At 47.7% G+C, this 280291-nt stretch overlaps 11 protein-coding genes across 29 annotated transcripts; 5 read left to right on the top strand and 6 right to left on the bottom strand.

The window, feature by feature from the left end:
* The first annotated feature begins 1324 nt into the window (after positions 1–1324).
* On the top strand, positions 1325–16763 carry Abcg4 (ATP binding cassette subfamily G member 4). Of its 3 annotated transcripts, none has more exons than XM_052188576.1 (15): positions 1325–1942; positions 2514–2763; positions 7421–7538; positions 7632–7764; positions 7873–7923; positions 8080–8225; positions 9619–9742; positions 9854–9968; positions 10147–10289; positions 11117–11215; positions 11433–11601; positions 11691–11791; positions 14531–14689; positions 14806–14924; positions 15089–16763. In XM_052188576.1, exons 2-15 carry the CDS (start codon positions 2526–2528, stop codon positions 15312–15314), a joined length of 1941 nt encoding a protein of 646 aa, XP_052044536.1. In that variant the 5' UTR covers positions 1325–1942; positions 2514–2525; the 3' UTR covers positions 15315–16763. The 3 variants fall into 3 exon arrangements, with proteins under 3 accessions (XP_052044536.1, XP_052044535.1, XP_052044537.1); XM_052188575.1 differs by having other exon boundaries at positions 1326–1934; XM_052188577.1 differs by lacking the exon at positions 1325–1942 and adding an exon at positions 1949–2356.
* A 4802-nt stretch (positions 16764–21565) lies between these two features.
* On the top strand, positions 21566–35483 carry Nlrx1 (NLR family member X1). Of its 7 annotated transcripts, XM_052188571.1 has the most exons (11): positions 21872–22147; positions 22657–22820; positions 24274–24395; positions 24927–24996; positions 25393–25481; positions 25935–26554; positions 27087–27908; positions 31014–31609; positions 32386–32472; positions 33921–34172; positions 34652–35483. In XM_052188571.1, the coding sequence occupies exons 3-11, from the start codon at positions 24326–24328 to the stop codon at positions 34971–34973; spliced, it is 2928 nt and encodes a 975-aa protein (XP_052044531.1). In that variant the 5' UTR covers positions 21872–22147; positions 22657–22820; positions 24274–24325; the 3' UTR covers positions 34974–35483. The 7 variants fall into 7 exon arrangements, with proteins under 7 accessions (XP_052044527.1, XP_052044531.1, XP_052044528.1 ...); XM_052188567.1 differs by lacking the exons at positions 21872–22147; positions 22657–22820 and adding an exon at positions 21566–21635; XM_052188568.1 differs by lacking the exon at positions 22657–22820.
* A 1669-nt stretch (positions 35484–37152) lies between these two features.
* On the top strand, positions 37153–41334 carry Nherf4 (NHERF family PDZ scaffold protein 4). The gene is made up of 11 exons (XM_052189360.1): positions 37153–37168; positions 37576–37603; positions 37736–37884; positions 38058–38332; positions 38551–38740; positions 38836–38972; positions 39182–39386; positions 39580–39776; positions 39855–40061; positions 40186–40386; positions 40591–41334. Exons 1-11 carry the CDS (start codon positions 37153–37155, stop codon positions 40618–40620), a joined length of 1635 nt encoding a protein of 544 aa, XP_052045320.1. The 3' UTR covers positions 40621–41334.
* A 956-nt stretch (positions 41335–42290) lies between these two features.
* On the bottom strand, positions 42291–47263 carry Ccdc153 (coiled-coil domain containing 153). Its single transcript, XM_052188578.1, has 6 exons — positions 47194–47263; positions 46505–46570; positions 45470–45589; positions 45060–45152; positions 43371–43501; positions 42291–42419 (listed from the first exon to the last, which is right to left on the bottom strand). Exons 1-6 carry the CDS (start codon positions 47261–47263, stop codon positions 42291–42293), a joined length of 609 nt encoding a protein of 202 aa, XP_052044538.1.
* Positions 47264–53450: 6187 nt separating this feature from the next.
* On the top strand, positions 53451–138563 carry Cbl (Cbl proto-oncogene). Of its 4 annotated transcripts, none has more exons than XM_052188579.1 (16): positions 53452–53915; positions 79598–79845; positions 109165–109311; positions 112751–112907; positions 114378–114499; positions 115141–115278; positions 116807–116894; positions 117446–117577; positions 118171–118374; positions 123177–123308; positions 123396–123773; positions 124441–124535; positions 127400–127540; positions 127849–127946; positions 128740–128919; positions 129938–138563. In XM_052188579.1, the coding sequence occupies exons 1-16, from the start codon at positions 53727–53729 to the stop codon at positions 130228–130230; spliced, it is 2742 nt and encodes a 913-aa protein (XP_052044539.1). In that variant the 5' UTR covers positions 53452–53726; the 3' UTR covers positions 130231–138563. The 4 variants fall into 4 exon arrangements, with proteins under 4 accessions (XP_052044540.1, XP_052044539.1, XP_052044541.1 ...); XM_052188581.1 differs by lacking the exon at positions 53452–53915 and adding an exon at positions 54145–54238; XM_052188582.1 differs by lacking the exon at positions 53452–53915 and adding an exon at positions 91126–91289 and having other exon boundaries at positions 79756–79845.
* A 237-nt stretch (positions 138564–138800) lies between these two features.
* On the bottom strand, positions 138801–147380 carry Mcam (melanoma cell adhesion molecule). 2 transcript variants are annotated; one of them, XM_052188583.1, is made up of 16 exons: positions 147244–147379; positions 145358–145488; positions 145020–145227; positions 144863–144933; positions 144686–144773; positions 142661–142840; positions 142408–142529; positions 142133–142295; positions 141929–142047; positions 141693–141834; positions 141378–141499; positions 141135–141276; positions 140946–141041; positions 140631–140778; positions 140217–140334; positions 138801–139801 (listed from the first exon to the last, which is right to left on the bottom strand). In XM_052188583.1, the coding sequence occupies exons 1-16, from the start codon at positions 147308–147310 to the stop codon at positions 139772–139774; spliced, it is 1947 nt and encodes a 648-aa protein (XP_052044543.1). In that variant the 5' UTR covers positions 147311–147379; the 3' UTR covers positions 138801–139771. The 2 variants fall into 2 exon arrangements, with proteins under 2 accessions (XP_052044543.1, XP_052044544.1); XM_052188584.1 differs by lacking the exon at positions 140217–140334 and having other exon boundaries at positions 147244–147380.
* Positions 147381–167539: 20159 nt separating this feature from the next.
* Positions 167540–170273, top strand: Rnf26 (ring finger protein 26). The gene has a single exon (XM_052188585.1). The coding sequence runs from the start codon at positions 168109–168111 to the stop codon at positions 169381–169383; it is 1275 nt and encodes a 424-aa protein (XP_052044545.1). The 5' UTR covers positions 167540–168108; the 3' UTR covers positions 169384–170273.
* A 1581-nt stretch (positions 170274–171854) lies between these two features.
* Positions 171855–173828, bottom strand: C1qtnf5 (C1q and TNF related 5). 5 transcript variants are annotated; one of them, XM_052188590.1, is made up of 3 exons: positions 173685–173828; positions 173084–173349; positions 171855–172752 (listed from the first exon to the last, which is right to left on the bottom strand). In XM_052188590.1, the coding sequence occupies exons 2-3, from the start codon at positions 173295–173297 to the stop codon at positions 172235–172237; spliced, it is 732 nt and encodes a 243-aa protein (XP_052044550.1). In that variant the 5' UTR covers positions 173298–173349; positions 173685–173828; the 3' UTR covers positions 171855–172234. The 5 variants fall into 5 exon arrangements, with proteins under 5 accessions (XP_052044550.1, XP_052044549.1, XP_052044551.1 ...); XM_052188589.1 differs by having other exon boundaries at positions 173581–173828; XM_052188591.1 differs by having other exon boundaries at positions 173719–173827.
* Positions 173829–174479: 651 nt separating this feature from the next.
* Positions 174480–179138, bottom strand: Mfrp (membrane frizzled-related protein). 2 transcript variants are annotated; one of them, XM_052189502.1, is made up of 13 exons: positions 178953–179138; positions 178763–178865; positions 178540–178653; positions 178241–178435; positions 177895–178108; positions 177550–177680; positions 177320–177445; positions 177137–177213; positions 176232–176380; positions 175682–175812; positions 175448–175558; positions 174788–174915; positions 174480–174704 (listed from the first exon to the last, which is right to left on the bottom strand). In XM_052189502.1, exons 1-13 carry the CDS (start codon positions 179004–179006, stop codon positions 174480–174482), a joined length of 1758 nt encoding a protein of 585 aa, XP_052045462.1. In that variant the 5' UTR covers positions 179007–179138. The 2 variants fall into 2 exon arrangements, with proteins under 2 accessions (XP_052045462.1, XP_052045461.1); XM_052189501.1 differs by having other exon boundaries at positions 175664–175812.
* Positions 179139–186373: 7235 nt separating this feature from the next.
* Positions 186374–213114, bottom strand: Usp2 (ubiquitin specific peptidase 2). Of its 2 annotated transcripts, XM_052188592.1 has the most exons (13): positions 212967–213114; positions 204283–205136; positions 191620–191670; positions 190661–190784; positions 189874–189985; positions 189669–189779; positions 189119–189183; positions 188844–188947; positions 188661–188741; positions 188463–188541; positions 188173–188280; positions 187732–187852; positions 186374–187205 (listed from the first exon to the last, which is right to left on the bottom strand). In XM_052188592.1, the coding sequence occupies exons 2-13, from the start codon at positions 205093–205095 to the stop codon at positions 187118–187120; spliced, it is 1857 nt and encodes a 618-aa protein (XP_052044552.1). In that variant the 5' UTR covers positions 205096–205136; positions 212967–213114; the 3' UTR covers positions 186374–187117. The 2 variants fall into 2 exon arrangements, with proteins under 2 accessions (XP_052044552.1, XP_052044553.1); XM_052188593.1 differs by lacking the exons at positions 204283–205136; positions 212967–213114 and adding an exon at positions 195400–195810.
* Positions 213115–232830: 19716 nt separating this feature from the next.
* Positions 232831–237929, bottom strand: Thy1 (Thy-1 cell surface antigen). The gene is made up of 4 exons (XM_052188594.1): positions 237855–237929; positions 235405–235476; positions 234488–234823; positions 232831–234083 (listed from the first exon to the last, which is right to left on the bottom strand). Exons 2-4 carry the CDS (start codon positions 235439–235441, stop codon positions 233971–233973), a joined length of 486 nt encoding a protein of 161 aa, XP_052044554.1. The 5' UTR covers positions 235442–235476; positions 237855–237929; the 3' UTR covers positions 232831–233970.
* Positions 237930–280291: the final 42362 nt, after the last annotated feature.

The raw sequence follows: 280291 nt of genomic DNA on the forward strand, positions 1-280291 counted from the left end.
GTGTGAGGCCATTCTGGTGTACTTATCAAATTCCAGGCCAGCCAAAACTACATAGTGAGACACTGCCTCAACAAAATAAAGCAAAAACCCTGCCTCATAGAGATACTAAGATTATCTGAGAAGAATGTCCAGTTTAGCTGGGTTGTGGTGGCACACACCTTTAATCCCAGCACTTGGGAGACAGAAGCAGGCAAATTTCTGAGTTCAAGGCCAGCCTGGTCTACAGAGTGAGTTCCAGGACAGCCAGGGATGTACAGAGAACCTCTGTCTCAAAAAACCAAAGGTAGGGGGAGAATGTCCAGTTTATAGTAGTTGTTTAGTAAATGCTTATGTTAGACAGGCCTGGTGACATAAGAGATGGTACACCCAAGAGATAGTAGCAGGAGGACTGGGCTGTCAGAGCCAGTCTCAGCCACAGCCTGAGTTAGTGAGACCCTAACACACGCACAGAGCAATCTTTGGGGTATTGTTTGTCATGAAGTATTGGACTTGAAGAATAGAGGGTCCACCTGGAAAATGGGAAGATTGGTCCCGAGGATGGCCATGGGTGGGACAGGGATGAAGGCACGTTGGGAAAGATTAGATCCCAACCCCCCAGGCACCTCATAGTCTCAGGGTGGGTGTGGACATGCCCTCCAGGGGTCGCTAGTTTCCCAGGCTGCAGAGAGGTTGGGGGGGGGGTTGGCGCTGGTGTTTGATTATTCAGAAGATTATCCATCTTCCGCTGCTGCAGTGGTGGTGGAAGCAGTACCAGGAACCTAAGCCTACCTCCTGTCTGTGTGACAGGTAGGGACTAAAAAGCTCAAGTCTCATGACTTGGCTGGCTAACTTACTGACCCCTTACAGAAATAAAGGATAGGGCAGGCAGGGGCAAAGCTTGAGAAAGGGCCAGAGCTAGTGTGGGTGGCGGCGGGGAAGGGGGGCGGTGAAAGCACTCTTTGAGGACCCAGCCCACGCTTGTAGGCTGAGAAAGAATGTACACGTCCAAGATAGACTCTGAAGAGCCCTGCATCTCCTGGGCCAGCCTATACTGGCTTGGAGACCTGTATCTGGCTGGTCGGATAAAGACTTTCATGGGGTCCAGGTTAACCTTGGAGCTGCCTGCAGACTTTGTCATAACTATTGTCCCCTATCTCTTCATAACTAGTGTCCTCTTGAGCCTTTAGAGAGGGAAGATGTGAAGAGGTGTGAGAGACTGTCTCAAAGTCCCAAGAATTATACCCTCAAAATTATACATACAAGTCCTTTGTACTTTAGGGCTGGGTGGGGCTGCGCTCCAAAGCTGAACTGGAGGAGATAAGCAATGTGGGGTTTGTGTATGCAGATAGACTGACAGCTTCCCAACTCCCTGGGCAACTACAGATCAAGGACCTGCCTCTGAGTAACTTCAAGTCTCCCTTCCTTATATCGACCTCGGGGTTGACCTTTTGCCGCTAGCTCTCAGTCCCGGGTCCACAAAAGCGCCCCTTCGGGCCCCCACGCTGCAGGCGTTGCTTTTGCCACCTCCATCCTTGCCACTCGCGGAGTGAGGGGCAGTACGGGCCCTTTAAGAGCATCAGGACCAGCGAGCAGAAGCTTGGAAGAGAACACCGCCGCCCGACTAGCTCCAGCGGATAGGCGCCGGGAACCAGAGGACAGAACCCGGCGGGTTCATCCAAGTGGGGTCGCGGCAAGACCTCAACCATCCCTCCGCAACCGTGTCATCCTTTCTGACCCGAGCCCTGCCTTCCTTTACTGCCCGCCCTGGCCTAGCCCCGCCCCGGCCCGGGCCACCGGGACAGGGAGCCGGGGCGCCGGTGCCGCAGCCAGAGGCAGGTGAAGAGAGCCGGGAGTGTCCACCTCCCGCGCCGCAACGCTGAGCATCCGGGTCGAACATCCCAGTTGAGCATCTCTGCTGAGCATCCTTGCGTCGCAGTGGCCGGAGACGCGTCAAGGTGACCAGGCGAGCGGGGGACTAGAGGGTCGGCCTGGAGGGTCTGGGGTCTGCCGCCGTCTTTGGGGACTGTCCGGAGGCGCACGGCCATCTAAGTGGGATGGGGAAGCCGGCCAAGGAGCGGTGCCAGTCTGTGCAGAGGGGCTCGGAGCCGAGGCCAGAGCCTCCCCCGGCCCACCCTCCGCCTCCTAGCTTCCCCGACCTCCGAGCGGGTGGCTACCCTCGCCCGGCCCCCAGGGACTGCTGGCCTGTAGGGTAAGGAGATTAAGGCCGCGGTGGGGAGGGAGGAACGGGCACCGCTTCGACGAGCCGGGAGAGCAAGGCCAAGCTGGGACTGCCTAGGAACGAGGCGAGGTCGCAACTGAGTGTTACTGCACGGCGGGGAGTGTGCTGCCCAGTGCAGAAGACCCGGCGGGAAAAGGGGTGCGGACAGTTGGGGATCTGCCCTGAGAAGGAGGCAGGGGTGGGGGGAGTGGAGGCGGGGCAGCATCGGAAAGCTATGGCGCCTAGGGCAAGGGCTGGAGGGTCTGCCCCGAGCTAAGCAGGCCCTCTCTCTCTCTCTCTCTCTCTCTCTCTGCAGGCCGGCTGCGTGATGGCGGAGAAGGCACTGGAGGCTGTGGGATGTGGACTGGGCCCTGGGGCTGTGGCCATGGCCGTGGCGCTGGAGGACGGGGCAGAGCCCCCTGTGCTGACCACGCACTTAAAGAAGGTGGAGAACCATATTACAGAAGCGCAGCGTTTCTCTCACCTGCCCAAGCGCTCTGCTGTGGACATCGAGTTCATAGAACTGTCCTATTCCGTGCGGGAGGGGCCCTGCTGGCGCAAACGGGGTAGGTGACAGCCCCACAGGGTTCTCGCTGAGTTGCTTCTCCAGGAGCATAAGTCCCGGGGATATCCCCGCTCTGCAAGCTTTGTAGACCCTAACCCTCACTGCACAACTGCAGTTGGGGTACGAGATCCCTCCTCCCCACATCTGCCTGCACTATGGGAGTTCAATCTGCTATTGAAGCTTTTTCTTCTAAATAGACCCTATGACCTCTGGTCCTTGAGTTAGTCTCTCAGTCTCTCTCAGTCTTCTCTCTTTCTCTCCCTCCCCCTCTCTCTCTCCTCCTGCCTGTGAAGGTTGGTTTGGGGAAGGGACCCACTCTATCTGTGGAGGCTGTTTTCAAGGTCCAACAGTATCTTTACACCTATTTTTAAAGATGTTCTCATTCCAGCCGTCTTACTCCATTCTTGTATTGCCACAGTCCCTGGAAGTGGGAGGGGTGGAGATCAGACAGAAGGGATGTCACCCTCATGTTACCAATGAGGAAACTGAGACTTGGGGGAAGCTGAATAACTTGACCAATGCCCCACTGCTCATAAGAGGCAGAGCAGAACCCCAAGCCTAGAAACACTGGAGCTCCCCCACCCTCCTCTCTTCTCCCCAGTCAGGACAGGTTTCCTAGAGCCCCTTACACATGCCTAATCCAATAGCCGGGCTGGGAGCCTAGAGATTGGGCTGGGTTTGCTTCCCAGATCTGGGTGTGGGCTAGGGGTGGGGCTGAGACAGTGTCCTCTGTGGCTTAAGAAATAGCTTTGGGGTGCTTCAGAACAGGGCTCAGTATCAGCTGTCTCTACATGTTTGCTCATTTCCATAGGCGACCAAAGGGCGTGTGTGTGTGTGTGTGTGTGTGTGTGTGTGTGTGTGTGTGTTTGAGCCAGTGAACCTGAGGCATCTGGGCTCCTTATCCAATACCCTAGCCCTAAGCTGTCTCTTTCAGTTCTCAGAGAAGTTCTGGGCAGAATGTTGAGGGTCTTGCTCTTTCCTCGGCCTTTGGGACTTTATGCGAAGGAGAATGTGGCTAGATTAGGCAGGTCTCCTTATCACGGTGGCAGGGACCCTGGCGAGCGACTCCTCCCTTTTGACCTTGCCAGCCTCATCCACCCTCTTATTCTCTCTGCCATCTTCTAGCCCTGGCTTTTTTCTGCCCTCTGCCCTCTTTCCTCCTTTGCCTGGCTTCTCTATTCTTTGACTCCCTCTCCCCCCTGGAGAGGACACAACAAAATTAAGGGTGGCAGAGAGGGGAAGTGTAACGGATCTGGGGGAGACCTCTGCCTTCCTTGAGTGAACATGTCAGCAGTCCCCTTGAACAGTATATGACATTTGTTTTTCCAAACACACTCAATTAATTATTACTGATCCCACTTAATAACATAATAACCCTATTAAGTCTTTGGGAGGGAATACTGCTGTCTTTTTTAATGGCATTGGGGATAGGAGCCAGGACCTAGGGCTCTGCTAGACAAGCGCTCTACCACTGAGCTACATCCCAGCCAATTATTATTCTTTTATTGATGAGGAATCACAGACCCTAATCATTTAGTAGTGACTTGCCAGTCGTAATGGCACACACCTGTAATCTCAGCACTGTGAAGGCTGAGGCAGGATGGTTGTTGAGTTCAAGGCCAGCCTGAAGTACATAGAAAGACCCCATCCCACCCCCAAGCCTAAATTAAGAAATTAAATTAAAAGATTTAGTGGCTGGACGGTGATGGCGCACACCTTTAATCCCAGCACTTGGGAGGCAGAGGCAGGCAGATTTCTGAGTTTGAAGCCAGCTTGGTCTACAGAGTGAGTTCCAGGACAGCCAGGGCTACACAGAGAAACCCTGTCTTGAAACCATGCCCCCCCCTCCAAAAAAAATTTAGTGATCTGGCAAAATTAAAGAGCTCCCAACCGAAGCAAGACTAGAACATTGGTGTCTTTCCAGAGGGAGGTCTGCAGATCCCTCACAGGCTGAGTAGTTGTGATTCAGTGGGAGTTAAGAGACAAGGGTTTCCAACCCAAGGGATGCTGTGTGGCCTTTGGCAGGCTGAACACCCTCTCTTGGCCTGACTTTCCTCATGTGTTTCTTGGGAGCTCAGCTGAGCTGGTTCCTTTGAGAAAGGCAAGCGAGCATAAGGTGATATCTGTGTCAGGCCTTGGGTCTGACTGGCATCATCCGGGTCTGGCACCAGACTGATGGAACTTGGGTGAGTGTGCTGCTGCTGGAGCGCCTTTCTGGTTGAGATTCAACCCTTTCTCAGTAAAGCCCTGGCTGTGTGGCCTCCCCTTAACTCATCTGTGCTGGAAGAACAGCTCAAGGTAAATAGTCTCTCAGCCGGCAGTTGGTGTGGGCCGGTCCCACAGTGGGCATGGTCCTGGGTGGCATGGGCAGCAGGTTACATAAGGTAAACTTTCATTGTCTTTGTTAAGGGGTACGCTTTGGATCAGGTGAGGGATGAGGGCCAGAGTCCTCACCACAGCAGGTCTGTGAGCTCAGGAGGCAAGGCCCTGGTCCTTGGCTGCACCAGTTGGCTCTGTACAGTCTGTGCCCTCTGTTCGGGTTATGCTATAGCAGGGCTTTCTCGCCTAAAGCCTGGGGGCTTCTGCTCTTCCTCCTGAGCTCCAGTGCCACCTCTTCCAGGAAGCCACTCCTGATTTCTACCTTACTGTCCACCCTCAGAGGGTGAATTGCTGCAATTCCATCTCCTCTGTTCCCTTTTCTCTCTAACCCTAGCTTTTAGTTTCATTCTCATTTTCTTAACCATTTTCTCTTACCTAGTCTGTGGCTTTCTGGAATGCAGAAACTGTCCTTCCTTAGTTTATTTTCTGCCTAGCGTCTGGTACAGAATTTAATACACGGTAGATCTGGATAAGCATTTGTCAAGTGGAATTATAACACAATCTGCCTTGTGAGATGCACTCACTGTGTGTGCCAAGCTCGGAGCCATAAGCTTCCCATGTGTTACTCCATTGACTCCTCACAACAATCCCGGGAGGCAGACACCATCATCCTTATTTTAAAGAGCTCAGAGAGGTTAAGCAACTCGCCTCAGGTCACACAGCTGGTAATGTGGATTCAGAGTTTGAACCAGTTGACTCCCTACCGGTGTGCTTTAAGCACTTATTGCTTCCCACTGAGGGAAGGACAGGTGAAATTTTATTGGCCATGTTTGGGGCTGGAGAGATAAGCTTTTGGAGCAGCGAAGACATAAAGAAGGAATTCTTTTTTTCTTTTTCTTTGAACAAAAGCTCCAAGAAAACATGCTTACCGAGCATCTATTGCATGCCAGGCAGCTGAGGCCGATGAGTAAGGCGCAGACCCTTCCCCCAAGATGTTCCCTGACTAAGAGGCTCAGGGAGGGGCGTGAGCCCAGGCACATGGAGTGACAAATGTACTGGCATCTGAAAAGTGCCGCTGGAACGTGGGACAGGCAGCCAGCTTGGGCTGCTCAGTGGGAGTGTCCCCTGTCCCTGGAGTGGGTGAGACAGCAGCCACTATGATAAGGAGAGAGCCTTGGTCTTCTAGGACCTCGGGGGCCCTCACCTCAGCCTTCAGGAGAGACAGCCGCTTTCCCACAGCCTTCAACCCTCCTCGCTCCCGGCTGGACTCTAACACTAGTGGTGGTCACTTCTAAGGGGAACAGGAGGAGAGGGTGGGAGCTACTGTATAAGAACTGCCTGCCCATTGTAATGTAACTCTACTCAGCCATGGCTAGTTTACCTATGACTAAGCCTCTTCTAAGACTCTCTCTCTCTCTCTCTCTCTCTCTGTGTGTGTGTGTGTGCTCATGTATGTATGTGGGAACCAGAAGTCATTCTCCAAATGCCATCCAATCCATCCATCCATCCATCCATCCACCTTGCTCTTTGAGGTAGGGTCTCTGGCTGGCTAGTCATCCTACCTTGGCCTTTTCTTTCTTTTTTTTTTTAAGATTTATTTATTTAATATATGTAAGTACAGTGTAGCTGTCTTCAGACACCAGAAGAGGGTGTCAGATCTCTTTACAGATGGTTGTGAGCCACCATGTGGGTGCTGGGATTTGAACTCATGACCTTTGGAAGAGCGGTCGGTGCTCTTACCCGCTGAGACATCTCTCCAACCCCCTACCTTGGCCTTTTCAACACCACCAACCCCAGCCTTTCAGTTATTGTTGTCAAAGATTCGTTTTTATTTAAAAATGTGTGGTGGTGAGGGATGCCAATCAGCGAGTGTGTTCTTGCAGATGCCAGAAGAGTGCCCTCATGTCCCCGGAGCTAGAGGTACTGTAGTTGTGAGTCCCTGAGAGTGGGTGCCGGGGACAGAGAGAGCTTGGATCTTCTACCTGAGTAGTGCCAGTTCTTAACTGCCAAGCCATCCCTCTTGCCCTTTCGTTTTGTTCCTTTTGTTTTGCTTTAGACAGGGTTTCAGACTCTGTAGCCCAGACTGGTTTGGAACTCAGAGCAATCTCCTCCTTGTCTCAGCTTCCCGAGCTGGGATTGCAGCCTTCATCCCCACACACAGGTTAAGCTGGGCAGCTCAAATGGGTTCTGGAGTTGGAGGCTACAGTTCTTCCTTGTGCTTGCGTGGCAAGCGGTTCAATGACCAAGCCAAGTCGCTTCCCCAGGACCCATCTTTAAGAATTGCAAGGCTGTCTCTGATCCATTAGCCCTCCCCAGTGACTCTCCTGTCCTCGCTGCAGGTTACAAGACCCTCCTAAAGTGCCTGTCTGGTAAGTTCTGCCGCCGAGAGTTGATCGGCATCATGGGCCCCTCTGGGGCTGGCAAGTCCACGTTCATGAACATCTTGGCGGGATACAGGTGAGAATGAAGAATGGGGGCGTGGCAGGGCTCGGGAGAGGGGCTTCTCAGGAGAGCACAGAAGGTGCTCACTGCCCACCGATCTCCCTGCAGGGAGTCGGGGATGAAGGGGCAGATCCTGGTTAATGGGAGGCCGCGCGAGCTGAGGACCTTCCGCAAGATGTCCTGCTACATCATGCAGGACGACATGCTTCTGCCTCACCTCACAGTCCTGGAAGCCATGATGGTGAGGAGAGGGCGGCCTTCTCCTTCAGGCTCCTCTTCCATCCCCAGCTGAAGGGGCTGGGCAGGGCCTGGCACACATGCCTGCTTTACTCATTTGTCGCTTGTTTAGGTCTCTGCCAACCTGAAGCTGAGTGAGAAGCAAGAAGTGAAGAAGGAACTGGTGAGCAGGGCAGGGGGTCAGGGGTCAGGCCCTTCCGAGGCCCCAGGTTGGGTGGGGAACACCAGCTTAAAGGTAAAAGCCTTTATGAAACTGGGGTGGTGCTTAGATGAAGCCCAGATACCGAGGCTGATTGGGGCTGGGTGGGGGTGCCTGCAGGTGACAGAGATCCTGACAGCCCTGGGACTGATGTCCTGCTCTCACACGAGGACAGCCCTGCTCTCTGGAGGGCAGAGGAAGCGCCTGGCCATTGCTCTGGAACTGGTCAACAACCCGCCTGTCATGTTCTTTGATGAGCCTACCAGGTAGCTCCCTGCTTCTCCTGACCTGGGTTTCCCCCTTTCTCAGCCCTAAGCTAGGGCCAGTCTGGTGACTGGCTCCGTGACTAGAGACTAGCTCCCCGGCTTGCAGTGTTCTGGGGACTCCATCCTTGCTAATCCACAGAGGCAAGCGCCTTTCATCCAGGTGTAGGTCTGGAGGCTGGGCTCCACCCTCCTGATTGACATCTCCCTCCCCTCTCCCCCGCAGCAGTCCTTAGTCATCACATCCTCCTTTTGGTAGCTCTCAGGTTTGCCCAGTCCCATCCCTAATGCTTGAGCTTAGGACATCATCAAAATTCATGTCCCCACCTTTAGTCCCCCAAGCACCTTTCTCCAAACTGTAGCCAGACCGGGCTTTCTAAACAACATGTTTGGCAAGTGCCACTCCCCTGCTCCAGACCACGCAACGAATCCCATTTGCCTTCAAGACAGTCAGTGGCTTCTTTTCTGGTCGTTCATAGTTTGTTCTAAGAACACTCGAGCTGCCATTCCCATTGAAGTTTGTGTTTTAACCCCCTCAGCTTCACCCCTGCTGTGCCTTTTGTGTGGAATACCCTTCACCATGACACCTTCCATTGTCCCTTCACCAGCTAACTCTTGCTCTTTTGAGACTCAGGACCCTTCCCTGGCTGTCCTACAACCCCTTGCTGCAGCATGGCATGGCTGATCCCTGGTCAGTCTTCCAGTTTGTGTTGCTACTCTCTAGTCAACCATGGACATGTCTGTCTCTCTCTAGACCAGTCTCACACGGGCCCTTGTTACCTCAGTCCCTGGTACACAACAGGCATTTAGCATATGGTTTTTAAACTGGGCAGTGTCTGGGCCTGTAAACATCTGAGCCATACAACGTGTGCAGGATTCAGGGGCTTGTCTGTTTGCTTTCTGTCGCTGTAATGAAGGCCATGCTTAAAGCAATGTGGGGAGGGAGGAAAGGGTTTATATGACTTACATGTTCAGGTTACAGTCCGTAGTCAAGGAAAATAAAGGTAGGAACTCAGGCAGGAGCAAAGGCAGGGACCATGGAGGAATGCTATTTACCTGCTTGCTCTCTGAGGTTCACTCAGTTTGCTTTTTATACAACTCAGGACCACCTAACAGGGAGTGGTGCCGCCCAGAGTGGGCTATGCCCTCCCATATCAATAATCAATCAGGAAAATGGCCTCACAGACTTCTCTGAAGGAGGCATTGTCCCAGTTAATATTCCTTCTTTCCAGATGAATCTAGTTTGTGCCAAGTTGACAAAGACTAGCCAGTTCAGGGGTGGCCAGAGGAGTGCTTTCCCACTAGTTCCATCCCGTTCACAGAAGCTGCCCCGCCTCACTCACCCCTTCTTAGCCACATCCACCTCACTGGTCCCTGGTGACCTCTCTCTGGACAGCGGTCTAGACAGCGCTTCTTGTTTCCAAGTGGTGTCCCTCATGAAGTCCCTGGCCCATGGGGGCCGCACCGTCATCTGCACCATTCACCAGCCCAGTGCCAAGCTCTTTGAGATGTTTGACAAGGTCAGTATCTCTGGGTCACCAAGAAGGCTGGCTGTGATAGAGAGACGTGTGTGTCATGGGGTCCACCAGGCCACCGGTCATGTTTTCCTCATGTATGCCTTTCTGCCTCAGCTCTACATCCTGAGCCAGGGACAGTGCATCTTCAAGGGCGTGGTTACCAACCTAATTCCCTATCTGAAGGGGCTTGGCTTGCACTGTCCCACCTACCACAACCCCGCGGACTTCAGTAAGTGGGGGCTCCTGGGAGGATTCGGGTGACAGACATTGGGTTTGGATTGTTGAAGGCCTCTTGGGGACAGAGAGCTCATTGTCACCTGCCTTCCCCATATACCAAAGAAGGACTGCCCTGCCCTTGGGAATTAGGCGTGAAGCCTAGCTGAGCACTCTGCTCTGTGTCCCCCTAGTCATTGAGGTGGCCTCTGGAGAGTATGGAGACCTGAACCCCATGCTGTTCAGGGCTGTGCAGAATGGCCTTTGCACCATGGCCGAGAAGAAGAGCAGCCCTGAGAAGAATGAGGTCCCTGCCCACTGCCCCACTTGCCCTCCGGTGAGTGGGGTGGAGAGGGCGGAGTGGGGGAGGGTAGATGGGACCGTAGACAAAGACACTGCCAAAAAGCTGTCCCCAGAGGCATTGCTGCCACTGTAATGGGAAGCCTGGTGCTTGGGACAGACCTGCTGTTAACAGTCGTGAGCTCCTGGGCCTTGGATTTCTCATCCGCCTGTTCCTCCAGAGCTGCTATGAGCATCTTTGGTGCACTGCCCTCAGTGCCTGCTCAGGGCCCATCTAGAAAGTGGGGTACAGTTGTTGACTTCAGGGCCAGGGTGGTCTGCTGTCATCTCTAACCCAAAGGTGACCACACTAGCTTTCTGAAACAGGTGGGAAGACTAGCTACCAAATCACATAGGCTCCCAGCAGGCCACAGGGGCGGCCAGGGTCTACCTCAGGGATCCCTTGCTTAGAGGAGATGCCATCCCTCCTGAAAGCCAGAGGCTAGGTGATTGTTGTTGTCAGTCATTGTCATCCTGGTTAATCAATAGGTGATCCAGCGGCCCATTCAGACAATTATAGCTTTAGAGTTAGTGGTAATGGAGTGAAGAAGGGGCCAGTCAGGTGAGCCAGGAGGGGTCCTTGATTCCTTCCTGTCTCCTACCACCCAAGCATCTGTATGTGCTCTCTCCCCCTTTCTCTTTCCCATCCACCCTCAAGCTCCCTGAGGTTCTCACCCCTAAACCCAGAGCAGCTCAGGGGCAAAGGCTCCTCCTTCTGCAGCCCCGGGTGCTGTCTGGAGAAGAGCTTGGGACTTCCATCTACTGAGCTGGATGGGCAGTGGGTGGGTTAGGGTGCGCTCATCTGGTCCCCTTTCTTCTACCTAGGAACTGGATCCTATTGAAAGCCACACCTTTGCTACCAGCACCCTAACCCAGTTCTGCATCCTCTTCAGGAGGACATTCTTGTCCATCCTCAGGGACACGGTGAGATTGCCATTCTGAGGGGCAGGAGCTGGAGGCTGGACCTCTTAGGCTATGGAATCTCCGTAGCTGGGATGGGAACTAGGAGCACTACTCTCCTGTGTGATGGCGCTGTATGCCTGCAGGGCATCCCCTAGCATGGCCTTCCCGCGTCCTCTACCCCACCTCCCACTCCCTGGCCTGAAACACATACTTCTTCTTTTGATGACGGGGGCCATAGGTCCTGACCCACTTGCGGTTCATGTCACATGTGTTGATCGGCGTCCTCATTGGTCTCCTCTACCTGCACATTGGCGACGATGCCAGCAAGGTCTTCAACAATACCGGCTTCCTCTTCTTCTCCATGCTCTTCCTCATGTTCGCGGCCCTCATGCCGACCGTGCTCACCTGTGAGCTGCTCTGCCTGTGGGGGGGGGTGATAGGAGGGAGTGCTGGGTGGGAGGCAGGGGCCAAGACTGACCTCCCGTGGTGTCTGCAGTTCCCTTAGAGATGGCAGTCTTCATGAGGGAGCACTTGAACTACTGGTACAGTCTCAAAGCCTATTACCTGGCCAAGACCATGGCTGACGTGCCCTTCCAGGTGAGTCGCCTAAACTGTGGGCTAACGGGAAATTATAACCACAGTCAGGTGTGGTGGCTCGCCTCATCCCAACACTTGGGGTTAAATTGGCAGGTTGTCGGGGTGTGTGCTGAGACAGGAGGATGGCTGTGAGTTCAAGTCCAGCCTGAGCTACAGTGTGACTAGCTATCTCAAAATAAATAAATAAAGAGGTGGCTATAATAACAGAATAACAAATGTCTCTACATCATAGGCAGCAGAGCCTTCCTTATTTGTAACCGGTTTGTCTTTGCCTCTGTGACCCCACCTGGAAAATGGAGTGGCAACAGTGTCTTCTGGGAGCTGAGATTTAGAATTAAATGTGAATGCATATAAAGCTTAATTTCTAATTTTAATTTCTGATTTTTTGAGACGGGGTCTCTCTCCATGGCCCTGGCTGTCCTCACTCTATAGATCAGGCTGGCCTTGAACTCACAGAGCTCTGCCTGCCTCTGCTTCCTGGTATGCAAAGCCGCACCTGGCAATATTTATTTATTTGTTTGCTTATTTATTTATTTATTTATTATGTATTTATTTATCGTGTGTGTAAATACACATTTATGCCAGAGGATATGTAAGGAAGTCAGAGGTCAGAGGTCGGAGGTTGGAGGACGGCATGCAGAGTTCAGATCTTTTCCCTTCAGCTTGCAGATTCTAAGGACTGAACAATTGTCAGACTTGGCAAGCGAGCGCCCTTACCTGCTGAGCCAACTTGCTGGCTCCCTATAAAGTTTTTAGAAGCGATCGTGTCATGGAGATGCCAGCTGGCACTTGTTCAGAGCCTTTCCACCTTGCTTGAAGCTTCAGGGCCACCAATAACCCTTTGTATAAATCACAGAAAAGTGTTCCTTTATCTAGGTGTGGCCAGGCTCACCAGTAATGCCAGCGCTTGGAAGGTGAGGCAGGATGGTTAGGGATTCAAGGTCACTCACGACTGCGGAGTTTGAGACCAGAATGGGCTGTGAGAGACACCTGGCTCAGTCAAACAGACAAACAATAAGCAAAAGGAGGGGATGCTGTTCTGTGCTGTGTACAGAGGAGAGAGAGAGAGAGAGAGAGAGAGAGAGAGAGAGAGAGAGAGAGAGAGAGAGAGAGGGAGGTGAGACCTTGAGACCTTGGCCTTTGGATGTCTCTGTCTGGGAGTTGTGAGCCTACAGATTGTATTCTGTACCACTGTAGCTAGTGAGCCAAGTTCCTCTTTCCCATGAACTTGTTCCCTTTCTCCCTCTCTCCCTCTTTCCCTTTTTCCCTTCCTTCCTCTCCCCCTTCTACTTCCTCTCCCCTTCCACCAAGGTATTTTATTTGTTTAGGTTATTTCTGAAATAGGACCTCGATCTATAAGCCAGGACTGTACTGGAACTGACTATCTAGGCCAGCCTGACCTTGAACTTGTAGCAGTCCCCCTGCCTCAACCTCTCAAGTGCTAAGAAATTATCACTTGGCAAATTATAACTTATATTTAAGGTTTAAAATTGATGTGAAGGGTTAGTAAGCAAAATGAAGCAAATTAATAAACCTGTCATCTTATTTTTTATAAGCATAAAAATATCTAAGATAATGTTTATTTAACAAAATATACAGATATACTATGGCCTTAGTAATTAGAGTCTCCATGGAGTGCTTTAGACCTCTAGATTTGCCCAGCCCATGAGTCTGCTTCTTTGTGTCCAAGAGGTAGCAGCCTCAAGGGGAAACAGCGCTCTCCTAGGGACAGTTAATTCTTTAATAACATAAGGAGACTCGAGAAAGACTCATCTATAAAAGATTAAAAATGCTTGCTGCTCTTCTAGAGGACTAGAGTTTAGTACATACACACACACACACACACACACACACACAGAGAGAGACCAGGTGCCTCACACTGTTTGTAACTCCTGGGGATACAACACCATTTTCTGGTCTCCATGGTTACCTGCACATAGGTGGCAGACACATACAGAAACATACACATAAATAAAAACAAGTCTCAAATAAATATATGTATATGTATTTGTATAATGTATATGCTTGGAGAGATAGCTCAGTGGTTAGGAGTGCCTGTTGCTTTTGCAGAAGGCCTGAGTTCAGTTACCAGCACCCATGTCAGACAGCTTACAAATACCTGTAATTCTAGTTCTAGAGGGTCCAACATCCCTTTCTGGCCTCTGTGTGTACTTAAATAAATGAGCACATACACACATGCAGACACACACCACACATACAGACACACACACACACATAAACACACACTTCAAACACACACATGCCATATATACACACCACACACACACCACACATACACATCACACACACACCACACACAGACACACATATATACACACACACCACAACATACTATACATACATACATATACATGCCACACACACAGACACACACACACACACCATACACACAGATACACAGATATACACACACACACACCACACACCACACACACTAACACACACGAATACAAACACTACCCTGGAATGGTGAGAAGGACTATGTATGCTCAGAGATGGGAGGAGTCACCATGCCTGAACCCAGCAGAGCACCGGAACACAGCTATGCAAGGTGTAATCGGGGAGGGAGGGCCGTGTTTCAGTTTAAAAGGCAGCATGAACAAGAGTGGAGGCCGTGAGGGCTGAGGAGCCCTGGGAACACTCATTTCCCAGGAAAGTGGAAGCAAGACCTAGGTCACCTGCCCTCGACCTGAAGGTCCCTCTGTGGCTGCTCCCCAGGTGGTCTGCCCAGTGGTGTACTGCAGCATCGTGTACTGGATGACAGGCCAGCCAGCTGAGACCAGCCGCTTCTTGCTCTTCTCCGCCTTGGCCATAGCCACCGCCTTAGTTGCTCAGTCTTTGGGACTCTTGATTGGCGCTGCCTCTACCTCTTTGCAGGTAGGAAAGTTGGCACCCAGGTGGGGGATCTCGTGGGAGGCATCAAGAGCTTCTGTGGGGTGGATGGAACCGTGGTCACTCCTGTGACAGCCAAGCTCCATTCCCCTCCCCTTCAGGTGGCCACCTTTGTGGGCCCAGTGACTGCCATCCCTGTCCTCTTGTTCTCCGGCTTCTTCGTCAGTTTCAAGACCATCCCCACTTACCTGCAATGGAGCTCCTACCTCTCCTATGTCAGGTGGGTGTGATTCCCTCCCCACAGGCTGTCCTACCAGCTCTAAAGGGGCTGTGCCATGTCTGATGTCTGCCCCTGTCCCTCGTAACCTGGCTGGGCTCTGTTGATTTGCAGAGGGACAGGGATCCCGTGCCCCGTGGGTCACTCTGATGCTCCTGTTTATCTAGGTATGGCTTTGAGGGTCTGATCCTGACCATCTATGGCATGGAGCGAGGACACCTGACCTGCTTAGATGAACAGTGCCCCTTCCGGGACCCACAAATCATCTTGCGTGAGCTGGATGTGGAGGAGGCCAAACTCTACATGGACTTCCTGGTCCTGGGCATTTTCTTCCTGGCCCTGCGGCTGCTGGCTTACCTTGTGCTCCGGTACCGGGTCAAGTCCGAGAGATAGAGCCTGGCTCCTACCTCTTCTGGGCAGGAAGCCCCCAGGTCCAGCCCTTTGGGGGCTGTTTTAAACTTGTAGACTTGGGCTTTGGTTGCTGGTGCAGCCGCCCTCCTCTCTCAGCTGCTTCACCGGCTGGCTGGCCGTGGTGGCTCAGCCTCTGCCCCGGAGGTAGAGCTCCAGCCCTCCTGCCAAGGCCAGGAGTCTTCCCAAGTTGATGCAGTTTGTAGCTTCCTCCCTACTGTCTCCAACACCTGCATGCAAAGACTGCTGGGAGGCTGCTGCCCTCCTCTGCCGAAAGCACCCTCCTTTGTTGTTAGCCTGGAAACTCCACGTTCTCTAGGCCTTGACTTACAAGTGATCGGATTGACCCCCTCTGGGGTCCCTACCACACTAGTGTTGGTAAACTGCTATCAGGTTGGAGTCCCAGGGCTGGGCCCTGGTGGGGTCCCCAGGGAGTCCCATCATGGACATTGGATAGAGCAAGGAGGGACTCTGGAAGCTTCCTCCTTCTCCCCTTTTCTCCCCACACCCACTTTGGCTAATTTGGACCATCTGTTGAGACAGAAGCCGGGTTTTCTGTCTGGGCCACCACTCCCAGTCCTGGAGATTGGAGAGAGCATGGGATGTCCCGGCCCGGTCCCTAAGCCTTCGGTCAGGGTAGATCTCAATGACGCCTCTGCAATAATGTCTCTGTCACTCTCCCATCTGCCACAGGAACTGGAGAATGCACTTTATTCTGGGGGGCGAGTCGGGGAAGCCCCCCTCCTCCCTCCTTGCTGCTCCTGAGGCTAGTTCCACAGGTTCCTTTCCTCTCCAGAATTATGTCACAGGCACACAAAGGCCACCAGGCCATCTCAGCCCTACACAGGCACCATCTCTTATGACTCAGAGGAAGAGTGACTGTGGCAGGGAGCAGTCCCAGGGTCCTCCTGCAGAATCCCACTTTGGAGGCTAAGAAGGAGACTGGGGGGACCCAGTGTGGCTCCAGGCTCAGCAGGTGTCTTATCTCCCAGTCTTCCCTCCCTCTTGAGCCCGGGGTGGCACTGGCCTCCCAGAGGTCAGAACCTAACAAGCACAAGAACGGGCATAGCTGGCCTCAGCCACTGCTCCCCCATGGCCCTCCGTTTGTGACCCAAGCTGACACCACTCACCTGCTCCTTCTCCAGCTGCCTGCTGCTCACTCAAACTCCCGTTCACATCTATTCATCTTCCAGTCAGCAGCCGGTTCCTGGACATCAGAGCAGCAGGGCCTGGATGCCAGGTGGCAGACATGCCTGGCTGTTTTCTCGGTGGGTTCAGGATCACCCCATATCTGGTTTCTCCTCCTCCAGGACTCTTTCCCCAGTCCCCGTGCTCACTCCTCTGTATCTGCCCCCAGGTTCTTCTCATTACACAGAGACCAGTTGTATTTGTGGGATTTCACCCATTATTAATAAAACCTATATTTATACAGTATGCAGGGCGTGGATGTGGATCTGCCATCTGCTATCATAAGCTATAGGAGGAGGTCTTCAAAGCGCTTGGCAAGATGTCTGCGAGCGTTGGGGATCTTGTGGCAGGGATGCTAAGTCTTAGGCATCCATCAAATTCATGAATGCAAATCCTATGAAATCTTTGTGTCGCTGGGTGGTGGTGGCGGCGGACGCCTTTAATCCCAGCATTTGGGAGGCAGAGACAGGCAGATTTCTGAGTTCGAGGCCAGCCCGGTCTACAGAGTGAGTTCCAGGACAGCCAGGGCTACACAGAGAAACCCTGCCTCGAAAAACAAAACAACAAAACAAAACAAAAACAAAATATTTGTGTCATACTTCCTGCCTGACTAAAACTTCAGTGCCAACCAGCACTGTCCTTTGTCATCATCCCTGTTTTCGGGTGAGAGAAAGATGACAGTGGCCCTTAAATAGTGGAATTGGAACCTTGAGTGCTTGCCAGGTAGCTCAGCTGGCTGAGGGCCTGCTTAGCATGCCTGCGGACTAGGCTCAGTCCCAGCTGTGTAAACCAGATGTAGTGGTATGCACAAGTTATCCCAGAACTAGGGAGTGGGCACGGGAGGACTGGAAACTCAAAGTCATCCTCAGTTACCAAGGAAGTTCAAGGCCAGCCTGGGCAACATGAGACTCTGCCTAAAGGTGGGCAGGGTGAGAACCGGAACGTGGAGACCAAATCTTCCGCTACCAGACTCCCTTCTGTCAGGACTGCTCAGGGCTCCTGGTCCCGGCTGGGTCTGTAAGCTGTGCATGAGCTCTTATGTCTGATGCATAGGTCTATTACCAAAGTGGTCCGGGGCCTCATAGAGCCCTGATAGTGCCTAGGGCGAGGGAGAGTGCCAGTCAGAGGTTTTCAGAAAGGGCGATGGGAAACAGAAAAGTCTCCAGAGCAGCTTTCCTAATGCTGCGGGCCTTTAATACAGTTCCTCAAGTTGTGGTGACCCCTCCCCCCAACCATAAAGTTATCTCATTGCTACTTCATAACTTTGCCAGTAATTTTGCCACTGTTATGAATCTTAATATAAATATCTGACATGCAGGATATTTGATATTTGACTCCCATGGGGTCATGACCCATAGGTTGAGAGCCACTGGCCTAGAACCTTATCTGCCTCCAGGATGGGAGTGGCAGGGACCTCAGTGGACTTACTCTAAATTTTTTTCTCTCTCTTTTTTCTAAAGATTTATTTATTTATTTCATGTATGTGAGTATGATATGTATATGAGACTGTCACTGTCTTCAGACACACCAGAAAAGAGCATTGGATCCCATTACAGATGGTTCTGAGCCACCATGTGGTTGCTGGGAATTGAACTCTGGACCTCCGGAAGAGAAGTCAGTGCTCTTAACAGCTGAGCCAACTCTCCAGCCCATAATTTTCTCTTTTCCTTTCCATTTTTTTTCTACCTGGCCACATGTTCCAGGGCTGAGCCGTCAGTAATCAGTACCACATATTAGTTTGGAGTGGGCGAGTGTTCTGAGGGTCGTGAGACCTGGTGGCAGATGGCCCAACAAGCTGGTTATTGTCTCATCTTCTTTTCTCTTGGGCCCGAGGGTTGGCGAATTTAAAGAACCTACTGAAACCAGCTCTGTCAGCTGTCTGGGACAGCACAGTTGTGTCCCAGATAGAAGTGTTCTGGTCTGGACTAGGGTCCAGACTAGTTGGGTACAAGACTGTAGACAAACTAACATCATTTCTTACAAAGACTTGAAGAGAGGGGGGTGGGAAGTTGGGAGAATCTGAATCCTAGGTTGTTTGGGGGGCATTTAGGGACCTTCTTCCTGGATGCTGATAAAGGGCTCGTCAAAAGATAAAGGTTTCTGCATCAGCCTGTTTTCCTGCCTGCCTTCCTCCCTCCTTCCTTTTTGTTTGTTTTGGTTTTGTTTTGTTTTGCTTGTTTCCTTGTGACAGGGTCTCACTATGTAAACCTGGCTGGCCTGAAGCTCACTACAGAGGCCGGGCTGGCCTCAGACTCCAGGACCTGCCTACCTCAGCCTCAGTGTTAGGATTAAGAGTCAGCACACACAGATGCGTTTATTTTTCTGTAGTATTCGCTTGTATTATTTATCTAGGAGGAGCTTATCTATTTCTTCTCATACAGGTCCTCAGATGGTGCAGGCTGGCCTTGAACTCACTCTGTCAGCACAGGGCTGTCCTGGCATTTGGTTCTCTGTGTCTACCTAGCAAACACTACACTTTCAGACAGGCACATGTGGTTCATGCAGTGAACTGCAAACTAAACTCAGGGCTCCATGTACAGAAGGCAAGCACTATACAAACAGGCTCCACCTCCAGGCTCCTTCCTGACCATGTTTAGGAAGAGTAAAGCCCAGGTTTTCCTCAAAGCAATCCTGTAAGTGCCGGGGTTACAGGAACGAGCAGCCGTCATAAACTAGTTTTTCTTCAGATTATTCATTTACTGTTTCATTTTGTGTTTGCTCATTTATTTGGCTGCAGGTTGAACCTAAGGCCCCTGCGTATCCCCAGGCCTTCTTAAGGGTTTCACACTTTTAGACAAGTTGGCTGTCATTGCCTGGGTTGCCTTTGAGCTCGCTCTGTAACCTAGGATTGGATTTATAGGCCTTGGATTTATAGCAGTCTGTCCTCAGCCTCCTAAATAGCTGGGATTACAGTCCCTGACCTCCGAGTCCTTTGGCTGGCTGTCTTTTAAAACATAAACCTGTCTTCAACCCATACTAAACACACTCTACGCATAGCTACACTCTAAGCATAGCTACACTCTAAGCCCCAAATGAAATAGGTCTGGAATAATCAAACACCTTTGACTTGAAGTTCCACAGCGACTAGAGAGGGCCCTTTGGAAGCCAGGAATCAACTTCGGGCACAGAGAACACTTGGATGACAGTCCACAGATTCAGAGAGCGTTTGATTCCCACAGCCACCCCAAGATGGGGCTAAGAGCAGCGCTACCATCATCTCCATTTATAGCTAAGGAACCTGAGGTGGACAGAGGCCTGGGAGACTGTGTTCACAGCATGCTGCCTCTCTGTGTCAGAGCCTCGGCAAAGTGCTAGAGGGCAGAGGTGACCAAGATGGTTTTCGGGGTTGGGCAGTGGTGGCACATACCTTTAATCCCAGCACTTGGGAGGCAGAGGCAGGTAGATTTCTGAGTTCAAGGCCAGTCTGGTCTACAGAGTGAGTTTCAGGACAGCCAGGGCTACACAGAGAAACCCTGTCTTGAAAAATCAAAAAAAAGATGGTGTTCTGTGGCATGGCTCTCAGTGCGAGCACCTGGTGGCCCATACTGAAGCCAGACAACAGAAGACATGCCCACAGCATGACTCATAGCTCTTCTGTCTGCAGAGGCCAGTCAAATTATATGTTAATATAATAACCCACACAGTTGTCATACTCATAGGGGGAAGGGAATGGTTTTGCTGTGAGCAGTGAACAATAATTATAGCCAGGTGACAGTTGACTTCCCATGGCAAGGTAAGTAGAGAGAAACTACTGGACTCTAAATGTCACCCGTGAGACTCCATCCATGGAGATGCTTATATCATTCAACTCTCTGGAAGAATTTTATTTATCCATCCATCCATCCATCCACCCTTTTTTTTTTTCTTTTCATGGTTTCTCTGTGTATCCCTGGTTATCCTGGAACTCTCTCTGTAGACCAGGATGGCCTTGAACTCAGAAATCCTCCTGCCTCTGCATGCACACCACCACTGCCTGGCATGCCTCTGCCTTTTGTTTTATTTGTTTGTTTGTTTGTTTGTTTGTTTGTTTGTTTTTGAGACAGGGTTTCTCTGTGTAGCCCTGGCTGTCCTGGAATTCATTCTGTAGACCAGGCTGGCCTCAAACTCAGAGATCCACCTGCCTCTGCCTCCCAAGTGCTGGGATTCTAGGCATGTGCCATCACCGCCCGGCATGCCTTTGCCTTCTTGTACTGAAATTAAAGGCATGTGCCACCTCCACCCAGACTCTTTTGTTTTTAATATTAAAAAAAAATATGTGTATGGGTGTTTTGCTTGCATGTTTACCTGCGCACCATATACATGCAGTGCCTGAAGAGGCCAAAAGAGGGCATCAGATCCACCAGGATGGAGTCACAGCTGGTTGTGAGCTGCCATGTAGATGCTGGGAATGGAACCCAGGTCCTCCGAAAGAGCAGCCAGTGCTCTAACGGCTGAGCCGTCTCTCCAATCTTAGAAGAACATCTTTAAAATGCAAATATGCCCTTTACCTTGCTGCCCAGTATGTCCTTCTGACTTTTTAACAGCCAGTTCAAATGTCACGATCTCTGCTAGAAGCATGTAGTAATTTTCCTAATAGTGTGCCTCGGCCTCTGAAGAAATTCATTGTCAAGCCCCTGTACGACTTGCTCTGCTTGGCAGCCCAGGGCGAGTGTTCAGTACTGGCCTAACACCACACGTGGAATGAATGGACAATCGCCGAGATAAAATTATCGCCATTGGTCTTCTGTTCCAGCGGTGGGTAGACCACAAAAGCCTCTTCCCAGCCTCGCCCTGAGGATCCTCTCTCTTGAGTTCTCTATTTCATGTCTGTTCTCTGCACATTGCACACCCATGTTTGCATGTGGAGGCGTTCCTTGGTTGAAGGTTACTTGCCAGCTCGGTTACAAGAACCTTGGGTGTTCCTTGAATGGAAGGAACGAGGGTTGGGGTTTTTAGAACACGGAAGTCCCAGGGCTAAACCATGACGGGATGTCAGACAGGAAGAACTGGTTGGAGAAGGAAGTGTCTATCGGTACCCATTCTTCCTTCCCGGCCAAAGTGGTCAGAGGCCCCCCTAGTGGCTTGGGACTGAATGACACAGAAGGGGAGGATCGAAGAAGGGCTATCTTCTGCCTGGACGTAAGCTATGTTTGTGAGCAGGAAGGCAGGTCAGGATGCCCTAGGGATGAGTATCTCAGGGTGAGGAAGGCCTAGGCGGGAGCTTTTGTTCTGATTCATCTACTTCCAACCGGGATGACCTGCGCGAGTCATATACTTTTCCCGTGTCTTCATCTGTAAAATGGGCTTTATCAGCAAGTCCAGAGGTGGCTATGAGGTTATCGGCTGGGCCTGACGCTTGGGAACCTGCAGGGGGCAGTACGGGAACCTGGGCCCAGAGAAGACCCGGTGGAGCCGGAATCTCCGCCCGGCGCCACCTACCCCGATCCCCCTTCTGCCGGTTTCCACTCAGTGCGCTTGGGTGTCCAGGCCGGGCGGAGTGCCAGAGTGGGCCGGGCTGCGCGCTGGCTGGCGAGCGGAGGGGGCCTAGGCGCGCCGTGCCGAGCGAGCCGGGGAAGCTGGGAGCCAGCGGGAGACGCCGGCCTCCTTCCCTCCGGGCGGCGGCGACGGGCACCAGGGCCTAGGCAGCCTGGGTAAATGCCTAACTGGGTCGATCGCAACTCCGGACCCCGGCTGCGATGGGCCCCGGAAGCAAGAGCCGGGCAGCTGGGTCGCGGGAGCGGGCAAGTGGCACTGGGAGTTCTGCCGGAGCTTGGGCGCTGAATATGGGCCTACTGGCAGCTTCACTTTGCCCCGTACCCCATCCCGCCCCCAATCCAAGTGGAAGTGGGAAGGCTCTTTGGGACCCAGTTTGCTGGGGGAACTCTGCAAATTCTTGTTGCACCCCTTCTTTTGATTAGTGCCATGACAACTGCTTGATTAGAGAATTATCCTAGACCCTGCAGGTCTTATCTTGACTCAGTGGACCTGGGGCTGATTGATGTCAATCCTGGGATTTGCCAGGTTTTCCGGATCTTTCTCCAGCTCCCAGGGGGTCTCCTGTTTCCAGCCCACTTAAGACCTCAGCCAGCTCCTACTCTGGCGGGCTGGGCTAAAGCAGGTTACTCCGTGCAGCCTCTTCCCAAGCTTGTCCTCCCTTCAGCCCCAGTGTCAGCGAGGGAGGCCACGCCAGCAGAGGGGCACGCGCATGCCAAGGAGCTCAGGGGGCCAGAAGAGACTCCTTAGGAAAGACTACCTTGAGCAGTATCTTCGAAGAGTGTCTGGGGTTCTGATAAAGGAGACGCTAACCAAAGTATAGGGACTAAGGTAGGAAGGTGAGAGCAAGAATCCAGTAGTAGCCCTGGTGGTGAGGCGTGGGCTGGGGGCAAGCCTGGGAAAATAGCTTGTGTGGGCCTGGGTTTCGTAGCTGTCAGGTAGCTTAGGAGTTTAGGGAGCTGATTTCTGCAGGGAATGAGGGAGTGGAATAGGCCAACCATGGAGGCACAGAGGGCTTGAGGAAATGGTTTGTAAGGTCTGGAAGGATCTCTCAGTTTTGAAATGATGAAATGAAGAGGTTGGCAAAAAGCAGTAGGGAGAGATCTGTGGGCCTGCCGCTGCTGCCTGTAGGGGAAGGATTCGATAAAGAGCCAGGGAATGGCTTGTGAATCCAGGGCTTGGGGCAGCTCTGACACAAAGTAACCAGAGGAGGGGGCCTGACGGGCCATGTTGGCCCAGCTGAAGTGTGAGGCAGAGGCGGCACATCCTTGTGTCAAGCAGGAAGCTCACTCACACATTCATTTATTATTTATGCCAGCCTCACAGGCGGCTTATCAGAGACGATAAAGTGATACAACCATTAAAACTCAGCTAAAAGGATCCGGTGGCTGCGGCGCAAAGGCAGAAGGAAATGAATAAGGATGAGTTGGGGGAAAAAAACCCAGGCTCAGAAAAGGCCTGCGAGTGAGCGAGCACAGGGCTCCTATCAGAGCTTGCTGGCAGTCAAGCAAAAATAAAACCTAAAAGCAGATGATTGGGTTCGTACTCAGGGCAGAGGCAGCTGTGAAGCCTCAGTGCCAGGCAGGAGCTGGTAGGAGATGAAACGGAATCACTCAGGTTAGGATTATCCTTGCTGAGGAGAGCTAGAAGCCAGGCCAGGGCTTCAAAGGCTTCTTCTATACATATGAAGGAGGCTTCCCTTGGGAGATGGCCTCTTCTTAGATACTAGGGGTAAGGGTTGGAGAGAGAGCAGGAGAGAGAGAGAGAAAGGGAGAGGAAGAGGTGTGTACACGTGTTTGTATGTGTGTATATGTATTTTTTTTTTTTTTGAGACAGGGTTTCTCTGCAGCCCTGGACGTCCTAGAACTCACTTTGTAGACCAGGCTGACCTCGAACCCAGAAATCTGCCTGCCTTTGCCTCCCAAGTGCTGGGATTAAAGGCGTGTGCCACCGCCGCTGTATGTGCACATATTTGTATGTGTGTGTATTTGTGTGTGTATGTGTGTGTGTGTGATGTGGGAGGTTTGATGGCCGAACATACACAGTACTGGTTTTTCTTTTATTTACATTAATGGTGTCTGTTTGTTCTTAAGTTTTTATTGTATACATTTATTTATTTGTTTATAGTGGGTGCAGGTTTGGCTGTGCAAAGGCCAAAGGAGAGCTTTTGGGAGCCGATCTACCCTGTGGGTTCCTGGAATTGAATTCAGGTCCTCAGGCTTGGTAGCAGGAGTATTTACCCTTGAGCCATTCACCAATCCCAGTCACACTATTCTTTTTGCAGGGCAACAGGAAAGAAAGGGGTTCTAAGTGTTCCAGGCTCCAGTTTTTCTAGGATGAGGTGGGGCTGCCATTTTCCCAGGACCTCTTGGGGCTCTGGCCTGAGAAGAACACCCCAGCTACCAGGTAAGCAGGAAACAAGGGGAGGTTTCTGTTTTGACCCTCCTTTCTGCATCAGGGTCCAGGTGCTTCCAAAACAGCAGGAATCCAGACACAGCAGGTACACCAGTTCCAGCTGTGTGGCTCTATAGCTGGTGTCCTCCCGGCATGTCATCTCACTGCTCAGAGCCTCTTTTCCCCCTTTCCCCCATCTTAGACAAGGGAGCAGAGCTGGGTCCCTTCTAGCTGTTTCCAATTTAATTTTTTATCCAAGACATTAGTGGCACGTTGGCTCTGCACCAGACTGTGGCTTAGGTTTTTGGTATATAATTGTGAACAGAACCAGATGTGAGTCCTGCTCTCGTAGAGGGGGAAATGGATGATAATCAAATAATCGTATAGCTAAATAGAAGATTATGTAATAATTGCTATTTAGGGACAGCACATGCTACCATAAGAGTAAATAAGAGGGTGGGGGTGATGTCAGTGTGGGGGTGTGGACACTAACGGGGGTGTGTGGATGGGTCTGCAGATGCTGCCTCTCTCTTTTCTCTGTAGATGAGCGTATCTCCTTCCTGATCCAATGGAGCTGGCCCTTTAAAGGGGTGCATCCCCTGGGGCCCCCTAGGTGAGACCTGGGAGTGTCAGGCCTCAGAACACAGCTAGACACAGCTCAGGAGATAGGAATGGTCAGGATCTCCTGGGAGAGAGGGTTGGGTTTCTTGGGGGTGGGAAGGGTACAGGGCAACTTCCAAGGATCTAGAGGAAGGTAGCTTAGAGCATGTAGACACATAATAATGGGGAATGGGATTGATCTGGCAGAGGCCAGTCTGAGTCTCAAGCAGGTACCAGTTAGGGTTGGAGGGACCAGGTCTCAGTCCTTGGGAAGAGCAAGAGTCTGAGCTTCATCTTAGAACGTGCAGACTGTATTGGACTGGACTGGACTGGACTGGACTGGACTGAGCCTGTGCTAGGGTTCACCCCAGTTCCTAAACCTCAGACCATCCCTTGTCTTTGCTCCCAGGTCCTTTGTCCGTCACCATGGAAACTCAGCAGACAGTGCTCCCACACCAGGGAGGCATGGGCAGCTGTTCAGGAGCATCTCTGCCACTGGTAAAGGAGGGGTGTGGAGGGGGAGGGGCCTAGGAGGATGGGGAGGGGCACAGGAGCCACCACTGTCATCTACTGGTGGCCTCTCCCTCCCACCCCCTTCCGGTCATTTGAGCATTCATCACGCTGTGCACAGGGACCACATACATTCAGAGACATTCTCTTCCTACCCTGAGACATCTTTGAATTCAGTAGCCAGGTGTCAGGAAGTCAGTCAGCCCAGGCTCAGCATAATTTGTTCAAAGACTCCATATTTTCTGTCCTAGGGCTCTAAACCTTCTGAGTAGTTTTTTGGTTAATGGAATTAGTTCTGTGTGCTCACACCACAATGGGTCCCTGCATCTCTGAGTTCTCTGTGTTGACTCCCTACCCTGACCTATAGCCACCCTGGCTAGCCAGAAGAGCCAGCACCTCCAATCCTTTGCCTTGACCAATGTCCTTTGCTTTCTCATCCAGAAGCTATCGAAAGGCATCGCCGGAACCTCACAGAGTGGTTCAGTCGGCTGCCCAGAGAGGAGCGCCAGTTTGGACCAACCTTTGCTCTAGACACAGTTCACGTTGACCCTGTGATCCGAGAGACCACCCCAGATGAGCTGCTTCGCCCGTCCACGGAGCTGGCCACAGGGCATCAGCGAACCCAGGCAGGGCTCCCCCCACTGGCCCTGTCTCAGCTCTTTGATCCAGATGCCTGCGGGCGCCGCATGCAGACTGTGGTATTGTATGGGACCGTGGGTACTGGCAAGAGCACGCTGGTACGCAAGATGGTCTTAGACTGGTGTTATGGGAGACTGCCTGCCTTTGAGCTGCTCATTCCCTTCTCCTGTGAGGACTTGTCATCCCTGGGCCCCACCCCAGCTTCCTTGTGCCAACTTGTAACCCAGCGTTACACACCCCTGAAGGAGGTGCTGCCCCTGATGACTGCTGCGGGACCCCGCCTGCTCTTTGTGCTCCATGGTTTGGAGCACCTCAACCTTGACTTCCGGCTGGCAGGCACAGGGCTTTGCAATGACCCCGAGGAACCCGGGGCACCAGCTGCCATCATGGTCAACCTGCTGCGCAAATACATGCTTCCCGAGGTGGGTTGCCCCTTGCCGTGTGCTGTCCCTGCTGTCCCTTAACCTGCCCCATAGGGAATTTTATGTTCTTAGCCTACATGGTTGTTGTGTGGGACAACAGTGCCTGGGTTAGTTTACCTTGGCCCTTCCTGAATGTGGGACCCTGACAAATCACTCTTCTCCCCAAACTTATGTCTTCTTCTATCCTTGTTCTATACAGGTTAAGTGAGATACCACCTATCAAGTGCTTAGCTTAGTGCTCTGGGGCATAGTAGATAATCAATAATTGATATTAATAATTTTTTTGGAGTTCTTTGGACAGGTTCTCACTGTGTAACTCTGGCTGGTCCACAGCCCACAGAGATCTATTTACCTGACTCTGCCCCTCAAGTGCTGGGATTAAAGGCATGTGCCATCATGCCCAGCACTGTTAGTTATAATGTCGATAACTATGATCCTCTTCATTCTTGGACCTTTAAGGGCTTGAGGCAATCAGGTCTAATTCTTGAGACACAGATGTTTCTTTCTTAACCTTTAACCATATCCTTCCCAGGCCAGCATTCTGGTAACCACCCGGCCCTCTGCCATTGGCCGGATCCCTAGCAAGTACGTGGGCCGCTATGGTGAAATCTGTGGCTTCTCTGATACCAACCTGCAGAAGCTCTACTTCCAGCTCCGCCTTAACCAGCCTGATTGTGGGTATGGTGCTGGGGGCACAGGTGTCTCAGTCACACCAGCTCAGCGAGACAACCTGATACAAATGCTGTCCCGAAACCTGGAGGGGCACCACCAGATTGCCGCGGCCTGCTTTCTGCCCTCCTATTGTTGGCTTGTCTGTGCCACCTTGCACTTCCTGCATGCGCCCACACCTGCTGGCCAGACCCTCACAAGCATCTACACCAGCTTTCTACGTCTGAACTTCAGCGGGGAAACACTGGACAGCGCCCACCCCTCCAATCTATCCCTGATGTCCTATGCAGCCCGGACTATGGGCAAGTTGGCCTATGAGGGGGTGTCATCCCGAAAGACCTACTTCTCTGAGGAGGATGTCCGTGGCTGCCTGGAAGCCGGCATCAAGACAGAGGAGGAGTTTCAACTGCTCCAGATCTTCCGCCGTGATGCCCTGAGGTTTTTCCTGGCCCCGTGTGTGGAACCGGGGCACCTGGGTACCTTCGTATTCACCGTGCCTGCCATGCAGGAATACCTGGCTGCCCTCTACATCGTGCTTGGTTTGCGCAAGACAGCCCTGCAGCGGGTGGGCAAGGAAGTGGTTGAATTTGCGGGCCGTGTTGGGGAAGATGTCAGCCTGGTATTGGGCATTGTGGCCAAGCTGCTGCCCCTGCGGATTCTGCCTCTGCTCTTCAACTTGCTCAAGGTAATGAATGATTCTTGCCCTCGACACCTTCCCTCTACCCCATACACACACATCAGAAGGCACAAACATCTCCCAAACACACACACACCCAATACCACTCAACACACACACACCACCCAACACACACACACATACACACACACACACACACACACCACCCAACACACACACACACACACACACACACGACCCAACACACACACCACCCAACACACACACATACACACACACACACACCACCCAACACACACACTACCCAACACACACACACATACACACACACACACCACCCAACACACACACACACACCACCCAACACACACACACACACACACACACACATACACACCCTCCCAAGATGCTTCTGTATGGACTCCTTGTTCTTCTCCCAGTGGGTTGAGGCTGTGCCTTGCAAAGATCTTTGGGGAACTTGGCTTTTAGTGGGATTGAGGCTTAAGGAATGGGAAGAAAGAATCCATAGGAAGGCTTGGGGGCTAAGAAGGGAACTGAGGTTGCAGGGACTTTTGAAACAATCCCACAAAGATTCTAACAAGGATTCTTTTTTTTTTTTTCCCATTTTCTCCAATTTCTGCTACTGGGAGTTACAAGAGTACAGTCTCATTTGTAGGTCCAGAAACTTCTTTTCCTTTTTGTGATGTTGGAGGTTGAGCCCAGGGCTTTACACATGATAGGCAACTGTTCTGCCACTGAGCTGTATGCCCAGAAACTCCATGCTCGTTCAGAGGCGATCGGGCCAGGAGCAATGACTCATCCTAACTCAATCGCTCAATTGCTGGAGACAGGGTTATAAAGCAGATACCATTTATTCATCTGTACCGGGAGGAAGAATGGCATAGGTAATTTACTTAGGATGGTCCATCCTGGGTGCAGGTCCACTCCAGAAACCAGCCAGCAGGCCTGAGGGCGATGCTGTGAGCAGGGTGGATATGGGCTGTTCCTGAGGGATGTGGGCTGCCAGTCTCTGCGGATGTCTGCCAGACGCTTTGGATGCTTCTGCTTTACCCTCTGTTTGCAAATCAGACCTGGCAAGCTTGAGATCCCTTTTAACCTTAAAGAAATGGGGCCAGTGAGAGGGCTCAATGGCTAAAATGCTTGCAGCACAAGCAGAAGGGTTTCAGTTTGGATCTCCAGAACCCAGGGAAACTCATAGTTCCCCCTGGAAGGCCAGGACACAGGATCCCTAGGACGAGCTGGATAGTGAGCCCTTGATCTGATTCAGGGACCCTGCCCCACAGAAGAAGGTGAGAGAGTGATTGAGGATGATTCCTAGGATCAATCTCTGGCACACATGTGCACATGCTCACACCCCCACATACCTGCGAACATGTATACACATACACAAGAAAAGGACAATAGAGAAAACTTAGGCACATGAACTTGTCTAATATCACACTGAGAGCAAGATCAACTGGGATTTGAGCTCAGGGTCTGTGACTCTGTCAAGTGTCTCCTTCCTTGGTTAACCTTGGCGTCAGGAATTGGTCTTGAGAAGGCAGAACACTAGCCAGTGCTACAGAACTAAAGCTGATGCCGGGCAGTGGTGGCGCATGCCTTTAATCTCAGCACTTGGGAGGCAGAGGCAGGAGGATTTCTGAGTTCAAGGCCAGCCTGGTCTACAAGAGTGAGTTCTAGGACAGCCAGGGGTACACAGAGAAACCCTGTCCTGAAAAACCAAAAAAATAAAAAAAAATTAAAAAATAAAATAAAATAAATTAAAAAAAAAGAAAGAAAGAAAAAGAAAAAAGAACTAAAGCTGAACTTCACCTTTTGTGGGGCAACAAAGCATAAAGATTGAGAGCAGAAGTTTCGTGACCCAGAGACCTGAGTTGAAGCTCTGCCACCCCTAGCTGTATAGCCTTAATTAAGTTACCTAAGCCTTGCCTTAGATGTCTAGTAAATGGGGTAATAACAGAATTTATTCATTGACATCATTTAAAGCTCAAATTAATCCTTGGGGTCTGGCACATAGTAAGTGTGCCATTTAATTGTTTGTTAAACATAAAAAATGGGGACTGGCAAGATGTCTCAGTGAGTAGAGACTTGACTTTCAATCTTAGTGGCCTGGGTTCGACCCTCAGAATCTACATAAAAGTGGAAGGAGGGGGCCAAGTATAAAGGCTCACACCTTTAATACCAGACCCTGCAGAGGCATAGGCAGAGGCAGGGGCAGGGGCAGGGGCAGGGGCAGGGGCAGGGGCAGGGGCAGGGGCAGGGGCAGGGGCAGGGGCAGGGGCAGAGGCAGAGGCTCAGTCCTCAACACTGCTCCCACAGAAAGTACCTGTATTAAACATACACAGGTCCTTTACAACACAATATAGCTTCCACATAACCACTCTATAGTTAGCATTTACATTGTATCGAGTGTTTCAAGTAGTCCAGAGATTATTTAGTATACAGTAGGGCATACTTAAACTATAAGCTACTGACTCATTTTATATAAGGGACTCGAGCATCCAGGCATATGTTATATCTGTGAGGGATCCAGAACCAACTCCCTGTGGAGGGACAACTGTATATATTCATTCCTTCTCGGACCTTCTGGACTGGGAATTGAATTGGCACTTGGGCAAAAGGAAGAGATCCTAATGTCTGGAATGCATGAGACAAGTGTTTGTGAGATGGCTCTAGAAAAGTCGATCTGGGGCCAGATTATGAAAAGTTTCATATTCCAGGCTGAAAGTTTGGAGTTTGCCTCAAGGACAGCAGGAAGCCATAGAGCGTGTCCCAGCAAGGGGAAGTGGCCCAATCTGCAAGTGGTGTTGTGAGCTCAAGGGGAGACCCCCAAGGTTAGAACAGTCAGAGGGGGGCTGGGGAGATGGCTCAGTGGTTAAGAACACTGACTGCTCTTCCAAAGGTCCTGGATTCAAATCCTAGCAACCACATGGTGAGATCTGACGCCCTCTTCTGGGGTGTCTGAAGACAGCTACAGTACACTTATATATAATCAATCAATCAATCAATCAATTAAATCTAAAAAGAAAAAGAAAAAAAGAACAGTCGGAGAGCATATCTACCTTGAACTGAACTTTGGAGGCTTGAATGGATGCTTGGAAGGCCACACTCCGTCCCATGCTTCTTTTCCAGGTAGTTCCGCGAGTCTTTGGGCGCATGGTGAGTAAGAGTCGGGAGGCCGTGGCCCAGGCCATGGTGCTGGAGATGTTCCGGGAGGAAGACTACTACAATGATGATGTTCTGGATCAGATGGGGGCCAGCATTCTGGGTGTGGAGGGCCCGCGGCGCCACCCAGACGAGCCGCCTGAGGATGAAGTCTTCGAGCTCTTCCCCATGTTCATGGGTGGACTTCTCTCCGCCCACAACCGGGCGGTGCTGGCTCAGCTTGGCTGTCCCATCAAGAACCTGGATGCCCTGGAGAATGCCCAGGCCATCAAGAAGAAACTGGGGAAGCTGGGTCGGCAGGTGCTGCCCCCCTCGGAGCTTCTTGACCATCTCTTCTTCCACTATGAGTTCCAGAACCAGCGTTTCTCAGCCGAGGTGCTGGGCTCCCTGCGTCAGCTCAATTTAGCGGGCGTGCGCATGACACCCCTCAAGTGCACAGTGGTAGCCTCCGTACTAGGAAGTGGAAGGCATCCCCTGGACGAGGTGAACTTGGCCTCCTGCCAGCTGGACCCCGCTGGGTTACACACTCTCATGCCTGTCCTCCTGCGTGCCCGGAAACTGGGGTGAGGACTAATCCTTATGCACGGGCATGAAGGGAGGAAAGGGAGGGGCAACAGGAGAGAGAAGGTGCTAGGGCGGCCAAAGAATGAAGAGGGGCCAGGGGACACATGTGAGTGGGCTTTCTGTTGCTATAGCAATACCAAAGGCTAGCCACTTCCTAAAGAAAAGAGGTCTGCCAGACCACACGCCTGTAACCCCAGCATTCAGAAACAGGCAGAAGCAGCGCTGTGAGTCCAGCATGGCCATGAATTCTGGGCCAGCCTGGGCTATATAAGGCCTTGACTCAAGAAAAAGGGAGAGGGGAGTTGACAGTTGGGAAGCTAAAAGGCTACGCATGGGTTCGTCTTCTGGTAAAGCTCTCTGAGCTGCCTTGCAAGAGGGCAGAAGAGCAGAGGAGGCGGCTGTGTGCTCTCCCGGAAGGCTCAGGGAGAGGCCTTGCTTTACAACAATCCACTGTGTTAAACCAAAGCCCTCCAAGTCTAATACTCTCTAAGCACAGATTCTACCCTACCTGATCCTCAAACCAGGCTCCCTCTGTCAGAGGCTCTCCCTTCCTGCAGTACAAACTACAAACCTCCAGCCATGTCCCTTGACGTAGCAGACCACAGCAGGGCCGGATGGAGAAGGCATGGCAGAGGTGGCTTGAGCAACAGGGGACAAGGACTGTGTGGAAGGCAGGAAGCAGGCTGGTAAGGAGGAGCACACTCCGTGGGAAGACCCCATGCTGACCAGCTTTCTTGGTCTCTTGCCTGCCCTTTCCGGCCACCTTCTGCTCCAGGTTGCAACTCAACAATCTGGGCCCTGAGGCCTGCAGAGACCTCCGAGACCTGCTGTTACATGAGCAATGCCAGATCACCACTCTTCGGTGAGTGTCCTATAGCAGGGGCCTGGTGGGCGGCTCTGGCTTCTGATGGCCACAGGCACGGTGAGTACTGTGGCTGCTCTTGTTCTAGTAAGAGGTTATCTGGGTCCTCTGGCTGGTTCCCTGCCCAGGTCCATCACAAGCATCTGAAAGGAGCACACAACCTTAACCCCAGCACTAGAGAGGCCCAGAGACACAGATCTCTGAATTCAAAGCCACCTTGGTCTATAGAGCAAGTTTCAGTATAGCCAGGACTACACTAGAAACTGTCTCAAACAAACAAACAAATGGAAATAAATAGAGAGGAACAAGGAAGACACCCAGAGTGGGTGCTAAGAAAGCCTTTCTCTTGGCTAATATCAGCCTGGGGGACAGGAAGGCTGCAGTAATTCCTGGCCCAGTTGCCTGGCAACTGAATCCCTTATCCCTGCAGACTCACCATCACGCTGGGTACTCTCTAGCTGCTTCTAAGGTGTTGGCTAATTTCCTAGGAACCCAGATGCCTGGGGGCCCCAGTTTCTAATGAGAACCAGGAGAGGTGAATGGGGAAGAAGAAAGGGGGTTGAAGGGGGGACCCCTGGTGAGATGGCACAGAAGGTGAAAGTGGGTGGGGCAGAGCCTGAACAACTGAGTTTAGTCCCCCCCCCCCCCCTGACTCACATACTGGTTGGAAGGAAAGAACCAGTTCCCACCAGTTCTGACAAGTGTCCCCTGACCTCCTGGACCCCTCCCCTCCCCCACTTCACTCCCACAGGCACACATGCACAGAATAAGTAAATATTTTGTTTTGTTTTTTAATGAAAAGGGGGTGGGGGAGTGTGACAGTAGAAAGAGGGAACCAGAGAGGAGGGAGGACCGAAGGACTAAAGGCTTCAGAGGCTGTAAAGGAATGTGTAAGAGGACTAATAGGAACAGAAGGGTTGGGGCGTGGGGGGGGGGGTCCAGGAAGCTAGAAAAATAGAAGGGAGGGAGAAGAGGCAACTTGCTTTCCCCCACTCTCCTTTTTTTGTTTTTGTTTTTTCTTTTTTCTTTTCTTTTCTTTTTCTTTCTTTTTTGTTTTTTTTTTAAGCATTTTTTTATTCAATATAATTTATTTACTTTTTTGTTTTTTTGTTTGTTTGTTTTTGTTTGTTTTTGGTTTTTCGAGACAGGGTTTCTCTGTGTAGCCCTGACTGTCCTGGAACTCACTCTGTAGTCCAGGCTGGCCTCGAACTCAGAAATCCGCCTGCCTCTGCCTCCCAAGTGCTGGGATTAAAGGTGTGTGCCACCGCCCGCCTGGCTTCCCCACTCTCCTTCATGGGCAAGAGCTGCTCCTCCCTTTGCCTGGGCCCCATTCCTGTGTTCAGACTGGCCTCCAACTCAGATGTGCCCCCTTTGGCCAACGTCCTAGCACCCAGCTTGGGTATCTACAATGCCCCACGCCCCAACCTTGTCTTGCTTGTGACCCTTAGGCTGTCCAACAACCCACTGACCACAGCTGGAGTGGGCTTGCTGATGGATGGGCTGGCCGGAAACACTTCAGTGACACACCTGTCCTTGCTGCACACTGACCTTGGAGACGAGGGACTGGAGCTGCTGGCTGCCCAGCTGGACCGCAACAAACAACTGCAGGAACTGAACGTGGCCTACAACGGTGCTGGCGACACGGTGGCTCTAGCCTTGGCTAAGGCTGCTCGGGAGCACCCTTCCCTGGAGCTGCTGCAGTAAGTCCTGCTCCTGGTCTCATGTTCTGGGCCCCAATCCTTTGACTGCTTCTCTTTACTGGGTTCTTCCTACCCTGGGGGAGCGGTGATCCTACTCTCTGTATTCCCTCTCTGATCCTGGTTTGCAGAGTGCTGAGCTAACCCAAGTCCTCTGTGACCGAGCCTTCCCCTACCACCATTTCTCCCAGTGGCTACTGTCTCTGGCCACACCATATGTTTCCATCAGCTTCTACCTCTGTCTCTGTCTTATTACAGATTCTTTTTGGGATGCTACGGAGTGAACTCAGAGCTCTGTGTGTGCTAAGAACTCTACCACCTGAGCCTTTCCTTAGATCTTATTATATGCACTGGCCCCTCCCATTTGGCAGCCTGCAGGGAATTATGAGGCTTCCTGGCTCTCTGCCTATCCACCTTGGGCCTTTCTTCTCAAAACCCCGATGAACAACATCCTGACATCCTCCCGTCTCTTTCTCCTCCAGCCTCTACTTCAATGAGCTGAGTTCAGAGGGCCGCCAGGTCCTGCGGGATTTGGGAGGCTCTGGTGAAGGTGGTGCCCGGGTTGTAGCCTCGCTGACGGAGGGGACAGCTGTGTCTGAGTACTGGTCAGTGATCCTTAGTGAAGTCCAGCGCAACCTCAACAGCTGGGACCCTGTCCGGGTCCAGAGGCATCTCAAGCTGCTGCTCCGGGATCTGGAAGATAGCCGAGGTGCCACCCTTAACCCTTGGCGCAAGGCTCAGCTTCTGCGTGTGGAGAATGAGGTCAAGACTCTTCTGGAGCAGCTGGGAAGCTCTGGACACTGAGATAGTGACAGCTGTGACAGAGCTGTGGGACCACTGGCTCCCTCTGTGGCTTCCTGGCTTGTACAACTCCTTCCAGAAAGATCCTTCAGTTCTGAGGTCAAAGCAATGGGTAAAACTGTGTTGCCCACCGCCCCCCAACAAGTCCGGCCTAGAGTTCCCAAGGTCAAATGCAATGAATTGATGTTGGACTTGGATATGGAACATGTTACCTCTCCCTTTGCCTAGAAGGACTAAAGATATGGCACGTCAGTGGCCAAATTGCCCTGTGACGCCACCACCAGTCTTGCCTGTTCCTCCTCTGATTGTGTTTGCCATGCTGGGGGTTCTGTCAGTCTGATGTACTGGTCGGCTCCCCACCCTGCCTTAAGCTCACCTCTGGACACAGAACGCCCTCCCACTGGTGCTTTTCCCAGCCTCACGTCTCTCAAATGCACGGGAATTGATGGCTCCAAGGCTGCTAGGGACAAGTTTGCCCACCTTGCTGCTATTAAAAAAACCGTGTGTCTTCCACCCTCTGTGGTCTCCACTTCCTTGCCTGGTGCTTCTAAGAAAGGGTTAGTTTGATTTACCTTCTACTGCAAATGGCCCCTGGTTACCAGACTCAGAGGCAGTAGCATCTCTGTGTTGCTGGAGTTCTTAGTGTCAATACCTGGGCGCTGACATCCTGATCAAGCTGAGCTCTGCCACTCAACCTCGGTAGGCTAAAAAGAGAATGGTGAAAAGGCAGAGGAGAAGGGCTGGAGAGATGGCTCAGCAGATTCAGATAGGCCTTGCTCTTCCGGAGGGCAGTGATTGAATTCCCAGCAACCACATGATGGTGGGGGTGGGGGCAGGGGTGGATGAGGTGTGGGGCTGGAGGAAGTCACTCCAGCTCTAGGTGGAGGTATAGGGTTGGGTGGGTGGGAAGATCCAGCACCCTCAGGGCCTCTATTGAGCAACCACACCTTCTGTACCCCCCCCCCTCTCTCTCTCTCTCTCTCTCTCTCTCTCACTTTCTCATTCACATGTGCATGCAAACACACACACATACACATGCATGCACGCACGCACGCACACACCTGCGCACAAATAAATGAACAAAATTAAAGCTTATGAAAGCAGAGAAAAGCTGGGCGTTGGTAGCACACGCCTTTAACATTTTTTTCTTTTTTGATTTTTCGAGGCAGGATTTCTCTGTGTAGTCCTGGCTGTCCTAGAACTCGCTCTTCTGTAGACCAGGCTAGACTCTGCCCTTTTTTTTTTTTTTTTTTTTTTTGCGCATGCCTTTGATCCCAGCACTTGGGAGGCAGAGGCAGGTGGATTTCTGAGTTTGAGGCCAGCCTGGTCTCCAGAGTTCCAGGACAGCCAGGGCTACACAGAGAAACCCTGTCTCAAAAAAAAAAAAAAAAAAAAAAAAAAAAAGGAAAGCAGAGAAAGGAGATTTGTTCAAGGTGGCCACCTGACAATCTCAACCCCAGAGCTCCTCTTCCAGGGTCCACCCCAGGGTTCAGTGTGCTGTGCTGAGCTGAGCAGTCCTGTCCAGCTCGGTGGTCTGACAAATTGTCCCAACTGCTTGAAACCTCTTCTTGGGAGACAAGTTCTGGCTGGCATCGGGGCTTCACCTTTTTTCTTCCCCAGTTTAAAATTCCTGAAGAAATTCCAATTCTTGAGATCCTTTGTTTGAATAGTCTGATAGGGAAAGGGAGAGGCTCAAGTATCTTTAGATAACTTGATGGAAGGAGGGGGTGAGATCCTGGGATGAGGTTGCTCTGGCTGGGCCTTCAAATTCCTATAACCCTTCTCATACCTGCTGCCCCCGCTTGAGATGACAGTGATTTACTTTGTGTTGTGTGCTAGAGCAACTGGGTCTTAAGAGAAAGGCAGGGCGGCAGAAGGAACCTTTTTCTTTTTATTCTGTATAGCCCTGGCTGTCCTGGAACTCACTCAGTAAACCAGGCTGGCCTCGAACTCAGAAATCTGCCTGCCTCTGCCTCCCAGAGTGCTGCGCCACCACTGCCCGACCAGAAGGAACCTATACTCGCACTGTGCAGAGAATAAGTCCCTTTGCTGTTAACCATTACCCCAGTGCTTCCTTGCAGCGTCTTCAAGAAGGCGTGACTCGGGAGGGGGCAGGTGGGAGGGTCAACTGCTTATAATGAACCTTGCCCCTACTCTTTAGTCCTGGGTCAGTGATCCAACTATGGAGGCGGCTGCAGGTAGGAAGTGAAAGGGGACTTTGGGGGTGGCCACAGAGGGGGCAGATTTGGAGTCTCCGGGTCTAGAACACACTTGCTATCGGGGCTTGGAGTCCTGAGGCAAATAGAAATAGGAATGAGGTGGGCTTCTAGACCTATCTTCCTGGTCCACACCCTCTGCTGATAGGCTCAGATTTATGTGCCACAGTACTGGGGAGGAAAATAAAGGGGAGTCAACACCCCTGTGTGTGTGTGTGTGTGTGTGTGTGTGTGTGTGTGAGAGAGAGAGAGAGAGAGAGAGAGAGAGAGAGAGAGAGAGAAGCAGAATGGGAGGGGGTCGGGTTTCTCCTAAGCCCTTGTGGTTTTCATCATGAAAGTCCTGTCTCTGGCGGGAGTGTGTCTCTACTCTCACCCTCCTTTGTCTGCAGATCTTCAGGACACAGCCTTGTTAACTCTGTAAGTAGTCTGAGGGCTGGAGAAGAACTGAAGGTGGGGAGACTTTCAGCTGGCCTCAGCACCTAAAGTAGAACCTGGGACCCAAGTCCAGCTCATAGCTGTCTCTTATTTGCCTCTCCTGCCTCATTACAGGAAGTTTAAGTTTAATCCAAGGCTGGGCATCGACAATCCTGTCCTCTCCCTGGCCGAAGACCAGGACCAATCTGGTAACCCCCTCACCCCTGGCAACTGTTTCCTTTCCCTAGAGACTCTACAGTGCCACACAGCCTCCTATCTCCTTGGTAACTGCTAACTGCCTCCCTCAGATATCAGTAACTAAGCAGAGAGAGGGGGGGGCAGGCATCCCTTTGCTTTAGCCGCCCAGCCCACGCAGAGTTCATTCAGCTATAAAGCCCACCCTCTCACTGGCTGGAAGCTGACCAGCGCTCCTGACAGGAAGCAGGGACTACCATTTGATGCTCCTGTGGGGGGAGGGGCTGTGTTCCCCTCCTTTTTTGCTACCTTCTTCCTCCTTCAGATCCCTGGAACCTGCACCGGCCTCGCTTCTGTCTGTTGAGCAAGGAGGAGGAAAAGAGTTTTGGGTTCCATCTGCGGCAGCAGCTCGGCAAGGCCGACCACGTGGTGTGCAGGGTGGATCCAGGCACCTCTGCCCAGCGCCAGGGTCTCCGGGAAGGAGACCGGATCCTAGCGGTGAACAATAAGATCGTAGCACATGAAGACTATGCGGTGGTGAGGCTGGACTGGGACTCCCCGTGGTACAAAAGAACATTCCATAGCACTTCATGGGCCAAGTCTCTCTTTGCTCAGATCCCCGTGATTGGGAGGACCTAGGTAGAAGGATTGGGTGAAGCCATCTACAGACGTGGTTTCTACAGTGAAAATGCACGTTCTAGGGCATCCTGGGATTTCAGAGGGCCAACCTTTCTCCCCTGTGTACCCTTCTATAGGTAGTGCGCTACATCCGGGCCAGCGGTCCTCGGGTATTGCTGACGGTCTTGGCACAACACGTGCATGATGTGGCTCGTGCTCAGTCGGGAAGTGACGCTTTCCACTGCCCTACCCTAGCCGCGGGGGTCAGGCCACGCTTGTGTCACGTAGTAAAAGATGAAGGTGGCTTTGGTTTCAGTGTCACCCATGGTGAGCTCAGGGTCTGACACGGGTTGACAGGGCTGGGGAGCTCAGCTTCTGTTCTAGGCAGGCAGCAGGCTGGGACTTACCTTTTCTGCCTTTAGGAGCTCGAGGTCCTTTCTGGTTGGTGCTCAGCGTAGGAGGAGCTGCTGAGAGGGCAGGAGTGCCCCCTGGGGCCAGGTTGCTAGAGGTGAATGGGGCCAGTGTGGAGAAGTTCACATATAACCAGCTCAGCAGGAAGGTAGGGCTTCCTACAGTGACTCCCTCTCTGAACTCCCCCTCCAGACCTGAGGGTCAGTATGAACGTCAGTCACCCCCTCTTCTTTTCCCTATGCCCTCATTCTGGGGGGACCCCCCCACCCACACCCCCGGGAGAAGAGGCTGAGGAGATACTTGTCTTTCTATCCTACACAGATGACCCATGCTTACATTCTTGCTCTGTCCTGACAGCTTTTGCAGAGTGGAGATCAGGTGACTCTGCTGGTGGCAGGGCCGGAGGTAGAGGAACAGTGTCACCAACTGGGAATGCCTCTTGCCGCACCCCTGGCAGAGGGCTGGGCATTGCCTGCCAAGCCCCGATGTCTAAACATAGAGAAAGGACCTGAAGGTTTTGGCTTCCTGCTCCGGGAGGAAAAGGGCCTGGATGGTCGACTTGGTGAGTGGCAGCTCTGGGGTTGGATAGGAAACTGGACGTTAGGCTGGTCAGACACATTCAATTGTATGCTTCTCAGAGTCCCCGAGAGGTGCCCCACAGCCCCCAACGGCATCCTCCCATGTCCTGTGGGGTTGGTTCCTGGGAGAGCATGGGCGTGAGTCAGAGGAGAGCAGTGAAGATGTCTGTGTCCCAGGGCAGTTCTTGTGGGAGGTGGATCCAGGATTGCCTGCTGACAAAGCTGGGATGAGGCCTGGAGACCGCCTGGTGGCTGTAGCCGGGGAAAGCGTGGACGGACTGGGTCATGAGGAAACGGTGTCTAGGATCCGAGCGCAGGGCTCTTGTGTCTCCCTCATTGTCGTTGATCCTGAGGCTGACCGCTTCTTCAGCATGGTATGTGACAGGGTTGGGGAGAGGGTGGGAATAGAGCAAGGCTCAGGTGCCACAGGTTCTCTCCCCCTTCACCCCCAGGTACGCCTGTCGCCCCTCCTATTCTTGGAGAACACTGAGACTGCTGCCCCTCCTCTGGCAGAAACCAAGGATCTTCCAGTTGAAGACACGATTGAGCCTTCTGGCTTTGCTGGCTCCTGCCAATGCATCTTGTACCCTGGGCCTGGAGGTGGCTATGGATTCAGACTCTGCTGTGTGGCTAGTGGGCCTTGTCTTTTCATCTCCCAGGTGACCGATACGCCATGTGCCTTGGAATCTACCCATCACTCACCACCTACCTTTCTCTGCCTCCCAACCCGCCCATCCTTAGAACACCTAGCCAACACTTTTGTGTATCTCCCTACACTGCCAGGTGACTCCAGGAGGCTCAGCAGCCCGGGCAGGGCTGCAAATGGGAGATGCGATTTTGGAGGTGAACGGATGTCCTGTGGGTGGAGACAGTGACCAGGACAGGCTTCAGCAGCTGGCCGAGGCCGAGCCGCCCCTCTGCCTGAAGATAGCAGCTAGGGATCCTCCGGGCTTAGAAGCCTGGATTTCTTCGGAGTTTGGAGAGGTGAAGTCAAAGAGACAAATGGAATTATGGGAAGGGCAGAGGGAGGGCTAATGGGTAGAGCTGTGTGGGATGGGCAGGAGGGAACCATTGGTCATAGGAGGTGGGGACAAAAGATCTGTGGACAAAGTCCTACTCCTGAGCAGAGCATGTTGGGCAGGAAAGTGAACTCGTCTGGTCCCGGACTGACTCCCCTTCTCTCTGTAGGACTGGACTCTGGCTTCGGAGTTGCTATAGGACATCCCTGTTGGCATAGACTTACTGGCATAGACTTGCCTAGTAGTTCTTCTGCCCTTGCTCTGCACGCTGAGGTGGAGGGAGCCAGGAATGGTCTCTCTAGGTCGGAAGTGGGAGCTAGCTGGAGGATTCGGACACCACTGATCACAGGACTGCCAGGGACCTTCCTCATGAGCCGACCTCCCGCAGAGGGGTGTGGACAGAGACCTCAGCCGGGCTCATGAGGGAGCCTGAGACTCCACAGGATGTTAATGTGGAAGTTCTGGGGAGCTGTGCCCCAAAGATGAAGTTCTGCTCAAGAAGATGATGCTGTGGAGACGCTTAGGATTGAAGCCATTGAGAACATAGGTTACGTGCGTGACTCTTGTCATGGGGCAGGAGGATTGGAGCCGCATTTTCCTTCTACTGGATACCGTAGAATCTTGGGAGCTGGTTCTTGGCTATTGTAATGTCCTGTTACAGTCTTTCTCCGTTGGCCGGTGAGATAGCAAAAAAGGTGCTGGCTTCTAAACCTGACAACCCCAGTTCACTCTCCAGAACCACAGTACAAGGAGAGAACCAGTTCCTGGAAGTTGTCCTCTGACCTTTATATGAGCACTTTAGTATAAGTATGCTATATGCTACTGTCCAAATAAATAATATATGTATATATGAATAAATATATGTATATGTATAAACACACACACACACACACACACCTGGCTATGTGTTTTATTGGTCTGGATAAACCAAGATAGCTTTGTTTTGTTTTGTCAAGACAGGGTTTCTCTGTGAAGCCCTGGCTGTTCTACAATTTGCTTTGTAGACCAGGCTGGCCTCAAACTCAGAGATTCACTTGCCTCTGCCTCCCAAGCATGGGGATTAAAACTAGCCACTGTACTGGCTAGTTTTGTGTCAACTTGACACAAGCTGGAGTTATTACAGAGAAAGGAGCCTCAGGTGAGCAAATGCCTCCATGAGATCCAGCTATAAGACTTTTTTTTTCAATTAGTGATGGGGGGGAGGGCACCTTGTATGTGGTGCCATCTCTGGGCTGGTAGTCTTAGGTTCTATAAGAAAGCAATCTGAGAGCCGGGCGGTGGTGGCGCATGCCTTTAATCCCAGCACCTGGGAGGCATAGGCAGGCGGATTTCTGAGTTTGAGGCCAGCCTAGCCTGGTCTACAGAGTGAGTTCCAGGACAGCCAGGGCTACACAGAGAAACCCTGTCTCAAAAAAACCAAAAAAAAAAAAAAAAAAAAGGCAATCTGAGCCAGGGGAAGCTAGCCAGTAAGTAACATCCCTCCATGGCCTCTCCTTGAGTTCCAGTCCTGACCTCCTTTGGTGATGAGCAGCAATATGGAAGTGTAAGCTGAATAAATCCTTTCTTCCTTAATTTGCTTCTTGGTCATGCTGTTTTGTCCAGTAATAGAATCCCTAAAACAATCACTATACCCACTTAAGTCAAGGTAGTTTAAAGGGACCAAAGGTGCTTCAGGTTTAAGGGAATGGGATCTAGTTTCTGTAAGAAAGGGTTTGGAACCTTGTCTATTTCTTTCCACTCAGTGTTTAGGACATTGGGTCAACCCAGAACATAGACATCCTCGCTGCCAGAGGCCACAATCCACAGTTCTATTGAATTCTACATCAAGTTGCTTTATTGACAGGCCTTAGAGATTAGAGGCCAGTAGCCTCAAAGATCCAGGGGGTTGAGACCAAATTGCCGGAGCTGCTCCTTGTGTCTGGTGTGCAGTCTCAGCACAGCTGCATCCCACTGAGGCCTGACCACTCTCAGCTTGGCCAATAGACAGTCCAGGTTGTCCTGTGAACAGCCAGCTGTCAGCTCCCAGGGAGGGAGGGAAGGCTGAGGTCGCCTCAGGTTGCCGGCTTGATTAGTAAGAGTTCTTCACCAACCACTTCCCCTCCCTCCCTTCTTCCCTCCCTCCCTCCTTCCTTCCTTCCTTCTTTCCTTCCTTCCTTCCTTCCTTCCTTCCTTCCTTCCTTCCTTCCTTCCTTCCTTCCTTCCTTCTTTTTGTAAGATAACCTTGTTTTGCAGTCCAGGCTGGTTTCAAACTCAGAATTCTGCCTCAGCTTTCCAAGTGTTAGATTTCAAATATGAACCATCACATCTGGCTGCTTCCTGTTCTCTCCCCCTCTCTCTCTCTTTCTCTCTCTCTCTCTCCAACACTCAAAATTGAACCTAAAGTCTCACATATGCTAGTCAAGTACCGTGTCCCTGAGCTGTGTATTCAGTCCTCTTTCTCGTTTTTATTTTGAGATTCAGTCTCTTACTACGTTGTCTATGCTGGCCTTGACCTTTGTATGTAGGTTGGCCTTGAGCCCAAGCCTGTGCCACTCCTTTCGTTCCCTACTTCTTCTTCTCCTGACTCCCCTTCCTATCCCCCTCTCCACCTCTGTGCCTGGACTTGAACCCATGGCCTTGCATACTAGGCTAGAGCACTACCATTGACTTACTATCACATTATCACTATATGCCAAAGTAATCCCCCGATTATTTTGAGTCTAGATCTCACTGTGTAGCAGGTACATAGTACATTGTGGCTCATCTTGGCCTTGAACTCAAAATCTTCCTGCCTTAGCTACCCAAGCACTGGGATCACGTGTCACCAGCTGTCAATGGTTGGCTCTTCTGTTTATACTTAGGACAGAGCACGTCTCCCTTAGGTTGTAGGCCGTCACACTGATTGGGGCCATAGGGATGAAGGGTTTTGAGATAACAGAAGATGGCTGGCCAACAGGTAGTGGTGCTTACATGCAAGATTTCCTCATATTTGGCCTCCATGTCTGCCACGTGGGCACGAAGCTGAGCCAGGGTTCCATCTTGCTTTCTGAGGGCTTGCTCAGCCTCTTCCCTTGCCGTCTTAGCCTCCCTTTGGCATATTTCTAGGGAACAGGGCAGAAAGATAAGACAGGACAGTGACCAGGTGGCGGTGGCGCACGCCTTTACTCCCAGCACTTGGGAGGCAGAGGCAGGCAGATTTCTGAGTTTGAGGCCAGCCTGGTCTATAGAGTGAGTTCCAGGACAGCCAGGGCTACACAGAGAAACCCTGTCTCAGAAGAAAAAAAAAGACAGGACAGTGATACCATATACCAAGAACAGTAACCAAAGGTGCCTGAAGAGGCAGCTTCACAGCAGTCATCACAGACTTCCAGGGTCATCTGCTTACCTGAGGTCTCTAGACTTACTGAGGTACGGCAGGGTGGGTGCATAAAGAGAGGGCTTGAGACAGGAGATGGGTCCAAAGTCTTAGACAGTGGGAGACAGTCTCTCCGAATTGCCATGTCTTGAATGGTTGGCTTTGTTTTGTTTTGTTTTGTTTTGTTTTGTTTTAAGACAGGATCTTATGTAGCCCAAGCTGGCCTTAAAATCTCCATGTAGCCAAGGATAATCTTGAACTCCATATTGTTTTGCCTCTTTCTCTCAGAGTTGATATTACAGACTTGTACCACCTAACATGGTTCAGTGTTCAGTTTATCTTTATAAATTTATTTTAATTTTATATCTCAGTTTTTAAAACAATTTACTCCTCTTCCTTCTCCCCCTCTCTCTCTTTCCCCTTCTCCCCCTCTCTGTGTGTATGTGTGCGTGTGCATGTGCGTGCGCGTGCGTGCGTGTGCGTGTGCGTGTGCGTGTGTGTGTGTGTGTGTGTGTGTGTGTGTGTGTGTATTTGCCTGTGGAGTCCAGAAGAGGGCATTAGATTGGATCCTCTGAAACTGGAATTATAATGTTTTCCTGAGGTGCTGGCCCTCAGGAAGAGCAGCCAATGTTCTTTTGTTTGTTTGTTTGTTTTTGTTTTTGTTTTTCCGAGACAGGGTTTCTCTGTATAGCCCTGGCTGTTCTGGAACTCACTCTATAGACCAGGCTGGCCTCGAACTCAGAAATCCGCCTGCCTCTGCCTCCCAAGTGCTGGGATTAAAGGCATGCACCACCACTACCCACCACCACTGCCCGGCTGAAAAGTTTTTTTTTTAAAGCCTCTAGCAGGGCTAGAATAAAAATAAAATAAATAATAGAATAAAAATAAAAAATAAAATAAAAACCTTTCTTTTTTTTTTAGATTTATTTAGTTATTTTATGTGTGTGAGTGCTTTGCTTGCGTGCATAGTGCATACGTGCACTATGGGTGTCTGTGGAGTCAGAGGAGGGCCTTACATCTCCTCGGGCTGGAGTTACAGGATGGCTGTGAACCACCATGTGGGTGCTACGAATCGACTATTAACTGTTAACTGCTGAGCCAGCTCTCAGACAGACCAACTCCAGCCCTAACAGAGAGGTCTGTGGCACTGAACTCTTTGTTCAGAGGAGAGCTAGGGTGATGGTGACCCTAGTTAAAACTCAGCCAACAGTGTGTAGACATCTAGAGGAGAGCTTTCAGAGTTCACTCCTGCATGCGGGCCTTGGTTCTGAACCTGTGAAGGAAAGGGTGAGGTTGGGGCCTACCCAGCTGCTCCCTCAGACCTCTCAGCTCCTCCTCCAGCAGCTTGTTCCGGGTCCCCAGCTCCTCCTGCAGGGCGCGGCGCTGGCGGCTCATCTCTGGCGGCAGGGATAGAGGCATGAAGAAAGGAAAGAACGCTACATGTAGGGAAAGGTCTCAGCGGAGGAACAGAACTAAGAAACTTGGGAGATCTTGAAAATGTGGGGGATAGGAAATCTCCCCCGTATCTGTTTAGGGGGATTCCACACTCTACCAGGGACCTTTCTTTGGTTCTCAGGACCCTGCCTGTGCAGGGAAGGCAGACGCAGGGAAGGTATGGCAGTCGGAATCCCTCTTCATTTCCCTTCCTTAAATTCCCTCACCCTCTAGATTGTTCCCCTCCAGGCCCGTCCCCTGCCCACCTGATCACACACACCTGCATATACGGCCTTCCCCTCACTTTGGGTCCTTTCCAGCTCAGCTGCCAGCCCTTGTAACCTCTGCTTCAGCCCGTCTTCGGAAGCCTTGGCTCGGCGAACTTCTTCCCTCTGTAGAGCTGTGAACAGCACCACAGAGCCATGCTCAGGTCTGGCTGAGGAGCCTATAGAATCAACCACCACAGCCTTGAACTATGCTTCTCTCTGGGAACTTGGCAGGGGTCAACCTCTTCTTCAGTGTCTCTCCTTAGAACCCCTTGAAACCCATAGAATTTTCATTCTTACAGAGTCAATAGTCTCGCCATGTTCTGGTTCCTAAAAAACAATGGCTTCCCTGAGCTGCAGGTTGGCTTCATGGTAGACTACTTACCCCCATTCATTAATGGGGTTGTGACTGCATTCCCAGAGCCTGGGGTGGGGGTGGGGGTGGGGCAGAGAACAGCTTCTTCATCAGTCTTCACTGCCTAGCCCTTCCTCGCAATCTTTGCCAAGAGAGAATGGCTGGTTTGGTTTAGCCCTGGATATAGTTCAAACTTCCAGTTCTCCAAGAACCCAGAAATGCCCCATGTGCCATGGGCTGCGTGGATAGTTCTATGTCAACTTGACACAAGCTAGAGTTATCAGAGAGGCAGGAGCCTTGACTGAGAAAATGCCTCCACAAGATCTGGCTATTGGCAAGCCTAGAGGGCATTTTCTTAATTAGTAATTGATTGGTGGGGAGGGCCCAGCCCATGAGTGGTGCTGCCCCTTTGGCTGCTGGTCCTGGGTTCTATAAGAAAGCATGCTGAGCAAGCCATGGGGAGCAAGCAATTAGCAGCATCACTCCATGGCTTCTGCATCAGCTCCTGTCTCAGGTGCCTGCCCTGTTTGACTTCAAAAATAAACAGTGCTTTGGAAGCACCAGCCAGATAAACCATCTCCTCCCCAGGCCGCTCTGGTCGCAGTGTTTTGTCACAGCAGTGATTAGCCTGACTAGGACGGTGTCGTGTCAGTGTCATCGTCGCTGCTGTCTCCGGAGGCTCCACGCTTCTTACCTAAGCGGTCCTGAAGCAGCTCCTTCTCTAGCAGCACCTGCCTGTGCTTGGCCTCAGCCTCTGCACCTGCAGTGGCAAGACCTGGGAGTCTCAGGCCACCCTGATCTCGCCGCTACCCGGTCTTCCCATCTTCCTCCCACGCTCCTCGCGGGATGGAGGAAGATCAAGCAAGGGAAGCTCAATGGCAGAATCGACAGATTCACAGCTGAGTCTTCGCTGCCCTGTACTTGGTGCATGCTCTAAAGAAGGGCAAAAAATATGACAAAGGCGAAGGGCTAGATGGGGCTGGGGCTGGGGCAGGGGCGGGGAGGGTGCGGGGAGGCATTCTCCGGTTCCCCTGCCTGGTGGAATCTGGACTCAAGGCTCTGATGAGGACGGCAAGAAAGCTTCACTGTAGCCAGCTGTGGAGGCAATGCCTCGCACTAGGCCTGGGGAGCCCCCGTGCTAGGCCTGGGAAGCCCCAGGCAATCCCAGCCTGGGGACACTAGGAGGATACGATTGAGGCTTGCCTAGGCTCCATAGTGACCCTGTGGCAAAAGAACAAAGGACAAAACCAAAACAAACCCACTCCATCCAAAACAAACCCACTCCATCTTGTCGCCCAGGGGGCTGGATTCCCTCTGAAGGCCTCTGTGTGGACTTTGAATATGGACACACAGGGGTGCCGGCCTGCTCCCTCTGTGACTCACCCGGACTTGAGTTCTTTTTCTTTTTCCGTGCTCCCGCTTTTCTCCCCTTTCCTTTGGTTTTAGGTGGCATCCTGCTGTCCTGACGAAGGGAAGACCTTCTGTGTGGGTCAGCATACAGACATGCTGACCCTTAGACTGAGTTGGGAGTTCCTGGAGCGTCAGAATTCTAGTTTCCCAGTGCGTCTTACGCTTTCTAGAAGCTTCTTGGCCTCTTGGGACCCTTAGGGAGGGCTGGGGTTAGTGAGGGAGGATAATCCTATGTATCGCCCTCAGCCTCTTAGCGACTTCTGGACCCAGTCCCTTCTCTCTCCCCAGCATGTGTAATCTTCCTTCCTACCTGCCTGCAAGACTCTGTTGTGTGTGTGGTGTCTGTCTCCCTGGGGAATGACACACCAGGGGGAGGGCAGAGAGAGACCCACGCAGACTGAGCCTAGGGAGGAGCCTGGGTCCTGGGAGCCAATGCAGGGTGTAAAAGTTCCTCAAGAGGCAGGACCAAGAACTGGGATATTGGGTTTCTGGAGACTGCACGTTGTCCAGGCAACTGGGAAACACAGGCAGGTGGGTGAGCTAAATCAGCTCATACAAAGAAAGGTTTCTCTTTTTACCTCCATATCCTCGCCCTAAAGAAGAAGCTTTGGAGCTGAATAGCCATTATTCATGTCTACACAGGCGCTGCCTGTGGTCTGGAGACTCTCCAGGCTAGGAATCTAGAGATTTACAGTCTGGGAGAACAGTGTTTTACAGACACAGAGGAAAGGCAGGGATAGAAGCCATCACAGCCGCGTTATATCCGGAGGTCTCGTGAATGTAGTGACGGTATTTACTCTAAATCTAAAGGTTTGCTTCAAAAAGGCTACTATGCTGTGTGAGGGAAACACAGTTGAAAGTTTTCCACTTAAGAGGAGAGGTGGAGTTGGAGCCATGGACTGAAGTGGATGCTGACTCAGAGTGGAGCACAAATTAGGCAGAGTCATGAATTCAGCTACTTAATTTTGCTCGGCTCGAATTTCTTGGTGTATACGTTTTGTAGCTCCTGAAATCCCCCAGTCTTCACTGGTGTGTTTCCAGGACCTTCTTTTCTCTCCCAGTTAGTCTTTCCTCCTCCCCCTATTTCTATGAGGTTTAATCAGCAGACAGGTGTTTAGCAGCCCCCAGGCACCCTGCCGCATAAAGTTGGTTAGGGCGCCCTCTGGTGGACTTGCTTAGGTGACCTCCCGCATCTCCTAAATTTTGAAGTTTAGTAATTTCTTTGGCAATATTGGGAGAAATCCCCTTTACGGAGTGCTTTTTAGTATCTTAGGTGTAGTTAAAATCTGATTGTGGGCAGAGAGTATGACGGGTAGCCTGCTACTGCCTCCCTTCAGCTGGGCGACATCCACCTGGAACTGTGCCATCGCTGGGCTCCATAATGTCACCATAGAATCTAAACAAGCCATCCTCCCCGTGGATTATGGAAACTACAGCTCCTTTTTAGGCATGTCTGTCTATTCTAGTCCGTGAATTTGTTGGTCAAATTGCTTATTAGAAGCAAATCTGCAGGAACAGACACAGAACAGATGTGGAACTATAAAATCTCTCTCCTGTACAGAGCAAACAGAAGGTCAATGCCTGTTTATTTAATTCTGTAACACTTTAGATATTATAGAAGAGTTTTAATTTTAATTTTTCATTGTGTTGTATATATGTGGGTTTGTGAGCGCAGTGCCGGAAAAAAAAAGGGGGGGGGTGCTATGAGAGAGCATTGGAGCCCCTTGGAGTTGTGGGTAGTTGTGAGCAGCCCATCGGTGTGGTGCTGGGAACCAAACTCCATGAGCAGTACTCACTTTTAACCATTGAGCCATGTCTCCAGTCCTCGCTCTGGACATTTTATAGAGCAAGGAGTCCTACTTGTCTTTGTGATGCTTACAGCCCCTGTAACGTCGGGCTGGTGACCCTGTCTACACGTCCCAGATGTGGAGAAATCTTATTTTTCATCATGTTTTCATTTATTCTCCCTTCATAATCTCCCGTCTCTTTCCTAGAATACTGTGGGAGTTCCTGCCCTTTCCTTCCCAGGGACTTCTTTTCCTGAATTGCTGTCATTGTGCAATTGTTGGTGCTTGGAAGGACACAGAGAGGATGACAGAACACGAGCTATACCTCATGTTTGAGGAGACCATGTGTTTTACAGATGTGTTCAGTCAACTGACTCTCAGGTGCAGCATCAGGATGTGGTTTGAGGTCAAGGTGAAGTGTAGTTAAAAAGGGTGCCGTGTGTCACGTGACGAACTGGCCCCAACGGAACCCAGAACAGGGATGGGCATGTGTTCAGCAATTCAGCCCCTCTTTAGAAAACAAACCAAATAAAAACTGTGAGAAAAAGGCCAACTGCAGCTGGAGAGATGACGGGTCAGCAGTTAAGGGTACGTGCTGCTCTTGGAGAACAAGTGCACACACACTTTCAGATTGTTAAAATTACATCTTAAAAATTTGTATTACATTTAGTGTGTGTTCCTGCGTAGGCACAACTCTAGGGCATATTACAGGTCAGAGGACAACTTAGGGGACTTGGTTCTCTTCTTCCATGTAGATCTTGGGGACTGAACCCAGGTCATCAAGTCTGCCAGCCCACACCTTTACCGATAAGCCATCTTGCTGGCTCCCTGTCTGCCTTTGAATAAGATCTATCCAGGAGGGCTTCTGTTTGCTTGTCTTTTGAGAGAGGGTATTACTGTGTAGCTCTGACTGACCTGGAACCCATAGATCGGGGCATCTACCTCTGTTTCTTCAGGGCTGGAATTAAAGGTGTGAACCACATCCTGATTTTGAGAGGATAGATAATCATTCACTGTTCTCCAAATATGAGATTGCTTATTTACATATGAAAAGAAACATGGCCTCATCAAAGACACAATGGCCTTGGCCTATAGCGCTGGTTCTCAGCCTTCCTAATGCTATGACCCATAACCACAAAATTATTTTTATTGTTGCTTTATAACTGCAATTTTTCTATTGTTATGAATTATAATGTAAACATCTGTGCTTCCCAATGGTTGTGGGAACTGTGAGCTGAGCAGAGTGACATGGTTGTAGAGTCCCAGCCTCCTGGGATGCTCTGGTAGGAGGATGCTTTGAACCAGATACTTGATGTTAGCATGGGAAACACATCGAGACCTGTCTCCAAAAGAAAAAAAGGGAGTCGGGGAGAAAAGGAAAACAATTGTTGCTTAGGACGGATGATCAACATATTTCTGGTTGTAGGTGTCTCTGACCGCAAAGAAAGAATTATCATTAACTTACATGGGAGAAAGTCTGTTTCAATGTGGCCCATGAGTCTTGCTTTTTAACTTTCACAAGATTGGTGTGGGTTCAGCAAAGAAGTGTGAGGCACCAAGCCTGGCCCTGGCCTGAGGCTTTTTTTAATCAGTGTGTCTGCAAAGGGTCCAGTCTTCTAGAAGAAAACAGGAGAGCAGCAAAGGTCACTGCAGTCCAGGGCCAGGGGGCTACCATCAGGAAGTGGCGAGCCTGCCTATTGCTGGTGCCTGGAAGGGTCAAGACTGCTAAGTTTGAAGGGCTTACTGGATGGGAGGAATTGGTCTGGTAAGGTTAGTGGAAGCAGGTGGTGTGTGTGTGTGTGTCCTTCTCGGCAGGAAACACAGCTTTGCAAAGGCCTAGAGGTATGTGGCTCTCAGATTTCTGGAATTAGAAAACTGTGTCCATCTTCTCTGGGCTGGATACCGAGCTATTACAAAAACTATAAAACATAGGGTGGTTTCCAGTTCCTCTCTTTGCTTCCCTCTGGGGAAAAGAGCTCCTCGGCCCTTGGCCACTTCTCTGATGGACAGACGGGAGGTTAGAGGTATGGAGAGGTCAGGGTATGGGGGTTGCCTTCGGCACTGCTGATCCCTGCCTGGGGGATGGGGTAAGCTTTCATTGATTTGGTTGCTGTCCTTTGTTCCTTGTGAGAGCAGCTGTGCTTCTCCCAGGAAACTGACACAGGAGTCAATGTCAAAGCATCCTGCTGGGTGCTCAGGTTTCTGGCAAATCCTCTGCTTTTCTCATGGTTAGGAGAGAGTTGGCAGCCTCCAGACGAGCCAGCAGTGAGGGTTCTGGGATAGAAATGACATTGGGATTAGATGCAACTCTTGGCAAAACTGTGTATATAGTAAATTCAAATGAGCACTTAACTACATTTACAGTTTAAATCAGAGGTTTGCTGGGGTTTCAAATTGTCTCCTCCTAATGATTCAGTGCTGGTGCTTAGTGAACTCTCTCTCTCTTTTTTTTGTTTTTTGTTTTTTCGAGACAGGGTTTCTTTGTGAAGCCCTGGCTGTCCTGGAACTCACTCTGTAGACCAGGCTGGCCTTGAACTCAGAAATCCACCTGCCTCTGTCTCCCAAGTGCTGGGATTAAAGGCATGCGCCACCACTGCCCAGCCAGTCCAAATGATTTTTGGAGAATGATGTGGATCTTAAAAACACACTACAGGCAGAGGGAACACACTCAGCGGTGGTGAAGAAAATATTGCTGTTGTGCTGTGACTTGGTAAGTTAGCCAGCACAGGATCTATGTATCACGAAGTAGTGTACAATTTTATGTAAGATTGTGATTGTTAATTTTATTACAGATGCAACAGTGGGAGGGTTTAAAAGTTCGTGTGTGTGTGTGTGTGTGTGTGTGTGTGTGTGTTTCAGGCTACACTGTAGGAATGGTGACAGAATGACGTGACAGTGTCAGCGAAGAGGGGTTCGATAGTCCAGAAGAGTCAGAAGGCCTGCGACTAGGAAGGGACACAGGCCTTACCGACTTTTGATGGTAATTTTAGAGTGCTCCCTAGATTTTCCTTTGGTAGATTCTTGTAATTTTTTTTCTAGGTAGAAAATGATAAAAGGCTGAGCATAGTGGTGCATGCCTATGATCCCAGCACTCAGGAGGCAGAGGCAGGAGCATCTTTGTGAGTTTTGGGCAAGCTCTATATAAAGAGTTCCAGGACAGCCAGGACTACATAGAGAGACGCTGTCTCAAAACAACCCCAAACCCAACACCACCAACAAAACCAAAACAAAGAAACCCATAAAAGGTCAGGCTATTGACATGAAATGATAATAAAGGTTCAAAAATATCTTAGATAAAGATGAGTGATTTGCAACCCAAAGTAGTAGGACTGAATAGCTCTGGAGTTCAGAGATAGTTTTCTTTCTTCAAGTACTGCATAAGTTCAACAACCTACCAGTCAAAGGTTTGGTGACAGAATTGAGTACTTAAAGTCACCAAAGGGCTTTGGAGTTAAAAAAAAAATAGCACACCAAGTCAGGGTACTTTCTTCTTCTTTGGAAAAGGAGTTCCTATTTTCAAAGTTCTTCTAATGAAGTCTGAAGATTAGGGAAGTGAGGGCGTCCCAGAGCTGAATTTCTGTTCATCTGTGCAAGTGGCCAGTGCTCACAGCTGTCTCACAGCCTCCGTGGGCGGGGCCTCGTGCTGGCAGCGCATTCCGCTGAGCAATAGAATATCTTTAAAGTACATATTCAGTTCCCAGAAAAGGAATTACTCTTCAGAAAGAAAAAAGATCAAAAGGAAGTTACTTGTTTTAAAAGGTCTGGAAGAAGCGCTTGAGACGCGAGTGCCCCTCAGCTTAAACTTTTCTGGGACTTAATCAGTCTGCAAAAAGCTGCAGCACCTGAATTCCCAACCTTTGCCAGTTATAAATACCAAGGAGATTTTTAATACCTGCACTCGGGAGGTAGACACATGTGGATCTCTGCGAGTTCAAAGCCATCCTGGTCTACATAGCAAGTTCCAGGAAAGCCAGGGCCACATGGTGAAACAAAATGGTGGAGCAGGGATATACTCAAGGTGGGGGGTGCTTGTTTAGGATGTGTGAAGTCGTAGGTTCAATTCCAATCACCACAAAATAAAAATACTAAGGGGTAGAAAATGAACTTTGGCTTTCTTTCTTCATCTTCCCACAATATGAGGCAGATAACTCAAAGCTCGACATCCACATTTAGAAGACTCCTTCCATCCCTACCTGTCTTAAATCGGAGCACAGCCATGACTCGCTCCCGGAGGCGACAAGCCACAAAGAACATGGACGGCTAGGCTTCTCTTCTGCCTAGTGCGCAGGTTCTACCTTGGACCCCACCTCTTTCCTTCCATTTCTCGCTTCTCCAGCAGAGGGCGCAGGAGCCGAATTTCCTTTGGGCTCCGCCCCGGGAGGCCACGCCCCGTCCCAGAGGGTCGGGGCGGGAGCAGTGGGCGCGGAAACTTGGTCGAGGCTTTCCGGGAGCCGCTGGGCACGCGGGTGCTCGCGAGCTCGTGCGCGAGTTGGGGGTCGCCGCGGCGTTCCGTGCTTGCCCGTCTCCGGCGCGCGCTCCCGCGCAGCTCCGGCCGCCCGCGCGCCCGCGCGCCCGCGCAGGGGCGCGCCTCAGGGCGGGCGCCTCCCTCTCACTCCCTCGGCTGCGAGCGCCGGCGGTGGCTGCCGGAGAGGCCCCTCCTTCTCGCCCCGCTCCATTCCCTCGCTCGCGGCCGAGCGGGCTCCCGACCCTCCGCTGGCCATGGCCGGCAACGTGAAGAAGAGCTCGGGCGCCGGCGGCGGCGGCTCTGGGGGCTCGGGAGCGGGCGGCCTGATCGGGCTCATGAAGGACGCCTTCCAGCCGCACCACCACCACCACCACCTCAGCCCGCACCCTCCTTGCACGGTGGACAAGAAGATGGTGGAGAAGTGCTGGAAGCTCATGGACAAGGTGAGCGGCCTGCGGGCGCGCGCGGCGCCGGGTGGGCGTGGGCGGTGGGGCGAGAGGGAGGGCTGCCGTTGGCAGTTGGGAACGTTGAGGTGTGGGGGAGCCAGACAAAGATGGGGTGGGGGCTGGGGGAGGGCTGGTCACCGCGCCACCCGGGCGGAAGTGCGTTGGGGGTGCGGAGCTTGGGGATGTGGGTCGCCGAGTGGGCCCCGGGGGGTGGGCCTGAGGGATGTGTCGGAGCTGCCGGCTGGGGCTCCGGGTCGGAAGAGGAGTCGCCCTGGTGAGGGACATGGGGTCAGGAGGCGGCCGGGCTGGCTGCGGTCAGGGTGAGCTTATAGTTTTTTTTTCTCATTAAGATGTAGCACACAGATCAAAGAAAAGAGGTGGGTTTAAATGGGGGCAGGGAAGGGACGTCCCTTCTCCGCTGAGGATGGCTTAAGTTTTTGTCTTGCAAAGTGTTGGATGTAATCTTTTGCTGCTGCTGAGATAGGCACTGGTTAAACCACAAGTTCTGGTTAGAACCATTATCTTTCGAAAGGTGGACTGGCTGAGCGTGCTGAATTAACAGTCCGACTTCTACAGAACTTCCTCCTCGCACTCGGTGCTTTTCTCACTGGGCTTAGTGTTTGGTTTTTTGTAACGGGCCTACCTGCTTATTATTTCAAGACCCCTTTGATAGCCATTATAAAATCAGGTGCGGGGGTGGGGTTGCTTATGGTTAGCCCTTTAAGTCTGTCATTCAGGAGAATCTTACTTCCTTACAGTTGTGCCTGTATAATGTAGTCTTTCTTGTAGCTGGCTGGCCCCAGTACTTAGAAGTGAACATACAATCTTGTCTTAACATTTTGTTGGAAGTCAGTGCTCTGTTTCCTTGACTCTTAACACAGTCATTAATTTTTCAACATTCCTACTGCAGATAAATGTGATTAGGAGGCCCCGGCATGTAAGTGAATGGTGTTATTTCCTCCGGGGTAAATTTGGTTTTCTTATGTTCCTCTCTGGGCCTAGGTTCCTCTTCTGTAAAGTTCTCTATGGGTTGTTTTGGACTAGAAACAGCCAATAAAATTATTATGAAGCACTTGGCCAATGTAACTGCTATATAAATGCTTAATAAGTCCTGTGTGAGAATTAACACTCTTGCAGTGCATACCAGTGGTTTCAGAGCCACTTTTCCTGGACTGATTTTTTTCCCTACATTAAGTAATTTGAATTGTGGGAGCTCCCTGGTCCCAATTGATACTGCAATTAATGGCATAAGTATGCTGATTATTTTGGTGTTGTGGAACTGACTTTATTGGAAATTATAAAACCACCATAAAGATATGCTGATATCTCGTTTTTTCTTTTTAAAATATTTTATTTCTTTGGATATTTTGTGTGCATGTATGACTGTGTACCATATGCATGCAGTGCCCTGGAGTCCATAAGATGTTGGATTCCCTGGAACTGGAGTTATGGATGGTTGTGAGCCAGATGGGTGCTGGGAATTGAACCTGTGTCTTCTGCATGAACGAGGGCTCTTAACCACTGCACAACCTCTCTAGGCCCAGTATAACCAGGGCTGTCTGGAGATGCCAGGGAATGCAACCATGGTTTTTTGTTTTTTGTTTTGTTTTTTGAACTTATTCACTTTATATCCCACACACTACAGCCCTTCTCCTGGTCACCCCCTCCCCTAGTCCTCCTCCCCTTCTTTTCTGAGCAGGTGGGTGTCCCTCTGGGTATCCCCTGACTCTGGCACGTGAAGTCTCTGCAAGGCTGTGCGCTTTCTCTCCCACTGAGGCCAGACAAGGTGCTATGGAACCTGGGGAGGCTGCCTCTTGTGGACAGGCAGGATCCCTGGTGGCGTGATAGGAACACCAACTCACCCACCAAACTTTTGACCCAACATCCATCTGTGTTTGTTTCCCGAGACAAGCTTTCACTGTGAATCTCAGGCCAGGCTGGAACTCACAGCAGTCCTTCTGCCTCAGCCTGTCAAATGCTGCTTAAATCTGTCTGTTGACATCTGTTGTAAATATTAAATGTCTTTACAGTTTAAAGTTTGTAGGTTTACATTTTGGGAGATTAACTGTTGGAGACTCCTGGTAGAGAAAAATAGCTTCATTTTTAGTTTCCTATATAGGATGTGTGAGTGGGTTCATTGTATCAAAGTAATCCTGATTAGTGACTTCTGTAAAATAATGACTTTAAAACTGTTTCTGCTAATGAAAGATAGATTATAGCTAGTCACATTCTACATGGCAGTCCCTTATTTGATCTATGCTCGTATCACTTGAGAGTATTGAAATTTGAGAGTTTCTAGGGATGTTCAATCACAGTCTCAAAGTTTTGATTGAGACTGTTTAGATTTTGGTCATTTCAAGGACAGCAGGCTTTACCATTCTAGTGTAGGAAGGCAGGCTGTTTTACTTTCTAGTGCTTGTCTCTGAAGATGGTTTCAGCAGCGTGTCGTGTAACCCTTCACTAACTGTGCTGAAATGAAAGCTCAGTCCTTTCTCAACTCAGGCCTGCAGGTTTGTACCACTTTTCAGACTTCCAGATTTTCTTAATACTTCCGGATTGTTACTTAATACCTAGTACTTGCTAAGTTGTACCATCTCCTTTGCCCTTGGTGTGTTGGGGGTTTCTTTTCTTTTCTTTTTTCGAGACTGGGTTTCTCTGTGTAGCCCTGGCTCTCCTGGAACTCACTCTGTAGACCAGGCTGGCCTCAACTCAGAAATCCACCTGCCTCTGCCTCCCGGAGTGCTGGGATCAAAGGTGTGCGCCACCACTGCCCGGCTTGGGGGGGGGGTTCTTTTTATTTTGTTTTTTAAGGTCTTTTAAGAATATACATTATTTTGTGTGTATGTGTGTGGATTTTTTTTAATGCATTTGATAGCCCATGTATGGCCATCAAAGGACAACTTGTCGGAGTTGGTTCACTACTTCCATCAAGTGAGTCCCAGCGGAGTGTTAGCACTCACCGTCCCTCCCCCAGTCCTACACCTTTTTGTTTATATGCATGAGTGTTTTCCCTGTGTGTATTGTGTATATGCATCTCCTGTATGCCTGCTGTCTATGAGAGGGCCAGGAGTCTGATTCCCCTGGAACTGAAGTAACAGCCTGCCTACCAGTGAACTTCCGTGCAGGTTTGGGGAACTGAACCCAGGTCTTCTGCTAAGAGCAACCAGTGCTCTTAACTGCTGAGCCATCTCTGCAGCTCCTCATTGCCTCTTTCTGACATGTAGAATTCTGTAGTAAGTCCCGGGTCATCACTTCATCCCGGTCTTGTTCTGGTGAAGGTTAGGTGTGTCTGATTCCAGCCTGCTTTTCACCAGGCTAGCCCTGGGGACTGCTGGTCTGCTCCTTCCCCAGTTTTGGATGTCTGCAGCTCAGCTGTAGGCTTTGCTCAGCCATGTGAGACTTAACCTTGTTGGAAAAAAATGCTTGTGTTAGAACACAAAAAGGGGTGTGACCAAGTTTTCCTTTTTGCTTGTTAGCCCTGCCATCCGCCCACCCCGGCTTTACCAGGCTATTATAGTAAATACTTGTAGAATTGTTTCTCTGTAAAGAAGTTGGCTAGTATTTCAAAGACTAGGCAGAGAGGAGAGGATGGAAAGAAGTTTTAAATGGCCTTAACATGTAAATTTTAAGTCAACAAGATACTTAATTTATAAAGATGTAAAGTGCCATTGTAAAGTATAGCTGGGGTTGGTGAAAGGGAAAGATAGTAAATATTTTGGTCTTGCTGGTTAGCATGCTTAATCCCGTATCACTTGTTGTTTTGAGGTTTTAAAACTTAAAAACTATTCTTAGCTTGAAGAATTTCTGGGGAAAATGCAGTCTTTTTTTTTTTTTTTGGATTTGTTTTTTTTCGAGACAGGGTTTCTCTGTGTAGCCTTGGCTGTCCCGGAACTCACTCTGTAGACCAGGCTGGCCTCGAACTCAGAGATCCGCCTGCCTCTGCCTCCCAGAGTGCTGGGATTACAGTTGTGCGCCACCACCGCCTGGCTGAAAATGCAGTCTTGTAGGCCATAATTTTCTCCCTCTGAAGTGGTAGGATCTTAGGTATCACTGTAGCCCAGGCTGTCTTAGAACCATTGGTTGTGTAGCCCAGGCTGGCCGTGCTTGAACTAACAGCAATCCTCCTGCATCACAGGCAGGCATCACCATACATAGCTCTCAGGTTTGAGATTCAAAGAAGTATTTTCAAAAGAGCATGATTTGGGGGCAGTGAGAAGGCTCAGCAGGTAAGAAAAGACCCTTGCTGCCTGCCGAGTTAGTCTGATGACCTTAGTGTGAGCCTCAGGATGCACAAAGTGAAAGGAGACCCAAGTCCTGCATGTTGTTCTCTGAACACCGCACACATATGGGCACACGTGTGCACACGCTCAATAATAAAGAAGAAAGTGATCTGCTTTCCTTACGTCATCTTTCCTCGGCCCTACCTGCTCCCCACTCCCAAAGAATGTTGGGTAAATTAGTATATTTGGAAGATAAATGTCTTTAGTATTTTCATTGGACTTGTTGCCCTTCCCTCCCCTCTCCCTTCCCTCCTTCCATTTGATTTGTCTGCTGAGGTCCAGGCAGGTGCTAGGGGTTAGGCTCACACGCTCCACCTCCTGGGGATTGGGAATGCTAAGTGACTCCTGAAGTGGTCTGTGCAGAGACCTGGGGCTCTTAGGTTGAAGCACAAGACGCGTTTGCTCTGAGTTTATCTTAGTCTCCGGGCTCTTGGGCACCCTTTGCTGCTGTTTTCTTTCTTAGATGTGGTCTTGCTGACCCGGGACTCATATGAATCTGTGTGTCTCCGTTTGCCAAGTGCTGGGATTAAATGCATACCAGCACACCTGGCTGCTTGTTGGTTTTCCTCTCAGAAACAACCCCACCATGGATATTTTTGTTTGTACTAGATTGGCCTCCCAATTTTCTGTGATTCTCCTGCCTTAGCCTCTGGGTAGCCAGGGTTATAGCTGTACATCGGCCACCATGCCAGACAACCTCTGAAGCTTGTAAACTCCACAAGGAAGGCAGCTGTAAGCGATGTAAGCTAATTGTCTGTTACACTCTTCAGTCAGGGGATCTTTACAGTAGTAGGCACTGTATAGGTTTTTGCTAAATTAAGTTACTTGTATGACCCAAAGGAATTAACTGAAAGGAAAAGGCCTGTGGGTGGGAATTAATTAGCTGATTTACTTTGTTTTGTTGTGGAAGAATTTATTTTAGCCACAGTAAATTTATTTCTTGTCATAACTCTTTATTAGTGTCATCCTTGTTTTATAGGTAAAGGTAGTTAGGGTCAGAAGTAAAATAATCTCCTGACTTGGAATCCAGGGTTAACCTACTTCCTAAGGCTTTATAAGTTCTGTTTACTTCCTTTTTGGGTATACAACAAAAAATTTTTTTTTGTTTTGTTTTGTTTGGTTTGGTTTTTCGAGACAGGGTTTCTCTCAAATTATAGCCCTGGCTGTCCTGGAACTCACTCTGTAGTCCAGGCTGGCCTCAAACTCAGAAATCTGCCTGCCTCTGCCTCCCAAGTGCTGGGATTACAGGCGTGCGCCACCACCGCCTGGCTACAACAAATTCTCAATCTCAGAAGCCATTGCAGTGGTGCTATGTGTGTCAGTCACAGCCCACATGGATGACGCTGGTCTCACAAGATAACTATGGAGCACTTACTTCACTTCACAGGACGCCACGCTGCTGCATGTGGTGCTGACACAAACCCCTCTGTGAGGCCAGTCACATAGAATGACCACATTGCATAATTCTTGATGACAAATAGTGATGACAAATGACTGTTACTGGCTTATGTATCACATTTACTAGACTATATTATTTTAGTGTCTGTGTTCCTTCTAGTGAAAGTTAAGAAACTATATGCAGTGTTAAACAGAAACAGCCTTATAGATGCCATGCCTACAGCAGCTCTTCCTTAATTGGGAGCGAGCCTTGTGACTGGCTGTCGTCTAGGTTTGTATAGGTATATGCCAGTGTTCAAACAGCAAAATAACCTAAAGACACATTTCTAGGGGAATCGTGATTGTGTCTAGAGAAAGACCTATGTAGGGCTCAGGATGATTTTCTACCTGGCCCTCATTTGTGCGGTGTGAAACTCATTTTCTCAGTTGGTACTAAGGTAATGTTTAACTAGTACCATTGAATGAAATAAATGTTTGCTACTTCTCTCCAAGACAGTCTCATCATATAGCTTCAGCTGGGATGGAACTCTGGAACTCACTGTAGTTACGGCTGACCTTGAGCTTTCAGTCCGCTCACCTGTGCTTCCCAAGTGCTGGCGTTGCAGACATGTGCTGCTGCTGTGCCTGGCTTCTGGTAGCTATGTTTAAGTTAGAGTTAGTGGTTCTTCAAATTATGTGTGTTGGTTACTTTGTGTGGTGAACATGGATGAATGTACACATTATTTTCCCATTATACTTAATTAATGTTGTCTATGTTGGCATTTACCATTCCCAGGCTAAGGGGAAGTGATGAAGGCGGGCCCCTCATGCTGCCAGGCTGGTTTTGAAATCCAAGCAATCTTTTGCCTCAGACCACCTTCTGCCCCCTCTAGGGACTAGGACCGTAGCTGTAGACATCGATCGCCACCAGCACTTTTTATCATTTTGACTTTGACTTTTTTTCAAGACAGGGTTTCTCTGTGTAGGGCTGGCTGTCCTAGAACTTGATTTCCATACCTGGCTGGCCTTAAGCTCGGAGATATTACTGTGTCCGCCTCTCAAGTTCTGAGATTAAAGGCATGTGCCAACACTTCCAGCATACAAATAAAAGGTACAAAATACTTGTATCTTTTATTTTTTACATTTTTTGGTTTTTGAGAGAGGCTTACATTTTGTAGCTCAGCTTGGCCTCAAGCCTTCTGATCTTCATGTCCTTGTCTTTCTAGTCCTGGGGTTTTAGGTGTTTGTCACCATGCCTGGAAAAATGTGCTCTTTTGTGTATGTATGTTTCAGAGTCCCCCAGAGGATATAAAATTCTTCATTAACTCCATATGTGTGAGATTTGAGGTAAATATTTTGTATGACTGGTGATCAAGTTTGAAAGGTTAGGAATAGGATTACGGGTCTGGGAGATGGCTTAGTGGTTAAGAGCACTGGCTGCTCTATCTCAGGACGGGGGTTTGATGCCCATCCCACACATGCCTTTAGCTTTAGTTTCAAGGGATCTGATGTCTTTTTCTGGCCACTGTGGCATCAGGCTTATACTCTGTACATAGGTGAACATGCAGGCAAAACATTTGTATACACAAGATAAAAAATATTTTAAAGTAGGATTAAATCAAGGCTAAGCTTTTTGATGGCTCTTACTATAGAAAATTTGCTTTTATTTAATATGTAGTTAGCTGGTTGTGTACATATAACAAACTGATAAATCATGATCACATTGGTCCCTGAGTCTTCCCCCTTAGAATTAATGTTGTATTCAAACATAAACTGTGAAAAAATTGTTTCCTTAATGATTAACCTGGAACATTCAAAGAAAAGCAGATTGAGTTTTAGTTTGAAAACAGAGCCTAAATTTTAATCACGGTTTCTAAAGAAGTTGTTAATTCTGATGTCCATTAGGTTTGTTAGGAGGGGGGATTGTAACAAGCAAGTCATTGTGAAGTGTTTTTGTGATTAGCACATTTTGTGCTGGAAGGAAATAGGTGGGAGTGGTCACTAGGAGCCCTGGAAAGCAGCCTCACGCTGTCCCCCACAGTGTTCCTCCCACAGCAGCTTCCAAAAGGGGGAAAGGATTCTAAGAATGACGTTTGAGACATGTCCCTGGGGATGCAGGCACTACTGAGAGCAGTGGTGGCAACTGCCTGCACATAGCCGTCAGAGTCCGCAGTGCCGGGTTGGGACAGTCTTGGGGCCCACCAGGGATAGGGTGGTAGTGTGGGGACAGGACATGACAGCACTGGTGACATGGTGGATCTTTTTTCTCTGTGTCTTTTGGAATGACTGCTGGGTCAGTGTTTCGATTCGTCTGACACCAAAGGACCTTAACTTACTGCTCCTTTTTCCCCCAGCTCTGGGCTGCATGGGAGGCAACTTTGAGCAAGGCCAATTCTCCCTCTGGTGCTGCACTGAATAGGATGGGGTCTGCATTTTTGTAATTTTTTTGTTTCTGTTTTGTTTTAGGTATAGGACTTTGCTATGTAACCCAGGCTGACCTCACACTTTGAGCAGCTCTCCTGCTTAGCCTCTCAAGTGTTAGGGCTACAGGCATTGAGGTATCTTCCTCAGAACTACTTCCTTCTTTAGATCTGTTTTGAACAGCTGTGTGGATCTGTAACACTTTTTTTGAGAAAGAGAAAATACAACTGATGAATCATAAAATGTATAGAAAATGTAGAAGTCCTCAGTATTCTCATACTCCAAATGAATACCCTCTCTAGAAGTATCTAGAGGTCATTCCTCCCTCCATCTCATATACTGTTTCCCAAGTGACTCTAAGAAATTTGATGGAGAGCATCATCTTTGAGACATTTACTGCATTATTGACTTGTAACCTGTAAAGTTTTTAGCATTTGGATCCTTTCTTCTGATACTGGAGATGAAACCCAACACTTTGAGAATACTGGGTAAATCTGTCTAGCTGAATATTTACTCCAGATCTACAGTGATACCGAGGAGGATCAGTAATTAGTCATTCTTTATATCTTGGAGTTGTTTATAATTTCACATCCTTTTTTATAATTCAAGAATCTCAAAATACTGTATCTAATAGCTTAATGTACTAACAATTTTTTACAAGTCTCTCAGTTGCGTGTGTGTGTGTGTGTGTGTGTGTGTGTGTGTGTGTGCTTGTAGGCCAGAGGCCAGCCTAGGGGGTCATTCATTCCTCAGACACTTTCCACCTTTTCTTCCTGGAACTGGTCCTGTAGGCTAGGCTTGCCATCTTACACAATCCCAGATAGCCCCAGGTACTTGCCTGTTTCTTCCTCCCCAGTTCTGGGATTACTCCTGCTTGAGTATTTTTTGTTGTTTTTGTTGTTGGTTGATGTTTTAATGTGGACTTTGGTGGGTTGAATTAGGTCTTCATGTTTGTAAGGTAAGCACTGTACCAACTGAGCTCTTCTCCAGCTCCTTTCCTTCTTTTCCAGTGGCTCTTGAACTGGTGGACTGGTGAACAAGCGACAGGTGTTCAGAGGGCTTGTTAAGTGGGAGGATCTGGTGGGTCTGGGTGCGGCCTGGGAGGGGGGTTGTTAAAATGGGAGGATCTGGTAGGTCTTGGGTGAGGCCTGGGACTCTGCATTCCTCAGCCTCATCCAGGAAACAGTCTAGTTGGTGTAAGGATCACACTTGATATAGCAAGACTCTTTATTACCACAGTTGCTTTTATTTAGAAAAGCTTGACTTTTTGTTGTTGTTAAAAACATGGCAGTATGGTATCTTATGAAAGTAATAAATACTTTTTCTTTTTTAAACAAATAGTGGGATCCTCTGCCTTCCCCCACTCTCCCAAAACAGGGTTTTTCTGTGTAGCCCTGGCTGTCTTGAAACGGCCTTCAGTTCTTTTTTTTTTTTTTTTTTTAAAGCTTCCCTGTGTACTTCCACTTGTCAAACTGTTAGATCTTGTCTGGTTCTGAGGAGGCAGGCTGGGTTCTGGGACAGGCCCTGCACACCTCTGTCCGCCTCCTGTGGCCGTGCTTACAGGTTGTGCTCCATCACGCCAAGCTCCAACTTTCTATCATTTGAAGTTTCTGTGGATTTCTTTCTTTCTTTCTTTTTCTTTCTTTCTTTCTTTCTTTCTTTCTTTCTTTCTTTCTTTCTTTCTTTCTTTCTTTCTTTCTTTCTTTCTTTCTTTCTTTCTTTCTCTTTCTTCCTTCCTTCCTTCCTTCCTTCCTTCCTTCCTTCCTTCCTTCCTTTCTTTATGTAAAAACCACCTATTTTTACTTAGTGTATAGTATATGTATGAGTACAGGTGATTCTGAGAGCCAGAGACATGGATTCCCCTGCAGTTGAAGTTACAGGTAGTTGTGAGCTAGGAATTGAACGTCTGTTCTCCTCCAGAACCGGAACCATAAGCGCTCTTTACCACGGAGCCATCTCCCTGCCCCTTTCTTTCTGTTTTTGTATTTTTATTGAGACAGAGTCTCTTATAGTTGCGGTGGCCTTGAAATCTTGATCTTGATGCCTTTACCTTCCCAAGTGCTAGTGTTACCGTCCATGTGCATGCTAACCTGACTAGCATAGCCAAGCCTGGCTTGCATATTTTAAGAGACTTTAGAAATTGACCTAATGCTCACATTTACAGACAAAAACTGAAGTTCAAAAAGACGAGTGTCTGCCCATGTGAATGCATATGTATGCACTTACTGTCTAAAGCCACCAGACTGGATCCTGGAGCGCTGACCTTTCCGACTGTGCCTCCTGTACTTGTGAGCAAGATGGCTTCAAAACTGTAATCAAGTTTTATATTCTGTACCGTGTATAGCTCCACTTAAAAAACATTTGTTTTTGTAGCATAGCAGTTTGTTCCTTTAAAAAGTGCGCATGTGTTTGTGGGTGCATGCAGAGGTGGGGACAGCTTTTGGGAGTTGGGTTTGGCTTTCCTCCCTGTTGAGGCAGTCTTGTTTCTCCTGTGCTGTGAACTCTAGACCAGCTGGTCCAGGAGCCTTGGGCAGTCCTGTCTCTATCTCCCATCTTTCTGTGAAGTCACTAGGATTACAGTGTGCAGCACTGGACCTAGCTTTCCATGTGGGCTCCAGAGATGGAACTTGGATTGTCACACTTGTGTGGCTAGCAGTTTTACCTGCTGAGCCATCTCTCTGGCCCCAAAAGTTTTATTAATTTTACAGAAAGACTTGTAAATGCAAAATGTCTCACTGGGACCTGAGGAGGTGGTTTAGTGGTGAAATGCTTTGCTCACAAATACGAGACCCAGAATCTGAACCCAGTACCCACGGGAGAAGCTGGGCACTGTGCTGCTTCTAATTCCAGAGCTGCAGTGGAAAGACAGGAGGATCCCTGAAACTCATTGCCAGTCAGCCTAGCCTTCTTGATGAGTGAGACCTAGACCAGTAGGAGACTGTCTCAAAGAAGGATGACATCTGAGGCGGTCTTGGCCTCCACATGTGTATGTACACACATGGTGCATACATTTAAAAATGCTGTTATGAGCAGACTGGATTTTACTGAGAAACATTTATTTAAGATGCTTATTTAAAATTATTTTGTGTAAGTATTGTGACACAGAATATTTTCAGAATATTTATTGAGTACTACACATTTGCTTTGAGAACCAGAGACACAGTTAAGAAGACAACAAATAAAAGCTCTTGACCATAGAAAACAGGCAATTCCTGACTGGTGGAGAAACTCTGTATTTAGAACAAAAATAGGCACTGTTCTCTGTGGCTTCTCACTTTATAAAAATGCAATGACTTTTGAAAAACTAGGGGTGTGTGTGTGTGTGTGTGTGTGTGTGTGTGTCTGTGATACATGTAGAGGTCAGGTGGCAGGCAGTTTCTCTTCTATCACCATGTAGGTTCCAGAAATTAAGGTTGTCAGGCTGGCAGGCAAGTTTCTTTCCCATCTGAGCCATCTTGCTGCCACCCCCCCTCCCACCCCCATGTAGCAGTTTTTAAGCTTGGTTTTACTTCTCTCTATTGTGATCATAGCAGTTTCCAGTGTTTTTTGTCTATTGACTATTGAGCCTTGGCAGAAGCAAAGAAAGAAGTGAAGCCAGTGAGAAGCTATTATGAATGGAGCATGTGGCAGCTGTATAAGGACATTGTTAGTTTTTCAGAGCTAAGCATGCGACGTTGACATTGTTCTGAGGGACTCTAAATATATAGCTAGAAATTATAAAAGACAGCCACTTTTGAAGGATATATAAAATAAAATTTACCAAATAGAGAGGGTAGAGCTAAGCAGAATTTCCCTTATCCTTTAGGGCTTTCTGTTTGTTTTTAAAAAGACAGTGTCTGGCTATATTCTTGGCTTACTTGGTACTCACTGTGAGCCCAAATTGGCCTCAAACTCTTCAAAACTCTCTTGCCCCAGCCTTCCAGGTTCTGGGTTTACAGGAGTATGCCACTAGCACCCAGTGCTTTTAGGAAAATCAAAATTATTTTTCTTTCTGAAATATTTTAATGATTGTTGTTGTTGTTTTTTTTTTTTTTTTTTTTTTTTTTTTTGAGACAGGGTCTCTCTATGTAGTCCTGACTGTCCTGGAACTTGCTCTGTAGATCTGGCTAGCCTTAAATTCACAAAGATCTGCCTGCCTCTGCCTGCTGTGGTTAAAGGTGTGGGCCTCCATGCCAGGCTCTGTGAGTGAGTTTTAAAGCTCAGCAGTATGCATTTGTGCCTAGGAGGTTGGTTTACTGGTTGCCAGTGAAAAATTCTCTAAATCAGAGAGGCTTTGATGTGTTCACTTGAATTATTCACAGAGGGCCTTTTTTGAAATGCCTTTTAAAAGGCTGCTAATGCTTAGGTCATTTTCTTTGCTTAGGGAGTACATTAGTATTAAGAATACACCTACCTCTGTCTTTTCTTTACAGTCAGGGTTAATGCTACATACTGGAGGACTTGGCCTGTAGTGGAATGCTGATTTCCCTGCTGATGTAGTGATTCATCCCAAAAACATTTTGGAAAAAGCAGATGTTTAATCTTCAAACCTTTTTATAAGGTCATATTTTAACAAAGTAACATCTGTGAAAAGTGCATTGTATGGGCTGGAGAGATGGTTCATTGAAAGCACGTGCTGTTTTTGCAGAGCGCTTGGGTTTGGTTCCTAGCACCCACATGGTGGCTCACAACAGTCTGTATCTCCAGAGTAGGTGCTTCCAGCACCCTTTTCTAGCCTCCCTAGGCAATGGCTGCCTGTGCTACACACATTCATGCAGACAAAACACACATAAAAGATTCTTTGTTTTTTTTAAAGTCCATCATATAAGTTTAAAAATGCACAGCAAGGTGGGGCAGTGGTGGTGCACACCTTTTGATCCCAGCACTTGGGAGGCAGAGGCAGGCGGATTTCTGAGTTCGAGGCCAGCCTGGTCTACAGAGTGAGTTTCAGGACAGCTGGAGCTACACAGAGAAACCCTGTCTCGGAAAAAAAAAAAAAAAAAAGAAAAAGAAAAAAATGCACAACAAGTATTTTGGAAGCCAAGTATGATGGCTCAGTCTTGTAAATCCCTGTCTGAGGCAGGAGAATTGCTACAAATTTGAGGCCAATTTGGGCTGGAGTGAGACTCTAAGTCAAAACAAAATAAAACTCAAACAAATAAAAAAGCAAAGAATTTTATGGATTTTTGTGTTGAGTTATGAAGCTGTCAGTTTTTAGCTCATTTTCAGTAAATGTAGGCTGGGCATTCTATGTAATGCCAGAGAAATTTTAGTTTAATTAAAAAATGTTCTTTATTACTAAGGAGTGTGTATCTTCCCACCAACTGTAAGGTGGTAGGTGTATACTACATTTTAACTTCAATTTTAATAAGAAATATGCTAATAAATACTTTTTTGAAAGATATGTGTGTATGTGCCAGTGTTTGCCCAAACAGATCAGAAGGTAATTTCAGATTCTCTTGGAGATGGAGTTACAGGCAAGATTAGTACTAAGAACTGAACTCCAGCCCTTTGAAAAAAAGCAAGTGCTCATAATCAGTGAGCCATGTCTCATGCCACACATATTTTAAAGTAGGGAGAATATATGAGTATTTGGATATATAAATGTAAATGTTTTTGTCGTTATTTACTTTTACTTACATGAATGTCTGTGCATATGTCTATGTGACATGAATACAGGTGCCCACAGAGGCCAAAAGAAAGGTTAGATCCCTTGGAGCTTGAGTTACAGGGATTATAGTACTGTATAGTAGAGTACTGATACGGCTGTACTGGACACTGGTTATGGAAGAGCAACAAGTATTCTTAAGTGCTGAGCCATCTCTCCAGCCCTAACATGAATGATTTTGTTATTATTAGTGTTCTAATTTAGGTTCTGTGTATGAGGTTTTGTTTTTGGCTTGAATGTATGTGTGTGTACCCTGTCCATGCCTCAAATCCACAGAGTTTAGAAGAGGGCTTTAGATTCTCTGGGACTGACATTATGGATGGTTGTTAGCCAAAATGTGGGTGCTGGGAACTGAACCTGGGTCTTCTGTAAGAACAATTAATTAGTCTTAACCTCTGAGCCAACTGCATCTTCAGTCCCCCATGTTGTGAATGTTTTTGGTTAGAAGTTGTACTTGACTTGATTTTCCCCCTCCTGTTTTTTGTTTTGTTTTGTTTTGTTTTGTTTTGTTTTTGACAGGATCTTATATTGAAGCCCAGGCTGTCCTGGAACTTGCTGTGTATATCAGGATGACGCCAAACTCACAGAGATCTACCTGCCTCTGGGATTAAAGGCATGAGCCACTACTCCTGTCTTGGCTTCTATCTTGAAAGGGTGAATGCTTTTGCAAAGGATTGGTTCTCTGGTTGTTTTACCTACAGTATTTTGCCTCTGTCTTGGTTTCTGTAGACTGTAGGACTGAGAAGGTAACTGACATGGGCCAGAGTAGTAGCAGTAATAATAGCTTCTGGGAGTCAAAGGGTGATGTGAAGTCTATCATTTTGCCTCTTGCCTATATTTTTATTTTAATGCACAAACTGTTAAACTCCTGAATACATGCAAACTCAGAAATGTGCCCTAAATCAAGGAGAGGCTAAAAGACAAGTTTGGCATGCTACTTAAATTGGAATGCAGCAACTGTTCGCCAGTGCAGTTGCTGTTATAGTTTCCTGAGTCACTGCAACTGCAGGTTCGTGCCGTTGCTCCTAGCTACCGCTGTCTTCCTCTCAGTTCTGCAAGTGAGGTTGTATGGAAATGGGAGGGGACCTATATACGTCAGATGTTTAAAGCCTTTGTTGGTAGTTGGGAGGGCCCTTCACCCACATTTTACTGGACAGGTTTTATCTCTTTATAGGTAAGAGTATTGAGGCCCAGAGGTTGAATTTATTCATATTATTCATATTATTGATATGGTTGGTGATAGAATCTTACCAAACACTAAAATTGATTTAGTCCTTTTAAATGCTAATTGACAACCTAAGTTTAGCCTTTGTCTTATCTCCTAAGCAATTCCTAAGCAAATCCATACATTTCTTAATTGCATATAGTGCCTTGTTGACTGTACTTTAGTATAATTGACTTTTGTATCTTTCATAGTCCTCAGGTAAGTTCCAACTCATTGGTACCTTAGGACTGTTGAGGTAGGTATCTTGTGGCTCTTCTGCTGATTTTACCGATTGTACTTTCCCCTGTGATTTCAGCTCTCAACGTAAATATCACCTAGTAGAGACCTGTCTTCTGCTTTTAAAGCAGCCACCCAGCACTTTGTTATATTACCCTACTTAACTCTGCACAGAACCCGGTATTTCCTTTGTTGACAACCCTCCTCATCATCCCTCTTACCTGATAACTTCTGTCAGATTCAGGGACCTTTTTTTTTTTGCACTTCATTTCCCAGAATGACATATATATTGAGAAAAATTGAAACCATCAGGCTCAGTTTAATTGCTTCTATATCTACATATCTCTGCTGTCTAAACTCAGTCTGGTCCCTTTCTTTCAGCTTTAGGAGGTGTCTGTTTAGATAGTGTGATCCTTCTGACCCGCATTTTAGGTTTCATTCTTACTGTTTTACCAGAAACTTGTTATTGTTCTCTTTCTTTGTTCTCAGTGTGAAACATATATAGCTTCCTCTGAAAAGAAAAACCTGGTCTGGAGATGGCTCCGTTGATAGTGCTTGTCTAGTGACTATGATGATTCAGGGTCTGTCCCTAACAATACATAAGAAAGCACACAGGGACTGGTGTTTCATGCCTGTAATAGTGGCCAGTCTGGGGTGAGACCTTGTCTTAATAAACACAAAGTTTTCAATCACAAAGCTTTCGTGGTCTTTGTTGAATCCTTTTCTTCAATTAACACAAATAATACATACTTATGGCATATGCTAAGTTCCCTGTTGTGTAGTATCAGTTTCCTCTCTACCCAAGAGGCACTATACTTTAGGGTGCTACCATATAACAATTTTTATTATTATAAAGTATATTCTGAGTTGTAGCATCAAACTTACAATGAGGTTTTGGAATGTAACATAGGAATCATTTGTTTTGTTAATATGAAATTTTAACTATTGAGCTTAGAATATAGTGGTGTTCTGAATGGAACCTTGTTTCTTAGCTAAGTTGTTTCCTTCTTTTTAGTACTTCATAATATGAGCAGCTTCTTGAAGCAATGTTAAAATATTTATGATTAGAGGGGGGGGGGTGGCACACACCTTTAATCTCTGCACTAAAGGTAGAGGCTGGTGGATCTCCTGTGAGTTCAAGGACAGCCAAGGCTACATGCAGAAACCTTGTTGGAAAAAAATAAAGGAAAAAATTTTATGCATCAAATATTTTTGATGATTTAGCTTATCTTTATTTGCTAGCCTTATAAAGGGCTATTTTTCTAAGAGTATGCCAGAAATAATCTGCTGCTATATATTTAATATACATATTAAAGTGATAGTTTTAAAGCCTATGTGTTGTGTTTTCACTTAGAGTCCATGATGGTTGGCTATTAAATTGGATTTTTGCAGTTTGTTTGTTTTAATGGAATCAGTATTTTTATATAGCCCAGGTTGGCAGGGAATTACTTGCTTCTTTCTGCCTCTGAGTATTGGCATTATGTTGTATTATAGGTGTGTGCTGTCACACCTACCAGTCGGGATCTATTTTAAGGAAACATGTCTAAGCATGTGTATTCCCTTGATACTTGTCATGAAGACTTGAAAACAACATAATTCAAGTAAAGTGGACAGCTAAGTTATATTTATTGAATAACTAGTTTAGACATCACAAAAGCATTTATGATATGCTTTGGGGACACGAAGGTCTTTCTGCAGCTGCTCTGTCAGTAATCTTGAGCTCTGCCCTAGTCTGGCACATCCTTCTTATTATCCCTCTTCCCCTTTTTGTTTGTTTCTTTTCTTTTCTTTTCTTTTCTTTTCTTTTTTTCTTTTTTTCTTTTTCTTTTTTTTTTGAGACAGGGTTTCTCTGTGTAGCCCTGGCTGTCCTATAAGTCACTTTGTAGATCAGGCTGGCCTTGAACTCAGAAATCTGCCTGCCTCTGCCTCCCAATTGTTGGGATTACAGGCGTGCGCTACCACTGCCCGGCTCCCCTTTTTGTTTCTTGAGACAGTCTTATGTATCCCAGGCTGGCACTGAGCTTTTGATCCATCTACCTCCACTTACTGAGTTTATAGGAGTGTGCCACTACATCCTGATAGTAATCCAGATATTTACTTTATTTAACATTTTCTTTTTACAGTTTTATAATTTCAACACTCAGTGGTTGGTTCTCTGTACTGATTGTAGTTTTTATTTGGTTGGTTTGGGGTTTTGTTGTTGTTGTTGTTGTTTATTACTGTTGTTTTAGTGGTAATAGGGATGTAGGTTAACCGTGTATATAGATCTTTTTGGGTGAATTTTCATCCTTACAGTGTTTTCTGGGCAGCTCCATTTAGAAGCAGTATGAGACATTATCACTCCTTCTGGTCCAGACAGCTTTGTGGAGCCTGGAGTCTTTGTGCATATCTGAAGGTCCCTGTCTTCCTCACTTCTGGATTTCCCCCTTGTTTAAACTATGCTTTGTAGTCCAGGCAGACCTTGAGTTTGAAGCAATCTTGTGACAGACTTCCGACCTCTGCTGTTATAGACAGAAGCCACCACTCTTAACTAGTCTGTTTGTAACCCGCGACACTGACAGGGACCTTCTGTAGAAGGTACAGAGCAGTTGTGAACCCTTTGGGGGCCACAGCAGGATTCCTTTTTTTTTTTTTTTTTTTTTTTTTTTTTTTTTGGTTTTTTGGATTTGGTTTTTTCGAAACAGGGTTTCTCTTTATAGTCCTGGCTGTCCTGGAACTCACTCTGTAGACCAGGCTGGCCTCAAACTCAGAAATCCGCCTGCCACTGCCTCCCAGAGTGCTGGGATTACAGGTGTCCGCCACTACCTCTTGGCCACAGTAGGATTCTTAACAGTATCAAAATTATAGTTATCAAGTAGCAATGAAATAATTTTATGGTTGTGGGGGATCCTCGCCACATGAGGAACTGTATTAAAGGATCGCAGCATTAGCAAGGTTGAGAACCACTGATTTACCCAGTGAGAAAATTTTAAGGTCAAGTTCTGAAAAACAAAGCAAGCTCTAAGAACCGAGTCTTATGTTGAGGGGGACAAAAACATAGGAAAGGGCCTGGGAAACATTGGGTTGGCTCCCACAAGGCCTGAATTTTAGGAATAAGAATGAAGCAGAATGGCTAGAGAGATAGCTCAGCGGTTAAGAGTACTGGCTGCTCTTCCAGAGGTCCTGAGTTCAATTCCCAGCAATTACATGGTGGCTCACAACCATCTGTAATGGGTATCTGATGCCCTCTTCTGTTGAGTCTAAAGATAGTGTACCCACATACATGAAATAAATAAATCTTTTAAAAAAAATAATGAAACAAATTGATCAGTTTTTATAGGGAAGGAAATTCAGCCTTTAATCTGTTACTCTGCATTGGATTAAGATGATCTAAGGTTGCTGATGTTGGTAGTGTGGCCTGCTAGAAGGAGAAGTGATCCTTTTTGAAGAGTAGTATTTACAGTCAAATTGTTTATAATTTATACAGCAGCTAGTATTTAATGAACAAAAAATAATTAGGTATGTGAGAAGATGCAACTGAAGGCAAGTTGGAGATACTGTATAGAAACAGGATACAGAAATTGCCAGTCAGGGCCTTAAAATATACCTATTATTCATGTGTCAACAAAAATTAAAAACTAAGTTGCAAGGTGTGTGTGTGTGTGTGTGTGTGTGTGTGTGTGTGTGTATGTACCTAAACCTTGTACATACTGGACAAGTGTTTTACCATGTAACTATGTCCCTGGTACTAAATTGATTTTTTTTTTTTTTAAAGAATTGTGAAATGATACAGAATCCTAGAACTAAAGACTATTGACTGTTTGTGGGTACTTGGAGCCAGATGGTTTGGTGTAGGTAAGAGCACTTGAGGCCAAGCCTGAACTGAAGAGTTGGATCTCTGAGACCCACAAGATGGAGAGGCCCCAGTCTTGAGAGTTGTTCTCTGACCTCCATAAACATGCTGTGGCATGCATATGCCCTCAAACACTAATGTAATAGAAGGCTTTAAGTCAGTGGGTAGACTCAGGAGCATAAATTAGGCTGGAGAAAGAAGTAGAACATAAGTCAAGGAAAATTACTTACTGAGGTGTTGCGACAAGAAGATGAGCTCTCGTAAGTATATATTATTCAAGTCCCGAAGAGTTCTGAGATAGAACAGGCAGAAAAGGCTTTTAACAAGAAGTTGCATGAGAAGTCTCCAATAAAAACCACGGAACTATAAATTAAGGAAGCTTTATCAGCATCAAGCAGAAAAATACAAAGCAAGCACTAGCTATTGCATTCTTTTTTGTTTTGCTTTGTTTTGTTGGGTTTTTTTTTATGTTTTTTTTTTTTTTTTTAATTTTTATTTTTTTGGCTTTGTTGAGACAGGGTTTCTGTGTGTAGCCCTGGCTGTCCTGGAACTCACTTTGTAGACTAGGCTGGCCTTGAACTCAGAAATCCGCCTGCCTCTGCCTCCCAAGTGCTGGGATTACAGGTGTGTGCCACCACCACCCAGCTAGCTATTGCATTCTAAGGTAACCTGCTGAAAGCTGTTGTAGGATGCTGTCTCATTCCTAGGAAAACATGCACAAGCATCTACTCATTCCAAATGGGGTCTTGGGGAGTCTAAAGGGAGATTCTATAGAAGAGCCACTGGTGCTGTTAACCATTGAGCCATCTTTTTAGCCCCAAACAAATAAGTTTTATTGGAGTCACAGGAGTGTGGGTGAAGGATTGCTTCCAGAAGCAGAAATGACTCAAAGATAGCTATATCACCAAAGCCCACCCCAGCATGGGTGACAAGTTACAAAATCTGGAAACCTGCAGGCAGCTCAACAGATTGGAAAATATTCTTTCTAGGCAGCTCAATGGCCTCTGGTAGGCATCTCTTGGCAGTTTATAAATGCTAGGAGGGAGGAGGACCCAGTAAATCTGGTCAGTTTCTGAGACTGCCTGAAGTCTTTGAGTTTACTTCTTATATTTAATAACTTTTGGGGAGGGGGGTTGAGACAGGGTTTCTCTGTACAGCCCTGGCTGTCCTGGAACTCACTCTGTAGACCAGGCTGGCCTCGAACTCAGAAAATCTGCCTGCCTCTGCCTCCCAAGTGCTGGGATTAAAGGTGTGCGTGGTGCGTGGGGGGGTGGGGGGGGGTGGGGGGGTGGGGGGGTGGGGGGGGGGTGGGGTGGGGTGGGGTGGGGGGGTGTGTGTGTGTGTGTGTGTGTGCCGCCCGCATTAACTTTTTTGTTAATTAACTATATAATTAATTTTCTAAATCAGTTCTTGGCTTTCTTTTCATGGACAGTTACATATCCATAAAATATATTTTTGTTTGTTTGCTTTTGTTTTTTAAGATACGGTTTCACTATGTCCTGGAACTTACTTTGTAGTCCAGGCTGGCCTCAAACCCAGAGATCTTGCCTGCCTCTGTCTCCAGAGTGCTGGGATTAAATGCATGCGCCACCACTGCCCAGTTTACATTTGTTCATTTTTATTTTTGAAAATTTAAAATTTGGGATGGAGAGATGTTTCAGTTTTCTCCCAAATATTTATTTATTATATGTAAGTACACTGTAGCTGTCTTCAGACACTCCAGAAGAAGGCAACAGATCCAATTATGGATGGTTGTGAGCCACCATGTGGTTGCTGGGATTTGCTCAGGACCTTTGGAAGAGCAGTTAGTGCTCTTAACCCCTGAGCCATCTCTCAGTTTTTAAGAACGTTTGTTCTTGCAGAGGACTATGTATATGTATATGTAGGTATAGTGCATATATTTTCTTTTTTTGTTTTTAGTTAGCAGAATGGGTTTCATTATGACATTTTCTGTAGGGAAAAATTTTTTTGCAGCCTACTTTTAATAAGAGTTCAACCTCTTCTCTAGCCTGCCACCAAGCAGAGGTAGTAGAAGAGAAAAATTATCAAGATAAGGGGGAAGTAGACCTGTTCAGCAATAGTTTTTTGGGGTTGAGCTCGATCCTCTTTGGCAGCAGTTCAGTAGCAAACACCAAATATGACTCTGCAGTTGCAGACCAGTCCTCCAGGCAGGCAGACACCAGGCATGAACCAGCAGCCGTAGTTCAATCCTGAGGAAACTGTAAGGCTCACCAGTCAGCCTGAGGTGCGGCCTTGAAAGCAGCAAGCTACCTGCCTGCCACAGGAACCTCACGGGCAGTTCTTTGGCAAGTTTCTCTCTGGCATCACCTCTAGTGTAGATCAGCAACGCTGTGTAAGGGGACCCACCAATACATATGTGTTGTTAGGGAAGAATAGAGGTGGAGCGGAGCAAACCAAACCAGTGCTCAGTTCTCGTCTCTGACTGTTTGTGGGGTCAATATATACTCCTTATCAAGCATTCTTTCATGTGTTTGCTGTGTCCAAACATCTTTCCAGCTGTGTCTGCTCCAGCAAAACATCTTTCACCTGTGTGCCCCAGCAAAACATCATTTGACATAACTGACTTTCCAAAGGACTAAATGTTTCCACTTCATTTGCATTGTGTTTTTCTTGTTTAGACCAATTTTAAGAGAGGCATTCATGATGCAGTTAGGATAATGCATTGCTAAATAGTACTGTATTGTAGTAAATATACCATAACGTATGTGTCCATAATACATGTGTGTTGTTATGAGGGTGGCACCTCTATATTGATATGTACGTTGTTCCAGTTTTTGTGATGATCTTGTTCTGCAGACTTTTGTTTTGTTTTTTCCAGACAGAGTTTCTCTGCAGCCCTGGTTGTCCTGGAACTCTCTGTGTAGACCAGGCAGGCCTTGAACTCAGAGATTCGTCTACTTCTGCCTCCCAAGTGCTGAAATTAGGGGCATGTGTCACCACCGCCCCGCTCTGCACATTCTTGTATGTGTATCCCAGTATACTTTCCTAGGCATGGAACTTTGTGTTCACGGTGTACAATTTTTTGGGTTTATATGTTTTTATTTTTTTATTTTTTGCTTTTTTGTTATTTTTTCTTTTGAGGCAAGCTCTCTGTCTCTCTGTCTCTCTGTCTCTCTGTCTCTCTCTCTCTCTCTCTCTCACACACACACACACACACACACACACTGGAACTTGCTAAAATGGGCCTATCTAGCTCATAGTATAGAGGTTTTAATCTGACAGTGCTGCTGAACTGTTTCCAAGTAGGTTGTTCTAGGCAGTATTTGAATGTGCCTTTTGTTCCATTTTCTTGCCATTGGTTGGCATGGCTAAGTGATTTGTCTGATTGTAATTGTAGGGTTTTCAGTCTAGAGTGAGGAGTGAGGTTGGGCACCATCTTGTGTCTTTTATTATTGATATCGTCTTTTGTAAGGTTCCTGTCTTAAGTCTTGATAGCTTGTATATTAGAGGATCTTCCTTAATAACTTGTAGGTGTTATTTATCTATCCTGCATGGATTTGTTTGGATATGTACTCTTGGGTGTGTGTATGCTGAGGTATCTTCTGACTTGTTAATGATGTTACTGTTTGTATGTTGTCTTTCTTTTGTTTTTAATTTTTATTTTTTAGATAGGGTCTTCTTACAGAGCCTGCTGTCAGCTCATGACCCTCCTACAGCAATGCCCTAAGTGTTGGGGCTTATAGACTTGTGCCAACATGCCCAGCTTTTTATATATATATATAATTTCTTGTTAAACAGAAGTTATTTCTTTTTCTTTGCCTCGACTTGTGCCAACATGCCCAGCTTTATATATATATATATATATATATATATATATATATATATATATATATATATAATTTCTTGTTAAACAGAAGTTATTTCTTTTTCTTTGCCTCCCCCCACTTTTGAATTTAGATAATATTTTCCTTTATGGTTTATTGTTTTCATGATTCTTTTTAAGGAAACTTTTTTTTTTTAAGTCATGAAGTTATACAGTTAGTTTTCATGTACTGTAAAGCTCTCTAGACTTGCCTTCCCCACTCAGTATCCCATTATGGATACTTAATTATTCTAACTTTTTTAATAATTTTTTTAAAGATTTATTTATTTTTTATGTATATGAGTACACTGTAGCTATACAGATGGTTGTGAGCCATCATATGGTTGCTGGGAATTGAACTCAGGACCTCTGCTCTCTCCAGGCCTGCTCGCTCTGGCCCAAAGATTTATTTCTTGTTATATGTAAGTACACTTGTAGCTGTCTTCAGACATCCCAGAAGAGGACTCAGATCTCATTACGGATGGTTGTGAGCCACCATGTATGTGTTGGCTGGGATTTGAACTCGGGGCCTTTGGAAGAGCAGTCCGTGCTCTTAACTGCTAAGCCATCTCTCCAGCCTCCCTTTTTTTTTTTTTTTTTTTTACATATGAGACTTCTTTGATACAGATGGACAATCTGTGTCTGTATGGTCTCTTTCTGAACTTTTGTCTAGTAGTGTCTTTTCCAGACACAGGAAATACTGGTATATAAAAAGCACAGACTAGGGGGCATATGGGGAAAGGTTTTACCATTGGCAATGTAAATGAAGATGATATTCAATTAAAAAAAAAAAAGCACAGACTAGTCGAATAGGAATAAATACAAATTACTAGTTTTTGTAAGAAATAGAAGATGGACCATTTAGAAGTAAAGATTGCTAGGTTGTATTTTTAATATAGATTTAATTGCTCAGTGTGGTGGCACACTGAAGTAATTCTGGCCCTTGAGAGATGAAGGCAAGGAAGATAGCCTCTACTACAAGAGAACTCAGAACAGCTGAAGCAGAGGCTGGAGAAAGGGCTTAGGGGTTAGAAGCAGGGGCTGCTCTATTGGGTCCACATGTTGACTGTAACTCCAGTTCCTGTGGACCTGACTTCCTCTTCTGGCCTCCATGGGCACCAGTCACACACTGTACACAGACATACACGCAGGCAAAACACCCATACACATAACATAAAAATAAAGTGATTAAAAAAAAATCCAGCCGGGCGGTGGTGGTGCACTCCTGTAATCCCAGCACTCTGGGAGGCAGAGGCAGGTGGATTTCTGAGTTCGAGGCCAGCCTGGTCTACAGAGTGAGTTCCACGACAGCCAGGGCTACACAGAAAACCCTGTCTCGACAAAACCAAATCTAAAAAGCCAAAAAAAAAAAAAAAAAAAATCCAAAAACAAATGAGCAAAATCTAGTTTTAAAAGAGACCTACCGCTCTTATTTCTCTTATTCCTCTTACTCTCCTCTCTGCCCTCTTGGGCTCTCCTCCCCTCCCCCTCTCTCCACGTGGTCGTGGCTGGCCTCTGCTACCCCATTAACTCCCATCCTCTGCCCTAAATAAACTCTACTCTATACCATGTTAAAGAGAGAGAGAGAGAGAGAGAGAGAGAGAGAGAGAGAGAGAGAGAGAGAGACCTACCTCCTTAAAATATAAGATCTCAGGAAGTTTGAAAGTAAAAGATGGGAAAAAGAAGCAAAATCTTAGATTTTGGATTTATCAGTAAATTGTGGATGTACTGATAAAAGTTTGGACCAGGGCTGGCGAGATGGCTCAGCGGTTAAGAGCACTGAATGCTCGTCCAAAGGGCCTGTCAAATCCCAGCAACCACATCGTGGCTCACAGCCATCCATAATGAGTTCTGATGCCCTCTTCTTGGGTGTCTGATGGCAGCTACAGTGAGCGGGGTTGGAGCAAGCTGGGCCAGAGTGAGCGCTGGAGAGATGGCTCAGCGGTTGTCTTAGTTAGGGTTTCTATTCCTGCACAAACATCATGACCAAGAAGCAAGTTGGGGAGGAAAGGGTTTATTGAGCTTGCACTTCCACATTGCAGTTCATCACTAAAGGAAGTGAGGACTGGAACTCAAGCAGGTCAGGAAGCAGGAGCTGATGCAGAGGCCATGGAGGGATGTTTCTTACTGGCTTGCTTCTCCTGGCTTGCTTAGCCTGCTCTCTTATAGAACCCAAGAATACCAGCCCAGGGATGGTACCACCCACAAGGGGCCCTTCCCCCTTGATCACTAATTGAGAAAATGCCTCACAGTTGGATCTCATGGAGGCACTTTCCCAACTGAAACTCCTTTCTCTGTGATAACTCCAGCCTGTGTCAAGTTGACACATAAAACCAGCCAGTACAGCGGTTAAGAGCGGGGCAGGTAAGAACCTTCCCAGAGGTTCTGAGTTCAAATCCTAGCAACCACATGGTGTTTTACCACTAACTGTAATGAGATCAGATGCCCTCTTCTGGTGTGTCTGGAAAACAGCTACAGTGTACCTACGTATAATAAATAAATAAATCTTTAACCAGATAAACAAACAAAACGAAGTTTGGTACAGCAAAGTGGCTCATATCTGGCTATTACTCTAGTTCCTGGCTCTCTCCTGGATTCTGTGGGCACCTGCACTCACATGCACTTGCTCCCAACACATGCACACACATACATGTAACTTAAGTAACTCAGGAAGCGCACCTATCTTTGTAAGAGGACCACTAGTACAGAATAATTGCCTATGACATTGGGTTACAGATAATTTCTTATCCTGATGTATCTTTCATATTTATGCAAAAAGCACATATTTCATAGCTCTTAATACAAAAAGGAAAGTTGTCCTTAAGGTTCTAAGTAACAGTCTTTTCCCTTTGTTGCAGGTGGTGCGGTTGTGTCAAAACCCAAAACTGGCGCTCAAGAACAGCCCACCATATATCTTAGACCTGCTGCCTGACACCTACCAGCATCTCCGCACTGTCTTGTCAAGATATGAGGGGAAGATGGAGACGCTTGGAGAAAATGAGTATTTCAGGGTGTTCATGGAGAATTTGATGAAGAAAACTAAGCAGACTATCAGCCTCTTCAAGGAGGGAAAAGAAAGGATGTATGAGGAGAATTCCCAGCCTAGGTAATGGAGACAAATATTAACTCAGGTCTGTGACTGTCAGAATGGGAATGCTAGTAATAGTTGAGCTGCTTTGACTTTTATTTTAATGGGAGTAGAGAGCTCACATTGGATAGAAAGAGTCTTAGTAGGTATTTGACCATCATTGGGTCAGGTAGATTTATCTGTGAAAGAAAGAGTGGTTTACGCTCCTGAGAAAGGTTGCAGGCAGTAGACCTTGAAACCCCTAAAGATAACAGGGGTTCGTGGGTAGATGAGCATTTGAAAGAGGCTAAGCTGAGGTTGAGGAGAAAAGATCAGATCTCTGCAGAAGCCGCAGCAGCTTGATAAATCACAAGTGTCAGATAAAAGTAAAAAAGCCAGTGCTTGGTTCCTTTTTGTGTTCAAGTGGTTGTGTGTGTGGGGGGGGGGGGGAGGGGGGAGAGAGAGAGAGTGAGAGAGTGAGTGTGTGTGTCTGTATAATATATGGGTAAGGATTCTCTCTCACTACCATGTGGGTTTTGGGTATTGAACTCAGATCATTAGACTTGGCAGCAAACACCTTTATCTGCTGAACCATTCCTTAAATAAAACAAATTGAACTGACACTTTTTAACTAGAATAAATGGAGGTACATCCACCATGCATGCCCTCCCTTGGTGTTGGGGATGGACCCAGAGCCTCACACATGCTCGGGAGCTGCCCTGCCATCAAATGCAGTTATGTTACATGGCATGCTGCTAGCTTGCCTGTTGGAAACACCAACCAGAAAGGAATTAACTAGCTCATGGATTCTGTCCAGTTGAAAGATGACAAAATATGTCAAGGATCTAATAGAGATATGTAATGTAGTTTTACCTATTGGATGTCATCAGAGGTGAGACAGGAAATGTTAATCTGAACTAGATTTTGAAGGATGAGTCTAGGCCAGTGGGTCACTATCCCTTGGGGTCCTTGAAGGACCCTTTCACAGGGGTCATATATCAGATATCCTGCATATCAGATATTTACATTAGGATTCACAACAGTACCAAAATTACAGTTACTGAGTAGCAATGGAATTTTATACTGGGGGTGGTGGTCACCACAACATGAGGAACTGTGTTAAAGGGTCACAGCATTAGGAAGTTGAGAACCACTGGTCTAGGCAGAGAAGTCAGCCTTTAGTAAGAACCTGCTGCCGACTGTGTTCAGAGAATGTGGGAAGTCTGGTTTGGCTAGAATTACAGGAGTTAGGTGAGGGACGTACACAGGAGTGAGATTGTAGGATTGGTTTAACTCTAGACTGTCTCTTAGATAGTCAGTCCCTACAAGAGTTTCTACCTTTAAAAACAGAGCACTCAGTTATATATATATTGGGGCTGAGCTGGGCTCTTGCTTTATTGTTCAGGCTGCTCCAGATTCTGGGGCTCAAGTGGTCCTTCTGTTTCTGAAACAAGTAAATGAAAATTTAAGCATGCCACTGTACCCATCTAAGTACATTTAAAAAATGTTTAAATGCATTTATTTTTATGTGTACGTGCAAGTGCACATGTAAGCATGTATGGAGTAGTGTGTATCTGTGTGTAGACTGGAGAACATTTTGCTGGAGTTGGTTCTCTCCTTCCACCAGGTGGATTCTAGGAATTGAACTCAGGTCATCAGGCTAGGCAGCAAGCAATAAAGCTTCATGGCAAGTGTCTTTGTTATCCACTGGGCTGACTTGTCAGCTCTAAGAGAATTTTTTATAATGAAATGGAAGCTATATTTTCCTTTCTTAGAACATACTGAGCAGTGCTTCATGTGCTTCCTTTAATAACTGTCTTAGAGTTTCATTGCTATGCATCGACATCATGACCACAGCAACTTTTTGTTTGTTTGTTTGTTTTTGGATTTGGTTTTTTCGAGACAGGGTTTCTTGTGTAGCCCTGGCTGTCCTAGAACTCATTCTGTAGACCAGGCTGGCCTTGAACTCAGAAATCCGCCTGCCTCTGCCTCCCAGAGTGCTGGGATTACAGGTGTGCGCCACCACCGCCCGGCTTACAGCAACTCTTATAAAGGAAGATATTGAATTGGGGCTGGCTTACGGTTCAGAGGTTCAGTCCATTACCGTCCTGGTGGGAAGCATAGCAGCGTGCAGGCAGAGAAGGGGCTGAGAGTTCCACATCCAGGTTGTTGGGCTGGATGTAAATGCTACAGTGGCCTGGTTTGCGCATTTGAGAATTCAAAGCCCACCCCCCCTTAGTGACTCACTTCTTCCAACAAAGCCACACCCCCCTCCAACAAGGCTAAACCTCTTAATAGTGCCCCTCCCTATGAGCCTATGGGAGACATTTTCTCTCAAATCACCACAATGCTGAGAGCCAGTATAGTATACTAACTAAGTAGTTAAACTCTAAAGTCAACTTGTAAGGTTTTAATCTTTTCTTAGCCATTTTTTTTTAGCTATGTTTCTATTTCCTTATCCAGCGAATGAAATAATGCTTTCATTGTGGGTTGTTGAGAGTTCTTTCTTCTACATTTTTGGAGAAGGGTCTCCTCATGTATGCCAGGCAGGCCTTGAACTCATCACAGAGTAGAGAATGACTTGACTATCTCTGGTACTTCTGTCTCCACCTCCTGAGTTCTGGAGTCACAGACATGCAGCATCATACCATGTTTATATGGTACTGGGGATCCAGCCAAGGGTGTTGTGCATGCACTGTACCAAGGAACCACATCCTCAACCCCAGCTTTTATTGTCTTAATTGTGGTTTTTTATTATAGAGTAAATATAGATTATTATATATTAACACATAATACCACATGAAGCATGTAATTTGACATGGCTAAATAAGTATTTTCATATGCATTTGCAATGACTAAATGTAAATGTATACTATATAACAAAGTATACAGATTGTTCTTATCCAAATTGAACAATTTTACTGTTTCTATTAATTCCTGTCTCAATTTTAGAATATGAGTCATGGCTTCTGGTTTATGTTTTGACTGGTTACAGACTTCTTTGGTTTTTTTGTTTTTTTTTTTATCTTTTATGTGTATGGGTGTTTTGCTTGCATGAATGTCTGTGTACCGAAGGTATACATTGCCCACAATGTCCAGAAGACAATGTTGCACCTGCCTCTAGAACTGGAGCTACAGTTGTGAGCCACCATGTACTGGGAATTGGACCCATGTCCTCTGGAAGGACAGCCCATGCTGTTAGCCACTGAACCCTCTCTCTAGCCACCACTGCTACTCAGAGAAACCATGAATTAGGTAATACAGAGGGAAGGGAGTTTGGAGATAAGGACTCTGCAGTGGTTTTTTTTGTTTTTTTGGTTTTTTTTTTTTTTTTTTTTTGGTTTTTCGAGACGGGGTTTCTCTGTGTAGCCTTGGCTATTCTATGGAACTCACTGTAGACCAGGCTGGCCTTAAACTCAGAAATCCGCCTATCTCTGCCTCCCAGAGTGCTGGGATTAAACCACTGCCCGGTGGCCCTAGACTTTTAAAAAGAAATTATACATGTTTCGTTCATATTCTACAGAGCTCTGTGATGATTAGTTTTAAATCATTTTTACACAAGCTAGAGTCATCTGTCTGGAATGAGGGAACGCCAGTTAAGAGCGTTGTCTCTATCAGATAGGCTGGCTCTGGAGTATTTTCTTGATTAATGGTTGATGTGGGAAGGCCCCACCTACTTTGGTCAGTACTACCCCAAGCAGATGGTCCTGAAATTTAAACAAAACAACAAAAGGCAAGCTGAGCAAGCCAATAAGCAGCACTCCCTCATGGCCTCTTCAGTTCCTGCTGAGTCCTGTCCTGGCTTCTCTCAGTGATGGACTGTAACTGTGGTTCCCGACCTTCCTAATGCTTCAGCCTTTAATACATCTGCTCATGTTGTGGAGAACTCACCCACTCACCCACAACACACAAGCATAAAATTATCTTTGTTGCCATTTCATAACTGTAATTTTGCTACTGTCATGCCTTATAAATATTTTTGGAGACAGTGGTTTGTAAAAATGGTCATGACCAGCAGATTGGACTGTAAACTGGAAGGTAAAATAAGCACTGTACAGAGATCCTCCTTCTCCTGCCTCTGCCTCCCAGACTGTTGGGATTACAGGCGTGCGCCACCACCGCCTGGTGAGCAATTCGTTTTTTTACTTTTTGAGGAACTGTTTACACAGCAGCCTCAGCATACACTCTGCAGGCAGTGAATAAGGTTCTAAGGGCTCACCAGCCATTCTCCAGGGTGGAAAGCAGTATCTGGAGGTTTTCCGTACATTTCCACAGTCAGTTATGTTTTCATGTGCCTGCGGATCTTTGAAGAAAGACCTATTCAAATCCTTTGCTTTTTTTTTAATTTAAATTTTACTTTGCTTTTATTTAAGTATATGTGCATATTATATAGTGCTCTGGAGGGAGTTGTATTCTCTAGAGCTAGAGTTATGAGGCTATTGTGAACCATCTTGATGTGATTGACCAAACTCAGGTCCTCTGGATGAGCAGGTAGTGCCGTTAACCAAGGAACTCTCTTTCTCCAGCTCCCTGTTCTTTTTGGAGACATTCTAGAAGTAAATGTGTAGATGAGGATGACTTTGAACTCTTGATCTTCCTGCTCTACCTCCCAAGTTGTACAGTTAAAAGCAGGCACCACTTTTGCTCCCCCTCACAAAGTTACTGTCTTTTTGTTGGTTGGTTGTTTTGAGATGGGGTCTCCTATGTAGACTAGGCTGGCCTGAATGCTGGAATTAAAGGTGTGAGTCACCATATGCCCGACCTTAGCTTTTACTGTTTTTACTGTTTTCAGTACCGGAGACTCCATGGTTCTTAGGCCTTCTGCTTGTTTTAAAATTGTGTTCACCTTTTACTATTGAATTGTAAATATTCTTTACATAGTCTGCCTACTGAAATAGTATCATATTATCTATGCTGGAAGAAATGATTTGTAAGATTTTGCTCTCATTCTGTATGTCTTTTCACTTTAATATCTTTTGCAGAAACAAAATATTTAAGCTTTGATGAAATCTAATAATACTTTGTACTTTTAAGACTGTGGTCTAGGCCAGGCAAATGTAGTGCTGCATGCTTATTGTCTAGCGTTCTGGGAGCTGTAACAGGGGCATGACTGTGAATTCAAAGCCAAACTGGATTTCTAGGACAGTCTGCTACAGAGCCCTTGTCTCCAAACTCCCTTCCCTCCATACTATCTAATTCAAGGTTTCTCTGAGTAACAGTGGTGGCTGTCCTGAAACTCTATCTGTAGTCTAGGCTGGCCTCAGACTCACAGAGATTCTCCTGACTCTGCCTTCTGAGTGCAGGGATCAAGGACTGTGTTTGTTGTTGTTTTCACTTGTTTTTTCTTATTAGTTTAGCTCTTGTGTTTGTTTGGTTATGAGTTCATTTATTTATATAGGTTTTCCTTTATGAAGTAAAGGTCCATATTCATTCCTGGGCTTTTCGAATGCTGGCTTCTTACCAAAGGCCTTCCTCACTGCACTGGGTCAGCAGTGCCCTTGTTATAGTTTTAGCTTTGGTAAACTATAGTGTAATTGATTATGCCTGAATAGAAGCTGAAAGGGTCTGGTTATAGAGTGTAACTGGATATTTAAAATTGGCTCATAATCATTATAGATTATATATTTTTTTGTTAAGTTAGTCCTATCTTTTATGGTATCAAATTTTTGCTTATTTTATATAATTTGAAAAAAATCAGATCTAACTAAAAGCTCATCAGCTAAGTACTCAGTAGAAGACTAAGGTAGTGTTGAGTGCTTTGTGGTAGCACTTGTCTAGGAACATGATAGAGAAGGGTTGACTGAAGAAGCTGTCTTTATAATTTGCAAAGCAAGATTTTGTTTTGTTTTTTAACTATAAGACCTTAGCTGGCCTGGAATTCACAGAGATCTGCCTGTTTCTGCTTCCTGAGTATTGAGATTAAATGAGGGTGCCACCACACCTGGCTCAAAGCACATTCCTTAGTACACTCTTGACATTTCCTCCAAAGGAATGGTGATACTTCACACACTGGGTCATGTTTGCACACCTATAGTCCTTTCTTAGAACATGTTTCTTCAGAACATGTGCTTAATGCTACTGATAATGAACTATCTTAGTATTTAAGAGTTAGCCTTGGTGGGAAATAACTTCTAGTCATATTGGGAACATTTTTCTTGCATTTTAGAGAGGGTATGGGAGCATGTGTCTGTCTTTTCAGTCACAGAGAGAGATGATCGTGACCAGTGTTTAGTGGAAGGAATAAAAGTGGGCAGAGTTTGGTTGTTTGTTTGTTTGGTTGGTTTTTGTTTTTTTTTCAAGACAAGGTTTCTCTGTATAGCCTTGGCTATCCTGGAACTCACTTTGTAGACCAGGCTGGCCTCGAACTCAGAAATTCACCTGCCCCTGCCTCCCAGGGTGTTGGGATTGCAGGCATGCACCACCACTGCCCAGCAAGTTTGTTGTTTTAAATGTAGCACACCAGGTCTAGTGCTTGGACAGGTGTCTGGGGAAAAGTGGATAGAACAGTGGAAGCCACTGAGGTTTCAAACAAGGGCAAAGCACGAGACCTGATTGGTATTTTACAATGATGGTATCAGTTGCTGTCTGTAAAATAGATAAAAGTTTGTGGCTTTGGCAGTAATGGAAGAAGAGAAGGGAAGAGGAAGTTGGAAGAAAAGCAGATAAATGGATTAGAGCTAAAGTTAGTAAGAATTGTTGACACATTGAAAAGTGGAGTATAGAAAAAGATGATAGAAGAATTGAAAATGGCTTCTAGTTTCACTAACTCTGCTGACCGTGCCATGTTTATTATAGCAGAGAACTCAGGATATAAGTATAGGAAGAAGCAAAGAGTTTCATTTGGGGAATGTGTAAGTTTGAGATTTGTTTGTTTGTTTGTTTGTTTGTTTGTTTTGAGACAGGGTCTCAATATATAGCATTGGTTGGCCTGGAATTCACAGAGATCCACCTGCCTTTGCCTCCCAAGAGCTGGGATTAAAGGCTTGCACTTACCACATCTGGCCAAAATTTGAAAGTTTATGAGCCATTTAAAGAGAGGTTAAATAAACAATTGGGAAAATGATTAGGATTTGGGCTCAGAGGAACAACTTAGAATAAAGAAAGAAATTGGGTTCAGAGGGTCTTTAAAGTCATGAGAGCAAACAGTTGTAGCTGAAAGAAGGAGCTGGAGAGAGGGCTTAGTTGGTCTAATCCAGTCCCCACTGTCAATAGAAAGGGCCATGGGAATGTCCTGGGCTGGGGAGGTGTCCTGGTCTAAGGAGAGCCTGTCTCAGAAAATAGTATGGATGAGCTGGGCATGGTGTTAAGTGCCTTTAATCACAGTACTCAGGAGGCAGAGGCTCTCTGTAAGGTGGAGCTACAGAATGAGACCTTGAATGAATTCTGGGCTACAGAATGAGACCTTGTCTCCAAAAAAGGAAGGAAGAAAACGGGAAAGGAGAAGGAAAACGAAAGGAAGGGGAAGGTAAAGGAAAAAGAAAAGAAAGATGGATCCAAAGGAACAACATTTGAGGTTGATCACACACAGGTTTAAAATATTTATATGGACTTACATTCCTAGATAGTAACTTGGCCAGAAAGCTCATGAAATATAGGTGTGTGCCATAGGTGTGTGCCACAGTCAACTGTCAGGGAAATGTAAATCAAAACCACAAAGAGGCACTACTTCACACCCATTAGGATGTGTATCAGCAGAAAAGGAAAGTAATAAATACTGGGGAGGATGTAGAGACTAGAATTATGCTTCATTAATGGATGTGAAAAACTGTTCGGCCATATAGAAAAGTTTGGCATTTCTTCAAAAAGTTGAACAGAGAATTAACATATCATCATCTTCTAACTTTCTTAGACATATATTTCTAGGACTGTAAGCAGGAACTTGATCAGATATTTGTATATCCATATGCATGGCAGAAGTGTTCATGACAAGCAGAAGTGGGGCACAGTCCACACTGATCAGCAGATAAATGGACAGATGAAATGTTGGTACATAGTTACCCTCTGCCTGGGGTTTCCCCAAGCTTCTGAGGTCGGCATTCAGAGAGATTCTTGAGCATAGTGTTCACTGCAGCACTATCCATAGCTAAGGTAGGAGCCAGCTGAGGTGGCCAACACAGGAAATAACCAAGGTATGCCATTTGCAGTGAAACCTTTTTGGCCATAAAGAAAAATGAAGTTCTGTCATTTCAAGAAAAATGAATGCAAATGAAGGCAGTATTATTAATATGTGAGTTAAGTCAATCATAGAAAGCCATATGCATATCATTGTTTTCTTTTGCTTTTGGTTCCTAGATTTTTCTATAGTCATATAAAGTCATGTGCACAGATACTAAATGACAAAATGTCTAGGGTGTGAGGATGGGGAGGGGATGTGTTTAACATATCGTGTAGAATTCTAAGAAAATTAAACTTGTATTACTCAGTGTGCACACACACTCCCCCTCAGCAGTTGGTTCTTTCCTCCCTTGTGGGGTCCAGAGATCTGAGGTCATACTCCCGGTCTTGTGCGCAAGCATCTCTGTCCAAGCCGTCTTACTGGCCTGGAGAGGTTAAAGACTCACCCGTAGGAAGGGGGAGAATTCATGTACAAGCTACAATACAGATTAATTGTGAAGACATTTTGCTGATTGAAATAAGCCAGCTACAAAAGGATGTTTTATGATATTACTTATGAGATATTTAGAATGTACAAATTTATATAGATAGGTATAATAGAGTTATTGGGAACTAAAAGGGGAAAGGTGGTTACTGCTTAATGGTCATACAGCCAGGATAGAAATGGGAGCATGCAAGCACATTCCTGAGATTCTGGCACTTACTGTGCTGAGGCATGAAAATCATCGCAAGTTCAAAGCCAGTATGTGCAGCAAGGCTAGGGCCTGTCTTTGTTTGTTTTTTTGGTTAGTTTTTGTTTTTTGTTTTTTTGACAGGGTTTCTTTGTGTAGCCCTGGCTGTCCTGGAACTCACTCTGTAGAGCAGGCTGGCCTCAAACTCAGAAATCTGCCTGCCTCTGCCTCCTAAGTGCTGGGATTAAAGGTGTGCACCACCATTGCCCAGTGGGCCTGTCTTAACAAACAAATTATTGCCATCATTGTACTGCCCACCTGTAGTCTAAGCACTTAGGACGACCAGAGAAACTGAAGGTCATTCTTTACTAGATCATGGTGTTCTATCTCAAAAAGGATAAGGATGGGAGAATATGGTAAAATGCATATATACATGTGTAAAATTATCTAAGAGTAAGTACTATAAAAGAAAAAGGAAATTAAATAAATCTGGAAATGGATAATGGTGATGGTTATATGATATTGTTGATGTTGTGTGCTGGAAATAGCTTAGATGATTTTAAGAAAAAAATGCCTTTTACAAAAACTTGCATCACTGTTGCATTGTGTAAGTAAGGTGACTTCCTAAGGTCAACCATGTTGCAACAGAACTTGGTGTTCTTCTTTGTGTTACATAGAATGTCTAAAGAAACAAAACATTTCTTCGTGGATCTAACAGGGGTAATTATTAAAGATGTCTGCTTTGCAGTGGTGATCCACATCTTTAATCCAGCACTTGGGAGGCAGCTGAGTTCGAGGCCAGCCTGGTCTACAGAGTGAGTTCTAAGATGGCCAGGGCTACACAGAGAAACCCTGTCTTGAAAAAAGAAAAGAAAAGAAGATGTCTGCTTCATTAAAGAGATTCAGAAATCGTGTGTGTGTTTGTGGGTTCATGTGCCCTGGCTCATGTACTTTAAGTAAGCTGTGGGGATTGAACTTGTGTGTGAGACGAGCACCTTTAATCACTGAGCCATATTGCAAGACCCTGTTAAGGAAATTCTTAAGTGCAAACAAGCAGTATATTTTAAGTCATCATAAAGAATACAGCTGCTGACTGCATATATAGTTTGGTGTGTTGTCTTGATTTTTGTCTGGAACCAGCAGTCTACTGTTTCCTGGGTGCCTGGAATGCAGATGTCACTAGAGTGGAAAAGGCAAGTCATATGTGTAACATTATCACAGAGGTAATTTTAGTATTTCAGACTGTCTGAAAGGGTTTAAGAACTATTGTATTCATATACTTCTAAGTTAATTTATTGTATGTTTGCACATACATGTCATGGCACACATGTGGAGGTGAGAAGGGCAGCTTGAAGGAGTAGGTTTTGTCCCGTCAGCATGTGGGTCTGAGGGGTCAAACTTTCAGTTGGCTGTGCTTGGTGGCAAGTGCTTTTCCCAGCACTGATCTGTCTCCTTAGCCCAAAGCATAGATTTGTCATAATGCTAACATTCTGTGGTAGCTGCCTCCAGTGCTGTTGAGATTTCAGTTTTTGTCATACGCGGGAAAGCTGTTGTCACTATTTTCTTCACGTTTTCTTCCTCTCCTATTTCTCCTTCAGGAGACTGCTTGCATGTATATTTTAGCTGCTTAATGTTCCACTGGCCACTGCTACTATAGCCATCTCTTCCCTAGTGTTTTATTTTAGATAGTTTCTATTACTCTATTCAACTTACTGTTTTTCTATAAAGCAGTGGTTCTCAACTAAGGGCCACTTATCAGATACCCTACATATCAGATATTTACATTATGATCATAACACTATCAAAATTACAGTTATGAAGTAGTAAGAAAAATCATCTTATGGTTGGAGGTCACCACAACATGAGGAACTGTATTTAAGAGTCAAAGTATTAGGAAGGTTGAGAACCACTGCTCTAAAGTATTGCTGTTAATAAGACTGGCTGCTCTTTGAGAGGACCTGGGTTTGATTGCCAGCACACAAATGGTGGCTCACAGCTGTCTGTAACTCTAATTTCAAGGAACCCAATGTATTCTTCTGGGCTCTGAGGGCACCAGGTCTGCATATGGTGCATAGACATCCATGCAGGCAAAACATCTGTACATAGAAAGTAATAAATAAAAAAGGCTCTGTGGGTTAGAGCACTGGCAGCTCTTCCAGAGGATCTGGGTTCAGTTCTCAGCACCCACACGGCAGCTGTCTGTAACTGGTCTCAGAGGATCTGGCACCTTTCTCTGACCTCTGTGGGAACCAGGCTTACAAGGGCTGTATGTAAATATATGGAGGCAAAATACTGTTTTATTAAAAAATAATAGAGCCGGGTGGTGGTGGCACACGCCTGTAATCCCAGCACTCTGGGAGGCAGAGGCAAGCAGATTTCTAGTTGGAGGCCAGCCTGGTCTACAGAGTTCCAGGACAGCCAGGGCTACACAGAGAAACCCTGTCTCGGGAAAAAAAAAATCATACAAAATTTCAGCTTTTGAGGTTGAATTTGTTTTAAATTTGTATTATTACTGCATATGCGCAATATGAAGACATGCTTTGACACTCGTGAGAAATTGGAGGACAGCCTTGTGGAGTCAGCTTCTTCCTTCTTCCTTCACACGAGGTTGGACTTACCAGGCTCGCTCTCACCAGTGTCTTTACTTGCTGAGCCATCTCTCCAGGCCCGGGACTTGAAACGGTTTTTATCTTCCAGGTACGTCCATGCATTTAACTTTTTACAACTTCTATAAACTCCAGATGTTGCCCTCTTTAATGTTGAGCCTTAACATTTGACTTCTTTTATGTGCATTGGTGTTTTGCCTTGTATGCATGTCTGTATGAGGATCTCTTGGAACTGGAGTTACAGTCGGAGCTGCCATGTGGGTGCTTGGGAATTGAACCTGGGTCCTCTTGAACAGCCAGTGCTCTTAAGTGCTGAGCCATTTCTCTACACACACACACACACACACACACACACACACACACACACACACACACACACACCAAACCCCTCTCTTCCTCCTCCTTCTTCATTTCTTTTTCTTTTTTCTTTTCTTTCCTTTCTCTTCTCTTCTCTTCTCTTCTCTTCTCTTCTCTTCTCTTCTCTTCTCTTCTCTTTTCTTTCTCTTTTGGTTTAGAGACAGGGTTTCTCTGTGTAGACCTGGCTGTCCTGGAACTCACTCTGTAGACCAGGTTGGCCTCAAACTCATAAGTCTACTTGTATCTGCTGGGATTACAGGCGTGGGGCGACACTGCCTGACTCTCTTTTTTCTTTTTGTTGCTTTGGTTGTTTGTTTGTTTGGGAGGCAGGGTTTTTCTGCATAGCCTGGAACCTGCTGTATAGACTAGACCAGGCTGCTTTCAAACTTTGAAAGATCTGTCTGCCTCTGTCTCCTGAGTGCTGAGATGAAAGGTGTGCACCACCACCAGCAAGCAACACCTTTGAAACATCTGATTAAATACTAAAGTACACAAACTGGGAGAAGCTAAAACATGCTCTAATGGACTTTTTAAAGGTATGTCAGCTGAACACAAGCCTATTCAGCAGTGTTTTACCATAGGAATGTGCAGTCATGTAACATTTCCAGCCAAGGTACTTCTGGTTAGAATACAGGCTTGATCAAGATGCAGGTAGGAAAGACTATGAAGACACTCTGTTCTGCTCGCCCAAGTGCCAGTGATACTTTATAAAACCAGAGCACTATAGAGAAGCAAGCAGCGAATGCCAAATAGAATGTGCAAAGGCTTTCTCTACTCACTTTGCTCTAATTGTGCCAGCTAAGAATTGCTCTGAACCCGTAATGCCTGTGAGGTCTACAACTGCATTTAAATGAGAGTGTGTTAAAGAAGCCGGTCACAGAAAGCCTTGCCAGCCAGGAGGTATACAAAGCCAGCGAGGCTGCCGGGGATGCCTAGTAGCCGGAGAGTTAGCAGTAGCGCCGCCTACCTTCTCACTGGTATTTGCCATGCACTGAATTTGAAAAATTTTCAGAAAGCTTAAGTCCAATGTATTACATTATTAAGGAAACTGAATAAAAAGCTTTCACTGGTGGTTTTTCTTTCCCTCTATTCCTTTTACATGCAAAACAGTGTCCTCCAGCCTAATATCTAACAAGATGTGAGATGCAATATAAGTATTTAGATTTTATGTTCCTTAACTCATATCGTTGTTTTTAATGGTATTTTTTCTAGTTATTTATAGGAAATAATTAGTTAGGTCTCTTAAGGTGGAACAGATAATAATGAGGCAATTCTTTTTCTTCTGCTCGTAACTTCCGTGAGCACGACTGAATACCGTCCCAGGAAAGACAGCCTTCCCTTGCTGTTTGTGTTGACAGTGGCCTTGGTTCTCTTGTCATTAACTTTGGCCTAGATAAGGCTAAAGAACTATTTAATTGTTAGTCACTGCATTAGGAGTCTATAGATTTATCTCCCGGCAGGCCCCATTTCATAGACAGTTTCAGTCCTTTTTACTCAGGAACACAGTGACAGGTTAGAAAGATGTGATCCAGGGAGATAAGGTGATGGCAGTGTAGAGGAAGAGCTGGTGCCTGCAGGGAAGCTGGATTGCCTGGATGCGATTCCTCCGCCGTGTCCCTAGAGTCTATTGAGGAGGAACTCTTACTTCTGATGTGTGTGGTGAAGGGGGTGGAGTGAAGCATTGGGGACACACACCCTGGGTCCTAGTTAGCTAATCGCCAAGCAACATAGACTATTTAATCAGATTCAGGACTTAGGATAAGATAGATGATGGTGGGCTATACAAGGATAATAATGGACTGACATGAAGACAGCACAAAAAGATGATGTTTTTCTCTGCTGTAGTATGTTATTGCAGCAAATTTTATTATGTGGGGCTGGGTTATAGCTTAGTGGAGGAATGCTTGCCTAGCATACATAAAGCCTTAGTTTTGATCTGTTGGTTAAAAACAAAAGCAAGCATGGAAAGGTCCACATCAGATCTGAAGTTCAATATCATTGTTGGCTACATAGGGAGTTCCAGGCCAACTTGATGTAGAGGTAAATGAAAAACAAGCAAAACACATAAACCTAAAAAAACTGTATTCTTGCATAAAATTTAATTTATAATTACATATTTTGTGATATGTGTCTGTGTGTCTGTGTGTGTCTATGCATGCATAAAGAGATAGAATGCTTGCCACCCGAGCAGTGAAGATCCAAGTTTGCTCTAGCTCCTGCTTAAACAGCCAGGTATGGCAGCTCGTGTCTGTCATCAGTACTAGGGATACCAGTCTAGCCAATTGGCAAACGTAAGGTCCCACCCAAGGAAAGACCCTGTCTCAAACACAAGGTCAACAGCTCCTGGGGAGCAACACCTATGATTGGCCTTCACACAAACAAATTCTCACCTAAAAATTATGTGTTTTTATTACTTAACTAGCTTAGCGATGAATAGTCAGAGCTAGGGCGCTAACTTAGGATTCATACATGCTAGACAGGTGCTGTACTACTGTGCTACCCACTGTGCCCATAATCATTCAGAAAATTTTAAAATTGTATTGATAGATGAAAATAACATTTTTAAAAATGTACTTTATGTATGATTATTTTTCTTGCATGCATATAAGCATACCATGCACATACAGTGCCACAGAGCCCCTGAAAAGAACTTCTGTTTTGGTTCTTTGGAATAGGGTTTCTGAATATAACCATCTCTGGCTGTTCTGGATTCACTTTGTAAACTAGGCTGACCTCAAACTCGAGATCTACCTGCCACTGCCTCCCAAGTGCTGGGATTAAAAGCGTGTGCTGTGCTGCTATGCCTGGCTCTGAAGAGAACATATTTGTATTTCTTTGTTTCATATACTATAATTATGCAAGTAATAAAATGAATTACTTTTTTATTTACGAAAAATGTCATGCAAGATAAAAATAGACTTGTGGAGACTGGAAAGATGGCTTGGTGATTAGGAGTACTAGTTGCTCTTCTAGAGGACCTGGGTTCGTTCCCAATACCCATATTGTGGCTCACAACCCCCTGTAACTCTAGTTTCAGAAGATCTGAGAAAATTTTCTGGCTTTCTCAGGCACCAAGCATTCACATGGTACACAGATATATATGCAGGCAAAACACTCATAAAATAAAAATAAAGTTTTAAAATTAAGCTGTTGCAGGGAATATTTCATACAAATTCCTTTGGAAAACTGTCACTAGCCAGGTGGTGGTGGCGCATGCTTTTAATTCCAGCACTCCAGAGGCAAAGGAAAATCTCTGAGTTCAAGAGCAGCTTGATCTACAGAGTGAATTCCAGGACAGCCAGAGCTACACAGAGAAGCTCTTGTCTTCAAACAAACCAAACAAAAAACCTGTCACCAGTGATGTTTATGTTTGCACACATATGTAGGGTGTATGTGAAAGGATAGTAAGTGGGTTTAGTAACTGTGTTTAAGAGCATTAGCAGATGGACTCATTGCTTTCTTTTCCTGTTATCTCATTCCAAGTTTACCTGTGAGTTATTGCCATGTTAACGTCTTTGAGATCTTTCACAGAGAGCATCTTTGGATGTAGAGTCTTAGAGTCTTCTCTCTATTCAAACACTGATTCCTATGGGCATATGGTTTCTTCCTTAATTGTGTTAGTGTAAGGCAATGGTAACGATCATCCACTAGAAATTGACTCTTACCACAAGAGGTGTGTGTGTGTGTGTGTGTGATGTGTTTTGTTTGTTGTTATTGTTGTTTTTAATCTATTAAATGGCAGTAAAAACCTGGTATAAGTTCTGGTACCTAATAAGCCTTTTAAAAGTATTAGCATTTTTTGCTTCCAGCCCTTCCAGGGTATCTGAGTTCTATCCCCAACACCCATGTCTGGCTGCTCACAACTACTTGTAATTCCAGCTCCAAGGGTTCCAATGCCCAGTTCTGGTCCTTGTGGGTACCTAAACACCACATGGCATATACTCTCACACACATACACTTAAATTAAATGAACTTTTATCTGGGGAGGTAGCATGCCAAGAAGTTGTGTCTGTGAGGTTGCGTCATGGGGGCAGGTGTAGTTATGCTGTTGAGAATACCCTCTTTCCAGCTGTAAAGGCTCACTTTGGCCCATCCCTCCTCAGTCATGCCTGAGTTCTGCAGTGCCTCTTTTATGGCTCATGTACCTTTCATTGGCAGTGCTCTACTCAGACAGACATCACTCTGCCTTTGTGTTTCCTCTTCATATGCATATGGCTGTCATTTCAGCTTTGAAGCTTCCCAGTGTTGCTCTACTGCACTTGTGAAATCCCTTAATCTCTTAGCTTTCAGTTTTATCATGCTGCCATGACTATGCTGTGTCATGTGGTCTGACCGAATGCTGCATGATACTGCCCAGCTCCTCCCAGGCTGCTCAAATGAAGCATTTGCTTCACTTGGACTCCTTTGTCTGTAGAAATCCCATCCATTCTTTCAATTCTAGAAAACTTTATAAGTTATGTAAAATTATAAAGTATATGTGTAGTCCATTACTCTTAATTGATGAGATGGCCTGGACGATGAAAAATCTCTGGCTTTGATTCATTCCCTTAGATTTAGACTGATCTAAAAGGTCCACATTCTTTCCCAATCTTTGGGGACAGAAAAACTTGGTAGCAGTAGTTATTATGTGTTTGTTCAGGGAACTCATGTGTTTAAATAGAAATTGATGTTTAATGTGTTATGTACTTAGAGTTAAATAATTAATCATGACTAGATAGAGTTTTTACATATTTGATTAGATTCTATTAGAACTGTCTCCTGTTCAGGGTAGTTTTGTCTCTGTATTTTTATTTTATTTTTAAGTGCATGCCATTAGTAGCCATAAAAGATGCTTCCTTGTTTGTCCATTGTGAAAGGAGGTTTTGGAGGTTTATAGAATTAGTCTTAAGGTGCAGACAGTGATGGTGAACAACTTTAATCCTAGCACTTGGAGGCAGAGGCAGGTTGGATCTCTAAGTTCAAAGCCATCCTAAGTTCCAGGACAGCCAGGGCTACCCAGAGAAACCCTGTCCTTTCAGCTACAGACAAGTCCTGGTCTCTTAAGAGACAACATAGTACGTGATTCTGAAAACCAAAGGTACTAACCTCCAAAATGTGTGTCAATGGTGGCTTTGATTTTTTTGATAGAGGGTCTTCCTATGTAGCCCATGGTGCTGGCCTTCAATTCACAATCCCCCTCCTAGCTTCTTGAATACTGGGATTACAGATGTATACTATGTAATCTGGCCTATGCTTTAATTTAAAGGTTTACTATTGTTTTAAAATTTTAAGTGAATTTGTTGCAAAGGAATTAGGAAAAGAATATATCCATGAAAAAGTAAGGGTTTTTTTTGGTAATAGATTCACAGTGAAGAAGCAAGACATGTGTGTAAAGGGCACCCATTCCTTCTGTTTTCATGAATTCGTAATCCTAGTTGAAAAAAGAAATATGTAGTTGAAGGCATTGTACTAAAAATTAACCAGTGCTCTAAAGAACAGCTGTCATGCAAAAAATGATTAAAGATCAAGAAACTACCACAGCAGATAAAAAGAACAGTAGCTCATGGTATCCAGGGTTGGGTGTGGGAAAGTATGACCTGGAAAAAATGTAGGGCTTCATTAAGAGTACTGTTCTAATGCGGGTGTCTTGGGTTGGTTGGTTCACAGGGGGTACTTGCCCAAAAGCATGTGCTGTACTGTTGAGTGTTTTAACTAGCCATTTACAACTGGGTAAGACCTAACTTAGAGATAAGATGTAGATACAGAGTGCCACACACTTTCTGTTTCTACCCCTGAAGAATTGCCATCCAAATGGTGGAAGGAAGACAGTTATCACAGAGCAGGTATGGTAGAGCCATGAAAAGTCTAAACAGGATGTTATAGTTTGTTCAGAAGATAAGAATAGATATTAAATATGGATGAGAGACTTTTCTTTTCCCTACCCAAGGAGATAGGATCTGAGAACACTGAAGAACAGGCAAGGTTCCGTAACCATGGTCATTGGAAGGAAAAATATGTGTCATAGTAGAGATCTCCAGCTCTTGAATCACACAGATCAGCTCTGACACTAACAAGCTCATGGAAGGACTAGGGTGTGGCTCAGTAATAGAGCATTTTCGTGCACAAGCCTCAGGTTAGTTAGATGTATCGCATTAAAAGGGGAAAAGTTGACCGTGAAGAGATACATGCACTATTGATGTACTTCCACCATGAAAGGCATGGGGCTTGGAAAGTAGAGAATATTCTGGGAGAACATTGAGTATTGTTTAGAAAGTTGAATTAGGATATGACCATATTTTTTGTTGGTTCTTGGCTAGAGTTGCATTTGACAGGAATAAAGGCTCTATATTTTAAGATTCTTTTGGGAGCTGAAGAGATGGCTCAGTGGTTAAGAACACTTGATGCTCTTGGATAGGAACTAAATTCAGTTCCCATAATCCACATGTCGACTAACAGCTATGTTACTCCAGTTCCATGGGATCCTGCTCCTCCTCCTGGCTTACTTGGGCACTGCATGTACATGGTACACACACATGCATACAGGCAAAATATTCATTTACATAAAGTACAAATGACTAACTCTGCTGGAGCCATCAGCTCAGCTGTGGAGGACTTGCCAGGTGCATATATGTAACGTTGATTCAGTAGAAGTATAAAGTCTGAAGGGGTTGTTGGAGATTCGGGTAGGCTGCTGCCGCCTTCTCTTCTAGTGTTTCCTTTAACTACTGTCACCATATAGGGGGGTGGGAGTGTCACATAAATTATACCATCAGTATGTTTTTATATATACTCTTTTTGTTTTGCTTTGTTTTTTTTTTGTTGTTTTGCTTTGTTTTTCAAGACAAGGTTTCTTTATGTATCCCCTGCCTGTCTTAGAACTCACTCTGTTGACCAGGCTGGCCTGGAACTCAAAGACATCTGTCTGTCTCTGCCTCTCAAGTGCTGGGATTAAAGGAGTATACCACCATGCCCAGCTGATATGATATATACTTAACAAGGAAAAATCATTGATTTTTTTAGATATATTGATTGAAAATCCCTTTCATAGTTTATATTCATATATATTTCTCTGTGTATGGCTTTGGGTATGGTTTTGTTGTATAACTCATTTTGGCTGCCTTTGAAGTAGAGATCTTCCTGTTAAAAACAACTGCTGGCGTATAACAGATGTGTGTCATGTCTCCAGGCTCTCTTTTTTAAAAGAACAACTTTAGTAGATAAGAGTTAGCAGTACTTCATTGACTTCCTGTTGAAAGAAGTTTCGTGGTATCTATTTTTAAACTTGGTTAGTGTGTGCTGAGCAGAGGATGCTGTTACTGAATTATCACTGTTTTTTCAGCATGTTCTTGGATGACACTAGTGTTGCATGTAAAGGTTTTGGAATTTAACAGCAGATACAGTCACCACTTGAAACGGCACCCGAGCATGAAGGACTTACAGGCACTGGTCACCTCATTTTTAAAGACCATTACCCTTCTTGTTAAGGTAGCTTTATAACTAAATTTATGTTTAGAATACTGAAGACTTCCCATAGTTTATTAATGAAACTTTCCAATTATAAGAGCTTTTAAAATTTTTATTATTTATTTTGTGTTGTGGGGCACATGCTTGCGCCAACTGTTGTAGAGGGATTAGAGGATAACTTTTGGAGGTGTTTCCACTGTGTGACCCAGGGCGTTATGTTTGGTATCAAGTACCTTTATCTGCTGAGTCATCTTTCTGGCCCCAATATCACAGGCTTGTTTTGTTTTGTTTTTTAAAGATAATTTTATAATTATATTTATGTACAGAAAACTTAGCAGTGTACATTTAACCCAGTTTAATGACTAGTTCTTTAGCCTTTGCCCTTTCCAGCTTTGCAATGCGAGCCACAGACTAGACCCAGGATGCTGCCTTCCCAGTGGTGGCGGATCTCATCCTGTCATTAGAATTGGTCCTAGTAATTGGTTCACCAGCTTAGCCAGAGCACCCTTGTCTTCCGAGTTAACCTGTGTGAAGGCAACAGTCTTCCTGTTTTCCTGTGCATGTGGTCCAGTCACCCCAGCCTGGCCTTTCCCTTGATGATGCAGTAAGGGACCCCCCCTCTTTCAACACAGGGCAGGCAGGAAAACTACCAGCTCAATGGGGTCTTGTGTTGTGGGCAGTCACCATCAGCTGAGCATTCTTGTTCTCCACCAAAGTGGTTACTATATTGATCCGTGTTTGGTCTCTTAGTTGGGGTGCCCCCCTTGCCAGCAACTTTCTTCTTAGCATTGGCCAGTAGCCTTTGCTTCTTCTCCTACTTTGTCTCTGGCCTGTACTTGTGGGCAAGCTCAAGCAGCTGGGTAGCTGTTTGCCCGTCCAGGGCCTGGGTAAACTGGTTAATGGCAGGAGGTACTTTGAGCACCATGTGAGATCTCTTCACGGCTGGATGTCCTGCAGGCTCCGTGAATACTGCTACAAGCTCTTTTAATACCTTCCACTGCACCCCCATTGTTCCCAAGAAAGCATCTCTTCTAAATAGCAGTTCCCAATTGGCTGGCATGGTCTGCACCAGCAATCCTTGGTCTCTCAGGCAGTCTTCAGTTAGGTTCTTCTACAGGAGATGCTTTTGCAGCTATGCTGTCCCCAGTGTTTATATAGAGGTAGCCCCACCATTCCTGCTACATATCCACCCTTTTGTTTTTAGATTTTGACAGCCTAGTGGAGCTGGGATGCTATTGCCTCGACATTGATCCCACCTCAGAGGATACCCAGTAGACTGAACTATGTCTGTCTTGGGTTGTCCTGTCCTCCAGGATCTTACCTGTCATTGACTACCAGCCCTCAAAGATATCAGTCCGGAGACATGTCACAAAACGGGGGGAGACGAGGAACAGCCTACACGATGGTCTCATGCATCTCTGCCATCCATGCTTTGATCACTTCCTTGCGGGGGAAGGGGGGGGGGAGGAGGAGGGAGCGTAATTAGGATTTTTGAGAGCCATCATCAGCACCTTGGGGGTCACCTTATTCATGGAACGCTGCCTGCAGATATACTGTGTTAGACACTTAAACAAAATAATTATTAGTATGACCATTTCTCCCATCATAGCATAAGTAGCTCTCCGTGAGGGGTAAAACAGCTTCTTAATATTGTCCCCCACTTTTCCCAAGAATCCGGCATCTAGGGAAAACACAGATACCCTGGTCACATTGAAGTTGGCTATGTTCTCCCTTATTAGTGAAGGAATGTGTCTGACCAGGTGCCTTCAAGATATTGAGTTAATTGTCGTCGGCTTCAGTGGCATTAGGTACCTGGTAAGGGGTTAGGCAGATTGACTAAGACCTGGGGTTGTATGCTAACAGAGACAGGTCCTAACAAGGGCCGACCCTTCTGCCAGTAAGTCTTTCTGTTGTTGATTTAGTACCTCCTGTGCCTGCAGTGTCTCAGCTAACTTAGAGACTACAGCATGGACAGTCTCCACCGTGGTGGCTCTCTGGGTAAAGGCACCAGCAGATGTTGTTGCCCCGGTAGTGCCTGCAGTGATGGCTGGAATGGCGGCAACTGTAATACCAAAATCCCTTTTTCCCTGGTGTAGGGGTTGTAAGTGAGTCTGGGCCATCAGAGTGATGACATTTACCACGGGCATCCAAATAGAGGCTGGTTCCCTCATCAGGATAGCTGTTGTTGAATACCCCATCCAGCAGGTGGTCAGGAGACATTTCTCATTAAAGCAGTTAAGGCTGTCTTGGACAATGGACCAGGAAGAAAAGGGAAGGTCAGACACAGACTGGCATGGCATTGCATACAACCTGGCTGCCAATGGTAACATTCACAGAAGTTGTCCCAGTCCACATTTTCGCTGACCAGTTTATGTGGAAATATATCCCATTAAAGAGATGGCCACCTTTTAGGAGAGTAAGGGGGCATAACTCGACAATTAGAGGGGCCACATACATCCAAATTGCTCACAATGGGGTCATTATTAGACTCTAATACGATCCCTATTAACATAGGGAGTAATATTGGAAGTGTTCCGCCACATACCAAGTGTGAGGTTAGATGATAATATCGGGTAGTCCCCGGTGAATTTTACCCCATGCAGGCTGGCATTGCTTCCTAAGGGATAGGAAGTCCCATGAAAGTGGGCTTTGAGGGACCCTTGGACAGCAAGGCAGTGGTGGACATGACATGCTTGGGGGATCCTTTGGGGATTTGTAATCAGTTAAGGGGAACGTGAATTTCCATGCCTACCATGGTGCCATAAGTTAGATGACCATGAAAGTCCCCCATGGTCATATTGTGTAACCACAATACAAGGGCCAACAGAGGAGACATTGATAGTAAAGCAGAGAATTTCCTCCATAGGCCAGGTGCCTTCTAATCATCGTGTAGTAGTGACTAAGTCCCTGAAGGGCAAACCCAAACTCACATTGGAAGAGAAAAGGACAGGGTAAGCCAGGGAGTTAACTGCCACAGGCAAAAGAACAGAGGGTAGGGGCACCAAAGTCCAGAGCTCATAGGCCCTCCCAGGCTTAAGGAAACTAATAAACACAGTTTGTATATTACATGTCTCAGTCCTGGACTTCTTCTGGCTCCTTCATCTCCCCCTGGTCTATGGCGGGTAAGCATGTCAAAAGTAACATTTTTTGTTTTGTTTGTTTTGTTTTTGTTTGTTTGTTTGTTTGTTTGGATTTGTTTTTTTCTTCGAGACAGGGTTTCTCTGTATAGGCCTGGCTGTCCTGGAATCACTCTGTAGACCAGGCTGGCCTCGAAAACTCAGAAATCCGCCTGCCTCTGCCTCTCAGAGTGCTGGGATTACAGGCGTGCGCCACTACCGCCTGGCTAAAAGTAACGTTAAGGTTATATTTCAAATTAATCCTAGCCTGATTCTCAGCCAATCTGTGATATGCAGGACCCCCCCCCCCCCAATTAAGGAACACAGTGGAGTTAAGTGCTGCCTTAAGGGGATTAGACCAGTCATAATAGGTCTGGAGGTGCATGGCCCATTGCTTCAATACTTGCTCAAAATAAGGGGAATCTGGGCCAGAATCATTGGTAGCTTTTCTGATTAGTGCCAAGCCTGCCAGAGGAATGGGAATCTAGGGCTTAGTCACAGCATCAGGGCCAAGATTGACAGGGAAAGCCTCATGATATACCTGAGGAGAATGAAGCCCCTGGAGGAGAGGCAGTCCAGTACGAGGGATAGGCATCACAGAAGCGACTACCACAGGAGTGACCACAAGAAGGCAATGCCCCCTAAATCACACCATGGGTAAGCTGGGGCAACCTCTGTTGGGGCAGGAACAGAAGGGCTTGTGAGTGAGGGATTTGGGACTGCAGGGCTAGAGGACACCTTGGAACCTGATGGCTGGAGGGCTGTAGTGGAGGTGCCCTCATCCTCATTGCTAAAATCAACCCGTTTGCCTGGAGAAAGTGGGGCGGGCTCAAGTCTGGGGAGGACTGCAAGGAGAATGGGGACAGAGAACAGGGAGGGGTGATCCCAGACTATACCTCTCCACCGCCAGAGGTCAGGACCCCACATGTTCTCCAGGGATATCTAGGGTGCCAAAGTAGCAGCCTCCTCCCAAAATTGGTCCAGGTCATGAGTCTTAACCTTGAGACCACAAGTAACCTGAAGGGTTTTTAGGGTCCTAATCTGGGGTTTCTTGATGGTGGAGGGGAAGGAACCCATGTTGACAAACACAAACAGATATGACAAATATGACAGAAGAGGTGATGAAAGTCACAGTGTGCTAAGCTGAGAGACTCAGCTCAAAAGTCTTATGCCTGGAAGGGAAAGGCGTTTAGAAGACGATCCCTGGTACCGCTGCTTTAGAGATCAGCCCCTATGTCAGGTTCCAGGATGAATCCAGACCAAAAGTAAAAAGGAGCAAACAGACAAAGAAGAAAGAAAAGATGGCTGCTGCATGCTCCCCACAGCACAGTCATCACGTTAACCCTCGGACCAAACAGAGCCCAAAATCGAGGTCACTGGGACGGACAGACAGACAGACAGAAAAGACGATGAGAACAGAAATGAGGTCCATGCTCTCACCTTCGAGGGACCCACAACATAATCCACTAAAGAGTCAACTCACCTTAGAAGCAACTGAAGGGGGGCATGACAGCAGCACCGCAGGACGAGCGGATAAGCTGAATCACGAGCACAGTCCTTGCAGCAACAGGTGAAAATGAGCCCGCAGAAAGGAGGTTCAAGCAGCCACAAAACGAGGACCCTGCTAGGCACTGTTGCCTGTGCCCTGCACTCCTCGCTGCCCTACCCTACCAGTCCTTGGGGTTGGAGGTAAGGTGGTGCTGAGTCACAACACAGACTCTAGGAACATGTGAAGAATCAGCAGCAAGCTCATCCATGCTTCTCCTGTGCTCCCATTGGTCCCAAGAAAGCATCTCTTCTAAATACCTATTCCTGATTGGCTGGCATTGTCTGCACCAGCAGTCCTTGGTCTCTCAGGCAATCCTCAGGTCCTGCTGCAGGAGATACTTTTGCAGCTGCATGGGCCCTGCTTTTGAATTAGACCCCACCATTTCTACTAAATTTTGAACCATTTTCAGATGAGTCTAATTTGAAGTGATTATGGTAGGTTTTTTTTTTAAGTGTCTTACATTTATAGAACTCATAAAATTCTTTAAGCATGCTATTTCTTAGGTTCTCGGGTTTAGTAAATCCCTAATGTGATGACTGTTTTAGTTTAACAGAATAGACTTATTTTTCTAGCCTCAGGTAGGATCCATCTAATTATTTATATAAATAACATAAGACATTAGTTCATTTACATTGTTGACAGGCAAAAAGGTATATAATTTTACAAATAATAAATTTTTAAGTGTGTGTGTGTGTGTGTGTGTGTGTGTATGTGTGTGTGTGTGTGTGTGTGTGTGTGTTTGCCTTTGCATAGGCTTGGAGGTCTATCCTTACCTTGCACTTGTTTGAGACAGGGTCTCTCTTGTTTGCTCCTGCTGGCCCGAGCCTTTGAGAACTCCCCTGGCACCGTCCCCTATTGCCTTAGGAGTGGAGGAGCACTGAGATGCTGAGATTACTAATAATTGACGAGGCTTGGCATTTTGTGGGTTCTGGGCTTTCAACCTCAGGTCCTTACTCTTACACAGAAAGTACATTTCTTGATGTAGCTTCTGGTCTTCAGACATCCAAGTATAAGCACTGGTGATCTTCTGTGTTTCTTCTTCAGTCTTAGGAGATTAAACAACAGAAGTTCAGATTACTTTCCCACTTTCAGCTTGAATGGAACAGTACACATCCACACAGTTTACCAGTGGAACTACTTATGCTTCCTTTGATCACATCTGATGTCAGACCCACAAGGTTAAGTAGCTGCCCAGGGACACTGCACGTTGACTGTTACCATAAATTTGACGGAGCATTCTTATCATTTGGAAATGTATCTCTACCAAAGGAACTTCACAGAACTGCAGCCTTGACTCAGTCACGGTCCTGCTTTCACTGCTTAGAGAGTGCTTCCTGTGGGGCTCTTCATCCCTTACCTTGCCTCCTGAAATTTATAGCATTTCTGAGGGATGAGGCATTTTCACTAACAAGAGAGTGTTACTAGTCATCTTTTTTGAGGGGGACAGGGTGTCACCTTAAATTCATAGAGATCCTCTTGTCTCTGCCTATTCAGTATGTATTTCTTTTCCCTTGTTATTGTTGTTGGGGGTGAGGGGTTGGGATTCAGGGCAGGGTTTCTCTGTGTAGCCCTGGCTGTCCTGGAGCTTTCTGTAGACCAGACTGGCCTCATACTCAGAGATCCACTTTTCACTGCCTCCCAGATGCGGATATTAAAGGCGTGCATGCTGGCTCAACACAGATACTTTTCTCTCATCATGGCCTTCTAAAGAGTATCTATTCTTAGCACTCTCCACCCTGTTCCTTTGAGACAGACTTTACACTGAGTCTGGAGTGAGGCTGGCGACCTGCAAACGTCCTGTCTCTGCTCTTCCCACAGCACTAGTGTTAGCTTTGTGTCACATCACGTCCAGTTTTTTACATGGGGTCTGGGGATTTGAACTCAGGTCCTCATGCTTACAAGAGAGGTGCTTTTAACCTGCAGAGTCATCTCCCCACCCCCACATTTTCACTTTCAGAGATCAAATAGGAACTGCTATTACCCATTAATCCTTTAATGTACTTTTGTTTTATTAGCAATGTTCCTTATTAGATGAAATTATACACAATATAATTGTTACTTAAGAGCTAAGGCAGGCAGACTAGAAATTAATTGGATTTTTTTGTTTGTTTTTTGTTTTTTGATGTTATTTGTTGTTTTTAATTTAATTTTGTTTTGGTTTGAGACAGGTTCTTACTTTATAGCTTTGGTTATCCTAGAACTTGCTATGTAGATCAGACTGGCCTCAAATTTATAAAGCTCTGTAAGAGACAGAGTCTGTCTTTGCCTCCCTAGTGCTGAGATAGATTAATCTTGACTTTTAAAAGAAATCTTAGCATGATAGATCTGTAATCACAGCATTTGGGAGGCTGAGGCATGCTGTGTATTTAAGACCTGCTTGGATGGAGGCCTACACCTTTAATCCCAGGCAGAGGCAGGTAGATCTCTGTGAGTTCAAGGACATTCTGGTCTGCGTAGTGAGTTCCAGGATAGCCAGGGCTAATGTCTCAAACAAAACAAAAGACCAGTTTCTGCTACATAGTGTATACCTGACCAGCCAGCTAGGAAAGACCTTGTCTCACAATCACTACCCTCCTCTGCAAAAAGTACGGATACTGCGCTGGGTATGCAGTTCAGCGGCAGGATGTTCCCCTTGCAGGCACAAGGCCCTGGACTGGATCTCTAGCACTGACAAAGCCAAACTGATTGTGCACTCAGAATCAGCAGTTGATCATGGGGAAGTTGTGAGAAGTGAAACAGGAGTTAGGGTGGGGCGTTGGGGGGCTTGAAGGCTATAGAGTCAGTGTACAGTTCCTTAAATGTGGATGGTTAGAGCTAAAAGACGTACAGAAGGACCCTCCTCTAATTCTGCTGCAGAAAGTTTGTGCTTCTTGCAGCTGTTGAGAGTTTGCAACAAAACATTCCCTCCTCAGCATATTGCAAGAGATGAAGTGGGGTTGTGTTCTCAGTTGGTCTGAAGAAGATAGAGTGTGGGAACTGCTAACCTGACAGGACTTTGACCAGTACTGCCTACCTAGCCATACACCAGATAAGCTGTCATGCTTCGTTGCTCTGTTTCCGTGTTAGATTCTGCTAAAAATAACACTGCAGACATCGAACCACAAGTCCAAAACACTTAAAGTGTTATTGGGCAAAATTCCAGTTCAGAACTCTTAGAAAACTCTGACCCATGGGTTTTTAGAGACTTACTGTTTCCTCTTGAGAAGTATGCTTGTGGTATACATCTGGTGGTTTTAAGAAATGTCTGCTGGCTTGGGGGAGGGAGCTGCATTTTTAAGACATAAATTTATGTCTTAAATTGATTTTGTGTAAGTATTTTAGTCAGCACTTTGAACTCAGGTAGCTGGTGCCATTACATCCTTGTGGTCGATAGCTTTCCTCATCTTGTGGCTTACTTTATAGATTTATGAAAGCTTTCTGTCCATTATTATTTTAGTATGCATTTTTGTTTTTGATTCTACACAGTACTATAGCTGGCAGAAATTTAGTGGAAAAATAATTTGGAGAGCAGAAGATACCAACTTGATAGGAGTCTTTATTGTTCCCTCAGGTTGAGTTTGAAGGTCACCATTTAGAGAGACCTTTGAGACCTACCACCTCTGTTGAACTATACATAATTTTTTTTAAAGATTTATTTATTTATTATATGTAAGTACACTGTAGCTGTCTTTAGACACACCAGCAGAGGGTGTCAGATCTTGTTACAGATGGTTGTGAGCCACCATGTGGTTACTGGGATTTGAACTCAGGACCTTCAGAAGAGCAGTCGGTGCTCTTAACCACTGAGCAATCTCTCCAGTCCCTATACATAATTTTTAAAAAATAAAATAAAAATGAAATTGATCATGATAGCATGCATCTTTAACCCCAGCACTCTGGAGGCAGATGGAAGCAGACCTCTAAAGTCAGCCTGGTCTACAGAACAAGTTCCAGGTCATGCAGGGCTACACAGAGAAACCCTATCTCAAGAAATTTTTTTTAATCTAATAAAAATGAATAATTTTTTAGAAATATAAAATTGGATCTGCATAAGACTGAAGTAGCGAAGAATTGTATTAGAATAATAGCACAATTCATGGAGAATTGACAACATACTGTCTTCAAACTTAACAAAGCAGATATGAGAGTAAGGAAATGGAAGAAGCCAGAATGTTTGAGTTTGTGAGACATGAGAGATGCATGCCAGCGTTCGATACAGCATGGGACGTGAAGAAGGAGCAGGGTAGAGAAGGGACATATCTGACGGTCCTGTTCAAGGGTTGCTGTTGGTAGAGAAGTAAGGTGAACAGTTAGAAAGCTATCAAACCCTCCATAAGGGATTTGTAGGGCGTGTAGATAGTTTATGTTTGTCGGAGAGGGAGAGGAGGAGAAAGAGAGAGGGGTGGAGGGGAGGGTGAGAAAGAGAAAGAGAGAGAGGGGGAGAGAGAGAGAGAGGATAGGGGTAGGGTGGGGGGGGGGGAGAGTGTATGCACGTGCCAGCAGAGGCTAGAGACACTGGATTCCCTTGAAACTGGAATTACAGGTGGTTGTAAACTGTCAGATGTGGGTGTTGGGATTCAAACTCTGCAAGAGCAGTACATACTCCTAATCTCCTAACTGCTGAGCTATCTCTTCAGCCCTCTTCAATGTAGTTTTCAAAGTCTTGATATTACAAAGAAAGAGAAGAGATTGTCGAGAATGAGAAATAGCAGAAAGCAAATACTTGGGACAATCTCAAAGGGTTCAGACAATTTTTACAAAGTCTGGTTTACTGAAAATTGTATTTGTTAGATCTGTAGATTTAAATAGTTATTATTGATAATGCTTTCTTTTTTTTAATTATTTATTTATTATATGTAAATACACTGTAGCTGTCTTCAGACACACCAGAAGAGGGCATCAGATCTCACTACGGATGGTTGTGAGCCACCATGTGGTTGCTGGGATTTGAACTCAGGACCTCTGGAAGAGCAGACAGTGCTCTTAACCGCTGAGCCATCTCTCCAGCCCTGATAATGCTTTCATCTTGAATGAATTACTAATTTATTTTTTGATCTAAAGAATATTTCTGTAGAGCAGGAAATCCTACATGGATACTTTCTATTCTGATTGTGTGGTTGTGGCTGTGCAAAGTTTTTATGTTTGCTTGGAGTATCCTCTGTCTCCTGAAAAATAAATCTGTGCCTGTTAGCTTAAGGTCAGATAATTGACTGTGGGGCTTCTTATTTGCTATATGACATTTGAATGTAGAGAGATGGAAGACATTCTTTTCATCTTTCATTTGTTGCTAGAGCAAAATAATTCTTAAAGCCCTCCCTGCTTTACATATAGAGCAGTAGCCATTGTCAAAACCATATTCCTCCCTCTCCTAGTTTACAGTATTTCTGAGTATTATTGACCAGAAATTATTGACCCAAATAAATTTTCATGTTCATGTTAGGTTACTTTGTTTGGTGAATTCAGTGCATTAAAGAAATTTCAGTAATTTTATATTTTAATTATTGTACTTTGATCATTTGTAGGCGGAACCTAACCAAATTATCCCTGATCTTCAGCCACATGCTGGCAGAACTGAAAGGCATCTTTCCAAGTGGACTCTTCCAAGGGGACACTTTTCGGATTACTAAAGCAGACGCTGCAGAGTTTTGGAGAAAAGCTTTTGGTGAAAAGTAAGTCTCTAAATGATGAGTCTTATCTATGAAAAGCTGAAGCTCATATTAGGAAATATTTGTTTAGAATTTTAAATTATGAACTATTTAAAACACGGTGGATCAGCAAGATGGCTTAGTAGGTAAAGCACTTGTCACACAAGCCCTACATCTGCGTTTGATCCCCAGCCTGTGTAAAGATGGACAGAGAGAACTGACTCCACACAGTTGACTCTAATACCTACATTGCAGTCTACACTCACACATAAATACACCACCACCAACAGCAGTAACAATGTATTTTTATTATTATTATTATTATTATTATTTGTTATTCAAGACAGGGTTTCTCTGTGTAACAGCTCAGGCTGTCTCAACTTGATTTGTAGACCAGGCTGGCCTCAAATTCGCAGATATCCAACTCTGCTCCAAAGTGCTAGGATTAAAGGCATGCACTACTGCACCCAGCTAATTTATTTAAAAAAAAAAAAAAAGCCAGGGACGGTGGTGCATGGCTATAATCCCTGAACTTGAGAGGTGAAGGCAGTAAGATGAGAATTAACTAGCTTCAGCAACATAATAAACAAACAAACAAACAAATATTTAAAACACAAGAGAGCTGCCAGATGGTGGTGGTGTGCACCTTTAATGCCAGCACTCATGAGGCAGAGGCAGTCTACAGAGTGAGTGCCAGGACAGCCAGGCTACACAGAGACCCTGTCTCAAAAAACCTGTAAAACCAAAATAGAACATGGTCAGGCTTTGGGGAAGCCGTGCAGAGTTGACTTCCTAGCTTGCTAGCAACACTTGTTTCTCCCAACTCTTTGAGACAGGGTTTCTTTGTGTAGCCCTGGCTGTCCTAGAACTCACTCTGTAGCTCAATCTGGCTTTAAACTCAGAGATCTGCCTGCCTTTGCCTCCCAAGTGCTGGGATCAAAGGTGTGCGCCACCATGCCCAGATTTTTCCAATCTTTTTATGTTAAACTCTTCATTGATTCTTTGTGAATTTCACAGCATGAACCCCAGTCCCACTCATCTTGTTTCCTCCCTCCCTCCCCCTCCAAAGGAGAAAAAAAATCTCATCATGGAGGCAGCAGTGTGTGTCACACAGTATATCCTTTCGTTCACACATCTTTCCTTGCAAGTGCTCATTGGTCTGGTTCCAGGCCTCTGGCCTCTGCTCTACTGTTAACACTGGATCCTTACCGCTACTCCTCTCTGCTGTCCTAGTGCTGCCCTGTGGTATGGAGATCCTGCAGCTCTGGATAGACAGGAATGGGTGCCCTCATGTGCCCCAGTAGTTCATAGTGGAGTGGATGTCGGGGTGGCCCATCTCAAAGCCCTGAGCATAGGTGGTGGTTGAGTTGGTCAAGCCTTCAGCTTCCCTGCACACATGCACACCACTAGGGCTATTTAGCTTCTTCAGTGTTGCAGCTAGCAAGGGGCAGGGCTAGCTCACCCACACCCACGACATCATGGCTAGCTCTGCTGTGCTACCCAGGTAAGGTACAGAGTCCACTCTCTTGAGTGCTGCAGTTGAGGGATGAGGGTGGGGGGCTAGCCTCTCCCAAACTTATGCCTGGTGCTTCTGCTCCCAAGGCCAGCTTCTCTGTGCTGCCCAGCCATAGTATTACAGCCAGTCGGAGGTATGGCTAGCTCTGCATAGCCCTCGGACAGCAACAGGGTCCCCGGTGACTGTCCAGAGCAGGAATATCTGCATGCTTTTGGTGGTAGTACGAGCCATGGACATTCACACAGATCCCACTGCTGCATGGCCACGGACCCAGACATGGCTCTCAGCATCAGCATGGACTGGGACCTCACCATGGCCTCGGGAGGCGGGGCAGCCTACTCCCATCAGGCTGCTCCTCTCCATCCTGACTCCTTCACCCCATGCCTTCCCATCCCCCTTGTCTCAGTATGGCCTCTGTTTTTTAGTGCTCAAGTCTTTCTGCTTCTCTTTCTCTCCCATCTTTGCACAACATTCTTGCACATTGTAGTGGCTCCAGCTGTGGTCCGGCCACATGGTGTGCAGGCCTCTGGATGTCCTTCTGCTTTCTCTACTCTTTAGACAAAACTTCAGTTTAGATTGTCCATGTTCTTTGATTGAATATTCTTCCTTTTCTCTCCTGTCTATTCTGTTAATGGGTATTTACATTTCAAATTATTGGTTTAAATTTTTCTAATTATTTGTGTATGTATGTGTTTATACCTGTAAATGCAGTGTCTACAGAGGCCAGAGTGTCAGATCTCTTGGAGCTAGAGGTACAAGGTGGTTGGTTGTAAGTTGCTAGATGTGGGTGCTGTGTCTTAGGGAAGGGTCGTACCTGATATTAACACTGAGCCACCTCTTTGGCCCTACATTTCAAATTATTTGCTATTGCAAACAGTGAGCAGTGTCATAATTATTTCTGTAAACTAGAATCTCTCCTTAATTACATAGCTAAGAATATTATTGGTAAATTGTGGGATTTTACCTGTCTCCCCCCCCCCCCCCATACACTAAGTATTGCCTAATTGCTTTGTATGAGTTTATATACCTCTTTTTTGGTGTTTTACAAGACAGAGTTTCTCTGTGTGTAGTCCTGGCTTGTCCTGGAACTTATTCTATAACCAGGCTGGCCTGGAACTTAGAGATTTGTCTGCTTCTGCCTCCCTAGTACTGGTAAGAGTTGGTAATAGTTCTGTATAGCACTTGCCTAGAATCCAGGCCCTAAGTTCAGTCTTTAGCAGTGAAAAAACAAATATTACTAATAAAAAAATGTTAATGCTTACCAAGGTATGGTAGTTCACACCTAACTCCAGCACTTGGGAAGCAGAGGCAGGAGGACGTTTAAGGCCAGGCAGCAACACAAAAGTTCCTGCCAGCTTTTTTGCCCCCAAAAATCAAGCAAATAAAAAACACTAATATCTGAGCTAAAATTGTAAAGATTTTCAAAGCTCAGTTGAAGCCAGATAGGATGGCACACCTTAGTTCTAGCACTTGGGAGGCAGGACAAGTAGATCTTTCTGACTTCTAGGCTAGCCAAGACCTCTTCTCATAAGAAAATTTAGTGTAGTGGTCTGCACCTCTCCTCAACATGTTGAAGCTGAGGAGGAGGATGGAAAGTTAAGGCTGACCCAGGGTCTCTATGGTAAAACCGTGATAAAATAAGGCATGACCTCACCTCTCTTCTGTGCTTCTAGGATAGAACAAATGCTGTAGGAAGATGAGAAAGGGATCAATATGTGATATTTTGGGGCAGGAAATTGTAGAAAGCCATCTCTGTTGTTACTCATTAGAAAGTTGACAAGCATCCTTTTCTTCCTTCTTTCTGTTCTTAGTCTAAATATAACTTGGCTTCTGTGAGAGAATTGCTGTTAATATTGGAGTGTAATGTGTCTTGCTTGCTATTGTTTAATGATAGTAATGTCTGCAGTTACCTTGTTCTCACTGTGCCTTCTCACCCATCCCTCCCAGGACGATAGTTCCTTGGAAGAGCTTTCGGCAGGCCCTGCATGAAGTGCATCCCATCAGTTCTGGGCTGGAGGCCATGGCTCTGAAGTCCACTATTGATCTGACCTGCAATGATTATATTTCTGTTTTTGAATTTGATATTTTTACACGGCTGTTTCAGGTATGATTCTAAAGTCATTGACTAACCTGCTGCTATTTTTCTAAGGAGAAAGCTTTTTTAAAAAAAGATAAAAGCCAAATATGGTGGCTTGCAGTTATAATCCTACTACTTAGGGAGTTGAAACAGGAAAATTGCTGAGTTCAAGGCCAGCCTAGGCTATAGAGTGAGTTAGAGGCAAGCTGATAGCACCTGCTGCTCTTTCAGAGGGCCCTGGTTCAATTCCCATGGTGACTACAACTCTAGTTCTGGGTGATACAATGGCCCTGTTCTGACCTGTGGGCGTCCTACATACATGTACTACACATGCATACTTGCAGCAAAATTCTCCTACACATAAAATAATTATATATATTATATATCTCATAACTCACTAGACATGATGGCACATTTCCTGTAATAGCAGTACAAAGGAAGCTGAGGTAAGAGAATAAAGGTCATGGTTAGCCTGAACCACAAGGTAAATTCTGAGGCTAGTGCGCACGCGCACACACACACATATACACACACAGTAAGACATCTCAAACCAGAATTTTAAATCGCTGTATAATCTTTCTTCTTGTGTCTTTTTAGTTGTTCTTGAATATTCTTTCACATGATTTTAATGTCACAGAACTGTCAGAGATGGAAATAGTTCATCTCTGGGGTAAGCAGGTAGTGGCAGAAACAGAGAGTCTGTTAAGAAAGGAGACGGGAGGGGAGGGAGTAGAGACTGCAGCTAGGATGTAATATATGAGAGAAGAATGAACAAAAGAAAAAAATGAAAATATAGAGGATCAAAAGTTTAATGCCAAGGTGCTATGCGTTGAGAAGTGACCCAGTGCCCATGTTCTCCTGGATAAAACTCATATATAAATACAGTTGTCATTCAATAAGTTTGAGAAATGTTTTTAAAAAGAAGAGGAAAAGGAAAGAAAGGCAAGGAAGGATTCCCAAGAGTGGAATGAGCCTGAAAGTTGGGGATGGTCCTGGGCTTTATTCCTTTGATGTGTGTTTCCTCCCTCCCTCCCTCCCCCCTCTGTAGCCCAGAGTAGACTTAAGTTTGTTATGTAGCCAAGGTTAGCCTTGAACTTCTGATCCATCTGTTGGGATTACAATACGTACCACCGTACTTGGCTCCCCGTTCCATTCTAGATTGTTAGCCCTGGTACTGCTGTGTGTGTGCCAGCTTGAATAACCATTCCTTCTGTTTTTCTGGGTTTTATCATTATTTGACCTTAATACTAGTTAGAATTGCTGAGCAAAATTTTTTTGTGTGTCATCTTCTCCCTTATACAAGGCAGTTTGTGTTCTTAGCTCTCAAAGTTTCTACTCTCCCAAATAGATTTGTCTTCTCATAGGATGACAATAGAGAATTTGGGACAAATCTGAATTTATAATTGAGAGTTGAAGGTTTTTTCCTTTTTGTTTTTCATTGTTCTAAGGCTGCTTACATGTCTAAAATGGTCTGTGATTAATGTTTTCTTTCTTTAGCCCTGGTCTTCTTTGCTCAGAAATTGGAACAGCCTTGCTGTAACTCACCCCGGTTACATGGCTTTCCTGACATACGATGAGGTGAAAGCCCGGCTCCAGAAGTTCATCCACAAACCTGGCAGGTCTGTGCCTGGAGGGAGGCAGAGAGGGCCCTTCTGACTGGCTCTCAGGGCGCCTCTTAAGAGCTGAAGGAACATCATCCTGTTGGCTCCCCAGTGGCCCAGATTTAGGGATAAGATTGATCTGTCAGAGGACTTGAGTTAATCAAATCCTGTGATTTAGTAAATGTTTTTAAGCAAATCTAGAATGGGGTTTGTTCTAGTTCTTGGGAGTCCCAGTGTATAGGAGCTTGGAAGGCTGAAACAGGAAGATGGTTTGAGATCACCATGAAATATATCACAAAACTCTATCTCTAAAATTAGAACAATGAGGGTTAAATGTCTTTTGCTTCTGTTCTGGAATCATTAGAGAAGTTGATTTTTTTTTTAAATTGAAGACTCAACCCATGCCTGTAAGCATACTGAGTATTCATTCTCCCCCTAAGCTATGCACCAGGCTCTTGAAAAGTTAGTTTCAATTCTTTTCAAGTTAGCATACAAAGAAAGGAGCTTCATTATTACATTTTTATGCATTATTTTTATTCATATTCATCCTTTCCTCCTATAGGAGTTATTCTTAATGGTCTTTTTGATTTTTGTCCCTATCTTGCCTTCTATCAAATACTAGCATATATATTGAAACTTCTGGTCATGTCTGTTCTCAGTTACATCTTTCGCCTGAGCTGTACTCGTTTGGGTCAGTGGGCCATTGGGTATGTTACTGCTGATGGGAACATTCTGCAGACAATCCCACACAATAAACCGCTCTTCCAAGCACTGATTGATGGCTTCAGGGAAGGCTTGTGAGTATCACTTCTTTCTGTCTTCTCTCAGAATCTAGGAACTGGAGGACTTCACTACCTCCTTGTTAATGACTTCTATTGCATGTTTGTTCTACAGGTGAAATCTTAGGAATGTGTTAACATGCCACCTTGCTTTGGCCTTGAGGTTGAAGCAGCCTTGCTCGTTCAAGGGGGGTTCTCTAAGTATGAGATTGGCTTTCTTTGTTGTTTTAGTTATTACCACAAATAATCTTTACCTCTTTTTCCAAATAACATAGTTTTAAAGCCAAATTAGAATTAAAAACTATGCAAGGATCAGGACATTCTTCAGCTGCTTATTAAGTAGTCAATATGAGAGTAATTAGATGTTCCAATGACAGCAGACCTTGGTAGCCTTTAACCTAGTTTTAGTCTGGTTCAGCAGTTCTTCTTCAGGCCTTGGGCTTTTGTGATGTATGCTAATATTTATGGCTAAGTTCTCGCTTCTGAATTATTATTCCTGTAGGAATTCAAATTCATTTTCAGTCAATAAACACTGAAGATATTGCTATGGGTATCAGAAAGTGAACTGTGTTCTAAAGTGACTAGGAACATTGGTTTTCTGCTATGTATCATCTGCATGGGCAGGAAGACCTGCTGCTCCTAATACTGGAGCAGTCTGCTGCTAGAAACTACTTGTAGATGTCCCAGTGGCTTCATTTGCTTCCCATTACAGCGCTTGTAATTGGCGTAGCATGGAGTTGTTAGTCAAAAGCAAATGAAGGCCAGGGAGTGGCAGCATGCACCTGTAGTCCCAGCGCCCCAAGAACTGTGATTTTGAGTTTGAAGCCAACATAGGCTATATAATGAGGCCCTCCCTTAGTAATTGAAACAATATTTATGACTCGTGGCCATCCGTTGAAAATACAGGCTGACAAACTGACCCATCTGCTAGTTGTTTTGAAATAACCTGCACTCCAAGGTGATAGTTACTTGGAAGTTTTGTTTAAGATAGGGTCTCACGATGTAGCACTGACTGGCCTAAAACTCATGTGAACCTGACTGGCCTCCAGCTCAGACTTGCTTTTCTCTGGTTCCCAAGTGCTGGGATTAAAGGTCTGTGATATTCTTGTTGCTATTTATGTATATGTTTTGCCTGTATGCGTGCTGAAATAGGCACCACTTGTGTGCCTGTTACTTGAGGAGATCAGATTTGGGTGCTGGTAATCAAATTTGGATCCTCTTAGCTGTAGTGGCACAGACCTTTAATCCCAGCACTCATGGAGCTAAGGTCTCTTGAGCTTGAGACCAGCCTGATCTACACAGTAAGTTCCAGGACAGTCAGGGCTACTTAGTGAGACCCTGTCTTAAAAACAAAAACAAACAACAACAAAAAAAAACACTCAAGTCCTCTGGAATAAGCAGCCAGTGCTCTTAACCAACGAGCTATCCCTTCAGACCCTTGTTCTTTGTTTTTAAAGTGTGGCAGTTCTCACTGTCTGTTTTAGCTTGCACTGATAAATCAGCCTTGCTGAAACCCCAAGGATGACTTACATTTGTCTTTTTAAAGCTATTTGTTTCCTGATGGACGAAATCAAAATCCTGACCTGACAGGTTTATGTGAACCAACTCCTCAAGATCATATCAAAGTAACCCAGGTGCGTTTTGTTTTATAACTATGTATTGCTGGAGCCAAACTTTTGGATTTAATCAATGAACTCTAATATATAGTCTAAGTAATTGCAGCAGCTAGATCTTAAACCATTGACTAGTAAATGAGTGTGAGTATGTGTGTGGGGGGTATTGTGTTGCATGTGCATGTGGAGACCTAGAGTCACCATCTGTTACCCCCTCTTCATCAAACTCTTTTGAAATGGTTCTTTTACTGAACCCAGAGCTGACTGATTGGCTTGGGTTGCTGGCCATCAAGCCTCTGGAATCCCTTTGTCTTTGTCCCCTAGTAATAGTATTACAGATGTCTATCACCACAGCTGGCTTTTAGGTGGGTACTGGGGATCTGAACTCAGGTCCTTGTGTTTATACAACAAGCGATTTTTCTCCTGTCCTTGCCATGTCTTAAGCACCTATTGTGGCATTTTAATTTGAGTAAATTGACAGTTTTGAGAAAATTGACAGTTTTTGGTTTTCCTGTTGCTAGCATTCTGTCGCTCATTCAACACATTCTTTCTCATTTTTTCTTTCACCAAAGGAACAATATGAATTATACTGTGAAATGGGCTCCACATTTCAACTATGTAAGATATGTGCTGAGAATGATAAAGATGTGAAGATTGAGCCCTGTGGACACCTCATGTGCACATCCTGCCTCACGTCATGGCAGGTATGGACGGTCCAAACGCTTCATTTTTCCATGTGATCATTCTGACACGATAAATAGAAAGGATTATGTGAGTTTAGTCTTTAAATCCCCCTCTCTTCTTGCTTGCCTTCTCCCATTTTGGATTTTCAAGGTAGTGCCTCATTTAACCACTGCTGGCCTCCAGATCAAGGATTTGACCTCAAATTCTTGTTCCTTCTGCTTTGATCTCCCAAATGATGATTACAAGGGTGGGACTCAGTGCCTGACTTTCCTTCTTTTCTCGATTTTTTTCCCTTAAAGATTTATTACTTTATTTATTTAATATTAGTACTCTATGTAAGAGTCTTAAGAGGGCATTGAATCTCACTACAGATAGTTGTGAGTTACCATGTGGTTGCTGGGATTTGAACTCAGGACCTTTGGAAGAACAGTCAGTGCTCTTAACCGCTGAGCCATCTCCCCAGCCCCCTTTTCTAGCTATTTTTCTGGACTCCAAGACATGCTAAGTATGCACATTACCTCTGATCTATATCCTTATTGGCTATACTTTAACCTCTGGGAACTGTATCTTCTAGTAAATAAGTATCTGTCACTGTCATCTGCTTCTTCTGCAGGAATCAGAAGGTCAGGGCTGTCCTTTTTGCCGATGTGAAATCAAAGGTACCGAGCCCATCGTGGTGGATCCGTTTGACCCCAGAGGCAGTGGCAGCCTATTAAGGCAAGGAGTAGAAGGTGCTCCCTCTCCAAATTACGATGATGATGATGATGAGCGAGCTGATGATTCTCTCTTCATGATGAAGGAGTTGGCAGGTGCCAAGGTAAGGGGACATTACCTTGGTAAGGGGACTCTAACACAGCTTGGTGTTAAAGTGATGTCTTGTTCAGCATTTTTATTACTGTTATAATACATTGATGGAAAGCACAGTGAGGAGGAAAGGATTTTTACAGGTTGTGGTTCATCATTGAGGGGAGTCAGGGCATGCACTCATGGCAGTACCTAGAGACAAGAACATATAGATACACAGGTCATAGAAGAGTCTTGTCTTTACTCTCTTGAATGCTGAGATGAAAGATGTGTACCACCATTCCTGGCCTCAATCTCCTTTTTTATAGGACCACCTGCTGGAGGATCACATTCACCCACTCACAAGGGGCTGGGAACTTTCAAATCAGCCATCCAAACAACCAATCAGATCATCCAGCCAATTAATAAGATGCTTTTCAGGCTTGCTAATAGGCCAGTTTTATGAAAGCATTTCCCCGTCGAGGTTCCCTTCTCTCAGATGACTCTTTGTGTCAAGCTGACACAAAACTAGCCAGCCTAAGTGATGTCCTAGCATGTCTAAGACCCTAGATGTGATCCTTACCCTAAGTGATGTCCTAGCATGTCTAAGACCCTAGATGTGATCCTTACCCTAAGTGATGTCCTAGCATGTCTAAGACCCTAGATGTGATCCTTACCCTAAGTGATGTCCTAGCATGTCTAAGACCCTAGATGTGATCCTACCCTTGCTAATTTATTCATTAATTTTTGGCCAGCTGAATTTGTGACTGGACATATGCTTACTTGCTGTTATTTCTGAGGGTAGAAACTTAGAGGACTTGTATGGAATACAACTTTAAAGTTTTTTAATAAAGACTTACAGGCGTGCATTATCCAGAAGCTTAGGTCACTGTAGAGTGTTGGGTGGGACCAGGAATCTCAGGTAAGACTCTCAGGGAGGGACCTAATAGCTTGTTTTTTATTCTTTTTTCATTTTTTAAGATTTTATGTATGAGTATTTTACCTGTAAGTATGTCTGTGCAACATGTGTACACCTGGTCCACATGGTCATCAAAAGAGGACATTAAATTCTCTAGAACTGGAGTTGTGGATAGTTGTTAGTTGCCATGTGGGTGCTGGAAATTGAATCTGGGTCTTCTGCAAGAACAAGTGCTCTTCATTACTGAGCCAAATCTCTAGTCCTAATAGCTTTCGTCAGGAAGACAATGTAGATGCAGGTGAAACACTGTTTAGCACGGGGAGACAGTGGATGCTGTTTCATATGGTTGGGCATATGTTTCTTAAATATTACATATCTTTGGTAAAAAGAAAGAAATGAAGGCTTGTTGGCACATGCCTTTAATCCTAGCACTCCAGAGGTAGAGGCAGGTGGATCTCTGAGTTCCAGTCCAGCCTGCTCTACAGAGTGAGTTCCAGGACAGCCAAGGCTACCCAGAGAAACTCTGAATTTTGTAGAACTTACAGAAGTCTTTGTTTCTGTATTGCCACTTGGTTATCTGCGGTGGTTTGAATGAGAATGCCCACCTTGAGCTGGTGCATTTGAATACTTGCTCCCCAGCTGGTGGAAGGATTAGGAGGTGGGGCCTTGTTAAAGGAACTGTGTCTCTGGGAGTAGGCTTTGAGTTTCATACACTAGTATCATTCTCAGTTACCTCTCTCTGCCTTCTGGATGTGAGCTCTCAGTAACTGCTTCAGCACCATGCCTGCTGCCGTGTTCCCTGCTGTGATGGCCATGGACTCAAACCCTCTGGAACAGTGATCCCCACATTAAATGCTTTCTTTATGAGTTAGCTTGGTGTTGGGATTTGTCACCCCACAGTTCATTAGTCTTTCTTAAGGAATATATCGTTTTCAGACTTAAGCACATTGGTATACTGTGTAGGTCTGTCTGGGTTGAATTTGTAGCAGAACTGTGGGGTAAATGCTGTGGCATTTACACTTTATGAGAGCTGTGGTGATAAAGGGTGTGGTGGTATGTACTAAGGAGGCTGAGGCAGGACAATGCCTCCTACACACAGACACATACATAGAAATTCAGGCCAGCTGGGCAGTGGTGGCTCATACCTTTAATCCAGCACTTGGGAGGCAGAGGCAGGTGATTTCTGAGTTCAAGGCCAGCCTGGTCTACAGAGTGAGTTCCAGGACAGCCAGGGCTACACAGAGAAACCCTGTCTCGAAAAACCAATAAACAAACAAACAAACAAACAAATAAATTCAGGCCAGCCTAGGCTACACTGAAAGGCTTTTAAAAAAAATAAAATAAAACCTTTGTTAGTACTGAGGAAAATAATTAAGGGAAGGTACGCATAAGAATACCACAAAGATAGTAGTTTTAATTTCATTTCTTACTGAATGACAGATAAGTAGTGTTTCTTTATTTTATTCTTTGTAACTTTCAGTTTATTTTGAATTAAGTTTTAGAAGTTATTAAAATCACACCATAGAGGTGTATGAAAGCTAGGGGTCACCGGTTCTTCACACCCTGGCAGCTGTCATTTGTTTTGTGTATGTGTTTTTCTGAGTTGCACCTTGAATTGAGCCCGGGTGAGGCACTGGGCCCCATCATTGATTTGATATTTTGGGTTTTTTTTTTTTTAAATATATTTCGGTTGAATAAAGTGATGGCTTGTTTTCTTCACAACCTAACTTTTTCTTGAAATAATTATTTCTCTAGTTTTCCAGAGAAATAATGTCAAGTTGGCATCTGTCCCTACCAAGTAAGCTGTGGTCTAAAGCATCTTCTCCAGAAGCTGCGCTAAAAGAGCACTGCTGTAAACACACTGTATTGTAGTAGATAACACGTTAGGTGCAGTGTTGTGACGTGAGGGGTCACCCGTGCTCTCTCTGCATCTGGACTGTCATTCTCTAAATGTCTGCCTTCCTGTCATCCTGAAGCTTTCCCTTTCCTTTCCTGGGATATGATTGGGTCTCCTAGTTCAAAGACTCATTTCTTATATCCCAGATTTTCTTTTTTCCCTTTTTGAGGAAAATATGTCCTTAAAATACCTTTCCAGGAGCCTGGTAAGATGGCTCAATGGTTAAGAGCATATGCTTCTTGTTTGGAAGACCCAAGTTTGATTACCAGCATTGATGTCAGGCACGTCATAACCACCTGTAACTCCAGTTCCTCAGGGGCCCAGCTCCTCTGACCCCTTTATGGTCACCTGCACAAGCATACAGATGCCTACACATAGATACATATACATATTAAAAACGGTAAAGCTAAATCTTAAAAAAAAAAAACCTCTATAAAAGGGTGAAATGGTAATCTTTTTTGGGCCTTTGATATCATAACATTTTTATCAGAACTTTGGTGAGCTGGATAAATTTATGCCAGCTTGACACAAACTTAGTCAACTGAGAGAAGGAAACCTTGATTGAGAAAATTTGCCTCAATAGATCAGGCTCTGGGCCAGCCTGTAGGACATTTTCTTAATTGGTGATGGAAGTGAGGGCCCAGCCCATCGTGAGTGGCACCGTCCTTAGGCTGCTGGTACCGAGTGTTACAAAAGAGCAGGTTGGACAAGCCATGGGGAGTAAGCCAGTAAGCAGCTGTCCTCCACAGCCTCTACCTCATCCACTCCTACCTCCAGCTTCCTGTCCTGTTTGAGTGCCTGTCCTAACGTCCTTCAGTGATAAACAGTGATGTGAAAGTACAAGTTGAATAAACACTTTTCTTGCCCAAGTTTGGTTTTCCTGGTGTTTCTTCTTAGTAATAGTAACCTTAACTAGGACAAGTGGCTAGTTGTAGGATTCTAGTTACACGTGATTTAAGGACTCTTGGTGCTCTTCCAAAGGACCTGAGTTCAGTGCCTGGTGTCCTTGAGAAGTGACTTGCAACCACTTACACTGTAACTCTAGCTCAAAAGGATCTGGTGCCCTACTCTGTCCTCTGTGGCCACCTGCACTCGGTTGGTTGACATTCATTCGTTCACTCAGACAGACACACACAGACACACACACACACACACACACACACACAAAATGAAAAAAAAAAAAAAAAAGAAATAACTTTTTTTCAGCTTACCCCTAAGTCCCAGAGCTCCATGGACTTGTGGGTCCGAGCTTTGCTCTTTCATTTCCTTGCTCTTATGCTGTGGGTCATGGCGCTTACTTTTCTTGTTTCTTATCCAGTTTTCATGTTTGCCCTACCCTTGGTTTCTTAGAAAAGTGAAGGTGTCACAGTGCCCAGCTCAAGAAGCTTATTATCAAAGTCAGCTTTCAAATTGATAAATAGAATAAGAGAGAAGCTGCAGATGTGAAGGTCTTTAGAGGAAAGCAAGTGCTGGACTAGACACTGGTGGCTACAGATAATATATATATATCTTTTGTCCTTCAGTTTTATTTACCTATTATTATTTGTGTGTTTGCGCATGATTGTGGGGGTGGGGTGGGGAGATGCCATGGCATTGCAGTGGTCAGAGGACAGTCTGTGGAGTCAGTTCTCTCCTTCCACCGATACATGCCTTCCAGGGCTCCAGCTCAGGTCGCCAGACTTGCAGAGCAAGCATGTTTACCTAGCTTCAATCTTGACAGTGTCCTTTTTTCCTCCAAAGATGAAGAGATATATTATAGTAATTTTAAAAGTTGTAAGGTGGGCTCTCTGTGGTAGAACTGCCCTTCTAAATGAATCTGCCAATAGTCTGCCTCTGTGATTGACAATGCCTGCTTATGGTGATTACAGACATAGTCCAGGGTTATGACTCTATATCTGAGATTTTAGAGATCATAGGACCCAGAACCTGTGATCACATAGTATCTGCTGTCTGTGCCTTTAGGATTGAAAGATGCTCTTCCCTAAACAACAGTAACCCACTAACATCTCATCGGTTCTAGGTGGAAAGGCCTTCCTCTCCATTCTCCATGGCCCCACAAGCTTCCCTTCCTCCAGTGCCACCAAGACTTGACCTTCTTCAGCAGCGAGCACCTGTTCCTGCCAGCACTTCAGTTCTGGGGACTGCTTCCAAGGCAAAGCATTAACCATTTCTGCACTTTGCTGAGCCTCTGTTGTGTATTAGAGGTTTTGATTGACTTGTTTCCATCTTGTTTCCATAGGCTGCTTCTGGCTCCCTTCATAAAGACAAACCATTGCCAATACCTCCCACACTTCGAGATCTTCCGCCACCACCTCCTCCAGACCGGCCTTACTCTGTTGGAGCAGAAGCAAGGCCTCAGAGACGCCCTCTGCCTTGTACACCAGGCGATTGTCCATCTAGAGACAAACTGCCCCCTGTCCCCTCTAGCCGCCCAGGGGACTCATGGTTGTCTCGGCCAATCCCTAAAGTGCCAGTAGCTACTCCAAACCCTGGTGATCCCTGGAATGGGAGAGAATTGACCAATCGACACTCGCTCCCATTCTCATTGCCCTCGCAAATGGAACCCAGAGCAGATGTCCCTAGGCTTGGAAGCACATTTAGTCTGGATACCTCCATGGTGAGTCCTAAATTTTTAACCATTTAGCCTAGTAGTATTTGTGGGTGGTATTTAATTGTCAAAAGTGTTTTGTTAGGCTGGGCATGGTGGTACACACCCTTCTTCCCAGCACTTGGGAGGCAGAGGCAATTGGATCTCTGAATTCAAGGCAGCCTGGTCTACAGAGTGAGTTCTAGGGCAACCAGGGCTGCAGAGAAAACCCCCTCCCTCCCCTAATGCCAGTGATCAAGTGGGAGTGTTTTAGCAGAAGGGAATAGTTAGGTTGAGTGGATCCTTTAGAGAGCATGAAATGATTCACTAAGGCTTGGAAGCAGGCATTAGGTGAAAAAGACACGCGCGCTCTCGTAAACTGATGGATTTTGGGTTTAGGTATAGATTTATTTATGCTAGAAGTGATATTTCTTTGGACAACTTACTTATCTCATCGTTTTTAGCATTGGAATGAAGAAGGTATTTCCTAGCTTTTCCTTTCTGGCTCTCCCACCTGATATTTTTTCAGAATCAGAATCCATAAGCAACAATTCTGTCAGAGGTGCTAACCCTTGTATTTGTGAGGTCCATGTTTATGTTAATATTATGATTTTTTTTTCAGCAAGTTTAGTAAGAGGAGATACTCAGCTGTAGGTGAGAAAGAGAGATTTTTTTCAGGCCTTTTCTTACTTTGCAGAATATGAATAGCAGTCCAGCAGCAGGTCCAGAGAGTGAACACCCCAAAATGAAGCCTTCCTCGTCTGCCAGCGCCATTTACTCCCTGGCTGCCAGGTAAGCACACCTCATCTGTAATGCATTCTTTTTTGTTTTGTTTTGTTTTTCACTAGACACAATCTTCCTAGGCAGACTATGATGGCCTCAAACTCACACCAGGTTTATAGAATGGTAAACCTGGTGTGGTTGGTGCATACCTGTATCCAACATACACTAGAGGGGCTAAGGCAATAAAATTGCTACAAATTTACAAGCTACCAAAACTTCTCAAAACAAGTAAGGGGGCTAGACAGTGGCTTGCTTGTTTTGATATTTGTTGTTCCAGAGAAGTTGTGTTAGGTTCTCAGCACCCAAAGGGGTGCACAGTCATCTGTAACTTCAGCTCCGGGGGAGCTAATGCCTCGGGCCTCCTTGGGCACCTGCAGTCATGTACGTATACCCACTTGCACACGCTCATGTGTTTCATGTTTTGTTATAACTGAAGTTAATAAAAATCTCTAAACAAAAGCCACCTTACAAGTCTCCTACTTTGGCTTTCTGGGTGCTGTGATTTTTGTGTTTTGTCATAATTTTCTTTTCATTCTTTTTTCTTTATACATGTATGTAGATCAACCTTGCTGAGTCTTATCATTTTTATTAATCTTTCTAAAGAATCAGTTTGTTTTTCTTATATTTCTATGGCAAATGCCCTTAATCTTAGCACTTGAAAGATAGAAAGAGCTAGATCTCTAAGTTTGAGGCCATCCTAGTCTACATAGTGAGTTCCAGGACAGCCAAGACTACATAGTGAGACCCTGTCTCAGAAAACAAACACTAGCCAGACCTAATGAGCTAATTCCAGGACAGCCGAGGCTATATAGGGTTGCCCTGTCTCAGAAAAACCAACCAACCAAACAAACAAAACAAAAATGTGTACTGTTTCATAATCAGGAAAACATTATGTAACTACAGAGGCAAGTAAACGCAAGGACCTCTGTTGATTATTTAGAATATGAAGAAAAGGTGAAAGAGGAAAGAAAGGCAGACACTCAGGTTTATTCCAGACCTTGAGGCAGGGTCATTTCTTATGCAGTCAGTATTTTGTCTTAGTCTCCTTTTATAAGGTGGATTAACAGGGTTTGGTTTTGGGGGATTTTTTTGTTTTTGATTTTTGTTTTTTTTTTGTTTTTTTTGTTTTTTTGTTTTTTTTGTTTTTTGTTTTTTGTTTTTTGTGGGTTTTTTTGGTTTTTTGGTTTTTTTTTTTTTTTGTTTTTTTTTTTTGGTTTTTTTGAGACAGGGTTTCTCTGTGGAGTCCTGGCTGTCCTGGAGCTCACTCTGTAGACCAGGCTGGCCTCGAACGCAGAAAACCACCTACCTCTGCCTCCCAAGTGCTGGGATTACAGGCGTGCACCTCCACGCCCAGCTCCAGGGTTTTTTTTTTTTTTTATTTTAATTTTATGTGGATAGGTGTTCTACCTGAATATATGCCTGTGGGCCATATACAGGCGGTGCCTGTGGAGATAAACCAGAAGAGGTAATCAAATCACCTTGGAAATGGAGTTACAGATGGTTGTGAGCTGCTGAGTTGGTGCTGGGGATTAAACCCCAGTCCTCTGGAACAGCAGCTAGTGCTCTTAACCTTAACCACTGAGCCATCTCTGCAGCCCTGCAGGAAGTAGAATGAGAATTATGTAGTATGTGCTGCCACAGCAAGATCTCTGAAGTAGGCCTAAGCATGTGGTCAGTCTAGCATGTACAAGGTCCTGTTTTGATCTCTGCACTGCCCCGCACCCAGCCAAATAAAATGCATCAAGAGTCAGAAGTCTAGGATCTATTCTAGGATGCTAGCAACCAGATTACTTTTTATCTTTTTTTTAGAGTTTTCTGGTAGGAAATATTGAAGAGAAAAGGCATTATACTTTTTCTTTAAAAAGATTTATTTATTTAATGTATATGAGTATACTGTAGCTGTCTTTAGAGTCATCAGAAGAGTGTATCAGATCCCATTACAGATGCTTGTAAGCCACCATGTGGTTGCTGAGAATTAAACTCCATTGAACTCAGGACCTCTGAAAGAACAGTCAGTGTTCTTAACAACTGAGACATCTCTCCAGCCCCCAGTTATTCTCTTGACAAAATATATACTTTACTACCATTTCATATTGAGATTTGCTATACATTTCTGTTAGAAAGCCACCTACTGCTCCATGTGTTGTGTATGTGTGTGCACATGCGCATGCCTTGTAAAAGAAAACTTGTAAAAGGAGCATTATATCAGAGGGCTGTGTGGCTCAGTGGTTAAGAGGGCCAACTGTTCTTCCAGAGGTCCTGAGTTCAATTCCCAGCACCCACATGGTGGCTCACAAACATCTGTAATGGGATCTGATGCCCTCTTCCGGTGTGTCTGAAGCCAGCTACAGTGTACTCATATACATAAAATAAATAAATAAATCTTTTTTTAAAAAAAGGAGCATTATAACAAAGCTTACTTTTTATTTTATTTTATTTTATTTTATTTTATTTTATTTTATTTTATTTTATTTTATTTTGTTTATTTTTTTCGAGACAGGGTTTCTCTGTGTAGCCCTGGCTGTCCTGGAACTCACTCTGTAGACCAGTCTGGCATCGAACTCAGAAATCCGCCTGCCTCTGCCTCCCAAGTGCTGGGATTACAGGCGTGCACCACCACCGCCTGGCTACCAAAGCTTACTTTTTGAGTTATGCTTCCCATTCCAGTTTTAACATTTGGATGAGCTGAAAGGAGAATTCATAGTTGGTGCTTGTTTTCCTAAATACTTGCCTGGGTCTGTGGACGTGGTAGTACCCTAGGTGCTATTTATTTTGTTTTGTCAAATTGAGCTGTTTCAGTTCTAAATCTCCTTCATACTTGAAAGTTTTCCAGCTTAATTCTTTTCTTCTTCTTTTTTAAAAAACTCTTCCAGGCCTCTTCCTGTGCCAAAACTGCCACCTGGGGAGCAAGGGGAAGGTGAAGAGGACACGGAATATATGACCCCCACATCTAGGCCTGTAGGAGTTCAGAAGCCAGAGCCCAAGCGGCCTTTAGAGGCAACCCAGAGTTCACGGTATGCTCACAATACCCCATTTGGAGCCAAGTGTCTTTGCTGTCTTTCACCTGCTCGCTTACTGACCGCATGCACCGTCACCTTGTCAGAAGGAAAGCAGAAAGAGAAATCTAGACCCCAGTGCATAGGGTCTAATGTAGATAAGCAGTTGTATTGTTTCCACAGTGGCCTCCATGGTACTGATATAAAGAAAATGTGTTACTTTGAAAGAATTAGGGTCTAAGACAGTTAGAAACAGGTGAGTCTTCTTAAATTCGCAAATAACAGAATTTTGTTTGTGAAGACCATTGTACCTTTTTGTGATTCAGAGCATGTGACTGTGACCAGCAGATTGACAGCTGCACGTATGAAGCAATGTATAACATTCAGTCCCAAGCACTGTCTGTAGTGGAAAACAGCGCCTCTGGTGAGTAGCCTGTCTTCTACTTAAAACTTGATATGCCTTATGTAGCACCTGTCTGTAAAATGTCAGTACTTGGGAGTCTGAGTCAAAAGAATTGCAAGTTTGAGGCCACCTTGGCCTGCATAGCTAACACCCTGTCTGGAAAGAGGAGGAGACCATAGGGTTGCACTGTAACATTTGGTTGAGATAGCTTAAACCAAGGAGAAAATTATTCTCAGTACTCTTTGTTAAAAGGTCTTTGATTCGTGGACAAGATGGACCCCTGTTTGTCTTTTATTTCCTTTTCAGACACTAGTTCCTGTTTTTTCCTCCTCCCAGGGCCTGGAGATATCTGTTATGGCTGTTACGTGGAGATATCTGTTACATCTCAGTACTAGCAACTCTCTTGTAATCCCATTACATTGATGAAATTCTTGTGTGTGTGTTGGGGGGGGGGGTGCTGGTACTCAGTTCCCATGTTAAGCAGCTTACCAAGGGGAAAATTCAAGAAGCCTTCACACACAGCCTTCTGAGGTGAGATGCACAGAGGAGGCTCTAAAATAGCACTCAAGTCTCTTGCATCAGTAGTTATTAACATAGCAAAAGTGACTGTTGACATGTTCATCAGGAGAGCTGGTACAGGTCTTACTTATTTCTCTCCATAGGACCTCAAATGTTATTTCATCCACAGTGACATTTGAGTAATTGTTGAATGAAATAAATGGTTGTATGTATGAATAAATGGATGACTCTGGATTGAAGTGTTTTGGAAAATGATGTCAGGGGAAGACAATAACTTACACCAACTTTCTTCTAGGGGAAGGGAATATGGCCACAGCCCACACCAGTACTGGTCCCGAGGAATCCGAAAATGAGGATGATGGCTATGATGTGCCTAAGCCACCTGTGCCAGCTGTACTGGCCCGCCGCACCCTGTCTGACATCTCCAATGCCAGCTCCTCTTTCGGCTGGTTGTCTCTGGATGGCGATCCCACAAGTGAGTCTCCAGACTATCTTGGCTAGTCCTGGATTGTTGTCTGGCCTCTGGTTTATAACTGAAAGTCATGAATTTCTCTGGTGTCAGTAAGTCAGTGAGTAGAAGCAGTAGACTATATCCTGTATCTATATATTGGAAAGCTGGTCCTAGGTCCCACATTAGGAGTGAAACTCTGCAGGTGGTGGTGCTTAAACCACAGCTCCTCCTATAGAGGAGGGTAGGGCTTCTAGTTCTTCCAAGTATGCATGCAACACTGGGAATTAGGCTTGATGGAAATGATGTTATGTTCTTTCTTTTCTACACCCTGTCCCACTGTGGAAGAAGTGTGCTGCCCTCCAATAAATGTTTTATGGGCCTGGGCCAGCCCATCAGTCTTTAGTATCCAGGGCTGCTCTTGTACCTGTGACTGCCTGGTAGGGCAGCAGCCAGAATAGCACTTTGGAAATTGAGACATCTTTCAGAACAGCTGACCATCTTGTTGCCCATCTAGGTGGTATCCCCACACAGTCCAGCTTACTGCTTCCTCTCTACAGTTTAAGCTTATTTGTAGGAGTAGTTTAATAAGTGTTTGAACCTGTTGCTAAGTATAACACCCAGTGTGGGTGTTATATGCTTTTCAGAGTCACGGTTGCTGTTAATAGAATGGGTGCATGGCATATTTAGAAGGTCCTTTACTCTGTGATAGGAGTCTAGATCTAAAACCCAGTTTTTAGGGTAGTAGCAGAACATTTACCTATCGTGTGTGTAGCCCTGGGTTCACTGCAGGTTGATAAAATCCAGATTTCTGCCAGGCATGGTGGTTCATGGCTGTAACCTCTGCTCTTGAGAGACTGAAGTGGGAGCACAGCTGTGAGTCTGAGTCCCATCTGGGCTAGAGAGTGAACCCTTGTTTCAGAACAAACAAAAGACAGAACCCAGCCTTTTGACAGAAAAGCGCACACTATTAGTAACTACTGTTACTGCTGTTAAATGTGAGCTTCCCAAGATTTGCAAATGTTTTCTTTCCTTTCTCTTTTAGACTTCAATGAGGGTTCCCAAGTTCCTGAGCGGCCCCCCAAACCATTCCCTCGGAGAATCAACTCAGAACGAAAAGCGAGTAGCTATCAACAAGGCGGAGGTGCCACTGCTAACCCTGCAGCAACCGCCCCCTCACCGCAGCTCTCAAGTGAGATTGAACGCCTCATGAGTCAGGGCTATTCCTACCAGGACATTCAGAAAGCTTTGGTCATTGCCCACAACAACATTGAAATGGCCAAAAACATCCTCCGGGAATTCGTTTCTATTTCTTCTCCTGCCCACGTAGCCACCTAGCACATCTCTCCCTGCCATGGCTTCAGAGGACCCATGAGCCAGGCTCTTACTCAAGGAGCACCTAGGAAAGCAGTGGCTTCTTTTGGAACGTCACAGTGAGGTCTTGCCTTTTCTGTGGGGATCGACACATATGGTCCCAAGATTTCAAAGCAGTGGATTGAAAATGGAGCAGCTAATGTGTTTCATCCTTGTATTGGTCTTAAGAGTGTTTTTGTAGTCCTGCAGTCTCCATTAGGAAAGAGTGGGTTTTTATTAAATGGTAACCTACCCCAGGAACAGCACAGAAAGCAGTAGAAGTGCTGTGCTGTGGCCCTAATTAAGGACTTAAGACTTTCCTGTTAAGGTGTGTGTGTCTATGTCTGTGTGTCCTGTCATTATAAGATTATCCTGCTGTGTGTGAATCCAGGCAGGGAATTAGCACAAGCGCTTCAGGAAGGAATCTCTGAAGACTCCCATCTACTGTGGTATTGCACCTAGCCCTGCTGGATATTACAACCTCAGTCCTCCCCTTTGGCTTAGGTTATCATGTACTTAGCTGTGTTTTATATTGTTAGAAAACCCCCTGTCCTTTCCCTTGGAAACTCCTTACTCCACTTCCTCCTTATTGGTGTTCTGTAGACTTGCTGTGACCAGTCTTACTGAAACCAAGCAGTTTATAGGATGGTCTTTCTAATGTGTGATGGTGTTGGTTTGTTTGGTAGATTAGGTGGGAAGGAACGTATTATTCTGTGGTTACAGTTAATAACTGATGCTATCACCTAACACTGGTTACTCCAAAGTGCAGTTTCTAGGAATGTTTAATTTGTTTTTGTTTTTTTTTTTTTTTTAAAAAGAAGTTTCAATTCTCCTAGTTTCCTAAAGACTGGTTTGAGATAGAGGCCTTCACATACATTCCGTGTCCTCCTCAGGAAATAGCCTGTGGGAGTCTGTTGCCTTGATGCCAGGTATATGTTTCTGATGCAGGTCATGAGTCTTTCTACCTAACAGGAACAGAACATTTTTTTCCAGGGTGGCTTTCCAGCCTAAAACCATAGAGCTTTTAGGAAGCGTCAGTCATATATACTATTTAGATTTACAAAATAAACAGTAAGGACTTGTTTGTTTAGTCTTTCTTGCTAGTGGTTAACTTCAGCTTAGGAATTTCTCCCTTGAGTAGGAGCCAGGTCAGCCTTTCTCAGAAATGGATTCTTTCTTTGCCCTCTAAGGAACGGAAATAACACCCGTGAGTGTGCAGCATTTGCAGATAACAAGCGCTTTCTCTAGATTGATACGCCCAGTGACTTGGTTGTTCATGTGCCTAGCTTGTGCTTTGGAGTGGTTTCTCTTTCTCTCTCCTTGCCTTTTTTATTGGGTCCTAGATATAACCACCATGTCATCCATCTACAGTATTTAAACATCATTCATTGAAATTCTCTAGTCAAAGGTAGGACAGTGTAGTAGTTTGTGTATTTACAGGTTCATCAAGGAGATCTAGAGTTGTTTTGGAGACCTGTTTCTGAGTCGTCATAGTGAGCTCGGGTTCAGTTTGTTCTCAGACTAGAGTCTTGCTGTCTTCTCAGACAGCATTGCCCTTTCTCCTGTGAGTACAAGCTGCTTTCACAGGAATCCTCTCTGTTCTTTAGATCCAGACAGAAATGACCCACCAAGAATCTGCTTTCTTTCCAGTCTTAACATCTTTGCAACTAAAATTTTTTGAACTCTTCTTTTAGTTTCTAGATACTTCAAGGCTTGGATTTTATCCTCTTGCCTTAAGACTATTCCCAAGGCAGATACTATAGTACTTTATATTGACTTGCTATTGTTACCCAGTGTCTCCTCCGCATAGCATTGAGCAGAAAATAATAGCTTATCATCCACAAAAAGCTTGTGACATCCAGTTTTGTGTTCATTTGAATATTGAAAGCCTAGGCCAGGCTTGGTGGCACTTGTGAGATGGTAGCAAGATAATCAGGAGTTCAGCACCAGCTTAAAGCTCCTCGAAACTGTCTCAAAAATAATGGGTTAAAGAGACGACTCTTCAGTTCAGAACAAGTGTTCTTACAGAGGACCTGGGTTTGGTTCCTAGCACCTGTATGAAATATATAAGCAACTCACAACCATCTGTAACTTTAGTTCAAAGGAATCTAATGTCTTCTTCTGTTCTCTGTGGACACCAGGCACACATTTGATGTGCATGCATACATACATGCAGGCAGATCATTAAATAAATATATATTAAAAATTTTAAAATTAAAGGCTTTAAAAGAGAACTAGGGAAAAGCTACAGGCTTCTAGTCTGCTGGGGTCTTATTTTCCTTGTAGATATTGCCTAGAATCTGAAGATCAAGAAAACAAAGCATTGGCTTGTACCTTTTGCCTTTTTTGTGTGTCTGAGTATTCTCTGGAGGCTAAGGATATAGCTCAGTTGGTAGAGTGCTTGTCTAGCATTCACAGAGCCATGGTTCAGCCCCCACACTGCACAGAGCAGTGTGCTAAGGTACACCTCTTAACCCTTAGCACTCAGGTGGGGACAGTATCAGAAGCTCAAGGCCACTTTTGCCTACATAGCAAGTTTAAAACTAGACTGGGCTTCATGAAACCCTGCCTCCAAAAGAAAACAAAAACCAAATCTGCGGAGATTACTGCCCATACTATCTAGGGAAATGACAGTTTTGTCCCGCCCTCTGCTGAGCACAGTGTGAGCCCTGAAATGGGCATGTGCAGGGTAGGTGGGTGTTCAGTCCCTAGGCTAGACAGGCACAGCTGTGATTGACATGGGTGTTGGTTTATCAGACGTATATCTGCAGGCATTAAGGTTTGAGGCCATTGTGTGTAGCCTTTGCTCCCAGGATACACTGGGGCCCTTAACCAGTATTATTAGATGTCCTTATGAAGGTTTCATGCCACTCATTTTGGATAGTCTCCAAAATTTGAATTTCTTCTTCCTGTGAGGGCAAATTTCCTATTTTTCATTTTCCATTTGTATGGCAAATTTTAATTCTTTGGCTCTTCCTCTGAGTTTACCTAAATCTGCCTTTTCATAAACAAGCTTTATTTTGAGTTTTGCTATTTTTGGCAAGCCCACCCCCTTTCCCTGTTTTGTTTTACAATTAGGAAAACCTTTTTAACGGTTCTCCTTTTTCTCAACTTCATTAACCTATTTTATTCAACACAGGCCCTTGCTCTCTCCCGTGTCTTTGTGGATTGCTTTACATGCCATCTTATTGATGCCATGACTCCAGGCAATAGTCCAGTCCCAGAACTGGATATTCTAGCTGTCCCTCCCACTGTCCTTCTAAAGTGAAAATGGTTTTAAAAACCTGTGGGTTCTGAAGTATACCTCTTCTAGTGAACAGACTGGGCAGCTCATCATCTCAGCTTTTGCATGTTAATATTTATTTAAGCAGCAAATTGACCCTGGCTGCCCCTTCTCCATATCCCACTTCCTCCTCTCAGCCCTGCCCTGCATATTCTGCCATTTTGTCTTTCTCTTTCAATTCTCAGACATGCCTGTCACGGGACTACAATGTGTGATAGTAGTACTGGCATCTGTCAGCTGAAATGAATGGAAGGCACTATTCTTCATATTTAAAATATTTATTTCCTCTTTAGGAAAGTAAGATATGTTTTATGGTCCAAGTATCCAACTTACAAGTTAATTTTTGCAGCACAACTTGCTTGCAGACCAAACCAGGGACCAGCAGTGCTGTATATTCCTTTTATGGCACACTTAGCAAGATTTAGTCTTTCTGTAACAATTAGCTGTGTGCTAATGCTGAATGTTCTCCTACCTCACATCATGAGAATCAGAAGGCTACTACTGGCCTTCTCAGACCTTCCTTCTTTCTGTTGGGTTTTCTGAGTCTGGAATGATCTCTCCATTGAATAGAGTATTCCAACCAGTGTCCTGGCTACAGATGTTTGAGTGATTACTGTGTGTCAGAAATGTCAGCTATATGCTCTTTCCTGCCACCTCATGGTGGTTTTCTGGTGTTGGGAAGTTAAGTTTGAGTCGTTCTTAACTCTTTTTTGCATTTGACTGTGCATGTGTTTATCCACAGCTCTCTTATGTAGACTGATCTTCCCTTACAGAACTGTTCCACTTAAAACTGGCCCACGACGCTTCCATTAGTCCCTGCTGTTTTCCTGTGACTTTACTAACATTTGAGAGATTCTGTTGTGTATACCTCATAGATTATCCATTTTTGCTACAAAGTTTAGTGCCATCTCTTCAGTGGGTGCAGAGGCCACTGACTGAGATGCACAGCAAAGCACTAAATGTTTAAGCTGAACTTGCTGCAGTCTCCTTTCCAGTCCAGTGCCTTTTCTATCTTTTTACTGAGCTGCTTCTGTCCCCAGTCCTCCTTGTTGGAAAGATTTTATTTTACTTTTCTGGGACTTTCACCATCTCCCATACAGTTTGGAGTTTTCTTTTTCTGTTATTTAACAATCTTTCTAAGTAATTTTGTCTTAGAAGGGGTAAAGGGGTTGGAAAGGGTGAAGAGATTCTCAGGATGCTCTTGTAGGAGCTGGTGAGGAACTGAGACTGGATTCTGTCCACATAAGCCTGCCCAGAGCAGCTTATTAGAAGTCCCAGAGCATCACTGTCAGTGTTATCCTCTGGCACTTGAAGTTTCAGAATGCAACAGAAGTACTCTAGCACTACACAGAACATCGGGATGCAACCTTGATCTCAGCCCACACACAGTCAGTCCTGTAGGAATGGATGGAAGATTTGGTTCTTGTATGTTTGTGGGCTAGAAAACTTTAGACTTTGTCCCTCTTCCTGTTCGACAGCATATACATGACAAAGCATGTTCCCTAGTCCTTGAGTTCATGTGATTGTTTTATGAATGCAGTTCTTTAGAAAAACTCAAGAATTCCTGGAAAGAACAGGAAAAAAGTTAACCCTGCATATTAATTCCATGGGCTAGACTGGACATCCTGAGGGGGACTGTGCTTAGCCTGTATCTCCTGAGGCTATCTGTGCATTGACCTGGAAATCATGGAACAAGCCTGTTTTGTTGGCTCTTGGGAAGTAGAAGTAGGAGAATTATGAATTTTAGGCCAGCATTGGATCTATTACAAGCTGAAGACCAGACTGGACTCTCTGACTGTCTTGCCTGTTTGTGGAGAATATTTTCTCCTCTTGTTTCCAGCAGCAGGGAAAGCAGCAGCGGCAGAATCTGGCACGTGCATAGAGGTGCTCTCTTCAAGTGCACATCATTGATGGAGTGGTTTTATGACCAGTGGGATTTTCGGCTCTTCCACTGTAATTTCCTTTAAGTCTGATAGTTTGAAGGTGCAGTCTTTCACGGTGGGGCAGTCTTGAGGCAGGACCATGAGATAACTACTGGTCACATTGCGCCTGCAATCAAGGAACAAAGGACAGCTTGGGTGTATTCTTAAGAAAGAATATGCTCAGCAAGAATAGCGATTTGAGGGCCCTCCCCCCACCACCACCACACACTGAACCATATAGGGAGAACAGAGAAATTATGGTGAACTGGGAGCTTAGGAGAGATATGCAAAGGAACTTCCACAATAGAAGTACAGCTGCTGTTCTGCTCTTCATCCCTGTTTTTAACTTAGAGTCACTATCACCTTTGCTGCTTCTTTTCTTCTCCTTAGGAGTCTCAGCACCCGCGATTGCTTTCCTCACTCTGGAGTCCACCCTTCTGTCCTTGGGTGGCATTTCTTAGCCTCCATTCAACCTCGGGTCTCTTTGATGTTACTCAGAGTGCTGATCCTGGCTTCCAATGTAGCTAGTATCTTTTGGCTTGGCTCTCTTCTGGTTTTAGTACTGCATACGTGTTCATTCTGTGGGCTCTTGACCTGTCTTCTGCATCCCCATCCTCTTTGTCTTCCTGTAGGAGAGCCTACTGATGTTCTTAGCTTTACTTTCCTAGGTACCATTGGGACATTTGCTAGAATAGGGATATTTTCAATGTTGAATAGAGATTGTTCTTGTGTGCTTCTTAAACAGGCAAGCTACCTATATCTTCTCTATCTGGTTGCTTTTTCTCTAGTCCTGTTACAAGTGTGGTAGGTTTGGGTTTTATTTGTTTGTATGCTTTATTTTTGTTTTTTCTTCTCTATCTCTCTTTCTCTCTCTATCTCTCTCTCTCACCCTCCCTCCCTCCCTCTCTCTCTCTCTTTCTCTTTCTCTCTTTCTTTTTTAGGTGTTGGGGAAGTAAAATTATGCCTCTGCTTGCCTGAATCATTGGAATCCCATCTTAGAGCCTGTCCTGAGTTTTAAGGCATTTCAAACATACTACCCCACTTTTAACTTCTAAATATTCGAGTTATTTGGTATACACAGACGTAACCTACTAATCCAAAGATACACATTGAGGCACATAGGAAGGGCAAGGGCGGGTCATCAGATTTGCATTTGACGTCCAGCCTAGGCTCCTGAATGAAGCAGCAGAGGGATGGTAGTGCCATGTGCCTTCACAGTGTCCCAGGAAATCTGGGTTGGTTGCAAGAGAAAGTACCAGTATTTTTGGTTCCAGTACGTAGCACAAGAGTTGAGATGGAGACCTGGGGACAGGGGGAGCCCTGCACATTGCTTTGTGTCGGATGGGGAGGCCATGGGGAGGGGCCAGCTGCTGACCAACAGCTGCTTGCAGATCTTGCAGCCTCATTTTTAGTGCTTGGGGAAAATGTGGCTGACCACTCCTTGTGTTGTACAGAGTCCAGGCTAAGTGTCAGCCTCAGATCTCCTACTGATCTGGCAGCCTAACAAGTTAGCAAGAGTTCTGATCACCTGCCCCTGCATTCCTGAGTCAGTGCTACAACAGAATGTGAGAGGCAAACCTCCACATTGCCTTCAGTTTCCTTTCCTCTAACTCAGAATGGAGGCCAGTGAAGAGGATTGCTCCATGCATGCTGTGCAGCAGGCTCGCACTGCCTCCCCACGTGCGCCCTCAAGTGGGAGTGTGGAGCCTGTGCCACTCCTCCCCGCTACCTCTTACCCAGTAGTGGAGAGGGTGACCGTGTTCTGGCTGTATGTATTTAAGTGGCAAGTAAATTCGGGGCCCTACGCGCTCTCTCTCCTGCTTTCTGGGCTAGTGAGCCTGCCTTGCAGGGCATGAGAGTAGCCACCTCCTGACCTCCTCCGCAGCACCCTTAGGTGGGAAGTCTGACCTCTGCTGAAACATGCTGCACATGGCCGCTGGGAGGGGCCTCCCACAGCTGCTTTCTGGCTGTGCTGACTTGGGAGTTTTTAACCTTATATATCTTTTTCCTTTATTCAAAACAAAACAATTTTTAGCACACTGAAAAAAAAAAGCCAAATGTTTTGTGCCTTTCTAAGGCAGCGCTGTACCCCAGGCTGCATCTTAGGACTTAATATGGAAATACCAGAGTCTGAGCTCCTCTGCCTTGAATATCTTTAGCCCTGGAGTTTTGGGGACAAGGATGTCTGGCTAGAGAGGTGGCACATTAGGTGCCTATACTCTCCTTTCTCTGCCATGAGGCTTCACTGGAAAAGAGCAACCTTTTACTCTGGCAGCACTTGGTTGGTTCCAGGCAGCAGTTAGTGTTCGGAGAACTGCTCTGGGCGCCCCCCCTCGCCCCCACCCCCGAGAACAATGCCCTGCAAAGCAGAGCTGTAGGGTGGACTCTTCTGGGAGGAGGAAATGGTTCATTTATTGTCTTTTTGTTTTTGCTGGATCTTGAGCCAGCTTCAACCTCCTGCCTCTCCTTAAGACTTGGCTGTCCTTTCTTTTGAAGGCTTCCACCATAAAGCATTAAGTGGCTGGTGCCCATCGCAGGGTCTACTTGCACCCAGGGAGGGGCCACAGAACCTGAGGCCTGTCGGTCACACTGTCACAGGTTTCAACCACAGATTTTTGTGCCCTCCCCTTCCTCCTGGCTCTCCCGTCCCTGCTAACAGAGCAGGGGTGGAAACAGTTCTCTTCAAGATCTGCCTCATTCGAGATTTTTAAATTCTTGATTTGGGTGGGACAAGAGAGAACTTGATATTTTCCCCAGAATAGAGTCCCAATTTGTATATCAGTGTTAAGAAAACAAAACACACACTTAGGTGAGAGTCTCATGGACTATTTTTAAAATGTCATTAATATAAAAGATTTCTATTAGCAGTATTTAATCTCATAAAGAGCAGACAGGTAATACTCCTGCAGAGCAGCGGAGCTTTAAGACGTGTTCTCCGGTCCGTGTTGTTTTGCCAGTGTACTGATGTGTAGAGGTCTGTTATACTAATTAGAAGTCTGTTATACTAATGTTATTTATTAATTTTTTTCATTTCCATACAGTTAACTAAAGAGCTTTTTCAAGCACCGTGTCTGTAAAAAAAAATATTTTTAAATAAAATTTCTTTTGTTGTAGCACACTTGAGTTCTGGCTCATCTGGGGTTAGGGGGAATTACACAGGGCAGCTTTGGGACTGATGGCAGTGATGCAGATAAATAGGGATATACAGGAGGGGACAGGGCTACCAACTAGCCCTCAGTAGCATGCTAACCAGCTATGGATACTCTAGAGGTACAGGGCAGTCTTCAGGGAGCCTGTACCTTGGTTCTGGAAGCCCCAGGTCTGACCTTCATAACGAATGGAAAGCAAGATCATGCTTTTGGGACAACACTTTATTTTTCTAACACATATAAAAGGAAATAACTTGCAAATTTACAGACAAAACCATATATATATATATAATATATATACATATATGTGTACACACACACAACACAACAATGTGTACATACACACACACAAACACACATCCCTCAAAACTCTTGCCAGGCCAGGTTCTCATCTCCTAAGTACCATTCTCCCACTTGGGCTCTCTTAGGACCTGGGCCCCAAAGCTCACATGTAGAAATTTTGGTACTAACATACCTATAAAGCCTAATCCCCGTGAAGAGGAGACTTCCTGTCTGTCCTTCTCTTGTCTTTCCGTTTCCCATTACCTACTAAGGGCATGTAGGGAGCTTGGGCTCAGTAGCCTTCAAAGCAAACACAACAACAACAAAAAATCAGAAGAACAGTGCCCGGCTTCCTTACGCAGGGATGTGTCTGAAAGACTAACACCGCCAGTTCCTGACTACTGCCTAAAGGAAAATGTTCCAAATGAGACCCTGAATTAGTAGCAGGCAGGAAGGTACAAAAGCAGTCACCCCCGAACTGTAAGGTTCTCGTAAGGACCGATGTGAACAGAATAATGTGACCATGTGCCCAGGGCCTGTATCATGGGATACAGCTAGCATGAAGACAGCCTGTGAGGGGAGATCAGCTCAGAGAGGCAAGCCCACACTTGATGGCAGGAGAAGGATTTGCCACCACTGGCTGTGTAAGGGAGGGAAAGGAGCCCTGGGAGACAGGCCCATTGGGATAAGCATCACTCAGTGGGCACAGAGGAGGAGTTGGTCTCTAGAGCCTCTGTGGTCGGGTGAGGTCCTCCAGGTCACTCCTGTCGCAGCTCTTAGCTCTCTGGACCTGGTCTGCAGGGGAGCTGAGTAAGGATCTTCCCTGCTGTCCCTCCGGAGGTTTAGCTTGGGGTGAAGACAGCAGGGAGCTGGAAACAGTGGTAAGTCAGCTAATGCCTCAGATCGATGTATTTCTCTCCCTGAAAATGGGTAGAGAGAAGTAACCAGAACATGGAGAGTCAGCAAGGTTTACAGCATGAGCACCAGGCAGAGGCTGAAGCTGATGGATTGCAGCATTCTTAAGGCAAGCAGCAGAAACGGGAGGGGGGGGGGGGAAGAAAAGACAGAAGTCCCCCAGCGAAGTCTACTTTTAGCAGAAGGTGGGTGAATCATTGTCTTTCTCTAGGGGGCCCTCTACCATTTCCCTCATCCTGCCATCTGTAGTAATGTTAAAGCAAGACAATGTTAAGCCTGCTCCCCATCTCCAACCAAGGATGAATCCAACCAAGGATGAAGGACAGAAAGAGTTAGTGTTCAGGAACAAGTACCATTAGCCCACTACCCCCAATTCCCTGAAAACGGGATCAGGCCCTGGCCTCAGGAACTGCCTCCTACCTGGTCTCCTGGAGCCCTCTTGTCACCGTTGCTGCCCTGAAGGAGAGCCATCTCTTCTGGGAGCTTATCTGACTTAACTTCAACTACAAATTCACCCTTACGAGTCGGGGGCAGCGTGCTGGGAGGAGGGAGGTGAGAGGTTGGCAACTTGGGGGCAAGGGGAGGGGAGGGCCTTTTGGGATGGATACTCTGGTGCTTTGGGGCCAGCTCAGGAAGGGAGAATTGGGGGAGATGGTGTGGTTGGTGGCGATGGTGTGGTTGGTGGCAGTTGGGCAGTGGACAGTAAAAGCGAGTCCAGTTTCTGCTCTCCGGGGGGTAAGTGGGCACTGGGTAGGCGGGGGCAGGTTCCTTATGAGGCAGCAAGCTGGGCAGCTGAGAATGGGGGAGGGGAGGAGGGCCATGAGCCTGGCTTACATCTCTTGTTTTCCTGAGCGTCCACAAGGCAGTTTGCCCTTCTTGTAGAAGAAATAGAGAGCAGCGCCCAGCACCGCAAGCACCAGGGTACACACTATCACAGCCACGATGACCACACCCTTGCTCTCTGACTGTGGCAGCTTTTTCTCTGTCAAAGAAAGACACTTCTAGTCATTCCCTGCCCCAGGCTGCCACGTTACTGTTGCCGCCCCACCCTATCCAGCCCAGGGGGTACAGACAGGGCTGTTACCTTTCTCCACAGGAGAGAATGGGTACCATGGTGCAGGCCTGTTGTTTTGCCAGGACCTCGCTTACCTGTGGAGGTGCCGTTGGCTCTGGTGTGAGGACTGACTGTGGGGGTGCTGAGGCCAGTGGTTTGGCTGGAGTCAGGTGTGAGGGTGGTTAAAGTGACTAGGAGGCAGAAGGAGCGGGAGGTTAGTAGCACCCGTTAATGCCCGTGCCTGGGCATGCCCCTGCCGTGCTCTGCAGGGAGCCAGCTCTCACCCAGCTGCAGAACGATGATGGTGGTGTTGGAGCCCACGGAGTTGGTGGCTGTACATTGTGCACCTGTCTCCAGAAGCTCCGGGGTCACAAGGACAGTCAAGGTGCTCACTACTGTCTGTGGATCTGGGCTCCATTCAGTTGCCTAGAAGTTAGGGTCGCTCAGAGGACAGGAGCATTTCCGCCCCCTCCCCAAGGCCGAGGGCGGGGATTAGGAGAACGGGGAGATAAAGCAAGCCTGCTTACCGAGCCATTGACATTCCAGGAGATGTTGGGCAGAGGATGTCCTGAAGCCTCACAAAACAGATTGAGCACTGCATTCTCAAGCACCCACACCTTCCTCTCCTTTACAGCCATCCACGGGAACCCTTGGGGGCAGGGAAGAGTTAGACCCCCCAAATAGCCTGCTCCTGCGCCCCACCACAGGTCCCACAGTACAGCTGGCTTTCTCTTTCTTTTCTTTCTTTCCTTCCTTCCTTTTTTTTTTTTTTGGAAGGGGCCTCCAGCAGCTCAAAACCACACAACTCAGGGTGACCCAGTCGCTGTACAAAGGGGCCTCACCGATAATGCCCACGCTGACCGGCTGTGTACGATTCAAGCCAGGAACTCTGGGGACAGATGCCACACAGAGGTATCTTCCTCCTGCTTCCCTTCTCAAGTTGTTTAGGTGGAGGGCGGGCCCCTTTCCCACCAGCTGGCCTGTCTAGGGGTGAGAGGTAGGTGGGTGGGGGCAGTCTGAAAAGGAGCAAGCTTCATCACCACCACCACCACCCCCAGTCCCAAGGGCATCTGGGTACCTTGTCTCTCAGCCACTCAAACTCAAGGTCCTGGTTACTCTCTGCCTCACAAGTCAGAGTGAGGTTATCACCTTCCTGGACTTCAGGGGCAGTTGGATTCACTCGAACATCAGACACATCTGGAGGCACGGCAAAAATGTCAGCCTGGACAGGAAGAGCCAGTCCACTCTTTCCCCAGACCGAACCTCCACCCTAGGGCCTCACAGTTGACCAGCAGCTCCAGAGGGTCACTTGTCAGTGTGATTATAGTTTCCAGGTCTAGGCTCTGACATTGGTAGAGCCCGCTATGGTGCTTCTGGGCGGGCTCCAAGGACAGGAGCCCATTTTCATCGGTGCTTTCCTCTTCCATCTCCCCAGTGCTAGGGTTCTGGGGGAGCACAAAGGGGTGAGGGTGAGCGGATGCCCTCCAGCCGCCGTTTGCACCTTTTTGCCTGTACCCTTATGCCCGCTCCGTGCACCCAGCATGGCGTGCGCTGTACCTTCTTGTGGATAGTGAAGTGGGGTTGAGGGTTGCCGTCGGTCAGACACCTGATCTTCACGTGATCGCCCTCCTTCAGCAGTCCCACAGGCTCCACCTCCACCCACACTTTTTCTGCAGGGTCTGTTTGGGCAAAGGGGAAGGCTCTCAGTCCAAGAGGTGGCCCTGGATTTGATGCAGCGGGACTGGCAGGAGTTCCCAACAGCTCCCCCCCCTACACCTCCCCCCAAAAGAATCGAGTCATCAGCACTCACAGAAAACAGGGACGGTGACTTCCTTCGATTCCTTCATGTGGTTCCCGCTAGGGAGCCGGTAGTTGAGTTCACAGTAAAACTGGGCGTCTTTGTCTTCCTTGACTACCCGTGCGCTCAGGACACTGCTCAGGGTGTACAAGCCGCTGGACTCCACGATCTGTGAGGACTGGATATGGACGCCTGGGCAGGAGCAGGAAGCAAGGCCTGGCCTCAGCACCCCTCAGGCTGCCCCTGGGGGTGAGCAGGGAGACATCTAAAGGAGAGGCCCATAGCCAAACACAAACTGGTGAGACTCTTCAGCCAGGCGCTTTTATTGCTTGGTATTTACAATAGGAAGGCATTTATGCCTTAGCATATATACAAGGATGGTGCCAGGAACAGTGCAGAGACAAAGAAAAATGGAGTCAAGCAGAAGGCTGAGTGGTAGAACATGTTCTCAACACGTGTGTGTGTGTGTGTGTGTGTGTGTGTGTGTATGTCCTTAGGTTCAATCCCCAGGATCCAAAACAAAAGCCCCAAAGTGATGAAACACTGAGACATTAAATGCTAATGGAAGAATGGGAACTTAGTGCGTCATGTGCAATGTGAGGACAAGAAGCAAGGTGAGCCTGTCTGAACAGGCTGACCCGGAAAGATTACACTAAGGGGTGTGTGCCCCGCATTGCCACCGAGGGGCGGGGCTGCTCGCTCGCTCACTCGCTCGAGCTAGGCTCAGCACTATTGATGTTTTGGGGCAGAATCAATCCTTTGCGGTGGGGCTCATCCTGTGCATTGTAGGATGCTGGGCTGTGTGGTTTTAACCTCTGCGTATCCGACGTCAAGAGCAGCCTCCCTGTTTGTGACAACCACTAATGTCCACAGACCCTGCCAAGTATCCCCAGACTAGTGTGTATGCAAAGACCACTCCTGGTTAAAGACGGTGAAAAAAACACAAGCCTTGCTTGGGCCTCGAACAGTGGGACATTCACGGAGTCCCAGTTCTTTGAGTGGAAGGCAGATGTCCAGCAGTTAAGTCATTGAGCTGTATGAGTTCCTGTCTCAAAACACCACATACAACCTTCTACACTGCTGAGAACATTTGCTCATGTGACAGACACAGAAATAAGAGTGAAGGAAAATAACAGCCCATAGCAGAAGTCACTTCTGGGAGAAGCCTGGACCAGAAAGGAATTCTTAGGGTTTTTTTATAGTCTAAATTTGCATTCTAAAAACTTCTGTAGCCAGGCCTTTAATCCTAGCGCCCAGGATCTCTGTGAGTTCGAGACCAGCCTGATCTACAGAACAGCCAGGGCTACATAGAGAAAGAAACCCTGTCTGGAAAAACCAAACTAAAAAAAAAAAAAAGCCAGGCAGTGGTGGCCCCCACCTTTAATCCCAGCACTTGGGAGGCAGAGGCAGGTGGATTTCTGAGTTTGAGGCCAGCCTGGTCTACAGGGTGAGTTCCAGGTCAGCCACAGCTACACAGAGAAACCCTGTCTCGAAACACACACACACACACACACACACACACACACACACAAATGGGGGGGGGGGGCTGGAGAAATGGTCCTGAGTTCAATTCCCAGCAACCATATGGGCTCACAACCATCTGTAATGAGATCTAATGCCCTCTTCTGGTGTGTCTGAAGACAGCAACAGGGTACTCATATACATAAATAAATCTAAAGGCCATGTCAAATATTTTTTTAAAAATGCAAAAACTTGTAAGTTTTTTTAAAATCTGCATGAATGCTTTGCCTGCGTGTGTATGTGTGCCACATGCATGCCTTCTGTCTTCAGAGGTCGAGGTCAGAGAAAAGCAGCAGATGCCCCCGAAGTGGAGCTGTGAGTCATCATGGAGGAGGTGTTGGAACTGACCTCGGTCCTCTGCAAAAGCAACCAGTGCTTGTAACTGAGCTAACTGTCCCACCTACAGTCTGAATTATTCAACATCACCTGTTTGGGTTTTCTTTGTTTGTTTTAGTAAACGTGCTAACAGAACATGCCAGTTGCTCCTCCTGAGCCTTCTCAGTGAGGGCTACTCACGGTTCTCCTCCTCTTGCAAGGGCCGCCCGTTCTTGTACCAGGTGACTTGTGGAATGGGGTAGCCGTTCCTTCCCACACAGGTAGCGACCTAAGGAGGACAGGATGAATCTCTGTGTTTCTGCCACCCGCTGCCCCTGTCAGCCCCTGTCCACCATTACTTGACCGAGGGCCTCTCACCTCCCTAAGCTCTTCCCTGTCCACGTGGATGCCCACGACATTGGCTTGGATGGTTGGTTCCTCTGGGGCTTCTACAGTGGAGGGAATGAACAGAGATATGGAAACCCACCTTTACTATATGGTCTGTGCTACCCGAAGGCAGAAATGAGGCACTCACTGAAGACTTGAAGCGCCACATAGTGATCCTGGAGCCTGGGCCGCTTGCTCTTACACAGGAACGTTCGCTCGTCGTGGGGAGTGACCTGACTCAGGGCCAGAGTAGCTCCTGAGTCGTGGAGGCTAAGGCGGTGTTCATATTCGCCAGGTTCACTCTGGCCCTTGCCCTGGTGCACACGGAAAATGAGTATCTGCCTCTCCTTGTGAATCTGAGGGAAAGGAGCCAAGAGATAAGCTACCTGAGAGAGAGAGAGAGAGAGAGAGAGAGAGAGAGAGAGAGAGAGAGAGAGAGAGAGATGCTTCCCACAAACTACTGCCCTCCAAAGTTCAGCCACTCACCAAAAACCATTCCACTTGGCTGAAGTTGCCCGAGGAACGTGAGGGGCCGCACTTCAGAAGGGCTGTGCTGCCCACTTCAGCCTCCACCAGGTCGGGCGTGGGTGCGGGATGCTTTTCCTCTCCTGGCACACCTGGGGAAGGGAGGGGCACGCCCGGGCAGCTTTGTCAGCTCCAGCTGCTCTGTCCAGCCCCTCCCATCTTCAGGCTTACTGTGGCTGATCCACTGGAAGGGTCTGGAGAGGGCCCTTCCTCTTCTCACCCTCAACTCCACCATGCCCACACCCCCAACCTGGGTCTGACCTTTCCAAGTGGAATATGGAGTGAAACACAGACAGAGTGACTGGGTATGTCTTAGAAGAAGCTGGTCGAGAGACAGATAAGAGGAACACGGGCTCTGGGCCAAGATGAAGGCCCCTTTGCTCTGGTGAGCTCAGACTAGGAGAATGTAAGGCATGTGCCAGGCTGGGGCACACAGGCCCCTTTGTGTGCCCCCTCTCCAGGAAGACGTCACTATTCTACCCTCTGTCCCCCAAATCCTCTGGAAGACACAGTGAGCCAACTTTAGAGAGAAGCTATGATTTATGCTCCCCAAGCAAAATGTCAAGAAACATTGAAATGCAATCTGAAAACCCCATCCAAGGCTAGAGGGGTCAGAGTCTCCCCCCAGGGGTTAGGTCAAAAACCAGAGAGTGGGCAGGAGTGACATCAGTGGTGCCAGCATACTGCCAGCCCTTTGAAGAGATGATGTCACTAAGCACAATCTGGCTGGACACTGGGGTGTCTGGACTGTGCGCCTTCCAGACTGGAGGGAAGGTGGGAATAGCCCTCTATCAAGAGCAGGAACCTTGGATCTCTGTGTTCTAAGAGGCAGAAGAGCAAGGCTGAGGGAGGCTGGGTTTTCTGTGCTATGGTTGCCTCGCTGGGTTTAGCCCTTTCCCCAGAAATAAGGTCAGTCTGGGAGGCACTAGACTGGAGTACCCCAGGGACGTTGCTGGCCCTGGGCAAGAGGCCAGCGAAGTGGGTAATGCCCAGCCCTCCCCTTCCCAGCCTGACCTGTGGCTGGGATAGGGATAAAGAGCCAAAAATAACACGCGACACCGCGGCGTGCCATGCAAGGGAGGCCTGGACCCAGGAGCGCCTGTCTACTAGATGGCTTAAAGAAAAGCTCCGAGGTGCCAGGCTCTCTCCACCTGACTCTAGTCCACCACAGAAGCTGTTACTATTGTGGAACTTCTCCATCCGTTCCATTCCCCAGTTAGCCCGTCAAACCCGGAGGCGCGAGGAGACCCACACCACCCGCTGCCCTTGCCAACGCCCAACCCCAGCAGGAGCTGCCTCCTCCCTCCTCCTTCGCTCACCTCCAAACTGGCTTGAGGCCCAGGCGGAGGGGGAGGGGTCGGCGGCCCCCTCCAGCAAAGGAAACTGCCTTTTCCAGCAACAGGCGGGCGCGGGATGCACGGGTTGGGGATGCGCCCCGGCCGCGCTTCTCTGCCCGGGCTCCAGCACCCAGCACGCAGCACCCAGAGCGAGCACCTGCGGGAGGCCGGACCCAGCGTCCTGCAGAAGCTCGGCCCCACCCCTTCCCGCTCACTGCTGCCGCAACCCGACCGAGTCCGTTCCCAGAATACTCTAAAATCCAGGCTGCAAACCCGCTGCAAAGAAGTTGCACGCACGCGGAGCGCTTGGGAATCGGGGACACTGGCAAGAAGGGGCGCCCGCTAGGGTGCAGAGCCCTGACTCTGCGTTGCTACCAGCTCTCTCATCTCCCGAACACTCTGGCAGCACATTCCGGCTCCGTCGAAGACATCCCCCAACTTCCAACGCGTGGGCTCTGCGGGACGCGGGTCGGACACCCCCCCACGGCCCCCTCAACACAAAGAACTCACCCGTGGCGTGGCGACAGCAGCAGCAGGCAGCGAACAAGAACGCGCAGACCAGCCTGGGCAGCCCCATGCTTCCCCGACGGAGGGCGAAAGCCAAGTGAGGAACTCGCCGCTGTCGGGGGCTGACGTCAGGGGGGCGGGGGAGGGGACCCCGGGCGCCGCCCGGCCCCGCCCCGCGCAGCCCCCCGCCCCCTCCCCGCGCCCTAGGGGGCGGGCCCCCGGCGCGCCGGCTGGGAGCTACTGCTCCCCGATCCAGGCCTTGAAGCTAACTCCCGCTTCCTGGCTTGGAAAGGTTGAAGGAGCAATGACAGGTGTCCTGGGGCTCGAATGACTGGCCGAGGCGGCAGAAGCTGGCTCGGTCGCTGTAGAGCTCTCTTGGACACAGTAGCAGCGATCACTCAGGTTTGTCCACTATAATCGGGTATAACCTCGGGGACCCTCTAGCAGAGGAGCAACAGATTGGTGTCCCTGATGGGGGACTCTCAAATCCTCTGTCCTGCTGTGGAGGCATGGAGCTGGCCCTGGTCGCCTTCTGGAATGACCGCTTCACTGCGGCGCCTGCCGGCTTGGCACTGCTCCAGAGTCTTCACTGTCCTGGCAGCCTTGGAGAAGAACTGTGCCAGGTCCCGCAGACCTAGGGGTGCCTGCAAGGGGGGCAGGAGAGTTGAAAACGGTGCCTTTTGGGTTATCCTTTCATCTTCGAGTTCTTACAAGTCCCTCTTAACCCTAGAGGTGGGAGGAAGGGGAGCTGAATTCACAAGCCCATGGTCTAGGCCCTGGCTCAGATAATTCTATCCCAATCCTTTTTGTCTTCCGGTCCCTGTCTGGGTTTCCCCTCACCTCAAGGAGGAAAGGTTAATAGAAATGGATGTGGGAGTCTACAGTCTGACTCCCAGAAACCTATTGCTCTCCTTACTGCTTGAAAGCTGCCCTCCCCCCCCCAAACCCTGCACGGGCACTGCCCACCGCTCAATTCTCTCACAGGGCTGGTCATGGCTCAGTGGCTGGAGGAGTCAGATATATATGGACCAACTGCCTCAGGTTACTGATAACACAAGTCTCCCAAACAGCAAGGTGCCAGGAGCCCTAGCCTCCTTCCTTTCTAAATCTCAGCTTCTCCCTGGGTCTTCTGGACTCTTAGACTCAAAAGGACTCGAGCATCAGAGCTTCAGGGAGGTTATCACATTTTCTGGGACTCTCACCAGGGAGGGGTGTGGATTTAGGGTAATGGTCTGTCACCCCTCCCCCACCCTCCCATCCCACCCTGAAGGGCACAGCCATTCTGTGCTGCCTGAGGGAGGAGGGTTGAGGCAGCAAACCCCAGAGATGGCCAGGTGACTTGCAAGGATGCTCTGGCCTTTGTTCTGATGACTCAGATGACTGGCAAATCACATCAACCTCATCATTCAAGTCTCACTGACCCTCCTCCCTGTCCGTTAGCCTCCACACAGAGCCATGCCCAACCTACTGGCCGCGGCCTCGGCTCTTGATGGGAGAGAGGAAGAGGGCCTGCCTCCTCTGCCCTCCAGAGTGAACTGAGGAGCTCTGGCCCCTGGCCCAGAGCAAACTAGGACGATAAGCCTGCTCTCTGCAGAGATGGCTCAAGGATGCTGTCTGGCTAGGCAGGACAAGTGCTGCACCCTCCTCTCTGTTTCTTCCTTTAACGCCATTAGCTTATCATCCTCTTCTCTGGCAGTCTGAAAACAAAGGCAGCTAACCACCAAGGACAGTCGGTTCTGAATTCTTCCTCTGAGACGGATGCCAGGTGGGGGTTGAAGGAGTCTTTTCTGCAGTGAAAGGGAAATAAGATTACAGCCCAGGGTGACATCCCATCCTTCCTGGTGCACATAAGCAACGCAAACAAACAGACTGTACTTTAAGAAGTCTGGCCCCTGTGACCAGATTTAAAGTAACTTGGGTTCTGAGAGTTTGGTGGCCCAGAGCAAGCCCTTCGTCGTTTGTTTCTGTGTCTCATTTCCTATTAGGTTTTGAAGACACCCACTGGTGTCTTACCATTTGAAAAAAAATGAGCTCTGAAGATCATATGGGGGCAGGCGTCCCAGCCCCTGGATTCTGTACTACCCTGAGGACTGGAAGGCTATGGTGGAATCTCCCTCAGTTAGGAGGCAGGATGGCGGTGATGCCTGGGGTGTTACTGCCCTTTCATCCCCGTTCTGTGTCAAGTACACAAAACACTTCTCAGCAGACTTGGCTGCCACAGAGGATGTCCTCTATCCTAAGCTGAGAACTTCAGTCTTGTGTTTCTGTGTCAGGAGCTGTTAGCTTACTAGGAAAATCAAAAAGAACAAACACCTGAAACCAGCACATTTAAGTGCCAGGTAGACAGCATTAGCTGACTGGTAGCTGCCTGAGTTACGCTCTCGGCTACTCCCAGATGCGGAGCCTGAGTTCAAGAGTGATTTGGGCGCAGGCCGGTGGTGGCGCATGCCTGTAATCCCAGCACGCTGGGAGGCAGAGGCAGGTGGATTTCTGAGTTCGAGGCCAGCCTGGTCTACAGAGTAAGTTCCAGGACAGCTAGAGCTACACAGAGAAACCCTGTTTCTGGGGGTGGGGGTAGGAGTGATGTGGGCAATGCTGGGAGAACACACCACCCCTTCAACCCACAAGACATCTACTTAACACTTACACCACCTTACAAGTATCTGGCTTTTTTAAAGGAGCCCAAGAGGATAATTTTTAAAGATTAAAAAAAAGAATTCTTTTAAAAATAGAATTGAAGCAGCAGCAGCAAGTAGCCCCCAGCTCATAGGGAAAGATCAGGGGACACTCACTCAGTTTAGGAATGGTTTATGAGGGGAGCATTTTGAAATTACAAACCAAAGATGGGTTAGGATCCTGGAGAGACTTTAAGTGCTATGAGAGCAGAGAGCACAGTGTGGGTGGAGTGGGTGGGTGTAGGGCTCTGAGACACCAGTGACCAGCTCCCCCCTTGTGAGAACTTCTGTTAAGCCAGGAGTGAAACCCGCACCTGAGAGAGAAGAGCAGGGAAGCAAGAGGCAGCTAAGGCCGCCAGGCATCCTGAGACTGGATGGGGAGTGGCATCCCAGGCCTGTCAGCTACAGGCCCCCGGTGTGGTTGGGGCTTTCCGTTTCTTATTAAAGTGGGGAAGAGTATTGTTGGAGGTAGAAAGACAAGGCTACCCGCCCCTCTGCTGGGAAGGATGGGCTGGCCGGAGGAAGGAAATGAATATAGATGTTCTTGCAGCTGTGATGAGGAGATGGGGGTGGGCAGCAGCCTTGCCATCTGTAGAGGTTCAGGGGCCGGGTCTCCACCTCCCCACTCCCACCCCCATCCCTGTCCAGAAAACAGGACCCAGGAGGGGGTGGCGGGGGACTTTGAAGAGGAGGGGGAATCTGTTCTGGGAGGAGACTGTGCAGAGTGAAAACCAGGGTGTGTGAGGAGTAGGGGTTCAGTAGCTCCTGAGAAGACCAAGCCAGGAAACCGGACCCTAGGGGGTGGATGGAAGATGTGGAGGAAGAAACTGAATGGAGGGAAGCGGGCCCTACTCCGGCCGGACACGAAGTCTCACTCATGTCCTCCGCACCTGACCCAGGGCAGGAGGAAGGAGGCGCACACTGTATCAGGGTGCACACCAGCAGCACCATGGAAGAGAGGGGGAGGGTGGTTTTCTGGAGGGGGGATGGGAGGAACTATTTTTAAACTTGGAAAAACCGTGAGTTCATCTCCACCCTGGAGGCGGCAAAGGCCCTATTGTGCAGGGGTCAGAGACGTGGGGGGGGGGGGGGGAGCCAGAGAAAGGAGTGGGGGGGGTAGTGACACAAAGGGGAGGATTATGTTGGAGCATGGTGGGGGAGGGGCGTCGGCGTCACAGCTGGCCTACTGAACCTTAGGGTTGCACCGGACTTGAGCTAGGGTGGGGACTTCTAGAGGCACAAACCCCGCAGTTGGGGCGCTGGGGTCTGCAGCATCCGGTGGTTCGTGCTGGGGAGGGGGCTGGATGCTGGGATTCCCACCGCCTGGCTTTCCCATGTACTGCTGGGTCTGTTCCCAGGCTCCCAACATTCCAGGACTCCCCTGGGAACTTCAGGCCTTTTCTCTTGGCCCCTTCCTTGCTGTAGAGCTGGGTTGTGGGGAGGCGAATGTGAACGAATCCGGATATTTGCTAGGGACTATGAACCCTTAAAGCCACCAAGGCAGCAGTGGATGAAGTATGTGGACAGGGGTCGTGGCTCTTCTATCCTGCTCCCAGCCTTTATGTGAATATTTAGACAACGAACTGCCCCTCTTGTCCCTTCTGAGCCTGGGGGTCTCCCCTTGGGGAACAGTCTATAGGCCCACTTCGCAGCACCTAGGTTCTCTTAGTCTCACGGAAGCAGCCGAGGCAGGAAGGCGCTGCAGCAGCCCGAAGCTCCGAGGTCCTGCCCAGGGGATGCCGAGGGGAGGCGGGGCATCCGGCCCTCCTCACCAACCCAAACATTACCAAAAATGCTCAGGCGGCTCAGTCGAGTTGGGAGGGGGACTATGGGACTCTCCGGAAACCTCGAATCCGGTCTCAGAGTCTTTCCCAGCGCGGTCCTCGGCGGTGATTCAGTCGGTCCTGTCACTCCTCTGAAAGGGCGGGGTCAGATCCCGGGGGAGAACGGGGCTGCGGTGCCGCTGTGCCCTAGGGGCCAGGGTCGAGTGGCACCCCGCGGGCAGGATTCTGCCCAGGCACCCGGTCCCGGCGGTAGGCGGCCGGCGCCCTGCGTCCAGTTGCCGGAGTCCTGGATCCGAGGCTTCTGGGTTCACACTCGTCCCATTTCCCGGTCCCCAGCATAAATCTAGGGAAAGGAGGATGTAGGGGGCCCAAGCCGGATGCTGGAAGCTTAAACCGACTCCCCACACCCCCCAGGGAGTTTCACATCCGCTCCCAAATACCACCACCCAGGGGGAGGAATGTCTCCAGAGGGCTGCTCAAATTTGACTTTGCATTGTGCAGGAGGCAGACAAGCTGGTCCACAACTGCGGAGCTTGTGGGAAATCCGGACAAGTCACATTCTAGATCTACTGATTCTAGATCTACTGAACCCTGTATTCTCGGAAGGACATGGGTACACCCTCAGTCCTTAAGGCTGTGTCAACTGGCTTCCAGAAAGGGACATGACAGGGCTGGGATCTTAAGGTAGTTGACTTGAGAATAAAGGAGACAGTCAGGGTCGACCTGCTGGCTTCCCAGACCAATTCTCTTGACGGTGAGAATTTGGTTTAAAAAAACCAAACAAATATTATAAGAATATGTTTTCACTTTAATCCCAGATATGGATTATGGGGCTGCTTCAGATTGTCCGTTGCAGCTGACAGTGATTTGTCTCCAGCTCTAGCAGGGGCGTGGTTTTGCCAACAGATTCTGGGGACTTTTCAGAGTTATATAAATCCTAGAGCCCAGAGAAGTGGGGTGGGCTGTTGGTTGGTTGATGTTGGCTATGGTTTAAGTAGTCTGGTGCAAAGAAGGAAGAAGATATTAGATATTCTGACCTCAAAGATCAAACTCTCCCCCAGGAACTCTGCCCCTGATCAGCAGGAAGTAGTCCATCGATAGAGTCGGGCCCAGCTTCCCCTCTATCCTTTTTTTCTCTCCTATCTAGTGTTAGGAAGTTGAAAGTGTGGGAAAGGGGGTGGAGGGGGTGAAGAAGGGTGTAGAAGGGTGAAAGAATGAAAAACCTTCAAGTAGCTAACACCAGGCTACTTTGGGCCATCTGGTGAGCTTCAAAGGATCATGGGATTTGGATCCAAACTATCTCAGAAGGTGCAGAGCTGCTTTCCTTGAACGTCTGTCTGTCCCACTGGAAGCCGTGAGGTCTCACACACTGTGAAGGAACTGGTAGTCTTCAGACCAGTTTACCACCTAACAAAGAAACAGGACAGAGTTCGGAGGGAAGGAGCTGTTACTGGGAACTTCACAGCCTACAACTCTTCCTTAAGGGTCACTTGGGTGAGTCAAGTTTATCTTGATCTTTCCAACAGAAAATGAGAAAAGGTGGGTGTATGCCAACAGGCCTTTAGCCCCAGCATTTAAGAAGTGGAGACAGAAGGATCATGCTCTTGAGGCCAACCTGGATTTATATAGTGAAACCTTAACTTTAAAAGAAAATTAGGCGGGGCGTTGGTGGTGCACGCCTGTAATCCCAGCACTCTGGGAGGCAGAGGCAGGCAGATTTCTGAGTTTGAAGCCAGCCTGGTCTACAGAGAGTTCCAGGACAGCCAGGGCTATACAGAGAAACCCTGTCTCAAAAAACAGAAAAAAAGAAAGAAAGAGAGAGAGAGAGAAAGAAAGAGAGAGAGAGAGAAAGAGAGAGAGAGAGAGAGAGAGAGAGAGAAAGACAGAAAGAAAGAAAGAAAGAAAGAAAGAAAGAAAGAAAGAAAGAAAAGAAAGAAAGAAAGAAAGAAAGAAAGAAAGAAAGAAAGAAAACTAGCTTTTAGCTGGGTGGTAGCAGCTAATGTACAATTTTAATTCCACTGCTGGGGAGGCAGAGGTAGGTGGATCTCTGAGTTCAAGGCCAGCCTGGTTTACAGAGCAAGTTCCAGGACAACCAGAGTTCTGTTACACAAAGAAACCTTGTCTCAAGAAACAAAACAACAACAGCAATAAGCTTTCAGAGGAAACTATGGGCAGCTGGCACAATGCTTTCCTGGCTAAGGTAGGGGGTTGAGGCTAGCCTGGGAAAGAGAAGATGCTTTCTTAAACACCAAGAGATGCATGACCTAAAGTAAGGCAGCTAGTGACAGATGGAACCAGTTTTCAAAACTGTTAAAAATGCATGCAACGCAGACTCACACATGTGTGTATTCCCAGCATTTGGAAGGTGGATACTGGAGGAGCAGGCAGTTCAAGACCAGGCAGTCACAAATCAACCTCAGTGACTGTGATCTGCAGTCAGTCTGTTCCCTGCCCCAAAATGCATACTATAAAAAGTTATTTAAGGGGGGCGGCGGTGGTGGCGCACACCTTTAATTCCAGCACTTGGGAGGCAGAGGCAGGTGGATTTCTGAGTTCGAGGCCAGCCTGGTCTACAGAGTGAGCTCCAGGACAGCCAGGGCAGAAACCCTGTCTCAAAAAAAAAACAAAAAAAAGTTATTTAACCATTTAAATTATGGAAGTTTCAATGATGCTAAGTATTTTACTGGAGTTTTCTGGCAAAAGCTCCACTCTGAGACTAACAAGAGAGTAGACACATTTAACTGTCCCAATATAACAGCTAAAGCCATGTGTACAGATAGATGCAGTGGTATGTGTCTGTAATCCCCGCACTTGGGAGGCTAAGGCAGGGGGATTGCTTCACATTAAGAATCAGTCTGGACAAAATAGTAGAAATCTGGGTCAACCTTCTCCCATGCCCACTAAGAATGAAAGAAAAGAGAAGTGTTGGAGGACACAGAGGCAAGAGGTTTTAACCCAGGCGGCCACATCTGAAAGTACTGTTGACTCTGTGTCTCAAAGGGACACACTGGCAATGACCTGGAGATTTCTTGGGAAAGAACAATGGAAAAGCCATTCCTGCAAAGTGTCTGAGCGGGTGATCTTCAGCAGGCCAGTGGCCTGGTTGGTCATGATCTGAGCGCTGTTTCATCGGGGCAGGGCTGGGGTGAGAGGGGAGTGGGGGTGAGGGTGGGGCGGTCTGGAGAAGCTGAGGGGAGCAGTCTGGGTCCCATGAGACTCCACGCGCTGTGCGTGGAGTAAAGCTTCACTCTCATAGGCTGTGGGATGGAGGTGGCCTCTCCTGGGCACCTCATTGCTGTATGGGGCAGTGTTGTTCTCCTGTCACAAAGATCTTCAGCAATCAGTCCTGTGAGCCAGGAGGAAGACGCTAAAGATCTAAAGTGGAATAAGAGAAAAAGGCATGGAGGGTGTCCCGTGACACTCCCTCGGGGGCAGGATCCGCATTTCTGTCGGAACTTCTAAATTAGCCCAAGAAATGGGGAAAAAAAAATAACTTCTGTTTGTTTGTTTTTTGAGACCGGGTCTCGAATATTCTAGATGGGCCTTAAACTCCCTATGTACCAAGGATGACTCTGAACTTCTGGTCTTCTGGCCCTGGTAGCCTGAGCTCTGGCATTATAGACATGTCCCACCGTGCCTGTTTTATGCAATGCTGTGGATCAAACCAAGACTTCATGTGTGCTGGGCGAGCCTTCTGCCAATGAGCTACATTCCCAGCAAGCAATGAGGGCTTGAAGAAAGGTCAGCCGTGAGAAGAGTCGAACTAAAGGCTGAACCCTGTGGACTCAAAAGGTAGTAAAACGGACTCAGAACTGGGAGTGCAGGAGCCTTGCTCTGGGGCCTCTGCCAGCCATGGGGAGAGTCTTTCTGGACCCGGGGACCTCCGGTTCAAGGAGAGGCCCGCTGTACAGAAAGGCGCAAGATCGGTGGGGTGTGGCGGTGTGCACCTGCAGTCCCTTGGCTTGAGGCTTGGACTTGAGAAGTACTTGAGAATTCTGGAGAAGGCCAGAGTTGCTGCCTTCATGCAAGTTGGAAGCCAGCCTAGGCAACATAACAAGATCCTGTCAAAAAAAAAAAAAAAAGGGTCTGGCCAGTCCAGCCAGGGGAAATGGCACTGACAGAGAGAGGGAGGGAAGGAAGCCAGGCGTGATTACACAGACTTGTAATCTGCCAGCACTTAGGAGGCAGAGGCAGGAGAATCAGGATTTCAAGTGTCCCCTGAGGTACATGAGAACCTATCTCAAACCCACCAGAAGGGCCTGGCATGGTAGCACTCCTGTCTTTAATCCCAGCAGGCAGAAGCAGGTGGATCTCTGAGTTCCGAGTCAATCAAAGCTCTATACTGAAACTCTTGCCTTAAAGAGCAAACCAAAAAAATATTTCAAAAGAGAAACAGAGGAAAGGGGCAGAGAGCAGGGCGTGTTCAATGCCAATTGCAGCTCTATGTGGAAAGAGTTTTTTTTGTTATTTGTTTTTGTTTTTGTTTTTGTTTTTTTTTTTTTTTTTTAGACAGGCTTTCTCTGTGTAACCCTGGCTGTCCTGGAACTCACTCTTCAGACAAGGCTGGCTTCAAACTCGCAGAAATCTGCCTGCTTCTGCCTCCTGAGTGCTGGGATTAAAGGTGTGCCCCCCCCCCGCCCCCGCCTGGGTTCTGTGTGGGAAGTTTGTTGTTGGGTATTCACCCCAGGACTGCTCAGACGTGGGTTAAGCCGGTAGACAGTTCCTATTAGCTGGCTAATGATATGTTCCTTGTTGGGATACCAGCATAGCCCTGAGCCTTTCTCAGCTTTTTGTTGTTGTTGTTTTGTTTTTGTTTTTTTGTTTTTTTGGGTTTTTTTTTTTTTTTGAGACAGAGTTTCTCTGTCTGTCCTAGCTGTCCTGGAACTCACTCTGTAGACCAGGCTGGTCTCAAACTCAGAAATCCACCTGCCTCTGCCTCCCAGAGTGCTGGGATTACAGGTGTGCGCCACCACCACCACCACCACCGCACAGCTCTTTCTCAGATTTTAAGCACAAAATCCATGTCCTGGGTTGACATACTTCAGATAACAAAAACAGCCAGAAAACCAAAAAGCAAGGTTAGCACATTTCAAGACTTTCCCAGAACTATGGACTTCGATAGATTAGGTCTTTGTTTTCGTTTTATTTTTTTATTTATTTATTTTTTTTTTTTGGCAGGTGGTGCTGTCTCTGTACTGAGTTGTATGGCCTGAACCATCTGGGACCCTGTTGTTACAAAGTTTCCAGGCAGCTGTCTGGCTAGAAAGCTGGTGAGGAGGCGAGGCGACCTGTGTTGTCCTTATATTTGCATTGCAAGCCTTCATTTACTCCTAATATACGTGTTTACTTCAGCAGAAAATGTGGGTTACACTGACAGTGCTTATGTGAACAGGAAGAGCTAAATGGCTAGGGAGGGTTTTACCAGGGTACATTCAGATGAGGCAGAGTTAGGTTATGGGGAAACACCTTGGATTTCAAGAAAAGTTAAGCAAAATGAGGCTTTTGAGCAACAGCAGAATAATGTGATGAAATGGGATTTGGCATTTACACTGGTTTCTTGATGTCTTCTTGGCCCAAGAGCACCCCCTAGTGCCGTTCATTCGGATTGTTCTCTTATGAAGTAGGTGGGAGAATTCAGGCCTGGAATTCAGGATTCCAGAGTTACAGAAACCCAGGCTTTCTAGGTCCAATTCTGCTTTATCCTGAGTGGTGACTCAACATTGTAGCAAAATGAGATGACAGAGGAGGTTCGAGGTACGAAGAGGAAGTGGGGGAGGCCCACGTCCCGTGGTTTTGGACTGGAGTCCAACCCACCCTGTGCTTTTGGACTGGAGTTCATTAGAGAGCAGCTAAGCTGGTGGGGTGTGGGGGAGACAGTGTGTGTGTGTGTGTGTGTGTGTGTGTGTGTGTGTGTGTGTACAACGTCCCTGCATTTGAGAATCCTGCATTGTGCATGGATTCACAATGAGACAGGCGATTACATTTATAATAAAATATGCCAAACCCCAGGAAGCAGACACTTGCGTGAAACAGCTGCTGACGACAGCCGTGTGGGCCCAGGGCAGCCTCCTGGAAGTGTGCCACCTAGCCCCATTATGAGGGATGGACGGGCAGTGGGGTGTGCTGCCTCGAGGGTGGCCAAGCATGCTCTGGGCAAGGGACTGTTGGGTGCTGGTCAGCATCCTGTGAGGGAGCAGGAGAGATGAGGCTTGATTACAGACGATTTGTAAATTGTGATAAATTATTAACGTCAATGGGGCATACACCATGGTTTTAAAGAAGGGAACAATCCCAAGTTGCTTTAACTCCATTAAATAAGTTCAGGCCCCAGAGGGCCAGAACCAGAGAAGGCTTTGCCTTCCATTTCCCTTCAGAGTCCCTCCTCTCCCTTAGATGGTAGAGACTGGCATTGTCCAACAACATATAGGGCATGGCCTTGTTTTAGCCATTTGTCCCCAGCACGTGACTGGGGGTTGTTATTAATTTATTACTTATTTATTTTGCAGCCTCTTCTGCCTCCCAGGTCCAAATAGAGGGAGAATCAACCTTGGCAGAGGCCTTGAGAATAACTGCGTTCAGGTCACACAGGGGCGCGCACCAGCTGCCAAGAAGGAGCCGACCAGAGTCCTGGTCAGAATGTCCTTTCCTCTCCCCCCACCTTTCTGTTTCCATTTCTTCTCTTCTCCTCTCCCTCCTTCCTCAATTCCTTTCAGTTGTTTGTTGTTTGTTTGCTTATCTTTTGCCCTGTGTGTTTTGAGACAGGTTCTCCCTTTGTAGCCTGTGCTCACCTGGAACTCCCTGTGTGGTCCATGGAAATGCTTCTGACTCCGCCTCCTAAATTCTAGGATTACAGGCTTGAGCTGCTGTGCTTGGCCTAGAATATCGCTCTTCCCCACCCCCTGACCCCCAACGGGGTTTCTCTGTGCAGCCCTGGCTGTCCTGGAACTCACTCTGTAGACCAGGCTGGCCTGGAACTCAGAAATCCACCTGCCTCTGCCTCCTAAGTGCTGGGATTAAAGGCGTGCACCACCACTGCTAGAATATAGTTCTCTAATATAAAGCTAGCTATAGGGGGGGGGGCTAGAAAAGGGGAAATCATTTGAAATGTAAATAAATTATATCAAATAAAAAAAAAATAGAAAGAAAAAAAAAAAAAGCTAGCTATAGGGGCTGGAGAGACAGTCTGTTGGGCTGGGGCACCTGCTGCTAAGCCTGAAGACCTGAATTCAGTCTCCCGAACTCACGTGGTAGGAGAGAGAGAACCAACTCCTGAGAGTCATCCTCTGACCTCCACATGTAAGGGGGACACAGGCAACAGTAGGCAGAGCAGCCTATGTATACAGCCCCCCCCCCCCCCACCTCTTAGCATCGTGAAATTCCTCTAATGGGCCACCAGAGGGAGACTGTCACCACCGTCGAAGGTTGCAGGGTCACCTGGAGTTCATCTAAGTTTGGGATAGTGAAAGCTCTGACTCCTCTGGGAGCTTCGGCAATCAGCTACAGTCTTTGTGTTCTTTCCTCTGTCTGTGTACTAGATTGCTGATGCTGGCACAGGATGGTCTGATGGCTGTGAGACTTTTGCTCCGGGGAGAGCCAGCGTAGTCATGGAAACTATCCTAAGCCTAATGTCTGCTTAGTTATAGGAAAATGATCAATGGTGGGAGTATTCACATACAAACACATAGAACTTATTATTAACACTAATAGAGTTTTTTTTTTTTTTTAAGTTTGTAACAGAGTTCACCACTTTCCCAGTACCCCAGAGAGAGGTGAGTGTTCTTATATGTGTCAATAGGAATTCATCAAGACCTATAGACTGTGTGATACAATGGGATTGGATGAATGGACAAATTCCAATGCATATTATGGCTTTCAGTTACTAATAATGACTGTCAGTGTATCAGCATTGCGCCGCCACCACCCGGCTTGTTTAGCTTTTTTTAATTGGATATTTTCTTTATTTACATTTCAAATGTTATCCTCTTTCCAGGTCTTGTTTTGCTTTTTTTTTTTTTACACTGTTTTTTTTTTTTTTATAGTCCTGGCTGTCCTGGAACTCACTCAGTAGACCAGACTGACCTCGAACTCAGAAATCCGCCTGCCTCTGCCTCCCAAGTGCTGGGATTATAGGCGTGCGCCACCACGCCCAGCTTTTTACACTCTTTTTGAAAAAATATTTATTTACTTATTTTATGTATATAAATACACTGTAGCTGTCTTCACACACACACCAGAAGAGGACATCAAATCGTAGTACAGATGGTTGTGAGCCACCATGTGGTTGCTGGGAATTGAACTCAGGACCTCTGGAAGAGCAGTCAGTGCTCTTAACCGCTGAGCCATTTATTTCTCCAGCCCCCTTTTTACAACACTCTTTAAAATAAATGAATTTAAAATTTTGTTTATTATTATTTTAAGACAGGGTCTCACTGTGTAGCTCTGGCTTTCCTGAAACTCACTTTGTGTTTTATCTGAATATATGTGTGTGTACTGTGTGCATGCTGGTGTCTGAAGCAGTTAGAAGAGGGTGTTAGATCCCCTGGGACCACCTATGGAGTCATAGGTTGTTGTGAGCACCTATGCAGGTGCTCTTTATTTTTTGAGACAAGGTTTCAAACTTCTTCTGTAGTTAAGGATAACCTTAAACACTTGAATCTCCAGTTTCTGTCTCCTGAGTGCTATGATTATAAGCAGATGCTGCCAAGCCAACTTTAGGATTTGTTTGGTGGTGGTGGTGGCGGTAGGGGATTGTTTTAAGACAGGGTTTCTCTGTGTAGCCATGGCTGTCCTGGAACTCCCCCTGTAGGCCAGGCTGGCCTTGAACAGGTTGTTTGTTTTTGTTTTAGGACTGGCAAGATAGCTTAGTGGGTAGAGGCTCCAACAGACTTTCAAAGTGTAGTTCCGTGGGAGGCTAATGCAGGAAGGTTGCCTCGAATTTGGAGCCAGTCTGGGTTACAGAGTGAAACCCTGTCACATGACAAAATAAAGCAAAATACAAGTACTCAAAAATCAATGGTGCTTTCAGTAACACCTGAGGAATGCTCTACTCTCAATCAGTACTACTCTTCAAATGTGTCTGTGTTGCTAGGCAGAGTGAGAAATCTAGTAATCTCAACACTCACGGAGGTCAAGTCTGGAAGATCAACAGCGCAAGTACAGCCAGGCCTACATAGTGCTCAAAAAGAGACATGTTCTCAAAAAGAAAATACAGTGCTGGAGAGATGGCTCAGTGGTTTAGACCTCTTCCAGAGGTCCTGACTTCAATTCCCAGTAACCACATGGTGGCTTACAACCATCTGTAATGAGATCTGATGCCCTCTTCTGGTGTGTCTAAAGATAGCTAGAGTGTACTCATATACATAAAATAAATAAATCTTAAAAGAAAGAAAGAAAATACAGTTAAAAATTGAATGTACATTTTAAAAAAGAAAAAAATCTGCATATTTTTGTAACTTAAAGTTTTTCCAAATTTTATTTTTAATAATGGTTCTTAAATGCTTTAACCTCCCTTGTAGCCTACAACCCACCAGAGGTAGCAGAAACCAAATTATATGGGGAGAGGGAGGGGGAGGAAAGTGGACCTGTTTAGAAAGGTTCTTTGGAGCAACTCCCATCTGTGTCTGGACATCAGTAGTTCAGTTCACAGGTTAGCGGTGGCAGCTCAAACCACTGGCAATTCTTCAGGGATCAGTCCAGTTCAACAGAGTCAGGACAGTAAACACGAATCAGCAGCGGTGGAGTCACAACCTAACAGAGACAGCCAGGCCTCGGTCAAGCAGGAGGAGGGACCAGCAGGAACTCCAGAAGCTCCCAGCTGTGCTCTCTCAGGGAAGGGAAGATCAGCAAAGACCAACAAGCATTGTACAGCTATAACCAAGCCCAGCTCCCCCTGTCACTGTCCACAGAATCCATCTCCACGCCCTTTAAACATCATGCGTCCTCCAGTCTTGCCTGCACACGCGTGTCTTTCCTCAGCATATGAATCTTTCTCAGCTGACATCATTCTGCCCAATTCCGAGCAGCACATCACCAGAAGTTTTTAGGTGTGTTTCTCTCTATGGAGTCCTGACAAATGGAGCTCAACTACGCAACGTAATGCAGACCAATACGTGCGTGTCGTCAGCGAAGACTCCTTTATCACGTGTCCTTTCACATGCTTGCTTTAGCAGAACATCCTGTCTCCTGTGTCTGCTTCAGGGAAACATTCCTTCCCGGGGTCTGCCTTAGCCTTTCACCTGTGTCCACTTCAGGAAAACACTCCTTCACATGTTTGCCCCAGCAAAACACCATCTAATGGACTTTCCAAAGAGCCCATGTTTCCACTTCATATTTTTGTGTGTGTGTAAGAATCCAGGCGGGCATCAAAATTCCTGTGCAAGTGCCTCAGATGGGGACAAGAGGGACCAATAGAGACCCTCATATTCTTTAAGGACACATTTACACTTCCTACTATAGAATGGAATCGACTTTGCTAATAGCTAATTAGCTAATAGCTAATCCCACCAGTGGTCTGCCCGCTAACCCCTAGACCAGGGGAAGAAGGAGCAGTAGGGGGAACGGATCCCTGCCCCTTGGGTGTATACAAACCCAGCTGCACATTGGTGGTGAGGATGAGGAAGAGTGCCAGCCCTTCCCCCTTAGAGACAAGGCTGGGCACCTGATCTGGAGGTTAATCTCTACTATTCCCCCCCCCCCACCCCTTTTTGAGCTAGGTTCCCACTATTGAGCCTTGGCTGGCTTAGAACATGCTATGTAGACCAGGCTGGCCTGTGTAACCCAGTCCCAGGGCCTCTAACCTGCCTCTTCTGGCTTCCCTGGGTGCAGGTTTGCACACAATGCCCATACATTCATTCAGGCAAAGGACCCAATCGCAAAAACAAAAGTAAATAAATCTTTAAAAAAAATTGTATATGAAAATGTACATAACCTGAATTTATTTTTTTAATTTTTTAATTTTTAATTTTTTGGTTTTTTGAGACAGGGTTTCTCTGCATAGCCCTGGCTGTCCTGGAACTCACTCTGTAGACCAGGCTAGCCTCGAACTCAGAAATCTGCCTGCCTCTGCCTCCCAAGTGCTGGGATTAAAGGCGTGCACCACCACCACCAAGCATAACCTGATTTTCAAACAACGTTTATCTGATCATTTTATGAATGTTTTGCCTGTATGTATATCCGGGCACTACCTGTTTGCTGTCCTCAGAGCCCAGAAGAGAACATCAAACTCTTGGAAGTGGAGTGTGACCGTGGCGGTTGAGAGCTGCGAGAGGGAAGAACAGAGGCAGGCCTTCTGGAAGAGCAGCTTGTGTTCTCAACCGCTGAGCCATCTGGCCAGCCCTACACCACACAATGTTATGACATAGGGAAACAGGTCCTTTGTGAACGTCTCTGTGAAGAGGTGCTGTTAACTTTGCCCCAAGCCTTCTATTTCCTAATGTTCTTCTGCTGCCCACCGCCGCTTAGCATCTCCACACGGTCACCCGCTGCAAAAGCCGCAAAGGGATGGAAGCCGGCTCGTCGCCATGGACACGCGTCTCCCGTGACTTCTTGTGCATCCATTTCTTCAGCCTAGGAGAGCGGCTTGCTCACGGCTGCTCCTCAGTGGGCTGAGAGCAACGGAGAAGAAGCAGGTGGCCTCTCTCCTCCATGGATTCTTTTAGAGATATCTTAGTATGTGTGTGATCTCTAAAGCATGCATGCCACCGGAAGGGACGCCTGTGGGGAGAGGACAGGGCTGAAGAGCAAGCCCTCAGTGAATACACCTCTTCCTTTGTCTTTCACTATAGTTGAGACACCAGGTTAGCCTCAAATCCATGTTGATCTTTCTGCCGCAGCTTCCAGAGCTCTGAGTAGGAGAGCCAACATGCTTGGCTCAGAATCTACCTTTGCATGTCGTTTCCCCCACCCAGTGCTGGAGGTTGAAGTCAGGGCCTTTCATATGGCAAGCAAGTGCTCAATCACTGAGCTACCCTAGCCCCATTCCAAAAGAAGTTTGACTTTGCTTTTGACCCTGTAAATAATTTCCTTGTATACACTCATATACACTCTCACACACAGACTTTCATATATACATGTTCTCTCTCTCTCTCTCTCTCTCTCTCTCTCTCTCTCTTGTGCATGTGTGTGCACATGCACACACACACATGCACGCGCACGCGCGCGTGTACACACTGCTAGGGATGAAACCTAAGGCTTTGCCCATGCCAGGCAAATGCTCTACCACTGGGTTATACCCTAACTTTAATTTGCATAATTAAAAAATAAATTAAATAAATTAAAAAAAAAACCCTTCAGCTAAAAACCTTAATTTTACTGAATGCTTGCTTGGGAAATGAAGGAGTTGAAAGAACAGCCTCTTGAATCGGACAGTCTGTCCTGCCTCAGTCCCTTAGCCCACATACACCCTGGACCCCTCTAAGGAAGCCCGGCACATGTCCAGCTGGCCTTTCTCTTACCAAGTAGGAGAAACCCCTGCCTGCCTGCAGTGTGGATGCCGTTGGCTGCTAGGGCAGGCCTGGAGGGCTTCCCTTCTCCCAGAGAGCATTCCCTTCTCAATCCTGCAAGGATTGCACCTCTAGGTCTCAGGCTTTCTTCAAAGCTGGTTTACCAGCACCCAGAGAGCATACTGACAAGTAATTTAAGCTGGGACTTGGGTCAAGGGCTGTGGCTCATTAAAAGTGGTGTTGGTTTAGTATACCTCATATCAGGCAGAAGGGTGAATCCCAGATAGACAGGGTCTGCCTTTGGGCACCCAAGGTCTCTCCCTGCTTCTTACTCTCTTCCCCTTCTCTCTCTCTAAGGTGAGTGCTATATCTGTATATACACTTGCATGCCAGAAGAGGGCATCACACCATCAGACCACATTATAAATGCTTGTGAGCCACCATGTGGTTGCTGGGATTTGAACTCAGGATCTCTCTGGAACAGCAGCCAGTGCTCTTAACCACTGAGCCATCTCTCCAGCCCCTCTTCTGACTGTAGAAAACTGGCTGCTTTTTTTTTTCTTGTCACTGTTTTCTAAGTTAGTTATTTATCTATTTGGGGTGGTGCTGTGCGTGCGTGCGTGCGTGTGTAGTCACAGAAGACAGACCACAACTTTTGGGACAGCCAGTTCATTCCTGGCTCTCCCTTACTCACATAGAAAGCTATGTGGGGCCCAGGTTAGGTGGTAGCAAGGCCCCTTTTACAGGGGAGCCTTGTAGATCCTGGCTGGCTGTTTAATTGCAACCAATGCAGGTGTGGCAGGTGTGATTGTGGGTATTGGGAACCGAGTCCCAGCTGTGGGTAATGCAGGCAGTCCTAGCTCAACAAACTTGGTGGAGAAAGTTTCAGTTGCTTCAGGATCCACACCTGACTAACTGCAGGCTAAAGACACAAGTTCAAAAAACAAAAACAAACAAAACAACAAAAAACCCAAAAAGCAAAACAAGAACCCACATGCAAGGCCTTCAGAGATGGTTCAGGCCCTTCCTGGGTGTGCAGTAAGAAAAGGACTGGGAGTTTGAATCTCTAGCACTAGGAACTAACTGGCCAGAGAACAGAGTCAAAATAAGGTGGGAAGCAATACAAGATCCCTGACACCCTCCTGGGTCTCTACTGTGTATGCACTCAGGTTAGCACACGTGTGTGCATTCTCATGTGTTTGTGGAAGCCGGTCTTTCTTCTGCTGGGAACTGGGTGCAGGTCATCGGGCTTTTTACCTGTCTGAGCAATGGTACCGAGAAGCGACTGAACTAGATTGCTCCGTGGGTGGAAAGAAAGATTTATTTGCAATCAAACTGTGAAGACCATCTCTTGGTGTGTTTGGGGGCTGGGGGAGGAACAGGGAGAGGCAAGATATGGCTGAAAGGGAAGCAGATTTGGTATGACAGGGAGGTCTGTCATATCAAATATGACATGATATGGGGTCTGAGCAGATACAAGCTGCCAAGATCGAACTGGAACTAGGTGGCCTTGGCAGAGGTAGTTGACCTTTGGAGGAAGGTTAAGAGAACTTCCTGGTAAACAGAAACTGCTTCAAGAGCTCGGCTTTTCTAACAGTAACCTTTAGGCTTGTTTACCTGGTAACAACCCTTCTGCCCACCTAGTCAGAATCTAAGACGTGTCAACAGCTCTGCTATTTGGGACCTGACAACCTGCTCGGCCACCTCTCTGGTTCTTTTCATCTTTCTATTTTTGAGATAGTCTCTATGTAGCACTGGTCCTGGAACTTGAAACATAGACCAGGCTACCCTCCAATTCATAGCTCTGCCTGCTGCTGCCTCCCAGATGCTGACAGTAAGGTATAAGCTAACTGGCCAGAGTTTTTTTTTTTTTTTTTTTTTTTTACTTACTTATTATTTTTTTAAAGACGGGGTTTCAAGTAAGCAAGACTGTCTTTCCTTAAACGGGCTCAATATCTCGGAAGCTGACCTTCCTGGCTGTACCTCCCAAGTGCCCCACGGAGCCTCATTTATGGAGTGCTGAGGGTCATACTTCCTGCAAGGCGACCTTCGACCTTCGTTGGGTGATGCTTGGAGGACATGAAGGGCTCACTCACTATTCAGAGCTGGCAGCGGACAATCTGAATTCCAAACAAGCAGGAAATTTAAAAAACAAACAGTGGTGACCAGGGGAAGGATAAGCGTCCTGTTTACTTTGGGTTGCTGTAATAAAACACTGACCGAAAGCAACGTGGGGAGGAAAAGGTTTGTTTATCTTGATGTCAGGTCACAGTACATCTACGAGGGAAGCTGCGGCAGATTACTTTTACTGGTTCATTCTCCGCAAGCCAAGCTTTCTTCTTACACAGCCCAGGACCCCTCCGCCTAGGGAATGTTGCTACCCATAGTCGGCTGGGTCCTCCTATATCAATTAACAAAAGCATCCCTCACAGACAAGTTAACAGACCAAATCCACCTGGGCAATCCCTTAAATTGAGGTTTCTCTCAGATGATTCCAGGCTGTGCCAGGTTGACAATTAAGGCTAACAAGGACGATAGTCACCCGAGAGACCTCCGAGTAAGGAGAAAACACCGGGGTTCTTGATGTATGTGGCACAGATGGCCTACAAGCTGATAGGGGTCAAGGTAGAAAGCAGAGCCCCTTCATTCTGTGGATCCTTTTCTTTCTTTTTCTTTTCTTTCTTTTCTTTTCTTTCTTTTTCTTTTTTCTTTTTTTCTTTTCTTTTCTTTTTTTTTTTTTTTTTTTTTTTTTTTTTTTTTTTTTTTTTGGTTTTTTCGAGACAGGGTTTCTCTGTGTAGCCCTTGGCTGTCCTGGAACTCACTCTGTAGACCAGGCTGGCCTCGAACTCAGAAATCCTCCTGCCTCTGCCTCCCAAGTGCTGGGATTAAAGACACGCACCACCACCGCCCGGCTGTGGATCCTTTTCTTAATGACAACGGATCTCCCCTAACAATCTTTTTCTCTTTGTGAATAGCTTGAGATAATACGATAATCTTAAAAAGAGTTGTATTTCCAAGGCATGGTAAGTGCTTAATAAATGATAAAAATAAATGATGACTGAGATGAGGCAGCGGGTCCCAGCGGGACGCGGAGGAGGTACTATCCCGGAGTCCGGCCCAGAGTGCAAAGACCACACACTCCAGGATCCGGAGAGGTGGAGTTGGGGCTTCTTTAAAGGCAGCCTCTTTAAAGTGGCTCTGGCTCCTTAAGGGGCGGGGCGAAAATTATACCGACATACTAACGGACCTATCACCACCTCAAAGAGGAGGGGCTTTATAAATATTTTCACCCTCTCATTGGAAATTGTCTTTGGGCGCCGTTCAAAAACACCAATAGTTGGTCGACATTTTTGCCATCGTCCCTCACTGATTGGCCACAGGCTATAGTCCCGCCCCCTGCTTGCCCCATCCCTTCGCAAACAAGATGGCGGCGCCCAGTGGAGTCGAGGCCGCGCTTGGGGTTTGCCGAGGCTGACTTTCTGTCTCACTTTCCCTTTGGGTGCCACTCGCCGCGAGCGGGAGGACAGGGGCCGGGCGGGGACAGGGGCACTTGCGTGGCTGGACCGCGAGCCCGTGCCCAGCCTGCTCCGCCCCCACCCGGCCCCGGCCCGGCCCTTCCCGATTTCGTCCCATCCTTCCCGGTCTCCTCCGGGTCTGACCCGTTGCCCGGCCTTGCATACTGCTCCAGGCTTCTAAAGCTGAGGTACTTCCTCCAGTCCGGGCTCCCTGTCACTTTAGAGATGTTTCACCTCTGCGCTCCCGAACATTCCGCCTTCCATACCGGGACGCCTTCCCCTCTTGCAAAAGTCTTCTCTCCAACCCACTTCTGTAGACCTTGGTTCTACCTTGGTTAGACGTTCACATCCCTTCCGAATTAACTCCGAACCCAACACAATATTGGCAACCTTGACACCGCCTTCTCTGAGGAGGCAGCCTTCTTCCTTTTGTCCTGAACTCCACAGCCCAATCATGGAGGCTGTCTACCTGGTGGTGAATGGGGTGGGCCTGGTGCTGGACTTGCTGACCTTGATGTTGGATCTCAACTTCCTGCTCGTGTCCTCCCTCCTGGCTACCTTGGCCTGGCTTTTGGCCTTCATCTACAATCTACCACACACGGTATTGACTAGTCTTCTGCACTTGGGTCGAGGATTCCTGCTTTCTTTGCTGGCCTTAGTTGAAGCAGTGGTCCGATTTACCTTCGGTGGATTGCAGGCCTTGTGTACCCTTCTCTATAGCTGCTGCTCAGGCTTGGAGAGCTTAAAGCTACTGGGACACCTGGCCTCTCACGGCGCTCTGAGGAGCCGGGAATTACTGAATAGGGGCATCGTGAACGTGGTCTCCAATGGACATGCATTGCTGCGCCAGGCCTGTGACATCTGTGCTATTGCCATGAGCCTGGTGGCCTATGTGATCAACAGTCTGGTCAACATCTGCCTCATTGGCACCCAGAACTTCTTCTCCCTGGTGCTGGCCCTGTGGGATGCTGTGACAGGGCCTCTTTGGAGGATGACAGACGTGGTGGCTGCTTTCCTGGCTCACATCTCCAGCAGCGCTGTGGCGATGGCCATCCTCCTGTGGACCCCCTGTCAGCTAGCACTGGAGTTGTTGGCCTCTGCCGTCCGCCTCCTGGCCAGCTGTGTGCTTTTCCACCTCACCGGTTTGGTGTTGCTGGCTTGTGTGCTGGCAGTGATTTTGATCGTGTTGCACCCAGAACAAACCTTGAGGCTGGCTACCCAAGCTCTTAGTCAGCTTCACGCCTTCCCATCCTACCACCGGCTTCGAGAGGATATCGTACGGCTGTCTCGCCTTCCGCTAGGTCTGGAGGCTTGGCGCAGGGTCTGGAGCCGAAGCCTCCAGCTGGCCAGCTGGCCAAATCGCGGAGGGGCACCCGGAGCCCCCCAAGGTGGCCCCAGGAGGGTGTTCTCAGCCAGGGTCCCGCCACAGGCTACCCATCCCGAAGCGGAAGAGGAGGTCAACCGAGCAGCACCTGCTAGAGGTCGAGAGAGACTCAACGAGGAGGAGCCTGCTGCTGGGCAGGACCCGTGGGAGCTGCTGAAGGAGCAAGAAGAGCGGAAGAAGTGTGTGATCTGCCAGGACCAGAGCAAGACGGTGCTGCTTCTGCCCTGCCGGCACCTGTGCCTGTGCCAGGCTTGCACGGAAATCCTCATGCGCCATCCCGTTTACCACCGCAACTGCCCGCTCTGCCGCCGCAGCATCCTGCAGACCCTCAATGTCTACCTCTGAAGACTTCCCTCCCCGCCTGCCCATCCTCTGAGCTCCACACACCAGGACAGCATCTACATTTTGCCTCTGGGTTCTGGCCTGAGTCTTCTTTGCCCTCAAGGCGACTCTGCCAAGCCTCAAGCCATATATCAGGGATGTGTAGTTGGAATACGTCTGGAAGACTCCAGTCTGGGTGGGACAGAGTAACACTTTCTCTAAACCCTGTGTGGGGCCCTGAGATGCTGAGGGTGGTGAGTATGTCACTATGCAAGGGCCCTGAGACTGCGGTGGGCTCTTCTGCGCCTGCCAGGGCCCACCCAGATGCCTGCCTCTAGGGCTGTCCTCTGCTTCTGGCTTTTTTGTTGGAGTTCTTGGACCTTCCCCCCTAGGCCATGCCACATCAGTGTCGTTTGAGGATTTTGGCAACTCATGGGCCTTGGAGTGATCTTGATTCTTTTTTTCTCTCTCTCTCTTTTTTTTTTTTTTCTTGTTTGGAACGATCTTGAACCTTTATGTTCAGCCAGAGCCTCTGCCCTGGTGGGTCTGGGAGTAGAAACCCCCAGGTGCTCTTAGAGCCACTTCTGCCTGTCATTGTCTTTTAAAGACTCCCAACTTGACCAGAACCTGAGGTTAGGAGTTTATCCCTGGGTCCAGGGGTGCAGCTACACCTGGCTTTGGGACCATTTATCCTCAGGCACCCCAGCTCCATGGGAAGCCTCCGAAGGAACAAGCAGATGTCTACTCATTCCCTACAAGGCATAGAACGTAGCATTCCTCCTGGGCTCTCGCAGTGGAGACGACTTTCTGCACTTTTCACTAGGGTCCAGACGAGGGGCTAGGCCTCAGGTGTCATGGCTCCATTAAGTCAGACTGCCCAGTTTCTATGAATAAAGTTCTGTTGACAGCTCTAAGTGTGGTCCTTGCAAGCGCCCTCGGGTGGCTAGCTGGTGTTGTCTCCAGGTCTTTTGAGACTGGCTAGAGTAAGAAGTGAGATCTGGATTGCGAGCTCCAGGGGTGGGGATGAGGAGATAGTGTGGTGCTGGGGCCGAGAGGAAAGCCCACAGCAAGCATGGTGGCCCTTCCGCTCTGCCTCTCAGTCCGTGCTTCTGACCCGCCTTCTCTCTTCTGCATTATAAGCCCCCCTGAGCAGAAGGTGAACTCGGCCCTGGTCTTCCTGTGTTCCTACTGTGCTGATCTTTCCAGGGGGGACATAATGGAGTCTGCTGCTTGGAGGCCAGTCCGCCCCTGATTCCTGGATGGGCTGGGACTTGTCTGGTTTTTGTCTTTTTGAGACAGGGTTTCTCTGTGTAGCCCTGGTTGTCCTGGAACTCACCAGGCTGGCCTTGAACTCCCAGGTGCTGAGAGTAAAGGGGTGCCCCACCAGGCCCCATGGCCTGCTCGACTCTTTGTGTCTTGGTACAGGGCCTGGTACTGTGAGGGGCTGGACTGCAGAACCTTTTGCTGTAGGTGTGAGCTAGAGCCTATGGACCTATTTGGAAGACACGGGAAGCCTAGAACCCTCAGATACAGTTGCCCTCCCACTGCCAGCAGGAAATTAGGGGATCACCGTCATAATCTAATGCTTCGTCCAGGAGCACAGTGTCTGAGACTGTTTTCTGGGTGAGGGAGAAGATGCTGGGCCCTGAAGGAAGTCCCTCCACTCCGCATTGAGAAGTTGAGCAACTTCGATTGGCAAACCTGGGTGTGTTAGTTAATAGTCTGAGCCTGTTAAACTGACTGTCACAAGAGGGGAGCCCTCAGGGGGCCTGTGGTCAGCCTCAAACTTAATGGCTTGGCCTACCCAAGCTGTGCCCAGCACAGAGGAGACCAGTTCTCCACCTCAGAATGGGAGGCCTGTGGCAGGACTTGCCTTCCTCCAGGGAGTTGAGTAGGGCGAAGCCTGGCTCCTTCCAGTCTCTGTTTAATGTGGAGGATAAACATTTTATTAGGGAAGATAAACTTCCTGAGCTGGGGCCGAGAATCTCCTTTTCTTTTACCCCTGTCTGAATTCTTTCTGCAGCCCTTAATACCCTCTCCCCCAGCCACCTTGGAAGCCCAGACCGTCACTCTGTAGCCGTGTGGAGCTTGGGCACCCCCTTGTGGCAATCCCAGGAACTACTTATCCCTGGGTGGGGCAACAGCGATAGCTTTCTAGTTAATCTAAGAAAGCAGGTATCCTTATCACAATCTGGCAAGTAACCAGGGCAGCCACGATCGAAAGTTCCTGGTTGGTTGTTAGACCAGACAGTGGCTGTTCCCACTTGCTTTGGCATCTCTGAATTAGAAAAACGTGTACCCTTTCCTGAGTGGCCAAAGCCTAAATCAGAAGTTAAGCCCCGGTCAGGCAGGGGTTCAGCCTCAACACTCTTGGGTGGCAGCTCTGTGGGGCCAGTTATTCTAGGGCGGCTTGTGTCTCTATCATAGCCCCATCCCCTCTCCCCAGGAACCTCCTGCAGTGCCTCCTCAGAAGAAAGGGAGAACGGAGAACGCAGTGGGAGGATTTTAGGTTTATTAAGTGACCTCTGAGAAAAAGGCCTGCCCTGGGAGCAGGAGAGATGGAGGCAGGAACCTAGAAGGGCGCAGGGCTAGGAAGGGAGCATCCTGCCCTGGAGTCCTGAGCCGGGAACCCACAGCTGCCAGCCCACTGCATTCTAAAGTCCTCGGCAGAAACCCAGCCACTGCTCCACGCTGTCTGTCTTGACCTCAGACGGCCTCTGTCTCCATTTATTGGCAGCAGTGTGACGGGAGGCGGCTCCCTCTCTTCCTAGTCATTCACAATATTCCAGGGGGCCAGCCCTCCTGGTATGCGCTGCTCCGGTCAGTGTCACACCCTCCACTAAGGAGCAAGTGGCAGCTCCCGGTTCACTGGATTTTAAGCAAAGACTGGGGAGCTGTGCCAGTCAGAATAGACGAGAAATCCAGAGAAGGTACTGTCTGTCTTGATGCTGGCATAGATGCCAATGTAATCACCCACGCCCACCTGCACCCACACCTGGTCCTCAGGTTCTAGCCTCACCATCGCACCCCCTGAGAGCGAGGCTGGCTTGGGCCACCCCCCGAAAAACTGGAAGAAAGAGGCGACAGATTGGCCGTTTTTGACAAGATCAAACTGCAAGCTGGCCCGGTAGACAGTGGCGTGGACGGCAAAGTAGTAGACACCAGGCACTTGGCAGGTGAACTTGCCAGTAGTGGCATCGTAATGTCCCTGCTCATTCAGCAGCACACGGTCGAAGGGTAGGGGTGTGTCGGTTGGTGGAGGTACCCGGCTCTCTGATCGCTTGGCACTGAAGGCTGATCGTGGGGGCACCGAGCACTCCCCCGCAGGCCCGATAGCCCCCGTGGGACCTGTCTCTCCACGCGGTCCGGGCTCCCCACGCGGCCCAGGTAGTCCTGCAGGGGATGGAGAGGGTAAGGGGAGAAATTAGGAGCCGCAGGGAAGTGCAGAAGGATGACTTAGCCATCATCCCTAAGCCTCCCAGCCTTCCTGGCTGTTGCCTCCTGCTGGGAGCAGATCTGAAATGCTGAGTAGAGGGATCCGGGTTTCTGATTCCCTGGGGCTGACTCACCCCCTCCACCCGCAGCCCACCGACTGGAATGAGGGAGAGTAGCGCCCCCTGGTGGGAATCCTTGACCCCCCCCCCCAAAAAAAAAAAGATCCACCAGAGCAGTTGCTGTGCTCAGTAGGATGTACCCATGTACTGCAACGAAAATGACTTCTTACCCGGTCTCCCGCCCTCGCCTTTCTCTCCCGGAGCTCCGGGTGCACCGTCGCGGCCATCCCGGCCATCACGGCCAGGCAGGCCTTGGCTGCCATGGTGACCTGGTGTGCCTGGAAGGCCGGGCTGCCCGGGACACAGGCTGGGGATCTTGTTGTCGTCCAGAGGAGGAGAGCCTGACACCAGACCCAGAAGCAGCAGGGCAAGAACTGGCCTCATGGTGGTGACCCCGGAGGCCCAGAAGGCAGGATCCTCTCTTGCAGTCTGTAGGCTGGGCAGGACCAGAGTTGGAACCCAGAATCTTGGGACCAATCTCGGTGCCCCACCCAGGTGGAACCTAGTAGGTCCCCGCCCTACAAACATGCCTTTGGGGTTGAGCACAGTGTGATGGGGATAAAGATGAGGGTGCCCCAAACCAAGAACTGGGAAAGGAAAGGAGAGACAAGCCCTCCTCAGTCCCCTAGTCCGTCCAGACTTTCCCACAGTCCCCTCCCCCACTTACCCTCCTCCTCTGCCAAACTCACCCCTCCCAGTTCCCCAGCTCTCTCAGCTGCTCGCTTTGAAAGGCTTCCTCGACCCTCCTGCCGGCCCTGCTCCCACTCCTACCCCGGCCAGGCAGCCCCTGCCCTTGCTGACTGACTCCTAGCTTCTGGTTGCTCCTAGTCGGCTCCACAGCGCTCCTCCCAGACTCCTAGAGGAAACCAGTTGTTCAGAGGCCAAGAACTCCGGGGCTGGGAAATAGCAGGGAAATAACTCGTGGTGTCGCCAGGCGGCCGGCCAAAGTTGTGGGGGTGTAGGGGGTGTGGAGAACGGAGGAGGAAGAGACAGTTGAGCCTGCAGTACAGAGGCTGAACAGACACTTGGGGCTCCAGTTCCCAGGAGCTGGAGGGAGGGAGGGAGGCAGGGAGGGATAATGATGGAGTCCAAGGTCAAAACTCCGTGTGGGGGGTGGGGCAGGGGAGGGGTGGAGAACTGGATTAGTAGGGGCCCAGGGTGAAGAATTCCAAAAACAGAGCCAGTTGGACCTCCATGCTTAGATTAGGGTCCCAGTACACCAGCCCGTCACTCAAAACAGTTCTGTTGACTGAATGAAAAAGCTTGAAGGTCAGGTGACAGTGAACTTAAATGGAAAGGGCAGGGGCGAGGCAGGAGACAGGGAATCCACGGCAGAGACTTGGATAGCAAGTCTGCTAGGCTGTCAGGTGGCCCCGCGAGGGGCCTGGCAAAGAAGAGCTCAGGGAAGGGAGAGGGAAGCTGGATGGCCCGGGAGGTCTCTGAGAAGCACCAGAGAGGATGGGCAGAGTCCATGTCCAGGCCGCCCTTGCCCCTGTTTTCTGCCTGCCCTGCCCACCCATCTAGGTAGAGGGGGATGGGCAGACAGAGGGTGGGGCTGACTCCAGGTCAGGGCTGGGCGCAAGCTTCCAGGCTAGCTGCCACAGGCAGCCTGTTGCAGTTGAAAGGCCAGGGGGTCCCTAGTAATGCCAGGCTAGACTGGCACTGCTGTTCTGCCTCCTGACAGACAGAACGACAAGGAGGCAGGATGGTGCCCAGTGAGGTACATCGAGGTACAAGCAGCCCACAGAGGAACCTCTGGAAAGTCCGGTAGCAGGGTAGACTCGTCAGACTCTGTGGGAGGAAAGATGGCCATCAGGTGGCCAGTCTCCGGATGCCCACCCTTCCCATGGTCTCCCTCCTCTCTGTCCCAGCACCTTGTAGCCTCTGAGGATGTTGTTCACCTCCGTCTGCGTAGCCAGGCCCACCCAGATGTTAGGGAAGGCTGTGGTATTGTAGCTTAGACCAAGGCACATCTCCACCTGGACCGGTTCACAGGTCAGGTCTGTAGGGAGGAGGGTTGATCACTGTGGGGGAGAAGACACTGCCGGGCCATTGTTTCCACATGTCACATGCACTTCTGAGTCAAGAGGCAACCACACAATGGTTTCACACACTCCAAGGAGCCCGCTGTTTTCCAGCCACTGTTTGCAGGCCTGCTCATCATGCAGGCCCCTCTGAGCTTAGGGAATGTGGAACGTCCAACTGGGGCCCACTTAGGACCACTTCTGTTGTGTGGGCTGTGAAGCAGGCTGTGGAGAGGGACTCTGAGTGCCAACGTGGATAAGTCAGTCTCAAAGCTCTACCATCGACTCCTTCATTCCTGGGTCCCTCTCAGATGACACTAGTGCACAATGCACCACCAGCTGAGAGTCCCATCAGGACTCCTTGAAGTGATCACAGGATGAGGAGAGAGAGAGGCCCAGGCATGAACTACCAAGGAGGAAGGAAGGGGAGTTGAAGAAAGTGTGGTAGGAACAGAACAGGAACCCTGCCTGTTCTGACCGGCAGGACTTGCTCAGAGTGAGGCTCCTCACCTGGTTGTGGGGACAGGTGGCTGCTGCAGTTGTCACTGGTGTCATCTGCACAGTCTTTCCATAAGTCACACATCCACTGCAGATCCCTATATCCTCCGCTCTGGCAGAACTCTCTGGGCCCACAAAGGCCTGTGGGCACAGGGGCATGCCTGTACCTACTGCCCTCCGGGGTACCCTTTAATGTTCCTTGGAGGACCCTCTGTGGCCCACACCCACCTGCCCAGGGGCACCCACTCTCTGTAGTATTGATGGCCTGGTAGGTGGCTAAAAAGCCCCCGCTGCTGATACCAAGATCCGTCTTGAAGATTACAGCCAGCTGGTGCTTCGAGGAGATGAGGTGGGGTGGTGGCTCTGCTCCACAGAACCTACCCAGGGCAGAAAACTGTCCTGGGCACAGGCCACTGGCCAGCCCCTGGGGCTCTGGGCTGGACTCTTGGCTATGCCAGGGCTAACTCATGGAGCTTAGGCTTTGGGGACCCGTGCTATTTGTTATAAGTATGACATGGCTTCTTAAACTTGAGCCACATTGAGATGGTGAGGGTTGGGGAAGATGGGGATGGCAAAGACCCTCCCTACAAGTGGGAAGAGTGAGGCCAAGCGACTGCAGAAGTGAAGGGTTCGTGTGAGGAAACACGTGCTGTCTCAGGATCCCAGTAAAAGAGATCTCTAGTTTATAGAGCAGCTGAGGACTGAAGCTGGGGGCTGATTCCCTTGGGGCTAGCATATGGAGTCTGGCCTGCCCGGTGGGGGATGGACTGGCCAGCACGCTTGCCCTGGTTAGTACCTGCCCAGGAAGCTGAAGGTTCCCGGAGTGCTGGCCTCATACACCTCCACGTAGTCAAACGTGCACTCAGCCTGTGCTTCCAGGCTGAAGTTGTGGAACTCTAGTCTTATCCTGTATCCCACAGGCACTTCGATGTACCAGGTGCAAAGCTGGGGAGGACAGACGTGACGTAACCCCTGGGGACCTTCCCCTGCCCCAGCCTGGACATGCAGGAGGCTTCTTTGCCCAGAGCAGACTAGGTAAGATGTGAGTGGCTCTTGCCTGCTCACTTTCATCACGGTGCCTCTTACAATAGGAGGTGTCAATCAGGCATAATGCCATACGGCTGTAATCCCAGTGCTCGGAAGGCAGAGTTCGAGGCCAGCCCAAGCTATAAGTCACGTCCCATAGCAGCCTCCTGAGCTACATATAGAGACTGTCTCAAGAAGCCAAGGATATAGCTCAGTGGTGAAGAACTTGTATGACCTTGGGGTTGATCCTCAGAGTGGAAAAACAAAAAAACCAAATCCAGCAGATATGGGGTACGGGTGTAGGGGTGGGGGTGCACACCTTTTAATTCCAGGCAGAGGTGGCCGTGGATCTCTGGGAGTTCCAGGTCAGCCATGGCTACATAGTGAGATCCTGCCTCAAAACAAACAAAAGCCCAGGCCTGGCATGGTGGCTCATACTTCTAATCCAGGTACTCAGGAGGCTGGGGCAGAAGGATTCTCGCCAGTGACAAGTTCAACACAGGCTATAGGGTGTGACATTGTCTACCCATAAATAAATGCCTTTCCAAATTGTCTGTATACAGTTGGTGCTTAACAGTGTCTCTGGCCTGCATTAACTTTGTTTATCAAGTACGTTCCTAGGCAGACTGACCTAGCCACTCTGGTGCCTCGCCATCCCGAGGACCCTGCACTTACCTGTCGGTGAGGGTAGTGCTGTGGGTAGTTTGGGGTAGAGAATACCCCATAGAGCCCAGTCAGGTTTCCTCCACACCCTGGAGAGAAGCCAAGTGACTCATGAGAGGCTGGGCCAGAAAATTCTGGGTCAGTGCAGGGGATCCCAGCCTGACCTTGGGCCCGAAGCCTGAAGATGGCCCGTACCCAACGTCTTGGCACTGCAGTTGGCCTCGTCGCTACCATCGGCACACTCGGTAATGCCATCACATACAGACTCATGCTTCAGGCAGAGGAGCAGGTCACAGCGGAACTCATTATGGGCACAGCTCCCTGGAGAAGGGCAAGAGCCACCTGGAGTCCCCCAGAGTTTCCATCCCTTTCACTGGGAGCAGCTGAAAGAGAAGTGGCTGGGGACACGGAGGGAGGTTACTTACAATGTCCAGGGGCCACCGCTTGGTACCAGGCATGGAACCCAGACCCTTCCACATCGTCATCAGAGACAAAGGACACACGGAGGTGGCTGGTATTGACGTTTAATGTGGCAGGAGGTGTTTTACCACACACCCTGTAAGAAAGCCAGTGTAGGGGTGATGGAGGCTCTGAACTCAGGCAAGATCAGAGAAGGGAAGTAAGTTTCTCTAGGCCACACAGCAAGGTGCTGGCAGGGGAGGAGTCAGAGGTCAGTTCTGTTCGTTTTCTTCTAGTCCAGGTTTTTGTTTCAGTTCCCAGCTTCTGTACCCTTCAGACATGTTGGATTCCCTGGGAGCAGAGGGACCCACCTGAGGAGAGGGCCTGTAGGCTCTGTGATAATTTCCAAGCGATCAAAAAGACAGGTGAGCATGCTCTCTATGCTGAGTGCTTGAATCTTGAGCTGTATTGTCTGGCCTGTGGCAACCTGGATATGCCAGACGCAGTGGCTGTGGGGTGGGTAAAGGTCTGGGTAGTTGGGACTGCTGAAGAAACCACTGGGACCAGGAAGGAGGCCTCCACAGGCTGCAGGGGGTGGGGGTGAGAGTTCAGAGGTCAAGAGGAGAGAGGCCTCCCTCCACTTGCAAGGTTCCTTTTCTGGGCTTTCCTCCCCACCACCATCTTGGGCCTTCTCCAGAGAGTGCCCTTGGGACTTACTGGTCTGGTGTGTAGGACTCATGGCTGCCTCCTGCTGTCCTGTGATTGCTGGCGTGGTGGTGGTGGTGGTGGTGGTGGTGGTGGTGGTGGTGGTGGTGCTGTTAGGGGTGGTACCAGGAATGACACCCTTGGGGATGAGGCTTTGGGTGGGCAGTGGGTTCTTGGTAGTCCTGGGGAGGGATGCAGCCTGCAGCTCTGAAGGCAAGCATAGAGGACTGTCATTTTGAGGGGCAGGTTGCTGGGGGCTAGCAGAATAGCTCATGTGTTGCTCTCCACGTAAAGCACTCCCAATGACTTACGAGCCAGGATGACAGCCACCAGTAGCCCCAGCAGCAGGAGCAGCAGACCACTGAGCAGTAGGATGCAGAGCCAGGAGAAGTGGCAGTCCGGCTGTAGCCCCCGGAGACGCTGGGCTGCAGGGAGGACACAGTGGGCTTTGAGAGGCACCCCTGTGTGAGGCATTCCTCACACCACCTTAGTTCCTGGGTTCTCTCTTATGCTCAAGCAACCCCTGATGGTTACCACGCCAAGGAGCCTGGAGCCTGCCGCTGACATCTCTCCGTAACGCTGGTGGAAGGCAAGAAGGCCCTGCTTCTGGGTCGAAAGCAGGATTGCAGAACTCTGTCTGGAATGGAAGGCAGAGAGCCTTATGGGCTGGGACTTGCATGTTGAGTAGGGACAGCTTGGGAGGTGGGTTCCATATCGGCCTTACCTTGCTCAATTCAGGTGCCTCTGAACAGAGGATGACATCGGCATAGTCCTTCATGGCTTAAGATTCGGCATGGCTTTCTAGAGATCTAGTGATAGCCCAAGACCCCCGAGGGTCCACTCCCTGGTCACCAGCCACCAATCAAAGAAGCGACCTTTGCTCTTGTGGGACAAGGCTGTCAGGAGACACCGGTTCTCTGGCTGCCTTTGGCAGAATGATTGGGGCCCCAGGCTACTGTGCCTCCATGTGGGGGAGGGAACTGATGCGAGAAGGAATTCACAAAAGGCACGGAATGGTCCTTAATCCAACTCAGCTGAGGATGCTGAGGTCAAGACCCTGGCACTGCATAGCAATCCTTAAAGGCACAGGCAGTGGCTGCAAACACCAGCAGAGAAATCTGAGAGCTCTGTGGGGGGTAGAGGGTGGGGGTGGAGGTGGAGGTGGAGGTGGGGGGGTCGCCATGCCCTCCTCCTCATCCAAGGTATGGAGAGAGCTGAGCTTGGTGAATATGCCTGAAGTGCAGGCGTTGGAGCCTCAGTGAACAGACAGAGACCGCAAGGTAGAGGCAGGCTGCTTTCTAAGGGTGCAAAGTCAGCAGCCCACTACTCCCCGTCTGAGTGGCAAAGTTATTAGCTTTTTCTTTTTTCTTTTCTCTTCTCTTCTCTTCTCTTCTCTTCTCTTCTCTTCTCTTCTCTTCTCTCCTCTCCTCTCCTCTCCTCTCCTCTCCTCTCCTCTCCTCTCCTCTCCTCTCCTCTCCCCTCTCCTCTCCTCTCCTCTCCTCTCCTCTCCTCTCCTCTCTCTCTTCTTTCTTTCTTTCTTTCTTTCTTTCTTTCTTTCTTTCTTTCTTTCTTTCTTTCTTTCTTTCTTTCTTTCTTTCTTTCTTTCTTTCTTTCTTTTAGATAATTCTCATCATCTTTAAGATTTATTTACTTCACCAGGTGGTGGTGGCACACGCCTTTAATCCTAGCACTCGGGAGGAGAGGCAGGTGGATTTCTGAGTTCGAGGACAGCCTGGTCTACAGAGTGAGTTCCAGGTCAGCCAGGGCTACACAGAGAAACCCTGTCTCGAAAAAAACAAAAAAACAAACAAACAAAAAAAAGATTTATTTACTTTATGAATATGAGTACACTGTAGCTGTCTTCAGACACCAGAAGAGGGCACTGGATCCCATTACAGATGGTTGTAAGCCACCATGTGGTTGCTGGGAATTGAACTAAGGACCTCTGAAAGAGTTCTTAACTGCTGAGCCATCTCTCCAGCCCCTCCCTCTTTTCCTTTCCTTCCTTCCTTCCTTCCTTCCTTCCTTCCTTCCTTTCTTTCTTCCTTTCTCTTTCTTTTTTCTTTCTTTCTTCTGTTTGTTCTCTCTCTCTCTCTCTCTCTCTCTCTCTCTCTCTCTCTCTCTCTCTTTTTTTGTGATATGATCTCACATTGCCCAGGTTAGCTTCAGACTCTTTATGTAGGCAAGGATGACACTGAACTTTTTTTGTGTCATTATATACATATACATATATATATATCATGTGTATATCATACATGTGTGTATGATTATATATCAAGACAAGGTCTCTCATGTGAACTCAGAGCTTGCTTGATTTCTCTTGTCTAGTTAGCCGGCCTACTCCAGGCGTCACTGATGGGGTTGCTATGCCTGACCAGCAATCACAGCGTTTCTGTGGGTGCTGGACATCTGCATAGCAAGTGCTTTTTACCTACTAATCTATTTCCTCCATAGGTTCTGGAGCTTCTGAGACTCCTGTCTGCATTTCCCAGTGCTGTGGAGCACCACAGAGTGGGCGTTGGACCCTTCATGTGTACTAGGTTAGCACACTACTGATGGCGTTAGAGCCCTAAGTCTATCTTGTGTTGTTTGGTTTGGAGACAGGGTCTCGATCTGTTGAGCTAACCTCAACCTTGGAGCCCATCCTCTTACCTCAGCCTCCCTGGAGGCTGGAGTGACTCTTCCCGTGTGGGGGAGGAAGGTCTGTTACAGTCATCATCTTTGTTACAAGACCTAGGAGAGAATGCAGGAAGCCTGGCATGGGATTGAGGGATTGGCTACCAGGTCTGGGTCCCCAAGTCTGAGGAGGGTGGACGGGTGGGAAAAGGATGCCCACAATTGTGGCCAGGTCGGGTGTGGAGTCTGACTGTTGGTCCTGGTTGCTGTCATGGGGTAAAAAGGACATGATATGCTGTATGTCCCAGTCTGGCATAGCTGTTCCAGGGATATAGGCAAGGGACTGCCAGTCTGTCTTGTTTTATCACAGTGCTGGGTGGGGCTGAGAGTCTGGAGACAACGTCATATTCTCAGCTACTACTTGTAGAATGTCTATAATGCTTTAGGCCCTGGGCAAGAGGTCTTACACATTGTTTTCCTTTCATATATAAATCAACAAGTAGCCATTTTATAAAAGGTGATATTAAGGCTCTGAGATGTGAAGTAACTTCCCCAAAGTCACTGACAAATAGAGGCATTAAACCAGCATGTTTCTGCCCTTGGGAAAGAAGCCTTTCTGCATGTTCTCCATCTACCCTCTCACCCTGGCTGCTGCTTCTGCACTCTAAACATGCAGCCCAGCAGCCCTGGTCTTTAGGGAAGGCCAGCTTTGGTAGTTGCAGGGGCAAGTGTCTAGAAGACGCTGTGAGAGGGATCCTTTGGCCCATTCTGGTTGGAGGACATGGAGCAGTAATGGTCCCTTGGACCATTCAAACCCACGGGAAGAATTTGCAATAACTAATCATTGTGGTACACACCTTTAATCCCAGCACTCAAGAGGCAGAGGAGGGAGATCTCTGTGAGTTTGAGTTCAAGGCCAGCCTGCTCTACAGAGTGAGTTCCAGGACAGCCAGCGCTACACAGAGAAACCTTGGTGAGAGGGAGAGAGAGAGAGAGGCAGACAGACACACAGACACACAGAGAGACTGAACTGGAGCCTATAGACTTCCCTGCACTAGTCTGTGGTGATTTGGGGTTTGGGGGGTCTGAGCCCCTTGGTGTGTGATTATTTGCTGGAGTCTGGAGGTATCAGGCCTGGCCAGTGATGAAGTAGGTGGATGGTGTCACCGTCACCTTAGTAGCATAGGACTTAGCAGGAGTAGTCTCAAAGTGGGGCTCAGAGGCTCTTTAGCCTCCCCACCCCCCAACTCAGACTGGATAGAATTTATGACAATCATGACTTGGGGGGATATGAGACAGCACAGTGGAAGCCCTTTGTGTACAGGGCCCGCCACTTGCCTAGAGGACCGTGACTGACCCCACAGTCTTCTGGGATGAGCCACATCTTGAATTACCACATCTTCAACCTCACCCGTGTTAGGCTCAGTGAAGTCCCACCGCACTAAGCTGAATCTTCTGGCAGCCATGGGGACTTGAACTTGGCTCAACTCAGGGGCTCAGCGACTTGTTTCTTATTCTACTGGTATAGGTTTTTTTATTCTGTTGATATAGGTCAGATGGCCTGGCCACAGTCTGGGGCTTCCAAAAAAAAAAAAAATCCATGTACCTGTCTGGAGCCTCGGTGGAGGACAGCATTAGCATCAGGCATGAAGACCACTAGAAAATCGTTTCTAAGTCCTGAGGGCAAGCCATGTAGTCTACCAAGGAGGGTGCTGTCCCAGCAGCCATTGCTTCCTCTTTCTTGGTAACTTTTCTTTGAGACATGATTTTTTATTTCTATGTGTGTATGACTGTACCACTTGTGTGCCCATGCCTATGGAGGCCAGAGAAGAGAGTCTCCCCTTCCATCACGTGGGTTCCAGCAATTGAATTTAAGTTGCTAGGCCTGGCAGCAAGGGCCTTGACTTGCTGCACTATCTTGCTAGCCCAGTTCTAATAAAAGATTGCATTATTCTCTAATAATGCATACTTAGGTAGTAATATTATCTAATAAAAGATGTATGTGTTTTTGTGTATGAGTGGACATGCAGGTGTGAATGTGGACGTCGCAGGTCAACTTCCAGGAATCAGATTTCTCCACCATGGGGACTGAACTCAAGTACTTGTGTAGCATGTGCTCTTAGGCATCCATTGTAAGTTCCTTCTTGTCAGGTATTTGGTCACTGTGTGCCACACCTTTTCTAAATGGTTCTGTGATGAGTTGGTATCCTCACCAGCAGCCTAGAGATGAGAATCCTGGGCACAGAGAGGTCTGCGCCTCTGCCACTTGCTCCTGCCCTTTGCAATCGTCACAGAGAGCTGCTGTATTCAGGAGTGTGCAGGGGTGGGACCCTTGGAAGTGTCCAGCTCAAACAGCCCTAGCAGGGCTCAGCTAGCTCATGCTGGCTTTGTTGCGGTTCGGTTTGCTTCCTAATGGAGTAGGAGAATTCTGCCAAGGGTACTGCCAAATGCTGTCACTAGTTTAACCAGACTTGCTTTAGCTGGAGCACGAACTAGGTGAGATCCGTCCCATTTCAGCCACGGCCGGGTGGTACAAACTTTGACAGGTCTTGAACTCTGTCAAAAACGACAGTACAGATGAGGCAGCCTCTGAAGGCCCAAGTCTAAAATTTGAGCATTGATCAATTAAAAGTTAATTCTGAGGCTGGAGAGATGGCTAGTACTGTATCCCCAGCACAAAGTCTGCCCCTGTATTTATTATTATTATTATTGTTATTTTGGATTTGGTTTTTTCGAGACAGGGTTTCTCTGTATAGCCCTGGCTGTCCTGGAACTTACTCTGTAGACCAGGCTGGCCTCGAACTCAGAAATCCACCTGCCTCAGTCTCCTAAGTGTTAGGATTAAAGGTATGTGTGCCACCACTGCCTGGTATTAATTTTTTATGTGCATTGGTGTTCTGCCTTCATATCTGTGTGAGGGTGCCAGATCTTGGAGTTACAGTTGTAAGGTGCCACGTGGGTACTGGGAATCGAACTCAAGACCTCTGGAAGAGCAGTCAGTGTTCTAAACTGCTGAGCCAGCTCTCCAGCCACTGCATTTCTTTGTTACTGCTTTGGTGAGGGAACTTGTTACAAAACCCACGACTTGAATTTCATCCCTGAAAATGATGGGAGAATTGACTCCCAACAGTTCCATACATATGTCACGGTGTGCACATGCTGTCCTCCTAGAATAAATGTGAAAAAGTCAATGAAACAAACTATAAACTGGGCCAGGGGAAGCAAGGGTGTGCAAGTCTCAATTCAAATGTGTTTGGAGGACGTGAGCAGAGCGCCCTTTGGCTGGACGAGGCCTTGGAGGCCTACAGAGGGGAGGCTCTAGTATAAGGTCACCTGCAGAGGCAGCCCCTTCTCAGTGAGGGCCTGCAGGAACACTAGTTAAGAACAGGCGAAATAATCCAAGTTGCTAGGAGGCGAAGCAGATCACAGGGAAACGCCTGCGACAGACCTGCTTGTGTTTGGGGTTTGGTGCAGTGCTAGGGACTGTTGCCATGGGGATGAGATGGAGCCACAGGCTAAGTAGAGAGAGGAAAGCTGCTAGCAAGGGCAAAGGCTTGAGTCCCTAACTGTCTGTTCTCTGGAGAACAGAGTGCACAGGGTGGCTTCTGTCACCACTGAAAAGACGAGGCACCTATGACGTGGCAGTGAACCAGTTTTTATTTAGGAGAGAATGTTTGTATGTGGCTGCCTGGGAGGAGCCACCAGCTTTGAAATATCTCATCCTTGGTCCTTCCATGCCTAGGGTGTGAGGGGCAGCGGGGGAGGGGGGGTAGTCCAAGTCCCTCAGAGAGAAATCACAAGGTTTGCTTAAATCTTTCTTCTATAAGCGTGGTTTGCTGTGTGGAGTTCCAGCCTAGCATACCAGAGGCCCTGGGTTCAATCCCAAGTACCAACTAAAATGGGATGAAGACACACAGGCCTAGAATGGAACCTAGTCCCTGCAGAAGCAGCTGGAGCCTTGGACTCAGCTCATCCTAGGCCTTAGCCAGCTCCAGGCCACCTGTACTATATGAGATCTTGTCTAGAATAACAAAAGTTACCTTTCCCACTCCCGTGGAATTCCCAGGATAGAAAGCTGTCTTCCTTCGTGAGGTGGGCCACCCAGGAGCACCCACAGGCCCCAAGTGACAGCAGATATTTGTGTCACAAGGATGACATGACTTTTGCTGGTTCAATGCCTATAGCACTGCAGCCAGTGAGGCAGGAAAACTGATGGTCTGGGCTACCAAGCAAACGTGACCGTTTCCCCAGGTGTTCAGACTGTGGCAGGTGAAATGTTTGTGGAAGACGCTGAGGTCTTTGGAAGTGCAATGTGCCTTAAACATCTTGGCTGAAAGAGTAAAACACATGGACAAACTCAACCCGCAAATGTGGAACATGGCATCTGAAGTATTTAAGGAACAAAAAAATAAAGACGTTTAAAGTAGGTGAGCGCCTGGGACGCAGCACTTGTGGCAGAAGCAGTGAACTGCGTGGTCCTCATTGTGCTGGGAGCACTTCCTGGATGCAAGCCCCTCCCAAATCAAGACTGCCACACCAGCTTCCTTCTCAAAGCTACTATTTATTCTGTACAAGGCTCCACTGTACACTAGACATTCTACTCTTGCTTACACAGTAAACAAGTGTACACCAGCCCTTGGGCTCATGTTCACAGGTCTTCCCTAGAGAAGGGTATCAGGCCAGGTAAACTCAGGGTGTCTTTTCACGGGTGCCTTGTCCTGGGACACTCAAGCACTCCAGGTTGAGGGCATAAGCCCAGGCCCACCTGTGGGGGGTGCAAAATGCACTGTGCGGAAATATGCCTTAGTGCTGAATAGCTTGGCTCTTGGGACGGCATGGAGTTTTTTTTTGTCTAATGTCAGGGCGAATTCAAGCCCACGGCGAAGAGTCATACAAGACATCCCCAGACATCCAGGCTCACTCCCGGGGCAGGACCAAAGACTGAGGTCAAGAGGGCTAAGGGGTGGCGTGGGTGTCCCTGAGAAGCTGGGTCCACAGGGCCTTTGAAAGACTCTGAGAAAGGGACAGGTGGCAGGAAGCTCGGGGGGACAAGGGAGTCAAGAAGAGAATAAATTAAAGAGGGGCTTGAGGGACAAGGGTCCTGTGCTGTCCTTCCAACAGCTGTGGAGTAGACCACTGGTGGGTGAGAGGGTGTCGAGAAGAGCTAGATGCGCTATCTTAAAGAAACACCATTTACCCACTTCCCTCTTAGCCACCGCAGTGCACAAGCAGCCAGGGCCCAAGGGCAGGACCCCAAGTCCCCAAGTGGCTTTCAACATGGCACGGGGATAAAGGGAAGCAGCTGACAGATATCTCAGAAAGGGGAAGTTATCCCCTGGTCCCCAAATGCTATAAGGCACAATTCATGGAGGCAACTAGATTCCATCCAAAATATTAAAGGGGGAAAAAATAACCAACTTCAAAACAGAATAACTTTAGATCCCAGGTCTACTGTGACTATGCTTGGGCCCGGCCGACACTCACCCAGCACCACAGGGGCTAGCATTAGGAAGATTGTATTTGGAGAAGAAAAAAAAAAACGAAACAAAAAATCCTAACAACAAAAACAAAAAACAGGGAGCCAGCCCAATGTCCCAGCTGTGAAGAGAGGTGTGAAGGACCACATCTCCCGTCAGAACACGTACGTTTGTTACAGTTAATTTAAAAAAAAAAAAAAAGACTTGGGCTTTTGAAAACCCAAACCGGCTTTTTTCAAAGATGTCCCCCTCATCTGTAACCCTGGGCTTAGCAGCGTGAAGAGGGCTCTTGGCTCATGGGCGGTTCCTCTCTGGACTGGTGAGCAGGTCCAGGCAGGGCGGCCTCCGGGTAGGCTCCTCCCTAGCTCCATCCAGCAGCGATGCTCCCGGCAGGCTCCAGATGGCGCTGTCCTCCCAGAAGGTGTGGCACTGGGGGCAGCAGGTGGACTGATGGTCCTCTCCCACAGACCGCTGTTGTTTTTATTACACACAGGAAAAAAAACCACAAGCTTAAAAATGCAAACCAGAGAAGCCGAGGAGCTGAGGCCGCCGCCGCCGACTCCGTCTGTGCGTCAGTCCGTCTTCCCGACAGGTCGTGGCTCGGGCGCCGGACTCCTCTCCAGACCCTGACCAGGCCGTATCAACTTCTGCTCGGTAGCTTTATTTTACTTTATTTTTCTCTCACTTGTCAGGATTTTGTTGGTTTTTTTTTTGTGGTGTTTTCTGAATTTTTAAAAAAAAAACTTAGGACGTGGGGCCACCACAGGGAAGAGGGAAGGGCTGTAGCTCCTCAACGCTACATACGGGAGGGTGGACTGGCCAGTTCATAGAAGAGCAAATAGGCGTCGCTGGTGCGCACTTGGCTGGAGGACATGGGTGTGACACTGTGGAAAGATCAGGGAGAAGTGAGAGCCTGTCAGGGAAAGCCAGGGGGGACACTGAGCAGACTGGCTGAGCTTGAGGGAATGTCTCTAACCTCTCTACGCCTCTGTCCTTTGAAAGGTTTGTTGTTAAGATTCTTATTTTTAAATATGCGCACGCGCTGTGTGTGTCCATGGTGGCCAGTGACAGTGAACTCCTGATCCCTGACAGCAGTGGGAACCCTTAACTGCTGGGCCATTTCTTCAGTGCCAACCCTTTTTCTGAGACAGGGTCTCACATAACCACAGCAGACTTCAAATTTGCCAAGTAGCTGAGGAGGGCCTGGAAATCCTGACCCGTTTGCCTTCACCTCTCAGTATTTGGTTGCAGTGTGTGCCATCACACCTATCGATTTCTGACAGTCCCAGAAAGGGCAGCACACACGTGCGTATGATGGAGCTCTCGGCCCCCGACTTTCTGTCTATTCAAGATGGAAGCCATCTGAGGTGGTGTGCAGTCCCGGAGCCCTGCCGGAATCCTGCCTCTCACCTGGAGTCATTGAAAGTGTGCCATTCGCCCGTGACCGGACTTCGGCAGTAGGCTGTATAGTGGCCTCCCATGGTGGTTCCGGAGTGATTGGACACAGCGTACAGGTTGTAAACAGCATGGTCTGAGGGGGCAGCACAGGTGTTAGCATTCCTGCCCCACGTCCCTCCCTTCCTCCCTCTTATTTCCCAACCCTTCCCCCCTAAGCCTGTAGCTTCTACTTTAAAAGAGAGAGAAAAGCTAAAAATTGGTTTTATGAGTGTGTGTGTCTGTGTGTGTAGGTCAGAGGGGCTTCTTAACAGAGTCAATTATCTCCTGTGTGGTCGTCAGTACTTTTACCTGCTCACGTCCTCATCTTTTCCTAACCACTCACTTCCTGCCCCTTTGCCTCCCGCCTTCCGCCTTCCGCCTTCCCTCCTGCTCACTGGTATTTTGTATACTCACTGGTGTTTTCTGAAGCAAATTCCCTCAAGTCCAGGTCTCTTAGTGGGAAATTCACAAATGTTGTGAGCTTGCTGGTTCGTATCCTGGATTCTGAGAACCGCTTCAGGTCTGATGGCTCTAGTCAAGGACGTGAAGCAGGAAGACAGTCCCTGGAGAAGCAGCTCTTCCCGGGAAGCAGGATAGCAAACAAGTCTACAGAGTTTTTTCCTTATGCTGCTCCCCTCCCCTTTTGGTTCCTTGACATCAGTCACCCCCCAAAATCAGCGCCCCACCCTGGGGGTTAAGGATACGGAGCACCAAGATCTTTGGGAACCTCTGGACAGAGAACTTCTTTATACATCGTTTTCTGGCTCGGCAGCGGCAGCATGTCTGAAACACAAGACAGAAGTGGCTGGAAAGAGCTTAAGGCCTGAGGCAGTGAGACGTGGGGGCTCTTCTCCAGCCAGGCACAGTGACGGTGGCTGTTCTGTCACTGAGGAGTGACTTACTGGCTTCTCATCCCCATCCAATATATCCTCTTTGGTGAAGAGCCTCATACAGTCCATTAACGTTACCTCAGGATAACCTCTCTGCAAAGAAAGAGGGTCCAGGTCAGTGGTCACAACCTCGCAAAGCCCGAGAGCGGTGCTGTCGGGAGTGAGCGTGCGAGCGAGGACCACAGCTGAGCATACCTTTGCAATGGGCAACGAGAGGTCCCAGAAGGGATCGAAGACTGTGGAGCAGTAGCCACAGTCAGTGCATGTCAGGGAGCTCTTTAGCTGCCCAACGAAGAGATCTGAGGAGAGAGAGGCAGATGGTCAGCCATGCTCTTCATGCTAAGTGCTCGCCTTCCTTTCCCACCCATTCTTGCCTTCGAGAGCCACAGGCAGAAGCAGGGTCCCCTGGGAAAAATGATCCAAAAAGTGGGTAACAATAGAAGCAGATATTGTCCTATCTATATACTTACCCCCAATCCGACTGTCTTCCCTTTCTAGATACTTCCTCCACATCTGTCGTCCCTTTTCTTCATCACTGACAGGAAGACAGCTAGGTCAGAACTCAAACCCTGGAAGGCTTTAGGGTCTTCATATATTTACATCTGTTACTGTCTGTGGTGCTGGGCCTGGAATCTCTGGCCTCGCTCCTGTTCACACAACCCTCTGGAGCTGGGTTCTCCTTGGTACCCCCCCCCCCCCCCCAAGTCACGGTTCTCCTGAGCCAGGATTAACCCAGGCTGGTCTCAAATTCTTAAGCCTTCCTACCTCAGCTTTTTCAATTCTAGGATTACAGGTATATACTACCATGCCTGGCTTCAACCTTTTAATCTTCAAAAGCAATCTTAGCAGGTGTAACTTAGTGACAGAGCACACAAGGGCCTAGGTACACAGACGCATGCACAACACCGAAATACAAAGTCCAAGCAATCTGATTCTCCCCAGATCATTACTCTTATAGAAGTAGGTACAAATGCCAAGTTCACAAAGGCTTCTCTTGAGGCAGGACCTCCTCTTACTTACGGGAGATGATCGAGGTTCTCGGGGCTGGCCTTAGGCCTTGCTGCCACCCGGTTCACCTCATTGTGGAGACCATCCAGAAGGAAACGAAGGAATTCCTGAGCATCCTGCTGACTGAACCCAAACAAGGTGAGAGGGCGAGCGGCATCCACCAGACCCTGCTTGTGCCACCAGCCACCATGGGAGGTCACTCATGCCAGGCCCTTACTTGTAGCCAACGAAGCGTGGTGCATATCTCTGGATCTGGGTCTTGAACTCAGATGGGCTCACCACGTCGTTGGGGGACGACGTCCATATGGTCTGGATTAGCTTTGCAAACTCTGTTAGGAGCCATTACACAGGGTGGAGAACAGGTGACATTATTTATTCATTTCAAGATAGGGTTCCTCTGTGTAGCTCTGGCTGTCCTGTAACTAACTCCTTAGACCAGGTTGACCTGGAATTCAGAGATCTGCCTGCCTCTTACCCGGCTGAGATATTTTCTTTTTTAAAAAGTTATTTAAAGAGAGAGAGAGTGTGTGTGTGCTTATGAGTGCCCAAGGAGGGAGCTAGATCTGGAAACCAAACTCTGGTCCTCTGGTGCACTTTCGTAGTGCATGCCTGTGATCCCGAGCTAAGGAAGGAAGATCAGGAATTCAAGGCCGGCTTAGGCTCCATGAGACTGTCTCAAAAAACAACAAAACAAAACAAGAAACTAAAACCAAGACAGCCAAGCAAGCCAAGCCTCCCACAGATCGACAATGGCAATGAACAGACAGACATGACAGAGATGCCGTGAGGCACGATGGAGGCACCTCCATCCCAACACCTGGGAGGCCCAAGCAAGAGAATAACGCACAAGGCTGTGCTTCACAACAGAGTCTGAAACTTGAGCCCCAACCAAGAACAGGCAAAGAAAGAAAACTAGAGGGGTGGGGGTGTGTTCACGTCAGTCCAGCCTGGAGGAACAGAAGAGCTGAGAAGGGCAGCGGGGCCACGCCCACAGGGGCCCTCACCTTCCATGAGGGCCGTGTGTGCACTGCTGGTGTGGCCGAGGTCCCGCATGTATAGCCTCTGGAGGCAGTAATCTCTCAACTCTCGGGTGTTGCTCAGGCACTGAAGAATTGAGTTCATGAAGCACTAGGAGAGATCATCTGGCAATTAGTGGGCGTGCACAGTTCTGGGTTTTTCATAAGCCATATATTCTCAGCTAATGGCACTATTGGGATGAGGCAGCAACTTCAAGAGATGGGACCCAGTAGGCGGCCTTCAGGTATTGGGTGCCCGGAAGAGGCCTGTAGGACCCAGCTCTCTTCCCCTCTCTCTGCTACATCCTGGCTATGAAATGAATGGTTTTGCTATATATACATGTGTTGTCTGCTTTGTCACAAGCCCAAGGCAACAGAGCCAGGAAGCAAGCCATACTGAGCCCAACAAACTCGCCTAGGATGATGTCTCTCACACATCTATCGTAGGGGAAGCTGACTAGCAACACTGTGGTGGGGTAGAGATCCTTCCCAGCACCTCCTCTATCACCTGCAACTACAGGTTCTCTCTTCTATCCAAAAATGAACTCTCAGAGCTCCAGACTCCTCCTCCTTCCTGAGTCAAGGCAGGGTGGAGTGAGGCAAGTCCCCAGTGTGGGGGAAGGCCATGTAACTGGCTACTTCCTATTGAGGTGTGCAAAGGGGTGTGGGCACACTGGGCAGCAATGGGTGGGAAGTGATGGGAACCAGGAGGAAGGCTCAGGAGAGCAAGCTCCCAGTGACAAGGGCAACTTCCTTTTAGCAGTGCTTCCTGCTGAGGGCGGGTGAGACAGAGCCCTGCAATGCCCTGAGTCGCCAGCCAGGAAGGGCAGGTGCTGACTGCCCTGTAGAATAGGAAGCTAGCTGGAGCCGCGAGAGGGCTCTCTAGATTATTCCAGGCAGGAGAGGAGGGAAGGGTTCAGAAAAGAGGTGAGTTGAGAGGAACTTACCGTGTTCCCAAGGTTTCGAAGACCAGCCAGACCCTGGGCACTCTTTGAATTCTGTAAGTGAAGAACATGTCACGTGAGGGTGAGGTGCAGCCTGGGTCTGCACCAGCCCCTCCCCCAACGCTTCCCTTCACCACCACACTTCTCTTTTCAGCCTCCATCTGGGTCTTGGAGAGAAGGGGGGGGATGGTGGCTGAGCAATGACACCTATTTTCAACACACAAACTCTTCTTCGGGGCTTTGCTTTTTTATGTATTTCCCCATCTTTTTGCTCTTTGAGACAGGGTCTCACTAGGTAGCTGAGTGAATGTATGGCAATCCTCCTGCCTCTGCCTCCTGAGTGCTGGGATTACAGGTATGATGAGCTACTACACCAGCTTCTCTATTTTCTGCTGCATGGTGACTAAAGATTAGAACTAGAGGCTAGGGATTCATAATTTCAGGAAAATAGTCAATTCCTTGTTGAACAAAATTGAAAGTTCGGTGACGGAAGCCTGCAATCCCAGCACCTGGGAAGCAGAGGCAGGAGAGTTAGGAATTCAAGGCCCGCCTCAGCTACAGACATAGTGAACCCAAAGGCTAGCCTGAGCTATATGAAGCAACAAAACGAGGTTTCATAGCTCAATTCCAGCTACTATTTCAAATGACCTATATTAATATTAGATGTTCAATATATAAAGGAACCATCGTGATTGGCACTTTAAGAAGTTTAAATGGCCAACCGCTCTGAGTTTCGATCTTCAGCTGGGGAAATCTCAAGCTGCCTGCCTTTCTGAATTGCCAGAGACAGGTGGAATTCCTTACAGCTGAACTCAGCTTCCAAGGGCTGAGCCAACGAAGGAGGATCCCTGCCTGTCTCAGGTTTCAACATCCTGAATGGCCCCTGGCCCCAAGCTAAGGAAGCACCTGGTTGAAGGTGCCACTCCTGTCTCGACTGTGGAGGCTGGTGAGGGGGCTAGAGAGAGAACAGGTGTGAGATTGCAGGCTCTCAGTGTTATTTGTCAAGGTCTCTTAGCTAATCCTGGGCACACCTCCTTGGGAATCAGAAAACCTTCAGGCTCAAAGGGTTAAAGAAGCAGTGGTTGAGTTTGGGGATGAGTGTGCCACCCCCTCTTGGAAAGGGGGCCTCGGAGCAGGCAACTCTGGAGCAACACTGGCTGGGGCATGCGTGGGGCCGGCTCAACCCTGATCAGAACAGGAGCCTGAAATAACTCAGCTAAAATTACTCATGCCATGCGCTGACAGCCTATGAGGCTGTCAGCGGCTCAAAGCCCAGGAGACTGTCAGCTTGAAGGGAGGTGGGGGAGAAGCAGGCCACAGGGAGGGCTTTTCTCAAGAAGTGCCAGGCCCCTCCCACGAGTAACAGGAGCCCTCCCTCAGTCAGTTGTCAGGTAGGACTCTAGCAGGTAGAGAAAACCTACCCAGAAGAGACATGCTTTAAACCTTCAGCTGGAGGGAAAGCCCACTGGCTGCATATAGGGCGCAGCATCCTCCATTGCCCTGGTCTGTGGTGCTAACCTTAAATGCCCCCCAAATGAACTTTTAGCCCCACCACTGGGTGTTGTAGTTCAGCACAAGGTGGCTTGACTAGCATTGGTTAAGGTCTTGGGTCTGATCCCTTGCAATGGTGACATGTGAATTCTGCCTTGCTGATGCCCATGGTGGGCCCTCTAAGTGGGCCACCACAGGGACAGTCCCCGGGGACAAAGATCTTATCAGAGCTTTGGCTAAAGCGGTAAGTCTCCCTTTTCCCCCAGGGCCCAGCAAGAAGGCACCACAAGGATCTTCATGTGCCCCTTGGAGGCACTCCTGGAGGTGTGCCCACACACGATCCCCATTCACACCTGGTTTCGGTAGCTCTTTACTAGTCCTTACCCCCTGTGCCCGAGACGACATCGGTCTAAACAGGCTGTAGAGACAGAAAGCATCCTACCACGGGTGAGCATGTCCACATCCACCAAGGTGCCCCGGCTCTCAGCTCAGGTACTTATCCCAGCACTAGTGAGGGTGGGGAGAGGGGGAGGGGTCACCAGTCCACAGAGGCACTCCAGTGTCCAGGGTGACTGGGCAGCTAGAAGGTGGGAAGTGCATTCACCCTCCATGGTTAGTATTCTAGTTCCTTCCTTTCTATTGGCTTGGGGGCAGAAAGGAAGAAGAGGTTCTTCTAAATCACCATTTTTTTTTAATTTTTTTTTTTGTGTGAGGAGGCATGTTCTTATCTAAAACTTCCTAAGCTCCAAAACACTTGGCAATTTCGTCTTCTTCCCTTTCTCAGACATGGGGTCTCACCATACACCTCTGGCTAGCCTGAAAGTCGCTATGTAGTCAGGATGTCTCTGCCTCCCAAGGGTTGAGATTATAGGCATTCGCCACCATGCCTGGCCCTACTTGCCAACTTCTTAGTGGTCTATGTAGAAGGTGGGGGTGGGGTGGGGGGTGGAGGGGCTTGGGGGTGGGAGTGGATGTGGGGAGCCGGGTTGCTCGAGGCCAGGCCAGATATTCTTCAGCCATGAATAGGAAATCAGGAGCTCCAGGGAAAGTCAGCACTTTCCATTCCAGAGAAGAACAAAATGTCCCAGGAGTGACCTTTCTCACAGGGCAAACAATCCTACCTCTGGGCTGGCAAGGAAAGAGAGGCTAGGACTGAAAAGGTGGGACAGAAACCCTGCACAGCCAGCTGCCCACAATGCCAGCGCAAGGGAAGGATCCCAGCTGTTCGGCTGGGACTCATGTGCAGAGGTGAGAAAGTTTGGACCTGGCGCTCGCTGCCTTACACTCTGCCATCAGCAAACCTAGCTTTGACTCAGTAGCAAGCACTGTTCTAGAGAGGAGATGCCACCTCCATAGTAAACAGCATTCCTCTGCCAGGGCAGGAGCGGGGGCTCACACAGCCTGTCACTGGGTAATGCCGGTTGGCATCTGGGCATGGGCCTGTAAGAAAGGTGAGCTGAGATTGTGACTTCACACTGGAGACCCCAGTGGAGGGGCAGTCTTGCTTTATCTGCATGGGGAGGGTCAGCCACGTCCTGGTGGCAAGCAGGGAGCCCGGTGTAGCCCTGGCACGGGGCAGGGCACGCACTGCCAACACGGGAGCTGGTGCCTGTTACATAAGACCTGTCAAGCTCAGGCCCCTTCTCTTTCCCAAAGGTACAGTGCCCAGCCTTAGCTCCAGAATTACTCAGGAAGCTGCTTCAATCAAGGAATCAGCTGCCCACTCTACACAACTCAAGAGGGCCGGAAAGAGACGGGCTCATTCTCTCACCTGTCTACAACCTCTGCCCTTCACAGGGTCAAAGCACCCTGGCAACTGACCCCTGGGAGACAGCCTGTTTGGGAACGGAGAAAGGGAGGCACCCTTTGACCCACCTTCCTTGTTGGAGTTTGGTCTTGGAAGAGTCACCCCCGAGTCCAGCGTGTTTTCCTGTCCCCTCTAGTCACACCAGCCCTAGTCAAGGTTACTCTAGCCTGCACCTGTCTTGATATAGGTGACTGGGATTAAGAGGCCAAGAGCCACCAGGTGCCCGCATCACTCAGGGAAGAGGGTGAGCGGGGGTGGGGTGGGGGGGTTCGGGACTTGGATATCAACAGGGGAGGGGTCTGCAGCAAGCCTGCGATCTCTAGAGAAGGGGGCATCCCTTGCCAGGAGACCCTGGGAAAAGAGGGGAAAAAGCTGGCGAGGGACATCCCGGGGATTCAGAGACTCGTGGTAGACTGGGGTTGATCCCGGGAACAACAGGACCCCAGACCTTCAGCGTGGGAGGTCCTAGAAAAGGGCCCGCGTACCTTGGCTTTGTTGAGCAGAAGCCCCACGAAGGTGGAGAGCAGCAGGGACGGGGAAAGAGGGGAGCGCGGTCGCAGCTCCTTGGCGAGAGCGGGAAAGGGGGCGGCGGGGGGCTCTTCGGGCAGGGTCACGGTGTAGGAGGTACGCATGCTGCGGAGCGGGCGGTGGGCTATGCCCCAAACCCAACGCGGCTGGCCAAGGGGTTACGGGGGGAGTCCCCGTGCCTTGCTACAACCCGGACACCGAAGCCGGCTGAGATCCCACAGGACCCCGTCGGCGACGTGGGGCAGTAACCGCTACTGCGGGGCCCAGCGCGCGCTCCTCCGCCTCAACCTCCCCACCGCGCGCAGCCAACCGACCGGGCCCGGCGCTCGCGCTCCGGCGGACTGGCTGACCCGCCGAGCTTCCAGCTTTGCGACGTCAGCGCCTGGGAAGGGCGGGGCCGGACCCGGGACCACGCCCCACCCCGCCTTCGCCCCGCCCCGGGAACCGGCACGCGGACGCCGGCGAGGTCGCAGGGCCCGCCCAAAGCCGATGACCCTGGGGCCACAGAGACGCGGGAACCCTACGGGCAAAGAGAGTACTAGCTACCACTGGTCGGCCCAGGGGTTGGGCTCCACAGACAATCTTTGGGGTCCTTGGGAGATGCTCCCCTTAAGATCAAGTGTCAGCCTGCAGCGCCTCCGCCCGAGCAGCAGGCAATTGGGAACTTGGGGTTGTGGATCCTTTTGAGACCCTAGGGACAGCTAATTAATTTTCAGGGCAAAATGCACAGGCACGCACACTTTCGTCTAGTATGCAGGGACCCCCTGTCTTTGTGATGGCCAGCATTCTCACGGTCTGCAGGGGTCCAGGTGCCCTGGCTAGAAAAGATTTCGAACCACCTCCGGGGCCAAGCTCTGTTCCTCCTCTGGACCTGACCTAGCCCATTATCAAGAGAGGCGGTGCTCATTTTATCAGGTACAATAGGTCACTGGCCCTTTTGGCTCCAGGAAAGAACCATTTCTGGGTCCTCTCAACCAATTAATCCATCTCGTCTAGAATCTTAAATATAACTTTTTATAAGAGGATGGGAGGAAGATGCTCTTCTTGTACGTTGGGGGTGGTCTTGTATGTGGGTGGTCTCTCGCTCCCACGTGGGCAAAGATTAAAGGCGGGGGGGGGGGTTTAGGGAGAGGGGTTTGTTTTTGATGCTCCGCCCCCTCACCTAACAGGGAAGCGCAGGAATCTGCCGAGAGAAAGTATCTTGTTTGGAGCTTGCAGGCTATTTTTAGCCAGTATTTTTAGCATTTAAAAATACTCGGAGAGGCAGCCGTGTGCGCTGTTACTCATCTGTGGGCTGCTTCTGTTCCTCCTGGCATGCTCATCCCCACATGTACACGCGTACCGCACACACGACCACAGCCACATGGAGACTGCGTCCGAGATGCATGTGTGGGTTGTACCCTAGGCAGCCCACAAAATAGGAATTTGGTGCAAATAGGTGGAGTACGGACAGTCTCTCAGTACTGGTGGGGGGGGGGGGGGAGAGGAGGAGGGAGCAGGCGCTACTGGGCAATGAGAGCTGTCACGGTTGGAGGCATGATCTTCAGACTTTGACCCAACCTGGCCCCTGAACGCACTGCGACGGCCCTTCTCTCCAAGCTTCCGTCTTTGCAGCAACATCCTTTTCCAGGGGCAGGTCCCACACTCGGCGCGTCAAGTCAGTGCTCACATTTGATCACAGCACTGCTGTGAGATAACCAGATCATCTTGCACGTGGTCCAGGAGGCTGTAAAGCTGTCTCCCCATAGCCTCTTTCCATTGTCATTCTCTGATCCCTGCCACCAACTACCTTGCTCCTGTTCTGCTCTTAAGGACTGGTACTGGACAGACAGCAGGACAGGCAAGCAGGTTTGCAAGCAAGACTGACTACCTGAGTTTGATCCCCAAGACTCACACAATTAAAGAAGAGAGTTTCTTCTGTCCTCTGACCTCCACACTTACAAAGTAAACACAATAATTTTATCTTAAGATGGGGTCTAACTATGTATCCCTGACTGGCCAGGAACTTGCTATGTAGCCTCATGGAGATGTGCCCCCTGAGTTCTGGTATTTAAGAAACAGAAGTAGGCTGCTGCTGCTGCTGCTGGTGGCGGCGGCACATGGGCACACAAGCCTTTAACCCAGCACTCAGGAGGCAGAGGCAGGTGGATCTCTGACTACAAGGGCAGCCTGGTCTAAAGATAGTTTCAAGACAGCTAGAGCTACATGGAGAAATTCTGTCTTGAAAAACCAACTGATCAACTAACCAACTAAAAACAAAAACAAAAGAGAAGGAAAGAAAACACACCTAGCTGATCATGTTGCCCTGTAATCCTAGCATTCAAAAGGCTGAGGCAGGAGGATTGCTAGTTTGAGGCCAGCCGGGACTGCACAGTAAGACCCTGTCTTAACTTTCATCCAGCAGTGTAGGAGGGTGATGGTGCTCAGACTCCTGTAAATAACCTCTTATCCATGTTTGTGTAAGCAGCTCTGAGGAAACTCAGGGTCCCCCAAAGGGGTTGCGGGTAGAAGAGGGATTGTTTGGGTAAAGGAAGGGGAGCAGCAGAAGTGAAAGCCCATGAAGGGGGGAGGGGCTGGGGATGATCAAAATACATTAGCTCCATGTATGAGGATGTCATAATGAATCCATTGTTGTGTATAATTACACGGCAACAGAAAACATTAAGAAAACAATACACGAGGGCTGGCGAGGTGGCTCATCTGGTATAGGTGACTGCCACCCAGTCTAACGGTCTGAGTTTGAACCCCCAGCTGCAATTGGTGGAAGGAGAGAAATGAATTTGGCAAGTTATTTGCCATGTGCTGAGGCAAGGGTGTGCCCACACACAATAAGTAAATGGATGAAATAAAGACACGCATGCTAGACGCAGCTCGTTTGTTGATTGTTTGTCTAGCATGCACAAAGCCCTAGACTCAGTGGCCAGCACTACAGAAGCTTACATCTATGTAATCCTGGGAGAGAAGCTCAAGGTCATCCTTAGCTATATAGTTATATAAGGCTAGCCCGGGTTAAGGCTGAACACACACACACACCATTAAGTCCCTTGGCAGACCAAGCAGCACTGGGCTATGGGCTTTATATATACTATGCTAGTTAATCTCCATAAACACAGCCTGAAGCTTTAACAATTACTTCTCATTTATAGGTGAGGGACTTTATGTGCCAGAGGGGTCAGTGTTCTGTCAGGACCTCAAAACTCATAAATGACTGTGTAGGGCCCTGAAACCAGACTTATAGCCAAACTCACACTTTTAAAACAGGTACCAAGAAATTCTAGGATGCTCCTCCTTTTATTCTGTCTACTTGTAAATTCTATTCAAAACTTGGGGGTTTGACCAGATGTGGTGGCGCACACTTATAATGCCAGCAGTTGAGAGAGGCAGGAGGCCTGTAAATTTGAAGCCAGGCTGGGTTACATAAGACGCTGTCTGAAAAAACATACAGACCAGTTCCCTGAGCAGGTGGAAGCCCCTGGGCTTGATCCCTTGAACCGTAAGAGCCAGACCACATGAACTTCTGCAGGGTGTTGGGGGTGGAGTCTGGGGGGCAGAGTTCAGTGGAAGACATAGGTCTTGAACTTGATCCCCAGAGCTATGACAAACAAAACAGCAACTCTAAGCCTTCTATAAAGCCTTCCCTAATTAATTCCACCCAGTTCTAAACACCCATTACTTCATCCCCTCAATTTGCACGCTGTTAATTTATCCGAATCTGTTTAGCTTCCTTTTGTAGCTGTAAAACTTGCGAACGGTCTCAGTTGTTGTGTGGCTTGTCTTGGTTGCTCCAGCACCCTGGGCCCTCCTCTAGGGCGGGGCCCAAGGTTCCTTAAGGAGGTCTTAATGAAGAGGGCCAGACTCAGCTCTGCTGGGAATCCTGCAAGCTGCAGTTGATCTCAAGGGGAAGGGGTGTGTCTGGTTTGGCATGCCAGGCCAGTGTGCTGTGGGTGGGGGTGCTCACCTGCTGTAGCATGGCCTCTGTCCCCATGACTTAGACTTAATTGCATGTGCACGCCCATCTTGGTGCTGTGCCAGCGCTCCCTCTTTCCTGGGATGCAGGAGGTTGCTGGGGAGGTGTGGGTGTTTCTGGTAGCGGGAGGGACAGATGGGGCAAGCTGTTGCATGGGTGTATTTTGAGAAATCTAGGGTGAGTGAAACAGATTCACACAGTGTCCAGTCTTGTCCAGCAGGTCCGACTGCTGCTAAGTGCAGCCAGGGAAGATCTGTGGCTTATTCCTCAACTAACCAAATTCCTGTGAGACCCTTTCTCTGTAGAGCCATTTCCTAAAGTGGGCTCGGTGAGAAGGAGATAGTCCTTTGGGATCTGAATCTGGCTGAGGCTCCACGTCTTAAGTCTGAAATACACAGAGCCCTGTGGGCTAGGTTGAGTCCTGCAGCCCAAAGCCACTGTTTTCTCTGAGCTATTTTCTGCCTCTGGTGTAGGATGGGCCAATTGTCTTTACCTCAGTCGGGGGTTTGCTCTACAAGGACAGGGACTGAAACCATCCTGCCGTTCTCTGATCCTGGTAGGCAGGCTTTGTCCAGCGTTTGGTGACGCTGCTTGGGCTCAGGAAGATGTCTCAAGGCCGGTGGCCTAGATCCTAGCAAGTGACTATCTGCTGGAAAGATTGAGGCTTGGAACAGCAGGGGCTGAGCCTTTGGGAAGGTTTTGTGGGCTTCTAGCCCACGGTGTACTTTGCAGAGGAGAGTCAGTTTACTCTTCCCGTCGGCGCTAGGAAACTATTTCCTTGTAGGAATTAGACCCCCACAGGTCAAATGTTCTGTGCTCGTTCAAACCCCAGGAAATCTGGTCTGAACCAGCCATATTCTAGAAGCCCACACACTTCCTTCTATTGCCTATAGCTCTGTCTCGGGTGCTAGTTTTATGTATCCATTGAGGTAAGAAGGGACAGGGGACCACGTGTGCAGCTCTGAGCTCTGAACATGCTGTTTGTTTCTGAGGCTGAGGGTCAGTGGAGCGGGTCCCCCAGGGGCAGGGAACATTTTGCTAGGCTTGGATTAACTTGTGTTGCTTTGCCTCAGCACCATATTAACTTAAAGTGACATCCTGGAGTGTGGGTGTGTGTGAGGGATGTGGGGGTGGCCAAAGGGAAGACAGGATGGATGGAGGGTTCTGGACATCAGAAATAGAGCTGGAAAGTAATGACAAGGGCGACCGCCGGGTCACTGCCCATAGCGAGTCTTCCCCTGATGGAGACATTAGCACTACGGAGATTCTAGAATCATGCCCAAACCCTCGGCTCTTCCTCCTCAGTAGCTAGGGCTTCTCACTTAATGTTTCTTCTGAGTGCCTTTAGCTCAGACCAAAACCCTTAGGAAGTCTGGCCTCCTCGGAGCGGTTGAGCCTGGCTGGGGTGGTCCAGGTAAGGGTGGGCCCCAGGGTCTCAGGTTGCCGATCTGGACAGATAAGAAAGAAGAGGAGCAGTCCAGTGTGGCTGAGTCAACAGGGTGAGAAGGCAGGGCACAGGAGAGGAAGGTTCACTTTTTGTCCTGGAGTTCTCGGGCAGTCTCTGCCATCCTCCCCTTGTTCAAGTCCAGAGTCCCACCCGAGAGGGGGATCACGTGACCCTGGCTTATATAATCTCCCTGTCACTGAACAGCTGGAACCCAAGGCTTCAGAACATGAGTCAGCAACCCCAGACAGGACCCAGAGACTCAGATTCCAGCACTCCTAGAAACAGTCCCCCGGAGCAGAGAGATTGTGTGTGCGCCAGAGAACAGCCTAGGCCAGACCTGGAGCCTCAGTCCCTGCCTCTGTGTGGAGGAGGCAGGTTCCTAGCCTGCTGACTATGCTTGGAAGGGCCCTGGGCCAACCCGTGGCTCTCCTGGGGCAGAGGAGGCGAGGCCTGGGAGGGGCAAGTGTGAGGCCCGAGGCCAGCAGGCAGCCTGCCAGGGCTGGCCAGGGAGCAGCTGGGGGGTGGATCACAGGAGGATTAGGAGGGATTGTAGGGTTAAAGCACAGGCCTGGCAGTGCTCAGTGGGAACAGCTTGTCCTTCCATAGGCCCCAGGAACAGAAGAGGTGGGGCGAGGGGGAGCTGACTGGGTTGGTGCTCTCTGGCTCTAGGCTCTCTGCAGGGCCGAGCCACCTGGGCTGGCTTGCAATCCTCAGCGGGTGAGCAAAACACCTCGGTGGCTCCTGGCTCCTCATCCTGCATTTTCAGTGAAAGTGGGGCCTCAGGGTGGGGTGGAGTGGGGGAGACCCTCAGAGCCCCAGGGCTGAGTGACACCTTTACCCACTGGCTTGTCAGTGGGGCCTCCATTACTCATGCGCAGTGGGGCTCGCAAAGCTGGAGGCTCAGGTTAGCCTTAGCCGTTACTGTTTTATTGGCTAGAGATGCCTCCGCCTTCATGGCTTGGTTTGAGCCTTGTGGCAGGCAACCCTGTGAAGTAGGCAGGGCAGGTGCCACCGTTCACTTTTATAGAGGAGGAAATCCATCCAAGCTGATAGGTATCCAAAGTTAAAGGGTCAGACCGTGCCTCTCAGAGGTCACGGGCAGCCTGTCTCAGCCTCAGATGACCTCTTCCTTCCCTACCGCTGAAGACACAAACACCCAGGCCTGCCTCCTATTGTAATCACGTAAACATGGGTTTCCTGAAGTGAACTGAGGGCAGGGACTGGCTTGCACTTCTCTCGTTTCCTAAAGCCAGGAGCAAAGATGACTGACCTTTCCTGAGCACCTACTAGGTGTCAGGCTCTTTCACAGTAATTTATGAAGTAGAAACTATGAGCGCTTTCATTTTACAGAAGAGCAAACAGACTTAGGAGTTAAGGAACCCACCAGAGAAAGCTGGGTGTGTGGCGCAGAGTTCTCAGTGCACGGCAGTGCAGGCCGTGCTAGTACAGAGCTAGAAAACAGCACCGTGAGAGAAGCCATACTGGTTTTTGAAAGAAGCCATCCAGGAAGAACAGAGCTTGCTGAGAAGCTTGTGATGGGGCAGATTTCAAGGCACCAGAAAAGTTACTCTCATTTCCTTAGGATACAATCAACCCCTGGAAGTGAGGTTAAGTGACGGTCTTCAGTGAGACCATAGAGGTCTCCGGGGGTGTGGGTCGGGGTGGGGTGGCATTGTACTGAGCAGAGCTCAGGATGAAATGGCAGCCTGGCATTAGGGCCCTCTTGACCACCTAACAGTGCTGTGCCTTGCTTCTAGGCGGGAGGGATGCAGGTTCCGGTGACTGAGTTTGCTCAGGGTATGTGGTACCTCCTCTTTGAGGTCCTTTCTGAAAACAACTCTCTCTGGCCCTGGGCTGGGGTAGGGCCAGGTGTCCTCAGGAGAAATGAAGGGAAAGGGGACAGCAGACTCCAGGAAGAGTCGTACGTAGCAGGCTGTGAGGAAGATGACAGATAGCAGCTGTTGGGAGTCTGGAGTGTATGTAGCCTTTGGCCCAGAAGGCTTAGACAATCTGAAAAGCCTGTAACAGGGCAGATTTTAAGGCACCGTCCTGAGAGCATTGGCTTCAGAGGGCCTGGCGAACTGTTTAGCCCATAGATGACTCTACTGCCGGATGCCTGCGGACCCCACAGAGAAACATGCACATACGAGAAGAGGTCCTTTCTTCTGAGCAAAGGAAGAGCCAGCAGAGGCTCCTCCACCTCGAGGAGCCTTTTCACTGCCCGTCACCTCTGTGAACAACACTGGGCATGTTCTGAATGGATCCTACAGCGTCCTGTGCCTGTGGCCAACCCTGACGGCTAGAGTCTGAATGTCCTGTGAGACATGGTTTTAGTATCTTCCGTGGTACTTCCCAGGTGGCCCAGCAAGGTAAAAACACTTTAAATGATACTATCAAAGTTGTCCTAAGGCCCTCTGTCATGACACACTTTAGCCTATGACCCAGCCATGGTCCCCAGTCCCGAACAAGCTCTAAAGCATGATTGCTCCACAGGGAAACAGAACACAGCACCCAATCCTCTTACCCACACGCTTGCCTACCTATGTGTTCTGCCCATCCATCCATCACCCCACCTCCACCCCGGTCTATTCACCCATCCATCCATCCATGCAATCAGCAGGTCAGCTGAGCTCCGAGTTGCCAGAGGCACGTGGGGAGAAGGTAGAGATACGATCAGATCACTTTAAATCTCTGAGAGCTCGCCACCTATTGGACACACCAATAACTACAGGAGAGGAGGAAAAGAGTCCTGGCCCCAGGGAGGCGTGTTCAGGGATTAGATGTGAGGGAGACCACGCCAGCCCTTGGTTAATCTCCAACAGAGCCTCTCCCCTCATTCTAGCCCAGGCAAGCTGGAGCACTGAGGTATTAGATCATCTCTATCTCCAGACAAAAGACTCTACGCTATATTCTCCAAAAGATACAACCCTACTATCCAGAAACCCTGAATCTAAGCCTGCTGGCATCAGGGGAAGAGTCCTACTACTCCTAACATCTCATGCCTGGACAGGAAGAGAACCATGCAGAGCAGGGAGGGGCGGCGGTGGGGGGAGGGGGGAGGATGGCTCTCTCCACACAGGTAACATGGTGATCACTTCTACTGTGACATCCAGCCCACAGTGGAGGACCCCGACATTTTGGATGAGAGAACACAAGAGTGAGAAGAACAGCAGACAGGGGTGTCTGAACGTTCTAGAGCATCTTTGGGCCATTCCCAAGTGTGTAGGTCTTTGAAGCACGGGCCAGCCCATCCCCATGGCTCAGAGCCACGGGGCCACCAAGTCATGCTCGATCACTGTGGAGGATGACCTCTGCTTCTTGTCCGCCACCAGCCATCAGTCAGGTTGGGAGTTCTGTTCCTAGCCTGGCTCTTTGTAACACTGCTGTCTCCCCAGTCCCTCACCGGGTCCCCAAGAGTAAACTCACCATGGTGTCTCGCCCTGGAGAACTGGAGCGGCTGGGCCCAGAGGCCTGGCTCTTGCTCTTCTCCCACAGTGTGTATCGGCCACTTGGTCGGTAGGTGGGACTGAGGACTTCAGGGACTCGGGAGGGAGGGGCTTGCGTGAGCACCTGTGGTGCACTGCCCTTGCGACCATAGTTCTCCAGATAGTCTGTTAGGTACTCAGAACGGCTGGCTGCTTGGTAGAGGCCCTGTAGGGCACAGAGCTCCTTACGTGTGCGGGCCAGCATGGGGCTGCGACCCAGGTTTCCGGGGTCTATCCTAAAGCCGTCTGAGGTCCGGTAGCCATCTGAAGTCCGGTAGCTCTCTGAGGTCCGGAGGCTGGAGAAATCCCGGGCCAGGTCTGATTGGCTGTTCGATTTCTTCTGGCTCAGGGTCACGCCCTGGTCTCTGGCATTCATGGGCAGGTAGCTGAGGGAGTTGCTGGTCACTCCGTAAGAAAATCCACTGCCTCCATTGAGTCCACTGCCCGAGGGCCTTTCATTGCCACGGGTTTGGCTCTCAGACCGCTTACTACCCCCAATGATGTCAGGTCTCAGCAGGGGGCGGCCTCTGTCACAGTCCAGGATGGAGGAGGGGCCGTAGGTGCGGGGCCGTGGGAGGAAGCTGGTGGGGGAGACCGGCTTGAAACCAAGTTTTTCCTTCTCCAGGAAGGAGGCGGCCAGGTTGGCCCCATAGGAAGAAGGGGTGTAGGTGCCATAGCCCGATTTGGCATAAGGGGCATCTGTGTAGCGGGACGATTCTGTATAGCGCTTCAGGGTGGAGGAGAGCTGGGACATCCTTCAGGGTGGTACTCAGTGGGTACTGGGAGCCTCATGGGCTGAAAGACAAGGAAAGCAGTTGTCAAGATCCCTGCTAAGCACCAGGCCCACTCTGGGCTTGTTCTTTATGCCAGGTGGGCCAGGACCTTAGGGTTCAACAGGAGCCACTTGGGGCCTGTCTATAATAGGCTGGCCAGCTTCAGAGAAACACACATGCAAACAGGTATGTACACGGGTTTGGGTGTACCCATGTACCTCCAAGGAAAATCTGCAAAAGGCCCAGCCTCTCCAGTTCCCCAGCCCTCTATGTCAGAGACTCTAGCTGAATGCCATGTAGGTCTTGTAAATCTTGGAAGAAACTTTAGAGTTGGCAAGGGCTGGGGGTTGGGGGATCCCACCACCCTCAGTGCATGGGGGGGGGCAATGAGCATTTTGAGTTATAAATGCTTCCCTACCTTTGGCAAGCAGTACTACCTTCAGGTATAAAAGACTCCCCCTGGGAATGTCCGGAAGACTGAGAGGAAAAGGGGGTCTCAGGAAAGGGTGTGATGGCGGGAGGTGGGAGAGAATGTCCAGCAGGGCTGGGCCCTGGTCTCCAGACCTCCCTGAGTACTCTTCCTTGGATATAAGTACCCGCTGTTTGGTCCAACAGGGAACCACACTGGGGATGCTGGTGAGGTAGAACCTATCTATTCCTTCCCAGAGTTTGGCCTTGTCTTCTAAGTGGCGCTTAGGACCCTCCTAGGCGGTTTCAGGACCCATGCAGGTGCCAAACTGATCCCAGAGTTACTTGACTTGTGCAAGAGGCGCCCCCTAGAGTCAAGATCCTGTACTGCAGACTGAGGCATTGCAGGACTTCAGGATTTTGTAGATTAATCCCTGAATGCGGAGGTTGCACAGCCCTAAAGGCCACGTATTTTTTTTTTTTAACCCATTGTACAGATATGGGCACTGATGCTTGCTTACCCAAATTCACATGCTATGGAGAGTCAGGATTGGAACCCAGGTCGTGGCCCAGCACCCTTGGTTTTACCATTCTTCATCAGAGTTAGGCAGTTCTGGAGACTCCTAGAACCTACCTCCTCACTATGTGGCAAGAGGGGAGAAGGTGTTTTGGAGAAAGGAGCACGGAGGACCAAGGACCTTTAAGTGGGGGGCGAGGCTCAGGGTGGTGTGGGGGGCGGGAGACCTATCCAGGAATCTCAAGAGTAGCGTATGATTTTAAAAATCTCTCCTTCCTTTCTCTCCCACCTCTATGAGTGCATGTGCATGTGTGTGTGAACACCACACACACACACACACACACACACACACACACACCACACACACCACACACACACACACACACACACACACACATACACACACACACACACACACACAGAATAACTGGTAGGAGTCAGCACTGTCTTTCCGCCATGCATGTTTTGGGGTTTGCCTGTTGGTTGTTAGGTTTGGTGGCAAGCATTTTTACTTGCTGAGCTATCTCACTGGCCCCAGGGCAGGCTTTGACTCCCTCCGAGACAGACTAGTTGAGCAGTTACACTAGTCGTTGACCCTCTTTGAGCCCCGATTTCCTCCCATGTAAATGAACATAATACCAGTCAGGATTCCTATCTCACAGGGTTGGTGTGAGGACTAAGAGATAATAACACGGGAAAGCACCTAACAAGGACCGGCTATTATCTCTCTCCTAGCTAGCCCGGCCAGGCCGCCCAGCTCCTCCCTTTGTAATCTATAATAATGGCAGGGCTGGCCATCCCCTGGCCTGGCCGGCTAGACCTCAGCCCAGGCGCCAGGCTTCCCTCTGCCACCCCCAGTGAGTTAAGTGGGTAGTGGGTAGACATCTAGCCACTGAGCAGACACTGGCTCACGGAGGCCACGGCAGCCTAGCTCACTAGGGCAGGGAAGAGTTGGTGCCAAGCCCCAAATGCTGAGAGCCTGGCAGAAGGTTGTAGAAACTTGAGCCACTGAAGGCTCGGGAGAGAGGCAGAGGCGGAAGGTGAGGAGGTGGCCACAGACCGGAGTCCCTTAACTGTACCAGAGACTTCTGGTAATTTTCAGTGCTGGCTGGGCACCTGAAAGGCTGACCATCTGACTGTCTTCCTTGCCTGACTCAGGGGACCCCGACACCCTGTGTGGACACCTTTTTGTCCACTGCGCTCCCTTCTCCCATTAGAACTTCCAGTCTGCTCTGGAAGGTGGTAACTGGGTGAGGGTCTGAAGTAAAGTTAGGGGGAAATCGTTGAGGGGTGGGGGGCAGGGGACCTGTCCTGTTCTGTGTCACTTTGAAGAACGCCATCAATAATGCAAAGTCAAAGAAACTCCAGGCCTTGGAAGCTGGGCTCTGGGACACCCAGCAGCCAATCAGATTGTCCCCCACCCTCAGCGGCGTGTGAGCTCATGGCTCCTCCCCACAGCTCTCCCTCCCTTCTCCCAGACCTCATGAGACTCCTAGGGAATTGGTATTCTGTGGGCACTGCCTCAAGCCTGTGACCTCTCTTAGCCCCGAGGATGACGCACAAGTGCCCAGGCCAAACAAGATACAGCAACAGGGACAGACAGCGCTGGCGCTTTTAAGGCCTGAACCTGGAGCCTTCTCTTCCAGCTCAGCGAACCCTGAGGAGGATTTGTCTGCTCCAATCTGGCAGGCAGCTGCCAAGTCTCACCAGTCCTTGATAGTTCCACCAGTTGCTCTATCACAGCCCCTGGAAACTGCCAGCTCTGAAGTCTACCTCACAGGTCTCAGGGTAGGAGAGGGTTTCTTTTTGGAGCTGAAATCTTACACACACCTCTCCCCTCCACTAAGCCCTACTTTCGTTGGAGAAAAGTTTCAGGACCTCATAGGTGAGAAGACAGTTTACGTTAGTATCTCTTGGCGTTACCTGGTCCTGCTGTCCCTGGAGGCTACTGAATGCACCATGGGCGGGAGCTTCGGTTGGGGAATCTGCCCGTGGCCTTGCTGCGCAAGACAGGGACAGGAAGGGCAGCATTCACATGGCTTTGAGTCTCCCGGTTGCCACGGGAACGGCTGGGGACTGAATGGCTCTTTCATGGGGCAGTGGGAGGCCGTCCCATTGGCTGGAATCCCCCACACTCCTCCCCGTCCAGCGTGGGGCCCCTGCTGCCTGCCTCCTCTCATTGTTTTTCCAGAACTGGCAAGTTCAGGCTTGCGGCTGCTGGCGCTGTCTCCCTGGTGCCCGCCACCTTGGACCACGGCGGTAGTCCTACCCATGCTCCTTCTTCACGCTGTTTTTACAGACATGTTGATGCCTCTCGTCTCATTGAGAGTCTCCATCATTGTGCAAAGTTTCCCTCAGAAACTGGCATGGTGGCGTAGCTTTGCACGGATGCACTTGGCTTCTTGTGGGGACACCGGAGCCATGCCACGGTGGCTCTCAGCCATCTGGTCCCCCACACCTACTACAGACCAGGCATAAAACTCACTGAGGACCCTGAATGCAGCTTTTGATTTTGTCTGCCGGACAGCCTCATCCTGTGTGCGCTTGGGTCCTCCCTGTCCTTGCTGGAAGTGTCCTCCCATGTAGATTCCTGAAAATCTCAGGGCAGATGCAAGCTTGAACTTTTTCAGACACATAAATTCTCAGGTTTACAATCATAATTGTGAAGGCTATATTGTTTGCATTAAATGAAAACGAAAAGGTATCCGTATTTCTAAATGTACAAGAAATTTAAATAGTGATTTTTTTTTTTTTGGCCAAGTCTTACTCCATAGCCTAGGCTGACCTCAAAGTTTCTTTCTTGTCTCATGTCCCAAGTGCTGATTGTGAAGTATGAGCCCCTGCCTAATAGTCAAACTTTCAAGTTTTATTGTTCACATTTCAGATCTTAGCAGGTCTTAACATTTAAAACTGCACCGACTTGGGCCTCTAACTCAGCGCACTAACTCAGTCCTCCTGGCAGCTTCAAGTAGTCGTGTTATCAATAAATCTACCTGCAGATAACAAAACAATTCATTCTGCAAGTAATGTGGCTCATCCCCTTCAGTCCGGCTGCTGTGGGGCTGGTGCTGGTTGGGACCGAGCTCTGTCCATCACAGCTACTCTGAAGCCACCCATCCCCTGTCCCCAAAGCAGCCTGTGGAGTCAAGGGAGGACCCCTGCAGGATGCAGATGTCCTTTATCCAGCTAGGAGAGAAGACTCCTTGCGGAAGCAGCCCCTGGATTTTCCACTGTCAGTGAATGAAAGGGAAACCTGGTGTAACCCGAGCTGCAGCACAATACTGATCGACTGGGAGATGGTGAGAGAGGCCTCTATTTCATCTGCTCTGCCAAGCTCTGTGTGTCCCCTGGTACTGGCATCTACCCCAGCACAGGCTCCTGGGCCCCAACCTAGTGACGGACATATCTCTGAGCCTCCTTCCCCTAGTTGCTGTTTGGCCCACTCCCCAAGGTACCCACATTAGGTGAGTCAGGGGTTGAGATGAACCCTGGTCCCTTGAGGCAGCCAACCACCTGGCATCATCAAGTCACTGTCATTTCCTGTAGCTCACGTGAAGGGTTCCCTAAACCTGCCCAGCGAGAGGAGGGACTTAAGCCTCAAGAATCCCAGGCACTCCTGGCCCTGGAGGCAGAGGACCGGTGATGCACCACATCTTAGCAGATTCCATGCTCCTTTCTGTCTGGATGTGCTCATCTTTCTGAGGCCAGGGCCTGTCCACATCGGTGGCTTTGTCACTGCCCGCACTTACCTCCTCGACCCACAAGACACTTCATGGACACACCCCAAACAGCACTAAGTCCCTTTCCTCCTACCCAGATGTCTAGGGCAGGTCAGGGGGAGTCCCAGTCAGTCTTACTAGGTGCTTGGGAACCTCCACAGTGGTGACCTCAGAGCTTCCCAACGCTGCTTGCTAACTGTATCAGAATGTGCTGACCTGAGGAGTAGGTGAGGTGAGAGGGGAGGGGACACCCTGTCACACCTATGACCCTTCCCCTTCTGGCTACTTCGGTCCCGTGCTACACTCTGGCCACAAGTGTCCACCCTGGCAGATGTGGAGAAAATGGCCATCAGCTCCGCTCAGGCCTCTCGAGCCCCGAGCCTGACCCTCTGACTTGGTGCTAGCACCCCTCTCTATCTAATAGCAACCTTCCTACTTTCATCACAGAATTCTCTCGACTTCGGGGGCAAGGGGGTGTCCTGTAAAGGAATTTGTACGGGTCTCCATTTCTCTTATGTTTAGGAGGTGATCAGAACTTGGGAGGGGGATGGGAGATGGAAGAGGTAGGGTAAAGAGGTCAGAGATGAAAGAGATTAGGACAAGCATCCTGGCTTGTGGAGAAGTGGGTGGGCCCAGGAGGGCTCACTACAGGGTGATTTTAGATTTGGGGTTAGGAAGGATGAATATCTCTACAAGTCCAAGAAAAGGCAAAGAAACAGGCTTCTTAGAAGTAGAAGGTATTGTGCAATTTTCTTTTTCACCCACCATGCCCAAGTAGCCCTCCTAGTGCGCCCTGCTCGGGAGAGTCTTCCCTCCCCTTCTTTAGAGCTTCAGTTGTCCTCTGTCCCCATCTCTTGAGGAGCATTTGGTTACAACACTCACTAGGTCCAGTGGGCGGCTTCTCAAATGCTCTCCCAAACTCACCGAGGGCTTACTTAGCTGTCCTTGAAGCTCAGACGCCAAAGAAGCTACTGACCTGTGTCCGGGGCACTGGATGGAACCCGGGGGCTTCTTTCCCCACAGGGAAAAGGCGGCCGCGTAGAGTCCAGAAGCTGGAGTCTGACTGGGGCCGGGTAATCCGGAGCTCAGGTTACGCTAGCTAGATATATATAGTATCTTATCTGACCTCTCGGAGATGGCAACTCACTTGCATTCCAAGCCCCAGGAGAATTAAAGGCGCAGTGACAAGCCCACCTTCCACCCGATGCCTAGTGGTGGGGTGAAAGCCGAGAATGAGCTAGAATCCTGGGAGGGGCTATTTGGAAATAACAGGAAGGATCAAGGAGGGACAGAGCAGAGGGCTGGGGATGAATCTGAGTCCCAAACATGGAGAAGGCAGAATCTCTAGTGCCGTCAGTTACAGGTTGAGCGAACAGGAAGAGGCCAAACTGCTAACCCAGCTGCTAGAATTTTAAGATAGGGAGGACCTAGCTTCTCCCCACGGACATGGACAGAGAGAGGTGGCAGACCAACACTTGGGTGTTAGTCCACTACTATTTTCACGGTGGATTTTCAGGTCTAGGCCTGATTTCTTACTCTTCCCCTTATTGGATCTAAGATAGCTTTCGAGGATACTTATGTCTCTGAATCTCAGCTATGTAGTTTGTAAAACATGAATAACAGTGCTGGGATGGCACATGCCTTTATCCCAGCCCTTGGGAGACAGAAGCAGGCAGATCTCTGAGTTCAAGGACAGCCCTACAAAGCAGATAGCCAGGGCTACACAAAGAAATTCTGTCTCAAGAAAACAAACACAAACAAACTAAAAACCCAAAGGAACAAACAAACAAAAACTATGAATAATAACAGTCCTGATTATGTCTCACAACGGTGAGGATGAAATAATAGTTTTAAACTTCCTCGAACATAGAAAGAGTTCAATAAACAGCAGTCTTATTGGGTCAGGTTTACTCGTCTATTCACTATTAATGTTAGTTGTAACAGACAACCCTTCCTAGAAGAAAAAGACCTTGGGCCACCCCTCAGGGGGTTGCTGGTGCCAGACACTAGCTCTGTGGTTTTCTGAACCAGTCCCCATCCCTCAAATGGAAAGGTCGGACAGATTTTGCCACTTTCCCAAGGCGACAGGCCAAGCCTACTTGGGCTCCTTTCCCCTCTGCTCAGAAAAAAAAAATTATCAAGTGTGTCTTCCCCAGGCTGCTGGGAGAATGCTTGGCTCAGAGGGGCAGGTCCAGTCTACCTGTTGGAGGGCTCAGGGTTCCAGGGTGTCAGAGGCAGGCTGGACAGGGTCATGAGAGGAGGACCTCTCCGGCCTTGGTGCACCTGTCTGCTCCCAAGATGATCCTTCTGTTTCTTGGTGGCTCTCCGTGGATACTAGAAGGCCCTCCGGGCTGGTGCCTCCACCCTGTCTCAGCACAAGGTACTGACTCAGACTGGGTCCTGGTGATACACTTTAGAGGCGCCCTCATTCCAATCCTCATTCCTGAGTGGCCTGCATCTACAGCATCAAAGAGTAGGGGACACCTCCACCCCAGCCTCTACCAGTTCTCCATACCTCTTGGTTTGTGGTTTGATTGATTTTGTGTGTGTGTGTGTGTGTGTGTGTGTATGTGTATGCAAGTTTCTATGCCTGTGTTTAGAGAGGCTAGGAGTTCTCTTTTTCTCAGAAGAGCTAGAAGCAGTTGACCAGGATTCCCCGTGGCAAGTTGCATGTCAGAGAACATTGCATGGCTGTTTTGCACTGGGATTGGTGAGAATTTCAAAGTTGCCTCTTTCTGATTTGGGATTGGTGGAAAAATTTCCCCTTCCGCTTAACTGCTAGCTTCCCCCTAAGCCCCTTCCCCCCGCTTTGGAAAACTGACCAAGAGACAGCCCCAGGATGTTTAACAACAGGGAGGGTGGTAGACGCGCACACACGTGGGGAGAGGGGGTGTCAGGGTCCCAGCATCATTCTCAGGTCACACAACACACAGGGCGGGGAGACCTGTACTCGCGGTTACAGTGTTTCCTCAGAACACATTGATCAGCACACAGATGGCTCTTCCTGGCACTCCGAGCTGTCAGCTGGCAGCCCCTCTCACACACTGGCACCCACAGCTGGACTTCCCCCCTCCGCACAGCTGGCCCTCGCCCTACATTTCTCATGTCCAGACTGCCCAGGCTATCTTTGACACCCTACTTTCCTAGTCTCAAAGCTGGTACTGACCCTGGCTTTTCCCTTCCCCGACTTGCGACAGGTGGCACGTACCTGCCTCTTCTCGGAGGATGGACGAGTCGAACCGGGCACAAGCATGGAGCTGCGGATGAGTCCTGGCTGGTACTGGCGCGGCGCAGCGAGCAGTGGCTGACGCAGAGGGCTCCCTGGCCTCGCTCGGTGCCTGCCCGCCTCTCCCCCACCTCCGCCGGGGGCCCAGAAAGGACCTCCCCGGGAAATCGGCGCCACCCAGCGGGCAGCAGCCTCATTGCGCCCGGGCCGGCCAAGCCACACCCCACGTTTGCGTCACCGATATACGTCACGGCTATTGGCTTGTTCCTATTGTTGCGTCAGTAGAGCCCCGCCCGGCGTGGGGTCTCCCAGGTAACCGGGTATATACAGAGAACCACGTGGAGAAAAAGCACGCCTGTTTGGAGCCGGTGGCGCAAGGAAAGAAGTGGACTGGAATCTGATAGGTTCCGGCGCTGGAGAGCCTGAGACTGAGGGTCACATCACGGGAAAAGGCAGCATACCAGCTTTTAGATTTTAGGGAAGGCTTTCCTACCGGGCTGGAAATGTTTTATTTTATTTTATTTATTTATGTTTAAAAATGCATTTATTTAAACGAACAACCAAGTGTAAAAATCTCATGGCAATATTTACAGAGCTCCATCAATCAATCAGGTAAAGAAGATTATGTCCATTCAACATGATATTATCAACTTACATTACGATTCAAGTGACCCATTCTATGGGCTACTTATTAAGTATGTTACTAGACACAGTGATAAGTACTTTGCATATATTAGTTTTCTCATTTAATCTTTTTAATGGTCCTGTAAAGGAACCACTATTATAGTCATCTATTGCACAATGTAGCTGAAGCCCAGAGAGACCATGTTCAGGTAGTAAACGAGAAGCGTCTTTTACATTTCTACCAATGCAGTTCATTTAGGTGACTGCTGGGAGGTCTTAGCCCAAGGAAGGATAGAATTTCATCTAAGCTATCAGGTTTAGAATTTAAAAAAAGGAGGCAATTTGTATTTTTATGTTAAGCAAATGACTTTACTTTTAATTAATTATTGAATGCAGTGGTGCTTTGCTTGCGTGTATGTCTGTGTGAAGATGTTAGGTCTCCTGGAGGTAGAGTTACAGACTGTTGTAAGCTGCTATTTAGATATTGGGAATTGAACCCCAGTCCTTTAGGAAGAGCTGACAGCACTCTTAACTGCTGAGCCATCTCTCCAGCCTGCAAAGTTGACTTCTAAAGGTTATTTATTGTTAGTTAGATAATATTCCTAACAGAAATCAGTCATTCTTTAAAAAAAAAAACAAAATTTATTTTAATTTTATGTGCATTGGTGTTTGGCCTGCAAGTATGTTTGTGTGAAGGTTTCAGACACTGGAGTTACAGACAGTTGTGAGCTGCCTTGTGGTTGCTGGGAATTGAACCCAGGTCCTCTGGAAGAGTAGTCAGTGCTCTTAACCATTGAGCCATCCATCTCTTTAGCCCTTTTCATTTTCCCCCCAGACAAGGTTTTTCTATGTAGTCCTGGCTATGCATAGACTAGGCTATCCTTGAACTCACAGAGATCCACCAGCCTCTGCATAAACTCACATGGTCTGAGCTCCAACATGCATGTGAACACAAACATATAAGCAAAAATCATAAAAACAAAATACAACAAAAATGAAATGCTAACCCTATTAGGTTTCCTCTTTAAAAAAAAAAGGCCGAAGCAAATCTTGATATATTTTCCTCCCTTGATTATTTTTTTAATTTTTATTTTAAAAAAGTTTAGTTTTATGTATATGAGTTCTCTGTTTGCATATGTATCTACATGCCAGAAAAGGGTATCAGACCCCATTACAGATGTGGTTGCTGAGAACTGAACTCAGGACCTCAGGAAAAATAGCCTTAGTCACTGAGCCATCTCTCTAGCCTGTTCCTGCTTGATTTTTTTTAAAGACTTTTAAAAAAAGATTTATTTATTTATTATATGTGAGTACACTGTAGCTGTCTTCAGACACCAGAAGAGAGCATCAGATCTCATTATGGATGGTTGTGAGCCACCATGTGGTTGCTGGGGTTTGAACTCAGGACTTTTGGAAGATTTGGAAGAGCAGTCAGTGCTCTTAACCACTGAGCGATCTTTCCAGCCCCCTCCTGCTTGTTACCCCACCCTTCTTCCTTACTGATGAGAAAAGCTGCCCAACCAAGCAGGCTGGTGCCAAGATAAGAGTCCCAAGGCTTCAGTTTTGCCTGGACCATTAATTCTCCCAGGCCCTTAGCTCCTCCCCTGCATTTTCTCCACCAATATCACTCTCGTTTCTTCTCATATTTCCCAAAGAATTTAGACACAACCAGGAAGCCATACTAAAATTCTTTCCAACCCTCCCTTTACCTTCATTGAACTAGTAGGTATGGAATATACCAGACTCTGTTCTACTAATTATATTCTAAATATTGGTGATACAGCAGGTACGGTCTCTCTTGTAGGGGCTTACATTTTAAGAGGAACAGAAGGAAAATAAAAAGTACAGAATACAGTGTGCGGGGTGGTGCTGGAGGACAGAAGCCAGTTAGACAGCTAGCTGGGGTTGGCAAGGAGTGTGAAGGTTGTGGTCTGAGATAGCCCAGTGAGGACGTAACCCAGGTGATTGCAGGTGGCAAGATGTGAGCAGAGTGCATATTTAAAGAATGTTCTAGGCAGAAGGGACAGACAGACACACAGTCAACTCGAAGGACCTGAGGTGGAGGCCAAATGTTAATTTTGAGGAGACCTAGGTGGGTGTGGCCCTTAGGTAAATCGGGGATGTCCTAGCCGCTGTCCAGCCCATTAATATGCTCCTCTTTTGGCTCGAATTGCGAATCACCTGACCCTGCTGCTGCCCAGGACCACCTTCTGTACACTGAGTTGGGAGGCCTGGATCTGATTTCCGAATGGAGAATGGATCCAAAGAGAGCCAGAGCACAGAACAAGGTTAGCTTGGCGAATTCACCTGAGGAGGAATGACAGGAGCACTCCCTGGGGTTGTGGGAGCAAAGAGAACTGAGGAGAGGTGGCTGTATCCTGGGCGTGCTTTGAGGTCAGCGTGAACAGGGTTTTGTGATGGGTTAGGTAGGTAGTAAGAGGGAAAGGCAAGAGTTAAGGAGAGGGAAGCTGCAGGAGGGAAGAGGGTTGGGAAGGAGCAGATAATCCTTGTTGCAGGATAGTGGATTATGGTACATTAAAAAAAAAACCCTAATTATTAGCAAAACATGAAAGCCTAGTTAGATACCGCGTTCCTCAGATGCAGTTAGGTGCGTCCTGAAGAGATGCAGTTTGGGTGTGGCTCTAAAAGCCGGGATAGATAAGAACGGTAAAGAATGGAAAGTTCCTGCCCACGCTGAGGCAAATTGCTTGGGAGAGGTCTTGTGGTCTTTGCTCTGTGATCCTAGGCAAAGACAGCTGGGTGGCCTTGAGCTGCCCCACAGTTAAGGTAAAATGGTCTGCCTCCACGGACTTGGGCTGGAGCCCTCCACTGTGAAGTGATGGGGCTCTCTCTCTATATATAATCAGTTGGCTCTCTTTGAGGCCGGATCTTTCAGGCTGGCTCCCGGTTTGTGTGCTCTTTTGGCTTGGAAGGGCTTCATGGAAGAAGCTCCTGGTAAGAGATAAGGATTCTCTCTCTGCCTTATAGGATCTACAGAGACAGTGACTGGCAGAACACAGGTGAAACAGTATTCAGAAAAGAGAGCCCAGAGCCGGGCGATGGTGGCGCACGCCTGTAATTCCAGCACTCTGGGAGGCAGAGGCAGGCAGATTTCTGAGTTCGAGGCCAGCCTGGTCTACAGAGTGAGTTCCAGGCCAGCCAGGGCTATACAGAGAAACCCGGTCTCGAAAAACCCAAATCCAAAAAACCAAGAGAGAGAGAGAGAGAGAGAAAGGAGAGAGAGAGAGAGAGAGAGAGAGAGAGAGAGAGCCCAGGAGCCTTCTTAGGTTTGGAGGAACTCAGGAGAGAAAGCTGGACTAGTTGAGGGGTGGGGATGATACAGAAAGAGATTTCTAAAGAGCTAACAGGTGAGTTGCAGGATCAGTATTGTAAATAGATACTTTGTATATAGTTAAGAAAATTAAGTTACCTTGCTGAGCTAGCAGGTTTTTGTTTTTGTTTTTGTTAACCAGGGCTCCTGACACACACGTCTTTACCAGGTACAAATATTAGTTAAATTTAAAAAGACAGACCTTACATAGTCTGGTTTATTATGTCATACATTTAAGATAACTTTTAGGAATCCTGATGAGTTATCAGCAAAGCAGATGTTGAAATCTGGTGTGATCTGGGCTGGGGGTTAAAAATTTGAGATCCTCAGGTTATTTAAAACCATGTTATGAAAAGAGATTGGTAAATTTAGATAGGGAAAGGTGTGAGGCCTGAATTCTGGGGTTCTCTTACATTTACTGCTCCCCGCCCCCCCCCCCCCCCCCACATGGTTTCTCTGTGTAGCCCTGGCTGTCCTGGAACTATAGACCAGGCTGGCCTCGAACTCAGAAATCCGCCTGCCTCTTCCTCCCAAGTGCTGGGATTACAGGCATGCACCACCACACCTGGCTGGGTTCTCTTACATTAAGTAGCTTCAAAGATGGTTGGAACTGTCTGAGAGACTGAAGAATGGCCAGTGTCCTGGGAGAGTCCCAGGAGACAGCGTCAGTATGTTAAATGCTCAGAAAACTTAATGAAGAGGAGGGAGAGAGCAATGTGTCACATGTCAATAGGTCGAGAGATGAGTTTCAGATTGATTTAGAAGGTTGATGAAGTTCTTGTTCAGATTGGAGAAGCATTGGTCTAGGTACCTAGTTGTCTCTTCTTCTTCTTCTTCTTCTTCTTCTTCTTCTTCTTCTTCTTCTTCTTCTTCTTCTTCTTCTTCTTCTTTCTTCCTCCTCTTCTCTGTCTCTGTCTCTGTCTCTTTCTCTTTATTTCACAAGAATATATTTGATGGGGTTTGGTAGTGATCAGGTAAAAATTTGAGTTTGCATGAACTCAAGAAAGAACGGGAAGAGAGGGATGGAAATACTCCCCTTCAAGGTGTGTGCACATGTGTTAGGTGAACAAGAATGAGGGCCCACTGTGCTATGGTGCATATGCACATATGGTGCACAGTGGATCAGAGGACAACTTTCGAGAATTAATTCTTCCTTTCCACCTTGTTTTGAGGCAGAATCTTTTTTGTTTCTACATATTCCAGGCTAATTGGCCCAGTTTCCAGCTCCCATCTTGCTGTTGAAACAGTGGGATAACAAGAGAATACTGCAGCTTCGTGTTTTACTTGAGTCCGGAGATGGGGACTCAGGGTTAATTTAATTAATTAAACTTGAGACAAAGTATCACTATATAGAGTGTCCTGAGCAGTATCCCGATTAGATGAAGGGACGGGTTGAGTTTGGTAGCAGAGGGGCTGGCCTTGACTAGGGGAGTGAATGGCTCCCTAAAGTAAGGGGAGAGAGGCAGAGAACCTGGGCCAGGCACAGGAGCGGGGTGGATGTGGAGATACAGGATGGCCTTTTCCTTTAGTGAATCTGAAAGCAAGGCCAGCTAGTAAGGCTGGCTGAGGAAAGGCTGGAGATTTGCTGACTAAGGGAATTTAGAAGAAAATAGTTAAGAAGTGGTCGGTGCAGACCTGTAGTTTCAGCTATTCAGGGTTGAGGTCAGAGTCTTGCAAGTTCAAGGCTTTCCTAGGCTACAGAGTGAGGTCAGGATCAGACTGGGTAACCTAGAGAGATAGCGCCTTAAAAATATGAAGTACCTATCATGAATGGTAGAGACACATCTCAGTGGTAGAGCGCTTGCTTGAGGGCCTGGGTTCAAACCCCAGTTGTAAAAAAAGAAAAAAGTAGTTACCTATATCAGTGGTTATTCAACATGAACCAGTATCCTCTAGAAAGGCAGATAGAACCCTTTCTCTGACCCAGGAGGTCTAAGATGGCTTTGCACATCTGCATTTTCTATGTTGTGGCCACTATAGCATCTGCTGGCCTGGGACAACTGTCTGAGAAATTTGAGCTGCTGGGGGTGGGGTGGGGACAGGGAGCAGATTATGAAAGGGCCTTGTGAATGGCAGACAGTGTCAAGGTTATGACTTTAAGGTGTCCCTGCTCTGGGTCCTTCCTTCCTTATGTAGATTTGGAGTTCTATAGCTTTGCAAACACTTTTTCTTGTGTGTGAGTATTATGTATGTGTATGGGGAAACATTGGCACAGCATGCATTTAGAAATCTGTGGGCAGCTTCCTAGAGCCAGTTCTTTTCTTCTACCAGGTGTGTGTGTGTGTAGAGAGGAGGGGGCAGGTGCACTTGTATACAGATACATGTGTGTGGAAACCAGAAGTGGCCATCAAATGTCCTTCTCCTCCTCTCTTACCCTCTCTCTGCCTTATTCCTTTGAGACAGGGTCACTCCCTGAATCCTGAACTCACCTTTTCCGTTGGACTTGAAGCCACAAGCCATCTCCCTGTCCCTGCTCCCACAGTGCTGAGGTTACGGGCTTTCTCAACACTATGTCTGGGTTGTTATGTGGATACTGAGATCCTAGTCAAGGTCTCACGGTGGTGTGTTTGGAGCCACTGAGCCTGCCCTCCCTCTTACCCTCACTGTGTACCCTTGAAGAAAGGGTGGCTGTTAGTTTGTTAGAGCCACCTTAAAAGCAACCATGACTAAGGTGACAGATGTGTATTCTCTGGAGTACAAAAGTCCTAATTGAAGTGTGGGAGTCAGTGTGCTGTCTCCAAAGCTTGAGAGGAGAGTCCTTCCTCACCCTTCCCAGCTTCTGGTGGCCTCAGGTGACATTACTATTCAGTCTCTCTGCCCATTTTCCCATGGCTGGTTTTCCCATTTCTCTTTGTCCCCGTTCCTCTGGTTTTATGAGGCTAGTGGGGGCCATCCTAATCTAAATGACCTTGTCTTGACTTGGCTGCAATTGCTACGAGCATATATCCAAAGATGGCCACACTGAGAGGTAGTGAGGATCAGGACTTGAGTACATCTTTTCAGGGGACACAATTTAACCCACTCCAGACAGGGTAAGCCAGTCTGTCCTCTCTTCTTTAAGACCCCCATACCCGCCCAGGCTGTGAACCTCTGGCCTCTGGTGATACTCTGCTCCCGGCTGTTGCTTCCGGAACCCTGGGCGTCTTTTCCACAGCTAGCTCCTGTCCATCGTCTCCTACTGCACTCCTCTTCAACATTCTTGCTGATATTAGCCTCCCTGTGAGCCTGTGGGCCTCTTGACCCCCCACTGTCTCACTGTGCATCATCTGCCCACCCACAGGCTTCTTCATATCCGTGCCCAGTTTAGTCTCTGACGTCTTGCTATATACATTTCTTGCCAGCTTCCTTGATTCTTCTGCCCTCTCCTCTGTCACTCATGTCTGGAGGCACCGGACCCTCCATGAGCTGTCTTTCCCACCTCCTCAATACTTTTCCAGAAGAATAAAGAGATAGAAGAAGATGAACTGATTAGGCTCACTCCAAGTTCAGGACCACACATCTCTGTGCTGTCCAGCATTTCCACCATATTTCTGGGCTTTGATGCCTTTTCTACTGAATTAATATTCAACTGCTGCATAACACACACCCACACATAAAACAACACCATTCACTGTCACTGGCTAAAGGTCAGAAAATTTGATGGATAGGGTGGGTTTTTACAAGGCCAGAGTCTCCTAAGGTCCAAATCAAGAATAGTGCTGGGTTGGACTCGTGCCAGGATGCCCAGGGACAGAACCCACCTTCATGCTTGGCCCAGGTTGTTGGCAGAATTTAACTCCTCAGATGCTGGTGTGAGGTCCTTAGTTCCTTTTTGGGTCTTCCCTCTGTTCCTAGAGATTGCCCATCTTCCTCTTTGCTGGGACTAGATGTAGCCATGGTAACCCTTTGGTCCTTCCATTTGTGTTCTCCCTGTAGACCACTGACCAGAGAAATTTCTCTGTCTTTTAAGCCCAGGCAGGAAGTGACTGAAAGTCATTCATGAGTTTCAAGGACTGAGGGTGTTGTGTGACTTCAGGAAGAGCTAGCTACCTTCAGAATTTTGCACCTGCTCCCACTTTCTGATTATTGTGATTTTATTATTTCCTTTATTTCTTTCCAACACAGTTGTGGCAGTGTTGAGCTTTAAGAGGTTAAGGTAACATGGTCAAAAAATAAAAGTTAAAGGTAGGTCTCTCTAACTTCTGGGGACAGCATTTAGGGTTTTTTTCTTTCCTTCCTTTTAGAGGCAAGGTTTCATGTATCAAGGTTGACCTTGAACTTGCTATGTAGCTGAGGACCACCTTGAGTTTTTTAAAAAAGAATTATTTATTTGTTTTATGTTTATGAATACACTGTAGCTTTCTTCACACACACCAGAAGAGAGCATCAGATCCTATTACAGATGGTCGTGAACCATCATGTGGTTTTCGGGATTTGAACTCAGGACCTTCGAAAGAGCAATCAGTGCTCTTAACCGCTGAGCCATCTCTCCAGCCCCTCCTTGAACTTCTGATCCTCTTGTCTCCACATCACAGCTACTTGGATGATAGGTGCACACCACAATACCCAGTTTATGTGCATTAGGACTGGACACAGGCTTTGTGCTTGTCAAGTAAGCATGTTAACAATCAGGCAGTGTCCCCAGCCCATCACGTAAGCTCTCTGCCTCACTGATTATTTTTCTTTTTCAAACTTCTCCATTTCCCTTCCAGCTTTCAAAACTCCCACTCCTCAGCTTGACCATACCTTGTATTTGAGAAGCAGAGACCTCTTGCATGGAAAGCCTTACTGTAGTCCCTTTACTGTTGCTATGACTGAATCTCAGAGGCTGGGTAATTTATAAAGAAAATTCACTTATCTCAAGGTTCTAAGGCCTGAGTGCTCCAAGAGTATGCTATTAGCATCTGCTTAGCATTTGCTCAGTGTCTGGTGAGAACATTTTTCTATTTTTTTTTTTTTTAAAGACAAGTTCTTACATAGCTCTGGCTGTCCTGGAACTCACTATGTAGACAAGGTTGGCTTCAAATTCATAGAGATCTGCCTGACTCTGGGATTAAAAGCATGAGCTACCACGCTTATCTAGGACTTTCTTCTTGTACCATAATGGGGCAGGAGGTTCTAATGGCAGGACAGAGCAAATTTGCCGCCTGACTCTCCTTTCTCTTCTTTCTTTCTTTCTTTCTATCTTTCTTTCTTTCTTTCTTTCTTTCTTTCTTTCTTTCTTTCTTTCTTCCTTCCTTCCTTCCTTCCTTCCTTCCTTCCTTCCTTCCTTTCTTTTTTATGATGTTAGGGATAGAGTCGAGGGCTGTTGCTGTACCACTGATCCATACCCAAGCTTCTTCTTCTTCTTCTTTTTTTTTTTTTGATTTTTTTTTTTTCCCGAGACAGTGTTTCTCTGTGTAGCCCTGGCTCTTCTGGAACTCACTCTATAGACCAGGCTGACCTCGAACTCAGAAATCCACCTGCCTCTGCCTCCCAAAGTGCTGGGATTACAGGCGTGCACCACCACTTCCCGGCTCACACCCAAGCTTCTTATAGAAAGGCATTAATACCATCGTGGGAACCCCATCCTCACAGCTTTCTTAATCTTAATTAACCCATAGAGGTTTTGCTATAGTTTTAGCAACAAAATACCTTGACAAAAGCCACTGAGGGGAAGAAAAGCTTTATCTGAGCCCACAATCTGATCATAGCCCATCCATCATTAGGAGAAGTCACGGCAGCAAGAACTTGAAGAAGCTGGTCACATCCACAGTCAACAGCAGAGGAAGAGTGAATGTCTTCATGCTGGGTGTGCAGCTGCCGTTCTGATTTTTATCCAGGACCCCAAGCCTAGGGAATGGGGTCGCCCGTAGTGGAGGTGTCTTCCCATCTCAATGAATGTAATCAAGATAATCCTGCATGGACATGCTTACAGGCCAACCTAACTTAAACAATCCTTCACTGAGATTTCCTTCCTAGGTGATTCTAGATTATGTCAAGCTGATAATTAAAACTAATCATGACAGACCTGGCCTCTAAATACCATTATTTTATGAATTTGGAGATTAAATTTTAGATATACGAACTTTTAGAGGACGCATTCAAGTCATTATCTTATGGCAGGTACCTTGAACCTTCAAAATCATAAACCTATGCTTATGCGTCATCTTTTTTTGTGGGTGTGGCTGGGTCTCATGGAGCCCCGGCTGTCACTAAGCTAGCTATGTCTACATGAGATCTTTGAACCCTTGGTCATCCTGACTACACATACCAAGTGTTGGGATTGTATGTAGATCACACCTAGTCCACAGCTATCTTCCTTGTCTTTATTTGTAGCTCTGTGTCTCTCTCCTGTTACCTTTCCAAAGACTCCATTTTCTTCACTTTCTTCTCTTTAGTCTTCTCTGTCTTTAGGATCTTTGGTAACCAAAACATCAATAGACAACCATGACTGTACTGGCTGGTTTTGTGTGTTTACTTGACACAATCTGGAGTTATCACAGAGAAAGGAGCTTCCATTGAGGAAATACCTCCATGAGATCCAGCTGTGGGGCATTTTCTCAACTAGTGATCAAGGGGGGAGGGCCCACTGTGGGTGGTGCCATCTCTGGGATGGTGTTCTTGGGTTCTATAAGAGAGCAGGCCGAGCAAGTCAGGGGAAGTAAGCCAGTAAGGAACATCCCTCCATGGCCTCTGCATCAGCTCCTGCTTCATGACTTGGTTGAGTTCCTGTCCTGACTTCCTTTGGTGATGAACAGCATTGTGGAAATGTAAGCTAAATAAAACCTTTCCTCCCCAACTTGCTTCTTGGTCATGATGTTTGTATCTGGAATAGAAACCCTGACTAAAACAAATTGGTACCAGCATAGTGGGGTATTCCTGTGACAACCTGACCATGTTTTGGGGAGGACTGTGGAAGGACTTTGGAACTTTGGGCTAGAAGATCCACTTGGTGTTAAGAGTTCTGTGGGATGTTGTGTAGGATCTTGGAAGATAATGTTGAGAACAGTGCAGAAGATGGAGGCCTGGCTTGTGAAATTTCAGAGGGAAGGTTAAAGACTCTTATCAGGATCATTGTTATTTTGATTGTGAAAATTCTGTGGTTTTGGTTAGTTGGGGCTGAAGAATCATCTGTGATTAGCAAGATACCAGAACCACTAAAGCAAACCTTTGTGTTATTGGGACTATTGATACTGGGTAGCTGGAGCTAAGAAATTGTGGTGATTAAGAAGAGACCAGTATCACTAAGGTGAAATCTTCTGGGAAGTGTTTTCTGAGAGCACAGAGGCTGTGTTCCAGAGATAGCCAAGGTTGTACCTTGTGCTGTGGCTGGACTTGGTAATGTGTAAGAGGTCACCCAGGTGGTACTGGTTTTGAAGGCATGAAGAGGTCATGAAGAGCAGCTGAGGCTTGGCACTGTGAGAGGCCATGGAAGGACACTGGTAAAGGTGCAGCCTCAGTTGCAATTGATGGCCCAGGATTGAAAGGGTCATGCAAAGGATTTGAGGCTTGGCACCATGAAGAGAGTCTATGAGAGGCTATTGGTGAAACCTAGTTACATCAGAAGACAGCAGTGTTTTGGAGATGCCAGTTCCATGAGATAACCACCAAGAACAGCAGCAGCAGTGACATATAGGCATCTGGAGACAAGGTGTGTGCTACAAAGGGCAGAGAAGTGACCCAGGCCCTTGGAGGAATCCAGAATCCTAGCCTTGGAGGAATCCCAGACATTGGATAGTTGGAGTTTGATTTTGCTTTTGATTGTGACTATGCCCTGATATTTTTCCCTCTTGAAGAAAGTATTTTAGTGGAGCCCACAGTTAAGAGACTTTTAATTGTAAAAAGGCTTTGAATTTTAAAAGAGATAGGATGTTTTAAAGGGATTGAATTTTTTTTTTAAGTTTTTTTTTGAATTTGTTTTTTTTTTTTTTCCCCGAGACAGGGTTTCTCTGTATAGCCTTGGCTGTCCTGGAACTCACTCTGTAGACCAGGCTGGCCTCGAACTCAGAAATCCGCCTGCCCCTGCCTCCCAGAGTGCTGGGATTACAGGCGTGCGCCACCACTGCCCCAACGATTGAAATTTTAATATGTACAAATTTGCAAAGATTGTGGGACTTTTAAAGTTATTTAAATCTTGGGGATGAATAAGAAAGTAAGGGTTGAGGCTTAATAGTGATGCGTTTGTGTGTCAGGTTGACAAGGAGTCAGTTGTACTAGCTGGTTTTGTGTGTCAACTTGACACAAGCTGGGGATAAAGGAGCTTCAGATGAGGAGATGCCTCCATGAGATCCAGCTGTAAGGCATTTTCTCAATTAGTGGTCAAGGGGGAGGGCCCCTTGTGGGTGGTGCCATCCCTGGGCTGGTAGTCTTGGGTTCTATAAGAAAGCAATCTGAGCAAGCCAGGAGAAGCAAGCCAGTAAGGAACATCACTCCATGGTCTCTGCATCAGCTCCTGCTTCCTGACTTGCTTGAGTTCCAGTCCTGACTTCCTTTGGTGATGAACAGCTGTGTAGAAGTGTAAACTGAATAAACCCTTTCCTCCCCAACTTGCTTCTTGGTCATGATGTTTGTTCAGGAATAGAAACCCTGACTAAGACAATTACTCTTCTCTCCTCTCTCCCCTCCTCTCTCCTCCCCTCCCTTCCTCTCTCCTCCCCTCCCCTCCCCTTCTTTGTGTAGTTCTGGCTGTCCTGGAACTCACTCTGTAGATCAGGCTGACCTCAAACTTAGAGATCCATCTGCCTCGAAAGTGCTGGCACTAAAGGCGTGTACCACCACCACTTGTCAGTATTGCCTATTTTTAAAGGTTTGCATGTGTACCGATGTGTGTACTTGGTTTCTGCAGAGGTCAGAAGATGGCATTAGACCCCAGGAACTGGAGTTACAGATGGTTGTGAACATGTAGATTTCTCTGCAATAGCAACAGGTGCTCCTAATCACTTAGCCACCTCTCCAGCCCCATGATTGCCTGTCTATAAAAGCCACCAAACCTCCAGACTCCACCTCTGACTCCAGTCACAGCAATACTCCCCGAAAAACGAGTGAATACTCTCCAGTTCACTGTTGCTCACCCACTTCAGGCTGGCTGCTGCTACTACAATTCCCAAGGTGGCTCTTGCCAAATCATAAGGTTGTTGGAAGTTGGTCCCTTGGGCATGTCATGGCTCAGGAGAGCCAGATGTCCAGGCGGCTCCCTGGAATGGCTGGCAGGCGATGGTGGCTGCTGCCTGGAGCTGAAGTTAGCTGGTCCTCATGAGTGCAGTGCTTACACATCTGCGTGACTGGGCTTCTCCGTGTGGAAGCTGGGTTCCAAGAGGGAGTGTCCCTGGAGCCGGCATTCCAGGAGAACCAGTTGCAGGCATCTCATGATCCAGCTTCGGAATGCACAGCACATGACCTTAGAGACTGTAGGTGAGACGCCAGGTCATGCTACGTGCAACTGAAGCTTACACACAGGCCAAGGTGATTTAGAGCTGTCTATGGAGAATTACTTTTTCAGCCACAACCTGGTCTCATATTGCTTCATTATTAGTAGTATTGTTTTGAGTCAAGGTCTCACTATGTAGCCTAGGCTGGCCTGAAGCAGAAATTCATCAGCCTCTGCTTCCCTAGGATTGAAATTAAAGGCGTGCACACCAGTTTACCCTTCCTTCCTTCCTTCCTTCCTTCCTTCCTTCCTTCCTTCCTTCCTTCCTTCCTTCCTTCCTTCCTTCCTTCCTTCCTTGACAGGATCTTATTATGTAGCCCAGGCTGTCCTTGAACTTGGGATCCTGCTTTGGCCTTCCAAATGTGCCACCAAACCTTGTCACAAGTCATATTTATAGACTCTGTCTTTGTCTTTGGCCTCTCTCTTTTCTTCAACTTACTCAGCTCAGGCTGACCTTGATCTTACAGCCATCTTCTGTCCTAGCCTGAAGTGCTGGGTTACAGGCTAGCCAACACTCCCAACTCTTTAATCTTAATAGCGGTTAACCTGGTTGATCCTTTTTTAAAAGGTGGGGTTTCATGTATCCTGATTAGGCCTCCTACTCGCTGTGTAGTTGATGATTTTAAATTGATTCACCTGCCTCCACTTCCCTGGTGCTGGGATTAGACATGTGTCACCATGCCTGATCAATTTCTGTAATGCCAGGGATGAAACTGAGGACTTTGTGCATGCCAGGCAAGCACTCTTGTCTACAGAACCACACCCACACCCAGCTCTCCTCTCCATACTTGCACAAGAATGCCCAACGATGTGACAAAGAGCCCGTATCTGGTTCTTAACCTCAATACTTCCTTGGCTTTTTCTGTCTTAATAAATGTGATGCTATTATTGAAGATTGAGATTCCTTCTCACTTCCTCTCAACCTCTTCCCAACACAAAAATGGCCATTAATAGGCAATCCCTTGAGTAGAACTGTGGTTCAGGGCATTAATAGAGTTCTGTAAACATATTTTTTTTATAGAGACAAAAACTATTATTAGGTTTTAAAGCAGTCCATTTCTCCATCCTATTGTCTTATTCCCCTAAGTAGCCACTCCAGACTACTCAGTTCTTCTGATTGCTTATTTTATATATAATCTTTATATCAGAATTTAGTAAGTCAGCTTTTAGATAACAGTGAGGTCACACCTGGGAGCTGAGTACCTGGCAGTTACTTGAGGCTAGAGCCTTGATAGTCAGAGTAGTGCTAGAATAGCTGTTTCTCACTGCAGGGGAATAACAATTAGCAGTTACTCTGTCTGCAAGGCAGGGTGCCTCAGTGGTTCTTGTTTGGTATTGGACCTGGAAGGTTCCTGGAAAGCAGCTACTGCTCAATGAAAGTTTGGGAGTGCTGGCTCTGCTCTCAGGGAAGGAATTACAACATCGTTGTCATCAGCGTCATCTTCATCTTCCTCCTCCTCCTCATCATCATCAGCAGCAGCAGTAGCAGTAGCAGTAGCAGTAGCAAGGCAAGTCAACTCAGCAGCAGGAGGGAGGCTTCCTTCTGCCAATCTCCCTTTTATCTGGGCTGCTACCAGAAGGCACTGCCCACAATCCCAGTGACTCTCCCCCCCCCCCAACAATTAAGGGGATCAGGACATTCTTCAGGTGAGGCTCCCCACTCAGATGACTAATTTGTGGCAAGTTGACATTAAAACCAACCACAATGCTTGTATATTTAAAATTTTCTAGTGCGTACAAACATTAAAACATTGATGCTGTGTTATCTCTTGGTTATGTGTGTGCGAGTGTATCTCTGGAGATGGGACTTGGGTTGTCATGCTGAGTGACAGGCACCTTTTATTACTGAGTTATCTGTTGGTTTCAGCTTTAAGCTCTCTTGCAGGCTTGCTTCCTGCCTAACCAAATACAGTTCCTTTCTTTTTTTCCCCCAGAGTCTCACATTGCTCAGCTGGGCCTTGAACTCACTACATAGCTAAGGATGATTTTTTAAAAAAGATTTATTTATTATATATAAGTATACTGTAGATGTCTTCTTCAGATACACAAGAAGAGGGCATCAGATTTTGCCCTCATTGCAGATGGTTGTGAGCCACCATGTGGTCGCTGGGATTTGAACTCAGGACCTCTGGAAGAGCAGTCAGTGCTCTTAACCACTGCGCCATCTCTCCAGCCTCCTAAGGATGACATTGAACTCCTGATTTTATCACTAAGAATACATTTAACTCATTTACTTATTCCCTAAAAATTATCTATGTCATCTCTCTCTCTCTCTCTCTTTCTCCCTATTGTGTGTGCGCACACACACGCACACACACAAACATAAAAGCCAGTGTCTTTTTTCTATTTTGCTCTCCACTTTTATTATATTTTTAGACAATTTTTTTTTAAAAATCAAACCTGATTCTAGCCATTTCAGCTAGGCTGGCTAGATACTGGGTATTGGGATTTGCCTGTCTCTACTCCCAAATGCTGTGGGGTCATAGGCATGGGAGCTCTATTCTTGGCTTTTACATGGGTGCTGGGGATTTGAATTCAAGACCTCTTGCTTTCACAGCAAGCACTCTAACCTGCTGAGATACCTCTCCTCCTCCTCCATCCTTCCTCTCCTTTTTCCTTCATCCTACTTTCTCTCTCTCTCTCTCTCTCTCTCTCTTGAGACAGGGTTTCTCTGTGTAGCCCTGACTGGCCTGGAACTCACTCTGTAGACCAGGCTGGCCTCGAACTTAGAAATCCCCTGCCTCTGCCTCCCAAGTGTTGGGATTACAGGTGTGCACCACCACCGCCCTATTCTCTTTTCCTTATTATTTTTCTTGAGTCAGGTCTTACACTCTAGCTCTTGCTGCCCCAGAACTTACTCTGCCTCCTGAATGCTGGGATTAAAGCTGTGCCTCTTGTATCTGCTGCTTATTCACGTTTCCATCTTTCCCACAGAGCTTTGTTGTGACTTTTGGTTAAGACAATATTTAATGTTATCTTAGTCCATTCTATCTGCTGTAACAAATATCCTAGATAGGATGGTTTACAAACAAGTGACAGAAATTCACTCCTCACATGTTCCAGCCACTATGCTAGGGCATGTATGTGTGTACGTGTGTGTGTGTGTGTGTGTGTGTGTGTGTGTGTTTTCATTAAATCTTTGTAGCAATTTAAAGGATGAATATAATGGAAAAGAAAAGATTACTTCGACCCTGAGAGGGTGACATTATAAAGATAGTACAAAGGAGGCTGGAGAGATGGCTCAGTGCTTAAGAGTACCTGCTGTTCTTCCAGAGGACATGGGTCCAATTCCCAGCACCAGACGGCAGCTCACAAACATCTGTAACTTCAGGTCCAGGGGATCTAATGGCTGTTGTGCCCTCGAGGTAGGAGGTTAGAGGTCTTATATACCCATGACTTGGTTTCCCCACTAGTAGCAGCTTGAATAGCCAGTCCAATAGCAAAGTTGGGACGCTGATTCTGGCAAAGTACACAGGCTTCCTTCAGGTTTTACCCCATCGCAGGATTTTCCGTGTCCAATTACATCAGTGCAGACAAGGTCTGTGATTGGACAGGGGGGAAGGGGGCGGAGCTAAGAGTTGTAGCGAGAGGGAGCTTCCCAGAGGGGAGAAGAACCAAGGCGGCAGACATGAACCCGCGTGACAATTACCAGCCACAAGCAGCTAAGTTTTCACAAGGTTAGAAACGTTGGGGTAAGGCTTTTATCATTATCAATTGGCTCTAAAATTATTGTATTGACATCTTGTAAATTGTGATATTATTGATATATAAATCTGATTGGTTAATTTAGTATTAAGAGTCTTGATTCTACTGGGTAATTAGGTGTTGAGATGGCTGATCATGAGGTGTGTGGGGCGTTGTGTAGAAGAAGCGAGAGGTACTCAGGACCCCTGCTGGAGAGATGGCCCGGCGGGGCTGGAGAGTTGGCAGGTCAATTTTTAATATTTCCCGCAACACCACCCGCTAAAACTCTGAGTGGCTCTCCAAGTCCCCCACCCCCACCCCCCGCCCCCAGGTCCCTTTACTTTACAGCTTCTGTCCGAGGCATCATCCTCTCTTTGGACTACTGCAATGTCTAATTCCGCATCCTACCCCTCAGCCCAGGCTAGGCTCACAGTGTAGCCCATTCTGGCCCAGAAAACACGGCAGGCACTTCTCTTGCTTTAGCCCCCACTTACTGGGCTTGCAGCTTCTACCGCTTGGTTTCCCCTTGGACCTGGATCTTCCATTTGCCAGGAAAGAGATGCTTTCTGTCTAAAGATGAGGAAAGATTTTGGGCTACATATTCTCTCGAGACCAAGAGCAGTGGGCCTTGGTGAGGAAAGCTGTACCATGGTTACCCAGAATACTCTCGCACTGAGCAGGAGGGCCAGAGATGCTCTAACCCATCCTGCTAGCACTCAGAAGGAACTCAGCCTGGTGTTTTTTGTTTTTGTTTTACTGGATTTGTTTTTTTTTTGTTTTGTTTTGTTTTTGTTTTTGTTTTTTTTTCCAAGACAGGGTTTCTCTGCGTAGCCCTGGCTGTCCTGGAACTCACTCTGTAGACCAGACTGGCCTCGAACTCATAAATCCACCTGCCTCTGCCTCCCAGAGTGCTGGGATTACAGGCGTGTGCATATGTGTGTGTGTGCACGCGCGCTGCGTCCACAGGCATGCATACAAGTGTGCCATGGACCAAATGAAGGTCTCAAGACAGCCTTCAGTGCTTGGTTCTCTCTTTCTACCAATGTACATGCCAGGGATTGAACTCAGGCTATTAGACTTGGCAGCAAGTGATTTACCCACAGAGCCATCCCACCAGCCCCAAGGCAGGTCCAGTTAACGCTCTTGGTTTTTGTTTTTGTTTTTTTTTGTTTGTTTTTTTTTTCCAAGACAGGGTTTCTCTGCATAGCCCTGGCTGTCCTGGAACTCACTCAGTAGACCAGGCTGGCCTTGAACTCAGAAATCCGCCTGCCTCTGCCTCCCAGAGTGCTGGGATTACAGGCGTGCGCCACCACCACCAGGCTCCATTTGATGCTCTTGAGCAAGAATTCTAAGACTTAAGGTAGGAAACTAAGTGGCCAAAGGTAGAGAGAGGTTAAGGACAGTGAACAAGTGGGTGGGTGGGGGGCCTAGGGCATATGGGCGCATATGGGCAAGGAGTCCCAGGACTTTCTAAGTGACATCTCATGGCTGCTACAAGACTTGCTGACTTGGCCAGAGGGACTGATGGGCGTCATGACCAGCTTCTGAAAGCCTTTAACATTCCTGTCTGCATTGTGATTGTCTTGGGTTGGTTTCAATGGCAAGGCCTGCCTGATGGCTTTTCCTCCCTTACCCTCCTGGTCCACCCACAGTCCTCTGTGGTTTCTTAGGCTGACGGTATCCACTCTAGGCCTCAGATTCTGCATCTCTGAGATAGCCCCAGAGAGTAACCCCAGCTCCCTAACAACTGAGAGTGTGGCCATGAAGGTCTCCAGGGAAGAGTACCAAGTGTGACAAAGGCCACATGAGGAACTAACTTTACCTGGTGTCTCTCGCCCATCTCTCTTCTGAGGCGTCCTATCTAGCCTCCCGTCACTTGAAGGGTGGGGCTTCCCAAACTCCACTGGTGTTGAGTCATCCCTTTTCCCCTGAAAAGTTTTTTTTTTACAGATTTCTCTGGAATGACACTTGTAGCTCCAAGTCAGTGCTGAGCTGGGGGGGTGGGTGGGGGGCTGGGTCTTGAGACTGTCCCTTTCCGGGACAGCTCAGGCTTGCCACAGGCAGGAGGCCTGGGAGCAAGTGGTGTTAATTTAGATATGGATATTTAAGAAAAATGTTCAGTGACTTATTCTATTCGTGCTAAATACCGAGTGATTCAATCTCCTCCCCCACATTGCCTGTTAAAGTATGGTTGGGCTGTCTCAATAGTCCTCCGCAAATGGATCCCATCACAACCCAAACCCTGGATGGCCTGCGGTGCCTGTTCATATTTTACTCATTACTTTTCCAGGAGGGAACCAGGGATGGGACCCCATGTTTCCTCCTTCAGCCCATTCTCAGATGGTTGCTTTTGGATTGAAGGCCTGATGTCTGCCATCCTCTGTCCCTCCTCCCTCCTCCCCCAATCCCCTACTGTCCCTTCAGGGCTCCAGGGTGTATCCTCTCAGCAGACAGTTCCTAAGGCTGCATTTCTGCAGAGCTAGGGCTGTGAAGGCAAGGTATATACTTCAGCTCCAAATCCCTGGCACTTCCAGAGTCAGGGTTGGCTGCATGGCTGGGCCCATGCGTTGGCGGGCGAACTCAACTGCTGTTGCCGGATGAGTCAGCAGAGGGAACACACATCGATGTGGGCAAAGATTTCATATCAGAGCCACTTTCCAGAGAAGCCCAGCATAGGGAGATATAAAAAGTGGGAGAGAGGAGGCAAGGGAATAGGGAGGGTTAGGGTACCCCAGAGTCCCGCTAGACCTTCAAAAGCGCTCAGCCAAGCCATCCAGGTTGGGGACCTTGGAATTGCATAGGAGAGACAGACACCAGGACAGACTCCAGAGGCTTGGTTTTATTGTGCAGTTTTCTTTTCCTCGGTGAGATGCCGTAAGCTGTGGTGGTATTACACGTGGTGATGGGACAGGCAGAGCTGCCAGTGGGGGAAGAGGACACTTGGAAAAGCTATCTTCCAAAAAAGTGTGCCCACTGGATCTCACTCTACCACCTGCCCCTGAGATTAGGAGGTCCTGTAAGAGGCAGGCTGCAAGACTCTAGCTGGCTGGGGGCGATCAGGGACAGCAAGAGGGGCTGGCACAGAGGGGTGAGAGAAAGAACGAAGGATCTCCCTTAGCAAGCTGGGTCCAACTGGATGGTTCTAGGACCCCCTCTCTGCACTGACTTAGATTCTGGAGTCAGAGTTCTAGCTCCCTGGGAGCAGAGGAGGGAACTCATCATCTTCTGCTACCCTCACTATAGGGCAGTGGCTTTTGGAGACAGCAGGCTCATGTTTAGAGGAGGGGTGAGCCCTCTCCCATCTCATACCCCTTTCCCCAACATTCCCTGGTCGAACCTGCATCTTTCCTGAGTGTGCCCTGGCCTGAGAGCCCTAGGGGGCTTCTTCAGTGATGGGAGGGGGCTTGTATATGGTGGCTGAGAATGACCTGGTAGAATCTAAGTTCTCATCCTAATTGGACAGTCCACAAAGGCTGAGCAGTGCTCTCTATCTTGAGGCCCCCCTCCCTGCCCACTGGGTGATTCAACAGAGTATGACTGTACTGGGCACAGACACAGTCTAACTCCTCTCATCCATATCTCTCTCAGGCATCTGGCTTGGTTGGCAAGGAGGAACTTGCCCCAGGGACTGATATCCTGCCTCCCTTACCCATCATATGCCCTTATGTTCTATCAAGTTTCCAGGGAAGGGCAAACTAATCAGAAGCAGCCCTGGAATACAGAGAATAAAACGGCAGCTAATGGTGTATATTGAGGGTGACGTGGTAGGGGGTAGGGGGTGGAGGTGAGGATGGGGGGTGATGGCATGCAGCACTGGGGTTCCCTAGGAGGGACAGGGTCCCTGTTTCTCCCCATGTTTTGAGATATTTGAAGGACTTGGGGAGGGAGTCATCTGACCAGGAGAAGCAAGACTCTGCAGTGGACCTCGAGGTTTCCTGTTTCTCCTTGGGCCCAACCAGTCACAGAGAAATGAAATCCATGGCTTGGAGGAGGGAGAGGGAAAGCAGGAGCAGCAGAATCCACGAAGTGTTCTGAACCAGCAGGCTTATGCAGCCACACTTGACCAGCTTGTCTGTGGAGAGAGAGAAGGGGGTCCGGGAGGAAGGGAGATGAGGACTCAGGTGGGCAAAGTCCAGCCAGGTGTTAGCCGCAAGGGGGCTAGCTGGTGCTTTGACATCTTAGCAGCTCCACCTGATGGTGTAACAGAACCTCCGCACCACAAGAACCACCACTCCACCACCTTTCCCATTTAGTTTCCTCGGCTGTGTTTTTACTACAAGCTCTCCCTATCTGGCCCCTGATCTCGCCCCACTCACACAGATGGCGGCAGTTCCCCAGGGCACCAGCAGTTAAAGGAAGGCTATAGCACCCCTTGTCCCCTCCAGCACCGCCTGTTGTTGCTGTTTTTTTGTAGGCCCCTTGGCTACCCCAGCCTGGCTAACCTGGACATTTCATCTTTCTGGGGACCAGTCTCACCTCTATACACATTGATAGTTTTATTGGAGCTCGAAGAATTCGGGCCTGAGACTCGAAGCTCACAAGTGTAGTCGCCCTCATCCTTGGAGGTGAAGTTGGCTAGGGTGAGGACCTTGATGTAGCGCTGGCTGGAGAGGGTGACCCGGGAGCGGTACGCATGCTCGGGGACTCCGAGGGTCCCCGAGAGCACGTGCTTCTTCTTCTCTCGTGTCAGGCTGAACTCGTGCTGGATGGGCAAGTTGGTGTTGTTCTCATGACGGCAGTCCAGGCGAAGGCTCTGGTTCACCAGGCAGGCTGTCAGGCTGGTCACCGTCTGCCCTCGGGACATCTGCAAGACTGGCACAGCAGTGCCCTCTCTGAATTGGGGGAGATGAGATACAGACCCCCAGGGCCTCCCACTTGCAGGAAAAGTAGACTTGATCTGGGAGGATGTGGGGTTTGCACTCACCCCTGGGGTATCGGTGGGATGTTCTACCACCTGCAGACTCTTACTTCCATCTGATCTACTGAAGTTCTGGGCCCCAACAATGTTTCAAGAACAGGAGATCAAGAGGAGTGTGGTGTTTTTGTTTTAAATGGTTTTTCAAGAAAGGGTTTGTCTTGAGAACAGCTCTGGCTGTCCTGGAACTTGCTCTGTAGACCAGGCTGGCCTCAAACTTACAGATCAACCTGCCTCTACCTCCTGAGTGCTGGGATTAAAGGTGCACCACCACCACTGCCCAGCAAGATGGGAGTTCTTAGATCCAGTATGGAATTTCCAATATGTCAAAGACCACCACTGGCAAGTGATCAGTGAGGTTGAGGCTCGCCCCCCTCCCCTGCATCCCTAGCCACCTGTGCCTCTGAGACTATGGCTACTTCCCGGAACAGGAGGCAGCCCGATGCCTTAGAATGCCAGCCCGACCCTTGCCCAGTACCTGAGAGCAGGAGAGCTATGCTGATGGCTGGGTTCATGGTGCTGGATGCTGCTGGAGTGCTGTCCTGGAATTCTGCAGTGGGGAAAGCTACAGGTTGGCCAGGCGATAGGACAAGTGGGTCCCCATTTATTGTGAGGACTTGAGATCTAGAGCACGTGATGAACACCTCAGCCCCTCTCTTTTTTCCTCTTCTCTTGGTGGTGGTGGTGGGGCGGTGACACTGCCTAAGGCCCTTTGCCTTTCAGAGAAAGCCAAGGAGGTGGGAACCCATGTCCTGAGTGTGTGTCTGTGCTGTCCCTGAACACCTCCCTGTTGGATGACTTCATTACTTTCCTCTGGAACTTAAGACCTACAGGGCTCACACCTTTGATCCTAGCACTCAAGAGGCAGAGGCAGATGGATTTCCAGGCCAGCCTGGTCTACAGAATGAGTTTGAGAACAGCCAGGGCTACACTGACAGGCACTCTCTTGAAAAACAAAAAGCAAAAAACCAAACAAAAACATTTTTTTATTTGGTAAGCTATACATACCTTTTACTGTCTAAGTCGTCTGACTGTGTGCTTTAGGGCTGATAAGCTCAGTCATATTGTTGTGTAGCCAATCTCCAGGACTCAATTAGTCTTCCAAATGAAAACTTTCATATCCATTAAACAAACAAAAAACCCAAACACCTCCCTCAAGCACTAGTTCTTGTTCAGAAGATGATCTCTAACATCCAGGTCGGCCCTAGCATATAGTAGATGTTCAAATACTTGCTTATTTATTTACTGACAGGGTTTCACTATGTAGCTTGGGCTGGCCTCAAGCTCACTAAACTGCCCCAGTCTCCTGAGTGCTGGCATCATAGGCACTGGCCTTTTATTTTATTGAAGCTGCATCTCCCCTCCCAGTGTATCTCAGGATGTCCTGCCTCAGCTCCCTGAGAGCAGGATAAAAGATACTTACTGGATAAATGAGGTTCTCCGAACCTTACACTCAAATAGGATTGTCATGGGGGGTCTAAGAAAATGATAAGTACCCATCAGTATGCCCCAAGTGGTAAGTGATGCAGAGAGCTCAGTGGTCAGGGATGAGATCAGGCAAGAGAGGTGCCACAGAGGCCCGTCTAGGCCCCAGGATGTGAGTGAGAAGCCGCAGCACTCTGGTTGCACATAAGCCGGAGATGCTTGCAAACGGCCAGCTCTGGAGTGTTCCCAGGGCTGCAGTTTTCTGGCCCCTGCCCCACCCTGTGTTCATAGCTGCCCTGCACAGGTTTTCTGCCTTCCCTGCAGTACCTCAGCCCAACACATTGACAGGTAGTCTAGCCTCTCTTTGCCCAACAGAGGCACAGTCTGCGAGTTCCACCTAGGCTACAAACATCCGTTGCCCAGGGCGGGCCACTCTGCCATTCTCTCAGTTCAAGGTCCATGGGGAAGAGACTAGGCTCTTCCCCCTCCCCATGCTCCCCATGTCCCCCATGGGCTACCACAGTGAATGTCAGCCTGGGGCCGGATCCCAAGGCACTGTGGCAGAGAAAGGGGACTATTTATTTATTTTAGAGATGAGGTCTCCTTAAGAAGCCTTGGTGAGCTTGGAACTCTTGATGTAGCCCAAGTTGATCTCAAACTCCATCGTTTGCTTCCACCTCTTGAGGGCTGCCGGGTGGCATAGGACTTGGATCTGATAACACTGGAGGAGGGAGTGGGGGCTTGGGATTCAGGGGGAAGGGAAGAGGGAGCACTAGAAGAAAGAAATGGGGCTGGGGCTGGAAAAGCCTGGCAGAACTAGACAGAGGGGTAGCATGATCTGGCAGAAGCGCAGCTGTCTGTTTCCGGAGCCCCGAATCTCATACCTAGCCCACCTAAGCCCACACCCTGCCAAACTTTGAGCCCTTTCCCTGAGGTCGGGCTTGCCGAGCCCCACCCTGATGCCATTTCCGCATTTTAATCTTCCTTTATCAATTGAGGTTTTCCTCCCCTCCCGCACCCCCGCCCCGCTCGCTCGCTAGCATCCTTTCTAGCTTCCCCTCCCCCCGCGCCTGCCACCCAGTCTCCTCCCGCAACATTGCGGTTTCCTTACCTGCGGCGCCCCGCACCCAGCCAGCCACGAGGTCATCCGGCGGAGACTCCCTCGAGCTTGCCACCCACCTCCTCCCTCTATTCGTACCACTAAGGCAATCTGAGCTTGGGGACCTCTGGATGGAAGGAAGGCAGAACTAAAGGCTGTCCTTGATGTCCTTCTTCTCCGGCACCCACTCTTAGAAAGTGCCCGTCAGCAGGAGGAAGCCCGGGACCCTGCACAGCCTTTCACTCCCGCCCCGGCCTGGGAACACGTTCCTTCCCCAGTTCCCGAGCCCCATATAGGAGCGCCCTGGTATCCTTTCCCAAAGCTGTAGCTGGGGAAGACTTGCACCTTCACCCTGAGGCTGTCCTTGCACGCGCGGGTCCCTCCCGCCTGGCTCCTGCTCTCACCTGGACTCCCCTAGCTGCAGCCTCCTCCTGATGCGCCAACGCCTCCAGTTGCTGCACCCAGCGCGAAGCCCGCAGTTTTCATCAGGGGTGGGGAGAGAGGGGGGAAGCAGGGAGGGACTTTAGATTCAGCCAATCGGAGGCCCTCAGAGGGACAAGGATGGAGGGGGTGGGGTGGTCGGCGAGGGCTGACTGGAGGTGTTCCATTTGGGTGTCCGAAGTGGCTTCCTGCAACTAAAGAGGCACTCTCAGCCTGGTGCTTGGGCTGGCTCGCCCAGGGAAAAGCGGGCTAGGGACCCTGGGAATCAGATGGGGGCAGCCTCCTTCCCATACCCCGGGATGCTCTTCTTTTAAGGCTGTAACCCTTTCTTTGCTAGAGTCTCAAGAAGCCTGGATAACCGGAGGGAGGCCCTCCAGCTTCCCCCTTCCTTTGCTTCTAATCTGGAGATCTACTCTTGGGTCTCCAGTGACAGGTTTGGCTTTGGAGCCTGTTTTTTTCAGCAAAGGGAGTGGATTGGTTGTTTTCCATGCTAGAGCAGCCCTTCGGAAGCAGGCAAGGGGTGCACCAGCCTGGTTTGTCTCTCCTTCCCAGGCATACCCACCTTCAAGTAATCAAAACACTTAGCTCTGTGGGGATGCAGTGCTTTCTGCTCCTGACTCCAGATCTTGAAGTCGCACCTACCTACCTTCCTCCCTTCCTTCCTCCTTCCTTCCTTTCCTTCCTTCCTTCCTTCCTTCCTTCCTTCCTTCCTTCCTTCCTTCCTTCCTTTGCTTGCTAACTTTTGGATTTTCCAGACAGGGTTTTTCTGTGTAACCCTGGGTGTCCCAAAACTATAGAGCAGGCTGGCCTTGAACTCACAGAGATCCACCTGGCTCTGCCTCCCGAATACTGGAGTTAAAAATATGTATCACCACCTCCAGGTGAACTTGCACTTTCTGGCCCAACCAGCTAGAATGCTCTTACTTCCATGAGTACAGGATGATCCCATTTGGTCTTTAGAGAAGGAAAGGAGGTATGCCTCTACCCAGCATCGCTGGGGTCATCATAGCCATGGTCACTTACTAACCCCACTCTGGTCCCAACAGACTCATCCTATCCACTCTTCATTACTTCATGTCTGGTTAGTAGTCAGGCTGACCAGTTGTAGGACTTTGGAACTCAAGCGCCCTGGACTGAGCCACTCCACTCCTCAGCTAGTAGAAGAGAAAAGAGAGAACTCTCAGAATGGGGTTATAAGACTAACCGGAGCTGGGCGGTGGTGGCACACGCCTGTAATCCCAGCACTCTGGGAGGCAGAGGCAGGCTGATTTCTGAGTTCGAGGCCAGCCTGGTCTACAGAGTGAGCTCCAGGACAGCCAGGGCTATACAGAGAAACCCTGTCTTGAAAAAAACAAATCCAAAAAACAAAAAACAAAACAAAACACCCCCCCCCCAAATAAGACTAACTGGAAAGGCTGAGATCCATTTTCTGGTCCTCAGGGATACCCCATCTACACCATCAACTTGATGTCACCAAGAGGGTCTTTCTAAAACCTGTGCTAATGATCTGTTTACAAATTATTTTTAAATGAAATTTAAAATTGTTTATACTATTTGTGTGTGTGTGTGTGTGTGTTTGTGTGTGTGTCTGAGGGCACATATTTGGAGAACAGATTTCTAGAGTTGGTTGGTTCCCTCCTTCCACCACATAGTTTGTGGGGACTGAACTCAGGCTGTCAGGCTTGTTGGCAGCACCTTTATCCACTGAGCCATCTTGCTGGCCCCCAGGTTTATTTATTTATTTGTTTTAAAGGCTGGTTTGGTTCCTGGTCTCTGAATTCTGGTTGGGGAGTCTTGTGGCCTGGCTCTGCCTCTCAGCCATCTGCCCACCCATTCTCCTATTTCTTCATAGAAGTTGGCCCTGGCATAGTCACTGAAGCTTCTGATACAGTAAATGGCTCTGTTGGAAGCCATCCCCGGGCCTGCAGATGCAATTTCAGTCCCCCTCCCTTTGGAGGTCTAGGTGGTTCCCCAGTGCTAGAGATCATGGGACATTCTAACAGGAGTGAGGGCTGTTTTTCTGGTAAGCCACTGAATTCCTGGGGTCTTTATGTATGTTCTCTGGGGGTTGGGACCTAAGGAACAGCGGCCCTGAAGCCCACCCTCTTCATACATGAGCCAGCTTAACATAGGGGAATTTCTAAGGACCCCAGTGCCCTGGCCTCAGCTGTTCACCCCTGAACACCATTCTTTCTCTTTCATTCTGGCCTCTTGTCTTTCTCACTCCCCCTCCAACCCCCCCCCCCCCCCCCCCCCCCCCCCCCCCCCCCCGCTGTATTCTCCTGTCCCTGAACTGCTGTGTGTCCCTTCCGGCTTAGGGGCTTTTGAATCAGGTTCAGGGATCTTTCTTATCAGAGAACTATTGCTTTAGTTTTTCACTTTCTCCTCCCACAGCTTGGGACTAGAGCTGGTTGGCTCTTCTATTTTGGGGCAGGCCGTGGACTACTCAGAGGGCTGTTAGGTGTGTCAGGGCTCAGGTGGGCTGAGGCTCTGGATGCTACTCTGCACGCCCATCCAAGGCCTAGCTGTGCTACTTTGCCAAGGTTTCCAGGCCCTGGCCTACTTTCTGGGTCCCCAGGCATTCTGCCTTCAGAAAGGGGAGGGGAGCTTGGCCATTTGAGAGCTTGCAACTTTGTATCTGCTTGAGCAACCTCTCCAGTAGGATGGAATCAAAGGCTCAAATATGACAACCCAGGATTCGGAAGGGGATGATGGATGGAGACCGGAGGAGACTAAAAGTCTCTTGTTTCCTAATGGACAAGTCAGAAGCTGACAGCAGGAAGGAACTGAATCAAGGTAAGATGGCCTCTTGATGGTCACCTGGGTCCCCTTTCCTTTGTCTCCAGTAGTTCCAGATTGGGACACATGGGTAACAAACTCCTCAAGACTAAAACAACAGCAAAAGACTTTTCTTTAGAACAACCCAGGGGCAGTCACCCTTTATAGTCATACAAATATAACCATGTAGGATTTTTGTCTTAGGGTTTTATTGTTGTGATGACACACCATGACCAAAACAACTCTTAGAATGGATAACATTTCATTGGGCCTAACTTACAGTTCAGAGGGCTAGGCCGTTATCACTGCAGGCAGCATGGTGGCACACAGGCAGACATGGTGCTGGAGAGGTTGCTGAGAGTCTACATCTGGATCCACAGGCAGCAGGAAGAGAGTGAGCTACTGGGCCTGGCTTGAGTTTCTGAGACCTCACCCACCCAGTGACACACTTCCTCCAGCAAGGCCACACCTACTCCAACAAGGTCATGCCTCTAAATAGTGACTCCTTGTGAGTCTATGGGGGCCATTTTCATCCAGAACCCCACATTTTATAGATGTTATTAGAGTGTTGGCCGAGTCATCCATTCCCTTTCTTCTTCCTGAAGTGGTCAGAGCAGCTGTGTACTGTGTCTTTAAAGATGAACCAGAGTTGCTCATGTGTGATAGGTTGCCACATTGTTGCCCCCCCAGTGAATTAAACCTTCAGCATCTATACCAGTTCTGGTGTGTGGCCATGTGACAAACTTTGTGGGATGCAAACAAATGCTTAAGCACTGCTTTTATGTTGGCACTTGCTTTCTTGGAAATTAGTTCCTGTGCAAAGAAGTCTGAGCTACATATGTGGAGAACCGACTGTGAGTCACCATTTGGGATTGCCTAGCTCAGAACTGACTATGAGTCACCCTTTGGGATTGCCTGGTTCAGACAGCTCCCAGGTGACATGCTATTTGTGTACCCATGAGCACAGAAGTATGTGTAATCATGATCCAATATACAATAGAAGGGAGGCTGGGGATGTAGCCCAGTGGGTGGAATGCTTGCCCAGATGCATGAAGCCCAGGGATTAAACCATGTATGGTGCTGCATGTCTGTAATCCCAGAACCCAGGAACTGGAGGTGGGAGGGTCAAGAGTTCAAGGCAATGTTTGTCTACATAGAGAGTTTGAGGCCAGCCTGGTATACATGAGACCTTGTCACAAAAAACAAAACAGTGAATGAATGAATGAATGAATGAAAAAACAAATTTCTCAAAAAAAAAAAACAAAAAAACAAACTACCCCAGAATCAGCCCATGTTGATTCTAAAACATAGATGCAAATTATTATATATTCCTTCATTAAGAAATGAAGACTGGGGGCTAGAGAGATGGCTCAGTGGTTAAGAACACTGACTGCATTTCCAGAGGTCCTGAGTTCAATTCCCAGCAACCACATGGTGGCTTACAACCATCTGTAATGGGATCAGATGATCTCTTCTTGTGTGTCTCAAGACAGCTACAGTGTACTCACATACATGAAATAAATAAACAAATAAGTAAACAAGTAAACAAACAAATCTTTTAAAGAAGAAAAAGGAGCCGGGCAGTGGTGGTGCATGTTTGTAATCCCAGCACTCTGGGAGGCAGGGGCAGGTGGATTTCTGAGTTCGAGACCAGACTGGTCTACAGAGTGAGTTCCAGGACACCCAGGGCTATACAGAGAAAACCTGTCTTGAAAAAACCAAATCCAAAAAACCAAAGAGAGAGAGAGAGAGAGAGAGAGAGAGAGAGAGAGAGAGAGAGAGGAGAGAGAGTGAAAGAAAGGAAGTCTGGGAGCTAGAGGGTTGGTTTAGCAGTTCAGAGCACTGTCTACTCTTCAAGAAGTCCTGAGTTGAATTCTCAGCAACCACTATAAACCAAAACCATCTATAGTGTGATCTGATGCACTTGATGCACTCTTCTAGCATGCAGGTGTACATGCAGATAGAGCATCCATACACATAAAAAAAACAAATAGATACATAAATATGTCTTAAAAAACAAAACCACAAACAAACAAATGAAAAGAAAACAAAAAGAAATGAAGTCTGGACATAGGGAGACTGGTGAGAGAGAGAGAGACAGAGAGAGGGGGGAGGAGAGAGAGAGAGAGAGGGAGAGAGAGAGAGAGGAGGGAGAGAGAGAGAGAGAGAGAGAGAGAGAGAGAGAGAGAGAGAGAATCCCTCTCTGTCTCTAACTTGCTATATAGCTGAGGATGACTTTGAAATTCTGACTATCCTGTTTGTACCTCCCAAGTGCCAAGCATACAGTGTGTCCCCACCACAGCCCTGGGTTCTCTTCTGGGCTCTTCGGGGGTTTCTGATTACTTCAGTCAACAGGTCATGCAGAGGTGATGCTAGGAGATTCCTGCACATGAATACTGGAGAGCCATGTATTTTGTCCCTGATTTGCCAGAACATTCTCTCCTGTTGCCCACATGGAAAAAGTCTACCTGTTCTGTGGCTATCCTGAATGGTCCCAAGCTTTCTTACTAAGGAAATTACATGGCATCTGAAGCAAGAGTGCTTGTGCTATGTAGTGGCTACACAGTTGGAAAAACATTGGGTGTGGTGACCTAGAGGGCAGGAGGTAGTCCTTCTGTGGTTCAGATATGTGTGAGTCCCCTAGTCACTCATGCTGGAAGCTCAGTCCTCAGTACGACTGTATGAATCTGGTGGTACTCTTAAGAGGTGGGGCCTGGTGGAAGGTAATTAGGCCACAGGGTTTCCATCTTCATGAGTGGGTTAATGAAGGACTGTATAAGTCTCATTTTTGCTTCCACTCTGTGTGATCTCTCTTCTTTATGATTCTTCTAGAAATTCCCCAGAAGCCGCTGGAAGGAAGGGTCCTACCAGGTGCTGGCCAGATAGGTCTACAGTCTTGGGCTTCATATTTCAAATCAATGAGATAAGCATATCTTTTTCTTCTAGTTCTTCCTTTTTGCTAAACCAAAACCAAACCAAACCAAACCAAACCAAACCAAACCAAACCAAACCAAACCAAACCAATCAACCAACCAACCAACCAACCAACCAACCAAAAAACCCTTGCATTTAAGTGTGTGGTGGTATGGATAGGGATGGTCCCATAGATTCATATATTTAAATGCTTGGTCATCAGGGAGTGGCGCTACTTGAGAAGGACTAGGAGGTATGGCCTTGTTGGAGGAAGTGTGCCATTGGGGATGGTCTTTGAGGTTTCAAAAGCCCAAGTCAGGCCTAGTGTCTCTCTCTTCCTGCTGCCTGTGGAATCAGATGTTCAATTCTCACTTACTTCTCCAGCACCGTATCTGCCTGTGTGCTGCCATGCTCCCTGCTGCCATGCTCCCTGACATGCTGATAATGGACTAAACCTCTGAAACAGCAAACCAGCTCCAATGAAATGCTTTCTGTTGTAAGAATTGCTCTGATCATGATGTTTCTTCATAGCAATAGGACCCAGACTAAGACAAATTTTTTTTTTTTACATTTTCATTTTTTATTGTGTGTTTGTATATGTCCTTTTGCAAGCCATGGTCCATGTGTGGAGATCAGAGGACAATTTACAGGAGCTGGTTCTCTCCTACAATGTGGCACCTAGGGATTAAACTCGGGTCATCAAGCTTTGTGGCAAGAGCCTTGAGCCAAAGGCCCAGCCCAAGAACCCTCTTTTGCTTTTTTAAACTGTGCAGCTCAGGCTGGCCTGGCTAGTTTTAACATAAGCTAGAGTCATCAGAGAAGACAGAAACTCAATTGAAAGAAGTGCCTCTATAAAAGCAGGCTGTAGCTAAACCTGTAGGACATTTTCTTAATTAGTGATTGATGTGGAAGGGCCCAGTCCATCATGGGTGGGGCCACCCCTAGGCTGGTAGCCCCGGGTTCTATATAAGAGAGAAGCTGAGCAATCCATGGAGAGCTCCTGTAAGCAGCACCCTTCCATGGCTTCTGCATCAGCTCCTGCCTGCAGGTTCCTACTCTGCTTTAGTTCCTGCCCTCACTGCTTTTGAAGATGAATTGATACATGGAACTGTGAATGAAAACAAAGCACACCACACCCAGATTGCTTTTGGTCAAGGTGTTTTTCATGACAGCAACAATACTGCTGCGAATACTGCTGTGAATAACCCATGACCATGCAACTCTTATAAAGGAAAGCATTTATTTGGAGCTGGCTTGTGGTTTCAGAGGTTTAGTCCAGTAACATCATGGCAGGAACATGGCGGCGTGAAGCAGACGTGGCGCTGGAGAAGGGGCTGAGAGTTCTGCATCTGGATCTACAGGCAGCAGGAAGGGAGAGCCACCAGGTCTGGCTGAGCTTCCGAAACCCCAAAAGCCCATCCCCAGAAACACACCTCCTCTAACAAGGCCACACCTCATAATAGTGCTGCTGCCTATGGGCCTATAGGGGCCATTTTTATTCAAACCACCACACTGGCCTTGACCTCACTTTGTAGTCCATGCTTCCTTGCACCCCCCAATCTTCTCCTTCTCCTTGTCTTTCTCCTTCTCTTCCTCCTCTTCCTCCTTTTGTTTTTATTTCTTTTTGTTTTTTGTTTTTTTTGGTTGTTGTTTTTTGTTTTTTTCAAGATAGGGTCTCTCTGTGTAGCCCTGGCTGTCCTGGAACTCACAGTATAGACCAGGCGGTCTGTAACTCAAAGATTCATCTGCCTCTGCCGTGGATCCTGAGTGCTGGGATTAAAGGTGTGCATCATCACCACCTGGTAAGACAATGGTTTAATGAAGTTGTGAGTTCTCAAGGGATCTAGAAAGAGTGCTGAAAGTGTCATTTGGATGCTTCTAGCTGTGTGACTATGGAAAGGGAGAGAGGCACTAGCTCAGTAGGTCTTGCCAAGTTTGTGCTTTGGAAAATAAAACTGGTCCTCACTCTCAGTCTGTGAGGGAATGGATTCTTAAAGTAAGAAAATGGCCTAAAGAAAAGATTAAATCAAGAGTATGGCTATAGAGCCTTTGTTAAGACCCCAGGAAGTATTGCATGGTGTTTTGCAGAATCTTTGAGCTCAACAAAAGGGCTTCTGAGACTATTAAAGATGTGTACAGCAGCCTAAGTAGTCTTTCTGAAATTAATCATGGGTGTGGCATTTAGTGCACACATGGGTTCAAGTTACAGTCACAGAAAGCCCATAAGGTTTTAAAGAATATTATATTAGACAAAGCTGCAGAAATTTGGATGCCAAAGGGCTGGAAATATTTCAGGGTGAAAGTGGATTCCAACTTTCTTTGGACAGGAAGCAGGTCTGAGCACACATGTGCTTTTTCTCAGGGAAAAGAAGGGAATGGTTGGAGAGGTGACTGTGGGAGCAAAGGGAAGGCCTGAGTTTGATTGACAGCACCCACTTAAAAAGTTGGGTGTGGCAGCATATGCCTATAACTCCAACACTGAAGAGGTGGGTGGTGGTGGTGGTGGTGACAGAAACCGGCAGATCTTTGTTTGTTTGTTTGTTTGTTTTGTTTTGAGACAGGGTTTCTCTGTATAGCTCTGGCTGTCCTGGAATTCACTCTGTAGACCAGGCTGGCCTCGAACTCAGAAATTCGCCTGCCTCTGCCTCCCAGAGTGCTGGGATTACAGGCGTGCGCCACCACTGCCTGGCGAAACAGGCAGATCTTGGGAGCTTAGTCTAGCCTAAATGATGAGCTCAAAGTTTAGTGAAAGACTATGTCTCAAAACATAAGATGGAGGTGGCTGGAAACATGGCTTATCAGTTAAGAGCTCCTGGCTGCTCTTAAAAAAGACTAGAATTAGTCCCCAGCACCCACATCAGGCTGCCTACAATCACCCATAATCCCAGCTCCAGAAGAACTGGTGCCCACACGCCCACACATGAACACAAGTCTTTGAGAACAATGAAGTTGAGAGCAATTGAGAACTGGACTCAGCCTCTGGCCTCTACGTGTGAATGAATGCCCTGGAGAGTGTATCCGTACATACTTACCTATTCCACACGAGAAGAGGGGAAGAAGAGGAGTAGGAGGAAGGGATGTTTAGAAGGTAGGACCAAGATCCGGAGAGTGTGGCTAAGAGCTAAGAAACATGGGGATCTCTTTAGCTGCAATACTGGAGGATGGTTCTGACTCCATGTTGCTGGCTCAAGCTCAGAACTGTCTTGGACAATTCTCTGTGCTTATTTATCCCCCTTTATTAGGAACATCTATTGAGCAGGTCCCATCCTTGCTTCACATGGGGGTAGATTACTTATGGTTTTAGTTCACGGACCTCTGAATCAAGAGGAACCACCTCTAAGGAGTGTTCTGGAGGGAACCCCACCCTACCGGAGGTTAGATGCATATTAGAGGCTATACTAGGAACTCGTTGGCCTGACAATATTATGGGTGATTCCTGACGGACAGGTCACTGTACTTGTGAAGGCTGTGACATAGTAGGGGCAGACCATGGCTGACCCCTACATTGAAGACACTTCAGATCCATTCACATTGACTATGGGTTTGACCATGGATGCTTTGGCTGAAGGTTTCCCTTAAACACAGTGTGTAAGTGTCACCTGGTTGCTGCGTGAGGAAGACCTGCCATGCTGCATTCTGACACATCTGCCTGATAATGGCCAGACGTGAAGTGAACCCATCCACAGTCACCTGGTTGGCCCACGTGTCCGCTGGTGATGAGCTCAGCCAACTCGATGAGGGCTGAGATGAGTTTCGTAGCTGGTCCAGGGCTACTTTGTTGACCCACTGTCTTAGTCAGGGTTTCTATTCCTGCACAAACATCATGACCAAGAAGCAAGTTGGGGAGGAAAGGGTTTATTCAGCTTATACTTCCACATTGCTGTTCATCACCAAAGGAAGTCAGGATTGGACCTCAAGCGGGTCAAGAAGGAGGAGCTGATGCAGAGGCCACGGAGGGATGTTACTTACTGGCTTGCTTCCCTGGCTTGCACAATCTGCTTTCTTATAGAACCCAGGACTACCAGCCCAGGGATGGCAACACCCACAATGGGCCCTCCCTGCTTGATTACTAATTGAGAAAATGCCTTACAGCTGGATCTCATGGAGGCAGTTTTTCAAGGGAGGCTCCTTTCTTTGTGATAACTCCAGCTTGTGTCAAGTTTACACACAAAACCAGCCAGTACACCCACAGAACTCCTGCCTTTGGGTGCTAGCAGAAACAGTTCCTACTCTGAGATAACTAAGCAGGAGAGGGAAGAGGTGGTTAAGACAGAGGTGGCACCGTAAGCAGACCTATGATCCAAGCAGAGGAGAGCGGAGTGGGAGCAAATGCTGACCAGAGACTAGAGAAATGGGGTCCTTGTCTGTCTGGACTTGTCAGCTGGGAGACACGGAGGGTTTAGAGCGAGGCTGTGACACAGTCAGGGAGATGTTTTGTTGTTCGTTTTTGAGACAGGGTCTCACTCTGTAGCACAGGCTAGCCTTGAACTCTTAATTCTCTTGCTTCTACCTTTGTTGGCCTGGGGATATAGGTGTATTGTTTAGTAAGAGTCCTCTGGGGAGACAGGGGGTGGGGGTGACTGGATGCACACATGGTCTCTGTCCCAGCCCTGGTGGCTCTTTAGGCTTGTTGTCTGTTAGCACTGAGGTAGGAGGCAGGAAGTGGTTTCCGGGGAGGAGGAATATGTGATAGACAGTGCCTTGAGGTCACAATCCATTGTGGTACATGTTTGTCTTCTTTACTGCTATGATTTTAGGGCTCTAGATCCTGGCACAATCTTAACACACACACACACACACACACACACACACACACACACACACAGACTGGAACTCATTAGGTAGCCCAGGTTGGCCTCAAACTCATAGAAACCCCTCTGCTTCAGCCTTTTCACCGCTGGCATTATAGCTATGTGCTATGATGCCTATGGGATGATTTAAATGAGAACAGCTCCTATAGGCTCATGTATTTGAATGTTCGGTTGGAGGAACTATTTGGGAAGAATGAGGAGGTAATGTTGGAGGAGGGGCTTTGATGTTTAAAAAGCCCACACCATTCACAGTGTATCCTCCCCCCCCCTCTCTGTCTTCTGCTTTGTTTGTTGAGACAGGGTCTCTTTATGTAGCCCTTGCTGTCCCATAACTCCATATACAGAGCAGACTGGCCTTGAAACTCACAGAGATCCACCTGGCTCTGCCACACAAGTGCTGAGACTAAATGCGAGTGCCACGATACTCAGGTTTTTGCTCATGGATCAAGATGTGAGCTCTCAGGTACTGCCCTAGCACCATGCCTGCCTGCCTGCTGCTGTGCTCCCCGCCATGATGGTCCTGGACTCACCCTTTGAAACTGCAGGTGCCGCCAATAAAGTCTTCTGTAAGTTGCCTCGGTCCTGGTGTTTTATCAGAGAATTAGAAAAGTATCTAAGACACTGCTTCTCAAGAATGTTGTTTTGATTTCTGAAAGGACATTTAAAATTTATTATTATTGTGTGGTGTGCATGATAGCAGGCGCGCACCAACTCTTAGGAGTTGGTTCTCTCATTCCAGGATGGTTGTGAGGATTTGAACTTAGATCACCAGGCTTGTGCTTTATCCACTGAATTATCTCACCAGGTCCTGGTTTTCCACTATCCCCAGGTCTAGCCTGGCTTGGAATTTACTATGTAGATGGGGCTAGCCTTGAAATCCTGGCAATCCTGAGTGCTGGGATCTCAGGCCTATACCACCATGCCTGGGAAGTTGTATCTTTGAATAAACACGGATAGAAATAAGAGCAATCTGATACTACAAGGATCACGTGAGGCCAAAAGGAGAGCATTTGGAGAAGGCATGGGAGAGAGCAGTGGCTTATGGGCAGCATTCTCAAGGGAGCATCAGAAGGAAGAGAAGGAGTAACAGAAGTGTGTCTGGGTGCCACACTGCATCCCGGAACGAGTGCTGCTGGGGCGTGGGTGGGAGGAGGAGCAGGCTGAGTGTGTGAAAGGGAAGCCATTCCAAAAAGATTGCATTCACTAGATCAAAGGTTTTAGACTTTCCCTGTGAGTGATGGGGAACTATGGAAGGGCCTAAACCAGGGAGAAGCCTGATGTAGCATTAGGGATGGAGAAGTGGGAAAGGCTTGTGGGGAGGGGTGTACAGGAGTGGCAAAGGGGTCCAGCAAAGGGCTGGAATCCAGGGGAGGGGGAGGGGCTGTCACGGAGGTGGGCAATGGCTGCAGGCTCAACGAAACTGGCCAGAGGATATACACTACCTGGGTACTCCTGAGAGGTTTTTGGTGAGGGCCAAGGGGCTCCCAGGCTTCTAGAGAGCTTCTCTGAAGAAATACCAGAGAGAAGACAGTGTTGGGCCGAAGGCTATGAGTTCAGGGTGGGGCTGGAGGTGCCTGGAGACACGTGCACAGACGAAGGAGCAGGTTAGAGGCCCAGCGAGGGTGTCCAGCAGGAATTGCAAATAGGTGGTAACTGGCACCACCAGAGGTGGTTCTGGAAATGCCAGAGTGCCGGGCACTTCCTACAGAGCATTTATGGGGGCGGCAATGGCAGAGGAGTCTAGGGCTAGTGGCACTGAACCCAGACAGAGTAACCTGCAAAAATGACATGTTCCAATGAGGAAGTGGTGAGTGGTATGTGGTAAGAATTTGGCAAGAAGGAGAGCAGAAAACAGGGTGAGGGAGGTCCCAGAAGGGGGTGGAACTGAAAAGCTGTGGCTTCAGAATGGTTGCAATTTATTATAGTCAAGGTGTTGTTTATTATTTAGTATAAACTAGTATAAATAATATGCCACAGCACTGTAATAGATAACAAATTATTGTGCCTATAATAAATATGTTAGTATTAGGCTGGCAAGATGGCTCAGTAGGTAGAGGTGCTTGCTGTTAAATCTGATGACCCAAGTTCTATCCTCAGGACCCATATAATAGGAGAGAACGAACTTCTGTAAGTTGTCCCCTGACCTCCACATGTACAAGTGGGTATATATATGAACACACACACTAATGAATGAATGAATAAATGAACAAATGAATGAATGAATGAATGTAAAAAGTACTTTTTGTTAGGGACGGCAAGCCCAGGGAATCATAACTTGCCACCTTTGGAAGTTTGCCATCTTCCAAAGCAGTATATTGACTGCTTCATCTCCAGGCAGAGGCAGGCACATCACACTGGGGGGGGGGGGCAGGGGGCGGGGACACTGGGAAGACTGTAGGCTGGAGTCTTACTGTTAAATAGGAAGGATGAGGTCTTTGGTTTAGTTGGTATGCAGAACCACGGGCAGCCTCTGCTCTGGGGTGTAGTACTGTTCCTAGCTGTCTGATAAGGGGTCCTGGGGTGATTATGTCTGGCAGTTGTTACCCAGGGTGTGATGGCCCCAAAAAGGAGGTGGACAGGGTGTGGGCCCTGAATTGCTTGCACCCAGCTCTAGGAATTGGAGAAATTTGAAGGGGCAGTTACTCGATGTCTAAGCATTCACATGTGATGAGGGAGCTGGAGGCATGGCTTAGGCAGTATGGTGCTTGCCTTGGAAGCTTGAGGACCTGAGCTTGTTCCCTAGAATCCACCTAGAAGAGGCAGGGCATGTGCTTGTAATCCTAGCATGGGGTGGAAGTCACAAAGCAGATTTCTGGGGCTGACTAGCTAATTCAACGCATTTGTGGGGTTCCAGGTCAGTGAAAGGCTTGTCTCAGAAAGTGTGTGTGTGTGTGTGTGTGTGTGTGTGTGTGTAAGGGCTGGAGAGATGAAGGCTCAGTGGTTAAGAACATTGGTTATTTTCCCAGAGGATCTGTGTTTGAGTTCCAGGGAATCTACTGCCCTCTTCTGGCCATCACAGGCACTTGCACTCACACGTGTACACACAGGCAAATATATACAAATAGGCCATGGGTTGAGGAGGAGTGTGTAGACAGAGTTGAGGTTATGATGCAGAGGGAACCTTGTGTGTGTGGTGGTGGATGGCTGAGGTGGACTGGTAGTACCATAGCTCAGGTGCTGAGGGATGTAGAAAGTCACCTGGGAAAGCCAGGTTAGACCTTCTAGTAAGGTGTTCCCCAAGCTTTGTCGGGCAGTGCATCCTGGCTGGGATTGTGGAGGATATAGGCTGGGTTTTGGCTTGGCCGAGTCAGCTCTTCTCAGTCTATACTGAGCCACAGAAGCCAGAAAGAGCCATGTGAGAGCGGAAAGAGCTGAGTCCTGGACTCTCGGGCACAGGGAAAATGAATTAGCAGATTTCTGGCAGTCAGCTGAGCTAAGGAACGAACAAGACTCATCTTTGAGGAATGCAGGTGGCTACTTAAAATGTTGTAAAATCCTTTTGTGAGAGGAGGTGGGAGACAGACTCTATAACTCTTGAAGGTCAACTCTACCTGAACCCCCCACAGACATACTCCATCAAAAGCATCATTCTTGGTCAGCGAACTCTTGCCCCTGGATTTATAGGAGCATGATACCCCTACCTCCTTGGGGAGAGGCCATTTCTTACCCAGTTCCCCTTCTAGCTGGCTTCTCCTAGTAGTGTGGCAGTATGCAAATAGACTCTGCCTTGCTTGGCCACATTGAGGGGACTTAACACTTGGACAGGCAACTGGAGGAAACCAGAAATATTTTTTTTCTATGGTGGAGACATTTCTGTGCTCCTTGGGCTCCTTGGAGAAAGGAAGGATAAAGTTGATAGGTGTTTCTTCTGTACAAGGTACACACACAGGCATGTATACACACATACACACAATACACAGACACATACACAGACACACACAGACACACAAACACACACATTAATGTAAAACTATTTTGAAAGAAAACAAGAAGAGGGGGAGAGAGAACACATGGAGTCCTGCTTTTCTTGGTGACAGCACAAAGCGCATCCCCAGAGGCCATGTGGTGTCAGGGATGGGGGTGGTGGCTGTGTGACACGGGGCAGCCAGAGGTCCTTGTTTATTTGCTCTAGATGCTTTCTCTTTAGTTTTTCCTGTTTTGTCTCTTCTTGTTCCCCATTCTTTCTTTAAAATGTTTTACATGTGTGTGTATGTATACATCTTATAGAAGTCAAGAATTCTACCCCACAGGTTTTGAGTTAGACCTCAAGTAATCAGGTTTGTGAGCGGGTGTCTTTATCTGATGAGCTATCTCCATGGCCCCATGTCTTTTTTTCTCCCTTTGTTTTGGGGATGTGCATATGAGGCAAGTGCTGTTCCCCTAAGCTACTCCAGCCCTGCACCCCACTCTGTAGCTCACCTACATCCTTTGAACTTTTCAGGAGGTTTGAGAAGTTTGGATCCTGTTTGTAAGATGCTTTCTGGAATCTCTCCATCCTCCCTGGTACAGCTTTAATCTAGTCCTTCAGCTTCTCCTCCCAATCTTCCTTCTCCTTCTCCTCTTCCTCTTCTTCTTCCTCCTCTCCCCTTTCCTCTTTCTTCTGTTTTGCATGCTGGAGACTCAGGATCAAACCCAGGGCTTCCCACATACTAGGCCAGTTTGTTACAGCTGAAGCGGTCTAGCTTGGCCTGTTGGATAGCCTGTTAGCTGCTGTTACATCGGTAGCTTTGGCCTCAGGAATGTTACAAGAATGACTTTTTTTTGTTTGTTTGTTTCAAACCACATTTAAGAAAACTTTAAAAAAAATTAATTTTGTATGTATGGGTGCTTTGTCGGCATGTGTGCCCATGCACTACGTGTGTGCTTGGTGCCCTTGAAGGCCAGAAAAGGCCATCAGATCCTCTGGAACTGGAGTTATAGATGGTTGGGAGCTGAGAGTTGTATCTGGATCTTCTGGAAGAGCAGCCAGTGCTCAGTCGTTGCTTCAACTCTTCCAAACCACAGGTTTTCTCCTCTAATTGTGTAGTAGTACATGCCTACAATCTTTACTTCTTGGGAGGAAGAGCCAAAGAATTGCTTGGTTCTAGGAGTGTGAGGTTAGTCACCTCAAAAATGTATATACACTTGTCTCTTAGTGTCCGAAGTTTCAAGACCTGTGTGATTACTAAAACAGATGCTGACCTCCTTTGTATTAGGTCATGCCACTCTGCATAGTAGGCACATCTCCTGCATATTTTATTTATCATACTTAAAACAATGGAAATACCACTCCAACCGTTTTGGAACATATTGTTTACAAAATGACAAGAGAAAACCTTCATGCTATTTAGTAAGATAAATTTTTTTCAACAAATGTTTCCATTCCAAACATAGTGGGCTTCATGGAAACAGAGGGCTGATGATCTTAGAAACATTCTAACACAAGGGCATACTCCTGCAATGCTGTTACTCAGGAGGCAGAAGCAAGTAGATTGCCAGTTTGAGGCTAGCCTGGGCTACATAGTGACATTCTATCTCAAAACAAAAGTCATAGATATGTGCTGTTCCAAATATTAAATTGTTATGAAAGAGGGCAGAGTAAACATAGAACATTCTAAGTCCCAGCTTTTCACTTTTGTTGCCTACTACTGCAACAACCCCAGCCTCAGCAAGTTTATCATGTGAATACAGCACAGGAAGGGGGGGTTTCCTCACCTCTGAGAGAGGTTTCCAAAGGGGAACAATCTCTTCTGTAAACAATGGAGAAGGATACTGTGGTATATGCTTTCTGTATACACTGTCAATATTCCCACAGAGGAAAGCTTTGCCAGTTCCCCTGGGTCTGAGGCATTGGGGTCCTTGATGTGGTTGTGCCCTTGTCAACAATACAGTCATTTAGGATTCCATCCACTCCCCACATGGGTCGTATTGGCCCTGGAGTCCTTACTTGCTCAGTGATGCTGTCCTGCCTTAGGGGTCCAGAAGATCTCCTGGTATAGTATCAGGAGGTGGGCTGGAGTCTTATGTCATTCAAGGCCGAGGGAGCCATTTCAGGAAGGCCTTTCCTCTGACAAGGAGGGTCCTGTGTGTTTCTGTGTCTGCACCTTCTCTGAGGTTGGAGCCAATGAGAGGAAGATGAGTATCCTCCCCACTGTGGCTATTCTGACTACAACTGCATTGCCTTTCCCAGTGAACATTTAGGACCCTCTGCCTTTGGAATGATATATAGAACTCTCAGCTCTTCCTGCACCATGCCTGCCAGCAGGCTGCCATGCTTCCTACCATGATGATAATGGACTGAACCTCTGAACCTGTAAGCCAGCCCCAATTAAATGTTGTCCTTTATAAGAGTTGCTGTGGTTGTAGCATCTCTTCATAGCAGTGAAACCCTAACAAAGGCACTGTCCCAGAACTCATTCTGTAGAGTAGGTAGACCTTGAACTCACAGAGATCTAATTGCCTCTCTTCGCTGAGATGAACAGTGCTTATTTCTGTTGTCATATTTACTTATTTTTAAAAATGTATTGCGTGCGTGTTTGCTTGTTCCACGGTGCACGTGTGGAGACAGAGGACAGCTTTCCCAGTTCCCTCCTGCTACAGTGTGGGTCCCGGGAATCACACTCAGGTCACCAGGCTTTGTAGGCAAGTGTCTGTACTTGCTGGGCCATCTTGCCAACTTTATTGAACTGAAATTCGCTTCACATAAAATCAGCCTAATGCGTACAATTCTGGGGCATTCTGTATGCTCATAATATTGTGCAACCAACCACTCCTATCAGATTTCAACCACAACTCCATCTCTCCCACAGGAGACTGTTCCTGTGAAATGACCACTTCTTTCTTCCCACCCCAGCCTCCAGCGAGCGTCGTGTGACCTTTTTTATCCAACTCTTGTTTAGCATAAGGTTTCCAAGTTTATCACTCAGTAGCATGCATCAGCATTATATCCTGTTTTAATGGTCTTACAATATTCCATAGTATGCATTAGTTCTATTTATGTATTTATTTTTGTTTATTTATTTTATTTTATGTATATGAGCACACTGTAGCTGTATTGATGGTTGTGAGCCATCATGTGGTTGCTGGGAATTTGAATTCAGGATCTCTGCTTTCTTCAGTTGGCCTGCTCGCTCCGGCTTAAAGATTTATTTATTGATATAAGTATACTCTAGCTGTCTTCAGATACACCGGAAGAGGGCATCAGATCTCATTACGGATGGTTGTGAGCCACCATGTGGTTGCTGGGAATTGAACTTAGGACCTTCAGAAGAGAGCAGTCAGTGCTCTTAATTGCTGAGCCATCTCTCCAGCCTGCATCAGTTCTATTTATGTATTCATCTGTTGTAGGTATTACTGATTTTACTTTTTGGTTTTTATGTGTTATGGATGTTTACGGGAGAGCATCTGCCTGGCCATTTCTTTTCAGTTCTTCTGCACGTATTTCTAGGTGGAGAATTGTGCTGTTTGAAAAGTTTATGTGACAAGAGTGTGGACGAACGTGCCCCAGAATCCCAGCACTTGAGAGCTTGAGGTGGGAAGGTGTTATCTTTGAGGCTAGCGTGGCATACAGAACGGTCTCAACAACCGAAAGAAATAATTCAAACAAATGAACAAACAAAATCAGAAACAAAGCCAAGGCTTATAGTCCCCTCTTTTGAGGAGACACCCATATTTTGCACTGAGGGCATAGCTATTTATACCCCCACACAGAGCCAGTGTAGCCCCTGGGGACCCGCGTCAGCAGCACTTCATTTTTATGCAAAACATTCCTTTGGCACAGGGTCTCCTGCATTCCAGGCAGCCTGGCACTTGCTCTATAGCTGAGGATGACCTTGGATTTCCGATTCTTCAGCTTCCATTTGCCAAAGCCTGGCATTACAGGCACATATGTCCACGCCTGGCTTGCGTGGCACATAGGCCGGGCAAGCCCTCTACCCACTGAGTTACATGCCCAGCCCTATTTTCTTTTTATTTCTCTCTCTTTCTCTCTCCCTTACCTTCCCTACCCAACGTGGTGTATGTGCATGGTGTGTGTCTGTGCACCTGTGAATGCATTTGCAAAGTCCTGAAGAGGGTGTTATGTGCCCTGTTCTGTTACCTTGTTCCCTTGAGACGGGGTCTCTCACTGAAACTGTTGCTAGCACGGTGCCAGCAAGCCACAGAGATCTTCCTGTCTCCACCTTCCCCCCTAGAACTAGGGTTGCAGGTGTGAAACCATGCCTAGTTGTTTTATGTGGGTCATGACAATTTGAGGTCAGGTCTTTATGCTTGTACAAAGCATAAAGCACTGTTACCCACCGAGCCATCTCCCCAACGCCTTGCCCGCTCTGAACCATCTGCCCAGCACTTCCCTGCCTTATCTTGAAAAACTATAACTATGGCAGTGGCTGTGAGGTGGGATCTCTTTGTGAGTTTTTATGCTTTTAAAAATGATTTATTTATTATATGCGTGTAGGAATGAGTGTGGGTGCTTGCTCTGAGGCCAGTGGACGACTTTATAAAGTTACTTCTCTCTTTCTACCTTCATGCGGGCTCTGGGGATTGAATTCAGGTCATGAGCCTTGTATACACACACACACACACACACACACACACATACACACACAGACACACAGACACACACACACATACACACATACACACACAGACACACAGACACACACACAGACACAGACACACACACACAGACACACACACACACACACACACACACACACACACACACGCTTTTATCCACTGAGCCATATCACAGCTCTCTCCTTATGGTTTTAATTGGCATTTTATAAATGGCTAATTATGCTTAGCATCCTTTCATGCATTCGTGGACCATATATGAATGATCTTTTGAGAAATAACTATTCAAGATTGTGTCTAGCCAGGTGTAGTGGTTCATGCCTTTGGTCCCAGTGCTCAGGAGGTAGAGGCAGGTGGATCTCTGTGAGTTCCAGGCCAGCTAGGGGTACATAGGAAAATCCTGTTCCTTGCCTTCCTCAACCAAAAAACAAACAAACAAACAAACAGACAGACAAACAAACAGAAGTAAAAAAGACTCCCCCCCCCAACAGGGTTTCTCTGTGTAGCCCTGGCTGTCCTGGAACTCACTCTGTAGACCAGGCTGGCCTCGAACTTAGAAATCCACCTGTCTCTGCCTCCCAGAGTGCTGGGATTACAGGTGTGCGCCACCACCACCCAGCTTGCTTTTGAATTCTAAGAGTTCTGTCCAGTAGAGCCGAAGTCTTTTGTCTCTTATTAGGATCCTGGGGCAGAAAGTGGGTAAAGATGCCTGCCTCCAAGCCTTATGACCCAAGTTCGATCCCTGAGACCCATGTGGTACAAAGAGAACTGACTCCCACAGGTTGTCTTCTGACCTCCACTCTCTGCCATATATACATTCAAATGAACAAATTGATTACCAAGGTAATCACCCAATCTTATGACCTCATCCAACTTTAGTTACTCCCTTATGTTGTTACTATGGGAGTTAGGGCTTTAATGTGCATTTGGGGAATCACAAATGTTTAGTATGTAGTAATTCATTTTTCACTTTTAATTTTTCAGTCTGTCTCTTTAGGATTAAGCAATTGGTTTCATCATGGTGCTTTCACATACATGGGTGCTTTGTTCTTCAAAATTATTCTTTAAATGTTTTGTCATATTTATTATTAATTAATTCTATCTATCTATCTATCTATCTATCTATCTATCTATCTATCTATCTATCTATCTATCTATCTCTATGTGTGCTCATGTGTGCATGCGTATGGACACTTGTGTGCCGTAGCTCAACTGTGGAGGTCAGAGAACAGCTTAAGGAATTGGTTCTTTTCTTCTGCCATCTGGGTTCCAGAGATTGAGCTCACCTGTCAGACTCCAAGCACCTCACCTGCTCAGCCCTGCTGCCAGCCCTATCCTCTGTCCTGATTCCCACACCTGGACCTCCCCTGTGCCTCCTGTCCACTGCTAGATGGTCCCTTTCCTTCCTCCAGCTAGCCCCCACTCTGCCCCCCTTCAAGACCACCTCCCTGCCCCTCATGCTCTGCCTAATTTCATGCATGTGGCTTTGGATGCACTTAGTTTTGGTGCGATCCAACTTGTCTATTTCTTCTTTGTCTCCTCGCCTTTAATGTGACATCTGAGAGTTCCCTTTCTAATCTGAGTTTGTGAAGATTCATGGGTATCTTTTCTCGCACGTCTGGCTGTTTTAGCCTGTTGGTCCGTTTTGAGTTGGTGTGTGTGAACACTGTCTGGCACACAGGGTACAGTTTCCTCTGTACATGTGGCTATCTGGTCTTCCTGGCATCATCTGCCATGAATTATTATCTCCCTGTTGAATGCCATCACCACTTACCTGAGAGTTAACTCGCCATGGATGCATGGTTTCTGGAGTCCCCACTTTAAGTCTATTCGCCCACATGACTTTATGTCCACACTGCCTTGGTTACTGTAGCTCTGAAGTAAGCTTTGTAATTAGGACACTCGAGTTCCCTAGCCTGAGTTTATTACAGTACATTAATCTCATGTCCTTCCGTTTCTGCGGGTGGATCCGTGCAGCCTGCACTCTAGGTGTCTGCCTTCTTTCCCTTATGATTCGGTTGGGAAGTGCCCTTCAAGTTAAGTTAATTAAATAAAGCATTTACATCATTTAGAGGAAGCACACAGAGCTAAAGGATGAATGTGATGAGTGGAAAACAACAGTGACTCCGCTGACTCCATCTTGCCTTCCTGGAGAGAAATTTCTGTCATAAACAGCCCTCTGACGGCCATCCTGTTTCCTGCTCTGGTGACGGCAGGTTTTTAGAGCCAGCAGTCTAGATTTGGTTTTGAATTGAAGATCTAGATCCTGACCAGTGACGGTTTATCTTGACTGGATTGAAAGACACCTAGTAAATGGATAAAACGTGTTCTGCATATCCTGGGAGTTCACTTCCGGAGATGATTAGCATAGGAGTGGGCAGTCGGGAAGAAGGAGACCCACCCTAAATGTGGACAGCATTTACAGGATTTAGAAGAAGCACACAGAGCTAAAGGATGAATGTGATGAGTGGAAAACAGCAGTGACCAGAACTGTGCACACGTGGGCAGCTCACTTGCTGTGGAGTGGTCCTTCCTCAGCACCCAATGCCCGCTAGCATGACATTGCCACATGCTTCAGTCCTTGAATGTGGACTCAGACCTGTAGCTCTCCAGGGAGATTCCAGACCTGACAGGCTGCATCATTGTGAGAGTGTGTGTGTGTGTGTGTGTGTGTATACATGAGGTAATATGTACACAACTTCGATGCCATTCTGCAGGCCTCCCTCACCTGCTTTTTGAGTTAGGATCTTAAAAGATCCCAGTAAATTGTCCTGGAACTCACCAAGTAGGTTAGGCTGCCTGGCCAACAGCCCCAGAGATCTACTTGTCTCCACCACAGCACAATGCCGACTTTTTTGTTTGTTTGTTTGTTTGTTTGTTTGTTTGTTTTTGAGACAGGGTTTCTCTGTATAGCCCTGGCTGTCCTGGAACTCACTCTGTAGACCAGGCTGGCCTCGAACTCAGAAATCTGCCTGCCTTTGCCTCCCAGAGTGCTGGGATTACAGGCGTGTGCCGCCACTGCCTGGCTGACTTTTTTTCCCCTTAATTTTAAGTTTATTTCGATGTGTTGCCTGTGTGTATGTCTATACTCCACAGGCATGCAGTGCCCGCAGAGGCCAGAATAGAGCATTGGATGCCCTGGGACTGGAGTTAAAAAAAAGTGTGAGCTACCTACCATGAGGGTGCTGGTAAGAGAACCCAGGTCCTCTGCAAGAGAAACAGGCACTCGTAACCACAGCCCTTGGTGACTTTTATATTTGTCCCGGGTGGGTGGTTTGAACTCAGGTCCTTGTGTTTGTTAAGGCAAGCACTTTACCAATTAACTATCTCCCAGCCCCCATGGTTCCCTTGTCTTAAGGCTTCCAGCATCTTAGACTGGTTCTTCAGCCTTCCCATGGCCATGGTGGGACTGTTCAGCCTCTGACCCTGTACACCGGTCTGGTAAGTCCTCCTTTATAACTAAATACATTCTGCTGGGTCTGGTCCTCGACAGAACCCTGACATTCCAGCCCAGAAAATGATGGACTGACATCTCAGAGTAAAATTCAGAAGCCTGGTATGGTAGCACAGCCTGTGACCTTGGCTCGAGGCTGAGACAGGAGGATCTTGAGTTCAAGGCTAAGCAATATAATGAGCTCCAGGCCAGTTGGGGTGTAGAGTGAGTTACTGATCATGTGGGATTCACAATGAGAGTCTCTTCCTGGGTCTTCACCGTTGCCTGGAACAACGCGTTGAGCCTGTGGGAATGGCAAGGCAGGCTTTAAGGGGGCAGCACATGGCTTTGTGAGCCTGGTTCTGGAGTCCAGTCCAGGTCCATACCCAGGACTCCCAGAGAACGGCTTCCCATTATGTTAGTCAGACACTTCTAAAGGCAAACCCACGAAGCTATAATATACTTCTCGCCTTCATCCAATTTGGGCCAAGTGTACATACGTCCTGATCTATTTTCTGTCTACATACCTCCTGCCTATATGTAACCACACAAGCACATCCTGTGTAGTTGCGGCAATGGATTTTGTTTACAAAAGTGAAAACTCATGGTTTGCTATCTTATATAAACAACAGCTCCTAGCATTGCAGGAAATTATCTGTCCCTGGGCAAGGCTAGAAGCATTTTGTTTTATGGATTCTCTCTCTCTCTCTCTCTCTCTCTCTCATTTTTATAATCCCCGATGTGACCAGGCTGACCTTGAACTCACACAGTTTGCCTCTGCCTCTGAGTGCTTGGACTAAAGGTGTGTATGCTGCTGCCATTGAGGCCGCCCCCCCCCCACTGTTTTATAGATCTCTTAAGCACAATGATTTAAACTTAAAACATAACTTTAGCCCTCACACCGGTGTGACCCAAAGTCCCTGTGGACATAAAAATTTACACAAGGGAATGTTTGATTAGAAACAAGCAGACATTATTCAGAGACTCTCCCAGATTCCTTAATGGTTACCAAAAAAAAGGGGGGGGGATAGGTGTGCAATTGGGAAGCCTGGCAGATGCGACTTCAATGAAATATAGAATTTACTTCACCAGGAGTAGTACAAACTGATATGGGGTACCAGCTGTGGGATGGGTGGAGAGGGACAAACCTTCTGCAGGATTTACTGCCTCAAAAGTATACTCTGAACATAATTGTGAGGACTTGCCAAGCAATCCCAAGCCAACCACCCTGCACTCTTTTTTTATTTTTGGTTTTTTGGATTTGGTTTTTTTGAGACAGGGTTTCTCTGTATAGCCCTGGCTGTCCTGGAACTCACTCTGTAGACCAGGCTGGTCTTGAACTCAGAAATCTATCTGCCTCTGCCTCCCAGAGTGCTGGGACTACAGGTGTGCGCCACCACCGCCACCACCACTGCCCGGCCACCCTGCACTCTTAAAAACCTAGAGTAAATGCAGGGGTAGAGAGATGACAAGCCAATTGAGCACTATTTAGAAAACACATCTAACCACCCAGGTGTTGTAGCACACGCCTTTTATCCTAGTATAACTAGGAAGGCAGAGCAGGTGGGTCTTAGCAAGTTTGAGGCCGGTGTAATCTATCTCATGAGCTCCAGGCTAACCAGCTAATGCCATATATTGAGACTCTGTCTCCCTCCCCGCCCCCAAAGGAGTAAGGCAGATGTCAGGCAAAATGTGTTCTTCTCTGTGTGCACATATATATGTAGGCAAAACATTCATACACATAAAGATAAAAATCTCAAAAAAAATCTCAAATAAAAGTTGTCCAATTGCACAACTATTCACATACTTTGTAACCATTAAGGAATCTATGGGGATTAAGGATTCTATGGGGATGAGTCCGTGGGAGAAAGTGAGACCCTATGACATCATCTGACTTCTCTATCTTGATTTTGTCTATGGCCTTGACTTGGTTTAAAGCCTTCATATATTCTGGTTTTCTTTGGGGTAAGTTCCAAGCTTTTTGATTTTAAAGCCATATTTGGCTTTTAGAGTCTTCTTTTCTAAAAATTTGTCAGTGGGGGTTCGGGGTGCCCACGCTGTGGAGGTCAGAGGTCAGAAGACAACCAGTGAGGGTGTGTTCTCTCTCTTTCTGTCCTGTAGGTTCCAGGTCAACTCAGGTCGTCAGGCTTGGCAACAAGCACCTTTACCTGCTGAGCCCCCTCACTGGCCTTCCTCAGTTGCTTTCTAAAACAAGTTTCTGTTTGAAAGCAAAGCTGGGTTAAGGTTTTTGGTTGACTGTCAAATACCAATTTTCAGTGGATCTTCTGAATTGCGTACAGCTGTTCTGGCTGTCATATGGTCAGAAGCATTGTCCAGTCCCAGGGGTGTGTGGGGAGAGAATCCTGGCATCCATCCTAGGCTATAGCTAGCCAGAGTGTTCTTGTTGAAATGCAAATCTGAGCTGAACAGCCCTTGTTAGCTGCCCAGTTCCTACAGCATCTGTAACACTGGGTCCAATCTGAATTCATGGATTTGTCAGGAGCTGTCATTTTGATCTTTATTTAGCATCTAAAATTTGAGATGTGAATAGTTTATGTGGAGATCATTGAAGTTAGTGAGACATATAAATGCTTGATGGCATCCTAGTTTCAATCTGTGGATTTTATGCATATAATCGTTAGATGAGGAGATTTTTAGAAGTGTGTGTGTGTGTGTGTTTCTGGGGTCAAATCTAGAACCGTGAAAGTGCTGGGTAACTGAGTATTTACCATTGAGCTAAATCCTTGAATTTTTCAGATGGGGTCTGTCCTTGAATAGTTCCTATTGCAGCTCGGCAGATCTAACCATTAAAGTCTGTACCAGACTTTGGTCTTGAACTTTTGATTCTCCTGTCTCTTGCGCCAAGTACCAGATAAAATGATTCTTAGGGTGGGGGAATGATTTTTCTTCAGTGGAGTAGCCATTAATATGTGGGCATGCTCTAAAAAGATAAGTCCTTCCTCCATCCTAGTGGAAACAATCCCAATTAAACTCAGTAGCACCCTCTCTTACACACACATACACACACACACACACATACACAATCACTTACACATGGCATGAAGATAGGAAGACAGCTTGTTAGAGAGAGAAGGGTTTCATCAGGAGAGGGAGGGGGACGAGAGAGGGTAATGGAGGTTGGAATGATCAAAAGATCAAAATTCACTGTATGGAGAGGCAGACAATTGTAAAGGAGTTAAAAAAATATTTTTATCCAGATAATGGAGTATTTTAGAATTAAGAAGAAATGAGTTGTCAAGTCATGAAAAGAACCTCACATGGGTGTGTTAACTCAAGAAGGCTACATACCATTTTATTCCAACTAGAGGATGTTATGAAGACAGCAGAAAGATCAGTGGTCTGGAGTGGAGGGGAGGGGTAAGAGGCAGAGGCACTCAGGACTGTTGGGACAGGGAGATTAACTGTGTGTGAAAGAAACCCTACACTGCGATTAATGCTTAAGGCAAACCCTAAAGTAAACCACGGTCTTTGGGTGATAATGATGAAGGGTACAAGAAATGGGTGCCTTTTAAGATTACAATAGTTTACGTTGGCTTTTCTCCGTGTTTGTATACATCTGGGGATGTGCCTGGAGGCTCGTAGGAGCTGGGTCTTTCTTTCTACCTTATGGGTTCTGGGAATTGAACTAGGGTCCTCAATTAGGGTCCTTGCTTGGTGGCAAGGACTCTTATCCGCTAAGCCGTCTCACCTGCCTTGAAATGTGGGTCTGCATTGGGAATGCTAGTGGGAGGAGGGATTTTGGTAGCAGGAGTAGAGGTCTTATGGAAGCTGCTTTCTGCTCAGCCTTGCTGTGAACCTAAAGCCATTCTATAGGATGAAGTCTAAATTTTTGTTATTTTATAATTTTGTTAAAGTTTGAGGGAAAAATAGGACAGTCAAAGCTGGAGATCTGGCAGGTGCCAGGAGGGGAGGAGATGGAGACGTTGTGTCTCTTAAGCTAGACATAGAGGCCGGACAGACAGAAAGCCCACGCTGAGGAAGCATGTTTAGGAGTGCCAGCTGAGGATCTGCGTGGAAAGGATACCCAGATCTGGAGTCTTGTAGTCCAGTGATGCTGTATACACACACACACACACACACACACACACACACACACACACACACACACAGCTTATTTTAGAAAGAGAAGGGCAAAAACTGGAGGGCAGAGTGGTTATTAAGCTGAGGAAAGAGCTCCCATGAGCCTTCGAGAAACATGACAGGGACCTCGTTTGCTGGTGTGTGTAAATTAAGCTTATTTTAAAATAAGGGTTTTTTTTTAAAAACATCAGGAAACCTGTACGTGGGACCTTGGAGAACACTGGCCATTTTGCCACGTTCCTCCTCACATCATATCATGCCTCTGCCATTCCCAGCCGCCTCTCCCTGTGAAGACATTGGTAGGCTCCGTGCAGTCCATGATGGATGCTTCTGGCGTTCGGGAAGCTTTGTCTCCAAAGCTTTTTCATCTGTGCTCTTTGAGGCAGTGGCCCCTTGAGTAGAAAGAAACCGGCTAGAGAGTCTATTCTCATTCATTGTCTATGACGTACGGCTTTCTCACATCTCTTACATTTAAAGGGTAATGGCCGGAAAACAGGGGGAGGGGCGTGGATGAGGTAAGAGTGAGTTCCTCAACCGCTGAAGTCCAGGCCGACTCTGGGGTTTTACACAGCATCCCACCTATCCCTTCAGCAGCCCTCTTCACACCCCCATTTCACAGATGAGAAACCCAGTCTCCCAGAGTCTTAAATGGTTGATTTGTGTCAGGTTGATTTGGGGAGCAGGAATATTACTAAGTCTATGTTGAATTAAGGCCGTGGTAGCCCAGAGGGTTCAGGTTTTGCCTTTTGACTCTTGAGCATGCAGGGGTGGGGTGGGAGTGGAGGTTTGAGGTTGGTGGGGACTTAAAAGCCTTGGCTTGGGTGACTCCATTTCTTCTTCTTCGAGCTGCTTTCTTTTATCTTGTGCCTGGGTCTCCTCACTCAGCACCTGCCTCTCCCTCAGAGAGCTGAGCTGAGCAGGCATGGGTTTGGGTTCTCGAGGCTCTCTCTGTCTCCTTGGCTGAAAGGACATGTTTTTTTTCCTCTGGATAGAGTCCAGCCTTCCTCCTGTCTCCTCCAGTAACTCTTGGCCTTGCAGAAGCCTGGTGAGGCCTGTCACTTTCCCAGCCTCAGTGTCTCTCTGTGAACCAGGCCTCAGAGCTCTATTAGGAGGCTACACTCTGTGCCCTCCCACATCCTGGCCCTGCAGAAAATAAACCACCTGCCGAGGATATTTTCAGACACAGCTTAATTGAATAAATCATGACAGGAAAGAGACCGCCTGGTAATGGTTCCCTGGCTTCTCGGAAGGCCTGGAGCTGGTTTCTGAGAGAGCTGGGGATGTTGCAAGCTCTGTGCTGGGCCCCTTCCTCTCTGCCTGGCCAAACTGAGCTCCAGACCAAGGCTTCCCTCTCTCCCCCAGAGGGAGCCCTGCTGCAGGAGACTGTCACCATTTACTTCCACCTTGGAGCAGATGCTGGGTTTCTTTTGCAACTGTATGGGTGACCAAGTACCAGTTTTTAAAGAACACCAGCTGGGTTCCTGCCTGGATGGGGTGGGGGGTTGGAGGCCCTGGGCATGAGCAGGGTGGAACCAGCCCTTCCTTGTGAGCCGTCCTTCCTCTTTAACGACTTTAAGGCAGGAACACACTTAAGAAGGAAAGTATGTGCCTGCGATAAGATCAGTGTCTGCTAGAGAGGACGGGAAACCTCAAGGCCAGCTGAGGAGGTGAGAGAGCTTTGCCAAGCTGCTTCTCTGTTCCAGTTCCCTTCTCCTTTTCTGTTGGTCTTTCTCAAACAGGCTCTCAGGTACTGGTATCTATATCAGGAACCAGAGCACAGAAATGTTCTCATTTTTAGTTCCTAAGCTTATATATGTAAGGGCTAATTCTCTTTGATATCTTCTCTCTCTCTCTCTCTCTCTCTCTCTCTCTCTCTCTCACACACACACACACACACACACACACACAAAGCCTAATGTCATATACTCCAGGCCTACTTGGGACCACCAGGTAGCCAAGAATGACCTTGAATTTCTGACCTTCCCTTTTAAATACTGAGATTACAGGTGTTAGTGTACAGGCCATTCCGCTGGCCTGTCCCCAAGGGACCTAGTTATTGCTTACGTCATCATCTGCCACCTGCCAGGTGCAGGCGGTTGGATAAAAGAACCCCACCCCCACCCCCAGCTCTCTATTTGTCCTCAGCGTTCCCCCTCTCTGTCTCCCCCCCTTTTCTCTGCCCTCCTGACTGCTCCCAATTGTCTGCTGATCTACACGTGCACTCCTCTGCCTCTACCCCTTCCTCAGGTCCTCCTTCCTTCCCCCCTCCCCTGTAAACCCCTTTTACACCAGGTTTGTTGCATGGTGTAATTTCCCAGGGGCATACCTGGCATGGGCCCACCACGGTACCCCTCGCCGCATTATATTTCATAGTAACAGACGTGCTACCATGCCTGGCTTACATGGTGCTTGGGTTGAACTAGGGCTTTGTGCCAGCCAGGCAAGTACTCTTCAGTTGAATTACATCCACAGTCCCGATTACCATTGTTTTAAAGCTATGTGGGAAGGGTTTGGAAACAGTAGTGAAAATCTGACTTGGAAGGTGGAGGCAGGTGGATCGGGACTTCAAGGCTGTCCTCAACTACCTTGCGTGATCCATGCCAGCTGCTTAAAACAAGCCCCACTTCAGATAAGCCTGTGTGGTTCTAAAAGCCTGATAAGAATTCTTTCTTCTTTTCCTTTCTTCTTTCAAGTGTGTGCGTGTGCACGTGCGTACATACATGAATGTAAGAAGACACCTTTTAGGAGTTGGTTTTCTTTTCCTTCCGTGAATTCCAGGGACCAAGCTCAGGTCACTGGGCTTCCCCAGCAAGCACTTTCACCTGCTGGGCTATCTCCCCATCAGTCTTTGTCAGGGTTTCTATTCCTGTACAAAAACATCATGACCAAGAAGCAAGTTGGGGAGGGAAGGGTTTATTCAGTTTACACTTCCACATTGCTGTTCATCACCAAAGAAAGTCAGGACCAGAACTGGCACAGGGCAAGAACTTGGAGGCAGGAGCTGATGCAGGGCAGGCCACAGAGGGATATTACTTACTGGCTTGTTTCCTCTGGCTTGCTCAACCTGCTTTCTTATAGAACCCAGGACTACCAGCCCAGGGATGGCACCACCCACAATGACTGGGCCCTCCCGCCTTGATCACTAATTGAGAAAATGCCCCATAGCTGGGTCTCATGGAGGCATTTCCTCAAGGGAGGCTCCTTTTTCTGTGAGAACTCCGGCTTGTGTCAAGTTGACATACAAAACCATCCAGTACACCATCCTAGACTGTCTGTCTGTCTGTCTGTCATCTGCCTGCCTGTCTGCCTTCCCTCCTCTTCTGTTCTTTTACATCCCACTGCAGGACCCCCCTTCTCCTCTCAGTCTGCCCCCACCTCCCTTCTTCCTCTACCCCCATCTACTCCACTCCACTGTAATTTCCCATCCGAAAAGGGTGGGCCTCCCGTTAATGTCAACCAGCATGGAATATCAAGCTGCAGTGAGACCAGGCTCCTCCTCTTCTATTAAGGCTAGACAAGGCAGCCCAGAAGAGGAAAGGGGTCTCAAGGGTAAGCAACAGAGTCAAGAACAGTCTCTGCTCCCACTGTTGGGAGTCCCACAAGAAGACCAAGCTACACAACTGTAACCTAGGTACAGAGGGTTTACTTAGGTCACTCCCATGCAGGATCCCTGGTTGGTGGTGGTTCAGTCTCTGCGAGCCCTTAGAAACCTGGGTTGGTTGATTCTGTGGGCTTTCTTGGTGTCTCTGACCCCTCTGTCTACTACAACCCTCCCCCTTTTTCTCAGGATTCCCCAAGCTCTACCTAATGTTTGGCTGTGGTCTCTGTGTCTGTTTCCATCAGTTGCTGGGTGCAGCCTCTCTGATGACAATTAGGCTAGGTTCTGGTCTGTGAGTACAGGAGAGCATCATCAGGAATCATTTTATTGCCCCCCCTCCTTTTTGGCCAGTCATGTCTCGTTCTATCCCAGGTCACTGGGCTATCTGGCTTCTGGGCTCTGGCTCTCCAGGCAGTGTCTGGTGGTCTTCCTCTTATGGCTTGGGTCTCAAGCTGGACCAGTCATTGGCTGACCATTCCCACAGTTTCTGTGTCACCTTTGCCTTAGCACATCTTGCAGGCAGGACGAATTCAGGCTCCATATCTCCCATTGCTAAGAGTCTTAGCTAGGGTCACCCTTGTAGATTTCTGGGAGTTTCCATATGCTAAACCGCTATCTATTACTGTGAAAAAAAATACTTGATACAATTAAGTTATGAAGAGAAAACTGTTATCCTTCATTCATAATTTCAGAGTGTTTGGTCCATGGTTTCTCAGCTCTGTTGCTCTAAGTCTTTGGGAGCAAAGTACATCATGGCAGGAAGTATATGGTGGGTGGGGTGGGGGGTGAGGGGTTGGGGGTGGGGGTGGGGTGAGGACGAAAGGGGGTGGGAGTGGGAGTGGAGTTAGGGATGGGGTGGGGGTAGGAGTGAGGTTGGGGGTAGGGGTGGGATTGGGGGTGGGAGAGGAATAGGGGTGGGGATGGAGGTGGGGTGGGGATGGGGTTGGGTGTGGGGGTGGCTTCTGTTCATCTCATGGCATTCAGAAAGCAGAGGAGACATTGCTAAGGTCCCAGGACCCCCTCCAAGAGCATGCTCCTCCAGTGACCTAACTCCCCCAACAAAGCTTTTCTAGCTAAAGGTTCTACACCTTCCAGGAGTGTTGCAGACCAGAAACCAAGCCATTAGCAGATTGAGATCTAAACCATCATAGTGTTACAACGAAAGGCAGATGTGTTGAAGGCTTGGTCCCCAGTTGCTGGCAATAGATGAATGCATTACCCACTGGCGAGTTCCTGCTGGGTGACTGACAGCCTTTAAAGGGCATCTGTCCATGTCCTTTTCTGCCCATCACTCTCTGCTTCCTGACCACAAGGCCAGCAGTTCTCTCCTGAAATGTCGTCCTTCTGACCAGCTGACTGTAGACTCCTCTAAAGCTGGGAACCAAGATAAACCCCCCCCCCCTTTTTTTCTGTTTAAGTTGTTTATGTCAGCAACCAACACAGGTTTCCTCTTCCATTTTCTTTTATTATAATAGAACTCCACTGCTTGGTTAACTTATAAATGACAGTTTTGGGGGGTTGTGGTTCTGGAGGCCAGAAATACTCAGGACTGTGGCACTGCTGCCTGGCAAGGGCAAGGGCTTTCCTTCTGCAGGAACATGGTGGTGAGTGAGCGTATGTGAATCAGAGAGGAAGACCCTGACTCTAGTGTGTCCTTCCGTTAAGGGTCATAGCCACAGCAACTAACCCAACTGGGCAATGACATAGATCCATTTATGAGGGCAGGGTCCTGGTGACCTTATCTCCTTTGGAAAGTCCTATCTTTGACCTTCTTACAATGGTAACTCAATTTAAATATGAAATACATATATGTATACACATACACACATACATATATATATATACACACACACGTATGTACATATACATATATATGTGTATATATGTGGAGAGAGGGAACTGTGGTTCCCATGGCAACACCTCCTCCTTGCCTCTCTGGCTCTACTGCTACTTTCTTCCTCAAGGATACTTTGTATATTCACTCAGGACCAGCTCTAAAACAAAGTATATCATTAAGGCTGTGGTTGAATTGTCTTCATCCACCCCCTATTTGTGTGTTGGAGTTCTCTCATTATCTCATAATGTGGCAGTATTGGGAGATACAGTCTTTAAAGAGGTAATGAAATCATAATGAGGTCTTTGGGATGGGTACTGATACAATACAACTGGTGTCCCAATAGGAAGAAGAGAGCAGAACACAGATGTGTGTGTACACAGAGGAAAGACCAGGTGAAGACACCAGGTGATAGCCTTCTACAAACTAAGCACAGAGACCTTAGAGGAAAAAATATTCTTTAAAAAATAAATTAATTAAAAATTTATTCTTCTTGTGTGTATGATGTTGGCGTGTGAGTGCAGAAACGCACATACAAAGTGCATGTGTGGAGGCCAGAGGTGCCCAGCTTCCTGCCTTGCTTCCTGCCTTCCAATTCTCAGACGTCAGCTCTCTTCTCCTTTAGGGTGTCTAGACATTGACACCAGGTCATTAGGCCAGTGGTTTTACTCACCAAATCATCTTGCCACGCCCAGAAGAAAACAACTGTGCTGTGATCTCGCTTTTGGGGTCCCAGTATCCAGACTGTGAGAGATAAGATTTCTTCTGTTCCAGCTGTCCTGTCCATGGTATTGTTATGCATATATTGCTTTGATGGCATATCTGTTCTGTTTTTTTATTTTATGACCAAATCTATGCCATGGCAAGAGCCATTTGTTCTTAAGAGCTCCACCAGTTATGATTCCATTATATGATTCCAGAGACTGTCCATTACAAAAAAAAATCTTATTATTGATTTATGTTCCATAATCAACCAAGGCCGATAGCAGGCATCTATGGATGGACACATGACATTTAGAAGGCAGTTTGACAAGAAATCAGATTGGAACTGAACGTCTACATAACAAATGGTAGCAGTAACCTCCTCACTGAGACTTATGACCTCTCTAAGCCCTGGGATTTTGCCCTGGCTTACAGTAGCAGATATGAGTTCCTATCTATGGAGTGGGTCTTAAATATAATCAGAAACACAGCAGTAGAAATTGTGCCACCTTTGCACCAGTAGGCACAGCTTGGTACTGTAGCATGCAGTGTCCATAGTTGTCTGTGACAGTTCTTTCCCAGAAGCCCACACAGTGTCTTATGACACTGTCAAAGCTAGCCAGTGGGAAGGGAGATTCTGGTTCAGACCTAGTCCAATTTCTTTATATCTTCTAGCCAAAAACATGCAGTGTCTTTGGTGATGGAAACTTACTATCTAGTTCTACCAAAAGCAGTGGCAGTAGCTTGTATGGTGTGGGAGAGCCCAGGGTCTTTTTGGCCAACAGCTCCTAGCGAGGTAACTGAGACTTTCAATAGACAACCTTCTGACTTCTGAGCAAGACCCTTCCTGCTTACACAGAGTACTTTCACTTAAATTCCATAATCATTATTAGCTTTGCCATTCTTGCAGATGGTTTTACAAACCTGCAAGACACTCGAGTGTTAGCATTATACAAAGGAGCCTTTTCAAAAGGGTAGGTAGGATCTGAGGCTCATCACGGTCCATCCTAAGTGCCTGCCTTAGGTTGTGAGGAGTTAAGAGGATACAAAAAGGTAGTAAGGGTCCACACGGTGCGCAGTGGTCTCGTTTCTTGTTTCAACTGTTTTGTCAAAGAGGAATGTTTGGTTCTGCGACACTGACAGAGGACACGCTACTCCAGGTAGTTCTTGGCAATCCGCAGTCATCCCTGTGAGCCATCGCTCCTCCCTTAACCTTATCCTGCCTGGGTCCTTGCATGCCTGCCTACTTAGGAGAGAAATGCTCACAACATACTGCCCACCCCTAGGTTAAGCTTAACCTTCTACCTGGAAGTTGTTTCTGAGCCTTAGAAATTTCCAGAAAATATCATAACTTTTGGTTAATTTTTCCCCTTAGGACCTCCAGTTTGTTACGTTTTCCCTCGAGCTGCCCAGACGTCTGCTTTGTCCTTCTCTGTCCCTTCTTGATTATTTGAGCACCTTACATATGCAATTGACAAGCTGGTCAGAGTTTACTTAGCATAAGCCTCTGCCTCATAAAGATCTTATCTCAACACAGGCTCGGCAGAGCCAGCGAAAGCCCATCTCTGTTTCACGGCCCTACAAAATCAACCCACCTCTTTCTTAACTCTCCTGCAGACACAGAGCACAGCTCAGGCAGGTCCTGTGAACTGAGCATCATGCTCTGCCCCTTACACTTTCGGTTCCTTCAGTAAAACTTGCCACTGCTCTCTGGTCTTTCAGTTCTGCTATTCCTAGATATCCGAACAAAGGCGCATTGAGTGTCCTTAAAGGCTCCTATGAGCCAGTCCATGGAGGAGGGCAAGGAGGAGGGCAGATATCCCTCCGATTGCCTTAGACTCTGCAGCTTTGTTTCAAGAAAGGGTGGGAAATTACATTAGTTCCTCTGCTTTCAAAATACTTAGCCCCATCTAGTCCACCCTCGCCTCTCAGAACTTCATTCTCAGGTTGTCAGAGGCTGCTCTTTGCTTCTTCAAGCCTTTCCCTGTTCAACTGGTTCAGAGGCGAAGTGTCCCCTGATCTTCACACTGTCTTGTATTGGACCATCATTGAGGTCCCCCTAAGCCCATCCGCATGTTGAATCATAGATTCCCTTCTTCAGCTAAAAGGTTGAATTCGGGGGGTGCCTTCTGTCACTTTTATCCTCTTTCCTGCCCTGTCACTGTCCAGGTCTTCCCATGAATTTCAAGTTGTTATAAAATATAGCATGGCACGTGTACGTGGGGGTGGGGTGTGCCTGGTGGGCCCATACCAAGGTGTCTCCCTGAGAAATCACGCCATGTGACAGACCTGGTATAAAGGACATTTATTTTTCATGTGACAGACCTGGTATAAAGGATATTTATTTGGGGGAAAGGGGAGGGAGAGGAAGGAAAGGCAGACAGACCAGAGCAGAGGCAGAACCCGGGTGACAGCAGTCCTTTTATACCTAACACCTGGCAGTGGCAGGTAACAGTAGCAGATGACATTGTAAGCTGTTGCTATGTCTCGGGAAGGAGCCCAGTGGAATCCCTGTAAGCTAATGCAAGTTTTCTGATCCAGGAAGGACTATTTAGCACAGATCTCATTTGTATGCGCATTTCCTTGGATCTTGCCAACTGTAAGAAACAGCAAGCCAACATTTTCATCCCATCTCCCACAAGCCTCCTCTAAAAAGGATTTTCTGCCAAGTGAGAGGCTAGCACAGCAGACAACATCCAGTGTCTTTTTTTTTTGCTTTGTCATGCATGTCTCCCTTGGGTCATTTCTTTCTGGGAAGATAGCTGAATTCGAATTGCATGTGGGTGACCACAAGGAAGGCCACATAACTGACACCATGGCCTGATCACCCCATCCTGTGAGTGCTACTTTCAGAGAGGGCAATACAGTCTCCAGCTTCGTAGTAGTTTGGGGGGGGCACCTCATAGTGACATCATTCATCATGGGACCTCAAACCCAGTAGAAGTAGATGGCCAATGACACTGCGCCCAGATGGTTTAGGTTTGGTCGCATGTCTAATTGCTTATGGCAAAGAACATGGCCATCCACGGCATACGGGGAAAGGCAGCCCACTCCCAGATGCTCCAAACTCACGTGGATAGCCTCAACTGTGTGTCCTGGATCCCACTGTGGGAGCCATAAGGCTGCCCCTCCCCTACTCCTCTCTGGTTTTCTTGGTCTCTATTCAGGTGCCAGTTGTTTAGTGTGCCTTTTCCTGGGAAGACAGAGACATCTTTTTCCTCCAGGCTGGGTACCAATAACAGATAAAAGAGACAAGGTCACCCACGTCTACCTTGGTGACCCAGTGAGTTCCTTGAAGTGTCTGACTCACAAAGAGCCATGTCACCAAAGTGCCTACCCCAGCACTGTCAGGACACAAGAGCCACAAGTCTGGAGCAGTCTGCACAACTCGCAGGTAGCTTGGTTAGCCAGTCGTAGTTACTGTCTCTGTAATCCCCCGAATGTGTAGGAAGGGAGGGACTGCACCCCTTCCCCAGGCTACTTCCCCATTTGTTCACGTTGGAGTTTAGAGCTTTCAACTATAAAAATAGTTGACAAAGACTATTTGACAGAACGGGTGCAATGGAATTGACCACAACGCTATGAGAGCATATCACATGTGGAGAGCCAAGGGTCCTTTTGTCAATTTTTCAATTTCTATTTTATATTTGTTCATATTGAGTTGTTATATGTGGTGTATGTCACTATGACTTACAATTAAAAAAAAAAAAGAAGTGAGGGATGGTGAGATGGCTAAGTGGGTAAAAGGGCTTGCTGCCAAGGCTGATGACTTGGGTTTGATCTCCAGAACCCACATGATACAAAGAGAGAACTGACTCTGGCAGGCTGTCCTCTGCCCTCTACATACTCTCACACACATAAGTGATAGATTAAAAACAACAGCAACCAGCCAACCAACCAAACAAAAAAAACTTGGTTAACTTGGAAATCAGTGTGGTAGTTCCTCAGAAAGATGGGAATTGATCTACCTCAAAATGCAGCTACCCTACTCTTGGGCGTACCTCCAAAGAATACACCATCCTACTACAGAGACAACTGCTCAGCTGTGTTCATCACTGTTCTATTCATGATAGACGGACATTGAAAACAACCTAGATGTCTGTGAGGGGATAAAGAAAGTGTGGTACATTTACACAACTTACTCAGATGTTTAAAAAAAATGGCATCATGTAATTTGCAGGTGAATGGATGAAACTAGAAAAAAATATCATCCCGGGTGAAGTAATTCAGACCCAGAAAGACAAGTGTGGTATGCATTTGCTTATGTGAGGATGTTAGCTGTTATTGATAATCAAGTCATTGATAAGCCAGCTATATATAACCATATAACTGTATAACCACAGAGGTTAAGTAGACAGTAAGGGACTGGGGGAGGGATGCATCTCCCTAGGAATGGAAACAGAATAAAAAGTTAAGGATGGACATGTGTGTGCATGCACACGTGTGTGTGCACATGAAAGTGCTGGAGTGGGAGAATCAAACAGGGAGGAGGAGGGAAGAGGGGAAAGGAGAGAATATGCAGAGGGACAGCTAAACCTAAGGGTCACTGAGAAACCTACTACAGTAGAAGCTTTCTAAAGTATATACATATGTGAAGGCAATCAAAATTGAAATCACCAAATAGCAGGGAGACAGAGCCTCAACTGGACATCTCTTGTCACCAAATAAAGCTTTCCAGTACTGGGAATGGGTTACATTTGAGTTCTTGACCAAAGGGATCCCATGGGAACCCCCAAACAACCCATGTTATTTGGTGGCTCTCTACAAACCGACAGTAAGGCCCTGTTGCTAAAGACAAAACCCACACAACTCAGTGTACACAGAGCAATTGAACTGGTGACTGCCTAGAGCCTTCACCTCTATAAACTAGTACTGTTAATGGTATTGGAAGATAAGTAGCATACCACCAAAGGAGAAAGGTAAGCCCCAGTCCAGCTACAAGCCCTTTGATTTATGATGGTGACCTGCCTGTATGATACGCCAGTGCAATGGTGGTGTAAGGTGTGTGGAAGTAACCAACCGCTATCTGATTTGACCTAAGGCCCACTCCATGAGATGGAACCCATACCTGGCACTGCTTGTGTGGCCCAAAACCTGAGACTAGATAGGCCATGAACCTATGGGAAACCCAAATACTATTTTTCTGCTAAAGGAACACAGAAATGAAATGGCTCCTAATGACATGGTGGTATACTTCTAGATCTGTGCCTCACTCAACCATCATCAGAGAAAATTCCCCTTGTAGCAGGTAGGAACAAAGGCAGACACAGACAGAGAATATGCAGAGACTGACCTTGGGACATAGCCCTAAAAGGTATGTCTTCATCCAATCTCTTCCCCTCTGGGCTCAGGGAATTCTTCAGAAGAGGGAGCAGAAAGATTGTAAGTGCCAGAGGAGATGGAGGACGCCAAGGAAACAGGGCTCTCCAACACAGCAGGACCAACACACACCATGCTCACAGAGATGATCTCCAATTGATAACCACTTGCAAATGAAAATATTGGTCTTTTTTCCCAAGGGAGTCTCACTGGAGAAACAAACCATTCTTAAGGGTAGGCAGCATGCCTATGGTAGATGGCCAACAGAAAATGAATTCAACAGCGTCTTTAGAGATCCTTTGACTCATGTTAAACTTCTAGATCTTTTGCATCTATATGATGACTTCCAGCTTTGGGTTTTTATGGGAGTTCCATGTGTGAGAGAACATTTGTGTCTCTGCAGCTATATGTGTTTCTTGTGTTTTCTCTTTGGCTTTTCTGTTGTTTTTTTTTTTTTTGGTTCTATTCTGACTTGTTTTTGCTTTTTTTTATATTTTATCAATATTCCTTAGATGCCTGTTGAAATTAGGTCTGGTTTTTCTTCCCAGCCCCATGCTCCCAGAAATAAGACTCAGACTCAAAATATATTTACAGATACCTTGGCCATATAGTAGTGCCCTTATCTGATTAGATCATAGCTTAGTATAACCCATTTATTCTGATCTATATTCTGCCACATGGCTGGTTACCTGTGCTCAGATACCATGCATCTATCTTATAATGTCTTGCTGGATGAATCTTCCATGCCTGGCTCTATCCCAAAATCCTTTCTGCCTCCTGGATGTCACACCTCATCTTTCCTGCCTAAGTCATAGGCTGGCAGATTTATTATTGACAGGTGCCACACCCATACAGACATTAGATAATCCTTCTACACTCTCCCTTTTTAGTCCAATAAAAGGCTCTTTTTCTTTCAAATATAAAGTGAATAAAATAAAAATAACTATGAGACATTATGAAAACTATTAGGTAAGATTTATATTTGTAATGTCCAGTCCATTTATATTTGGCAACTTAGACTATTCTATCACCCATCCCATCTTGGTGAGTTCAGAGTTCTATATCAAAATAAATTTCTATCCTAACTTGTGTTACCTTTCTACACTTGATCTTAGCCAAAAGGCGGAGAAGCGATTGTGCTACCTTTCTAAAAACATTATTTTAGACCTAAAACATCTCCTTAAATCCTAAACAACTTAAGCTTATAGTAAGACTATGACTGTCTAGTCTTCAACCCCATCAGAGACCTGAGAAGGAATAAATATTATCTAAGTATGCAGGAAGCATAGAACACAGCTTCCAAAAATTACAGAAATGTCAGAGACAGCTAACTTCCTAGACAGTCCCCAATATTCTCTAAATGTTTTAGCATCATCTTCAGCCTTCTGGTCCAGAATATCTGACAGACCTTTTGTGGAGCAGGAATCATGAAGGACTCTCTTACCCTGTCTTGGCAGAGCTTGGCAACCCACTTCTCTGCATCCGTTTGTCCTTTATGGACATCATTCTGTCTGCAGATGAAGTTAGGGAATTTTCTTTGCCCAGTGGCTGGATTGCCACAATTAAAGCCATCTCTGAATGGAGGTCCTTTGATGTTCATCATCTTTCTCCGAGTGGAATGGGGTGCTGTCAGGAGCTGATATGTCTCGATGTCAAAAAAGATTTTAATTTAATAAAAACATGTTTAAATGCCATATTCTGTGAGTCTCTGAGATTTTTGAAGATCATCTATTTATAGAATATTTGAACAAGTAAACATTGCTTTTTTTTTTAGCTGTTTATTATCTGTTCAACCCAGGATGTATATTTTTGTGATAATCTAGACTAGTATCTGACAAGAACATGACTTTGAGTGACTGCCTGTTAATTTACATTACTTAATTATCCTAAACAGTTTGTAATAGCAGCTATTAAAAGACCTGGGATTAAAACTTGTATTTTTAAATGAGTTGCAGAGGTACAATACCTATGGTGTTGAAACATACATACATTGTGGTGTAACAAAATTAACCTTAAACCTTTTTGTATCAATATACAAAGATTTATGCCAATGAAAACCTTAAACCTTTATCAATATACAATAATCTACATCAGTGTAAACAAAAATAACCTTATTTGGGAATATCAAAAGCTCTAAATTGAAGAGTAGATTCAGTAATTTACCCTTTTATTCTATTACTTCTATATGATAATTCTATATTTTCCATTTTTTCCTTCTCAATTCCCTTCTCCTTATCTAAGAAAGAAAAAAGGACAGAGATAAAGAAAGGGAAGATAGAAATCCCTGAGTCTAAGCTCCCCATTTTGTTTCCTCCATGTCCAAGGCCATGAATATTTGTCATCATCCCCTAAAATGACAACATATCTTTAATTCATGAAATGACCAAAACTAGCCACCCAATTCAAGGGACTAAGATGACAGATAATTGCTTCCTGCCAAATTGGAATGAAGAATTCCTTTTTGAGGGCCCAAAGAAAGGGAAAAATGCTTAAGTCAAAACAAAGCTAGCTGGCATCATTTGTTGTCCAGTCTCTATATGCTGAGAAAGTTCAGGCTTGAGGGAAGGCCTGACTAGATCAGTCTGTATATCTAGACAAATTAAGATCATTTGGGGTCAGCAGCCTTTTGAAGCTGTTCTGGAAGCTAGTCTCTTGAGGGAACAGCATTGGAACAGTCTAAAGTAGGATCAGGCATCCCAGAATCCTCGGAGGCCGATCTTGTCAGGGCTGCTATCTTGGCTTTCTGTTTTGCAACATACAAACTTTTACAAGCAATATACAGTTCTATAAAGACATTTGTATGCAATGTGTAGTGAGCACAACCAGGTAAAGATGATTTTCTGCTCCTTGTTTGAGCCAGTAAAAGAGAACTGTTTTTCTTTAGAAGTTAGTTTGATCAATAACCAAATTGGAATATAGATCGCCCTTCATGTCATATAAAAGGATGGCATGCAATAATAACCTATGAAAACTCTGTAGCCAACAAGACTTATTGGCCATGCAAGCTGAAGGTTTGGCTGGAAACATCTTTTTCTCAGTCAGTCTTAGAGTTGCTCCTAAGTACAGGATCACCTGATACAAGTCATCCGTTTTGTTTGATCACGATTTGTTTCTTCTTGTCTGTAGCCAACATCTTCAGGGGGTCTCCCTCTATCAAATCTGATTTTTATCAGTTTGGATGGAACCCATAGATTTTTCTTTTCTGCTGAAAGAAATGCAAAATCTATTCCCCAACATAACGCTCCTCCTTTCCTCCCTTTTAGAGTTTAGACGCCTACAGGCTGATCTAATTCAGCAGCACTTTCTAGAGATCTGATGAATCTTAGCAGTTGTGCTATTTGTCTCATTGACTTAAAAAATTTAAAGTCAACAAAGCACATTTTAAACCATCTTTTGGAGATACCATATCTCCTTTCTATTCTATGAGCATTTCCTTCCAAGTCCTGTTAGAAATTTTTATAAAGGTTTGGCCTGTAGGACTATAAGGGATATATCTGTAACATATTTTATGTCGTAATGTCTAAAAAATTGTCGAGTTCTAATAGATGTGCATGCCTGAGCATCATCAGCTTAAATTTGCAAAGTCATTTTAAGTCAGTCATTGTCTCTAACAAATGTGCAGTCTCAGAATCTTCCTCCTCAGAACTCCAGGCAGAAGCCCATTGGAACTACAAACATGTATCAACTGTATGATGCATCAACAAGTGTATGCATTTTGATTCTCTAAACTCTATAAAGTGAAACACACAGTCCATTGTGTGGTTGCTTTAAGTTAGCATCAATAAGCAGAATCTGGATTCTTAACTCAATATATTGTCTCTCTATGGGCTGCCATCCCAGTTTCTCAAGCCCCTGTGGAAACTTCCCATCTGGAACTGCTTTTTGATGTTATTATAAGTTCCAGATTGGATTACTCTGAGTATTTCCTATTTTGATTTAAAGGTTCTTTCAACCCCTGTTTCATGGTTTCTAATCTATTATCTAATTTCTCAGTCTCTTCTTTCTCCAAGTCTGTCTTATTCTGATCTCTCCTAAAGAGGACTGTAATCATTGAAAAAACAGCCATTTGCATGCTGATAATTGAAGCAAGATCATATGGAATCCAGATAAATTGTGTCACAGTGCTTCTTTCCATCCCAAATACAGAAAACATTTTTATTTTTTAATATCAAAACTTTTCCCTAAGGACTTTGTTTTCTTACATTTAAATTAAATATTTTTTCGTGATTTTTTTTTATACCTCACTTTCCTTCCATTTTATTGTTCCTTAAATTCAATACTGTATCAGTTTAGATTCTTGGGACTTTTTATTTTGTATCTTGTGCTCTTGCTGGTCCAGCCCCGGCCATTCAGATAGC

The sequence above is a fragment of the Apodemus sylvaticus genome, chromosome 7 (assembly GCF_947179515.1).
Source record: "Apodemus sylvaticus chromosome 7, mApoSyl1.1, whole genome shotgun sequence".
NCBI lineage: Eukaryota > Metazoa > Chordata > Mammalia > Rodentia > Muridae > Apodemus > Apodemus sylvaticus.

Bases quoted from the DNA above. Each gene is read 5' to 3' on its own strand.
- C1qtnf5 (XM_052188587.1), bottom strand. From the start codon at position 173,441: ATGTTTGTAGGGCGGGGACCTACTAGGTTCCACCTGGGTGGGGCACCG. The intron at 172,753-173,083 runs GTAAGAAGTCAT...CATCCCCTGCAG, and splicing joins AGGCGAGGGCGGGAGACCGG to GACTACCTGGGCCGCGTGGG.
- Mfrp (XM_052189501.1), bottom strand. From the start codon at position 179,006: ATGAAGGACTATGCCGATGTCATCCTCTGTTCAGAGGCACCTGAATTG. The intron at 178,436-178,539 runs GTAAGTCATTGG...GCTTGCCTTCAG, and splicing joins GGTGGCTGTCATCCTGGCTC to AGCTGCAGGCTGCATCCCTC. The intron at 174,705-174,787 runs GTGCTGGGACAG...TTCCTCCCACAG, and splicing joins ACATCCTCAGAGGCTACAAG to AGTCTGACGAGTCTACCCTG.
- Ccdc153 (XM_052188578.1), bottom strand. From the start codon at position 47,263: ATGCCACCTAAAACCAAAGGAAAGGGGAGAAAAGCGGGAGCACGGAAA. The intron at 46,571-47,193 runs GTGAGTCACAGA...TTGCCACTGCAG, and splicing joins GAAAAAGAACTCAAGTCCGG to GTGCAGAGGCTGAGGCCAAG. The intron at 43,502-45,059 runs GTAGGCCCCAAC...CCTGTTCCCTAG, and splicing joins AGGTCTGAGGGAGCAGCTGG to AAATATGCCAAAGGGAGGCT.
- Nlrx1 (XM_052188567.1), top strand. From the start codon at position 21,589: ATGACACAGAAGGGGAGGATCGAAGAAGGGCTATCTTCTGCCTGGAC. The intron at 25,482-25,934 runs GTAAAGGAGGGG...TTTCTCATCCAG, and splicing joins CAGGAGCATCTCTGCCACTG to AAGCTATCGAAAGGCATCGC. The intron at 34,173-34,651 runs GTAAGTCCTGCT...TTTCTCCTCCAG, and splicing joins CCTTCCCTGGAGCTGCTGCA to CCTCTACTTCAATGAGCTGA.
- Usp2 (XM_052188592.1), bottom strand. From the start codon at position 205,095: ATGTCCCAGCTCTCCTCCACCCTGAAGCGCTATACAGAATCGTCCCGC. The intron at 190,785-191,619 runs GTAAGTTCCTCT...GATCTCTCCTAG, and splicing joins TTCGAAACCTTGGGAACACG to TGCTTCATGAACTCAATTCT. The intron at 189,184-189,668 runs GTAAGTAAGAGG...TCTTCCTGTCAG, and splicing joins GAGAACCTCGATCATCTCCC to TGATGAAGAAAAGGGACGAC.
- Cbl (XM_052188579.1), top strand. From the start codon at position 53,727: ATGGCCGGCAACGTGAAGAAGAGCTCGGGCGCCGGCGGCGGCGGCTCT. The intron at 115,279-116,806 runs GTGAGTATCACT...GTCTTTTTAAAG, and splicing joins GATGGCTTCAGGGAAGGCTT to CTATTTGTTTCCTGATGGAC. The intron at 117,578-118,170 runs GTATGGACGGTC...CTTCTTCTGCAG, and splicing joins CCTGCCTCACGTCATGGCAG to GAATCAGAAGGTCAGGGCTG.
- Mcam (XM_052188583.1), bottom strand. From the start codon at position 147,310: ATGGGGCTGCCCAGGCTGGTCTGCGCGTTCTTGTTCGCTGCCTGCTGC. The intron at 145,489-147,243 runs GTGAGTTCTTTG...TCCCTTCCCCAG, and splicing joins CTGCTGTCGCCACGCCACGG to GTGTGCCAGGAGAGGAAAAG. The intron at 140,779-140,945 runs GTAAGCGAGGTC...TTTCTTTGACAG, and splicing joins AGCCAACGGCACCTCCACAG to AGAAAAAGCTGCCACAGTCA.
- Thy1 (XM_052188594.1), bottom strand. From the start codon at position 235,441: ATGAACCCAGCCATCAGCATAGCTCTCCTGCTCTCAG. The intron at 234,824-235,404 runs GTACTGGGCAAG...CTGCTGTGCCAG, and splicing joins CATAGCTCTCCTGCTCTCAG to TCTTGCAGATGTCCCGAGGG. The intron at 234,084-234,487 runs GTGAGACTGGTC...CTCTCTCCACAG, and splicing joins AACTATCAATGTGTATAGAG to ACAAGCTGGTCAAGTGTGGC.
- Nherf4 (XM_052189360.1), top strand. The intron at 37,604-37,735 runs GTAAGTAGTCTG...GCCTCATTACAG, and splicing joins GACACAGCCTTGTTAACTCT to GAAGTTTAAGTTTAATCCAA. The intron at 39,777-39,854 runs GTATGTGACAGG...CTTCACCCCCAG, and splicing joins CTGACCGCTTCTTCAGCATG to GTACGCCTGTCGCCCCTCCT.
- Abcg4 (XM_052188576.1), top strand. From the start codon at position 2,526: ATGGCGGAGAAGGCACTGGAGGCTGTGGGATGTGGACTGGGCCCTGGG. The intron at 7,539-7,631 runs GTGAGAATGAAG...ATCTCCCTGCAG, and splicing joins AACATCTTGGCGGGATACAG to GGAGTCGGGGATGAAGGGGC. The intron at 7,765-7,872 runs GTGAGGAGAGGG...TCGCTTGTTTAG, and splicing joins CAGTCCTGGAAGCCATGATG to GTCTCTGCCAACCTGAAGCT.
- Rnf26 (XM_052188585.1), top strand. From the start codon at position 168,109: ATGGAGGCTGTCTACCTGGTGGTGAATGGGGTGGGCCTGGTGCTGGAC.